The 277407-nt window shown below is 43.3% G+C and overlaps 1 protein-coding gene across 7 annotated transcripts; it reads right to left on the bottom strand.

The window, feature by feature from the left end:
• Positions 1–37153: 37153 nt before the first annotated feature.
• On the bottom strand, positions 37154–275555 carry C5H1orf21 (chromosome 5 C1orf21 homolog). 7 transcript variants are annotated; one of them, XM_059728388.1, is made up of 7 exons: positions 275335–275547; positions 193771–193976; positions 154970–155061; positions 68225–68301; positions 64742–64809; positions 59873–59933; positions 37154–37907 (listed from the first exon to the last, which is right to left on the bottom strand). In XM_059728388.1, exons 2-7 carry the CDS (start codon positions 193862–193864, stop codon positions 37829–37831), a joined length of 471 nt encoding a protein of 156 aa, XP_059584371.1. In that variant the 5' UTR covers positions 193865–193976; positions 275335–275547; the 3' UTR covers positions 37154–37828. The 7 variants fall into 7 exon arrangements, with proteins under 7 accessions (XP_059584371.1, XP_059584372.1, XP_059584373.1 ...); XM_059728389.1 differs by lacking the exon at positions 275335–275547 and adding an exon at positions 267776–268040; XM_059728390.1 differs by lacking the exon at positions 275335–275547 and adding an exon at positions 216737–216757.
• Positions 275556–277407: the final 1852 nt, after the last annotated feature.

The following is a 277407-nucleotide window of genomic DNA, read 5'->3' as shown; positions in this document are numbered from 1 at the left end:
GCTGCAGGAAGGGGAGGGAATCCATGGGCCTGATCCAGCCTGCATACGAGCCACATGCTACTCATCTGGCTCGTGGGCCAGATGACTGACACCTCTTCCTTAAACACTCACCCAGGTGGAGGGAAATGCCTCCCTGAAACTTAGCTTTAGGTACCTAACTCCTGAAGGAGTGTAGATTAAGGCACTTCCCTAGCTACAGCTCTTCTTACTGGCTTATTTTATGTCAGTTTCCTGTTTGGTGTCCTGCCTGTTCTGGATCTTGTCCTTCAGTGTCTAACTTGTCTCTTGTTTTTTATGGAGAAGCCTAAGCACCACCTTTAGGGCTGTGGATTTTACTAGGTGGCAAGTACTGTTCTGTAATTCCTCTTGGAGTGATGCTATATCTGCAAAGATGGTCATGTTGTACCATTGGGACTAGTAAGAAAACAAAATTGTGCCCCTCCTTCCTGTAATATTGATGTTGGGCCTATATTTTTATACACGCAGTATTTCCCCAGTACTAGTAAGCATCAACATGTTGCCCTGACAAGAGCAAGGACTCTTCCCTTCTCATCATCTTGGGTCTCTCACTAGCCTCCTACAAAGGATGGGTAACTGTGTACCTTTTGTGCTATCTTGTCCACTGATCCTGGCTTTCTCCAATTTAAAAAAAAAAATCACAAATTCTCTTGACTAAAAAGAGGGGTTGTGGGTTTTGGGATTTTTGATCAAGAGAACATATTAACTGAACACAATGTCTTATTGATATATTTATAATTTTAAAGCAATTTGGGAGCCTACCAGTGGCCTCAATTCCTATAATAAAATAAATTCTAAATACCTATACATTTTGGCATTTGATTTTGAGTTTATCATGGAAAATTAGAGCTCCCCCTACCCCCTTATCTCACAGCCCTGCTGGTGCCCCTTGCCCCCCCCCCTCTGCTCTCTACCCACCCCCCCAGCCCTACTGAAGGGGGGCCCCCAGCTGCCAGGGCTACTGCCCCCTGCAGCAGCATCCAAGCACTGGCTTCTGCCCATGGGAGGCAGCAGCTGCTGCAGCATAGCAGAGCACAGGGCCTAGCTTCCCTCCAGCCCCACAGCCAGAGTGGAGCCTGTGGGGGCAGGGGTGCAGCCTGCCAGCTAGGGTGTGGGGGGGGAGCTGGCTCTTGGGGGGGAGCAGGGGGACCCATGCCCCCATATCTGTGCATGGGGCAGGGCCAGGGCCAGGCACAGGCTAGCTGCTATGGGCTTGGGCTCCCTGTCCTGCTGCCAGTAGGACCCAGCACAGCAGGACAGTGGTACCAGGTGGGGAAGCTCCTTGCCACTGCGAGCTCCATGCCCCCATGGCAACATGGCTCCTGTCCTCCCTGCAGCACCAAGGGGCACAACCCCACAGCACCTCTCTGCACCCCCACAGCTGCGGGACAGGCAGGGGATGCCTCTCCAGAGGTATGCGGTCCTCACATTGCCAAGGAGCTTCCCTACCAGCTATGCCAGGTCCCACCTGCTGGCCTCCAGAAGCCCCTGGGGAAGGCAGCATGGCAGGGAGCCTAAGCCTGCAGCAGGGAGCCCATACCTACCCCTGCCCCCACCCTGCACACAGATCTGGGGGGGTACAGGTCCTCCCCTGGCCCCCTGGGTGTGTACACAGCAGTAGGGAGGTGGCTTCAACCCACCCCCTGGAAGAGCTGCCTGCTCCTGCTGTGGCCCAGTGGCTGAGCATTCAGGCCCCAGGCCCTCCGCACTGCCCAGCCGGGCAGCAGCCCCAGCCCTGCCCAACTCACTCCCTTCCCCCCACAGACTTACCTGCAGGACCTGCTTTCCAGGCTGCCTGGTACCCACTGCCTGAATGCCTCCTCCTACTCCGCCGGTTCCTTGCAGGCTGGAACTCTTTGAAAAAGTGCAAAATCTGCATATTGTCCATTAAAATGAGAAATCTGTGTTTTTCTCCATTTTCCTTTGGGAAACAGAAAACCTGGATCCATATTCATATTTCAGGAAAAGGCAGAAAGATTGCCCCCCCCCCTCCCCCAACCCCCATTGATGTCATCATGTCAGCTCTCAGGAAGGGAGTTAACCCTTACTACTACACTCTTCTACCCTGAATTTAACAGGTAAAGATGAATGTTGGAATGACTGAATGTGTGAGATGTGGTTTTTGATTCAAATTTAGATGATCTGGCAGGAATTATTGGCCTGTGTTATGAGCAGGGATCCTGGTTTTCTCCGACTTAAAACTCCAATTTTTGGTTTTAAAAAAGTAACTCCAAATCCACATTTTTTCCATGATTAAAATGAAATGCAAGGCAGAGGCCAAGGCATTTCATTTTAATCATGGAAAAATGTGAATTTGGGGTTTTTTTAAATCTGAAAATTGGGGCTTTTTAAAAATAAAAAACAAACCAACCAGGATCCCTGGTTAGGAGTAGCTGGTTTAGCCTGCTGCTCCTAATCCATTCTGTTTGAATTTAAGAGCACCCAGAAATTTGTCTCAAGAATCTGACTTTCCAAGTGAGGTGAAACTTCAGTATCTTGAAGAGCTGGTAAGTTCTTCACCTGTTGTTTTCACTCTAAATTTCAAAAACTTTCAGGAATAGCTACTCCTCCCTGTAGCCAAATACTTGCAATGGGTAGCTTTTCAGAGAAAACTCAGTTCTCTCTGGCTTCTGTGATTGATTCCTTTATTGATTGGCCAGCTCAGTCTAGGAAAGAAAAGACCAAAGACTTGCATGGGTTATCTTACATCTATTACCAATCACAGACATCCTGCTTATATTCCTTGGGAATGGCTTCAGTTATAAGAAACTTGAAGCAAGTATTACGCACAAGTCTGCTGCTTAGGTCAATGATATCAAGAAGTTGCATGTCTTAGGAAAACTTCATCTGCTGATGTGTACCTTATTTCTAGTCTATTCCTTCTTAAGGGAGAAATCAAAATCCCTGCTTGCCATTTGAAACCTTAAAATGATAAGAATATAAGCACAAAAGATACTAAGAATTCTGTTACTAGACAAATATGCTACTGTGGTGAAAAAGATGATATTTTACATGGTGCATCTGCACTGAGCCAGCATCTGGCATTCTTCCAGTTTTCTAGACAGTCTCCCAACTTGCCCTCCTCCCCCCTTGCTGCAGATTTCCTTTGAATACTCCATTCCGTTTATGTACCTTACTGCAAAAGGATTTTTCAGGGGGTTAGGGCATAAACTCCCAGCTCTCTATAGACCCACATGTATGAGAGTTAAGCCTCCACATCCCACCACACTAACAAAGAAACATTTTTTTAGCTCTCTCTCCATTGTACCATTACTACTATACAACCACCACCACCACAATGCTTTTTTTTATCATTTGTTTGGATTTTTTTGACATCTCAAAGGAAGGCTACTACAGTCACAGTCTTAAAGGGCATGTCCTTATGCCCAAGCTTTTCCATAACAGCAAGGTAATCTGACATCCACATATGAAGTTCTTATTTAAAAGAGTCTGCTTTCTCATCCAAAGCACAAGAACTACAAGCAGTGACAAAAATACATTACTGCTTTACTGAATTTCATTCAATAAAGAAATTATACATGTATTAGTAGCTTATCAGGGTAAGTTTGCAAATGAATTACACTTTGTATAGAGACCTGTTATAATGATGGGGACTGGTGTACTGTGCTCAGCTAGTTATATAAGAACCAAAAATACTGTTCCCTTTTCCCTGAGCTTAATTTATTTACTTAAAAAAAAACTGAATTGTGCAGGCAAGTCAGCAGGCATCCCAGGTAGCTGAGGGATCAGCCTTAGTTAAATGGTGCTAGCCTGAGAGAAGAGAAAACACTAAAGTGTTTGAACACTAAATTGTGACATAAAAATGCTAGGCGTTAATCTTGAATGACTTGACATACCTTATTTAACTAATTCTGCTGCTCTCATGTTCTTGGACTCTCAAAGCTACCTTAGTGATGGTAATGCAACACCTTTTATTGAGCCTAATTGTACGTTGGGAGTGATGAGACAAAGTTTTTAAGCTTCACGCACCCTCCATCAGGTCACAGATCCTGCTTTACTTGTAGTGGCTTTTTGACCTTATTGCCTGCTTGGGTCTTTGTGCATAATTGCACACTTGTGCTCAGAACTTTTGAACATCAGCATCAGGCAGTACTGTACACACTCCTTGGTCAGGGGAAGTAGCTCCAAATGATTTACTGGAGGAGGAGGGTACGCTGAAATAAAACAAAAAGCTAATGCTGTGTTGGTGCCCAGAAAGAGCTTTCTTTGGTCCTGAAATCAGGAAGCAAGACAGCAACTCAAGTTATTCTCACACCCACTAGTGTATCCAGTCCTGAGCACCTAACTGTAAAAGACAGACTGCATGTTGGGGAGAAGACCAAAAGACTGACAGCCATGATGGAAGGACCTGAAGAGCTTGATTCCCAAGACAGACAGACTAGAGAAAATTTGGCTAAATACTGATAGCCAGCCTCAAGTATTTGCAGCATGTATAATAATTGGGAATATAATAATAGCAGGGGAATAATTGTATATAACTATGTATAATAGCAGGGGAATAACTGAGATCAGGGGATGAAATCAAGAAAAGGAAAATAAGACTAAAGCACAAATCTGCAAGAAAGACTACTAAGAATCCTAGTTCCTGGAGACCTTTAACATGACAGGACATTTGGTTTCCATGCAGGAAATTGAAACCCCAGTCTGATCAGTTAAGTAGTCCTTTGGATCTCATCAGCTACATTCGCTTGCCTTTACTAGTTGGTGCATTTTGGTTTTTATTTTAAATAAATGGGCAGTGTCAAACAGTTCTGCATAGAGATGCAGCAGCTTCTTATCATTTCAGTATTAAGACTGGATAAAGACCAATTTATGTTTAACAAGTTTTCATTCTGCATAACTGGTTCTGAAAGTTAAAAGCCATCAAAAACATACAACCATAATAAGGAACAGAAGGAGGGCTTTACACAGTGAACCAATCCCATTAGCCACGTTCTTACCAAAAACTAAAGTAATTGACCATATTTTGCTATTTCGTCCAGCAGAGGGCAGGTGTACTGCACAAACCAATCCATTTTCTTTTTAAGTAGAGCTGTAGATAACTATTAATTGTCAAGACTCAGTCACAAACTGGTGGTGCTGGCAATGAAAGATATTAAACAATAAAATAAAGGACCTCAGAATATTGAAGGTTTGATTTGCATAAAAGCAAGGAAAATGAGTTTTAAAAAAGGAACACTATAGGCTACAGCCACCCAGTGGTAAGAAAAGAACATGATCAGTTTAAATACCTACTTCTGAAACTCAGCATGTTGTTCCAGTCCTGTTTTCCAGTCTGAAGTTTATACTCACTGGAGTAGTGATAATGACTTCTCTTCCAAGTAAGTGCTGCAGGATCTGTGTTGCAGTATGGACAGACACCAGGTTTTCAGAAATATTGAATGGTCCCTATAGGAGTGCTGGCTTGGGCAGAAAAATGCCTGTCATCCTTTAGCTTCTTAACAGACTGAGAGCCAGCATTATCATTTTAAGTCAGATGAATATGCTATTTTTGCATAGTTGTTTTGTATTAAATTTAAAACGTTCTTTGTTTTGTTTGTTTGCTAAAATTTTATACACTTGAAGTAAAATAGGGACACAAATTCCTTGCAAAAACCTGGCTCCACTGGCTGTACAGGGCTGGTTATAGAGGTTGCCTCCAATGTGCCTGTTCTTCAGTGGGAATAGAAGGCCCTCAGCAGCCTGCTGGAGTTTAGGTCCACTGCGTATTCAGGCTGCATTAAATATGCCTAACAGATGGGCAGGAGCAAATCCAGGGCGGGGGTGGAGTGCACCAGTGCAATTGCACCGCTCTTTGGTTCCTGCTCTAACCAAACTGTAAAACCAGCTGCTGAGAAGGGCAGTGGCATTTCTATTCAGGCACTGCTGAGCAAGTCAATTGACTTCATGGCTAATTATCATCTCCCTGAGTCCTGTTAATATCCCTGCACTTGGCAAGTGTTAACGACCCTCTCTCCTTTTTAATGGTCTTGATGTTCTGTTATTCAAAGTATCCTTTCTTCTGCAATTTTGCTGTCCGCTAGCCATTCCTGGTAGTGTCCCTTTTCTATTGCACAGCCTTACAGGCTGTTTTAACTGTAGCTAAAAACCTTAACTCAGATGCAATCATATTAACTCAGGTGTAGAAATGACTGACAGTGAAGTATTGGAGGCACCATCAAGACACTCAAGAAAGCTAGACTTTGTTTTATGAAACTGAATGAGACATACGTGCAATTAAAATGACTAGAGAACTAATGCCACAATATCTTTTGACTATTTTGCCTAGTTCTTTTGGTTTTAAAATTGTAAAATATAATCTAGCAAATTAGTGCACATTCCCATTGTTATATTTGTTTTTGCTTTGACCTTGAACTGAAAATATAATGCTAGCCTCTTAGCGCATTAGTAAAGATTCTAGCTTTCTCTTCACCTGGAGAAAAATGTGTCTTGTGTTATATGTGATGATATGCTACACCATCTGCACCTGCCTTTTTAAAATCCTAGATCCACCCATAGAGATGGGTGACTTGCCAGAGAGGGTTTAACCCTCACTGCAAGGGGCACTGTAGAGGGGAATAGAAGCAGGGTACCCGACTCCCCTGCTCTGTTTAATATCTGGCCCCACATCCCTTCTGGAAGATAACATGGCTCTGCAGTTTTGAACTAGTACTACTAGCAAGATAGCGTAAGAGTTGCATTTAACACAGTTAGTGGTACTCAGGGAGACTTCAGTTGTTTTCATATCAGTGACTGTTTGCCTTGCTTGCTGAAACATCTGTAACAGACACACCTCTAGATGACAGGTAGTCACCAAGGGCGCTTGTACATGCGACAGGGTTTTAGTCCTTAGGGTTGCAGTCTATGCCCCCTAACTTGGAACAGCGAGTTTTTAATTGTAACAGTGGGTTTTATTTTTCTGTTGTGTATATATATGTTATTGTCCTGGTGACCACAGGCACTTGCTGCAGTAAAGCTTGCCCACCTCTCCCACAGTCGGGGGGCCATTAATCTGTCAGCTCGCCCCCTGGCCACGGGAGAGATGGGCAGGCTCTGCAGGAAAAAAACCCAAAAAACAGACCCCTCACTGCTTCTGCCTTCAGCAGGCTTCTGTGTCCAGCAGGATGCCTGGAGCAACCCGGGAATGGGCTGGCTTGCCTCTGGGGTAGCATAGGGAGGCAGCAGGAGCATGGCAGGGTGTGCTGATGGCTGGAGAAAGTGGTGAGGATGGTGCATGGGGAGCTGGAAAGCTGAGCAGGCTTAGGGAAGCTAGCAGCCCACCTGGACAGCCCCACACACTCTGCACCACCCCCGCCACCTTCTCCGGCTGCCAACACACTCTGGCACTCTTCTGCTGCCTCCCCACACTGCACCAGGGGCAAGCCAGCGTGTTTCCAGGCAGCCCCAAGCGTCCTGCCGGCTGCAGGAGCCCGTTGAAGGCAGAAGCAGTGAGGGATCTGACCCTTTTTTCCTGTGGAGCCTGCTGCCCTCCTCTCCTGTGACCAAGGGGCGAGATGACTAATGGCTGCAACGTTCCAAATTAAACTACATTGGGATGTAGTTTAGCTTGCAATCATGCAAACTCATTTAAAACCCCCAAAACTCACATACATGTCATGCGTGACATCATTAACATCTTCAAAATCTTTATCAATGATTTGGATGGGGGAGTAAAAAGCTCACTGGCCAAGTTCGTGGACAACACCAAGTTATGGGGCAGTATGGTCAAATCAGAAGATAGGTTGCTGATACAGACGGACCTGGACAGGCTCGAGAGTTGGGCAGACCAGAACCAAATGAAGTTTAACACTTCCAAGCGTAAGGTGCTTCATCTGGGGGCAAACAACCCTCAACATACATACAGGCTCGGTGGTGAGAGCTTGACTTGTACCATGGCTGAAAGGGACCTAGGAGTAATGATTGACCATCGCATGAATATGAGCCATCAGTGTGAGGCGATGGTCAGCAGGGCAAATAACACACTGGCATGCATCAACTGATGCATCTCATGTAAAACTAAGTGATACTCTTGCTGTACTCAGCACTGGTGAGACTGCAGTTGGAGTACTGTGTCCAGTTCTGGGCGCTGCACTTCAGTAAGGACATGGAAAAACTTGAGAGGGTCCGCCCATATAATCAGGGACTTGCAAGGCAAGCCATATGAGGAAAGGCTGAGGGACCTGGGCCTCTTTAGCCTAAAGAAGAGAAGGTTGAGAGAAGACTTGATAGTGGCTTACCGCTATATCAGAGGAGTGCATCAGGAGCTCAGTGAGCAACTGTTCACTAGGGCACCCCCAGGGAAGACTAGGACCAATGGATACAAACTCCTGGAAGGCCGCTTCAGGCTTAATACCAGGAAAAACTTAACAGTCATAGTGTCCAGACTGTGGAATAAGCTCCCTCCAGAGGTGGTGCAGTCACCTACCCTGGAGGTTTTCAAGAAGAGACTGGACAGTTACTTCATTGGGGTTACCTAACCCCAGTTGTCTTCCTGCCTAGAGCAGGGGGGGCTGCACCTGGTGATCTGCAAGGTCCTTTCCAGCCCTTAGCAATCTATGAATCAAGCCATACAAAGAGAACTTTTCATTACATGTACATTGTGACACGTGCAAGTCCCCCAAGTCAGCTGAGATGAACCCACAGGAAAGAAACCTGCCACATTTTTCTGCCAGAAGTCAATTGCTCTCTATTTCCATTGACCTTGGGGGAATGGACTCCGTGAAAATTATACTCTTAGAGTGATAGGATATGCCTGGAGAGTAATACACATAGTTCAAAGGCAGGCAGACTCAGAAGTATGTCCTTCACACACGTTATAATTGATTTGAGTTTCAGAAATACCCCACAGGTAACAACTGGTATCTTAGTGCTTTTCTTATACATCAATACACCAGCTAAACCTAGGCCGACAGGGGTACCTGGTCATTATTTGAAACCAAGGAAACAGCACTGATACAAATTATTGGAACAAGTTGTGAAGGGGTGTAGTAAAGAGAGCATGTGCAGCCTGAATTTGCTTTGCTGCACTCTGGATGCATCTACACAAGATTATTTACTGTACAGTAGAGCAAATTACTGCATAGTCTACACATGCAGACCCTTACTGCACAGTCATTTACTCTACTAAACAGTTAATTTGCTACCTGCAAATGCAAACAGCAAATTAGCTGCAGAGTAATTACTGTGTAGTAAGGTATGTGTAGACAGCTGACCGGGAGCAAACTTGCTCCTGGTCAACCAGGCAGCAGGGAGTGGGGGACTGCTCCCTGCTCCCAGGCTGCCTGCAGCCAGGGCAGGCTGCACCAGCAGAGCCTGGGTGGGGACAATGTCCCTTGCCTCAGCAGCAGGGAGCTCCCTGCACAGGGAGACGTCCCTGCCCAGTCTGGAGCCAACTGGGATCTGCCCCTGACCAGGACAATTCCTGGCCAGCCCCAGGCTGCGCAGGGAAGTCTGCATGTGCAGCCTGGACCTGGCTGGGGACTGTCCTGTTTCAGGAAGTCCCCAACTACAGTAAAAGCTCTGTTATCTGGCATCCCCTGGGAATGGGGGATGCCAGTTAATCAAATATGCCAGTTAATCAAATGTGCACCATCCAGTATACTCCCCGGCATCAGTGTGCTGGGGAATAGGAAGGGGGACCCCGTGCAGGCTGCTTTTTCCCCGCGCAGACTGCTTTGCCCTGGGCTGTGGGCCAAAAAAGTGGCGAAGAAAAATTCAGCTTGCAGCAATGAAACAGGAAGTCCCCTGGAAGTGGTATTTCCGGTTTTACCTTTGCCGCCTCACTCAGATGTCAGTTAATAGAGTTTTCCGGTTAATAAAGTGCTGGTTAACACAGCTTTTACTGTAGCTGCAGGCTGCACATACAGACTTCCCTGTGCAGCCCAGGGTTGGCTGGGAACTGGCCCAGTTAAGGGTAGGTCCCAGATCTGCAGCTTTTTTCCCAGCCCTGTGCCCCAATCAAGGCATGGGGCTTGGAAAGAGCTGGGGGGGGAGCAGGTCTCAAGCCCCTGCCCCAAATCTACCACTAGGGTAGCTAGCACTGAGAGAGCTAGCAGTAAACCCATCCAGCAGCATTTGCACATGTAGGGACGCTCTCTGTGGACTAAACCGATTATGCAAGGAAACCAACAATCAGAATGAGCTGAAAGCAATGCTCACAGGGGGAATTACTATGCCATATGGGGGAGACAGCATTCAGCTGCCTCAGTGCTGTTTTAGAAAGCTGGACAGCCTAGTGTTTCAGCAGTAATGGACAGAAATGCAAATAAAGTAGCACGCCAAATGGAGATGGAAATAAATTAGCCAGAGGTCCTCACATTAAGAATTATGTTCAGACTGTCTAGACAGACATGTAAGGAAGCAAGAGAAAGAGAGACGAGCGAGCAAGGGAGATGGGCAGTGAAATAAAGCATTATTTGTCAGAAAATAGGAGTAGGAGCTTGCACACAAGTCTTTAGACTTAGGAAGCCAGCACACAAGGAATCTCTTCCTCAACAGGCCACCGGTCCCTTATGATTTACAAAAGAAGCCAACAGCAGAACATTCAACCTTGTTCTGATCTGATTTAAAAATGTTGGGGCATAACTGAGGAGCTTGACAGGGCAACAGGGAGATGAATAGCTCAAGATGAAACTTTCTTTGCTGTAGCATAGCGCCCCAAAGGATCACCTGGGAGCAATGCTAAACCACCATTCACTCCATGAAACAGCTAGAGATTATAGAGGGACCATACAAGGCCCTTCACAGCAAAGGAGGCAGCTGCAGGGAAAAGCTGAGTCACTGGCCCATCCCCTCCATCTCCAGGTAGTGAAAGAAGGACACCATAACTATCATAGACCAGTCTGGCTATGGGGAGGAGCATGACATGTGTTCCTATATCACACAGACAAACTCAGCTTGTGTAGAGGGCTGAAGTCTCTTTCTAACTGTAGTACTTGGGTCCAGGTACAGAGTGAATTGCCCACAGATTTCAAGGGGAGGTTTGCACAAAGACTAAAGAATAGACTCTGGCTTCCATATAGCAATTGAACTTTCCATTTTTGTGTGTTTAGTGCCCAAAGTCACAAGCAACAACCCTCAGTAAGAGATGTTTCCCTTTCACAGTACCACTGTTCCTGACCCCTGTTTCTCTTCCTCATCCATCCTTGATTCTTGCTGTCTTCATTGTGTTTGTCTCCTTTCTGCTCATTCTTCCCTGGACCAGTTCCCCAATTCCCACCCTTCTTGGTGTCAGTCCCACTTCACTCCCCATGTCATCTCTTAACATGAGCCATAACAAAATGGTTAACTATTGCCATTAATGTGTCATTACTGGGATTGAAATGTAACAGCCTAACAGGACTGAAAGGAATAGAGGACTTCACACATCTCACAGCCACCTGTTCAAAGCTGTCTGCTCTCCAGCACGTAGAGCTGCATCGACCACACTCAGTGCATGGTTGGCAAATTTTCCTTACACTTGTAAAGACCAGAAAAACATACTTTAAATGGAAACTTATTCTACAAAATTAGATCATTCACTCTCACCCAAGTCATGCCGAGTTCCCCATTCAAATGCTGAAGCTTGGGGCCGTCTTTCACACCTGCCTGGCACCATTATCCTGGCATCACCCTCCTTCCTCATCAATTAGGACAGCTCTGCCTATTTGTTCACTGTTTATGAACAGAATGAGGGGAGTGAGGGAGGTTTGAATCTGTTGCCTCCAGGAGCAGTGTTCTGTACTAAAAATCCTTTCCCAGCAACTAAAATCAGAACAGTGTGGGGGAGAAGTTAACAGCAAGCCAGCTCCAGCGCTCTGCTTTTGCAACTGGAGGAATGAATCATAAAACATGAAACTTCTCCATTTTCCCTCCCAACCAGCCTTAGAAAATACAAAGGCAGCTGCAGCCTCCCCCTGTCCCACTCTTTTTCCAAGACCCATTTTGTCTTCTCAGACTGATCCAAAGCACCCCCAGCCCCACCAGGCACGAGGTGTCAACTCCATTTCCGAGCACGGCTGGTAGTCTGTTTAAGCAGGATCCCCAATGGCAGATGAACAGATCTAGTAATAAGGGATCTGGGAGGTTCCACCCTAAATATCTCTTTTGCTTCTTTGTTCTGCTCCACCTGAAAAACAGCCCCTGACAGTTCACACAGAAGCACGCTGAACTCTTGACACATGGGTGTAGGAACTGAGGACATCCGGGAAAAATTAGCAGCTTCTTATTTAAAAAAAGGCAATCTACCTTAATGTACTGAAAATGGGTACAATGTCCAACTTGCTGAGAAGGTACCTCACCCTGTACGGTCAGTGGATTAACACATCCCTTTACCCTAGTCCCCACAGGGGAAGGGATGGGGGACACAGGTACGGATAAACTGTTCTGTCAGATCACACGAGCGGCACAGACCTAGTCTTGTTCAAAATGTTGAATGAAGATGAAAGGGAAATGTGAAGGGGGAAGGGGGACTCAGTGGGTTTCACCTCTTCTTCTGATTCACTAGTACCCCTGAATGATGCCCAGGAGTAGGGACTTTGAGCTGGGGGATGTACTGGGAGGGATGATTATTGAGTCAAAACAGCAGCTCCAAACTATAATGCCCTAGCTGATCGAGTGAGAGTAATAGTAATCCCTGGCTCCATTTCCTTCAGGAACGCAAGGCCATGGAAAGCAGTGTGACCTAGTGAACAGGGATATGTACCAACAGTCAGAAGACCATGGTTCTAGTCCCAGCTCTGCCACTGTCAACCTCAGACACTTCACCTTTCTCTATTGCTCCTCCTGCCCTTGCCCTTGTCTAGTCACACTCTTTCCCAGGGCAGGGATTGCCTCAGTGTCCACAGAGCGCTTAGCAAAATGGAGGCTGTAAGCTGGTGGCTTGTTTTCCCAGTATGGACCATGCTAGTTGCACACGCTCTTGCCGTACCTACGGATTCCTAAAGCAAGTCTCACATATTTCACATCAAGCCCCAAATGCCCTTCTGAACTTGAGCAACTTCTCATCAACATACCTGTCTAGTGCTCAGCATCTCAGCCTTCTGTTACCTTGCTCTTGTAGCCTCTGGCCTCCACCCTGCTCTGTAACCTCTGCCTCTGCAGCCCCGCAGGTTACTCTTTCAGCACTCTCTGGCCCTCCACTAGGAGTTGTCTGCAGGCCTTGTTACACCTTGTGTCGTAAACCACACAAATATTAATTGGCTTAGTGTTATTCAGCTTAGTGGAGCAGTCGCACCTTAAGGCAAAAAACCATTTCTGACTGTCCTTCAGCTGCACAGCTGTGACTTGCCACTTGAGGCCTGGAGAGCAGGGGCAGGACTAGGAGCCTATGTCAAATATTTCTTAGGCAGCTTTCACTCTAGGTCTCCTTAACTGTTCTCTAAATATTAGACCACCCTGCTTACTCTGTTTTGGGATAAATAGAAAAGACCCTCTGGACTTCTATATTTCAAACTTTTAGACCCTTCAAAAATCCTTTTTTTGTTGTTTTGCTATTTCTTTTTTGGTTTCTACCAGATCATTTGTTTAAGAAAGAACTCCAACTCCAAAATGGGAATTACACCAGCAAAGATCTGTAGGGTTATAGTAAACTGCAAGCTGAATGAGGAGACAAAGGATTGGAACCCTCAAAGCTCAGGCAGCACCTCACCGCCAGCAGCCCAGACAGGGGCAGCTCAGGTGGACAGGCTCTAGAGAAAAAAGGATCGAGTCCCTTGGAGCTCAGGTGGTGCCAACAGCCTGGGAGGGGCTAGCGCAGCGGGTGAGTTCTGCAGAAAAGAAGGATTGGGACCTTTGGAGCTCAGGTTTGGTCCTTTTTTTCTCCAGAACGTGTCCTAGGTGGCTGAAGACTCACTGTGGCCCCTGGGTGCTCTGGGGCTGCAGCATTCTCTCTGCCTGATGTCCTCAGGGGATGAGTCACTGGGCCCGGCCCTGCTGCACCCTGGCATCCCTGCTTGCCCTGACTCAGGAGGGGCTACTGCATTCTGGGATGCTGGCGGACTTCCATGTGGGCGGAACAGCTGTAGGGAGTGGTCACACTTTAATGGAACAGGAAGGAAATTAGGTGGATTAGAGATAATCTGCCCTGGTGTGGTGTAATTTTTAACCAAATAACAAAGTACTTTAAACCAATTGAAGGTGTTAATATGCAGCTAATCTAGGTGTTAAGAGCTGCAGAAGCTGTCTAAATTTACTGTGTAACAAGGCCTTGCAGTGGTACCAGGCTGGAAACTAGGCTTCTGAAGAGGCCAGACTGTATTTGCCCTTTTGCTTCCAGTTTTCCAGCTCAGTTTACAGCAGGGACTGTAAGTGCTCATAGCTTTAAGGAGACATCTGTCTTCTGGCACTGTTCCAGCATCCATGTAGTGCTGTCCTATTGAATGGGGAACCAGGCCTTGCCTTTTTTCTGTTCTGCTAGTTACCTGCATGTTGACATGTTAACTACCTCTCTCTGTTCATGGATGCCATCACACTCAGCCAAATAAAATGAACTGCAATCATTCTACACAAGAAAATTGCTCAGGTATGCTTGGTTATCTTTTTTTCTGACTAGATGTAAGCAGATGAATATCATATCCAAGGGACACCAAGCGGGTAAGACTCCGTTCTGCATATCACATGGCTTATTCTGTCAAACTGTGCTTTACTCTGAGAACTGAAGATTCATCTTATCAGTCGTCTATACAGCAAAGAGGCTGGCAATCTTCAAAAAGCATCTTGACACCCACCTTGTTGGGGTCATCTGACCCTACCAGTCTTTCCTGCCCAAGTGCAGGGGGGCTGGACACAATGATCTTGTGAGGTCCCTTTCACCCCCAACATCTAGGAAACACCAGACTTGCAGAACTGACAAACAGCATACAGGACCACCTGGACACAGCCATTTTCCAAGAGGATATCTCTGCATCCAGTCATGGAGCCTATCAGAAACACCTTCACTCCTTAAAAAAAGGATGAAGGAAGCAAAACTTTCTAAACACACATTCCAACAACTGCCCCGCCATCCATGGTAATATCATCAATTTATCCAACCAGTCTCTCAGCCCTGTACTATCCCTGGTCTGTCTTTCTGTCCCACTACACAATTCAATAAGGTGTAACTGTATGGAGACTTGAGGCTTTTTTCTGCCACCTAAGGTGGAGGGAATATTTCCATGATCAGAATCTGCACAATGATCAACCCTGCCACAGACCTGACCCATACACAGCACAAGGAGGGCAGCCCCTGGACTACATCCGAGGGCTGTAGCCCCACTCTGAACCTATATATAACTGCCTCTGTGCCCGCTCTGATTACCAAAAAAACCCCCATGTTACAACCTCACTCCTGTGGAATGGAGGGCCATACTTGGACTTAAAAACTGCCCTAATATTTTCATACAACAAGCTGATAAGGGGGTACACCACTGTTGCCATGGACAAAATGGCATATGTACAGAAAGCGGAGACAACTGTCCAACACAAAATTTTACAAACTCCTCACTGAGGACCCCATGGCACAATGCCTGAAAGAACTACAGAAATGCTTAAAGATGCTGGAAACACAGGAGAGAATTAATGCTTCCATATCCCAGGATCCCAGGCCAGGCAATTTTACTCATTACCAGGGATCCAGTTTTTCTACTTGCTGTGGAAAAAATGCAGATTTTTTACTTTAATGGAGAAAAATGTCAATTTTCTCTCATTTAAAGTAGAAAATCATGGATCTCTCCTTTAAAAGGAGACAGCCACAGCTGGACCCATGTTCTGGTGAGTGAAGGGGGTAGGTGGAGCTCTGATTTTCCATGATTTAAAAAAAAAAAAAAAAAAAAAAATCAAACACCAAACTATACAGGTATTTAGAATTGATTTGATTATAATGACTGAGGCACTAGTAGGCTTCCAAATTGCTTTACATTTGTAAATATATCAATAAAACATTAGGTTAAACTGATACCTATATATACAGTGGCATTTCATTATAATTGTGGAAAAATGCAGATTTTGGGGGTTTTAATCAGAAATTTGGGATTTTTATCAGAGAATTGGGGATTTTTAACCAGAGAAAACTAGGACCTCCATTATTACCCAACATCCACAAACCTGGCAACCCAGGACGCCCCATTGTTTCTTGCATTGGCTCCATCATAGAAAAAGTTTCTGGCTACATTGACTTTATCTTATTCCCATATGCCATAAGAGCTGCTAGCTATTTCACAGACACCACAGATTTCTAGAAGAAACTATGCTTAATTTACAAGCTTTCAGCTACCCCCATATTAGCTACTGTGTACTCCATCATCCCCAATGAGGACATATTACAAGCCATAAACAACATGGTAAAGAACAATGACACTTCTTCTGTTTCCTTTGCACTCTTCCACTTCATCCTCACACAGAATTACGTCAGATTTGGAGACTCTTTATGTCTACAAATGAATGGCACTTCCATGGACACGTGTAGAGCCCCTCAATGCACCAATATATTTATGTCAGATCTTGAAGTCCACTTTTCCATCTGTCCTCTCATACCTCTGATATATCTAAGATCCATTGATGACATCTTCAGCATATGGACACATGGGAAGAAATCTCTAGAGACATTCCACCAGGACTTTAACAACTTCCATCCCTCCATCAAACTGAATCTGGAATACTTCCCCCAGCAGATTCATTTCTTGGATGCTGCTGTGAAAGTTTGCAATGGCCATATCATCACCATATTGCATCAGAAACTAGCCAACCACTACAGCTATTTCTATGCCGCAGCTCTCATCCTAAGCACACCACTAGATTCACTGTTTACAGACCAAGCTCTACATTGAAGTTAGAATCTACTCTGATTCTACTGAAAAGGGATATAGAAATGAAGGATCTGGAGCAGGGATTCCTACACTTACAATACAATCCTAAAACTGTAGCCACTCCAATCAACAGAAACAGACCCCACTCCAATTTGCTACAACCCGGACACAAGGGCAACAGAATCCCTTTGGTTGTCATCTACAGTTTCTCAGCTTGAACAAGTCACTAATGACCTCCAATCCCTCCTGGAAAATGGTGAGCATCAGAAGGTAGCAATGAGAGACAAACCTGTCCTGGTTTACAGGCAGCTGCCCAACCTCAAAGAGCATCTCTCCAGCAACACACTACCTAAATCCTCTCCTTAAGGCACCAAACCTTGCTCTGGACCAAGAGGCCAGGTGTGGCCCCACATCAACACAGACCACATCATCACTGGGCCAAGCGACACAGATTATAACTTCTGAAGTTCACCTACTAGCACCTCTGCCAATGCCATAACCCACTTACAGTCTACATTGGAAAGACAGGGCAATCCTTATGTGAAAGAATAAATGAACACTGATTTGAGATAAATTCCAGAAAGACACACAAGCCTATTGCAGAATACTTTAACTTTCCTGGACACTCCATCACTGACCTCCGAGAAACTGCTGCTAGACAACAAAACTTTAAAAATCAACTTGAACAGGAAATTCTGGAACAAAAAATCATCCAGACTGGATTGTGTTCAGTATAGTCTAAGAGAGACTATAGATTCCTATCCTATTGCCTAGATTAACTTTTGTGACTTCTGTCTCTATGGGTTTACTGCTTTATTTTTCTCTCATCTACCCACTTTATCTTTCCTAACAGTGCCTACTCTTTTTTTGTCTCTCCCTTCCCTATCCTTTGTATTCTAATCACTTCTTCCTATTTAGAATCTCTGCTTCCTCCAGTTCCTTTTCAGCATTTGGTGAAGTAAGCCAGGGCTGTCTAACTGGTAGCCCATGGACTAAATTATGGCCTCTTGGACCCTGCACAAAATCTGTGCCAGTGAGGTGCAGCAGGAGGCTCTTGGTGTGCAGGGAGGGAGGCAGAGCAGGACCACAATATGTGCCATGTCTGTGCATACAGGGGGCCTGCAGAGAGCATCAGGGCTCAGGACCATGTGGTAAGTCAGTGGCTCATGCAGCACGTCAGGGCCTGTTCAGTGTGGGGGCCTTGCACACTGAGGCAGCTGGGCGGGCTCATATGGTGCACTGGAGGTTGTGCAATGTGCTGAGGTGGCACAGCATGAAGCCTGCATAACACACAGTTCAGGGGTGTGTAGCTCACATGGTGTGTGGTTGGGTGGCCTGCAGTCCCTAGCCACTTTTAGATGGTAGACAGCCCTGAAGTAAGCTGGTGCTTATGAAAGCTTATGCATCTCTGATTTAGTTAGTCTATAAGGGAAAAATCTACTCAGCCCTCTGCCTTTTAGTTGACTGCCTTCTAACCACAGCTTCTGTGCTTATCCCAAAGTTTCCAGGTACCTCTGGGCTGATTCTTGAATGGAAAAATTAACCCAGGTACAGCTCTGGACACGATCAATTGTGTGGACTACCTCAACATCCCCAAATCGCTTTAACAAGTCCCTTGGCTTCTTCCCTGTGCAAACTGGGACTGGTGGAGGTAAATACTGGTGGAGGTTCTCTGCAGAAACCAAACTCCACATTTTAGTAGATGTAGTTGGCATCTACCCTACTCTCTTCCCCTGGGCTCACTTGTATAGCTTTTGTTCTCAGATGCAGCATCTAGCTATGACTCAAAACACACGTCCCCTTTCACAATAGGGGAGCTGCAGTTCTCTCATGTCACTGTCTTAGGAAATCAAAGAGAGAAACTTAAAAATCCTTCAACCTGCTGTGCTTTTAGGTGACTCAAGTCATCACCTCCTCTCTGCCAATTACCACCTACTGTTGAAGAGCAGACACTTCTTTCTCTATAGTTTTTTTGGCCTCCTTTTCCTTCTCTAGCTGTTTTCAGAGCTGTTGGATTTATCATCACCTTCAGTTCGTTGACAAGGTTTAGAATATCAAGTGCAGGACATCCTCCATCATGGCTGACCTTTTCTGACCCTTTGGTTTTCTCTCTTTCCCAAGTCAATCAAATTCTAGCCTCCACCTGAATGAAGTAACTGCAGCATACATAGTCTTTTAACTTCTGGCTCCACTTAAGAGTACTGTGGATAGACTAGAGGCCCTGTGCCTCTGCCACGGTCTTGCTAAGACTTCAGCAAAACCTTGGCTCAACAAAGCTTCTCCCCACCCCATGCCCCTTTCTTTACCTTGGTTTAATAAGGTCTCAGCTGCTAACCAAGTTCCCTCCTTCCCTCTCCTTTCCTGGAAGGTGATCAGTCTCAGTTGAACTGCCAAAAATATAATGAACAGGGTGTTTTAAGGTATCTGCAGATTGTACTTGGAAGATGATAAGTCAAATGACACATCTTCCTGGAAGATAGGGAGGTTTGTAGGGAGGTTCAACAATAAGGATTAACTTAATTGGTACACATACCAAAGTAGTGAAGTAGGGTACACCTGCATGGTTACCTTTGTGATAACTGGAGATTGGTTTTCTTATGTAAACATTAGAATCTAATTGGCTTCTGTATTTATGCAATGCATAGCAAAGGTAAAAAAAAGAAGAGGTTATCGTTCTATCACAGTTCAGATGTGTAAGCATTGCATTTGATCAGCCAGCTAACAGTGATTTAATGGCTCTCTAGTTATACTCGTAGTCCACATCATATATTGCATAATTTCTCTAAGCTTAATAAAGAAAGAAAACTAGTTTCTAAGATCAACCAGGCAAAGTTGGGGCCTGGCCAGCCCACTTGCAACAGGTATGCTGTGTCCTGGTCACTTACCAGAGGCCCCACATCATGTCTTATGACTCTCCTGGTCTTCAGGCCGTGGGTGGGCCATAGGCCAAGACTAGTGTTGGAGCTCTGGAGTTCTGCCAGCCCAAGAAGTGCAGCATGTGAGAAAGCCAAAAAAGAGCTGGTGGTAGCCCAGTGAGAGCTTGCCAATGGTGCCATTAGTCAGGAAAGCTTGGGAGCCAGACTGAGCTGTGCTTGAGTAGGCAGTAAGGGGAAGAATTGCATGAAGAATACATGAAGTCTGAGACTAAAAACAAGGGTGCAACATATATGATATCACTGCTACCCATAGATAGGGCAGGTAATTTGGTAATGTGCAGCTTTATTCATTAAAAACCTATACAGAACCAAAGGAAATTCTCTGATCAAAATCCTACAAAAGAGGTGAATCACAGAATCCCTAAACTATCACAGAAGCAAGGGAAGAAAGGCGATATGTCCAGTGATGAACGCACAGACCTAGAAGCTGGGATACCCAGGTCTGAATGCCAAGGTGGCAGGGGAATTATTCATTGTGCATAACTGTGACTAATGAGATGAATTTATTATAGGGAAAGTTCAGGCTGAACTTCAAGAAAATGTTCCTAAGGAAAAAAATATACCTGGTGAGTAAAATAAAACTAGACCAGACGGTGTGCTTTTCAGTATAACCATAAGTCAAAGTCAATATGACTGTCTTGTCAGCAATGGTCTAAGTCATTGCCATAACTAAATTGTATAAAACAGGCTCTGATGAATATTCATCAAAGGAAGTTGGGCTAAAAGTATCCACCTCTATTTGCAATTAGAAGAGATATGCAAGAGAATATGGACCCAATCTAAAGATAGAGCTAGACATCTTCTCTATGTGTTGCACTGGTATTTGTAACAAATCCATGCAAGAGAATTATTTTAAGACAACAGTTCTATTAATTGGATATGATTATTGTAACAATTTAAAAAAAAAACAAACCAGAACAGGAGACCCTATGTGTTTTTTAACTGGTGCTTTTAAGGAAAGTTTTGAGTATGGTATTATACCTAGATGATTAAGGATGAAGAACTAGTTCTTCAGAAATGAACTGGAGACTAGGAGCACAGAGAACGTTCCTGGAAGGTGTAGGAACTTAAAATATCTGGAAGAAAACAAAAAGTCAAGCCCCAAATGGCTTTCTTTGTAGAAATCAAGACTCACACTAGTTGAATTTTAATGGTGTCAAGAGTCCCATTTTCAATTACTAAATAAAAAGATAATGTTAATAAATGTTTCTTGCTGAAATGGTCTCTTTATAACATGCTTTTCCAGAGAAAGTTCAATCGAGCAATTAAAAGCTAATGGAGATGAATTCTCAGATGTCACTCTCTTAAACTATGGAGCAGAAAGACTATAGGACACTTTGCAAGAAAGGGCTAATTCTGGCCCCAGTTCAGCAAGCCATATAAGCAGATGCTTGGCTGAATTAGGGCTTTAAATGTACAAGGAAGGCTGTGCATCCAACACCAAATGTCTAAATACGTGTGTATGTTTGTGTACTTACATTCTTCACCCATTAGGTGGCTAACAGCGTTAGATATTGCAAGATGGCATATTTGTTCCAGCACTGGGAGTTTTGGCCCAGTGGTGTTATTCATGTGTGTAAACTCATAAAGGAGCTATGTAGGTCATTCCAAAAGACTGCTAATAAACCTCTTATACACACACTCTGTATAGGGCATACTTTACAGAAAAGCTTTTTCAAGCATTTGAAATGTGAAAAAAATTGCAGTTTATACTGGTATTTACACACCATTTACAGACTCCATTTTCTGTAAAACCAGACTTTCTTTAGCTACACAAATCTAACTGTAAAGGCCAGAGGAGGAGAGGAAATATTAATGTCATCTAAAACTACCCAGTAACTCTTCTATATACGTTATGGTTATTAGGGCTTTCACTTTGATACTTGCTAGAAATAAATGCCAAATCTCTCCTTGGGACACTGTAAATTCTCTCTTTTTCCATGGCACAAGTTAGCTATTTCTAGCTGTTTTAAATTAAAGCTGTCCCCAGTTGTACACAAGTATACTTTTGGGTTGTGTGTTTTTGGACTGTGCACATTGTGTGCTGCAATAAGGATGAGATCTTAGGTCATTTTTAAATGCCAACTGTGTGCAGTTCTTTTGTGGGGTTTGTAATGTTACAAGAAAATAAAGGTATGGGCAGAATGCTTTCAAAGGTGGATGAACAGTGCTCTTTACCATACAGTTCTGCAGTTATCCACAGGGAACAATCTTTTTAATATTCTGCCACACAGATGTCACAAACATATCACATTTACCCACATACAACATGCAGCTTTCCCCCCAAAAATCAACCCTCCAAAATTGGGGTGAATATCTTAAATGGGAAAGCTGATTTTTCTTCACTGGCATAGAATCAGGGAATAGAAAGGAGTAGAAGCAAGCAGACACTGTTGCACAACGGCTGTCATGCTTCTTTCTCTGCCGGTCTCAAGAAGGGAGGGCTTAGAGATACAGTGTTAACACTCACAGCCACAGTCACTGAAGTCAGGATTACCTACTAGTCAGAATTCAACCATGACAGGCATTTAAAAAAAATTGCTTTCCTAGAATGAGGTGTATGTCTTATTTAGGGGAGTGTGGTAGTATTTTTTGGGGGGTGGGGATATACCCTTCTTTATGTACATACAGTCTCTCTCTCCTCCTTCCCTAAGTTTTTCAAATACAAGTTTAGGAAAAGTAGAAAATGTGATTTTAAAACATCAATTTTTTTTGAACAGCTGAGAAAACCAAAAAAGAGCTATAGAAGAAAAGGAAGGGGATACAGTGCTACAGCAAGACACAGGGTATTGTCATAGATACTTTATAATACAAAAGCTATACTCTATATTTCATAGCTTTTAATGTTTATTTTAAGTTATGGCCTGGGCGGTATTGTTGCAAAGTGATGTCAATCTTATTTGCACTGGCATTACAGCATTAAGAAAACCCACTACATAGCAGCTATTTTTACGTAGCAGCTCTCTTCAACTGTGAATATATGCATCCCTGTATGACTCATTCAGAGAAGCTATTAATAGATGCAGAATGCTAAAAACTGAGAATACCATTCTCAGTCCTCACATATCAATTTACTCTACAATAGCAATCTCTCAAAAACTTGTCTCTCTGTGTTTTAATCAGAAAGAACGTATTTTTTTGCACTAACAGAGGTCTATAAACCTTCAGGCCTTGAGGGAAAAGAACCATGTCATGATGCAGAATGTTAATTTTTACAGCTTTATATATTCATTACATTACAGTGAAACAGCCTAATATATCAGCTTAATACATATTCAGGGAAAAGCTTCTTAACAGCCCAGTTAAGGTGAAACTGTCACTATTATCAAAACCTTGAAATAAGGTGCCAAGTCTCTTGCACTGATTATTCCAAGGTTTAAAAAAAGCTACTATTCAGAACTACTACCATATTATAGCATCAGTGAATCAAATCGTCCTGATAGAGGAGAAAGGAAACTAATAGAAAGACTCATCTTTTTAAGTAGCAACCAGCCCCTGCTACACTGCAGTTAGGTCAAAACCATTTTTTTTTCTAATTTAGCAAAAAAATAAATGATTTTCCCCTGAATTCAGTGCTTGCAAAGTTTCAAATGGCAAAGTTCAGTTTGGTTAGGGTTTTTCCTTAAGACACTTGAAGGAATGGCATATTTTGGAACCATTTTATAATTAAAAAATGACTCTGAGTCCCCCCAAAACACAAAAACTACACATCACACCATCCTTCCACTTCGAAAAGAACCACCAAAAATTTAATCTGAAAAGAAAAATCTGTCAGGGTTACTAGAAGTTAAAACAGGGGCCTTTAATGGAAACCACCAATGACCTAGTGATCAAGAGACTTCCTCCAGATGACAGGCAGACTGAGAGACTTGCCTGCTCATCTTGGGGTACAGGCACGTTTCTCTCCCTGGGATAACTTTTGTTGCACTACCATGACAGTTTGACAGGCTTCTAGGGGACATTCTAGGTGCCAGGGTGTTTTCTGCTTGGGTTTTAGCCAGCAACATTCAATAAAGTTCTGGTGGTGCTTTATGCCACTATTTAAAATCTTTGTTCTTCATGGTTACTAGCAAACATACTTCCATTATTGGAAAGGACTACCAGTATCTTTTTTTTCCAGGAGTGAAGACCAGCAGCTTCTCTTCAATAAGAAGTTGATACAATTTTGCATGAGAAACCACTTCTTGACATAGGTTATCTTCCCAGTTCTCACTTTGTCTACAATCCACCTGTTTAATAATAGGTAGAGAAGACAAGAGTTCCTTTTTGCTCGTCATTGGGAACACTCAGACTAGGGACAGACATTCAAAAAGACCAAGCCTGAATTAGTTCACTCTTTGCAGGTTAGTCTAAGCTGTGCAGCTTAAACTGATTAATAGCTGGACAGACACACACTGTTAAACTAGGAAATGCAGGCACATGCTTGCAGTGGCTCAAGCCAGAAGCCGGGGGGCACTAGAGCACGCTTGCCAGCCACTGCCAAAGGGGTGGGAAAAAAAGACACCCTCCAAGGCTCTTGCCCCTCCCTGCTGGAGTGGAGGGGGCATGGCCAGGCACCAGCCCAGGCTAGCGCACAGGGGATGGGGAAAAAGTCCTTTCTCTGAAGCAAGGTATTGAACACAGCAATTTGCAAAGCATACAAGAGGGAACTACCAAAAATCTTTGCCTATGCTAAGATAAAGCTGAGTAAAAGACAGCATACACAACTTAGTCTAATTTAAAATGTAAGCCAGAAAGACAAGAGTTAGTCTTACTAATCCTGAGGGCAGAGTGTCTCCTTACAGCCAGGCATTCAGAAAGGCTTTGTTTACATGTTCTGCTTTATAATGTAAATGTAGCTCTCTGCATTCTTTGGTACAATTTCTCTTAACTGCATCTCCAGCATGTGATCACTGATGAATGATTGTCAGTATGAACGATGTGTGCCTCCAGAGGCTGGGGAAGCAGGGCCACCACCTGAAGGTGGTGGCGGCAGTGTTGGCAGCAGGGCTGTGGCAGCAGCGAGTGGGGACCACCCATAGGCAGCCGCAGTGATGGCGGTGGCCAGGGCAGGCCAAGTGGGGACTGCCCGCACGTGGCTGTGGCGGTATAAGTGGTGGGGGCGGGGGTTGGTGAGTGGTGGGCGGGGACTGCCCACAGCCTTCATCTGTGCTATTGGTGGCAGCAAGCGGGGACTGCCTGGAGCTGCTGGTGGCCATGTCATCAGTGAGGGATGGCAACAGCCCGCAAAGCCGGCAGCCTATCTCGGGGGGGGGGGGGGGGGGGGCATGTGCCGCCCCCCCCAATCGCCTATGATTGTCAGGTCTTTGCCAGCACTTTCCACCTATCAGTCTGGTCCTGCAAGTCTTAGCTCTGGGCTCAGAGCTGCAGCAGGGCTTGGATCTACACACAGATCTGCTTGCTTCTCTCCCCTGCTCCAGGACTGCTGTGCAAGCCACATAGACTGCAGCCAAAACCATGGCATTCTGGGTGAGAGAGGGGACAGAGGGAGTGATTAACTCCATCCCTTCCTGTTTGCAGGCAAGCCATGGAGGTATGGCTGGGGTTGGCAAACAGCAGCTGCGGTCCCCAGGGTTTGCCAGTGTGTGTGTGTGTGTGTGTGTGTGTATGGGGGGGGGGGGGGGTTGGTGGAGAGGGGACAGAGGGAAAAATTTGCCACAGGAGCCATGGCAGGCCAGTGTCTGGCCATACCCTGCCCCAGCTCTGGCTAGAGAGCAGAGGGGAGTGGCCTGCTCTGCTGTGGAGCAGAGCCCCACGTAGCCCAGAGAGCATGCTGTGATGCTGGGGCAGTCTGATTCATCTTAAACCAGCAAGGGTCTGGGACAGACATTACATAAACTGGTTTGAGACAAATCAGTTAAGTCTGATACTACATTCAACCAGGTTTATCTCAACCCAGTTTATGTGTAATGTCTGTCCCTACGCCTCAATGATTTTGATAGGCACTGATCTTTCACCGACAAGAAAGCCAAATGTCCATGCATCTCTTTCAGATGTATCAGTTGCCATTGATTTTATTAGCAATGTGGAATTAACGGCTCAGCCTAGGAAGGGTAGATATGTCAAGCTGTTCATACAGAACTGTTCTACCCTTTTTTAAAAAGACCAAAGGGTAATACATGATGATTGTTCTTCCAATTCTCTAAGGACTTTCTTGTGTAGGGGACTCCCACCTGTTTAGCATCAGTAACTGTTGTGAAAGTGGAGTTTAGCATGCTGTATGCTGTCTCCAAATACAGCTGGCATTCAACATTGTCACCCACTGCCTAATTGGGTTGACTTACTCAAGGTGTTGCTGGGACTGAGGCTTTGATAAGGAAATAGAGACTAAATCCAGGAAAGATTAAAATAATTCTGTCGGGGGGGGGCAATTAGAAGAATTGTCCATAAATATTGTGTGTTGGAGAGAGGTGGGGGTAGGGTGGCCTAGCTTTGCAACTCTGGACTCATGTTGGATCTTCATAACCTTCCTGGCTCATTTAGTCTTGGTCACTGAAATCGATACTTTTTCTTTCAAATATGATCTAACCCTTTGCCACCTCCAGGATAGCTTATTATAGCTTTCTTTCTAAAGAGTCTGTGGTGTTGGCTTCACATCAGACAGCATTTCACTCCTTGTGTAATACCAAGCTTTGGGGATCAGCTGACAAACTGTATGCAATGATTTAATTGTGAAGGGCCCAGATGCAGGCATTTCCAGTGGGGGTCTTTTACTGTGCACATCTACGTGAGATGCTAAATGTGCAGTAGACTAATTCTACTGCGCATTAGTGTGGCAGGCAAAAACCATGCTAATACATGGTAGACCAAGACCATGCTAATGCACAGTAGACTAACAATTAGTCTATTGCGCATTAGCATCACAAAAAAGCATGTGCTAGCGTAGTGCTGATTATGGCGCATTGGTAGCACCTGTTATTACAGGTACTAAACTTTTAATATGCTGTAATTATGGTGCCTTAACGAACATGTAGATGTGCCCACTGTGAAGCACACTGTTTCTCAGTTGTCAGATATCAAATCTGTTGCCATTATGCTACAAGGGTTTCTGCTCTATGCACTACAGAAATGTGTATTGTGTACATTAAATGTACACATCTCATACACCTGTGTATGCATAGTCTGCCCTAAATAGGCAGCCAAATAACCAGCAAAACCTTAGTTCTTAGCAGGGAAATCATTAACATGGAAGCCACACAAGAGTAGTGGCTTAACCGAAGGGTTGCATATGGGTTATAAGGTCCTTAAAGCTTAAGGTTTTATATACAATTTTGGCTACTGGAGAGATCACAATATTGGTCTCTTGAAGAAATGTTAGTTGTACAGGTATTGTAGAAAAGATTGGCTCTCCTGGACTGCAGAAAAGAAAGAATACTTTGGACTCTGGTCTACAAAGTAGCAACACTTACTGGCAGCACGACAGGAGAATGGGTTTGAAAGAGCATTTGGGGGCTGAGGGAAGGTGGGGAGGAAATCAGACTTCTTTTCCTAAAACTTCATATTTAATTCACTCTTTGGTGGCTGGGTTCATTCAGCAGTAGGAAGTATCCTTTATTCTAAAGGTCCAGTGCAGATGAACAGCATAATTCTTCTCTATCTCCAAATCAGTGACAGTTAATTATTGTTTTGTAAACTTGCTACAATTAACATATAAGCTGAGATTTGAATATTCATCTTAAGTCTAGTTTTTCTATTTTTACAGCTTCTCTGGGGCTTCATGTCTCATTTTATTCTCATGCGACTCTCTCATTTATCTTTAAAACAAACATTTACTTTGATTTTAACAAGCACCCGTCCCTCTGTGTAGGCATTTCTACACTGATTAAAAATGCAGAACGTGAAAAACTCATCACGTGTAATATTACACACAGACTGTGTCTACATTCCCATATAACCAATTACTATTGTTTGTATCTGTCTTTAAAGATCCCACATGAACCAGTTGGGCCAGAGACGCATATGCACTGCAAGGCACTGTTCCCGACTGAAAGGGTTTAAATCATCTAAACCAGTGGGGGAAAACCTTTTTGGCAGGCATACCACAAATTAAACCCTGCAGCCTCCCCGAGCACCACTGTGATCCCCTTTTCCTGGCCAAATCTGTCATTCTGCTCCCTGCCCGATCTGCTGTTCTGCTTTCTGTTCCCTGTCCCATGTGCCACTATGCTGGCACACACAGAGGCTGGCTGGGCCACAGGTTGGCCGCCCCTGATCTAAACGATCAAGACTTGGAAAATCTGTATGTCCCATTTTGCAGGTAGAAAAGCAAAGCACAACAAGGGTCCTGATCCAAGATCCCTTATCCAAGTCACCTGCCAGAGCTTTAACTACATGGCCCTCCTGGCTCTCAGAAAACATGACAGGGGAAAAAACTTTGCTTTCTGGTCTTACGACATAAGACTAATTCAAGCCACTTTGTGTTAGTCTAGTCTTAAGGGCTAAGGACAGAAATTACATATAAACCCATACAAGTGATCAGAAACCAGTTCAGTTCTGTAACAGAAATTCAGTGCACATAAATTGCTTTCAAAATGGCCAAAACCAGTTTAAGATGAACCTGGATGTATGTAGTATCAGACTTAACTGATTTAGGTTAAATGGGTTTATTGAATTTCTGTCCCAAGTATCCTCCAGATTCAAGTTAATTCACAGTCTCCCAGCATCTCAGGGTGCTTTGCACCTCCCCCACAAGCCTCCCCTCACAGGGTAGGCAAGCTAGCTTTGGCCTAAGCTGTCTGCTCCAGCTAAGCAGAATGGTCGGTGTGCCCTGGCACCCCCCAGCATCTGGCCTGGGCCACTGCAGGCATGTGGCTGCATTTCCAGAATCAAAAGTCAGTGTCTGGTCACTTGCACATAGTTTAGACTAACCCGTGAAGATTGAATTGATTCAGCCTCAGGCTTTTTGACCGTCTGTCCTTAGCCCAGGTGACAAAAGCACAACAGGATCCACACACACATGCACACGCGCACAAAAAAACTTGAGCTTTTCTTGCCAGTAGCTATAATGGCTCTATCACCACCAAAAAATGGCATGTGTGCATGGCAGGCTGAGCAGCTCCAATTTATCTACGCAAATACTACTGGAAACATTTGCAAGTGTGAGGTAGGACAGGACAGAGAGAAAGTTGTATTCCAAGCAAAGACAGATGAATTTTCTTCTTTTCCAGAAAAAGAAGGGTCTCAGAACAGATTCTTCCCCCACATAAGCCTGGATTTTTTAAGAAGGTACACTGATCCAACTGAAATGCTGAGCAGTGAGGATTATCAAACATGTTTCTAACTGCATTTTTTTGTGTATGTCCAGAATTGCTGCATCTCCGAACACTCTCAACTTTAGAACAAGTACTTGGGAAAATAGAAGTTTATCAAAGGCTCAATCCAAACCACTGAAATCAGTGACTCTTCCCTCTTGCCCTTCTTGGGCTTCAGATCTGGCCCCATGAATTAGCTATAAAGGGTTTGTACACATGTGGTGATCAAACACATTAACTTGTGGGATTGCTCACACTGCAGTCTGCTGACACACCACACATAAAGAAGCTTGCGTTGCTCCTTGGAAAAAAGCAAGACCCTACATTCAAAGCAGCTGTGGACCTTATCACAGTTTCTCATCAGGTTTATAAGCACTATGGACTGGGACTCAAAAGCCTTGATTTCCATTTCCACCTCTGCCACTGATCTGTTAGGTCACCTTGGCAAATCACTTTTCCTCCTCTGTGCCTCAGTTCCTCACCTGCAAAAATGGGGAGATAATAATTGCGTGCTTTGTAAAGCACTAGAGCTCCATCAATGAAAAGTATAATATATGGGTAAGAGCCTTATATATAAAGGTATCACCAATATGCAGTGATTTCACCTGCGAACATAAGAACAGATGTGCCATACTAGGTCAGACCAATGATTCATGTAGCCCAATATTCTGTTTCTGACTCTGGCAAGAATGGATGATTTAGAGGTAGAGCACTGAAACAGATATATCTAGAGTACGCTATTCCCTGTTCATTATTTTAGCATCCACTATTTTTGGTTTACAGATGCCAGAATAAACATCATTTTGACTGTTCTGTTTAATAGCTATTAATAGAACTATCATCTATGAATTTGTCTAGTCCATTTTTTAATCGAGTACGGTATCTTGCTCCTGTGGCAGTGAGTTCCACAAGTTATCTGTGCTATGTAAAAAAGTATTTTCTCGTGTTAGCTTTAAAACTGTCTCCTAATAATTTCAGTGGGTGCTCCCTATTTTTTGTGTCCTGGGACTTAGTGAATAAGTTACTTATTCACTATGTCCATACCCTTCATCGTTTTATAGACCTCTATCATAGCCTCCCCCTCCCCCCCAGCCATAATCTCCTTTCCCTGGAAGCCATAATCTTTTTAGTCCCCCTAGTATGGATGTAGTGAATAAGTAACTTAGTATAAAGCCGTAAACACCTGCTTTATACCTTAATCATTGTGGTTGCCCTTCTCTGTACCTTTTCTAATTCCACCACATCTGTCTTGAGATGCAGAGATCAGAACTGCATGCAGTATTCAATGCATCATGTGGATGCATCATGGATTTGTATAGTGGCATGATGATGTTCTCAGTTTTGTTTTCAATTCCCTTTTAAATTATACCAATATTTTATTAGGTTTTATTTGGTCACTGCTGCACATTGAGCTGATGCTTTTTAGAGAACTAGCTACCATGACTCCAAGGTCTCTCTCCTGAGTTGTAACAGCTGGCTCAGAACCCAGCATTGTGCTCATATTATTGAGGTTATTTTTCCCCCTATGTGCATTACTTGGCACTTATCAATATTGAAGTTCATCTGCAATTCTTTTGCTTGCTCACTTAACTTGGCGAGATCTTTCTGCAGCTCCTCTATCATCTTGGGATTTGGCAACTCATAATTATTTTGTATCACCTGCAAACTTTGAGATTTTTCTGTGCAGCCCTCATTTCCAGGTCACTGATGAAGAAGAGGTTGAACAAAACTGGGCCCAGCACAGACCCTTGCAAGATCCCAACTTTTGACATTCCTCTATCCTGAACAGTGGCCATTTAGCCCTATCCTATCTTTTAACCAGCTCTCAATCCACAAAAAGAACCTTTCCTCCATTTCTGAGGCAACTCAGGTTTTTTTTTTAAAGGGACTGTTTGTGATGGTCCTTATCAAAAGCTTTTTGAAAATCCAAATTTGTCAACTGCATCCCCCTTGTCCATATGCTTGTTAACACCCTCAAACAACTCCAACAGATTAGTGAGGCAGTATTTCTCTTTGCAAAAAAAAAAACAACCATGCCAAGTCTTCTAGAACAATTCTGCTGGGGAAAGAAGTTATTACATCCAGAAATTTTATCTCTGCATCTCACTCTGGTGATGTGTTTACCCAGTCTGTGAAAAGAGCTGAAGTCTCCCATTATTATTGCTCGTCTCATTTTAGTAGCTTCTTTTGTCTTCCTAAGCATTTTGTGATCACCTTTATCTTCCTGACCAGCGGCCAGTAGTACAATCTTAGTACTATTTTCTTTTTATTCAGGCATGGAATTTCTACCCACAGGGATTTTATGGTAGTTTTCCTTCCAGATAAGATTTTATGCTGTTACTACTATCCCTAGTATCCCATGGCAGTCCCTACGCAGCATCTGATAAAGCAAGCCTCCTGCTGACAAAAGCTTGTGTTATACATCTCTGATTTACTGAGCTTAAGATGCAAATCTACCCCTACCTTCTGCCTGATGTCAGACTAACAGAGTTAACTACCTCTCTATACTGTTCTTAGCATACAGGATATCTGTGGATGCAAACACAGGCCTACTTGCTTCAGAGTGACACAGCTAAATTAATTATAAATTAAGCCTCAGCACCAGCACTGCCTGGCACCATAAACTGATTCAGGAACACAAACAATTAACAAGTAAACAGCAGTGGGCATTAACAGTCTCTTGCTTATGTCTTTCTTTTAATCTGGAAAGTTAGGCAGCAACCAAGAGCTAAGTACATGAAATGAGTTAGTATGTTTTTCCTGAATGGCAGAAGTTAGGAAGTGAACTCTCTTTCCTGCCCTCCCACCCAACATTTGCTATAATGCAATGCAAGTGACTGGAATTCTATAGAACGAGTCCTCCATGCGGCTACGTTTCAAAAAGCCATCCTGCCCCAAAGAGTCCAGTTACAATGCTCTGACGAGGAGACCCCGGAGGTAGAAAAGATCCATCAGACTGCCAAGCACACCACTTACAAACACAGGATGTAGTTGCACACCTCAAGATGCTTTTACCTATGAGGCCACAATCCTCTGTTGTGACCATTGATTAGAGGCCATCAACAACAGGTACTGCACTTGAGCAAAAAATGAAAGCTCGCCTTGCAGAAGCTCATTGGCTTGGGCAAGGATGACTTGATCCTAAAACCAAGTTCTCCCTATATGACAGTGCAAAGCATTTGCTATTGAATGTTATGGCTGGGCCACAGTTCATTTTTTACATCACCTACCGAAACTACTTTTGACCTAGCATATTGAGGTAGCTCACTGGCAAAATTGGAGATCAATAATAAAGTCCAACAAGCCCAGCCTGGATACAGCATCTGCATCTATTTTTTAAAATGTAAGTGGCAAAGGGATTAAAATAATACAGTAACAGATGTCCACAAAACTGAGCTGATCCAGGATTCCCCCCTGGTGCCCAAAGCAACACCTAGCATTCAACTCTTATAAGCAAGATAGTCCCCAGCCAGTCATGTCCCCTTAGCGCAACCTTAAATTATATTATTTTAGAAATCAACTCTGATGCGCTTTATTAGCCTGTGCTTCAAAAGAACACTCCTTAAACCAAGAGGATATCATTGAAAAAAAAAATCTTTTCACTTCAGCAGAAATGCATACGTACAAATCCTGATTTGCAGCTTCTCATCCAAATGATCAGCACCAGTGTCTTCATTTTCTTTCTTCAGCTAAGATGGCAGAGTTATTGTAGAAAGCACAACTCAGTCTTGCACATGCCAACATTGCTGCCCTCCTGGAGGAGCAAGTAAAGAAACTACTTTCCAAAATTTGGCATGTGAAAGCTTAGAGAGTTAAGAGCCCCTGGAAAAAAATGCAGTAGGAATTAATCTCAGAAATTATGTAGACCAGCTGCAATGGTTAAAGACAATCCCCTTTAATTTGGTCTCAAAAAACTGCCTAATGGGCAAAGCAGCTCAAACCTCCTTTCCCAACAGGGGTAAGTATTCTTGGGAAGATGAAAGAACAGACTGAGATACAGTTTCTGGTGCTGCTTCTCCAAACTTAACTTGGAGGCGTCAGCTGTTTGATGAGGTACCAGCCCCAGCTGGAGTCTTTCTTATTAAGTGCCAACAGCTGAAGACCTTTTTTGGTCTAGGGAGAGAGATTTAACTCAGTCCAACACTTCAAACTGCCCACTTTGACTCTCTGAAGGTGGAATTTTAACTTTTGCCAATCACTACTCTGGGTCTGGTGAGAATTTCACCTTCACTGTACTTAATTTGGATGTACCACAAATAACTAGCCTCATCACTGCTCTCCTGTTCTCTGAGCACTGGCATTTTGCCTTTGTATTGAGCTGCTACTATACAGACAATTCCCTATGGTTCTGCCGTAGGTGCCTACCAGAGTTTAAACAGGGAACCCACTTCTGTGGGACCAAAAGCTTGATATTTTATATGGGAAAAGTATAACAATTCAGACAATATATATTGACCAATCTTAGTATAGCAAGTATAGAGTATTCTAGGATTCACTTATGGAGTCCTTGTTCTGAAGGCTCTATTATCTGCCTAATTCTGCTCACCACACATGTGCACACACACTTCTGAAAATCTGAGTTGTGGTCATGGTCACACAAACACACACACACTTCTGAAAGTCTAAGAAGTTGTGGTCACAATTTGACCTTTCATGAACATCATAGGATAGGCATCTGGCTGGAGTCATCTGACCCCAGCACTTTTTCCTGCCTAGGCAGGGGGTCAGACTCAATGATCTGTTAAGGTCCCTTCCGGTCCTAGCATCTATGAAACACACATGAATATTTCAGTGAGAATTCACCAGGACTCAGAGTGGAGAACACAATTCCAACGGTGCCGATTTTGTTGGCAGAAGAGGGGCAAATCATGTGACAAAGCTGTTTCACAATCAGGCTTTGAACAAGGAACCAGAAATCACCCTAATTTTGAGAGTAAACACAAATTAGTAAATATGACAGTTTGGTCTATGTTCATTTTCTTGGTGCTTCTTGCTCAACAAACTCTGGAGTAAGAAACAGTTAAAATAACCAGTAACACACATATGGTAGTTACAGTTTCATTCCCTCACTACATAAGTGTAAACTATAGTTGAGGTACAACTTTGAGAAGAGAGATTGCAAATTGTAAAGCTACAGTAATCTGCTTACATTATTACAGGTCTTGGCACTATGTTTTTAGATTTATAACTAACATCAGTCTGGACAAAGTCCTAATTAAAAAAAAAATCATGAGATTAAAAACAATAAATTTTCTAAAGAGCCTATTTAGTTTTGCTTTTGGTGCCATTAAGTTCTCTCTATTATAAAACCAATATCATTTTTTCACTCATAACAAAAGGAAGAGACATTCACAGTTAAGACAGCACTTTTAGCAATTCTCAATTTTATAGAGGTTCTGTCATTCACTGACATTTTCCAGTATGGTATACCATTTCTGGCCAGCAGTCTGCTTTCTCTCAACTAATTTTATGGAAGTATTCTTAGCAATTCACTGACCAAGTCTTCAGGAAACAGACAAACAAGACAGACATTTCTGAGTGGTCAAGGTGTGGAGAGGGCCCAAAACAGATCTTTAAATTTTTGGAAATCCAGTTACTTCATAAATCTGACAAATTAGAGATGATTAATTTTGCTGTTTTACATTTTGTTTCAGTAAACATAGTTATTTTCCTTTTACTGCCGTTGAAGAACTCTCTCTCTCAAATATTTAGACAGCTAGTTAGTCAATTGGGCAAAAAACAAAGTCAGAGCACAGAAAACTGTCAATGCAAAATCTTCTTTCTATATGGTAGCTGTCAATGATAACAAGCACTGCTATGGCCTAGGATTGGAGCTGAACAGGAGTAAAATTCACTATTCACACTTACTGCACAATATAATTGGTAAAAGCAACTATAAATCTTGTTGGCAATCACTTCACAGCCATTGGGCAGTCTTGAATTCCATGTCATTTCCACTGACAACTATTAATTCCCTCCAAATTCTCCACCTAGCGCTTCCTTCGCTACATCATTGCAACCATCAATACAGACGCCCACCCAAGCATTTGCTGGCATTGTCTCTTGAAGGCAGCAATATGCAAGTCAGGTTATAATTTGCACAAAGACTTAAAACACTATCTGCTTGATAGTACAGTCACATTAGACATATGAGAAGGGTCAGGGTGTTTTTTTTCCTTCTTGATTAGGCTCACGCAGTACAGAACAGCAACCAATATACTATTTTATCATTAGGCAAGCATACATTTTTTACACTGAAATAACTCCATCCTGAAGGATAGGTTGGAGGACTGCTGTGCATGCATTAAACACACAACTTGCATGGTGAGAAATATTTATCACCTGGGAACTAGATGCTATATTTGGAAAGCAAGGGCCTGGTCCCACACTTCTTCATTGTTTTCTTGAAGTCAATGGCAGTTGCTTGGGTAAGGTTTCCTTGCATGGATGAGGCTTGCAAGATCAAGTTCCAAGGTAGCACGAAGAATTGAAATGCATGTTCCTGGTGTTCCTGCAGGGGCTGCCTACTTGGTTGAGCAATTACTTCATTTGCAAAATGAGTTCAGTATAGTGGGGCACAGGCACAGTACAGATCAGTTTGGGACATGCCATGTGTCAAAATAACCACGAACATTGTTAATAAAATTGAATAGAGGTCTGGGGAAAACAGAATTCTGTAATTTTCATCTACAAAACAAGATAAATAGTCATCTAATTGGAAGGCTGACAGTGAAAGTCTACTATTCCAGGCATTTTATGCTGCAAAATACTTTAAGTTTTCTATAACTGACTTTGTGCCCCATCTTGTGATGCCCTGAACCTCTATGTCTAACTCATGCAATCAATAAATGCAGTGCCTTGCCTTATCCCCCTTTATAAAGTCTTGCTTGTGATTTGAGCAATTGGCAATTTGTGTAACAAGAACGCTCAGGGCATCACAAGATGGGGCACATGAAGATATCTTCAAGGGTTTTCAGGGCCCTTACTGGAATCTCAAGTTGAGCATCTAAACACTCTAGGTTAACATCAGCTACATTAGTTCAGTTCATGCTACATTCTTCTCCCACTGAGATCACCAAAAGATTGAGGGCTCTCAGCAGGGTTCAGGATTTAGAGCTGACTTTTTTTTTAAAGTCAGGTTGATACAGCAGTCTTATTAAATCCTCCTGGCAAATTACTCTTTCTAGAGCTGTCTAAAACGAGTTCTGCATGAAAAAGAACATTAACACGTATTGCTATAATGCCATATTGACATTCAAGAGTATACATGTGGTAGAAAAGGTGGTTTCAGCTCATTGCCCATTATCTCTGCCCTCTGACCATTAAAACAAGGCCTAGGGAAATTGAGGAAGAAGCTGGGGGTGGGGAGCAACTCTGAGTGTGCCATTGCTTCTTAAAGTATTTAAACAACAGAGTATTATTTCAAACAAGATTTCAAAACAGAATAAAATCTATGTATCCTGTTTGCTTGATCTTACTTAGCATTACCACATACTATTTCAAGAGATCTCTTTACTCACTAGAATTTCCATCACTCAGTCTTGGTGTTTGTAACTTTAGGTCGAGAATTGCACACGTGACTACTGACTTTGGGTACTTAACTTAAGATATCTTAAAGGGTTTTCAGTGCTAAGTCACCTGAAAATCAGGGCCCTTACTGGACTCTCAAGTTGAGCATCTAAAAACCAAGGCACCTAAATCATCTAGTCCTACTCGAAAATCTTGGATGTACTGTCATCAGCATTCACAGTCTGTTCCACACACACAAACAAACAAAAGAGCACAGAAATAAGCTGAATACAGAAACCTCTGTGCCCCAATGATGTATTGACAGTTTCTTCTTGTGCTGTGGGGTTTATGCTGTCATATAAAACGATGAAGACAAATGCCGGCACCATTAAACACCCTCAAAAGAAGAAATACAAAAAGGTTTTTTTTTCCTTAGGATTATTTTTACTCATGACAATATTTGTTAAAAATATTACATCTGCCTCTGAGAAGATATCCTCTTTGTATAATATGGAAAAATAAACTCTACAGAACACACAACAGACATCCCTAATTGGCTTGCAGATAGATGCTTTCAAATGTTAGCATCTTGAAGTCATCACTGCAGAGGATTAATTTTGCTTTTCCCATCCCCCAGACTCATTGGAGGCTGTACTGTATGAACAGTAAAAGACAAGAATACATAAAAACAGTAAAATGTTTATTTTCTTAGAAAAAAAGGGGAATCAAAATGATTGCGATCACACTTCCATTTGCGCTCAGCAATACCAATACTGCAAGCTTAGTCCTTGATTAAGATACCTATTAAATGAAACTTTTTTCTTTAATACAGATTTCTGCTCCTGTATCACTTCCAGTATGTGTGATAACATGCTTTTAATGGATAATAGTTTCTCAACTTCTTCTCAGCAGAAAAACCAGGCCTACCATGGCGAAATATCCCATCTCCAAAGCTTGAAATCACCAGGAATAAGAAGCACTCCGGCCCACATGTGGACTGACAAACAGCGTACAGGGGTCTTAGATGCTTGAATGTTCAGTTATGGAAGTTCTGTATAATACTACCTCACCCAATAGAAAATAGGCCAGCAGCCTTAGTAAAATCAACAGCATCTTTCAGATTAATTTTAAGGATTTGCTGCATACCTGGACACAGAAAAGTGAAAAGTTGCAACAAGTTTTAACTAGCAGCAACAAAGACAGTTCCATGAGTTCTTAGCAATATTCCTTATTTGTCCATTAAGAAACACTGTAATTGAATGGAGAATACAATGTGGAAATGATCTTCTTTTATTATGTAGTGCTGTTTTGCTCTAGAAGACTTCCAAGAGATCTTGACTGGGTTGTAATCTATTTACACAGCAGTATTCCTGTTTTGATTGGCAGAACTGGCACTATGTGACATCCTCCTCTTCTGAACAGTAATCACGACCCTTTAAAGAGAAAAACACACCTAATAAATGAATAGTTCAAAATGGAAAGCAAGAAGGCAATTGAAACAACTGGATTTGAGTTCCAAAAGTGTAACATTTCCCTTGTCTTGAAAACAGAATTTTAAGTCTAGATTCAGGTCTGTACCCCCTTGCTCGCTGAATTAGTGTAGCCAACTAATAAGCAGCAGAGTTTGCAAATCTTCTATAATTATGTGTGTGAAAGACTCTCATGTAACCAAACAGGAAGCTCTAAGTAATTGTAGCTACTTAACAGTAAATCTCACATACCTTTTGTCCACAAGTCTGAGTGGGTTCAGCCAAATGTTTTGCAAAGATATTTACAATTACACCTAGATAGATGCGGATTTGCAACTTTAGCCCTAGAATACAGCTACTTCTGAAGTAAAACACCGGAATCATCATAACCACACAAGAAAAAGCAACTGTTTTGAGAACAGCGAGTAAAGGTAAATAATTTATCCAATAAAATCAATAAGAGATTAATATACAGGCAAAAGTATAACTATCCCTACTGCAATTTAGCCTGCACAATGGAGCTATTATTCCTGTCCTTATAAAGTATATCAAGGAATCCTTACCAGATAACTGAAATGTGTTTCAGATGAAACCTAAAACAGGGATTCCAGGAGCACAGTACCTCTGTTCATGAATGCTAGCTAAAGTGTTACTATTTTAAGGTATTCCACTTCTTGTAACTATCAACTCTTAAGTCTCCATCACCAGAAATTTGTAAGTGCAGGTTAGACAAAAACTACAGGAAACCCTCGCTAGTTGCGAACTCTGGATTTGTGGATTCAAATATTTGTGGGGGAGGGCAGAGCCAGGAGGTGGGCGGAGAGCGAGCACCAGAGACATGGAGGGAGGTGGGGGCGGCAGCATCTTCTCCCCTGGAGGCAGCCGCGGCAGCGCTCAGGGAAAAGGGGTTGGCTGCAGGGGAGCCCTTGGGACAGGGAGGTTGGCGGTGGCGGCATCTTCTCTGCCACTGACACTGAAGGCAGCCACGGTGGCGTTTAGAGAGAAGGGGTTGGTGACCAGGCGCTGTGGGGGAGTCCTGCAAACAGTCAGTGGGGGGGAGGAGCAGAGGGCGGCTGTGGGGTCTGATGGGGAGCCCCGTCAGTATTTGCAGATGTTGCCATTCGCGGGGAGCTCCGGAACGTATGCCCCATGAATGGCAAGGGTCTCCTGTAGTCTGGAATGGTTTAGAGAGGGATGATCCAGACTCAGTAAGGAGTTAGACTAAATGGGTCTCTTGAGGTCCTTCAAGGCCCTATTTTTCTACAATTCTATGTAAAGAGAGATATTCTCAAAGTGCCCAACCAGAATGGCAGTCGCTGCTATACTGTTCAACACCAGACCAACCTTGATAAATGTAAGCTTGCTTATTATTTGCCAAAAGGTTTAGAAATGTTATCAAACAAGTGTGATGCCATATAACTACTCTACATCAATGGTCTGACTGGAACCAGACTTTTATATGGGTGCAAGAAACCACTTCTAATCCTATTTCACCATGAAGGGAACTAGGAACAATGATAGTCTTTCTGGGTGTCTTTACACATGGCCTGTGGTGGGTGGGGTGCTTTATTAGAGAAGGTCTCGGGAGCCACTCTCATTAAAGCACCCTCAGCATCTCGAGGATTCAGTGTCCCACACTTCAAAATGGCAGCAGGGGCACTTTAACTAAAGCTTCAGTAGAAACATGGCAGCTCAGTGGACTTCAGCAACAGAGATATTGTTAACTAAAGCTTTAGTTAAAGCACTCGCATGACAATTTTTACGTGTGGGGATGCTGAATACTAGGGCTGTGAGAAATTTCAAAGGATGTTTCGTTTCAAAGCTGTTTTGAAGCATTCTGAGCTAAAAACAGTGACATCGAAATGAAACAAAAGGCTTCAAAACAGCTTTGAAATGAACCGAGGGCACTTGAAATGTATTGAAAGTTTTGAAATGTTTCAAGTTTTGAAGCAGCCCACTGGTGGAAGGCAGGGGAGAGCCAGGGCTGCACTCTGAGCAGCTCCGCCAGCCCCAGGGAGCTGAAACTGACGGTAGAAGGCGGCAGGAGAGCCGGTGGCAGAGCCACTTCGAGAGCAGCCCTGGCCAGTGGCTGTCTGCTGCCTCCTGGTGCCAGGCTCACTATCATGGGGCTGTGGAGCCTCTCGCCACTGGGCTGTGCTTGCTAGGGCTGCACTCTGAGCAGCTCTGCCACTGGCTCTCCCGCCATGGAGCTGAGCTCCATGGGGTTGGTGGAGTCGCTTGAAACATAGCCCTGGCTCTGAGCACATCCCTGGCAAGCAGAATCTGGTGGTTGGAGGCTCTGCAGCCCCACGGAGCTGAGCCTGAGGGTGGAAAGCCAGTGGCAGATATGCTCAGAGGGCAGCCCTGGCCAATGGCTCTCCTCTGCCTCCTGCCAGCAGGCTCAGCTCCGTGGGGCTGGTAGAGCCGCTTGGAGTGCAGCCCAGTGGCAGGAGGTGGGGGAGAGTCAGGACTGCGCTCCAAGCGGGTCCGCCAGCCCTACGGAGCTTAACCTGCCCTCCCAGCACTGCCACCGAGCGACAAGAAGAGCCTGGTGCTGCCCCTGCTGCAGCCCTGGGAGCAGCAGACGTCACCTGCCTGCAGCTGCTGGGCTGCATTGTGCCCCGACCCCCTGGCGTGGTGCAGCCCAGTGGCTGCAAGTAGACGGCATCCACTGCTCCCAGGGCTGCAGCAGGGGTGACACTGGGTTCTCCCCGGTGCTTGGGGCCAGCGGCAGCAATGGAAGGGGGGCTACTCCCACTCCAAAATTCGCTGTAGACTTGCTCCTCCGCACAGCCCCATAGCTCTCCTGGGGCCATGGACCCCCAGATCTGCACATGGAATGACAGAAGGTTGCCACTGCTGCCTGGGGCCAGTGGCCAGTGGCAGCAGCAGTATTCCCAATGCTGGGCTCAGGCTGCACCCAACGCTGGCCCCAGGCAGCAGCGGCAGCCTCCTGTCATCCCGTGCGCAGATCCAGGGGCCTGCACCCTTGGGAGGAGTCCAGCACAGCCCCACAGCCCAACTGGGGGTGTGGGTCTCCAGATCTGTGCATGAGATGACAGCAGGCTGCTGCTGCCAGCAAGTGATAGTTTTGCTTTCAACTGTTTGAGGTGCAGTTTCACAAAAACCCCTGCACACATCTCCTTGAAACGTGGCAGACTTCACGTCCTCAGAAGGGGCTACCATCCCTGCAATTTTCATCTGAATCAGGCAAGAAATGACAAAGGTATAAGCGTTTTCATTATTCCCCATTACAGCCCATGGGTGAAATATCGGAATGCGTCGAAACAGTTTCAATGTAATGAAATGGAACAGTACTTTGAAACGAAATGAAACGATGAAGCAAAACACTGTCCCTTCTGAACGGTGAAATGGAAGTCAAAACAAAACGGTGCTGTCTTGCACAGCCCTACTGAATACACGAGACACCAAGACTGCCAAAGTATGTTAACTAGGATGTTTCAGCAGGTTCAGTTAATCAAGCCTGCTCCAATGAGTGCTAATTAGCATGCATCAGAGCAGGTGTTGGGCATGTGTGTATAGGTGCCCACTGAAGTTGACCAGACTTCCTGGACAAGGCACACACTCACCCCAGGACCCCTTGCTAAGGCATGCTCTTCCACACTGACACCAAGGAGGACTTCTTTTTCACAGCATAAAACAGCCCCAAATATCTACATACATCTTGGGACTTAGTGTCAAGTGGCTTTGAATATTTCAACTTTCCTTCTCTTCCTATGTGCTAGTCACCACATACATCCACAAGGGCACATGTAACAACTTTCAGTAGCAACATGCCAACAAACTGGCTAAACTCTTAACTATAACATGCCAAGTAACTCCCTACTGGGGACAATTAAAAGAAAATAAAATAGGGTGTGCTCACGACTGTGAAGAAGTTGGGGATAGATAGGAAGGGTCCCTGCAGGAATAAAAACCTGATAACACTCTCTCAGTAGAGGGAGTCTAACTCAACCCTTATAAATATTGGTGAAACTCTACTAAATTCAATGGAATTGCACTACTTACCACAGAAAACTGGGTCCAGATTTTGCCAGGCTTTTATGTTCACAAAGAGGGTTTAAAAGTTTAAAAACTGAAAAGCCCTACGGAGTATCGGGCCTTAGACAAAAGAAAGTCTGCAAAGACATCTCACTCAGGAAAACTAGCACTGACTAAAAGGTACAACCAATATATTGTGCACCTGTTGGGAGGAAAGGCTCATAACAATGTCTCTGTTGCTCAAGTCCACTGAGCTGCTATGCTTCTACTTCTGCTTTCTCCTAGCCAACACTCTTATGGCCAGCCTTACAGTATCATCATCACTAAACAGAAATACTCAGGGTGTTGGTCAGCAGTACAAAAAGATAAACACTCACCAAGTTCATGTTAAGTTCTGTCAATCACTCACCTACCTACCTTTGCTTTGGAGCTACCAGACCAACTTAAAAAACCCCAAAATAAAAGCAGAAGAGGGAATGGCAACATTTTTTCAGACATTAAAACCCGTTGGCTTCCTCTATTTTCAGAGACCTTTGTGCTATTTCTAAACTCTGAACAAATCTCTCTGATTAGGCACTGGTGATGAAGTGTTTGTCATCAAACACTGACATGTTGTGCAGCTGAGAAAATCACCATTAAAGAACCATGACTGAGGCCTAGGACATTTCCTAGAAATTAATGACAGCCTGGGGGACTAGATAACCCAAAATGGAAAGCCTGGCTGGTCATTTATTCCCTAGGAAATGCTCTGCACAGGGAGTCATTATTACTATTAGAAGCCACTGTAGAAGAGAAACATTTGACATTAACTGGCATTTCTTCCCCCTTTCTCTTTTCATTTTTCTAGTTTTTCCATTCCATTCTTGACAGCAAAACATGCTACACCACAAAGAGATGGAAACAAACTGTTTCAGAAGAAACATGCTAAATAAATCTTCACAATGTTATAAAAAAACACCTCGCCCAAGTCCATGAATTTAAAATCAAAGCAGGGGTACCGCTCACAGCTATTTTACTTCCTTATCTGCTGCATTGGGAAAAAGCGTAAAACTTGTGCATCTAAGACAGTTCCAGGTTTGCTTCATTTGTGATGACCACGTCTAAGTAATTAATTTATTGCCTGATGAGGCTTAGAGTCAGTTCAGATTCCTGCTCTACTTCTTAAGCATTCTGTCAGCTTTCTGATTCCAATTAACTTGTGTAGGCAGCAATAGCATTTGAAGGGAGAGAGTGAAAACACTGGCTGAAATACCAAGGATACTTCCCACGCTTTCCTGAAGCGTGACATAAAGATCTTTTACACATGATCCCTGAAAACAACGAGGAGAGACTCCAACATATTAATTGAATTAAAAAGCAAAGCTAACACCCTGTTTGAATTCAAACAAATAGCCATCTCAGCATCCTGCTGCAGTCTCATTCTCTTGGGTTTTCACATTCAAATACTGTATTTATCCGAATCCAAGACGACCCTCCAATAATGAGATTCAATACATGGAAAATGTAATAGTTAACATTTTCCATGTGTAGAATCTAATTATTGGAGGATCATCTTAAATTCATCTTTGATACTGCTGCAGCAGGAAAGCAGTGGCAGAGGTGATGAGGAAAAGGCAAGCAGTAGGGCAAGCAATGGGGGGGGGGGATCAAGCAGCTTTACTCCCGCTCCTTGCCCCTTGACACCTTGCCATCTGTTGTCTGTCCTCCCACCACTTGCCCTCCTCCGCCACTGCCTCTGCCCTCCCACTGCCCCCCCACCACAACTTCAGGCCTTCTGTCTCTCCTTCCCCCTACCTTTCCCCAACTCTGCAGGCTTGGGGCCCCATAGCCTGTTCCCCACAGCAGCCTCTGGCCTTGCTGCCTCCCAGTCCCACATTTACCTTTGCTCTGCTTAGGCAGGCTCTGGCTCTGCTTCAGCCTTGGGCAAGAGCATGGCCCCGGCCCAGCTCATAGCACCAGTGGTGGCATGGCAGCTGTGGCCCCAAATCTGGGCAGAAGACAGAGGGAAAGGAGGCAGGGGTCCTGAGGCTGGAGGGGAGGGGAGTGGAGGGGAAGAGAGAGATAGGAGTGGGGGGAAGAAAGGTCAAGTGGCCCAAGGCTGTTGGGGACAGAGGCTGCAAGGGGAAGATGCAGGGGGGAGACAACACCTGTGGCATGGGCCCAAAAACTGCTTGTCCTCCTACTACCTTGTATTTGAATCCAGAATGAGAGGCTTCCCCCAGCTATGTTAAATAGGAGGAAAACCTCATCTTGGATTTGAGTAAGTATAGTATTTTAAGTTGCATCTTACAACTTGCAAATTGCATACTCATCTCTCATTTAACATCAAATTCAGCAGCATAAGGAATGGCTTCAATCACCCCACTCAAGGAAGGGAAAAGGGAATGGTTGGGGTGAAGGCAAACAGCATTTTAATTAGCTCAGGTTTGCTCTTCGTTTCCCCCATCCTCAGGTGGGATAAAAGTGTAGCCTTTGTAAAAATGCTCCAATACTGCAGCCTTATCTTCACTAGGAGAAAAGGGTTCATTTTTAACTCAAGCAAGATACCTCAAGGTAAAATCCTAGCAAAGGCAAGTCAATCATTAGTTTTCACACATATGAACAGGTCAAGCTAAAGCGTAGTCTTTAGACTGAAAACTTGTTAGCTTGAGTTACCTACTTCCCCCTTAGCCAAGAAACAGTCTCCAACCTAGTCTACAGGCATCTGTTGGTACAGCTAGGTCAGTCAGGTGAAATAAAGCAAGATTTGTGACTGAGCTGCGTCTGCAAAAGTCCTTCTTAGACTTAGGCACATTGGCAACACTGCACATTTGCTGGTCTAGCTGAGTTTTGCTGGGGGATGGAATCAACTGTTCCAGTTTTGCTGAAATCCACCCTGGGAGCCCTCTGCCTGTAAGGCACACTGGCAGCACGATACCAGCAAGGAGTACTTAAGTAATCCCAGTGCAACTCACTGCTTTTGAAAGGCATGTAGGGATTAGTCTGGCACACAGGCCCCAAGTAAACTAGCACTTAACCACATGGTTAACTTTAAGCAACTTAATTATCCTACTTAATCCACTGGGACTTTTCTTATGCTTACGCATATTGTTGAGCTTCCGTACCTTGTAGGATTGAACCCCTTGTGGTAGTAAGATAAATGCTCACAATCCTTAAAAACAAATGGTGATGGCTGGGGGAGCGGGCGGGGGGAACAGGCACCAGGAATTTTAAAAAGCACACTTCAGATAAAAAGTAAATGCCCTCCCATACAATATAGTGATTAACTGAGGCTAGAGAAGAAAACATGGGTCCTCCCCACATTGCCTCAATTTTGTGACCTTGGCAAGACTTTGCAACATAGCTAGGTTTGCCATTTCCTCTTGAAGAGCTTGATCATACAAGATGTTAAATACCCTAGTGAAAATAGGGTGGGCCTTCAAATATGAATCTGACTTTCAGCTTTGTGAACAGTCCTTACTGGTCTTGGATGGATGCTGAAGTTCACAGTGCCCAAGTTCCCAGTCAGATGGTATCTCATTACTCTTAGGATGGGAATTTTTTATCTTGGGTATTAGTGAAACTAAGACCTATAAACAAGGGGAGGGAGAATATAGTTGTACTGCCCACCTCCAGATTACAATAACTGCAAGTAACATGTGTAACTAAAGTAGAAGTATGATTTGTGGACATTTATGTTTAAAACTTACTATTGCATCTTAGAATGCAAATACAATTCCTCTATTTCCTATTTCCAAAATGAGAAGTGGGTCCCCGTTTCCCCTACCAGGAGGTACTGAGCCGCCAGATTTCTCTCACAGGCCTGGAGTGAAATCCTGAAGATAACGGGCATAGCACAGGGGTGGGCAATTATTGCGGGCGCAGGGCCTCTTACCCAGTTTTGGCAGGCTGTCGAGGGCCACATGGGTAGCCCCGCCCCCGGTCACCATCTTGGGACCAGTGTCCCAATGTCTTGGGACCAATGTCCCAGGGCCAGCACCAGTGGGGGCCAAAGTGGGGCACAGACTGGCAGGGGTCTGTGAAGCTATGCTGGGCTGCACCAGCAGGGAGAGGGTGGAGCTGGCCTGGCTCCACAGAGACCCTGCTGGCTGGCTTCTGCCACCCTGCTCTGGGCCCCGCCGGCACTGGCCCTGGGACACCGGTGCGGGCTCCGTGCTCCCGCTGGCTCCCGCATCTGCTCATTCGCAGTGCCCCCCAGCCCCATGGTAGAGGTGGGGGGCAGTGAACAGCCCCAACCCCCTGCTCACCAGCAGAGAAGAAGCTGGTGCTGAGCATAGGGAAAAGTGGCCCCTCGCCCACCCCATGACCGGCGCTCCCTACTGCAGGTGCTCACAGCCCATGCGGGGCTGTCTGGAGCAGGCACAGGCAGCCCCACATGGGCTGCAAGCGGCTACAGTGTGGGGCACCGGCCACAGGGTAAGCAATGGGCTGCTTTTCCCTGTGCTCAACACCATATTGTAACCTGGCCCTGCTACCAGCCTGGGCTCTGCACTGGCTCCAGGTTCACCCGTCGGTGGCAGCAGCTGCAGCCCCCTCACTTGCTGCGTTGGGCAGTGTTGGCTACTGCTGCCCACCCAGAGCTCATGCACTGGGCAGTCCAGAGGCAGTGGTGGCAAACACTACCTGGTGCGGCAAGCGGGGAGGCTGCAGCTGCTGTTGCCACATGCAACCCCAATGGGTGAGCCCGGAGTGGGCACGGGGCCCAGGCTGGCAGCGGGGCTGTATTACAAGGTGGTGCTGAGCGTGGCGGGGGAGCAGCCCCTCCTCTGCCCCGTGGCCGGCACCCTGCACTGCAGCTGCTTGCAGCTCGAGCAGGGCTGTCTCGAGTAGGCACAGGTAGCCCCACAGAGGCTGCGAGCAGCTGCAGTGCAAGGCACTGGCCACGTGGTGAGGGAGGGGCTGCTTTCCTCTGTGCCAGGAAGGAGCCCAGGGACAAGCTGAGTGGGGGGGGGGGCGGCCCCTCGCCCACCCCGTGACCAGCATTCTCTGCTACAGCTGCTCACAGCCTGTGTGGGGCTGTCCTGAGCAGGCACAGGCAGCCCCACATGGGCAGCGAGTGGCTGCAGCGCAGGGCGATGGGCACAGGGCAGGTGGGGGCCTGCTTTTCCTTGGGCTCTTTCCCTGCCCGGGGTCCTTCCCTGCCCTTCTCCCTCCTTCCGCCTTACCTGCGGTTCTGGCATGGGGCAGCCACATGGTCCCAGGCCAGAAGCCCCTGTTACGCTTCTGGCTAGGGGGGGCAGGGCCGGGTGGGCCCTGATGTTGCGGTAGCCCACTGGGCTTCCCCTGGGTCCTACTGCCCCTGGTTCCTGTCATTTTTGACAGGAATCAAGGGCAGATAAATATTAATTTTCTACATTTTTTAGGAGCTCTGCGGGCCAGATAGAATGGCCTCTACGGCCTGTATTTTGCAACCCCCCCCCCCCCCCCCCCCGCACAGAAGCACCTCTCACATCCAGGATAAATCGTAGAAGCAATTAAGGTCTTTTCAGACAAAGATAGCTGAAACAGTGGGAGTCACAGCTAGAAACTCAAGCCACATGCAACACATAACAGGAACTGAGTTATGTCGGCTTCTGAATACAAATACACGTGGCTGGGTATTGTTTTGGCTAGGATGCACCACAGAAGCAGAGGGAGAAAACAGCAGAAGTGAAGGACACTTGTAGCACAAGAAAGCTAAAGAGAGAGCTTTCTAGCTACAGCACTGGGTGGAAAAGCAGCTTGGAACACCAAGTAAGGAAACTACTTCCTTTTTAATGTCTCTTATGCTCAGAGAAATAGGATTCAGTGTGCATTCTTCATAAATAAGCAGAGCTGTAAAAAAGCAGGGCATAACAAGTGATTTCTGTGCCCTGGGTGACAGTGGCACCCTTTTTGTCCCCTCTCTGAATTGGTACCCAGGATGAGTACCCTGCTTACCTACCCCTATGCTACTATATCAAAAAAGCATGCTACTGTATCAAAGAAACACTTGACTAGCATCAATTTTTCCTCTTATGAAAAGTGATCCACGAGACCTTATCAGCTCATCTCTGGGATTAAAAGGGTTACATTATAAGTAGCTAAATGCGTCACTGCAAGTTTATAAAAGCTTTCCCTGAAAGTTAACAAGGTCAGGAAAAATCAAAAGAGGAGGATAAAAACTGCCTGGTAATTTTCAACACTTAATTTTTCTTTCCATATTTTAAGAAGTCATAACTTCTTACCTGCAGCACAAAAATAGTTTAAGAAAACAGCCACTGACTTGCAGCTCCCTGCAACATCTCACACACATAGGACATTACCAGCCAATCCCCCCTTCCCCTCTTCTTATTGCATCTAGAAACTGCAAGCGTTCTCATGTTCCTACCAGGATATTCTACATGGTTTATGATATCCTTTTAAATGTGAAAAAGCTTTGGTCCTTTGTTCTAGGTGACAGGCCAATAAACAAACCCACATGGCAGGAATACTGAAGCCTTCTCAGATAAATGGCCTTTTGTGCAGCTGAGAGAGTTCCACAGAGAGAAGGTATCTAAGGAGACCCTGCTTCCGCTATCACTCCATGGCTTGGCACCAGCATCCTCTAGCTAGAACCCAAAGCAAATAGAGGAGGAGGAGGAGGAGGAGGAAGACGGGTGGCCTGTCAGGGTAAAATGAACTGCACCAAACAGCCCTTTCTTATGCTATCGCTGAAAGGGCTGGCAATGCACAGTGGCCTCTTTCAGAACAGATCCCAAAGCAGGGAAACATTAAAATGGATCTTTCAGTCGGAACTCTTTTCATCAATCTGTTTTTGTTTACAGTCTTCTCAGAAAGGATGGGAAGAAAGTGCTGAGAGGAGGCACAGAATAATTGTGTATTGTGTTAATTTCTTCATTTCTTACTTTGTTAGAATGCAGGCGCTCAATGAAGGCATTAAGACCCATCCACTTTACTAATGAGTTTGAGTTTAATAGTTCTGCATTGTATGTGTTTTGGCTACAAGATTACTCATTTCCAAGGGCACACTTTGCACACTGTACAAGAGGCTGCATCACATCTTCCGACTCAAGTCTGCAGTCTTATTAATGTGATTTAATGAGTCATTGTCATGGGATAGCTATTTGATGGCCTATACCAATAGAAGCTGATGGCCTCAAGTCCAATGCCTATTGCTTAGGTATACATATTACAAAACACTTGGTAAAAAACAGTTCCCTTGTGGGCAACCACAGAAGAAAAGCCCAAGACTACATGCTTAGAGAGACCTAGCTACACTCTTATCCCTTACAAAGCCTATAAGTATATTGGGAGGGGGGTGGGGGGTGCATCAGGATCTGGGAGAACAGTTGTTCATCAGGGCTTCTCAAGGGATACCTAGGTCTAACGGCCACAAACTTGTAGAAGGCCGATTCAGACTTGGTAAGGAAAAACTTCTATACAGTCCGAGTGTCCAAGGTCTGGAACAGACTCCCCCCCGGAGGTAGTGCAAGCACCTACTCTGGACTCATTCAAAAGGTGTTTGGATGTTTATCTTTCTGGGATCATTTGATCCCTGCAGACTTCCTGCCTCTGGCAGGGGAGCTGGACTCGATCTCACAAGGCGCCTTCCAGCCCCTAATGTCTATGAAATCAGGGTTGAAGCATATTTTTGCAGCACTGGGCAAGTCTGGCCTGTATGTTTTGTGACTAAAGGCCTTCACTGTCTAGAGATGTCAATCTAAAATTTTTATGAGTATCAAAATCACTTTTAAACATTTAAGTGGGAATAGGGAGCAAAAGATTTGCATGCATAAGTAAATTTATGTGTGTAGAAGCTATGAGGCTTGCAATCAACAATTTTGCCTCTTTTTGCCTGGAGTCACTGTTTGCAAAAAAAAAAAAGGCAAAAGAAAATGCCTCATCATTTAATCAGTTCAATACCAGAAAGAGATGATAAATGTTTCAGAATTTCTGTACAACTTTAGAATCCTCTACCACTTTCCTCTGGAATGTTGGGTCTTCAGTTAGGAAATCAGATCAAAAGCTTATTTATATTGATATAGTTACTATGACTAAAAAAACTTTCAGTGTAGCAAATATGTTATGTAGGTATGCCAGGCAAGCGAAAGAAATGAGTTGCACTAGTGCAGCTAGGATTTCAGACTAATACAACTACAGTTATTGTTGGTAGGGGAGAGTTCCTAGGCAGATGCAAGTCATCAGATGTTAGTATTTAATAGGAGACACTTTAATCTCTTAAAATCGAATCGGAACTCTCTGAATCGATTTGGAGAGATTTGAAAAGATTTGGAGATTTGGACATAGACACAACTTTAAATGTTTTTTCTACATATCTCAAGATAGCAGGTGGCTGTGATGCTGGGGTGGATGGAGTGTCCCACAGGAGCATGCGGGGTTCCCCAGTGTGCTCGACAGCAGACCCAGAAGTGGACCAGAAGCACTTCTGGTCCACTTCCAGGTCCACCGGGGAGCCTGTAGGGGCCCCCTTGTGCCCCCCCAGCTTGGCGACTGGTGCCTCTGGGGGGGCACCCAGGGTCCCTCCATGGCTGATCACCAAGCCGGGATAAAATAATAAATTTATATTATTATTATTTAAAACTTTCATTGTGGAAGCACCAAGTTGTCCCAGAGAAAGTGTCTAAGTAATACATGGCTGTCAATGTTCATTCTATTTTAATCAGCATTTATAATAATTTCAAAATGTGCAAATCCAAATTCCTCTTTTGACATAAATGGACTGTAAGGTGGATAGAAAACTGGCTGGATCATTGGGCTCAGAGGGTAGTAGTCAATGACTGGCTCCAAGTCTAGCTGGCAGCCAGTGTCAAGTGGAGTGCCCCAGGGGTTGGTCCTGGGGCTGGTTTTGTTCAATATCTTCATCAATGACCTGGAAGATGGGATGGAGTGCACGCTCAGCAAGTTTGTGGATGACACCAAGCTGCAGGAAGTAGTGGATACATTAGAAAGTTAGGGCTAGGATTCAGTGAGACCTTGAGAAATTGGAGGATTGGGCCAAATGAAATCTCATGAGGTTTAATAAGGACAAGTGCAAAGTCCTGCACCTAGGATGGAACAATTCCATGCACTGGCACAGGCTGGGGACCGACTGGCTAAGCAGCAGCTCTGTAGAAGACGGCCCAGGGATTACAGTGGAAAATAAGCTGAATACGAGCCAACAATGTGCCCTTGTTGCAAAGAAGACTAACAGCATACTGGGCTGTATTAGGAGTAGGATCATTGCCAGTAGACCAAGAGAAGCAATTCTTTTCCTCTAGTCATCACTGATGAGGCCACATCTAGAGTACTGTGTCCAGTTTTGGACTCCCTACTACAGAAAGGATATGGACAAATTGGTGAGAGTCCAGCAGAGGACAATGAAAATGGTTAGGAGACTGGGCAGATGACTTATGAGGAGAGGCTGAGGGAACTGGGCTTGTTTAGTCTGGAGAAAAGAAGACTGATGAGGGATTTAATAGCAACCTTCAATTACCTGAAGTGGGGTTACAAAGAGGCTGGGGATAAACTGTTCTCAGTGGTGGCAAATGACAGAAAAAGGAGGCATGGTCTCAAGTAGCAGCAAGGGAAGTTTAGATTAGATATTAGGAAGAACTTTCTTTCCAGGAGGGTAGTAAAGCACTGGAACAGGTCACCAATAGATGTGGTAGAATCTCCATCCTTGAAGGCTTTTAAGACTCAGCTAGACAAAGCATTGGGTAGGATGATATAGCTGGGGACAGTCCTGCTTTGAGCAGTGGGTTGGACTAGATGACCTCCTTTCACCCCTAATTTTCTATGACATCATGCAACAAATTTCAATTGATCCAGCTGATACAGTTGCATTCTCTCTCTGGCAAAATTAATCACTTTCAGAAAACCATCACTATCCATGGAAACTCTCAGAATTGCTCATTTTATACTCTTTTGTTGCTTTCCCTGTCTAGTTTTTGAAATCATATTTGTACCTTGATTTCTCGGGTCAAGCTAATTACTTATCTTTTTAACCCAATTCTCTAGTTTTCTCCAGAGGCTCTTTCTTCAGGTTTAACTGATACTATTATAAATTATTCACTCTCCATTGGGATATGGTGGGATTTCAGACAAGGTTTGGTAAACCTTATTAAAAACAATATTTTCACTGGATTAAATTATTGCTAACTGCCTCTCATTTCCTTTTTCTCTGGTTCCCTTTCTTCCTGAAGCTTTTCCATGCATACATGACATTTTGGCTCATATTTTAAAATCTATGACTATGTCACAGTAATTTCATGCCAGCATAAAAATCCATGAGCATGACACTAGCTTCTAGCAGGCAGTAGGCGTATTTCTGGCTCAAACTCCTCTAAGAATTTCTGGTCTTGCTTTGATAAAAGGAGGCAAAGACACTGACTCTATTCCCTAGTCTATGAAATATATGAAGCTGACATTAGGGCTGGAAGGGACCTCAAAAGATCACTGAGTCCAGCCCCATGCCCCAGGGGCAGGAAGTCAGCTAGGGCCAAAGGATCCCAGCAAGATAAGCATCCAAACATTTCTTGAAAGAGTCCAGAGCAGGTGCCTACACCACCTCTGGAAGGAGTGTATTTCAGGCCTTGGGGGCTTGGACAGTAAAGAAGTTTTTCCTTATGCCCAGCTCAAAATGGTCTTGGAGGAGTTTGTGACCATTGGTCCTTGTCACCCCTTGGGGCACTCTGGTGAACAGGCGTTCCCTCAGATCCTGATGCACACCCCTTATGTACTTGTAGGCAGCCACCAGGTCACCCCTGATCCTGCGCTTTTTCAGGCTGAAGAGTCCCATGGCTCTCAGCCTCTTTTCATAAGGCCTATTTTCTTGCCCTCTGATCATGTGCATGGCTCTCCTCTGGACTCTCTCAAGCTTTTCCACATCCTTCTTGAATTGTGAAGCCCAGAATTGGATGCAGTACTCCAGCTGCAGCCTTACCAAGGCCAAGTACAGTGGGAGGATGACATCCTGAGATTTACTTGAGAACTACCTATAGATGCAAGCCAGAGTTTTGTTTCCTTTACCAGTTGTGACATCACACTGGTGGCTCATGTTCATCTTGTGGTCATTCATAACCCCCAAGTCTTTTTCAACCGTGGTGCTAGTGAGCATAGCACTGCTGAGCCTATAAGGGTGCTACGGGTCCCCCTCTATCCTCCCCCGAGGTGGAGCACCTTGCATTTGTCAGTACTGAATATCATCAGGTTTATATCTGCCCACTTTCTAAGTCTATCCCAGTCAGCCTGGATCACCAGCCTATCCTCAGGTGTGGATGCTCTACCCCAAAGTTTAGTGTCATCGGCGAACTTGACCAGTCCACTTCTGACACCAGTGTCCACATCGTTAATAAAGACATTAAAGTGAAAAGGTCCAATGATGGAGCCTTGGGAGACAGCACTGGTCATGGAGCACCATGATGATTCACTTCTGTCAACTACCACTCTCTGGGTCCGGCCTCGGAGCTAATTCCCTAGCCATCAGACTGTGATGTAGCCACGGCCACAGTTGGCCATTTTTTCTATGAGGAGATCATGGAACACCAGATCAAAGGCTTTTTTAAAGTCCAGATATTATGATGTCAATCTCCTCTCCCTTGTTCAGGTGATATGTCACCTGGTCATAGAAGGAGATAAAATTGGTCAGGCAAGACGTACCCACAACAAATCCGTGCTGGCTGTCCCTCAGGATGTTGCCATCAGCCAGTTTATCAAGAATGGTTTCTTTGATGATTTTTTCCGGAATCTTTCCAGGGATTGAGGTCAAGCTGATTGGACTGTAGTTCCCTGAATCTGCTTTTCTCCCTTTCTTGAAGATGGGCACCACACTGGCCTTCTTCCAATCTTCAGGTACTTCATCTGAGCACCACGAATTCTCGAATATCCTTGCCAGTGGCTGGGCTATGATGCCGGTCAGCTCCTTAAGTACTCTGGGGGGCAATCTGTTAGGATCAGTTGACTTGAAGGTGTCCAGACTCTCAAGGTGTTCCTTTACAAGGTCTACACCGATGCTGGGCATAAATTCACCCTCACCCTGGCTGTCCCGCTAGGCAGGGCGGTCCCTTTGGGCTAATGAAAAACTAACGCAAAGTACCCATTAAGCAGGTTAGCTTTTTCCTGGGTGTCGGTTGTCAGCTGTCATATTTGGTTTAGCAGGGGTCCAATGTTACCCATGCTATTCTTCTGACTCCCCACTATCTGAAAAAGGACTTTTTATCGTCCTTGATATGTGTAGCCAGTTGGAGTTCGGTTGCAGCCTTGCCTTTCCTGGTTCGCTCCCTACAGGTACGGACCAGTACAGAATACTCCTCCTCTGTGGTGATTCCTGTCTTCCATTCTTTATAATCCTCTCTTTTTAGTTGTAGGAGGTCTACGAGTTCCCTGCTGAGCCAAGGGGGTTGTTGTGCCCTTTTGCTACCTTTTCTCCGAGATGGGATAGACATCCCCTTGTGCTTTCAGGATCACTCCCTTAAGGAGCAACCACTCCTCTTGGACTCCTCTCCCTGTCGAGTCATGGCCCCTTAGGGCCTTGACAACAAGCCTCCCGTGCCTATCAAAGTCAGCTTTTCTAAAGTTTAGGACTTCTGACTGACTTAGTTCTCTGTAAATAACTACTTTGAATATCAGATATTAGTATCAGAGAGGAAATGAAACCATCATTTTGCGCTCCAGCCCCACAGTACTCTAACCAGACAAAATCACAGCCAGGTAATGCCCTGTGTCAGTGTTCCTTTACATTTCTAGGCTCACTGCAGCAGAAGCAACTGTCATAGGAGCTCCAGGAGTATATTCACTAAATATTTAAAAGTATCTTTATTTGCATGAGTTTCTTAAACTGAATGTAGATACCTATATTTCCAATACTGTTAATCACTCAACACTATTTCAGCATGGATCATCCTGAAAGTTCAACCCATTGTCAACTCCTATTGGTTCTGATTAGGACCCAAAGGAAGCCCTGTGCATGGGCCAAGCTTTTGATGCTATGCTTTATCTCAGTGTAACTTAATACAGGGTCCTAAACTTACTTCATTTTATGTTCACTTTTCTTTGAGGCCTTGAGTCCTATTATGGTTTTAATTATCATAATTGTACTGATATCCACACCTATGATTCATTTCCAGTCTTTTCTAGCAAAGATACACAACAACAGATACTAACATCTGAATGGTTCCCAAGGTTTTGATACTGAAGTCCTATAAGATGGAATCTTTATGAATTGAAAATGAAATTCTGTATTCTACCTTTAGGGTTGCATTTATGGAAATTAATTTGTATCAGAAGCCAAGAATTTAGCTGTTGGTTTTTAATACTGGCTTGTCTTACTCTATTTTACTGTTTTCAAAGGTATGTCATTATCAATTATTTGTTTTCAAGTATTCATAAATACTTACTATTTCCTGTGTTTTAGCAGCTGATAATCAGAATCTTAGAAAAGTAGGGCTGGAAGGGACTTCAGAGGTATTTTAGTTCAAGATCCTGCCTGAGGCAGGATCATCCCTATCCAAACCATCCTATACAATCCATAATCTAAACTCTACGTAAGACTACCATCAACCCTGACAACACAGACCTAACACAAGACCTACCTGCTGCAAGTAAAGCAGGGGAACCACAGCAGCCAATATCCTGCTTCTATGAAATGTTGTCAATACATACTCAAGAGATCCCAGGTACAGGGCTCTTGCAATTTCACCTTTCAGTTACAGCAGTATGATTTTAGGAAGTTTTCCTGGCCATTCAATCTTTTTTTTTTAATTAGTTTACAATATATGTTTTACTGTCTCTATTCTTCATAGCATTCACATTGCAATGCTTGTTGTTCAAAAGTAAGACAGACCAGCACTTTCATGGATTTAAGTTCAGGGGTATTTTGTTTCTAAAATTTACCACTTTACAGCTCCCTATAGATTTGTCTTGTAAGATGTCAATCTCTGGCTTTGTCTCCACTACAAACACAATAGTGCAGGGACTGCACTCACAACATGACTCAATTACAACCTAGTCCTGCTCTGTAATGGAGATAGACACTGAATTTTGTAACCAGTCTAAGGCGGTGGATGCTTCAGGAATTGTGAGCTAGACAATCTGTTGGGTCTTGCGTAATTTCCAAATATAGTTCACTCTCACAGCTCGTCTTGGTGGCTTGAGAGCATACTTCATATGCAGCTTCCTTAGCCTAGCGAAGGGTTTTTGAACCCAAAAGCTTGCTTAATAACTATTCTCCAACCATTTAGGTTGGTCTAATAAAAGATATCCAATTCACCCAAGGAACCTTGTCTGCCTATGTCCTTAGACCAACACGACTACAACCTAAACCCCTACTTCATATAAAGTCATGTAATTCACTCAGTGTTTTTAAAATTAGGTTTGCATGTCTTTTTTTCCAGTTCCTTTATAAATGCATGTTCTATTGCTGTCCTGCATTTTTCTGTAGTATGGATTGAAAGGGCTATATAAAGATCAAATAAAAATAATGTTATTTTCCCACGCCGTTTTGGCACTCTTGGCAGATACTTGGAAAAAAAACGCATTTCTGACAATGAACCATTAGGAACAAAAAGTCTTTTAAAGAAGAATAAAATTGAGCATGCATTTCCTCACATACATTTACTCCCCCCACCAAAAACAAATACAGAGTTCACCCATACATTAACCCCTGCCAATCTTATCTATTGTCAATGGCTTGAAATGCAAAAGATTCTTCTTTGTCCTCACTGTCAGATAAGATTGTAATTTTCATCCTAATAAGCCATCTCCTGATCTCTGGCAGAAATTAGTAATCAGGAACATTGGAGACACCCATAAGCCTATGAGATGATGATTCTGCCAAACAGCAAGAAAAGGGATCTAACCCTATTTTAAAAGCTGCATCTGATGAATTGATTCCATTACTCTCCTGAAACAAATCCAGTAAATGAAGGACAACAAATTCATTATGAGACCGCTTTCTAGGAAAGAGATACCTTTTAAAATTTTCTTTATTACAGCATGTCTGGTTTAATTAACATTTTATTATTACAAAGAATAATAAAATACAAAAATAAGTGCCTAAATATTAATTGGGTTATGCTTATCAGGAGGAAAGACAACTACGATTTTGATGAACAGGAAAGTCTAAGTTTAAATTCATGTTGGGGTGTCACAAATTAAAATAAAACCTTATTCCTGGTTTAAGTAAATATGCAGGAACTGGTGAAGTGCTGACATGGAAATATGGTTACAATGGATTTACAATACTCCTTTAATTGGAGAACTTTTCCAGCAAATAGAGTCCAGTCACAGATGCTGCCCCTCTGGTGTTATCTAGTTCTCACAGTTTTCATACAGAAATAAGGCTTGAAGGAACCCTCCAGCGGTTATCTAGTTCAACCCCCATCCTGAGGCAGGACCATCCCTATCCATAATCTAAACTCTTCATCAACTCTCCCACAAGACCTAACACCCTAACCTGCCGCAGTTAAAGCAGGGGAACCGTAGCAGCCAATGTCCTGCTTAAAAAAGGTTGTTAATATATATTTAAGGTATCTCAGCAGAGGGCCCTACCCCCCCACTACACAGGAAGGCAAAAACCCCCACAGTCCATACCAATCTGACCATGGGGTAAAATTTCTTTCTGACCTGAATATAGCAATTGGACTAACCTCGAGCAGAGGAGCAAGCACCTCTAGCCAAGAGCTTCTGGTTTTAAGTCCCAGCAGGAGCTCTGACACCCCCCCGTCCACATAGGCAACATGTAGGGGGTGCATGGGGGTGCACGTGCACCCCCTGGAAGCGAGCGCTCTCGGCTGAGGGCGGGGGGGCAGGCGGAGCGCTGGTGCCTCCCCCCCACCAAGAAGTGCTGCTGGCACTTCTGGGTGTGCACTTCTGGGGTTGGTGCCTGGCTGTGGGGGAATTCCCCCCCGCCCCTGCTGCCGCCTGTGGACTGGTCCCCGCTCAGCCCGCCCTCACTGTCAACACTTGCATCGCTGCCTGCAGGAGGTTGCTGTGCCCCCTCCAGCCTCAGGAGGCACGCGCCGCCTATGCCAGTCAAAATCCCAAGCCTTGGCTGCAGCCAACACCCAATGCTTCTGAGGAAGGCTTAAAAACAACTTGGCAAATGTAGCAGAAAGGAGAGAAGGGGGTAACCAGCAACTCTTCCTCTGCCAGCACCCCGAACCAAAACATTAAACAGCTAAAATTCCAGGCTAGGTTTAGGGACATAATCCTCCAGCTAAAGAAGAAACAGGTCATGTCTACATGAGACCCTGACTGCACAGTAGCCTGATACTACTGCACAATAGCATTATGTAGCAACAACCGTGACACTACACTACTGTCCAGTAGTATTAGGCTACTGTTCGGTAGCATCACAAAAAATACATTCATCAGCACTACTACGCAGTAACTTGGGTTACTGCAAAGTCATTTAGGATTTGTCTATACCAGTACTAAATGAATGCACAGTAATGACTGCACAGCTAGTGTCTTATGTAGATGCAGCCACACTGTGTTAGAAATGTCACCATGGAATTATTTGGGTGTAGGAAAGTACATGGTGCTTTTTAAACTGCTTATATTAAGGCTAGACCTTTTTTTATCCTTTGAAATTAAAACACTCAGCTCTGAGTGGTTTTTTTTAAACGGTCTTTGACTATGCAGTAATGCCTATTTGCACAAAATGAAATATTTCAGTTCCCCCCGCATGTTTTTCCTTCACCAAAATAAAAGCCTCCCTCCCCCTCCCCCACAGAGATTAATTTGCTGGCTTGCATAAACTTGTGATCTGTTCAGTGTGGCATTTAGCCAGATTTCAGAAGGGCCATAATCACTGGCAGAAACTGTAAAAATTTGCAATCAGCCAAATAAATTTTTTTTTAGAAATGGGGAACAACAGAGCAGCAGGTCAATGGAATTTATATTTGTAGAGCTGTTTTATTATCCTCTTGTCTCCATAAATTTGTAAGCATAATCTATTCCATCTCAGCTAGATTTTGAAAGTAGAAAGATGCCATTATATTGTGCACCTTATTCCAAACTGTGAAACTTAAGTGCTTAAGAAAACATCAACTTGTGTATATAAGCAGGAACTGAGAAACAGGACTTCTGGGTTTTGCTTCTGAATCTGCCATTGCTTCTGAATTTGCATCTAAACCTGCACTATGAACTTTACAGTCATTTAATTTGTACAAACTTCAGTTTCCATCTGTGGTATGGATGTAATAATACTCAGTTACTTCACAGGGATGTTGTGAGGCTTAATTAAGAGGTCTGCAAAGAGTTCTGAAAAACAACAATGAAAGCTGCTATAAAGATATTTTTTAAAATGTACAAACCAGTTTACAGATTTAATGTGCCTAAATTAATCTCTTACACCGCTTTAGAAACTTTCTAGCAGCATGAACTCTATTCAGCGCAGGTTGCTGCAGGGATATTTATACCTGCAGCTACTATTCATAGCCCTTTATGAGGGTGGTTAATTTGAAAGGGCTCTTTAAGAAATCAACTGAGATTCAGCATCATTTCATGGACGATACTTGATAAATGATTATTCTGATACTAGGTTTCAAGTTAAAATACCCTATGAAATTAAACAAAACCTCAAGTCTAGAAAATATAATCCTAGATGGCATAAAACCTGCTTTACTATCATTACATTTCATGAACCAAAACCTCTACAAAAGCTTGGATAGCTTTAATTTGCCATCCACAGTAGACTTGGACAGTTTTCCAAAATTAAGTTTCCTCCTCATACTGTTCTGACTTCTTCCCCTCTCTACACAAACTTCCAGACCTGCACACTGGTTCACGCCAGTAAGCGACTGCTCAGTACTAAGACTGTGGTACTTCCAACTACTGGTGAAGTACAGAGTGTTGAACTATACTGGAGCTCATTTCCTCCCTCTGGGTAGTTAGGGAACCTGTAGCCAGTCATCTCTTGAATGCTTACACTTTCTTATGAAAACATGTATTTATTTAATGTTTACCTTTTCAATTTTCTCATCCAGCATTCTGAAGAACTCCTGTTGGCTTTCAGAGATGTGCATGCTGAAAAACATAAGGGAAAAATATTTCAGTATGCAGAAATATGTCTCAATTTCAAACGAACATAGGCTTCCAGACTCGAGTCTCAGGTTTTAGGTTTCTAATGGAAAGCAATGGACTTTGTGCTTGTCTATCATTTGTCAAGAGTAACAGTCTGAAGTCAGGAAGAAGTCAGGGTAGATTTGCATCTTAGAGACTAACCAAATCAGAGATGTGGCATAAACTGATGAAACATATACCTGATGAAGTGAGCTTGAGCTCATGAAGGCATATGCTATACATCTGATGTAGTTAGTCTCTAAGGTGCAAATCTACTGTGCCTTCAGTAACAAGTGCCATATCCAAAATGCAGAGAAACTGTCCTCTCAACCCCAAAGCAGTGTCAGGAATTATATACCAAGTATTGCTGAGTCAACAGGAGAAACACGCTATGCGCTGCTTTTCAGGGTCGGACCCTCAGATAAACAAACAACCTTCTGCTACCAGATATCTTTTAGATCAGCAGAAGACCTGCAGTATTATTGCTACACACATTTAAGTTTTAGAAATGGTGTGTGTCAAGAGCAGACCATGTTGCTTCAGCATCTATCCTCCTGTTTAATGCAGACTTCAGGACCTAACATTCAGCTGCATACTTCACAGGCAGCGGGTGGGCTACTGAAATACAGATAAAACCCTTTGGGCTGAAGTTAAAGATTTTTCCAAAGCTGCGAAGGGTATCACGACACTGGTCAGATACCTACAGTGTGAACCTGCAGTTTGGTTTATAACTTTACCCTGACAGATCTCACTGTAGAGCTCAGTCTTGCTATAGTCATGCTCTATGGTAAATAGTTGGGAATCTCTAGTACAAACTCATGTATTTTTTCCTTTGAGATGAGAGGTTTTCATTGCTGTCTCAGAAGATGCTTAGCTACTTCCATTAACTCCGCAGCTCCAAAAGACTCAGGGGTTAGTGATACTATATTCTATATTAGTGAACAGGGTTAGGAAAATACTATTATTAGCTATCTACACAGCACTGGCAGTGTGCTCATGTGGTATAAAACACAAAAGGAGCCAGGCCCTGCTCCAAGGGAAACTTACAGTATGGAAATACAGAGTGATCAGATGGATAAACAGGACAAGACAGCTCAAAGGATGGTATTTAGAGGGTTTTGTTGTTTGTTTGCATTTTAAATAGGCCTGATGAGGAAAGCATCTTTGCTGACATGATCAGGCCTCTCTGTGGAACTCAGAGAAGGAGTGAGATTTCAGGTGAGATCTGAATGAAAAGAAGGGCTATCAGGGTGTCTAGCACATTGGGGTGAGAGGACAATGTCAGGCACTGAACTTAGCAGAAAAGAATAGCAAGAGGAGATAAGGGGAGAGCAGTATAAATCTCATTCATGGTGTTAGGGGGGTACTTGGTAGCCGTGTTGGCCTGAGACAAAAAGACATACAAAAAACTAGAAGTCTTGGTTCCAAAATGATACCTTTTATTAAACCAACTGGAAAATTTTCCAGTTGGTCTAATAAAAGATATCATTTTGGAAACAAGACTTCTAGTTTTTTGTATGTCATTCATGGTGTTAGACAGTTAAGGGACTCTCTGGGCATGGCTACAGAAGACACTTACTGCATATTAGTCTAATAACACTGTGCAGTAGCGTGGTGGTTAAGAACTGTGCTAATAGCCTACTGTGCAGTGTTATTAGCCTAATGCACAGTAAGCATCACAAAATAACCATGTGCTGGTGCTACTGCACAGTAACTCTAGTTACTGCACATTTAGTTAGTACTTCATTAAGCAAGTATTAAACTAAACGTGCAGTATCTAAGGTGCATCAATGAACGTGTAGATGGTAGAACCACTATTTAAATAACAGTAAAAGCTGATTCAGCTCACTGAATTCAACTTCCAGGTTCTCCTAGGTTCTCATTTTTTCCACCTAATCCTTTGAAATATAACAAAATTAGTGCCTCATCTAAATGCTCAGTGATACAGTGCATTTCTAACAAAGCCAGGCATACTCTCTGTATTTACTTTTGGAATGAGCGTACCCAGTTCTCTGCTTATGCTGATGCCCTGAATGAAAGAACAGGTCGAAAGAGAAGTTCCTAGAGGAAAGCTGGAAGTTAAATTACAATCTAAATCAACTTACAGATCAACAGATCGTTTAAAGGAGTGCATTTTAAAAAATGAACACTGTCAGTGTTTTAGAAATAAAGAAGAAAGGTTAGCTAACATCATGACTCTAATCCATTTTCAGTAACTGAGGCCTTGCCAAACAAGCCATCTTCAGTAAAGGCTAGCAAATTCTAGTTTCGTACACCTAAACACTAACTTCTTTGTTAGAGATACAGCATGCACATTGTGTTAATGTAGGTAGAAGTGTGACACTGATTTGTAAAGCTGATTTAGATTGTAATTTAACTTCCAGCTTTCCTCTGGAGCAATACAGAGCAAATAAAGAGCAATTTAGGTCCAGCAGATAGCCTCTTTGACAGAGACAGCCAGAGCGAAGCAAATGCTTCCATACCTAGCTCTACGATAGAGAATTTGAAATTCACAGCTCTTGAAATTTACAACTCTCAAAGTCTCAGTTTCTAGCACAATAGCAAAAGATGCTTTTAAGATCCACCTAGGATGTAATTTTCAGGAACACTAATTGGCAAAAAGTCTGTATTGCTATGTGGATAAAAAGTTCAAACAAATAGCTTGACAGAGTGCTAGAATCACTGAAGAGTTGCAAGTGTCACTGTTACAAGCCAGGAGAGCATATCTTGGCAATAAAATTACCCTTATGAGTTAGAGAGAGAATGTGGATGGTGTATTCCTTCCTCAAGAAAATTCTTCTCACAAAATGAAATTTCTGCATAATCTTTTTATTTTGTGATCATTTTGTATTAAACAACAATAAGCATCATAACAAGGCTTGATGGCACCTGGATGGATCTTGGAAGTTTCATTTTGATCTAATAAAAAATAATTACTTCGTAACTGAGAAATAATATTTTACAGAAATTTGGAGTATAAATCAGTACAATGTTATAAAATAATCTACTTCTTTTGTAATACCTCCTACGACCCCAAACCAGTAGAAATCTATGTATGTGAATAGTCTCTACATACTTGATGTAGACTATTAAACACATGTGTAAAGGTAGATAAATACACTTTGCATGATTTGGACTTCATTCCACAAAATCCAAATTTTGCTATGTAGCAGTAATCTCTATGATTTCTTACATACTTCTTTCAACAAATACTTTTTAAAAGTTTTAATTTGGAATGCCTAGCCTAGTTCTGTTTTGTTTTGTAATAAGTATAAGCAACTAGGAGCTAGATAGGCTTGTTTTCTACAAAAAAAATTAAAATACAAGCTTGATTAAAAAAAAAAAATAACTAAATTGGAACAAATCTATGAACTCTTCCTCCTTTGGAAAACCTGGCTGACTAATTTTTCCCTTTTAACTCAAATTGGTTGGTGCCCAACTAGCAGATTCTATTGTTTTGCTCAGACTAAAGCAGGGGTGGGTAAAATACGGCCCACAAGCTGGATCTGGCCTGCTAGCTGATTGGATCTGGCTTGCAGACGGGCACCCACCAATTAATTGCATCTGTCCCAGCCCTCGGCTGACTCTGTTGTGCTCTGCATGGGGCCAGGTCCAGCCTGCCCCTGCCTGAGGCAATGTATGTTGTGCTCCCAGCCTCTTCCACAGGAGGGCCCCAGCCCTGGCCAGTGGGCACAGCTTCAGGGCAGAGCTGCTGCTGCCACTGCTGCAGCCACCTGGGGAACTGCTGGGCTCCCCCGGCATCCAGTGACTCCTCCTCCAGTCCCTGTTGGAGCACTGAAGGCAGGAGGTAGGGAAGGAAAGCTGTGGCATTGACAGGAGCGGGATGGAGGCAGGCTTTGCTTGCACCTTGCTTTGGTTCTGCTCATGCACGGCTGGGTGGGAGACCGCATGGTGGGGGGCATGAAGTAGCTCCGCTGCTCACAAAGCCCTGCTGGACAGGCATAGGACAGGCAGGTGGGGTGTGAACAGCAGCAGCAGAAACAGGAGCCAATGTGGGCTCAGCTGCAGCCCTGCCAGGCAGGCATGGGACAGAGGCCAAGAGAACTGGTGGCACCAGGCTTGGTTCCCCCCACTCCCCGTCCTAGGGCCTTCCCTTGCTGCCTCCAGGCAGCAGCTGCTTTCCCACCCCTTTGCAGCATGCTGTGAGCCAGGTAGGCAGCACTGATCCCTCCACCCCCACCTGTGGAGGGTGTGGGCTCAGCCACATCACAAATTGCAGGCAGGGTGGGGGGAAGCTGGGCTGGGGGACAGAAGCCTCCCACACATGCACATCCGCATCACATACCCACACTCCCTACATACCCACGCACATCATACACCCACCCCTCCCACACTCTCCACCCACCATACCCACATCCCCCACAGACACACCTACCCCCCAACCACATACTCCTCTGACCACACACACATCCATATACATCTCCCTCCTCCCTCCCTCCTCACAATATACAAGAGTAAGACTGTTTTTTGAGCTATTATGCAATTGCCTCTATATACACTATACAAACTATATAGGGGGATGACCCAGTGAGTGATCTGATGATAGAGGGTAACCTAGATGACAGTGACCATGACACTATCACTTTCACTGTCCATCATAGGCCTGGGAAATCTGTCAATAAGGTACAAATTCTTGACTTCAATAAGCTAAGGACTTTAGTGAGTAATGCCCTACGGATCGCAGGGAAAGAGTGTGAATGAAGATTGGTTGTTCCTCAAGGACATGATCCTCGATGCACAGTTGTCCATACCTGTATGCAAAAAAGGTGGCACAGGGGCAGGGAGGCCATCTTGGCTCAATAGGGAAGCTGCAGATCTTCTGAAAAAGAAAAGGGAGGCTTACCAACGATGGAAGCTAGAAATTGGCCCCAAGGAGAACTACATAAGATTGGCCCACACCTGTAGGGGGCAGATTACAAAAGCAAAGGCAGTGATGAAATTCAGGTTAGCAACTGAAATCAAGGACAATAATAAGTCCTTCTATAGGTACATAGGTAACAGGAGGAAAACCAGTGGAAACATGGGACCACTGCTCAATGCATCTGGACATCTGATCACTGCACCAAGGAGAAAACTGAACTCCTGAATGAGTACTTTGCATCTGTATTCTACCAGTCTAAGAAAGACAGCATGCCAAAAGCAAATATGACACAGAATAGTCACAGCAGGGATGATCACTTAACAACAGTCAATGTAGAGCTGGTAAAAGAACAGCTAGAGACGCTGGATATCTATAAGTCAGCAGGACCGGATTAACTCCATCCAAGAGTGCTGAACTCCAAAAGACATCACAGAACCACTGGCGAAACTCTTTGAGAATTTGCAGTGCTCAGGAGAGGTCCCAGAAGACTGGAAGAGGGCCAGTGTTGTGCTCATCTTCAAGAAGGGGAGGAGAGAGGACCCAGGGAACAGCCTGACCTCAGTCCTAGGAAAAATCCTCGAAAAATTTCTTAAGGAGTCCATATGCGATAAGCTAGTAGAAGGCAAATTTCTGAACGACAGTCAGCACGGTTTTGTTGCAGGTAGGTCGTGTCTGACTAAACTAATTTCCTTCTATGGCCAGGTTATTCACCACCTGGATAAGGGAAATGAGGTTGACGCCATTTACTTGGACTTTAGGAAGGCCTTTGACTTGGTGTCCCATGAGGCTCTCAGGGTAAAACTAGGGGACCATGGGCTCAACAATTTAATGGTCAGATGGCTGGGAAACTAGCTGCAGGGTCAGACCCAGAGAGTACTAATAGACAGATCTGTGTTGACCTGGTGAAAAGTAGCCAGTGGGGTTCCCCAGGGTTCAGTACTTGGACCAGTGCTTTTCAACATCTACATCAATGATCTGGATGTGGGGATGAAAAGCTCACTGGCAAAGTTCACTGGAGACACTAAGCTGTGGGAAAGTGCGGCCACACATCACCACACCAGGTGGACCTAGACAGATTAGTTAGATGGGCAGACCAGAACCAGATGCTCTTCAACACCAAAAGTGTAAAGTGCTCCATCTGGGGAGGAAAAATCCACAACAAACTTACAGGCTCAGTGGTGCTACGCTATGCTAGCTAGCGCCACGTCTGAAAGGGACCGGAGGGGTCGTAATTGACCATAAAATGAATATGAGCCACCAGTGTGATGCTACAGTTAGCAAAGCAAACACTATGCTGGCATGCATCAACTGATGCATCTCAAGCAAAACTAAGGAAGTTATTTTCCCATTCTGCTTGGCATTGGTGAGGCCACAGCTGAAATGCTGCATCCAGTTCTGGGTGCCATGCTTCAAGAAGGATGTGGAAAAGCTTGAGAGTCCAGAGAAGAGCCATTCATATGATTAGCAGTCTGAAGAGCAACCCATTCAAGGAAAAGCTGAGAGATATAGAACTGTTCAGCTTAGAAAAGAGAAGATTTTGTGGGGATTTGGTGGCAGCCTACATATATATCATGGGAGAGCACCAGGGGCCAGGCGAACAACTATTCACCAAAGCGCCCCAGGGGAAAACCAGGAGCAACAGTCAAACTGCTAGAAGAAGGTTTCAGACTGGATATAAGGAAAAACTTCTTCAAGGTTTGTGTGACCAGACTCTGGAATAGACTCCCAGCAGGGGTGGTGCAGGCACCTACCCTGGAGATCTGCAAAAGGAGACTAGACAGACACTTTGCTGGGGTTATTTGACCCCTGCATCTTTCCTGCCCAAAGCAGGGGGGGCTGGACCCGATGAGCTCATGACGTCCCTTCCAGCCCTAAACTTCTGTGAATCTGTGAAATGCACATAAATCAGGACAAAAATATTTTTTAAATAAAATTAAAATATGTTATAGCTGATGTTTGATTTTTAGTATATGATCTGGGTTTTTTTCTGGTTCCAAGATGGCACCCCTCCCCCTTGAGTACTTCCAGGGCAAGGGTAGGGACTTCTGGTGGCAAAGGTTAGGGGGCAGGGGCAGGATTTCCAGTCCCAAGATGGCAACCAGGGGACAGGGCACCTGTCAAGGATTGGGACTACCCTTGCAGCCCTTGACATCTCATCAAAACTCATTAAATCAGCCCTCCAGCTGGAATGATTGCCCATTAGAGTTTCTTTACATCCATAAATCTGCTGGGACTAATGTTGACTAGGATTTAAAATAATGAAGTATCTCACCATCTTGCAGACAAGTACATTGCCCCCTCCTAACTGAATGTTTCTTTGTAGTTATATTTGAAATACTTATATATTGTTAATTCATTAGGACTGAACTGAGTAATATTTTATGACGTGAAAATTTGCACAATGTACTTTGTATGCAGCAAGTTTAAGTTAATAAGTGCCCTAAAGGCATAGTATATCTGCAAAGAATAGTTTTTCCTTTATTGCTTAGAATGCAACAACAGTGCTTTTATCACGTCATTGTTAACTACCAAATTTATGTCACTGTGTAATCTGTTATTTTCAATCCAATTAGTGATTAAAATGCAATGGTGATTTAGATAATAAACAAATAACTAATACTGGCAGCAGCACTGTCACAAGTGGTAAGTACGTCATGGCAGCACTGTGCATAATAATACTGACTGGTTTCAAAACATATAGTCACAGAACATATCTAAGGGTTGAATAAACTGACTGCCACATGCCACACTGTCAGCATTTTAACAAATAACTTCATCATCTTAACTGGAAGAAGTTTAATTCCCAGATTTGACATGCAGTTTATCTACCAAACCAAGCCCAAACATTGGGCACAATCTCTTGGGACACTGTAACTAACTTTTGTATGGGCATTTATGGACATGCATACACAAATGTCTAATGGTAGCAGATATATACTGCAGTGTAGTACCTTGAAAAAGTGTGGCAAGGTCAATCTAGCCAAAGTGGAGGAGGATGGGGAAGAGGGAGTAAAGGTCACATCTTTGAAAAATATACAAAGGATAGGGATTCTTAAAAGTTGCCAAAATTTAAACTGTGACCAAACTAAACACTGTGTGAGTAGTTCATCATGCCTCCCAGGTACTTCCGTCTTTAATATAGTTATGCACAGAGACTACAAATCTTGGCATACCATGCTCCATCATGAGTGGAGCAATTCTCAAGAAGATGCCCCTACAAAGTAAAAGTCTGAAGGTGGCTACATTCCTTTCCATTTTATAAAAATTGGATGTGACCGCTGATTTACTGGGGAGCCACTAACCAGCTTTCACTAGGGCAAAGTTTTACTTTAATTTGGCATTCATTTCTATTAAATTAGAAAATATAACTTACTTTGCTCGGGGTTGATGAACTAATCCTGGAATCTCTTTATTAGACTTAAGTCTTACATTTGAACTGGCACTTTTTTCCTGAAATACACAAAAACATTATATATATATATATATAGATATAGATATATAAGTATTTCTTGCATATTAAAAATAGGCATATCTGTCATAAGAAGTTACTCTGTAGTGTAGAGAGTGAAACTGCACAATCAAGTATATTAGCCATGAGAAAGCACAATCAAAAAATCTTAAAGGAAATGAAATTGGTATAACAATTCTGCAATAGGACAACCATCAACCCGTAGATAAACTAATTAAAAATCAAGTATATTATGATAGGACTTATCAGGATATATAGCCAGGTTACTGAGTAAAAAACCAGAAGCTTGTAGTGATTAAAAACTGTTATTATCTGATTACTGTTAGGCACATGACTATAACACAAGCGGCACTAACCCATGATGTTATCTAACTTTTAATGAGGTATCCTAGCACGATACTGAATGCACATAGAGACTGAAATTAACCTTATAGCTCTAGGAGTTGACTACCCCAGTACAGGGTTAAGCAACATTAGTGAGGCAGCAGGTGGAAAAATTCAGCTATCAGTGCACAAGTCTTGTGGTTAAAGAACACCACTGTCTATTGGGCTATCTGTTCAGTAATCCCTTGAAAACGTTAAGTTCACATATACACATAGCCTATGGCTGCAAACAGATGTTGCCTTTGTGCCACCATAAACATTTTTATGGAGGCACAAAACCTAAGCAAATGTTCTTAAGCCCTCTATCACACCACAAATGTCCTCATTTTGGGTTTAGACATGTCACAAAATGAAGCCAATCAGCTGTGGCAGGATGTGTTGTACCACAGTTGATCCTCTTCATTGGGTGAAACACATTGCCCGTTTTTTCAGGTAATTGCCTGGGGTGCATCTCTGTAAGCAGGAAACATCAGCCTCTCCCTGGGTCACAGCTCTGCAAGTAGGGAAAGCCAGGGCAGGTGCTCCTGGGGCTTAAGGGGTCTGATCCTGCACAAGAATTCCTGGGCTGCTTGTGTTCTCGTGCCATAAACCAAACAGACAGCTGCCACAACGGTGCCAGAAACTATTACCACCTTTGTCACAGCCACCAATTTGGGGCATTTCTGGTATGATAAGGGGTATGGACTTCTGTTTGCTTGGCCTTTGTGCCACCATAAAAAAAATTATGGCAGCACAAAGGCATTGTCTATTTCTACCCCTTGTGATGGTGATGACCCTACTCATAATCTGTGCTGCCTTTTTGCAGCTGACCTCTGTTCCCTTGTGGCAGAAGAGCAGGAACTGCCTGAGATTACCTGCATTTTCCAGCCACCATGAGCAGGAGCTCCTGTGGTTTCAGGGGTCCCATCCTGTGAGAAAATGGCCCCAGGGTGCCTCACCCTGACATGGGGCACGCATCTGAAAGCAGGAGTTTCCTGTTTGCAGGCAGGTGCCTCAATGTGGGGCTCAGCACCATGATCCACATGCTGAGGGAAACCCCAGTAGGGAATTCCTGGGGCATGAGCTTGTGAGCACAGAGAGGGGGGACTCCCATAGGGTGTTATTAACTGCAGTTAATAGACTATTACAAGTGCTAACAACACTCTCTTTCACCGTCCTCCCCCCTCACACAGTCACTCCTGAAGCTCTCAAAACAAGGGTGGTTAAGAAAAGAACCAGACATTTTAGGAGATGCAGTAATAGAAAGCAACACTCATTAAATTCTATTTGAAGAAATTTCTTTGTTACATATTTACATTGAAGTCAAGACAGAAGGAGTCAATTGTAAGGGACTGAACAGAATGGGGAAGAAAAAAAAAATTAAATGTGATTCTGAGGTGGGAGATGTTACCAATTCAGCCATAAAATAGGACAGAAAGGATCAAAGAGGTAAGTCGAGCAAAATGCTTACAGACAAGAACAACTGTTCTTTATGTAGATTAATAATAAAAAGAGCAAAACAAAACTGAGACTATGAGCCAATTCTTTAAGATAACACACTGTTTTCAATACAGAAAAATGCTATGAATTGAAACTTAGCATATAAGCATATTTACATCCTGAGAAACCTGTAAAAGGATATGGCCATCTTAAAATATTATTAAAGCAATTCACAACAGAGAAATCTGCCAGTACAGATGGCATAGGACAGGGTCAAGTTTTACATTCCATCAACTAAATAAATCAATCCAACTTCCTTGACATATTGTGACTGAGACCATTTCTGAAAAATGTGAACTAAAATTATTTTTTCTGATTTCTTCCTGGGGCTTTTTTTGGCCTGATTTAAAAAAACATATGAATAGATAAATCACTCACTTTAAAAGATCTATGAGTTATACTTAAAAAGTGGGTTTGTGTATAGTTAACACTAAAACAAATAATTCCACAGAGTATAAGAATGACCCTCCCCCCTCTATGCTTGACACCTTTCTTGATACAAATTGCCATTACCTTTCTGAAGCATTTGGAAGACTAGGCTATGCCTTACTTCAAAATAAAGTCAATACAATTTAGATAAACAAGCCTATACCCTGCCCTTTGGTCATACCTACATCTCACGTCATTGCCTCACCATTACTCATTGTAATGTAATGAATGTTGAAGCATCAAAATAAAGATGCAGCCCACCTTCAGAATTCTCTTGCGACCATACCATCTTTTAATCTCATTTTAATGTCGTTATTTATGCATGACTTTCTGCATACATGTGCAAGATAAGCAGATAAAGTTGTCAAGTGAAAGAAAAGAGAAGCAGAACTCAAAGATAATGAGGAAGGCTGATGCCAGTCTGGGAACACACTGGAAATAAAGATATAAGGCCAAGCTCCAACCTCATACACATGACTCACCTCGCTGTTGCATTTCAAAATACCTGCTGCTGTGCTAGTCTGCACACATTAATGGTATTTTTCAGACATACATTTAACATATTTGGGATTAGAATGTGGCTTGAAGTTCAGGAGCTATTACTGTACGTTCCCTAGTTATTAATGTGGGTGTTGAATTTTGGGATCTTTCCTTTCTCAGCTCCCATAAACAACACCTTAATTCAAACCATTCCCTGCAGCACACAAAGATATAGATTTAGTCTTCATTGGAAATTTGCCGATTCCAAACAATGTAACCAAATTTTACACCAACGAAGGAGATTTGTAGTTTACTCCAATCTGAAGCAAGGACAAGTTGCACCAGTCCAAAGCCCAGCTTTCCTTGTCTTTACTTGGGGTTTTCAGTTAGTGCAGCTATAGCTGTGACTTCCAGTGGGTAACTCTACCACTACAGAAAAAAAGTCTATTAGGAAAAGCTAGAAAGATTCAAGAAAAAAAGTAAATTTATATAGCAGTTTCAGTGAATAGATCTTAAAGTGTTATTCAGAAAATTAACAAACATTGCCTCAAAATTACTTTAAGTATTATTCATATTATACAGATGAAAAAACTGAGGTGCAAAGAGGTTAAGAGGCATGTCCAAGATGTAACAGAGCTGGAATAATGTCCCACATCTCCTGACTCCCAGTCCTCCCAATACTGCTTTCTCCCTCCCTTTTACCTTACAGTATGGGCATCAATAATTAATATATTTATATTATCTGGTAATTGCAATTACTTTCCCAAGTCAGAGAGTATGCCCCTTTCTCCCCTTCATTCTCTATCTGCTCATCTGGAGTAATAGGCGGAAGAAAAGGATTCAGAAAAAACAAACAGATAACAACTGTGCCCGACTCAAGCTGGGAGGATCACTTGAGTTGGCTCATCACTGTGTTTTTAGCTATTACTTACCATCAGTGATATTTTGTTGCACAGGCCAAATATTCACTTTGATAAAAATAGATTTTCAGCATTAATTCTCCAACAAATGAAACAAAATATTTTGCATCAGTTTGAAGGCAAATTAATTCAACAGTAATTGCTTGGATTCCGATAGCTAAGAAAAACAAAAACAAACTTACAAATGATTTGGAACCATCTAGCTACGCATTTGGTTAGTATACGTGACTACACAATGTTATCACTTTCTCTTCTCTTTCCCTCACTCTCTTTCCTCTTGTTTGTTGTTCCACACTTATTATGTGCTGAAGTAATTTAAGCCCTGACCCTGAAATAATTTAACGTGCAATATACTTATGTAGGAAATATGAATTTTCTTGATTCTATGCATTTGTTGACTCCAACAGGAATGCACACAAGCGATGAAATCAAGCCTCTTGTGTGAGGCCTCATCTAAACAAAAACTGATTTAATTAAATCATGTTCCTGTATTCACATTTTGAGGGGAGGAGCACAAGAACAGGTTAGCACAGAGGTTTTCAACCTTTTTTAGTAAGTGTACCCCTAGGGCAAGCGGCTGGATGCTGAGCAGGGGGGAGAGGAAGTGGTGAGTGGCCAGATGCAGAATGGGGGCATGGCAAGTGGCGGCAGCACGGCATCTGTGCAGCCCGGCTTTTGCCCCACCCCGGCCCTCCTGCTGCGATGCAGTGGTGTGGGGTGGCGGCACTCCATCCCCACCCACCTCTGCATACCCCCTGGGACCTTTCAAAGCATCTCCAGGGGTATGCACACCCTCAGTTGACAACCCCTGAGTTAGCACGAGATAAGCTAGGGAGTAAATTTACAGTCCATCAACTTCAAGGAAGATGTGGGCAGTTGAGAAAGAGTGAAGAGGAGTGCAACAAAAATGAGTAGAGACCTGGGAAAAATAACTTATAAGGAAAGGCTGAAAGAACTAGGATTGTTTAAGTTCAGTGAAGAGAAGATGATGGGGGATTTTTCTGTTCATTGAGCCAAAAAATTCTAAAAAGCACAGAAATATTTTGAATTTTTGATGCTCTGAAAAACCCACAAAAACATTTTGTCGTAACCTAAAATGTTTAAGCCAAAATGAAGTGTTTTAAGTTATTTAATCCTCTCTCTCCAAGCTTGGTGAATTCCTAAGTGAAAAATGAGGTTTCAAAGTGAAAAGTAAAAAAATTCAATTTGAAAAGCCTGTACTGGTATATTTTATTTCCAAATCCCTCTTCCCTTTTTAGTTGACAATATTTGCCCTGATCAGCCCAATTTCCTCTGAAACACCTATTTTAGGTAAATTGATTTTTCATTGAAAAAAATCACCCAACTCTATTTAAATTGAAATATATTAAATATTGTTCCTTACAATATATTAAAAAAGAAATAATTTAGAATTGGATGGTTGAATATTTGTATTGGATAGCTTATAACAAAAGAGATAATTATGGCTATTGTGTTACAGGTCAAAAAATTATCTCCATTATGTTGCAATTTGTTATAATCAAGGTAAAGCTGTCATCAAATCAAGGTGATTTAATTTGATAGATCTGTTAATAAGCATTAGTTCCACCAAAAGAATATGCTATACCAGAATTTCTGGGTATTAACAGATGGCAGTGACTGTAGTGCCAGATGCTGTTAGCATAGCAGCAACTACTAGTGCCACTATAATTACAAACCAATTTCTAAGAGGCTTCTGAACTTAATTTTAAGCATTCTCTTCCTGTATGACCATGGAAAAGCTCAGATGAGAAACTTTCCTCTCATGCCAAGTTTTATAAAAATTGTTTTAGAAAAGGCATGAGTCAAAAAATGTAATATTAATTCAGCATCCAATCCTGATAATGCCTATTTCTAAACAAAGTGCTTATTAACATGAGTGGCCCCATTATTTTACATAGGACTATGCCTGTGAAGGCTTCTTTTGTGCCTGAAGGGCCTGAGTCATGAACTGGTAACAGAAAAGCTGGCAGTTCAAGTGATCTTAAGTCTCAATTTAGGATTGAGACAACTGCTACCAAGAAGAAGTGAGGGGTGGTGGTGGCTGGAGACTCCCTTCTGTGGGGGATAGAGGAAGCCATCTGCCAACCTGATCTGTTGTCTCTGGAAGTCTGCTGCCTGCCCAGAGCCTGGATCTGAGATGTTGCAGAGGGATTACAGAGACTCATCCAGCCCTCTGACTACTACCCCATGTGGGCACCAGTGACACTGCCAGGGGAGACTGAGTGGATCAGAAGCAACTACAGGGCTCTGGGTGCAAGGGTGAAGAGCTCTGGGACTCAGGTCATGTTTTCTTTGATCCTTCCAGTCAAGGGAAAGGATATAGGCAGGAACAGGTACATCCTGCAGAGCAATACCTGGCTGCGCAGGTGGTGTTGCCAGCAGGGATTTAGCTTCTTCCACCATGAGATGTTGTTCCAAACAGAAGGATTGCTGAGAATAGATGGAATAGAGGGAAGAGCAGACAGGGCTTTAAACTAGGTTCACCGGGGAATGGAGACCTGGAGGAAGAGCAAGCAGGAAGGAGGGCAACAGGTGAGGTGAGTATGAGGTGTTCTCATACTTCCTGAGAAATCAGGACAATTGACTAGTTACCTCAGGTGCCTGTACACAAATGCACAGAGCCTGGGAAACAAGCAGGATGACTTGGAAGTCCTTGTACAGTCATGGAGCTATGACATGATTGGAATAACAGACTTTGTGGGATAGCTCGCATGACTAGAGCACTGTCATGGGTGGGTACAAACTGGCAGGAGAGAAGAGGAGGAGTTGCACTTTAAAAGAGCCATATGATTCCTCAGAGCTCCAGTATAAAACTGGAGATAGGCCTGTTGAAAGTCTCTGGGTTAAGGTTAGAAGGGAGAGCAACAAAGCTGATGTTGCAGCAGGTGTCCCTTCCAATCCTAATTTTCTAAGATTCTATGAATAAAAGTGCTAGCTTGTATGTTTATAGACAGATGCACCACATCAAACCAGAAAAGAAACACCAATTCCACTGTTTAAAACACCTGCAAATTATTGATGTAGTGACTGATTTTAAGACATGCTTTCCAAATCAGAATATGCACTAAAATATTTCACATAACAGTACAGATGCAACAGCTACATATTTTTAATTTCATTCCACCATGACAATTCAAAACAGTTTGACACTCAATTATGATAGTGGGTTATTATAACCTTACAATGAAGAAGCGATCATGCAAGAGGGTAGTTGAAGGCTCTGGAAGGTGATAAAAAGTAAAGAAAAATTACAAATTATGATATGCTCCCTCAATTTATGAGAAGAAACTACATTATTGCATGCGTGGTATATATATTTACAAACATTGAATGTGTGTGATGCCTTCTGTCATGGACAACACCAAAAACAGAACTCCACGTATGAAAGTATGGAGCCTCTATGATTTGAACTACAGAGTAGGGCTGTGCAAAGTTTCAGTAGCCAATTCGATTCAGAGGACATTTGGCCCGATTCGGTAGCCGAATCTCCAAATCCAAATCCAAATCGGGAGACCCATTAAATCAAATTGAATCAGGAGACCTGTTAAAAGGTCTGAATCGATTCGGAAGCCTCCGAATCAATTCAGAGAGATTTGGAGATTCGGAAGGCTTGCAGGAAACAAACTGAGAAGAGGGAGGGGGATGGGGTGATCTTCCATATATGGAAAAGGCTGGGGGGGGCGGGGGGAGACTGCTCTTATATTGACATCTGTAGCTGGCCAGTGACTGTGATCTTTCTCTGAGTTCCCTTCCAATCACAGTGCTCTGGGGGAGGGACATAGAAAAAATATATCAAGCTGTGTCTGAAGTGATCTGTGCCTTTTGTGACTTGTGTCTCTCTTGGACCACCAGCGTGTGAAAGGCTCTGGGGCTTGCTATCTAGTCTCTTGGTAGCTAGTCTCTCTTCTTGTAAATTGTATCCAATCCTTTCTTACTTACCCTTGCCTACAATCCCTATTGTTATCCCTATCCATTCCGTTCAACTTATTCTCCCCCCAAATCCTCTTATTTGTTCTTGTTAGCCTGTCTTTCCCCCTCTCCTTCCCCCCCCAAAAAAAGAAACCTGTGTTTTCCCTGACAGTATGTTATCACTGTGCAGGGAAGCACAACATATATTAGAAACACACACACATTTTGCAGCTCACCAAACGTTATGAAGTGCGCTGGAAAGGCAGGTGCCAGGTCTTCTGGCAGGAGAGGGAGAGGGGGCAGAGAGAGAGCTGCAAGTTCCCCCCACCCCAAAGATAGACGCACCCTCTTTCCTGGCAGCGATAAGTCTTCTGCTGCTAGTGGGAGCAAGGAGGTGGTAACAGTGTCTGCACCTGCACCACCACCACTAACACCACTAACCAGCAGCAGCATGACGTTCTCCACCCCAATTTCAGTTCCCAGCGTGAGCCTTCCAGTGCCAGAGGAGGAGCTGGATCTGGAAGCAGAGTAGCCGAGAGCCATAGCAAAGGAAATTCTGGGGAAGAAGGAAATCTGAGTTTGTGCTCCACACGGCTCAAAGTTCCCCTAGACGCAGGTGGTCCAGCTCCTCCTCCTGTTGTGCCTCTGTCTGGTGAGGAGAGGGATAAGACAGGATCCCCACCCTCAACCTAGAAGTGGGTGGGTAGTGTAGTGTGGGATCATTTTGAGGTGGCAGATGATCCCAGGTATGCTACCTGCCAGCACTGCCAAAGGCAAATCAGCCGGGGCAAGGACATAAAACATTGTCATCATGGCGATGCTGCTGCACCTCAGGAAGCAGCACCCCTTTGCCCTTGTTCCTCCTCAGCCTGGCATCAGTGGGAGCGTGCCCAAAATGAAGTCCCTCTCTCACTCCCAAGCCCCCATCCCCAAGAAGCAGAGGCAGGCCACCCTGGACCAGTGGGGGAAAGGTGGAGACAAATGGAGGCGCATTCCAAAGGTGAGCAAGGTCACCTAGAGCATTGGGGAGATGCTTGCTCTGGATGGCCAGTAGGCCTCTGTGAAGGGAAAGTATTCACTTCAGATTTGGATTTGGTGATTCAGAGGGACAGTAATTCAATTCAGTGATTCGAATTACTGTCCCGATTTGATTCAGCCAAAATCGAATCTGAAAATATTCAGCGCTAAATCTTATTTGGTCATAGACTATACAGGCAGGCAGTGCCAGCAGGGGCAGCTGGGGGAGCAGTTGGACAAGCCCTGGTTTGAGCTGGCAGCCCCAGGAGAAGCCATGGCTCATCTGGCTGCTCCCCCGGCTGCCTCCCCACTGGGGCAAGGCAGGCAGTACTGGCAGTCCTGAGAGAAACTGCAGGGGCTAGGGAGAATGACTGAGGAGCTGGGGAACCCAGGGCTGCCAGCTCAAGCCAGGGCTTGCCCAGCTGCTCTCGCCGGCACTGCTTAGTGCCTGCCTATGGCCAAATCTCCAAATCTCTCCAAATCTCTCTGAATCAATTTGGAGACTTCTGATTCAATTCAGAGAGATTAATGGGTTTCCCGATTTGATTTGGAGATCTGGCTGCTTAATCGGGCTGAATGTCCTCTAAATCAAATTGGCTACCGAAGCTTTGCACAGCCCTAATGGCCGGCCCTTCTCCTTTGTTGAGTGGCCAGGGTTCAGGCAGCTCAAGGTGCTTGTGGTCCCATCCTAGCAAGTGCCCACACGCACCACTTTTAGCAGGACGGTGGTGTCCTCCCTGTATGAGGCATGCAGGGAGTACTTGAGGGAGGAGCTGCAGAAGGCAGGTCCACAGGTAGCCTTGCACTTCACCTCGGTCATCTGGAGCAGGCGGGGTGGAGATCATGCTTACCTCTCCCTCACAGGGCACTGATGCGATCAGTCAGGGTGTTGGTGGGCTCTCCTTCAAGCGGAGGTGATGGATGGGTCCCACATGGCAAGCGAGATCATGGTGGCCATGAACTACACGGTGAGGGGGTGGCTCGCTGGGCAGGGTGAGCTCACCCGCAGGCTCATGGTCACCAACAATGGGGCCAATATGGTCAAGGCAGCGCGTGATGCCAACTTTGTTGGCATCCCCTGTGTGGCACACAAGTTCTACCTCCTAGTCAGGGATGCCTTGGAGGGAGACAGGGCTCCCGGTGATGGCATTGTCACTACCAGCCTGCATATTTTGAAATGCATGAAGGTGACGGGTTACTTCCACTGGAACATCAAGGGGAGCAAGATGCTGTGGAACAAACAGGCAGAGCTGAGCATCACGCAGCATGAAATCATGCAGGATGTGGAGACTTGGTGGAATTCCACATACCTGATGCTGGAAAGGCTGGTCGAGTAACAGAAGTCCATCCGTGAGATGGCTTTGGTTGGGGAGATTGGGATTAGTGGCCCCCTTACCAAAACAGAGTGGGATACAATCTCCCAGATCTTGGTAGTCCTCAAGCCATTGCTCGAGGCCACCAAAAACCTCAGTGCTGACTATGCCCTCCTTAGCCAGGTGATCCCCCATAGTGAAGGAGCTTGAGAATGAAATGGAGAAGTTCCATGGGATCAATGTTCCTGGCTGGGGAAAGCCACTTTCACCAGAGGTGCAGGCACTGGTGAAGCAGCTGAAGGAGGCATCAAAAAAACAGCTGGATCCACTGCAGTTCACACGCTGGTGAGCATGTGAGTCCCCGAGGGCAAAGGGGAGCATCTGCAGCAGCAAAACCCTTAATCACTGGACAGAGGTGCTGGTGAACGGAGTCAGGGAGGCAGAAGGGCAGAGGCAAGGGGACGTGGAAGAGGGGTATTCACGTTCCCGTGCCAGCACTCCAACCACAAGCCAACGTCCTCCACCACAGCCACTGCCAATGTGGGCCAAGGGCATGGCTTCAATGCTGGGGTCCAGAGGTACCAGAGCCCACCATCAGGTGGGTAGCATGGAGGCCTTGGTGGCTACCTATCTCACTGAGGATGTGGGGCTGCTGCACTGCAACTCCTTGGCCTATTGGGCAACCTGCATCCAGGTGTAGCAGGATCTGGAGATAGTTGCCCAAGAACACCTGTCCTATTCACCAACCAGTGCTCTAAGCAAGAGGGCATTCAGCATTGCTGGGGATGTTGTGACACCCCACTGCACTTCCTTGGATCCTGGTTTGGTGGAGCAGTGGGTGTTCCTGAAGGTGAACCTCCTGCTGCACATGGAGTGACTGACACCCTCCTCACTTCACACCTATTTGTTTTTTTGATTTGCTTTCAGAAACTTGAGGTGCACTTCCACAGAAACCCCTGCACCACTATGCCTGAAACCTGGCACATGAGGGGCTACCATCCCTGCTGCATTCATCTCGCTCTGCCTTAACACACACAAGTGATATGAGTTTTGCTTTCAACAGTTTGAGGTGCACTTTCACAGAAACACCTGCACCTATATCCTTGAAACTTGGCACACTTAATGCCCTCAGAAGGGGCTACCATCCCTGCTGTTTTCATCCGAATCTGCAAAAAATTTACGAAGTTATAGGTATTTTAGTGATTCCCTATTATAGTTTATGGCCAAATCTCTGAATCCACATCAGCTGAATCAAATTGGCACAGCGATTCCAATCACCGAATCGAATCACTGTCCCTCCAAATCGGCTGAATCCAAATCCAAATCTAATACTTGCTGCTTCGCACAGGCCTACTCCAGAGCTAGGTGTGAGACTCTAAGAAACCAATATCCTCTCTGAATAAGGCATATAGAAGGACACATGCAACGTCCAATGGTTTACATATTTCTCCTGGGCAAGGGAAGAACATCCTAAGAATCTTGAGGCCCACTGCAGTTTGATTCATGGCCAGGCCCCCACTTACATGATGCCTCTCTCCCACCTTAGCTAATTTGAAACTGGGAACTCTTCAGAGTTGAAAGCACGTGTCTACAGCTCAAGCTAAATACCAAGGCTCTGAAACCAAAACATTTAACAAACCCATATCCCTTGTGGCTCAGAAGCAGAGCAAGACTATGTAGTATACACTACACAGTAGGAGACACATATAACTACACACTTTTAAAAATTAAAGCAGGGACTTGAGCACCCTTTTATCTTCAATCAAACTTAATGAAAAAAGAAAACAATGATATAACAAAGTCCTTTGCCTTTTATATACGTTCCAGACATATGAGACTACAATGATTCTATAATGTGGATTCTGTCACGTAGACAGCCGCCTGCACACACAACCATGACAGTCAATAGACTCTGGCACTGCTCCATTATTGATGCACATTTTGCCCCAGGCTGCTAGAAAATACAGCTCACAATCTGCCACTGGAGCTAAATTTTAAAGTGCACCTTGTAACTGAGGCATGTCAGGCAACAATGGAATCAGGCCTATTCATTTTATTCTGTGTTGCATTACTGTTACCTCTGGTACCCCAGTCCTTAAAAAGGGGGCTTTAAAACATGGTTTATATTCATAAACTGTATGCTTAAGATACATATATACAGCATTGGAATGAAGTTTCTATTACAGGCAAAGAATGAGCAACATATTGACTTAACAGAAAATAGACAGACAATGTTTGTTAGATTAAAGCATTGTGGTCTTTTACCTACCTGAAATACAAAAATGCCCTGAATGACTTAAGAATGAAATTATAACATTTATCTGGTAAAACACCAAATCACACTGAAGCAAACTGTTCTAGAGGAGGCTAGGAAGTGACTGTTATTATTTGAGGACTCAAGTTTACTCAAATCACATCTTCCAACTAAATCTTTAAAAACCACTGAATATTTATCAGTCCATTTTGGTAAAAAATTAATGACCATGTGAGGCAAAATTTTCCTTGAGTAAATGCAGAACTTATCTTATTCTACCTTGCCTTTCCACGGTCACAAGCCAATTTATACAAATTAATGAATTAAGCATCTCATCATCCTTGTGAGGTAGCTAAATGTTATTATCCCTGTTTAACAGATGGGGAAACAGAAACACAGAGATGTTAAGGGACAGGGCTATAAGCACATAAATATGAACTTGTATGCAAAGTTGTGGGGAAAACAGGTGTATAACTGTGTATATTTTTGAAAATATGGTCCTATTAAGTCATCCAAGATCAGACAGCAAGTCTGTGCAAAAGCCATAAACTGTTTGCAGACTTCCTTTAGAAGACTTGAATTAATTGAATCTGCTGGAGCATGCTAATTACCATGTTCTGGCAGACTCTAGTATCACGCGTTATCAGTGTTCTTGTGCTGAAAAATGGCAGTAGGGGCACTTTAACTAAAGCCTGTCCATAGGCCATGAGTGGTGCAGGTCAGCCCATGCTCTGGGAACCATCACAGTTAAGGCTGTCACTGCTCATCCCCCTGCCAGGTTTCCTGTCACATGACACTATTCTGTGCATCAGGTGCAGCCCATGGGCCATATCTTGCAGGGTGTGCAAAGCGGGCTCTATTAGATTCAGATTCAGCCCAAATCAGGGACAGTGATTCGATTAGTTGATTTGGATCAATGTCCCTGATTCGATTTGGCCAAAACTGAATCTGAAGATTCGATGTTGATTTGGAGAATCAGCGATTCAGACAGAGATACAGATTTAAAAGCTTTTTCTATATACCTTGAGGTACCAGCGCGGTTTGTGAATGCTGCTTGGCAGTGAACCCAGAAGTGTACTGGAAGTACTTCCAGTCCAATTCCGGGTCTGCCCCCCTTCCGGGAAGGGGGGAAAGTCTGCCTCAACAATTGGCTGCAGGGGGACCCTGGGTGCCCCCCCCCGACCCAGGGGGCAGCAGTCGCTGAGCTGAGGGGGGGGGGCACCGAGGGGCCCCCCCGTGTGCTCCCCGGCAGACCCAGAAGTGGACCGGATGTGCTTCTGGTCCACTTCTGGGTCTGCTGCTGAGTGTGCTGGGGAGCCCCCTGTGCTTCTGCGGGACACTCTGTGCGCCCCAGCATTGCAGCATTCACGAGCTGCCTGATACTTAGAGGTATGTAGAAAAAACATTTAAATCTGTGTCTATGTCCGAATTGCTAAATCTTTCCGAATCTCTCCAAATCGATAGACTACATTTTAATTGAGAGTTTCATAAATGTTCTCCTCCCATTTAAGATTGTACAGGGTCCTGGAGGCAGCTCCAAAATTTTCTTACAGAGAAGCATAATAATTTAAAAATATTTAAAAGAAATTTTAGTTTTTTTAAATTCCGTGAATTTCTTTGAATCCCCATGACTCCCAGTGGCACCTGCTTATTTACTTTGCTGAATCAGGGCCAGATCTGAAGTCAATAGAGTCTTTCAATTTATTTCTACTGACTTTGACTCATGCCCCCAAGACACAAGAGAAGTAACTTCTTTGCCTGTTCCCAATTAACAGGATTTGTGTGCATACATTTCTTCCTGCCCATTACAAATAAGCCATTTAATTATGTTGTACTAGGAGCTGCAGTTCTTTAAGGAAATACTATATATGACTGCCATATAAGGATAAATAGTGAAAGAAGAGTTGAAGACAGAGGTAGGGCAAAAAGAACAAAATGAAGAAGTCAGTGAAGAACATGATTTAGAACACAAGGACCATTCAGCAGCCCAAAAATAAAACAGCCTCCACTGTGTCCTTCCTTGGAAAGCTTCTCAGTCTCTGATTATTGGCATGGCTAGGTTCTTTTGACTTCCTTTTAATTACATAGGCTTCATACCTTGCATGTGCACACCCAAGACTTCCATATCCTCAGTGACTACAGCTCATTGTAAAAGTTCCTCCTCCCTCTCAATATTTTGAGCTTTCAGGAGTAATATGGAGGTATATTTCAGGTAAGAACAGGATTTGGAAATAATGTTATAGCTATCCTTGTGGATATGGTAACAAACTATGCTAACAAATCATACCATACCCGAGATCCCAGGCCAAGTTCTACTTGACACTAATTTAGGGAGACCTTATTTAATCCTTATATCATGCCTTGCTTCCAGATCCAGCTCAGCACTAGCTGCAGCCACTGCAACAAACCTATTTTATCTGTAGGTTTGGCACTGTGCAGACTGACACCCTGCTCATTTCTCTAGATTGCTCTTTCGGTGTCCTCTTCAAGGATATCTGATCTGAGCTGATTTAGTTTCTGTTAAGATTACCACCTGGTTGGACTTTTTTTTTTTTTTACTCCATCAGCTGTTTATTTTTTGCCTGAAAGTAAGCTGGAGCCAGACAGATGCTACTTGCTGTGTATTTTTAAAAAATTCCTTTGACATCTAAAGATATAAGGCAGGGGTTAGCAATGTTTTTGGGCAGAGTGCTGAAAACACCTGCAACCTCGACTTGTAAGAGCCATTTCAGGGCGGATGGCAGGGAAGCTGCAAGGGGTCTGATCTTTGTTGTGGCAGTGAAGCTCCGGCCCCTTCCCTGCCATCTGCCCTGAAATGCATATGCCAAGCAAAATGTCTTTGCATGCCACACACTGGCACGTGTTGGGGCTTGCCTACCTCTGATATAAGGCCTGATTTTTAGAAGAGATGAGTTCCTACTGCTCCTATTGACTTTAATTGGGATTGGGGATGCTCAGACTTAGAAACCAGGCCTGAATGAATGCTAAATGGTTGGCGGAGGGAGGGGGCGGGGAGGAATAGAGGAAGGAAAGACCATGTTGTTCTCATGGTATATTCAAATACAGCACAGAATCAACCAAAATTATAGGAGTTCAAGCGTCAATGAAGAATACTGCTAAAGAGGATATAACTGCAACAACTAAAAAAAAAAATGTAGGAAATTCTCATCACAAAAACTTTTCCAAAGGAAATTAACACTTATTACCTCAAACATCTACAAGTTTTAAAAGTCTCAGTCAAACACATGACCTCCTTACCATTAGAGAGTCTGAACATCTCAAGTATAGCATCCAGGAAATTCCATGTAATACCTGACCATAACCCAACCCTCGTCTTTTAACCTCTCAATCAAACATTGACCTTTTGTTTAACTGTGAATACATTTGTTTGTATGAGGAAGACTGAAGGGTCTAAAGTTAGCAAGTCATCATGAAACAAATCTGTTCTCACTGAATGTAGTGGCAAACCTCCCATTACATCAATATGAACAGGATCAGACATTTGTATATCTATATACAAGCACAGTTTTGAAGTATTTATATGACCATTACTAAGAGAAATGCACTAGCAGATGGTAAGATTACTCGTGTAAGTGTAGAAATATGATGGTAGTTTTTTAAATAAAACTATTTGATGTACAATGACGTAGGTGCTGAATGTGTAAGTGCTGTGTAGCGAATAACTCTGGATAGTATTTTTGATATGACCAAAATATATTGATTTCAGAGAAAATGGCACATCTGGAGGTTGTTGTATTGAGGTGTGTTATTTTTGAGGACTAAAAGGGTAAATTTAAGATCAAGTGAATGGTAAAAAATGGCTAGATGCTAGCATAGCACAATAAAATAAACCATGAAACTATGAAAGCATTAAGGAAATGCTCCTCTCTCTGAACTAACTCATAGATATACTCCCTAAGAGCATGTGGAATGCTCTTACCCACCCAGATGACTAGGCCTCCTAAAATCTACAGTGATACAAATAATAGTAAATACTTTCAGAATTCTTTTTTGTCCCAGACAGGTACACCTGGGCCTGTTATCATTATTTTCATGAGAGCAGTTTTATAATTTCACCATTCATGATAGGAACATCTTTTACTAGAAGTTATCTGTAAATGCTATTCCTTGAGTCATTATTAAATAAATTACTTGATACCAAAAATCCCCAATCAGGAGTACAAGGTTCCTTGGGTGAATTTAATATCTTTTATTAGACCAACCCAAATAGTTGGAGGATAGTTATTAAGCAAGCTTTTGAGTTCAAAAACCCTTCGTCAGGCTAAGGAAGTTTCAGCAGTTGGTGTGTGCTCTTCCTGGATGCAATGAAAAGTAAAGACGCCAGGGGCTGGGCTGGGGAGTCGGGTGCCAGGCAGATTATAATGTATCAAAAATCCAATGTCTATGTTTAGTCCATGATCTCTAGTATCCAGCAGGTTGATGAAATGGAGCTCATAGGCTCGTCTCTGGGAAGTGTTGTGTAAGTTTCCCTTGAGGATCAGGACAGAGATTGGAGAGAGAGTGGCCCTCCTGTGAGAAATGTGCCCCCACCAGTAATTGGGTGTTTCTGTCTTTGATAGATTTCCGGTGTGCGTTCATTCTGGTGCGCAGTTGTTGTTTGGTCTCTCCTACATATTTTCCATCGGGCATTTGGTGCATTGGATGAGATATATTACATTTCTGGAGGTGCAGCTGTAAGATTCTGGGATGCTGATGGCTCTGTTGTGGGGTGTAGTGTTGTGGGGGTTGTGGAGATGTGTTGGCAGGTTTTGCATTTCTTGTCCTGGCACGGTCTGGATCCTTTTGGTGTGTTCTGGGCTTGAGGAAGTTTGCTTCTGGCGATGAGGTTGGCGAGGTTCGGTGCTTGTTTGAAGGCTAGGATGGGTGGCTCTGGGAAGATCTTTTTAAGAATAGGGTCTCTTTCTAATATGGGTTGCAATTTTTTGAGGATTTTCTGCACAGGTTCAAGGGAGGGGTGATAGGTCATAACCAGCGGTGTGCGATTTGTGGGGGGGTTTCTTCTGTATTGCAGAGGTTCTTCATGTGGTATCCGGGTGTCTCTTTCAAACGTGCGATCTCTCTCTCTGGACGAGTGTCCTTGTTGGGTGAAAGCCTTTTTAAGATTGGTGAGGTGGCGATCCCGGGTGTTCTCTTCAGTACAAATGCGGTGGTATCTGAGGGCTTGGCTGTATATCACAGCTTTTTTGTTTGGTGTGTTTAGGGTTTAGGGTGATTGCTGGTTCTGTGCAGATATGTATGTTGGTCTGTGGGTTTCTTGTATACTGTGGTCTGTATTTTACCCTTCTGGATACTGATCATTGTGTCTAAAAAGGAGATGTTGGTGCTGGAGTATTCTAAAGAAAGTCGGATGGAGGGATGGCAACTGTTGAATTTCTGATGGAACTCAATCAGAGATTGTAGGTTTTCAGTCCAAATGATGAAGATGTCATCGATGCATCTTAAGTATAGCAAGGGTTTGATGGTGCAGTTCTTGAGGAAGTCTTCTTCCAGGTGACTCATAAAAAGGTTGGCATACTGTGGGGCCATTTAGTGTCCATAGCTGTTCCCATCATCTGGAGGAAGTGTTGATTATTAAAAGTGAAATTGTTGTGTGTGAGGATGAAGTGTATAAGATCAGTAATATCTTTGGGCCTGTGTTCTGAGTTGTAATCTTGTTCCTGTAGCTATGTAAGGCAGGCTTGGATGCCATCCTGGTGTGGGATGTTGGTATATAGGCTGGTAACGTCCATGGTGGCTAGGAGTGTGTTGCTGGGAAGGTGGTCTATGTTTTTAAGTTTCCGTAGAAAGTCTGTAGTGTCTTGTATAAAACTTGCTCTGTGGGTGACAAGCGGTTTTAGGATTGATTCAATGAAACCTGATATTTCCTCAGTTAGGGTCCCATGGTTGGATATGATAGGTCTGCCAGGGTTCCCTTATTTGTGGATTTTAGGGAGCATGTAAAAAGTCCCCGGGTTATGTATTCAAAATTCAAAATGTATCCACAATTCAAAAAGGATGTGGAGAAGCTTGAGAGAGTCCAGAGAAGAGCCACGCGCATGATCAGAGGTCAGGGAAGCAGACCCTATGATGACAGACTGAGAGCCCTGGGGCTCTTTAGCCTGGAAAAGTGCAGGCTCAGGGGTGATCTGATGGCCACCTACAAGTTTATCAGGGGTGACCACCAGTATCTGGGGGAACGTTTGTTCACCAGAGCGCCCCAAGGGATGACGAGGTCGAATGGTCACAAACTACTACAAGATCGTTTCAGGCTGGACATAAGGAAGAATTTCTTTACTGTCCGAGCCCCCAAGGTCTGGAACAGCCTGCCACCGGAGGTTGTTCAAGCGCCTTCATTGAACACCTTCAAGATGAAACTGGATGCTTATCTTGCTGGGATCCTATGACCCCAGCTGACTTCCTGCCCTTTGGGCGGCGGGCTGGACTCGATTATCTTCCGAGGTCCCTTCCAGCCCTAATGTCTATGAATCTATGAAATGTAGTGGGGGGATCAAGGTCTGTAGTTTTTCTTGTAGTCTTGATGGAAATGATTTGATGGTATTGTTGAGTTTTTTGGTGAAAAGGGAAGTAGGATCTTCTTGTAGTTCTTTGTAGTAGGTGGTGTCAGAGAGCTGTCTCTTGGCTTCCTTTATGTAATCCTCACGGTTTAGGATGACTATGGCTCCTTCTTTATCTGCTGGTTTTATTACTATTTGGTGGTTAGAGCTTAGAGATTCTATGGCCTTTTTCTCTGGTAGAGAGAGGTTGTTGTGGTGGCGTGTGTTGCTGATTATTTCATTGTTCATTCTTTCCCTGAAGCAGTCAATGTAGCGGGGTCAAGGTTAGGGTTTCGTCCACTGTAAGGTGTCCAATCTGATGGGTTTTTTGGGCTTCTTTGGCACTGATCCTTTCCTGAATGTTGTCAGAGGATGAGTTGTTGTTGGGAGTGGGTTCAGTTTGGTCGTGGACATATTCTTTGAGGCGCAGGCGTCGGAAGAATTCTTCTAGTTCTCCACATTGAAGTATTTTATTAGGGTATTTTTCTGGACAAAAATTTAGGCCTTTAGAAAGGACAGATTTTTCAGTTTTGGTAAGCGTGTGTGTGGAGAGATTGATAATATTTGTGGGTTGGTTGCTGCTTTCGGTTTCCTCAAGTCTGAGGTTGGAATGTTGTAAGGTGTTGGTGTTGTTCCTCTGATGGTTGTTTTGTGGCTGGGGAGCTTGTTCTTGGAGTAATTTGTTCCATTTCCTCTTTTTATGTAGGGTGAATGCTGTAGAAAGTTTTTCGTAGTCTCTTTGTATCCACTGTATATTGTCAGGGAACAGGCATGGACTTCTGTCTTTTAAGTTGTTGTAGTACATGGTGATTTCCTTCCTGAGTTGGTCTCTTTTGGAGAAGAGTAGGTGAAGTAGATGATTTCTAATTTTCTCTGAAGTTCTTCTGCATAGCTGTGAAGCATATTTGGAGTTGTGTGTAGTAGTCAGGGGATTGCAGATGTTTAGTCCTCGGGGAATGAAGTTGTGTTTCTTGCAAAGGCTTAGAAAATACATGTCGCTGTTGAGTTTGGCTTCTTTCTTTTTCATGTTGTACAGTTTCCATTTCAGACAGCTGAATTCGATATCTTCCATGTTGCAGGGGTGTAGGTTGTAGCTGTGACACTTAAATGTCGTTTGTAAAAGTAGTAAATAACCCAATTTCTACCCCAAAGAGCCAAGAATATCAAAAGGAGAAGAGGGAAAAGAAACTTTTTACACAGTTTGCCATGAGTGAGTTTTGTGTTATGATTACACACAGTATTAATTATTAGTGTACCTTCCTCCCATTAGGCACTTATAGTGAAAAAAGTCTAGTAGGCAGCCTAGAAGAGGTGGGCCTTGAGAAAGAACCTTGGTCAAGCAAGGCAAAAAGATTTTGTGTAAGAAACAAAAATGGTGAGCAGTAAAGGGCAGTATTAGTTGGTAGAGGGGATAAGAGGTGTGATTTAGGAGACAAGAAGATGAACATGAAAAATGTAAAGGAAACGCAGATTAAAATAAGAAGTTTCGGCTTGACAGAGGGGAAGAAGAGGAAATGACTGATGGACTGAATGAAGAGCTAAGTGGTCAGAGGGATGGACAAGGAAGAGGTGCTGTATTGTACATGGATGGAAAAAGAGTAGTGTGGAAGTTAAAGTAATCAGAGTGGGAAGTGCTGAGGGCCAGGGCAAGAGTATTACATGTCTGGGAAGATTGAAAAACTCTAGTCTCAGATATGGACATGTTAGGCAAGAGAAAGGAAGGAGTCTAAGATGCACCTGGGTAACAGGGAAGATGGAATCAGAAGCAATGACAAAGAATAGGATAAGAGAAGCTGGAAAAACTTTGGGTTTCATTTCGACAGAGAGAAATCCTAGATGTGCTGTTAAAGAGGCAGACTGAGATGTGATAGTGGACTGTGGGAAACAGGATAGGAACTGAGACGCGATTGTAACTGACATGAATGAAGACAGTAACTGACTCTAAGTGAGCAGATGAAATTACCAAGAGAGGGAACATAAATGGAAAAAAGGATAAGTTCAAGGACAGTTATCTGTAGCTCATATTTGCACCTACTTACCCTGCCCCCTTTAATATCTTCCGGACGTCTTTACATGTGCTCTGGGGGTAGAGGGGAGGAGTTTTATTAGAGTGGCTCTTGGGAGCCACTCTAATTGAAGCACCCACAGTGTCTCATGTATTCAGTGTCCTACGCTTTAAAATGGCAGCAGGGGTGCTTTAATTAAAGCTTGTTTGACAAGCTGTAGTTAAAGCAGCCCCACCGCCATTTTGAAGCAAGGGTATGCTGAATACATGAGATGCCAAGGCTGCTGGAGCATGCTAATTAGCATGTTCCCAATTAGCAGACCCAATTAATCAAGCCTGCTCTGATGCACTGTAATTACAGTGCATCGGAGCAGGCGTCCTGCACATCTATAGACAACCTTAAATACTCCACTTCACAAGCTTACTTCTTTCCAGGAATTACATTCTGAGTTACTTTTTCATAACAGACAGGTTAACATGTTTACCTCCCAGGAGTTATTTCCATCTCTAAAGTTCCTTTCTATAGTAAGATACAAAAATTTCAATAGTTCAGGATATCTCATGCAGAGCACTGGAAATGTCCTAATTTAATCTTCAATTACACAATACTGGGTTTATGTTGTTTTCAGAATCTGGGTTTAATGCTTTCCACGGCTCCTGTAATACTTAAAAAGGTCTCTTATACTCAGAAAATTAACACGGCAGATAGAATTGAGAGAACATAATCAAAACAACCCTAAGTTGTTTCATTTTCATCTTCTTCTTTAACAGGATCTTCATTTCACTTTTTCATATAGCAAAACAGTCCCATGGATAAAAAGAAACTCATGGAATCAGGATTAGGAGGGTAAGAGATGTCCAAGATTTCAAGCTGAAAAAGAGGTTCACAATATGAACTCTGAGATCCTCTACTATACAATATGACTTTGCAATGAATCCTCCTGGTTGAAACACTGAATATTGAAATCACATTTAACCCTTTCCTCCTGACAAAAAAAGAAAACCAAACCACAACTAAAGTTATAGGGCATTTATACACATACTTATGTCTGCGCCAACGCACCAAAAATCCAGTCCGTCAGAGCAGACTTGATTCATCAAGTCTGCAGAGCATGTGAACTGATGTGCCTGGTGCTGTCTTGCATACATTTGTATAAATGGCAAAATGTGCATCAGTGCCAAGAATATGGTGGCACTATTGAATGAAAACACCTTCGAAGTGTTTTAGTTCAAAAGCATGTTGCCATCATTTCTCAGTGCTAATATGCATTTTGCCATTTTTACAAATGCATGTGATGCAGCTCCAGGCACTTTTAAAAGCACCCCCCACTGCGTTGCATGCAGGTGTACCAATGCCCATGCAGTTCAGCTTTAGGATGCTAAAACTGCAGCAGATGTTCTGAAGTTGAAAAAATTCTGAGAAAGACTGAAAGGAAATACAGAGTGGTATCAACTAAAATGTGTTATCTATAATCCGTTAACTTACTATGCCCTTAATGGATTTTTATACATTAGAACAGTTAAAAGTTTGACTTAGTGATAAAATATAGATGAGCAAAAGTAGAAAAATGAGTCTCTAACACGTGTCCTTGTTGAAGCACTCTATGCCATCTTCCAGGACAATGACGAAGACATTGAACAAAACCAGCCCCAGGGCCAACCCCTGGGGCACTCCACTTGATACTGACTGCCAACTAGACATTGAGCCATTGATTAATAATCTCTGAACTCAATGCTCCAGCCAGTTTTCTATCCACGTAACAGCCCAGTCATTCAGTCCGTACTTCCTTAGCTTGCCTGTGAGAATGTTGTGGGAGACATACCAAAAGTCCTAATAAAATCAAGGTATACCACATCCACTGATCTCCCCGTGTCCACAGAGCCAGTCTGCAATAAATATATATGTTATTCTAGCCCTCAAATTTTTCATGCATGTTTCCTGAAGGGAATGTTCCATTAGATGCAGTAATACGTTAGAAGTTGGCATTAAACGTGAAACAACAATATTACATGAAGCTAGCAAAATATTTATATTCAGGCATAAGCTCTGACAATAGTCGTAAAAGTAAACTGGCATACCATGCAACTCATTTATAAAAAAAAGACATGCCACCATTATTTTCACATCAAAAAACTATTTTGCTAGAATGGTAGCATGTTATGGATATTAATTTTTTGGGGAGATTTTTAACCATGTTTTGAGCAGTTTATATCCTTTTAAAAATTCCGCGCACGAGTGAATGTCTATGGGTATATTGTGTATCACAAAGACATAAGCCTCAGTATTTTCTAAACAGTTTTTATATTTTCAAAAAAGCTAAGTGATTTGGGGCGTGTTAATTTTCTGCTCCTTGATTTGAGTCCAGAGAAGGGCCACCCGTATGATCAGAGCCAAGCCATACGAGGAAAGGCTGAGGGATCTGGGACTCTTCAGCCTGAAAAAAAGGACGAGAGGGGGCTTGGTAGCAGGTTACTGCTACATCAGAGGCATACATCAAGGGCTTGGTGAACAACTGTTCACCTAGGCACCCTTGGGGAAAACTAGGAGTAATTGTCACAAACTCCTGAAAAACTGTTTCAGGCTCAACATTAGGAAAAATTCCTTCACAACCAGTGTGTCTAGACTGTGAAATAAGCTCCTTCCAGAGGTGGTACAATCGCCTACCCTGGAAATCTTCACAAAGAGACTGAATGGTCACCTTGCTGGGGTCACCTGACTCCAGTTGTCTTTCCTGCTTGGTGCATGGGGCTGGACCTGATGATCTTCTGAGGTCCCTTCCAGCCTTACAATCTATGAATCTATGGGATTAAATGGGCCTGATTTTTCAGAACATGCTCAACATCTTTTCCAAGAAAATCAAGCCTCTTTAAGGTGCCTTTGAAGAATCTAATAAAGCTTGCCACTTCAGAAACTTATAACACAATTTCTTCACAAATATAACTTCAGCTGCACCCTGTGCGAGCAGCTGGAAGCCCAGAGATTGCAAGTTTGAGGCTACAGCAGAAGTGCTCATGGTGCAGCCATGTCAAATTCCAATGAATCTGCAAATTCTGCTAAATACCTTGTCACACAAGGGCATGAGAAAGAAAGGACTTTATCTGCAGAGTGCTTGTCCAATGATCAATATGTGTAATTAAACTTTGTGTCTTACAACCCTGCTTTGCATTACATTGGGCTTGGGTTAACTGACAAGAATAGTTGTAGGCTGGAGGGAGATGGCCTGTGTTATGGACAGTGAGAGTAACACTTAATTCCCTCCCTTCACAAAACTGCAACAGTAAGCTGATGGTGTCACATCTGGGATCTGTAATTACATTGGCTGAAGGCATTTATCCCTAAAAGGAATGTCTGATTAAGCAATCTGAAAATAACACAGGCTCATACATACTCATAGAGTCACAGAGAAGTGGGGCTGGAAAGGACCTCCAGAAATCATCTAGTCCTCCTGCCTGAGACAGGTTCATTCCTATCCAGCCCATCCCATGAAACCATAATCTAAACTCTACATAAAACTACCCTCAATCCTGACACCACATAGACCTAATATCTTAGCCTCCCACAGGTAAAGCAGGGGAACCACAACATCCAGTGGGTCCTGCTTCTATAAAATCTTGTACACTCAAGGGCTAGGTACAGACTGTCAAAAAGCCCAAGGCTGAATTGATTCAGTCTTTGCAGGTTAGTCTAAACTGCACAGATTAAATTGAAATAGACGTGAACAGACATTTACCCTGGATTCAGTAAATGTGACAACATGCCTGCAGCGGCTCAGGCCAGAAGCTGGGGGGTGCTAGAGCATGGCTCTCTGGATGTGTGTTCACTTCCTCTTCCTGCTGCCCCTGAGGTCTCTTAGATTTGCAGTCCAGAATTACAGCAGCAGCACCCTGCAGGGTTGCTCGTCACTTTCTCTTCCTGTTTCCAGGTGCCTCTGGGATTTGTAGTCCACAGTTGCAACCAGTAGTAAGTTTGAGCTGGGGAAAGGTGTTTACCCTCCTCCTTGGCCCCAGAACCCAGCTGTGGTTTGCCTAGGGGGGCAGTTCCCCCCCCCCCCCGCTCCCTATAGACTGGGCTGCATCCCCAGCTGGGCTTGCCCCCCCCCCCCCCCACCAACCGCTTGTCAGCCAGCTGTCACTGCTCCAGCTAGGGAACAATGGGGCAGAGCCAGCCCTGCTCTTTGAAGCAGACAGCACAGTCCAGGCCAGGGCTGGAAAGCATGCTGGGATGCTGGGGGACTCTGATTTAACTTGAGCCAGGAAGGGGTCTGGAACAGAAGTTTAATAAACTGGTTTGAACCAAATCTGTTAAGTCTGATACTACATTCAACCAGGTTTATCTTAAACCAGTTTCAGCCATTTTGAAACTGGTTTATATGCACTGAAATTCTATTCTGTTACAGGTTTAAACCAATTTCTGATCACTTAAACCAGTTTATGTGCAACTTCTGTCCCTAGGCAAGATGTTCAAGGTAGAGGGCCATGCCACCAGCTACAGAAGAAGGCAAAAACCCACACAGTTTATACCAATCTGACCATGGGGAAAATTCCTTCCTGAACCCAAATACGGCAACTGGTCTGACCCGGAGCAAGGGGCAGGACATCTAGCAAGAAAATCAGCACACCCCAGTTGATGTCCCCAGCCTTAGCTGTAGCCAAGACCCAGTTCCTCCGGGGAGGCTTAAAAACACCCTAACACATACCTAACACATATATACATGTCAACAAGCAAAGTGACCCCACCAGATTATTGCACCAAAGTATTAAGTGACGCAACCATTTGTAAATAGTGATGCAGTGGCGGAGTGTATCAGCAATTTGACCCAACATGCGAGCGATGCGTGATCAGAGCGTGATCACCTGTGGTCTAGCCAATCAAAGACCACCTAATGGGCATGGCTGGCTGGCCAGCATGTCCATGGGTTCCAGAATGTACCATCAGGGTAGCTTCCTGATTGGCCAAAAAAGTTATATAGGGGACCGCACGCCTCGGTGCGTGGTCCCCAGGCTCTGACTCTCAGGACGGATTGATCACCCGTCTTGGGGCCTGGTCAGACCCCTAGGTCTATAGCAGAAGCTGCTCCGGTCGCTCCGAGCATTATAGTTTACTGCATCGCCAAATCCGGAACGCACTGTACTTTGTCCCAACCAGACATCGTACTCGTATACTGCAGTCTCCACCCACCACCCACCACCTGTCCCTCGTTGCTGTATATAGTTCATCACCTCCAAGTTATATCACCCTTCAAGTTGTGTTGACAGTTCTGTAAGTAAATATCAAATTTTATTTCAAACCCCATTGTCTGTGGTGCTTATCTCATCTCCCTCTCGCACTTGGCATCCCCAAGCGTGTCTGGGTTGGTGTCACCACCCGGTGCCCCACTCGACACGCAACTGCGGCCGTTTCCCAAGGACCATCCGGGAATCGAGGCCCACATGGCGACGAGGATGGGATCGCCAAAGCGGAGAGAGGAAAATAGCACCCAGAAATCAGGGCCCCAGGGGAATAAGGGGGGCGAAGTTGATTATATCGCTTTAAACTGAGGGACCGTCAATGGCCTCCGGTAGAAAATATGGCCGATCTACGGGCCCATGCCCTATATCACCGGGCCGAAGTGGGGAAGCTAAGCGGATACTTCTCCGTCCGCACCGCTGAAAGGAACCAAGAGGGGAAGGAGTGGGCTGTCGAAGGCCTCACTCCGGCCGCATTCGGGTGTTTGCTATTGAGCCCGGCGGTACTGTACCGACCATATGATAAGGCCCAAGAAGTGACACCTTTTATATCCCCAAAGCAAATCACCGATGGTAAAAATAAAGACTCACGAAGAGAGTATAGTTGGTGCATTAAGTACATAAAAGAGAGCAGTGGCCGTGACACACCACCCGATCGACTCCTTTCCCCAGCTCTCCAGGAGGGGAGCAGAGAGAGCCAAATCCTGTCAGATTTCAGGGAACGATTGGAGATAGGTGGATGGGAAGCCTCCAGGTGGAAATGTGGGGGAAAGAGATGGAGCAAAGGAGAAGTAATTAATGTCATGTTTCGCACAATAACCGAGCTTTTAAGGCATGCAGTAAATCAAGCCGGCGATATTGAGACCATGGCCCAGGAAGCCACTGAAAAGAATGCAGCGCTGGCCACACCGAGATCCCAAGATGGCGCTGATGCTGAGGGAAAGAGCGCGACTGTTGAGAAAAGGGCGCCAAAAATCCTAGCAGGCACAGTGAGTAAAGAAGACGCGAGCCACAAGATGGGAGGGGCAAGTAATATAACCCTAGCGGGGGAGGAGAACAAGAACCCTCTAGCGCCCCCTAATGCTTCAGCAGAGGGCACAGCAGGAGGCTCTCTAGCGCCCCCTGTGACGTCGGTAGGAAGTGAAAAAATTAACTCTTTAGTGTCATCTAGCTCACCACCGCCGTACAGCGTGCCGCTAACGTACCCTAGCCTCACAGAAGAGACCAAAGCCGCGAGCGCCCCAACTCTCCACGCGAACCCCGTAACCACAGTGAAAACTACAGTAGAAGGTGAGCTGACTCGTACTGTTGCGGTATACCGAACACGAACAAGGGGAGAAATGCAAGAATTGATAAAAGAAATGAAAATTAATTCTGAAGAAACCCTGGTAATGTGGGTAGGCTGCCTAATTTTACTAAATGGGGGCGAGTTACTGGACATGGATGAGAGTGCTACATTAATGCGCCACCCGATATGGAGTGGAGGGACATGTACCGACCAGACTCATATTGCCTATAACCAAGTCTGGCCAATCCCAGTAAATGCAGCAGTGGTCCCCACTCTAACAAATCAAATCTATAAGTGGCACAAAAATCCACCCAGTAACCCGACATCGGAACAGCTCTTATATGCTATAGCAGGCATGAGTTATCTTATCTGGGATGCTGACGCCTATCCATTGACACTAACTGAAGAGCAAAGGCGTGATTACTGGCCTCATCGCTGATGCTGGGAACCAGGTAGGGTCCCTGTGTCTCAAGAAGCAATACGAGCGTGTGTAGAGCTTTATGGGGGCAATCAAGCGACACTTCTCAAAATGTCATTATTTACACTAATAGGAACCCCCATCGGAAATATTCTTCATGAGTTGCCGGAGATTAGGAAAGTTTTTAAGGTAGAGAACGCATCTGCTGTTCCAAGAGTGCAAGTAGCAAAACAAAAGGGACAAAAGGAATCATCTCCTAAATTATCCCCTAAAAGGTCTCCCAACAATTATTGGAGAGAGAGGACGCCAGAAGAGAAGGCACGGTTTGGCTACCTACTAAAAAACAGCGGGCTCACGCCGATAGAATTACGAAAAGTGGGAGATAGAGGTCAAAAGGAGTTAGCGGCCCGATTGGGATTTAAGTATAAAAGGCTAGAGCAACAAAAAAACGAATAGCGGCCGCCGCAACGGGCACCAACGGCTGACCCGATGGTGACGAACGCCCATATTTAATCCTAAATGTATAGACGCCAAATTACGACCAGGAAATGCCCACGTGTTTCCTGTTAGACACGGGGGCACAAGTAAATGTTTTAAAACCTAATGTCCCACACAAGAAAACATCAAGAATAGTATTTGTACAGGGGCTTAACTCCATCAAGAGTACCCCAGTAATTAAATTTAAAATCAACAACAAAATTTTATCCGGAACCCTAGGGAGTGTAAACATCTTAGGGGTACCAGGAATCAAATTACTTCAATTACAACAGTATATCGTTTCAGCCTTGCCATTATGTGTCCCACATGTGAGAAAACACCGACCGACCATAAAGAACCCAACGCTGTGGCATTATAGACCGATCACGACAAAGGAAGGTCTACAAGAATCAGTCAAAAAGCTGCTACAGAACCTACAACAACAAGGCTGTATAAGTGAGGTAAAATCCTCTATTTATCTTTCACCGGGGTGGGGCATCCCAAAGCCAGGGAACCCATCAGAAGCCCAGCTGGTAGTCGATTACCAACAGGCCAATCGCTGGTGCGCTTTACTACAAATGCCCGTGACCCACACAATAATGGAAATTATACACGGCATAACGAAAATCCAGGCGGAAGGTGAATGGTGGGCGGTAACACTGGACTTAAAAGATATGTTCTATTCAGTGCCACTAGAAGATGACAAAGGGATACTAAACATGTGCGTGAATGGCAAAATGTATAAATGGAACGTGTGTCCTCAGGGATATCAAAACTCCACAGCCCTTGCCACCACTGAAATAAATGACTGTATTCAGAGCTTTAGAGGTATCTATGTAGGAAACAAGGAAGTGAGCATCTGGTCCTACGTGGACGACATAGTGATAATGGGACACCATCAGGAGACCGTGCACCAAGCAGCCATGAGTTTGAGAGACCATCTACAAAAGGAGGGTTGGAGAATAAACGACAACAAATCAGTGAAGGAACCAGCCAACAGCTTAATTTTCCTCGGAACTCAATTCACAGGTCAGTGCCGGTCGGGTATCACACATAACATCATACCTACATCTATACAACAACCAAAGACGAAAACTGACTTTCAAGCCCTATTAGGACAATTAAATTGGCTTCGTCACTATGTGGAGCCTCCACATTTAAAAATAGTCCAACGTTTCCAGAAACAACTTCGCAAAAGGCCAAGGAATTGTAAGCCCTGGACAAACCGGGACCAAAGGGCCTTAGAGTCAGTATTGTCTGAAGTAAGCAATACTCACTTAACTGCGCCATCGGGAAACACCCCACTACACATCTACGTGGGATTCACGCAGGAGCACATTTGGGCTGTCACAAGAAACATCGAGGCAGAGCACCCAGTATATATGGGCCACCGCACCTTACAGGAACACCAACACAGATATGGGTGCCTAGCCAAAACTATGTTAGCCACCCAATTAGTGGAACACCTGGCCCCATATACCAGAACCTTAGTTGCGCCTGGAGGTTCACTCCTAACATTACTGAACCCCGGCAGAAGCCACCCGGAATATCAGGGAACTGCGAGAACCTGGTGTACCATAGTACTGAGATTCCAGTACTACTGGTCAGGGTGGAGAACGCTGGAGGGAGACCTGCCACCAGAGGAAAGAGAAGAACCACATATACCGAAATTATATGGAACCATAAAACCGGGCTGGTTGGCGTCTGATGGTACCTCCAGGGGAAATGGAGCGTATGGGTTCCACTGTAAGCTGTGCAAATGTACTGAAATTCGTGATGCATGTAATGACGAATCGGTGCAAGCATCAGAGTTACGAGGGTTCCACTTAGCTCTGTTACATGTTAAAGACTACCATAATGACACCCTACCGGTACCTATAATCACCATCAATTCTGAATACATATACCGGGTTGTAACTGAGGCCGCTAAAGCCACCGAACATCAACAATTTGGGAAGATATTAGAGAAACATTAATGCAACTCACAACATTACCTTTAATAAGACACACCCGGCCTCATCGCGAAGACACTGATCCGGTACATCAAATCATAGATCAGCTCCTAGCACAAAGGACATTATCGGACAACGTAGAATTAATACAGTTCAATCAAACGAAGACCCCAAATAATCATGATGCAATGGATAATCAAGTATTTCTAACCTGGCTCCATGAGTTTTAGGGACACCCTAGTGCCGACAAAGCCCGAGCTTGGTGGCGGTTAGATGCAAAAGAGGGGCCTAGCCTAAAGCGATGGCAAGAAATAGTACAGGCATGTCCTGCTTGTGCCAGAGATAAGCTGAAGCATCACAGACACCAGCACGGTGCCTTTAATGCCAAACACTTTGCAGCCGGGAAGACCTGGCAGGTCGACCTCTTAGACCCACTCCCGGAAGCCAAAATGCCAAATAAAGGGTTGGCTATAGTGGATCTAGGAACCAGGCAACTCCTTGTTATTCCGATAAGAAAAACAACAGCTTATAAAGGTTCAAGAAAGTTTATTACACGCGTTTGCCCGTTGGCAAGTGCCTAGTGAGATCCATTCAGATGGAGGGCCGCCCTTCACCTCGAAAATTATCGAACAGTTTGCCACTAAACATAATATCAACTGGCACCATCATGTACAATACCATCCTCAATCGAACGGCGTAATTGAAAGACACATAGGCCTATATAAAGAGCACCTACGCCTCAAAAACAATGGAACTTACAAAAATTGGACACGATTTAATGATGAAGTATTAATATCAATGAATAGGACAAAAGACTTATGGGAAAAGAGACCAGCAATAACACCACCAGCCTGGAGACCTTGTTACAAAGCACCGGAGAGGGTGTGGTTAACCGTACCTATAGCCACGTCGACACGCCCAGCTCCGGTTCCAGGAACAATTGTGAAAACAGGGAACTATCCCAACACCTATTTTGTTTCCTTAGAAGCAGCCATACCGCCACGCGTCATCCTGGCTCACCATAATTGGCTGAGCAGGAGAAGCTGAAGGACCGACTAGTTAATAATTAGATATAATGTTGTAAATAAGTTATATTAATAGGTGTTAAGTTTTCTTTTGCAGACACCCCAAACCTGCTAACCTGCTATCACAACTCTTGGCTTACTGAGGCGAGAAACAAGCGTTTCGGAGCTGCCAGGCTACACGACGTCACGTCAATAAGAAAACAACAAAAAGAATGAAAATGAAGATCTCACATATCATCGTAACGTGTGTAATTGCCATCCTGGTGACAACCCAAGCAGAGGAGAGTCTCAACGACACCACGACCGGGTACCAAGAAAACTCCATACTTAGTTTACTAACACTCTGGGCCAACATCATCGGGGACCTGGATAAGAGCGGACTCACTGCATGTTTGCGAGTACCTTTGTCGGTTGATGACTCAATCATCCCCTATGTACATGCTCTCGACCTTGGGGCATGGTTCCAAGCCAGAGACCATGATGATCCCCGTAATGTGAGCATCGACATGAGGGTAAGAGATCAATCTATTGTAGAACATCAATATACCTGGGAAAGCAATTTATCGGTAGCTAGCATGAAAGCAAGCAGATGCGCTAAATATGTTAAGAGTCTCTTGGGAATACCAGTACCTGGTAAGCCAGCTCCGATTAGATGTTCTGAAATCCCGTGGGGCATTCACCCACACGGGATCCATGGGGTAAGAGATGACGATTCCCTCACTTGGGACCCAGAGAAAACTGAAACTACATGGTTCATAAAGCTTCCCCCTGGCCCATTTCGACGAACCGACCAAACTCCTGTGGTTCGTACCGCATTACACCACCGTGTGGTCTTAACCACGTGGAATATTAGCAACGCTGTTAATGTATCTAACCCAAACGAATGGGCATCTTATTTCTATCCAATACGTAAAGTTGCTATGATCAGTCAGTGGTGCCATGGGTACGAATTACCGCCAAGCGACATTGCCCTACCCGGGGAGTTAGCCAAAAGCAGATGGAAAAATAGAAACTGCGGACAGCTTAAAACTTCGGCTCCCCTAGGAATGTTGTGGGCGTGCTCCGATGGCCACCTCTATACTAACCTCCCGGCTACGCTAACAAGTGTAAGTTGTTTCATCGCAAACGTACTGCTATGTCCTCCACTATCCATTAATAGCACAAAACCAACCAGCCCCATATTGATTAGACAAAAGCAGGGTGCAACGTGGAGTTCACTCTCGCAAGATGAAAAGGAGCACAAGTTCTGGGGCTGGATGACTGGTGGGGCCTATTGGTGGGCAGGACCATGATTCAGTATAGCGCAAGCCCGAACACTTATTGCTGTGTTGGTAGATCAAGTAGAAACCGCCGCCAACAAAACTGCAAGGGGGTTTGCTTTGGTGGATCAACAGCTCTAAGCCACGTCCCAAATGACATTACAAAATCGTCTAGTATTGGATCTTATGCTCCTTAACGAAGGAGGTATCTGTGGATATCTCAACTTATCGCATGAGCATTGTTGCATATCCATCCCAAACGTATCAATACCCCTAAATCAACAGATTAGAGACCTCCAAAAAGTGGCCAAGCAAACCAACAGGATCAATGATGAGGGAACGGGGTGGCTTGCAAGCATTTTTAGCTCGTTGGGATGGAAACCCTCTGCATGGTTAATGCATTTACTTACCCCATTAATTGTTTTGTGTATGCCCCTGTTGGGAATTCTATGTTGCATCTGCATAGGGTGTTGTATTATAGATACCATCAAAAAGAGAGTAGCCACGTTATCTACTTTGGTTTACACCCAACTGTCCACCTCCGATATCGATGAAGAGGAGCCCGAGTATGCTTCAACGAACAGTACTGTATAATCTTGTATGTATTTCATGCAATAATCTGGCAGAGGTCAAGGGGGCATGTCAACAAGCAAAGTGACCCCACCAGATTATTGCACCAAAGTATTAAGTGACGCAACAATTTGTAAATAGTGATGCAGTGGCGGAGTGTATCAGCAATTTGACCCAACACGCGAGCGATGCGTGATCAGAGCATGATCACCTGTGGTCTAGCCAATCAAAGACCACCTAATGAGCATGGCTGGCTGGCCAGCATGTCCATGGGTTCCAGAATGTACCATCAGGGGAGCTTCCTGATTGGCCAAAAAAGTTATATAGGGGACCGCACGCCTCGGTGCGTGGTCCCCAGGCTCTGACTCTCAGGACGGACTGATCACCCGTCTTGGGGCCTGGTCAGACCCCTAGGTCTATAGCAGAAGCTGCTCCGGTCGCTCCGAGTATTATAGTTTACTGCATCGCCAAATCTGGAATGCACTGTACTTTGTCCCAACCAGACATCGTACTCGTATACTGCAGTCTCCACCCGCCACCTGTCCCTCGTTGCTGTATATAGTTCATCACCTCCAAGTTATATCACCCTTCAAGTTGTGTTGACAGTTCTGTAAGTAAATATCAAATTTTATTTCAAACCCCATTGTCTGTGGTGCTTATCTCATCTCCCTCTCACACTTGGCATCCCCGAGCGTGTCTGGGTTGGTGTCACCACCCGGTGCCCCACTCGACACGCAACTGCGGCCGTTTCCCAAGGACCATCCGGGAATCGAGGCCCACAATACATAAGGTATATATTTCCTTACTGTGTCAAACCAGTTCCATAAAGGACACAATGTTTTGTGTGTCCCCCTCCACCCCTCCATCTATGACTGACACGCAACGGATAGGGAAACCAATGAAAAAAGAAACCCTTGCAGGTTGCTTGTTTACAACTAGAAAGTCCTACACTATATACCACAAGGGAGAATACTGAATGAATTAGAAAACACCACAGTACCAATGAAAAGATAACCACATGAATGGCTAAAAATGCTAACAAAGCAAAAACACCGAAGCACTCTGCCTAGGAAAATACCAACAGCAGTAAGAATATAGTGACTAGAGAAAACTGACAATACCTTTAAACATCAATCTGAACTCAAGTCTGGAACTGGCAGAATTTGGTCATCCACTGCCTTCAGGGATAATTTAACTATGAAAAAAGGACTGAAAAGACTAAAACTATAAGCTATGTGTAAAGCCTATAGCAATGATCAGATATATGGTTTTACAAGCGACAACAATTATCCCCCCCAGCACATTCCCAAATTACTACATATTTATTTCATGGGTTACTTTGGAACAAGCAGAATATTGCATTTTTTGCAATATGTTCATGCAGGCTGAATACTATTGGTTACCTTAATTTTCCACTTTGAGTGTTATGTAGCCAATACAGAGAAACACATGTTAATGATCTTTCTATATAAAAAGGTTTGCAGGAATCTGTGTTTATTTTATGCCGTATTGTACATGGCTATTTTTTTAAACTGTCTGAAATATTCTGTAGACTTCAATTATGTCAATGTAATCTTAGTAACAAACATTTTCAACATCTAGATTTTTTTTTCCTAGATTTTTTTGTTTTCCCATCTAATCTACAGAAGTGCTTGAGGTTAAGACATTGGATTAACACCAACGTTCTACTTGCTGTAAAGCAAACTTCAGTATGAATTTGGGCGAGTTAAAGATTTTAAAGGAAGGAAACATTATGGATACAATGATCAGTACAAAGCACTGAGTATGTCCTATTATACAAACAGGGAAAGAATTAAGGCTACAGTAGGAATTTCACCTTCAAATCTTTTGTGTTCTTGTTTCATTGTTTTGATGTAGATTTTTCAGTTGTGTTTCTTAAAACATAAAATTTAAAAGAATAAAGCACACAACTATCATTGCATAAGAACGTGCTTAACTATTTATCTGACTGGCTAGCCTCACATACGATTTTGTCTGGAGTCTCCAAACAATTTTTTCTGAGAATAAATATGAAACAGTATCAGACTGAAGGGCAATTGTCCAAATGTGTTAAAAATATCATAAATCCTTGAATATATAACTAGAAGCTATGTTTTTTTAGTTCAAAATTTCTCCCTTATTGATTTTCAGTAGGAAAAGGTCTCTAACTCCCTTGGAATTTTCCAAGGGGCCTGGACATTGAATTAAAGTAGCTTCTCAACCGTCCCAAAAATAAGAACAAAATAAATGCATTCTAGCAAGTCTAAATAACAACTGCTATGGCAGCAGGGGATAGCATAAATGCAATGAAACAGGATCAAACAGGCGGGATAGAGAAGGAAGGAAGGGAGGGGGTGTGGCACTCTATGTCAAAGAGAAATACATATCTTCTGCCAGCAAAATGGGGTCAGAGGAGGGGCAAGCTGAAGTGCTCTGGGTCAAGATACAAGGGTGTCGTGGGGAGAGGGATTTAACGGTAGGGGTCTACTACAGATCCCCCAACCAAGGGGAGGAGCTGGACCGGGAATTTTCGGGCCAGCTTGCAGAGGCACTTAAGGCAAGGGATGTAGTTGTCATGGGTGATCTAAATTACCCGGACATCTGCTGGGAGGAGCAGTCAACCAGGTCTGACCATTCCAGGAAGTTCCTGGCCGAGATACAGGACCTCCACTTAACCCAGGAGGTGCACAGTCCCACCAGAGGAAATGCCCTGTTGGACCTGATCCTGGCCATAGCCAATGATCTGGTAAGGGGGCTCCAGGTCCTTGACCACCTGGGTGACAGCGATCATCACTTGCTGGAATTCATCATCCAGTGCAGGGCGTCAAGGGCCTGCAGCAAGGCGGTAGCCCTAGACTGCAAGAGGGCCAACTTCAACGAGTTGAGGAGATTGGTGAGAGAGGCACTTGGGTTCTCGAGGGCAGGGGAACTTAGTGCCCAAGATGAGTGGTCGTTCCTTAAGGAGACGATACTCAGGGCCCAAAGGGTGACGATCCCAACAAGAAGAAGGGGGGCAAGAGTGCCCAAAAGCCTCCCTGGCTCACCAAGGAAGTCCGGGAATGCCTGGTTGCCAAAAAGGTGGCATAGACCCGGTGGAAGGTGGGGGATATCTCCAAAGAAGAGTATACCTCCACTGCTCGGGCCCGTAGGGAGGCTGTTAGGAAAGCTAAGGTGGACATAGAGCTAGGACTAGCGTCCAAGATCAAAGATAATAAAAAGTCCTTTTTCAAATATATAGGGAGGATGAAGAAGGCACCGGGAAATGTGGGGCCCCTGCAAGATGCGCTGGGCAATCTGGTGGTTGTGCCAGAGGAGAAGGCAGACATCTTTAACAAATTCTTCACCTCCATTTTCTTGGGCAGGGACCGGGACTCCCCCACCGTGTTTCAAGAAAGACTTGAGAGGAACGCCTCAAGACCTAAGGTTGAGGAGGACCGGGTTAGAGTGCTTCTGGAGGGGCTGGACGTGTTCAAGTCAGCAGGTCCAGATGCTCTCCACCCCAGGGTGTTGAGGGAGATAGCAGGGGTTATTGTTGGGCCCTTGGCATGGCTTTACAAGCGCTCGTGGTGCTCGGGCCAGGTGCCAGGTGATTGGAAGATAGCCAATGTGGTCCCCATCTTTAAGAAAGGGAGGAGGGAGGACCCGGGCAACTATAGGCCTGTCAGTCTTACCTCAATCCTGGGGAAACTCTTTGAGAAGATCATCAAGGAGCACATCTGTGATGGGCCAGAATCGGGGATGATGCTCAGGGGCAACCAGCATGGTTTCATTAGGGGCAGGTCATGTCAGACCAACCTGATTGTCTTTTACAATCAGGTCACAAAAGCATTGGATGCAGGTGTCGCCGTGGATGTAGTCTTTCTGGACTTCAGCAAGGTCTTTGACACTGTCTCCCACCCCATCCTCATTAAAAAAACTAGGCGATTGTGGCATCGATGCCTACATGGTCAGATGGATTGCTAATTGGCTGAAGGGTCGTACTCAGAGGGTGGTGGTGGACGGGTCATATTTGACTTGGGGGGAAGTGGGCAGCGGAGTCCCCCAGGGCTCGGACCTTGGGCCCGCGCTGTTCAATTTCTTTATCAGCAATTTGGATGATGGGGTGAAAAGCAACCTGTTCAAATTTGCTGATGATACCAAAATCTGGGGTGAGGTGGGCATGCTAGTAGGGAGGGAAAGACTGCAGAAAGACCTGGATAGGTTGCAAGGGTGGGCTAACAAAAACAGGATGCGTTTCAATACGAACAAGTGCAGGGCACTGCATGTGGGCAGTAGTAACCAGCAGCACACTTATAAGATAGGAAACTCCCTTCTTGAGAGCATGGAGGCAGAAAGGGATCTTGGAGTCATCATTGACTCCAAGATGAACATGGGCCAACAATGCGAGGTCACGGTTGGCAGGGCTAACCGGACCCTATCGTGCATCCACAGGTGCAGCTCGAGTAGGGCCAAGGAGGTGATCCTCCCCCTCTATGTGACAGTGGTCAGGCCACAGCTGGAGTACTGTGTCCAGTTCTGGGCACCCCACTTCAAGAGGGATGTGGACAACATTGAGAGGGTCCAGAGGAGGGCCACACATGATCCGGGGACAGCAGGGCAGACCCTACAATGAGAGGCTACGGGATCTGAACCTGTTCAGCCTTCACAAGAGAAGGCTGAGGGGGGACCTTGTGGCTGTCTATAAACTCACTAGGGGGGACCAGAAGGGTTTGGGGGAGACCTTGTTTCCCCTAGCCCCCCCGGGATAACAAGGAATAACGGCCACAAGTTGTTGGAGAGTAGGTTTAGATTAGACATCTGTAGGAACTACTTCACAGTCAGGGCGGCTAGGATCTGGAACCAACTTCCAAGGGAAGTGGTGCTGGCTCCTACTCTGAGGGTCTTTAAGAAGCGGCTCGATGCCTACCTGGCTGGGGTCACTTGAGCTGAGTTTCCCTCCTGCCCAGGCAAGGGGTCGGACTTGAAGATCTACAAGGTCCCTTCTGACCGTACGTCTATGATTCTATGATTCAAACATATCTAGAACATCAGCAGCAGATGACTATCTAATATATTCTTTAAAACCTTCAATACAGGAGATTCCACAACTTTCTTTGAAGCCCGTTTCAGAGTTTCACTACCCTTAAGGTAGACTTCTTCCTAATACCTAACCAAGTTCTCTTACTGGGAGCATTTACATGTTCATTAATGCACTGTAATTCCAGGTATGAACTTAATACACCACAATCTGCACTACTGCACAGTACCAGTGGCGCACGTTTTTGTGACACTAACACACAGTAGACTACTAAGTAGACTAATTCTACTGCACATTAGCATGGTTTTTTCCTGCCACACTAATGCACATTAGAATTAGTCTACTACACATTTAGCATCTTGAGTAAGCACACCCACAGAGAATTTAGACCATTTCTTCTTGATGTTATTCTCCAAGTGGCCATAGATAAAAATTGATTATCATCCCTTCATAACAATATTTGACATAGTAGAAGGCTGATCTCACAGGCCCCTTAAGTTTTCCCTTTTCCATACTACACAAATCCAGCTCTTTCACTTTTTCCTCATAGGCAATGTTTCCTAAACTTCTCCAATCTGTCTACATCATTTTTAACATGTATTGCCCCAAACTGGACAGAGTCAAAGCCTTAATAGAGGCCAAATATAAAATATCTACTGCTTTATTTGATAGGAATCAAATTAAACCAGGAACTTCTGCATCTAAAAATATTACTGTTAACCCACTGAATTGGAGAGAAACTAATATTTTCCTTTCAGCAGCAGTTCTAAATCAAGAGTATAACCTACAACAAAAATACATGTGGTTTTAAATATTCTTTTACTTGGAGGTTTCCCATACAAGTACATCCTTAAAATCTCTACCTCCCTAGATTTCAAAAACAAATTGGATAAGGTACATTTGTTCCACTTGTTTAATCATCCAGTTCCTTCCTCCACAAACTTTTCTCTCTCCAATAAAAAGTCTTCCTGAATACCCTTATTTTGCTACTGCAAATTGTTATATTTCGTGTACCATTAAGCTTTAAAATTGTCATCTGTGCAGTAGTCAGTACTAATTGAAAAAAAAAATATAAGTTCATTCTGACAGAAAAGAAAATTGTGCAGTGAAAGCTTCAAGCTCTTTAATGAAAGTATAAATAAATGATATGATAATTATTTAAAGCTATGAGAACTGTCATGAATAAAAGACCTACACTTTCAAATATCGATGCATCATAGTCTCAATTGGAATAGTATTTCTGAAGACAGAAAACAAAATGCCACATATACAAAATATGAATTTTCCAACTGTTTGAAATATGTTTTTTTTCTAAATGAAGTTTCTTTTAATATCACAGGTGTCAGTTTTACTTCAGCAGTATATACATGCCACATTTTTACTCACGTCCCATTAGGTGAGTGCAAAGAAAAAGCAAAGCAGCAGTAAATGTTAATGGATTCTCTAGATCAGGAACACTCAAGAAATGACTGGACTTTCATGAAATTACCTATGCCTGGGCTGAGACTGAACATGAGAAAAATTTGCCTAGGTCATTTACTTTTGGAAAAAATGTGTGCGCAAGGGCACTTGTAGTGCTGCGATTTCATTATTTGTTTAAACTTTATTTAGCTCATTGCTTAATTTTCATAGTATAACAAAAATTTTGCCTAAAATTATCCACCATGACAATTTGAATATTGACAGTATTGACAAAAGCACCAAACTACATGCTTCGTAATCCCCTGCCCTTCTACAACAATCCAAACTAATATAAAACAATAAGAACTCCAAAATGCAAAGAGCTTTTCCCTGATTACTTCAGTACCCCAAACTATTTGTACAGTATAACCAGCTCCTTTTGCTTAATGTTTCATATTGGTCTATTCACATGGAAATGCAAAGGTGCACTAATCATGATTCAATGCAGATCTTACAGGTGCCTCTGCAAGCAAGGAAAACATACTGCATTGTAACTTCTTAGAACACCGCAATGGCAGAAAACATACACTTGAAAAATATGTGTGGTTCTTCCCTTGGTCCTTCCCAAGGGATGGAAGCACTGCTGTATAACAAGAACTCAAAGGGAACTCACATTTTGTATACTAGATGGAATAGTCCAGAACTTAAACATAAAGACCTATCATCTTGCATGTTTCATCTTAAAGTAGACCTATTTAGCATAAACTCCAATAATAAATTTTACAGCCTTTATTAATAACATGGAACACATTGTTCTTTTTAAGTTTAATGCATAACAGCTAAATCTGATAATAGTTATATAAAATGCTTCAACCCAAACGATCCCAAAGTCATTTATGAAACGTAAACTGATATGCAAACTACGTACTAGGATTTCTTGTGCCCCCCGCCTATGAAACATAGCAGGTGCTTAAATAGCACAAAGCAACACTAGGCTAGCAAGTAAGAAAGAACAACAAATTATGAAGAGTTTTTGTCATTTCCTGACTTTATTGCTGGAAAGTGCAGCTCTACTGCATGCTGTGAAATTTTGTTACAATCTAGTATTTCAACCAAATACCAGTTTAATTTATTTGAAACAATTTCTTGTTACGTGTTTTACATAAACACTTTCATTTTCTTATTTGTCTCAAACTTCCCTACTAAAAATTGATTTCTTAAATCTTTTGTTTCTTGCAGTTGTTTAATTATTTTGTTTCATAAACTTTACACATATTATGTAACTCACAGTGATAATAAACAGAGTAAAGTAGTGGTCTGCAATTTTTTTTTGGAGTGGGTTCAGATCTAGTTCAGATCAGAGGCAGGTGAGGGGGCAGATGTTAGGATGGATAGGCAGCTGCTGCTTCTCCCCACTGTGGCACAAGGGAAGCACCAGCTGCCACCAATTTTCCCCACAATGGAATGGGAAAGTAACTACCACCAAAACCCCACATCTGTGAGTATGCCACCTTTTAAAAATGGAAAGGGTGAACACCTTTTAAGAATAAAAAGGTGGGACACAAGCCCACCTTTGCATCATCCGCCCACGGTACTGCTGAAGCAAACCCAAGCCAAGACCGTGAGGGTGAGGGCAAATGCAGGCTGTCTGCTGCAGGTTCAGGGCTCTCTGCCCTGCTGCCCTCCCCCCAGAAACCAGTGTCACCATAACAAGGTGCCCTCTGCCCACCTGGCATCAGTGGGGAGCACAACTCCATACCACCACCCCCGCTGCTGCTGGGTGGGCAGGGGGAACCTTGCTATGGCAGTCTGGCAAGTGCAGAGGTCACAGCAGCAGCAGCACCACCCTCCCATGCTGGGTCCCACCTGCAGGGCTGCAGAGGCCCCAGGTAAAGGGCAGCAGGGCACGCAGTCCCAAGTCCACAGTAGGCATCCCACATCTGACCCCACCCCATGAACAAGTCTGAGGAGGCATGTGCCCTCCCATGCCTCCCTCCCTGGGAGTGTATGCAGTGGCGGGGAGCCAGCCTGCCCACCAGCCACCTCCTGGACGAGCTACACATGGCTCTGTCCTGCTCCCCAGCTGGGCCAAGTGGCCACACATTCCTTCCCCAGCCCCCAGGCCTCATGTACTGCCTCAGTTGGGCAGCACCCCAGCAGTCAGGTAAGTTTCTTTCAATCTGCTTTCTTTACTGCCTGGGCTTGGTGCGGGGCAGATCAAGACCCCCAGAGTGCAGGAGGGAGTGGGGTAGGGGCAGGGGTGACTCATTCCCCATACCCCTCTCCTTTTTATACTGTGGGGATTGTCCCACAACCTGGCCGGCTGGGGCCCCATTCACGGTGAATGGGGCCCCGGCTAGGCCAGGTCATGGGCCAATCAGAGCCCGGCGGCTCCTCCAGAGGCACAGCGATTGGAAGCCAAGGGGGGGGGGGCATGTGGCCCCACATGGGGCAAGGGCGGGCTGCAGCTGCATGCTCAGCTCTGCCTGCTCCCTTCCTCTGTGCCTTGCTGCTGCTGCTTTGCACTGGGTGGACCAGGCAGCAAGGCACATGGTACCATGCTGCACCACTTTCAAAGGCGGAAGCAAGGCACTGAGGCAGGGACCAGGCAGAACCCAGCCCTCAGCTGCAGCCCGCCCTTGCCCTGTGCAAATATCAGGGGGCCACGTGCCCCTCGCCTTGACTCGCCAGCACTGTGTCTCTAGAGGAACCGCCGGGCTGTGCTGGGCTGTTCCTGGGGATGACCCAGGGCGGGTGCAGGGGGCCTTCCCAATTAGGGACAAGTGGTCACCCTACCCACAGATCAGATCAAATTGTTACCATATGTTGCTGATCCCTAGAATAGAGGATACAAACTTCACATTTTTAGGTCCTGATGGCAGAATGCATTGCCAATTAGGGGAGTACATAAGTACCTGCTTAAACTTAAAACGGGCACTTAAAGTTCATTGACATCAGTGGGACCCAAGCATTGTTTGAGTGCTGTCTCTGAAGAGCAAGGGACATAAGCATATGCCTAACCTCTTTTCTGAAATGGGACCTAATAAGGGAACATTTTAGCTTTGATTTAGTATAGCACTTAAAGACATGCTTAGCATTAGGGTGAAGCTACACATTTCATTTAGACAATACTAAAGGCACATAAATTCAAGTGTCCTCAGTTTTAAGCTTGTTAACTCATGCTAAGTGCCCTTTGAGCACCTCCAAGTTAGGCCACTTCAGTCAAAGGTTAACTCTGGGGCATGCTACCTCTCATGTGCTATGGAGATAAAATAAGCAATTTTCAGTTCTCCAGAATCCCAGGATGCACTGCTCCCAGTGTGCCCACTCTTACCCCCAAAAGCAGGAATAGAGCCCAGGCATCACAAAATGGGATTCCATGCTAAGTAGAGGATAAAAGCTCTTAGCTTGTGTTCACCATTGTTACCAGTTTATTGTTGTACTATTAAATAATCACACTTTTAAAATGAGCTGGATGTGTATATATTGCCCAATTAAGGAAAGTCTATGCAAAGCAGGTCACAATGGGACAGGAACAACATAGAAAGCCAGGATAAGATGCCAGGGCTATGTGAAGGAAGAATTAATAAAGTAACTTTACAGGACAATGCTAGAGGGAGAACGCAATGGGCAGGTCCTGTGATGTTTAATTTTGGCTCATACATCACTGAATGACTAAGTCTAACCATCAAACATAAATAGTTGTTCTTAGTTGAGAACCTTCTGTTCATTTTTTCCTAATGAAATAGAGGGAATGAAAACTTATTAAATCTGATGCTATAGATAAAATGTTGGCAAAACAATGTCCTATTTTTTCCGGGGCTATCACAGCCTCGTTTTTTTCACACATTCCACACCTCACTATTTCTATAGTTGAATATGTTCTGCCAGAAGATATCAAATGTCCTCTTCTGCTATGTCCATCTTGTCCTTTAGCAAAACATTAACTGAAGAGCTATGCCAAATGTAGAGCGAGGCATGTTCACATTATTTACATGAATTAATGGATCAGGAGATTTTCACTACTGCCTTCTTTCCTCCACCTATCTATACAGATCTATACTATGCTACTATCTATACAGATGTCCTTTGCACAGACATCTCCCCATGATGGGATACTTCAGACAGACAATGGCCATCTCTGACTTTCTTACTGAAGTTAGAGATGGGACTGCCCAGCTATTTTCCCCCTGTCAATTTAGCAACTCCTTAACCAATAATTGGTCGAGTGTGCTGAACATACCAGTACAACACTCATCTAGGGAAGAGGGAGATTTTGCTATGAATTCATATTTCTGAGGGATATAGGAATTCATGCTAGTTCAGACTTCAGACTTCATGCTAATTCAGACAGTACACACAGTCAAAAAGCCCATGGCTGAATTGATTCAATCTTCACAGGCTAGTCTAAGCTGCATAGATGGAATTGATAAGTAAGCAAACAGACATTCACTTTTGATTCCAGAAATGCAGCCACATACTTGCAGTGGGCCAGGCCAGAAGCCAGTGTGGGTGCACTAGAGCAGGGCTTCCTGCTCAGCTGGAGCAGACAGCTTGAGTCAAGGCTAGCCCACCCACCCTGCAAGGGGGGAGTTTGTGGGGGAGGTGCAAAGCATCCAGGGATGCTGGGGGACTGTAAGTTAACTTGAATCTGGAGGGGATCTGGGACAGATCAATAAACTGATTTAACCTAAATTAGCGAAGTCGGATACATCCATCCAGGTTTATCTTAAACCAGTTTCACCCATTTGGAAAGTGGTTTATGTGTACTGAACTTCTGTTGTGTTACAGATCTGAATTGGTTTCTGATCACATATACTGGTTTATGTGTATTTTCTGTTCATAGCTGAGGTATCTCCCTAAGAGTAGCCAGCACCTGATATCTGAGCAGAAGGTACAAGAAACCTTGCTTTGGAAAGAGATCTACATCAGGTGTCCTTCTCATCTCTAAGGCCACTGACACAAGTTAAATTAAAGGTGCAATGGGATCTGACGCACAATCCCAAACAATTGTGCCTCCTGCCATGCCACACACACATCATGATCCCAGGCTTCCCCTGCACCAGCAAATAGCAAGCTTGGCTCCCCATGCTCCCATGGCTGAGAGCCCCGATCACCCCACTGGGGCTTTCAGCTAGGGGAGCACATTAGAGCTCTTGGCTCCCTTGTGTTCCTGTAGGTGGAAGCCCTGGTCAGCTGATCAGGTTTCCCAGTTGTGGGAGTGCACAGGACCCAGCTAGCCTCAGGAAGGCACTAGAGTCTTGAAGGGATCCTTTTTCAAATATATACGGAGGATGAAGAAGGCACCGGGAAATGTGGGGCCCCTGCAAGATACGCTGGGCAATCTGGTGGTCGCGCCAGAAGAGAAGGCAGACATCTTTAACAAATTCTTCACCTCCGTTTTCTTGGGCAGGGACCGGGACTCCCCCACCATGATCCAAGACGGACTCGAGGGGAACGCCCCAAGACCTAAGGTTGAGAAGGACCGGGTTAGAGTGCTTCTGGAGGGACGTGTTCAAGTCAGCAGGTCCAGATGCTCTCCACCCCAGGGTGTTGAGGGAGATAGCAGGGGTTATTGTTGGGCCCTTGGAATGGCTTTACGAGCGCTCGTGGTGCTCGGGCCAGGTGCCAGATGATTGGAAGATAGCCAATGTGGTCCCCATCTTTAAGAAAGGGAGGAGGGAGGACCCGGGCAACTATAGGCCTGTCAGTCTTACCTCAGTCCTGGGGAAACTCTTTGAGAAGATCATCAAGGAGCACATCTGTGATGGGCCAGAATCGGGGATGATGCTCAGGGGCAACCAGCATGGTTTCATTAGGGGCAGGTCATGTCAGACCAACCTGATTGCCTTTTACAATCAGGTCACAAAAGCATTGGATGCAGGTGTCGCCGTGGATGTAGTCTTTCTGGACTTCAGCAAGGTCTTTGACACTGTCTCCCACCCCATCCTCATTAAAAAAACTAGGCGATTGTGGCATCGATGCCTACATGGTCAGATGGATTGCTAATTGGCTGAAGGGTCGTACTCAGAGGGTGGTGGTGGACGGGTCATATTTGACTTGGGGGGAAGTGGGCAGCGGAGTCCCCCAGGGCTCGGACCTTGGGCCCGCGCTGTTCAATTTCTTTATCAGCGATTTGGATGATGGGGTGAAAAGCAACCTGTTCAAATTTGCTGATGATACCAAAATCTGGGGTGAGGTGGGCATGCTAGTAGGGAGGGAAAGACTGCAGAAAGACCTGGATAGGTTGCAAGGGTGGGCTAATAAAAACAGGATGCGTTTCAATACGGACAAGTGCAGGGCGCTGCATGTGGGCAGTAGTAACCAGCAGCACACTTATAAGATAGGAAACTCCCTTCTTGAGAGCATGGAGGCAGAAAGGGATCTTGGAGTCATCATTGACTCCAAGATGAACATGGGCCGACAACGCGAGGTCACGGTCGGCAGGGCTAACTGGACCCTATCGTGCATCCACAGGTGCATCTCGAGTAGGGCCAAGGAGGTGATCCTCCCCCTCTATATGACACTGGTCAGGCCACAGCTGGAGTACTGTGTCCAGTTCTGGGTACTTCAAGAGGGATGTGGACAACATTGAGAGGGTCCAGAGGAGGGCCACCCACATGATCCAGGGACAGCAGGGCAGACCCTACAATGAGAGGCTACGGGATCTGAACCTGTTCAGCCTTCACAAGAGAAGGCTGAGGGGGGACCTGGTGACTGTCTATAAACTCACTAGGGGGACCAGAAGGGTTTGGGGGAGACCTTGTTTTCCCCAGAGCCCCCCGGGAAAACAAGGAATAACAGCCACAAGTTGTTGGAGAGTAGGTTCAGATTAGATATCCGTAGGAACTACTTCACAGTTAGGGCAGCTAGGATCTGGAACCAACTTCCAAGGGAAGTGGTGCTGGCTCCTACTCTGGGGGTCTTTAAGAAGCGGCTCGATGCCTACATAGCTGGGGTCATTTGAGCCCAGTTTCTCTCCTGTCCAGGCAGGGGGTCGGACTTGAAGATCTGCAAGGTCCCTTCCGAACCTACGTCTATGGTTCTATGATCCCAAGGCTGGAAGCACTGGCCATGTGTTCAATTTGAGGCATGATGGGAACCAGGCACAAAGTTATTATACATATTTTGTGTAATAGCTTTGTGGCTTATTCCCTGTTTTATCATGCCGTGAACTGAATGAACATGTGGCTGTGGTAATGCTTAAGGCGTAATTACAAGTTAAACAAATCTTAAGTGCAATGTCTATTAAGGGCTTCAGAGTTCGGGAGTAATTTAAACCCTGAATCACAAGGTTTAAAATCTCTTTCAATATTTGTTACTGTACTCTGTACTGTAAGCTTGTTTGGAAGAGGACACCCTCGGTATTTATTTCACAAGCAGAATAAGGCAGCAGTAACAGCTTGCAATTTCTAAAGAAGTCTAATGGATTTAGACACCCAAGTTCAATTAAAACACAATGGGACTTCAGCATTTTTCCTTAGCTCCCTCTCAAAATCCCAACTCATAACAACAAATTTAATCAACAATCATACAAACCAATTGAAAACAAACCAACTGAAATACAGAAAGACAGCTAAAATTTTCTGGTACATCTCTTGAAAAATGTCATGTAAACACAAGCCTGCCCAGTCTTATTTTATGGGTGACTCCTCAAAGCTCAATTTTGGCAAGCTCTGCATCATTACTAGTCCTCCTCTGTACTCACTCATATCTTATAAACATTTGTTATGGCTTGCAGTGTATACAAATTGAATGCAAAAAAACCCCAACAAATTGTCTCGCTCAGAACTGGTTAAGAGTCTTGCGTGTAATGCCCAAACCCCACCCTTCCATTATCAGCATAGACTGTAAGGTCTTTGTGACACTTGTTTTCTTTCATGGCTATAAAATGCTATGCACATGAGCACACGCGTGCGCGCACACACAAATCCGAGAAAACAAACTAATCTTGCAGAAAAGCAACCATAAAATCAGGAGCAAGTACCTGCTAAGAAATGTTTAATCAACAGGATAATACTGAATGGAAAATGTTAAGTCTAGGAGAAAGTAGATACCAAAGCAGAAGAATAAAGTGACTGGGAGACGTCACAAAACTTCAAGAGGATTTGAGGGTGACTGAATAATAGCACAAGGGAGATGGAAAAAAAAACTTGAAGGGCAGATATCACAGGGTGGGGAAACAAAAGATAAAAACAGCAATGTTGCAAAATAAATTGATTAGAAAAATAGGAAAGTAAAAACCTATTCTAAGGCTAAAAGCAAAGGTTAAGGGAGCAGAGGAAAGGTAAAAAAATATTGTAACATGGAATGAGACTGAAGGAGAACTGAAATATAGGTCTTCACAACTCCCTCCAGAACACAGTACTATATCTTATAAACCATGATATAGTACAATGAGTCCCTTAGGGTGGGAGTCAGGAACCTCCCAGGAAGGAGTTCACTACTTGGGTGTGAAGGGACTATATATTCCTTTCCATCTGATGGTTAGGGTAATCTCCACACATTAGAAAGCAGTGAAGGGTACAAAAATAAGGACTGTGTAAGGATCCAAATGGGAAGGAAATTGGACTGGGTAAAATTCTGGGGAGTGGAGAGCAGGGAGCTTTTTAGGAAGTTAATTTTAGGGCAGGAATGTAAAAAATAATTTGCAGGGACCAAAGCTGTAATTCAGGTACATTAAGCAGATAAATCATAAATGAGATATGATTATTTATTTTCTTATGTTATAAGGGAGGTGAAGACCAGATAATATTGTATAGTGTACTGTGTATGTATGTGTATATTTTCAACATACAGTAAGCCAGTGTCCCTAGCCAGATTGTTTGAATATTAATGAATATTACATTTACATATATAAACTTAATTTTGATAGCACAGTTATAAGAATTGCTTTATATTCTCTCTTTTGTAGATATGTAATAAGTCCAACTTCATGCAATTCCTGTGTAGTTCTCTAGTATTGAAGTTTTGGTCTTATATTTGCCTGAGTAGAAAAAAAAAAACAAACTTAAGAAAAGAAAGAATGTTTAATGAAGAGACTCTCATGGATTTGGGAAAAGGTAAATGTTATTGTATTTATGGCCCAATGGCCAAGAGGACTTTAAACTATTTGATTTTAAAATGCTTTGGCATATATGCAGACTGATAAGGACTTTAAATGATTTACAAGAAAAAAAAGAGAAGGTTTAATAAACTGAAGACAAAGAAACACTTGGATAAGCTTTACCTACTGTATTCCACCTTTTGTTATATTTGATGTAAGCTATCATTCATGCCTAACCATAAAAGCTTGCCAAAAACGCTTCAACTCTGCCAGAGGTAGAAATACTGGCCAGAAGTGTGTGTCATGTTCTAGCTCTGTTTCCAAAACAGTAAGTGGCTGGACTTATAAAGCCAGGAAGAAAAAATGTGCCAAAGACAATAAAACAAATGCTCACACTTAACTCTGTTGAAATACATCAGATCAAATGAATACTAAGTGTTATTAATCCTATAGGGTTACAGCATGACAAACGCACTTTATTTAGATCCTACGGCCCCAATAAATCACAGCTGTCCTGGAAGATACAGCTTGGAAGCCTTGGAATATTATCCAGTTAGCATGAGGCAATGATTCCCAGTACTTGCCTGGGCATAAGGTAGCATTCTACTTTATGAAACTAGATAATATTACCTTGGATTGAATCTATTGATTTTTTTCACTGTAACCAGAAGGTAATATCATCAGACAATTTAAGATGAGTCAGCTCTCAGACATATTAAGGGCTTTTAATATTTTTTTAAACACTCATATGATAGAAAACAATGTTGCCTATAACCAAGTGTGACTGTAGAGGCAACCTGGTGAAATAAAAATACATTATAAACCAATACCGTCCAGACACAAACAAACATCCCTTTAAGAGAGGCCTGCTGCTTGAAAATACTCGGTACAGATAGCCCTGCTGATTTTAATGGGCCCACTTCTGATGGTGCTTGCATACATTGGTAGAGAAGTTAAGGTTTCTTGCTACAGCTTCCAAAGCATGGATTCAAACCTTGCTCTGGACTCATGCTAAAGGCTGTCCCCAGCTGAAACGGGTACTTGACTTCCCAGCACAAATGACCAAAGGTGACTAGATGGGACAAGCCCAGCTACAGACTGCTGGTATGGCTTAACTGTGCTATGCCAATGGACTGTTCAGCTCAAGGAAATCTTTGCCTTTGACTTCTAGTACTAAGTCCTGCATATAATGGAGGTGTTAGCAGGAATTGGAGCAAGGTCATAACTTTGTAATCTTTGTTTTATTTTGCATAGGCCTAAGCATTTTTCAAGATCACAATCAAAATAAAATCTTATGTAAACTAGGGATTTACCCCAATTTTACAGACTGGAGTAACTCCACCAATACAGATTCCCAAGGCAAATGTCTGTAAGCCCTGATTTATTGCCAGTAGTGTCCATCCATTTCAATCAGGAGTAAGGTTGTCATTCAACTACTTGAACTGTCTACACTAGAGATCTGCATTTGTGGCCTGCTATTTACAGCTGGAATCAGGCTAAATGGCAAAGTTTACTTCTTTTACAATGGGGCTAATTATTCATCTGATTGGAGACCTGATAAAAATGCCTTGCATTTGAAAGCTTGTCTAGTTTTATCCCAACCATGAAGTTGGTCCAATAAATGATGTCACCTGCAAAAATCCTCACATCTCTCATGAATCCACGTTTAATATTTTTCCAACAGAGTTGCAGACACTCCTTTTCTGTGACATTCCAGTTCTGTGATGCAACAGCCATTGAGTTTGCTATGGAATTCATCCTTTGCCTTTGAATCGTGCCCCTGAATCTAAACTTTCGTTAGAAGCCCTAATATTTGCAAAAACACCTCCTAGACATTATGAAGAAAGTCTGTCAGGAGCCCAGTCTTCATTAAGGGAATTCATATCTATGTAACTGCATTGATTTAGTTACTCTGGAGCAAGACCTTAATGTGCTCTGCATCAGCATAAAGAACAGTTGGCATTCATGTAGCTTTCTTTAGCCTGCACCTCCTTCAGAGTCTCCAGGTAACCTGATAACAACCATGAGAAGTGTGAATTGCCCCACTGATAGAAATGGGGGAAATCTAAACCCTCTAGGTGATAATCTGAATGTCAGGACTTTTAAATATTTCATTGCTCATCATTTTAAAAGCAGCATTAAACTAATGTGCTTACTGCACACTTCCAAATGGTCTCCCACACCTCTATAGCTCCCAAGAATACCAAGTGGTCCCTACTTTATTGCCAAAAGCTCCAGCGTCTCTCCTAGCAACTTCTACAAAGATACTACACAATGTATTTCAAACTAGATGAAAAATATTATCCAAACTAAAATTGTAGACTGCCCTATCACCCACCAAATGCTAAATTCCTTTGTCGTGGAAAGAGAATTCAATTAATCACACAGATCCTTTGGTAACTCGCAGTTTGATTGTGAGATGTGCCAAAGTAATATAGAAGCCACACTCCTGTCTTGGTGACAGGCTATTAAATTTACACACTGCACCACTTTAAGCAGCAGAAGATAATGAAGTTGTTCTCTTGATGTGGGTTTTTATCATTTTGCACCAGACATGTGTCACTTTTATTTAATTCAGGCTGTGGCTACAAAATGCATTTATAATCTGTCTTCCCAGGCTACATGCTCTTAGCATTTATAAACACAAAGCTGATCCAACAAATGACCTATCATTAAGGTTAGGGACAGAGAGTCAAAAATCTAGAGCCTGAATTGATTTAATCTTTGCAGGCTAGTCTAATTTACACAGATTGAACTGATTTGCAAGTGAACAGACATTCACTTTTGATTCCGGAAATGCAGGCACATGCCTGCAGTGACTCAGGCTAGAAGCCAGAGGGAGGGGGCTAGAGCAGCCCTCCCTTCCTTTTCTCAGTAGCCACAAGGCTGGAGGAAAGCTGACCTGGGAGGTGTGGCCAGGCCCCCAGCAGGGGCTAAGTATGATTGGGGAGGGGTTTAAAACCCCACCCTGGCCTACAGGGACCCCAGCTGCAGTGTGCCTGGAGGGAGAAAGGGAGGGGGAGAAGCAGCCCTTGCCAGGCTTATCCCTGAGGCCAGACACTGGCTGGGGCAGCGGCTCAGGCAAAGGAGGGCAGAAGTGGCATTAAACTCCCTTGTCTCTGGGCAAGGGCATAGAGACCCCAACTGAGATCTGCCCGGCTTTCCCCTTTGCTCCTGCTTACACAGCAGGGAGCCTGGCCTGAGCCAGCCAGTGTGGCCCTGCTATCCACCCAGGGCTGAGAGCTGAAGCCCTAGCTTCATGCACTGGGCAGAAGCCACCAGGCTGAAGCTTCCCATTCACCCATCCAGATCAGTGCACCAGGGGCAAGTGCAGCAGCGGCAGCTGGAGGCAAAACAGACCTGGCAGCCCTGGTCAGTGCACAGCTTGTGGTACAGTTGCAGCTGCTGGGTGCTGCACAGGACAGGGGGAATGGAGGCAGTGGCTACAATGTGCAGCTGCTGGGTTCAGGGCCCATTGGTACCTCTGAGATGGTCTGGGCAGCTTGCTGCCCAGACAGCCGCCACCTGTGGTGTTGGGCTGTCACAGAGCCACAGCTGGCTGGGAAGGGTCTTGCCACCATGGCTCGGCCTTTCCCAGCTGGCTGCTGCTCCATGACAGCCCTGTCTGGCCTGTGTGCGGGCAGCCAGGAGCAATCTGACTGCACAGCTCCCGTAGCCCAGCCCAAGCCACAGCATGCTGGGAAGGGCCCGGTCCCCATGGCCCAGCCCAGGCTGGATCCTTCCTCCGCGTCTGCCCTCAACAGTGCCTGCGGGCCAGCCAAGCTCAGCCCCACAGCCCCAACCCCAGCCATGGGAGAGGCAAGCAGATGGCTGGACCAAGGCGGCTGGCTCTGGCCATGCCTCCCCACTCCAGCGGTGGGGCAGGGGCAGGGGAATGCCTGACAGGGGCTGCTCTGCCCTCGGCCTGGTGGACCCTGGCTGTCGGTGAGATAGGGGACAAGAGAGGGAGATTAACCCCCTCTCCTTCTCCCACTTTGATTCAGGCTGCAGATGGGGCTGGCCATGCCCACCTGGCACTGCTTGAGCAGTGAGGATGGGAATGCCTGACAGGCGCTGTTACACCATAGCCAGGCAGATCCTGGCTGCGGTCCCCCAGCGGGAATAAACATTCTCCCTGTTCCCTTTGCCTCAGGGGGCCATCCTGGGCCCCCCCCACACCTGCTCCAGCTACAGAGCAGAGAGGCAGGTCCACCCCTGCTCTCTGGAGCAGAGAGCACAGCCCAACCCAGGATTGCAGAGTATTCTGGGATGCTAGGGGACTCCAATTTAACTTAAATCAGGAAGGAGTCTGGGGCAGAAGTTCCATATACTAGTTTGACCCAAACCAGTTAAGTCTAATACTACTTTCAACCAGGTTTATCTTAAACCAGTTTTGGCCATTTTTAAACTGGTTTATGTGCACTGAGCTTATGTTCTGTTACAGGTTTAAACCAGTTTCTGATCACTTAAACTGGGTTGTGTGTAACTTCTTTCCCTAGCCTTACTGGCCTAAAAGTTGAGATATGGAATATTTCAGGTTTAATTACCAAAACATGCTTTTTCCATCAAAGATGGGCCTACATAAAAAAGAACATTACAAATCCCACTTTGATCAATAACCCTACAAAAATACACGATTTTTCATAATTTTCACTGCTTTATATTTGCATGCAAGTCTATATATATTGCATACACTACCTTAAGTTAATTTAACTTTATTGTTTCTGCCACGGTTATAAAGTGAAGTTAAGAAATAACATTAAATTATTAATTATCCATTTTTATACAAAATCCAGAATCCAAAAACATACATGGAAAACTAGAAACATATATAAAGGTAGACAATTAAAAACATTAACACAAGATTTTTATCCCTGTTGAATTCATATGTAAAAAGCAAAAAGAACTCCACAAGTTTTGTATCAAGCCCAAGAACAGGTTGATGTGATATTTTTCAAAAAGAAATGCTCAAACTTTGTGCTTATTAAAGAATGCTCACTGACTTTTCTATAGAGGGTTTGTTTTTCTGTTATTTCTGAATATTCAGAGAAGTATAATTTAAGAACAGTATCACTATGTGGTTGCATGATTTCATCAAAAGAAGCTGTTCTAAAAAAAGTGAAATACAAATTGGCTGGTAGGTTCTTAAATCCATATTAGGTACCTAAATAGGAACAGCCCAATTTTCAAGTGTTGAGCTTCTGCAAATCCCACTGAAGCTACTCAAATCTCTGACCTTTACAAATTAGAAACAGGACTGGGATAAACCTCTTGTGTCACCAATTCAACTGGCTGGTACTGGAGACAATCATGTCATATGATCCCCTTCATAAGCCCCACAGGCCTTTTATATTTAGGTGTACAAATTTGGGTTTAGGTGGTTAATTTTATGTACCTAAGTTTAAAAACTCTGGGTGGACACTGCCTAAAGGAGCTTCCCTCCTCAGTCCTTATAAGAAAATGTACTAGGATGTAATACTGTTCACATTTTAGGGTGTGTGCAGACGGAACGGGGACCCTAAACTGAAGCGGTGGGTTTTAAAAAAAACACCGCTTCAATTTAGGGCTGATTAAACCCCTATGCCGTGCACACACCCTGCTAACTTACCTGCCTCTCTGGCACGGAGGGCAAGCTGCCAGAGGGTGGAGTGGTCCCTGGGCTGCGGGGGGAGCGGGGGGATGGTGTTTCCCTCCACAGCAGCGGTGACCCCCCCCCCCCCCCCCCCCCGGTGGCACCTGCCACAGGCACCCGGCTCGGTCAGTCTCAGGGGTCACTGCAGCTGTGGAGGGAAGCACTGGGCACCCATGCATCTCAGACAGGCTTCAAGGGGGGGGGGGGAGCGGAGGGGCAGGGAGGAGATCAGGCTCACCGCTTTTCTTGAGTGGAGTTGCTTTCCTGGGCTGCTGTCAGGCTGCCTCCAGGGCTTCCTACAGAGCTGTAGAGCTGCACGGAGCCCAGTGCTTTGCTCCATGGCTGTAGGGGCAGCAAACTAAAACTCCTCAAAGTCACTGACCCCAAGTCATTTAAGGCGCATTATGCTGCCAAATTTCCTACAGTGGCTGGAATTAATGTGCAGTCCGCTGCCAAGCCATGCAAACACCAACACCATCAAAGTGGTGCAAAAGCATTTAGCTCGCTTTGAAGTGTTGTACACACACGCCTCTCGTTCCATCTACACACGGCCTAATACATGAAAACAGGCCCCATTTTACAGGTTGAGGTGCAGATCCTGAAGTGACCCATGTAAAAGCACACAGGGAGCAGTGACATGGTTTTAACACAGCCTACGTAGATCTCAGTCCCATGCTCAGTAGACCACACTGTCCCTTTGGAAATGTGTGCATGTTTGTTGACCAAGGTAGGAGCAAACATGGGCCCCTATCTTATCAATGGCTTAATTTAAAAACAAAAATAGGGGAACTAATGCCTTGCTTTTATTTTGAAAGAAGAGGGTGACCATCCAGGCTATCAAGTCCAGCTTTCTGCAAGCGTAGGCAACCATGGAATGGAGATGATAGCCCCTGTCCACTACAAGCCACAAAGCACCCCCCCCCCCATAACCTGACAGCAAACTTGAGACCTTTAGGATAGAAGTCCAAAACCCTCAAAAACTACAATATACCAAAGGAAGAGACCAAGAGACCCCTGATACCTTGAGACCCTGAAATAGGGAATTTATTATGTAAAGTATGCCAAGGTAATCCTAGGAAGTGACAAATCAAATATAACAACATAATTTTCAAAACAACGAGGTTATATGGCCACATCCTAAAATTTGTGGGAAGATTATGGACTCTAGGAGCTGTAAAAGCAGGCAACATTAACTGATAAAGCAGAGAGGTCTAAGCCAAGAGTGAGATGCTACTTTAATCAATGAACCTTTAGATATGTTGGGAAGCACAAGGACATTCCACATGTCTTTGCCATTTCAAAGTCAGATTTAATAGATTCATAAATTCTGTTTTAAACTTACATAATGGCATATTTTTTAATTTAAAATGAGTGAAACTTCTTTCACATTAATCTTAAAAATGAAAATGTGCCAAACTCTTGACTGTCAGGCAAACATGTTCCAGCATTCAGTCTTAAGGAGCTCTCAGAATATTTCCCATTTTAGAGCACTGCAAAAATACAGCTTTGAGTCTAATTAGCATTAATTGAAAAACTGCCCATGTTTTTGAACTTACTGAAACTAACACTTAGGGAAACAGATAACCTGTGTCCCTTTTATCTTACAACCAATTTATAGTTCTGCAATGACTCACTGCATTATGTCTGAAACCATTTCTCAGAATAGCAATACCTTGTTTCAGATGTAAGCTAATGAAAGGGCACCATTGTGGAAAAAACAGAAAAATAAAAAACAAAAACCCCACCCAGCGTCTAGCAATACCACTGTTCAAATGAGACTGGGTACATTTCCAACATCTAAAAGAAATGAGAGAGGGTTATTCTTAGAGTAGTAGTCTTATGTAGGAGGCAGCCAGCAAATACCTGAGAAGTCAGCCAGCACTGATGGAGTTCAGAATCAAGGCCTCCTTCCATGACTGAGCAAAGCTATCAAATGTTTGTGCCCTCATGCAAACATAGTGAAAAGATGGGGAGGGGTGAAGGGCAGGGAATTAAACAAAGAAAGATGTGGAAAATTTAAACTCTCAAATATAAAATAGTACAAACAGGCTGTGTCTTGGAAAGGTGTATCACTATAGCATCATTCCTGCAGTCACAAATTCCACAGGATTCCTGAATTCCTTTTCAGGCGCAGATGTAAATATTTCCAGTAATAAGCTGGTTCAGAGGATTACCTGTTTGAATAAAGCAAACTACGGACCATGTTGCAATGGCTGAAACTCTCTCAATATTTTGCAGTATAATTTAGAAGCAGCAGAAGTAGGGTGATCATACATCCTGGTCTGACCCAGACACTCTAGGATTCCACAGCCCAGTCCCAACCAGTTGGTCAGAAGTCCCAGGCCAGTGTCCAGCAGGGAGGCAGAGCTGCTCTACCTCTTGACTAGACTCTAGCCTGGGACTTTTGACCAACCAGTCAGGACTGGGCTACAGAATCCTGGAGTGTCGTTCCAAACTGGGACATATATGGTCACCCTAACCAGAAACCTTCCAGAAACAAGAAAAGCACAAATTCACAAGACAGTTCTGCAACTAAAATTGTCAGGTCAACCCACTTTTAAAAGGCAAAATATGATCTGGATCTTTAAATCTAGGTTCTTAAGCATCTCCTTTGGAGCTAGTTACACATTAGTCCCAAAAGTCATTTGGAAGGTAGAGAGGCCTGTGGACTGACTTCACATAACTTGGGCACTCTTGATGAGGTAGTCAGTGATTCACTAGCATTTTCAAGTTTTGAAATGAGAGAGATTTGGCAGATATGCAACCATTTTACCAGCAGAAGCACAATGTGCTGGCATTTTTCATGGGTTTTAAAGTCATTACCCCTTTCCTTTCTACTTGGCTGCTTATAAGACCACCTCTGAAGCTTGAAATTGAAATCTATTTCCTTGCCACCTTCCTCTTACTCACAGCAGCTTCCCATTTGGCCATGATGGTCAATATGACTAAAAGCAAAAGAAAAAAGTGTCATCTCTGAAACACATTGCTTTTTCAGGCAAAAGTGTTTCCAGATATATCGCATATCTGTGTTGAGCTGGGGAAAATGGGTAATTTTCTTACTGTTACATTGTACTCCCTTGCACTCCGACTGCTTATTGTGTTCACTTTATACTTCTCAACTTATTGTTCAACAATGGTCTCCAGAGTGCAAATTAACCAAAATACCTATACTGGACTAGTTCCCTGTAGACACAATTATTCTGGACTAAAGTGTACTCATGGGGAGTTATTCTGCAATAGGTATAGTGGAATAGCTTATTCCCAAACAGGTATTCAGAATTACTTCTGTATATAGGCAAGTCTATCAGCTGTAAGCTCTTTGGAATAAGGGACGTCTTTTTCATTAGTTTTGTACGTGTGTTAGGATGCAAATCCTGAAGGAAAACATATCTGTTTACCCTGCTGTAATTACAACAGTTAAATGATAAATCGGTATGGCTGGTCAAGGCCCATGGCAGGTGGCAGGCAGCCTCTCAGTTCCATGCTCCCCATCAAGGGAGCTGAACTGCTTTCCTTGTGAACAGCAAAGTATGGGGGAGAAAGGTAGAGGGGAGACCTATAGCTAGGCTCCACTGATCCCAGTGCAACCACTTGAAGCCTCCCCACCACCTGCTATGAGCAGCCAGGACCCATTCCCCCCTCAATCCTCCTTCCCTCCCACCTGCCTGCCCTGCCACCTTCTGATTCCACATGGCTTCCCTTTCCCCCCTTCTCTGCCAGATTGCACTCCACCCCATGCTAAATGATAATCAGCAAGCTATAACCAGTTATCACTGGGCTTATTGCCTAAACAAGTAATCATTTAACCATTCACATCCGTAATGTGTACAGTACCAAACATGAAGAAGCTCCCAACCAGGGAAGATTACCTTCAAGAAGTATGATAATACAGATCAATAATAAATATTAACATGACAAACCTAATATTAATACTGCCAGAGTCACAAATGCTAAACATGGCATGTTTCCCAAATCAAGTAGAAGTTTGCAAGGACCTTATAATGGGACCCTGCCTCTGAAGGTGGTTGTGGTGCCCCCTCAGAGCTGCAATAGGCACATTATACACTCCAGCTTATCAGGGTCACCTCCATCGCTCTAGCTTGCCCTGTCTGTTGATGTTATTGCAAATTTGGAAGCTGCCCTCAGATCACTAGAGTGACCCTTTAGCTCAGGGGTGGGCAAAATGCGGCCCACTAGACCATACTACCTGGTCCGCGGGGCCCCTAAAAAATTTAGAAAATTAATATTTATCTGCCCCAGGCTGCCTTTCATGCGGTCCTCGCTGGCTTGCCAACTCAGTAAGCAGCCCTCCGCCCAAAATAATTGCCCGCTTCTGCTTGAGGTGCTTGGTTCCACCCAGCTCATCCTCAGGCTCCTCCTTTCTGAACCAATCTGTCTCTTTAGGGGCCTCTGCCCTGAACTCAGTTTACTGGGTCTTTAAAAATACTCCCTCCATGGCCTGGGAGCCCTCAACCCAACAGTGCAATCCATGCCCTCCTTCTGGGCATCTTCACTGGCCTCCCATCTACCATAAACCACTCCATGCCTCATGGCTAACGAACAAAATCCATCGATGAATTAATCAAACATCCTCTCAGTCCCTGCAGAGCTTCTTCTCTGAACCTAGTCAACCAACTCCGCAGTCTAGAAGCTCTGTTTAAACCTCATCTAGCTTTACCCCTTCTGGTCACCAGGCTTCCCTTCTTTGATGGGGTACAGGGATCCACACCTCTACTAATTAATCTGGTTTCTGTTCTGCTCCTTCCCTGATGGGGCACAGTGGTTTCTCCTTACTAACTGGCAGACTTACTGCCCCTGCAGCTGGCACCCGATTAGCAGGTTTACAACTGCAGTTACCCTTTATTACAGCTTTCGCCCTGCACTCAATAATAGGGGTTAAGGGCCCCTGTTACAGACCTAAACTGTACTTACCCAAGCATTAACTCGTCCTCTTCACATTCTACCATCTCACAGCAGGACACCGCTCTAAGTTTAACAGGAGATGTCACTGATGGAACAACTTGCTATTCCATATGCGTAATCCAAGAGAATTGTCACTGGGGGGTTGGTGGGGAGATTAGTAGCATTTCCAGGTCATGTTTGCTGCCTCTTCCACAACACTTTAAAAAAAACTTCTCTGATGGGGACAGTCTTCAGAAATTCCAGATTCAGGTTTGCTGAGTTTTGCATGCATCTTGACTCAACTGTGGACATTTCCCCCAAAAGAGGCCCCTTCATTTTAATATATGGTCCCAACCCTTTCCTTTTGACCAAGATAGGTTAAAAAACCCAAAACACTAGTTTATAATGGTATATATTAATCAGTTTCCTGGAAATCCATGCAATAGAAAACAGCAGCAGCCAAATTTTTTTTACAGCATGCTGCTCTAATACAAGTTCATGAAAAGAGGTAAGATTACATTTTAGCTATAATAGCAAGAAGAATACTGAAGCAAAGATGGCTAGGAGAGATCAAAGGAAGCATGCATGTCAGAGAAAAATGAAACACTTCAGTGATGTTTGAATTAAAATAATTTATTTTGTGAAACAGAGAAATGTAAACCATTTAAAACAAAAGAGATAGTTTTCAGTAACTGACGTATTTATTTAGTAAAATACCTGCTACCTTAACTTAGTGTTATTCTCTTATTTGTATATAGGAAATAACCAGTTTATATGAAGTATAAAAACAGATGAAAATCTTCTTTTTATAATCTTATCCTATCTTTTGTATTTTGGATTATCATAGACAACATTATATCCATCCATCCATAAGCTACTCATGCCCTTTGGAGAAAATACTATGCAGCCTTATAATTAAAGACTGCAGCGTCATGCATACGTCTAAAGTGGTCCAAATTAAAGCTGCATGCTGTTTTTCTATGTCCAGCATGCCTTGCTTTCCAAATGTAACAATCTTTTTTTGTCATGGTGTGTGTGTCATTTCCTACATTCTTAAAAAAAGAATCTGGAAAAAAAAGAATAGAAATCTAATTATGTAGGATTAGACCGACACTGTCATACTGAGCCCAGCTCCCAGCATTCCTCCTACCCTAGCTCTTTGTCCCAATTTATTTTCTCTCTCTCCTTTGCCTCCCAGGTGCAGCTCCTCAAGCTTCTGCATTTTGCTCTGCTTTCCTCCTTCATGATGTTTGGACAACAGCAGTAGGAGCATTATGAATACAGGAAAGACCACCTCCCGGCTCTCAAAACCAGTGTCAAGGGAGCCACAGCAGCTGAGGGAAATGTGCAAGGAAAGTCATGCCCAGTCCCTATGTCCAGAGGCTGAAACATGTGCAGTGCAGATGAACTCTTTGGAAAACTTATTGGTAAGCAGCTAACTGTTACATGACTAAGTGTCCATAAACTGACACTTGTAACTTGACCATATTTGCATTTTTTTTTAACACAGATAGCAAAACACACATCCCTGCCACTAGAGGAACCTGTCTCCCCCACCAAGTTTCAAGCTCTTGATCCACAGTAGGAAGGTGTAAGAGTTTCTGGACAAAACAATGTACCATATTTACTCAAATATAAGACAAGGTTTTCCCCCCACAGTCAGCATGGGTGAAAAAGCTATTTGTTTTACATTCGTATACAAGAAAACCTCACTGAGTATATTGTCTATCATTAAAGTGCAGCCAAAAGCAGCATGTGCTCAGTAATGGAAACCAACTAAAAAGTTGATTAAATGCCACTAAGAAAGACTACAAAACATATGGTCCATAATGGGCAAATATACAGATGGGAACCTCTTTTTTTGGCCTTTAAAAAAAGAACAAACAAACAGGCAGGTGTTCCCTTCGCAGGGAACTGGTGCAGAACCTCCAGGCCCAGCACTATCCAGCCCACACCAGGAGAGCCAGAGCCATGACACCCCTCTCTTGGTGCCAAAAAGGCCAACATGCTTCTGAGAACCATTTTTTTAGAACAACTTTTATTAAAAACATGTTTATCACCCTACACTTCAAAAGCTACACATACTGAGCATCCTTGTTTAACCAGACTTCTGTTGGTTTAGAAAAACAATTGTGCTGTCCTTTTCCCTCCACTTCTTCTCTGCCTTTTCCTCTCTGATCTCTTCCTTGTCCTGATCAATGTAATATTTCAGTTCATGCAACCCCAGCTTTAGGTATGCTTTTTCAGTGAAAACCAATGCCTTAGAACACCCAGAGGTTTTCTACTATCTATTAATTAGTTTTAATACATGCTAATAAACTCCTTAATAATATTTCTTCCAGTCCCTTTGGTAAATGTCCATATAGTACCATCTCTTGTGCTAACAACAGGTGACACACAGAAAGCAGTGGACCCTATCCCACACCCCCTTTGCATATGTACACTCCCAAAACACATCCCACTGTTTCTTCTTCCCTGCACCTCTCCTTTGGGCATGCTGATGAGCTTGTCAAGACCCATCTATGTTACACTTCTCTCAACAGCAAGATATTTCTTACAACCATCCACGCTAGGTCAGCATATTCACCTTTAAGTTTTTTACCTGCTACTGCTCCCCACACCTTCTTTGCTTTTCCTTCTGTGAAGTTTACCACAAATGCTATCCTATCCCTCTCCTTTCCTGCTTTCATCAATTTCTTATGACCCTTCAGGACCTTCAGCCCTACCTTCCCTATTTTATACCTCTGCATGAATCCTTCCATCCCGATGTAATGAATCAGTGGTTGCCATGCCCATGGACTCTTCAAAGAGGTCTGATATACTCCCCATTTCCTCAAAATTGCAGCTGTGTGAAATTGGGTGATAAGTGCGCTTTCCCCTCTCCCTCCATTACTGGCTTGCATATCACACATACATATTTCACATAGATGAACAATCCCAAGTCCAGCAGCCCCCATCTCTCTTGCTTTGTACAGTTCAGTTCTAGCCAACCTTTCTCTTTTGGCATTCCAGAAGAACACACATATCTGTACTTCTGCTAATGCCACATCAGTGGGAATACATTCCCATATATAGAATAATTAGCAGTACATACAGCCTTAACTGCCGCCACTTTTCCATACATTTCATAGACATTAGGGCTGGAAGGGACATTGGAAGATCATCAAGTCCAGCCCTAGGCCCCAGGGGCAGGAAGTCAGCTGGGGTCACAGGATCCCAGCCAGATAAACATCCAATTACTCTTAAAGGAGTCCGAGGTAGGTGCTTGCACCACCTCTGGCGGCTGTCCAGGCCTTGGGGGCTCGGACAGTAGAGAAGTTCTTCCTTATGTCCAGTCTGAAATGGTCTTGGAGGAGTTTGTGATCATTTGACCTTGTCATCCCATAGGGCGCTCTGGTGAACAGGCATTCCCCCAGATCCTGATGTACACTCCTTATATACTTATAGGCAGCCACCAGGTCCCCCTGAGCCTGCGCTTTTCCAGGAGTCCCATAGCTCTCAGCCTCTCATCATAAGGCCTGTTTTCCTGCCCTCTGATCATGCACATGGCTCTCCTCTAGACTCTCTTGAGCTTCTTCACATCCTTTTTAAACTGTGAAGCCCAGAATTAGATGTAGTACTCCAGCTGCGGCCTCACCAAGGCTGAGTACAGCGGAAGGATGACATCTTGGGATTTGCTAGAGGTCAGTGTCCTTCTGAACCGTAACCAAAGTATTTGCCATGGCCTCACCATTACCTTTTCCCATGCTGTGTTATCTTTCTCTTTGGCATACACTAGGATCCCTACAATTCCGATTTCTCTCTCTCTGATTTGAAGGCACAACTTCTCCAAGTCCCTTCACTTCCCTACTCCCATTATGGTGCTTTTCAATCTATTTAGTTTAGCCCCCATTGCTTCTCTATATTCAAATGTATGCTTTAGCACCCCTTCCATCGAAAGTCTCTCTCTAACTACCATGTTGCAGGGTTGTTGTTTGTAGCTGCGTTGGTCTAAGGATACAGGCAGGCAAAGTTGTTTGGTTAGATGTGATATATGTTATTAAACCAACTAAATACTTGGAAAAAGGTTCTTTGCATGCTTTGGGTCGCTATTGTTTGAGGATGTTCTGTGTAGGTCTCAGGGAAGGTTACAAGATTACAACTCAGAGTACATACTTCAAGATATTTCTGAACTTATACACTTCATCCTCACAGGCAACTTCAGGTTCAACAATCAACACTTCCTCCAGACCATGGGCACAGCTATGGGCACCAAAATGGCCCCACAGTATGCCAACCTTTTTATGGCCCACCTGGAAGAAGAATTCCTCAAGAACTGCACCATTAAACCCATGCTATACCTAAGATATATAGATGACATCTTCATCATTTGAACTGAAAACCTACAGTCTCTGATTGATTTCCATCACAAATTCAACAATCATCACCCCTCCATCAGACTCTCTTGAATACTTCAGCACCAACATTTCCTTTTTAGACACCATGATCAATACCCAGAATGGTAAAATACCACCATATATAAGAAACCCACAGACCAACATACGTATCTACACAGAACCAGCAATCACCCTAAACATGCCAAAAAAGCTGTGATTTACAGCCAAGCTCTCTGACACCACCAAATCTGCACTGAGAATACCCACAATCATCACCTCACAAATCTCAAAAGGGCTTTCACCCAACAAGGACACTCCTCCAGAGAGATAGACTGCACTTTTGAAAGAGCCACCTGGGTACCATGTGAAGAATTGCTGCAGTACAAAAAGAAAATCCCCACAAAATGCACACCATTAGTTATGACATACCATCTTTCCCTGGAACCTACACAGAAAATCCTCAAGCAATTGCAACCCATACTAGAAGATGACCAAATTCATAAAGAGATCTTTCTAGAACCACCCATCCTAGCCTTTAAACAAGCACCAAATCTCGCTAACCACATCACCAGAAGCAAGCTTCCTAACCCAAACCCAACCAAACCATACCAAATGGCCAGGACAAGAAATGTAAAACCTGCCAACATCTTCACCAGTCCCACAATAACTTCATCCCATAGCAGAAACATCACCTTCCTTGGATCTTACACCTGCACCTCCAGGAATGTAATATAGTGCACCAATTGCCCTGATGGAAAATGTGTAGAAGAAACCAAATAACAAATGCATACCAGAATGAATGCACACTGAAAATCCATCAAAGACAAACATATCCAATTATCTACAGGTGCCCACTTCTCACAAGACAATCATAGTTTCATAGTAGGTAGGGTCCGAAGGGACCTGAGCAGATCATCAAGTCCGACCCCCTGCCATGGGCAGGAAAGGATTCTGGGGTCAAACAACACTAGCTAGGTGATTATTTAGCCTCCTTTTGAAGACCCCCAGGGTAGGAGCAAGCACCACTTCCTCTGGAAGTTGGTTCCAGATCCTAGCCGCCCTGACTGTGAAGTAGTGCCTCCTGATATCTGGCCTGAATCTACTCTCGGTCAACTTATGGCCATTATTCCTCGTTACTCCCAGTAGTGCTTGGGGGAACAGGGACTCTCCCATTGCCTGCTGGTCCCCCTTGGCCAGTTTGTAGACTGCCACCAGATCCCCTCTCAGCCTTCTCTTGTGGAGGCCGAACAGGTTCAAATCCCATAGCCTCTGCTCTTAGGGCCTGCCCTGCTGTCCCCTGATCATGCGAGTGGCCCTCCTCTGGACCCTCTTGATTCTGTCCACATCCCTCCTGAAGTGTGGCGCCCAGAACAGGACACAGTACTCCAACTGCGGCCTGACCAATGTCATATAGAGGGGGAGGATCACCTCCTCGGACCTGCTCATGATGCATCTGTGGATGCATGACAAGGTGTGGTTGGCCCTACTTATCGCATCCCCACATTGGCGGCCCATGTTCATTTTGGAATCAATAATGACACCAAGATCTTTTTCTGCCTCTGCACTGATGAGAAGGGAGTTCCCCAGCCTGTAGGTATGCTGCTGGTTCTTCCTCCCCAGGTGCAGTGCCTTGCACTTGTCAGTGTTGAATCCCATCCTGTTCTCATCTGCCCACCCCTGTAACCTGTCTAGATCTAGTTGCAGCCTGTCCCTCTCCTCCAGTGTGCCCACTTCTCCCCACATCTTAGTGTCATCTGCAAATTCGAACAAGGTGCTTTTTACCCTCTCATCCAAGTCGCTGATGAAGATGTTGAACAGTGTGGGCCTGAGGACCGAGCCCTGGGGGACCCCACTGCCCGCATCCCTCCAGGTCGAAAAAGACCCAGCCACCACCACTCTCTGGGTGCAGCCTTCCAGCCAATCACTCCTCTATGTTCTCTCAGTTCACATCGGCTAATGGATCCCAGTATGCTAGTAGCTCAGTTGACTACAGTGTTGCACTGGTGGCTCATGTTCATCCTACAATCATAATCCCAAGGTCCCTTTCAGCCATTGTGTTGGCCAGGACATCTGTTCAGCCTGGAGAAGAGAAGACTGAGGGGTGACCTGGTGGCTCTCTATAAGTATACAGGGGTGAATAGCGGGAGCTGGGAGAAAAGCTGTTCACTAGGGCACCCCAGGAGAGGACAGGAGCAATGACCATAAACTGTTAGAGGATGGTTTTAGGTTGGATGTAAGGAAGAGCTTTTTTACAGTAAGGGTGACCAGAATCTGGAGTAGACTTTCCAAGGAGGTGGTGCAGTCTCCAAGCTTGGAAGTCTTCAAGGGGAGACTGGAGAGATATTCCTGCCCAGAGTAAGGGGGTTGGACTCAGTGATCTTTTGAGGTCCCTTCCAGCCCTTGATTTCTATGATTTTATATTCATATGGCTGGTTACTTCTCCCCAGATGAAGCACTCTACATCTATCTTTACTGAACTACATCTAGCTCCGCTCCACCCACCTTTCCAGGCTCAATCCCCCTCAGTGACAACTCTTTTTCAAGTCATGGTGAGCCACCATGGACACATTTCAACTTCCTCTTCACTCCCACAGCTGAGCTGTGCCTTTCATTCCCATTTGCAGTGATTCATGTTTCTTCACCTGCCATAAATGCCTGGTAAACATCACCAAAGAGGGCCCCAAACAGTTCATTTAGAATCCTTCTGTTGCCCCCACCCTCAGCCTGTTGCATAATTAGTGTGACCCCACCATACACGAGGTGGAGCTGGACCAGGTTGCCCTGCACCTCATCTGTACACAATTTTTTGGAGCTTCCCAGGACTTGTGACAAAAACTTGTTCCAGTCATGAGCGAGGGGCTAATTAGCACATGGCTCCTTTGGGGTGGGGGGGGTGGGAAGGGGGGAAGTGTCTAGAGTACACACACATACTGAGCAGTGCTAAGCTGTGGGGTCATCATGGTTTAAAATACTATTGATTCTGCTGTTATCCAGCCCAATGAATTATATTGAAAATCATGAGCCTTTCAGCTTTGGACTAATATGCATAGTTTGTACTATATATAAGTAGGTACAAAAGTACTGCTTAAAAGTGTGATTATGGAATACCTATGCTAAAACTTGCAGCAGTTTCAAAAAAGGCACAATGAATCAATTCTGGATGAACTAAGTCTACTCATAGTGGGTACTCATAGTGATTTGCATATAAACATGTTTATTTCACACTTAGCGTTTACAAATTTGTTCCTTACTTCCATATGCTCAGGGAAAACAAAGTTTGACAATAACGGGCAGCGGAGAATGGGCTTCAGGAGGAAGAAGCTGGGGGGAGACGGGGACAGAGTGTAAGGGGGCTACCTGGTCTCCCAGATTTATTTTCCCTAATGCAGCAGTGGAAGAGGGATAAATTCGAGGCAAACCTCAAATAATTAGATTTTATATCTAGAAAATTATGAACAAATGTGTAAGTTTTCCATATATACAATCTAATTATTGGGGGGGGGTGGTGGTCATCTTATATTTGTGTAAATATGGTATTTACCTTCCACTTTGGTTTTTGGAAATTAATTATTTTTGCTAAAACCTAAATAAAAAGTCAACCCAAGGCACACTCTGAAAATGGAAATTTCAGCCTAAACAGTTAGATTTTGGCAAAGCTCTAAATAACTGAACAAAAATATCTTACAATAGGAAATATTAGGCAACTTAATCTACAAGTGGTTCTTTATTTCTTCTAAGTCATATGAAATCTGAACATGGACACATTTTCCTTCTATTTCTCCATAAGTGAAAGGAATCATTTCAAGAATGACTCCAAAAATTTAAACTAAACTCCAACTAGAGAATAGACCTTATTATATGTTTATTCCAATTTAACAAGTGCTTAGCCAAAGCTCTGGGCATCTTATATAATTAATAAACACAAAGAAAACATAATAATTTATCTGTGAATACTTGTTACCCATCAAAAAAATCTTCCCTTTATTTCACTTAACATTCCCAAGGGCTTCCTGTACACATTAATTAAGAAAAATATAGTGGTTGTGCTTATGAAGTTTCTGCTCTTGTGATAGGCTGTTCTGGGCTGAGAGAGATTCTCCATATGGAATCAGTAATACCTCAAATCAGCAATACCCCTTTCCAGCATCCAGGTCTTTTCATTCATTTAAGTCAGTAAGAGTGGCACTCATTCTGTTTGCCACTGTTTACTGATGGACTGAAAATCTGAAGACACCATGCTGAGACAAGATTATTTATTATTGCTAGCTTACCACTTAGCTTGCTTATATTTTTCCATAGTTCCTACTGCTAGAGCTACTTGGGAAACAGTTTTTCCCAAAGCCTATGGAAGGTTATTTTTCAAGGAAAAAGTTTTCCAACAAATACTGTCCATCATCATATTTAAATGCCAAAAATAATACTTATACTTGCATTTTTATACATTTACAACACTGGATGAACTAGTCCCCACTACATTTCTACAAACAGATAAATGAATACCATTAACCTCATGTTTATTGTAGACGACAAAACAGGTGCAAAGGTAAAAGAGATTTACCTAAGGTCACACAGCAGGGGTGTTAAAGATACAACCTGCAGGCTAGATCTGGCCCAGGAAGCTGGAAATTTGGCAGTGGGTCAACTGGTGGCAGACTTAATCGTTGATGCTTGTCCCATCACCAAATTTTTGGCCCCAAATCCCAGACCCAGAGCATGAAGCCATGTCATCTGGCTCACAGGAATGCCCACGGGACAAAAAAAATGGTGGTAGGATAAGCAGCAACTGCCATGGCTCTTGGAACAGTGTCAATTAACACTGCTGACACTCACCTCAGCACCAAATTTCCAGCCCCATGGGCCAGGTGACATCACTCTGTGCTCTGGATCCAGCTGCAGATAAGTTTGATACCTGTCATACAGCAAGTTAATGGCAGAGCCAAGATTAGAGGTTGACTTTTTGTTTCTCAATACTGTCCTCATTCCAGAGGACACTGCCTATGCAAGTTCCTATACTGCAATTACTACCCTGCTTTTTTCCCTATTCAGCAAATCACTTTGATATTTCCACCCTGCTTACAGCAAACATAGTTAGCTAGTCCTATAATGCAAAAATTCAGGGACTTTTTTACTTTTCTAATGATCTTAAAGATGTCTTGCAGCAGGATCACAAATAGAAGAGTGCATCATGAGTTCACACCAAGTTTCAGGGAGAATTTTATTTGCCAAACGTATCATTCGATAGGTATATTAATTAAAGATAAAAGCAAATTCCTATCATGAGTGAATTGCAGTTAATATAGTTAATGAGCTTCCTCAACAGCAATCCCCAGCCCTCTCTCATTCTCAAAAGAAAAAAAAAGACAGCATCAAACCAGCAGGATTTTCCCATGTGAACACAAATGCCACTTTACCTATCATCTTTTTCCAAATGAGTCTGGGAAGATAAAGCGCCTGTGCACATGTTCCTTCATACAAATATCATACTTTTTTTAATAAGCTACCAAAAAAATGCATCTATGTTGTGGTTTCAACAAATTTCCTTAAAAATAACTTTATTTTCTTCATAGTAAATACTAATATGTGTTTTACAGTTGCCCAACACTTAATCCACATATCATTGTACTTCACCAGCTCAACCTCTGGAGCAGATCCAGCCCATGGGGGTCCCCACGGGTCCAGAAATTTGGTGGCAGAGTAGCAGTGGCAATTAACAGTGCCACCGTTCCCTCACTACCAAACTGTCGAGTCCCACAGGCAGATGACATGGTCCCATGCACCAAACTGGCCCTGTGTGTGGGGCCAGGACCTAATGTGGTATGCAAGGGGCTGGGGTAGTGGTTGTGATCTGACATGTGGGGTCAGGACCATGTGCTGGATTGTGCCTGTATACCAACCTTGCACTGGATTGGGCCCACAGACCAATTCCATGCATGAAATCTGGCCCACAGGCCAACCTCAAAACACTCATTTGGCCTGCAGACCAGAAAGGTTGGGCACTACTGTTCTACAGCTTTTGGAAGACATTATCCAAGCATCAAGTAGACAAGTGAAATGAACACCACATACAATTAACGTAAGAATGTTTTCATATCAAACTACTCCTCTTGAAACAACATTCAGAGGAAACCTTTTTGCTGCCTCTCAATTGTGGGAACTTCATCCTCCTCAACCGTCATTATAAGGAGGGATAGTTACATACACTAACTAACTAAGACCTGTATAGAGAGCACAAGCTTTCGTTGGCTGAAGCTCACTTTATCAGATGCTGTGAATAGATGTGCAGATAGCAGATTATAAGAAGGAGAAAAAAAAACTTAGAATACAAAAAAACAAGGGGGGACATGGGGGGATGGAGGGGTGATACCATTGGCTTAAAAAGGGCATCACAAACATTATTGTTCATTCACTGATAAATCCACTGAGTACTACAGCAACCAAGGTCCATGAGCATTCTTATTCTATGCAATACATATTACTCATTTTGATGCTTAGTTGAATAATTTAGGCTCTTCTCCTGCAACTCTTACTGCTGCAAGTAATCTTAATTCTTACACTTACTATAGTAAAATTTCTACAAAAGTACTGTTAAAAGTTTTATAATAAAGAGCTTGAGGGTATTCAGAGAAAAAAAACAACACTTAAAACAATTCAGGATAGGGAAAAATCTTTCATATGAAGGGATATTGAAAAGACTGGGATTGTTTACCTGAGAAAGGAAGTTTCATAAATGCATAAAACAAAATAATTGTACAGATCAACAAGGTCAAGAGCTTTTGTTTTCCACTCTGCATGATACAAAAACAAAGGGACATTCCATGACATAGGAAGGTGGCAAATTCAAATCTGAAAAGGGGAAATAACTTTCACATGCTGTGGAGCTCACTATCAAAACGTATAGTTAAGACCAAGAATTTAGCAAGTTTTAAAGGAAGAAGAACGTATGGCTGAAAGCGATCTTCTGGGTCAGCAAGTACAGTCCCCTGCAATAGCAGACAGCAGTAGCACCTAATCCCTTTCATAAATTGGTCAAGATCCATCTTTAAAAATTACTAGATTTTGCTGCCATTAATATAGTGGCAGAAGGAAGGGCTGCTCCAGAGCCTCAATTTACTAATAGTGAGAAACTTTATTTTAAATCTTTGACCTGAATGAATGCATTTATTCCGCTTCACTTTTATGATAACGTTGCCTTTTAGCTTATATATTTCTTCACTGGTATTTATCTTCAGCTCCTTAAAGAGAACAGTCTGAGGTCTTCTCAGACTGTATTAAACTAAATAAACTAAGCCCTTTTGGATTTTCCTTCTAAAATAAGATCTCCATTCCCCAAAGTCTTATTTCTAACTATTAGGGATTAGGGTAACACATTCATAAGGAACAGATAATCCCACATATGCCCGTTGTCAGGCTCCTTGCACTTTACTATGAAGCATCTGGTGCTGGCAACCATCAGAGACAGGATACTGGACTAGATAACGCTAGACATTCTAATACAGTAGGGCAACTTCTATGTAACTAATCAAGAAGTTATCATCAACTGAAATTATCAAATAGGCCAAAAAAGTAGCAGTGGTAAAGAGCAGCTTTCAGAGATATTTTGTTTTAAAGCATCTTTATTTTGCAAGCTAATGAACTACTTAATCTTTCATCATACAGATTTAATGCTGCTAGGGAAGGCTCTGCTTTACTTTATAGTCTTGCTGAATGAAACCCTTACTTTTTCCAAGAGGTTACCAGCAGGACATGTGTCATGTATGTACCTGTGCTGTACTGCCTTGCTCCCGGAAAGGACAGCTTTAATAGGGGCAGAGAGAGCCTGAGGGGTGCTGTGGATTGAGGTCTTGGGTAGCTTCCTCTATACTCTCTCTGCCTCCCACCAGCTTTTCCCATCCTTTCCATTCCTTTTTTTTCTGCTCTTCCACCTCCATTTGCCCCCACTAGCAACTAGAACTGTCCTCTGTGTACAATGACAGTCACTGATGACTATTGGAAGAATTGCAGGTTCTGTGTATAACTCAGCAAAATTCATAGAGATGAGATCCAACTGAAAGGCAGGTGATACAGAGGTGTGAGATATTTGACACCTGGCAAATCACAGTACAAGTAATGTTCTTCATGCACCACAGGAAAAAAAATCATTGAAAACCAATGAATAACATTTGCAAATGTCATCATCTTCACACACATACACTCCAGCCTAAGTCTGGATGATCCCTCCCTTTAGAATTGGTAATGGGTATGAGACTCTACTCATATCTATCAAGCTTCTAGGTAAATTGCTTCCACACAGACCTTTTACATACAGTCTTAAAAATATGTAACAGGCGTATTCATGAAAGTGACACTGCTGCAGGAGACATAATATACTTATAAGAACAGAAAACATGATTCAGATAAAAGGCAACCAATGCCATGCCACTACATCCTTTGCTTAGCAATGTGGTCTAAGGTTTGGAGTACTGGGGAGTGTAAATGTGCAACCTGCAGATGATTTTACTGAGTATTTACAGGCCAACTTATTTAGTTTAACTTTGAAAGAACCAGTCATATAAGTTCCTAAGGAAAATTGTTTTGCAGGTAAAAGAGGATGATGCCTTCAACAAGTCAAAACAAAGTTGAACTGACAAGTCCCAAAGCCTGCACTTTGCATAAGAAGAATGTGCCTGAAAGCGAAGGAAAAAAAACCCTCTTGATTCTGACAATTTCCAGTTATACTAGTAGATTAACAAACTGTTCCAAACTATAAATTGGCATGTTGCATTGATCTGTGCCCAGATAATTTTAATTTTCCAGGTGCAACATTACATTCTAATCCACACAAACACACTCACAGGTAGATCATTACAGCTGCAAAATTAGGTACTCACAGGCTGAAGAAGTGAAGTTTGCTCACACAACTTTAACTTTACCTCTACATGCGTATGCATTAAGAACTAATGTAATCCATATGCCAACAGGCAAATAAATACTGTTTCATGATCAATACACCCATTTTTCTACAAGGCTAAGCACAGACAGTCAAAAAGCTGGAGGCTGAATTGATTCAAGCTTCACAGCTTAGTCTAACTTGCATAGATTGAACCGATAAGCAAGTGAACAGACATTTGCTTCTGATTCTAGAAATGCAGCCACATGCTTGAGGTAGCTGAGGCCAAAGGCTGGGGAGGGGCACTAAAGCATGCTTCCTTACTCAGCTGTAGCTTGGGCCAAGGCCAGCTCTCCCACCCTGCATTCGGGGGAGGGAGGAGGGGAGAGGTGCAGGGGGGAGTGTTTGCAGGGAAGGTGCAAAGCATCATGGGATGCTGTGGAACTATGAGTTAACTTGAATCTGGAGGGGATCTGGGACAGAAGTTCAATAAACCAATTTAACCTAAAACAGTGAAGTCTAATACTGCATCCATCCAGGCTTATCTTGAACTGGTTTCAGTCATTTTGAAAGAGGTTTATGCGCACTGAACTTTTATTGTGTTACAGATTTGAACTGGTTTCTGATCATGTATACCAGTTTATGTATAATTCCTGTCCTTAGCCCATGTGCCTCAGCAGTACAAGTCCTAGCCCATCTGAAAGCAAGTTCAGACAGAGTCCTAGACCAGTGGTTCTCAACCTTTTTTGCACCAGTACCCATTTATAAACATCAATGGCCAATCTGTACCCAGTGTCCCTCACTCCTGATCCACTTCCCCTGGGGTAGGGGGTGGGTATGTGGGGCACTGGGGCACCCCAAGCAGCCCCTTGCAGGCTAGAAGTAAGACAGCCTGCAAGGAAAAAGCCAGTTTCCTACATGTTTCTCCTTTAAAGGAGAATCTATTTTTAAAGTTTGTTGATCCATTTTTACAGTTTGTTCATAACTATTTCATATATTCTTGTGACCCATGGGTTGAGAAACGCTGTCCTAGACTGTCCCTGCAATGTTTTACAATGGCATGAGGATCAAGGGGAGGCTACTGCCATCAGAGCTCTGATTCAGAAAGGTGTCTCTTTTCAGGACAGTGTTTCAGCATGCACTAAACAGTAAGCATGGGCTGAAGCCCTGCTGAAGTCAATGGAATTTGTATGCATGGGTGCCAAGTGTGTGGGGGCCTAAGGGCCCTGGCTCCCTTAGGAAAGAGGATTGTCACCTGAAATTCATAAAACTTTCCACACAAAAAGTTGGTGCCTATGGTTGCATATATTTAAGCAGACACTGATAAACCCCACATGCATTCTGTACTTGAACAGGAGGAAATGACTGAAACAAGGTCACCAGAAACCTTCCATTTTTCCAGGTAAACCGATGCCATGACTCTACTTTTAAAAACATCATGTATGTGGAAGACTTTTTCTCTTCTATTATTCCCAAATAATGGTATTCAATTATATAATTAATATTAACCAGAGAACAAGGGAGGTAACTTGGCCTACCCACTGTCCTAAGTGGGTTTCCCCCTATGAGAGCAGGCAGGAAGAGCCCAGGATGTATTTTGGTGTGCAAGAAATAATGGGGAAACCAGGAATCACATCAAAGGGCAGGAGGAAAACAGCCAGGAGAGAGGGGCCTGACTCAGCCAGCAGCTGCAGTGCTGTTATTCCAGCACAGTAACAGCAGGGTTTGCTGCTAACACTTTACTTCTGTGACTACAGCTGGAGTCATATTCTTTTGCTGGTGACTTTGGATTATTTCAGGAATTTCTGCATGTATTTATTCCTGTCCATTCTTGTCTGCACTCCTGTTTCAGCAGAATTTAAAAAAATGCCTATCATGCAACTCACTGAAAAGCTGGTGTATGCATGTTGTGATTGGAAATGGAAACAAATCAGTGATACCAACTTTCCTGGTTCTACTGCAAGTCTCTCAATATTTGGAGTTTTTCTTAAAACTTGAAAACAATTCTCTATTGGGGCTCCAACATTAGACTGCAAATAAAGAGACATCCTCAAATTATTATTTTATTTAGATTAGACTGTTTTTGGGAGGGATTTTTTTTTTATGTGTGGGGTTAGTAACACTGGAACATGCATTTGTTTATTGCAAAATGTGCAGCAGGAGGAATGTCTATCCTCCCTGCCCACAAGTCATTTTATAAAAACTATATGAACATACAGCTGTGTGTAATACTTAAGGCCTTGTTCAGCACATACAGAAAGTACATACCTAATCCTACTGAAGTAAATGAAAAATATTTGCATGCTTAGTTTGTCACTTACTGAACTATAAAGTCCAAACTTTCAGGGATAATAGCTAGTGAGCCAGACAAAAATTTGGATCCTATTAATTTTAATAGCATGGCTCAGTTTTTCTAATAGTTACACATGAAGAAAATGCACATTTACTTTAATACCATATTTACTCAAATCTAAGTCAACCCTGAATTTAAGATGACACCCCATAATTAATCTCTATACAGGTAAAATGTATAATTTTAAAACAAATTTTCCAGGTATAGAATCTAATTATTGGAGAGTTGTCTTAAATTTGTCCCCCCTTCTATTAGTACTGCAGAGAAAACAGTGGCTGGCAGGGGTCAGGTGGCCCCCTTGCCTTCTGCCCCCCACTACTCCCCACCTCCAGCCTTCCTGCCTCCCTGCCCTCAGTCTCTGCCCACCCCCACTAGAGTCTCTACCCCTTCTCTCCCCAGTTCCCTGCAGTCTCTCGTGCTTCCCCCCTATACCAGCTTCCCTCAGTCTCTGCCTCTTTCCCTTCTCCCCCTCTCTCCTCCCCCTTGTTATCAGATGCTGCTTAGCTCTGTTCCCTCCTGGAGCACAGCATGTGAAAGCATAGCCCTTGCTGGGCCATGCAGCAGTGGCAGCGCTGCTAATTGGTCACGAGTTTCCCTGTACTCTGTGCCTGGGAGGGAATCCAGCCTCAGCCAGAGCTGAACTGTGTCTGACAGTAAGCAGGGGGCAGAGAGGAGAAGGGGCAGAAGCTGCAGTGGGCAAGTGAAGGTTGGGCAGGGGAGATGGGACAGGAGGCTGCTCTGGATCTGATTCTGGCCCTGACCCAGGCTCAGGGTCAGAGTCAGAGCTGCAGCAGCCACCTGCCCCTTGCTCCCCTCCTTTATGCACAAATTTAAGATGGGTTTTCCCCCCCATGCTGATAGGGTGGAAAATCCTCGTCTTAGATTTGAGTTAATATGGTATATAGCAGTCAGACAGATAAGTTCATAATGTACATATTCAAGCAGAGATTGCACATGCACACATAACTATACAGGGTACACAAACAGGTCATTCCAACTTGGATGTACATTAAAAAACTTTTGCCTAAAAGGTAGGGACACTTGGACCACTCATACCTGTTTGAAAACATTATAGCATGGATTTACATAACAAGACAGTGGTAACATCTATTCTTTTAGAAAATAAACCATGATTATAAAATGGAGTTTACCCACTGGATTGTATCAATCAGGTATAAGAATCAGCTGCCAGTCATTCTACATTAACAGATGGCATTGAAAGTAGTAATGTTGAAGAGACATTAAATTTAGTTTCAAATTTTGACATCTCATAATAGTAGGAGTGTTCTGATGTGATCTGACATATTTCAGTCAGAATGCAACAATGTTTAAAGCTCACACAATTTATTCTTGAGGTGGGATTTATGGAAACTCTTGCTTTGCAAAACTAATTCTAAAAGTGACTGACAGTGAAAGAGTTATTGAACCAGGTCCTCAAGTGGACTGCAATGGAGTTATGTGGTTTATACCATGTGAGGATTAAAAAATGGTACTTAGTGTCCTGTGCATTATTGCTCACTATTGACAGTGACCTTGTAAATGAGGCTCTTTTCCTGTTTCACAAATGGCTCTTTGTTCTCTCTGCCTCTCAGAGGCCTTAGCTTTTCCAGAGAGAAAACTGGGTGAAACCACGGATACAAACATTCATTAAAAAAAAAAAAAAAAGGGGAAAGCCTGCCCCCCACAGAAAGCAATTAGTGTCCAGAAGTAAACTAAATGCCTCTCCACTAAGTGTTTAAACAGTACTTGGAAAAGCTCTGGCTGGCCCTGAAAATGCTCCCTTCTTAGAATGATACACAAGAGCTAAGTGTGGGCAAACCTGCCCTGACAGCAGTAACATTCTCTGTAGAAGCTGCTTAATGGAACTGACATTTTGGACACCCAGTCTATTTGGTCTTAGAAAAAATGAACACTTTACAAAGTCATCGTATTTCACAACAACAAAAGTAGAATAAATAAAGGCAGTTAAAGGTTTTACCTGAAAATTATTTCTTCATTTTTTTCTCCTGGATAAAAGACTAATCTGAAACTAAGTGAACTAAGACGGTGAAAGTGCTAAATGTATAACAATCCATCATTAACTGTAACTTCTTTAAATGGTTTATTTTACAAATTTTAAATAGACACGGCAATAAACATGGCATACGAGCAGTGGAAAATAAAGGCACTTAAATCATAGGTACATAAGCACAGACATGACTTTGACCCAATAGGACCAAAGTACATTTTATAGCCTTAACTACTTTAACTAAGAAATGTTGGCAGATGCATAACTACATGTGGTTGCTGCATATCTCTATAAAAGTGTGCATAAAGGCCACAAGAAGAATACAACTAAGTGTTTTTTGTTTTTTTTAACATTTCCTCCTTTAAAAATTAGTGCAGTTTTAGTCAAGAAGAAACATGAACATAAGCTGTAAACAGATCAACAATGCTTTGCAAAATGCAAATTTTTCCATAGTGAAGTTTGAAGCCTAAAATTGATACTAATTTAAACCAAGTTATGTGTGTCACAAATATACATTTGTTGTCATATCCAGATATATTTTCTGGCTTGTCAAAACATTCAGTAATATCATTAATTTATTCTGCTTTACATGCTAGTCAAGTAAAGAGAACTGGACACTTCCCTTACCTAAAATTGGTTTTATTGGAATTGAGAGTGGGGAAAAGAATATTAATACTTAATGTAATAATTTACTTTGATATATAAATAACATGCAATGACCCATGACTGAAATGAGTTAAACTGACATAAGCTCATTAAAAGAAACCATCTTTTAAAAGAGCATCACAGCAATGCTCTATTGCACAATGTGTTTAAAACAGACACCCACAAAAGTATCTTTTGTCTGCATTTTAGTTCAGCTCCAAGTGCATTTTGTTTAAAAACAAGCTTAAAAGAATATATTTATAAATAATTGGAAATTCTCTACTACTTCCTCATCTAATACAGCTGTAAATGGTCTAGCAACAATTCAAAGTCCCCAAATTAGACAAACTGGCCTGAAAATCTCGCGCGTTATATTTTTCATCCCCACGTGAAAACCTGAAGTCAAAAAAGGAGTGGATGTGAAGGACACCAACCCAAGGTCTGTACCAAGGAGAATGACAAGAAAAAAAAAAATCTATCTACTATATTGCTGTGCATTTCCAAGAAGATCATTTTGGGCATGACAATGTAGTCTATAACAGTAGTTTTCAACCTTTTTTCATTTGCAGACTTATTTGGAAATTTCAAATGAAGGTGCAGACCCCTTTGAATTGTAAGTGTGGGTATTCATATACTTTTGATTGACCATAGTCATGTTTCATGGACCCCTTAGACAGTCTGTAGACCCCCAGGGACCATGGGTCTACAGACTATGGGTTGATAACCACTGGTCTACAGCAAAAATGTCTATAACTGATAGCTGAATTTACTTAAGTTGCTTCTATTTTCTTCTTTTCCCCAAATGTGTTATTTAAATGAACCCCTAAAACCTTGAACATAATAGAGAAATCTTCCCCTTTGTGAGAGCAGGCTTGAGAAACAGATGATGAGAAGGAGAGCTGGATGATGAAAAACCTATGCAGCAAATGAACGTTATCAAATGGGGCCCTACATTACATGATGTATTGTCTAATATGTATAGATATACACCACTATCTTTTGCTACACTGAATGGTCACCATCCTCAAAACACACTCATTTCTACATGGTACCCTCTAACAGCCACTTTACCATCTATATGAGCCTTACTCCTACATTTAAGGCAGAAAAATCTATACCAGAGAAATGCATTAGTAGAACTTGTAGTGACATGGTTGGACTGGCATAAGCTAAAAGGATGCCATGTGTTCTCTTCAGGCATCCCACTTCAGGACCTCCTAGTATACCGATGATCATGCATAGCACTGCCTTTAAATGCCACAGGACCTTTGGATTGTCATACCTGTATTGCCCAGCATAGTCCACCTGCCAAATGCATATGTCATATGCCTGTGGTACATAGCACTTTCATTACCTAGTCTGCTCTAATATGGCTTCAAATGGTTCTGCCCTGAAAAGACTATGTTCTTGCACTTGCCAATGCCATTCTATGGGCATCACTAATTCTTGCTGGAGCTGTGCCCGGACAGACTCTAAGGTAGTGATTCTCAACCAGGGTATCATGGCACCCTGGGATGCCCCGAGATCCTTTCAAGGGTGCCACACAATATTAGCACTGTTAGGTGTGCAAACATGACTCAGAACATAAACCTTGAGATTTCAAAAAGGAATCCATAGTGTTAAAAACATTTTGACCTGCTGTGATCTTTCTGAGTTCTTTGCAACATAAACAAATTGTTCTATTATTTCTCCACAGACAAAAAGTAAGTAAAAATTAAGAGCTGAGGGGTGCTTTGAGTCTAACCAGGAGTCCCTCAAGTTTATTCAGGGGTACCCTGACTCTAAAAAGGTTGCAAATCATTTCTCTAAAGTCTGGTGGTCCAGTACATAATAGTGCAAGGTCTCGTCACCTGTATAAGGAAGTAAGGAGTTTGACTTTGTGATCTTCATTTGTTTTTTCATATTTTAAAATTTGATTCCCAAGCTGCTTATTTTGCCTTGTGCTGTAGCTGAACAAAGGATTTCTCCCATCCCACAGTTCTTTCTACAACCCCAAGATAGGAGTGGTCCAGGGGCAAACCATCCCTCCAGCAAGGGATGCCATGAAGCTCAATGCCTCTCCTTCTACCTGCAGTCACAGAATCCTACAGCCTGAGGGTCTGGGTGATAGAGCATGTGGTAAAATTGGGAGGCTTTACCTTGGAGGGAAATAGTTTGCTTAGCAGAAATTCTGTTTTCTTTTTCAGATCTCAGGAATATGCCACATGCCATTAAGACAGTGCTTTAGTGCTTTGTTGCACTGGGGGTTTTAAATCTGTAAACTGAGGATGGTGAGAGTAGGGTGCAAGGCAGGGCAGAGAGCAGCCACAACCTATATGAAGCCATGTTAGGTACATAAACCAGAATTCTGATCTTTTGAAACTAATCACTAAAGCAGGAACACTGAGAACGCACTCTGAGGACCAAATAATGTAGTGCAATTGTTACTGTCAACGTTTGCAAGCAAATGAGGCATCCAAGGGCCAAAAACAACATGAACACCTGGCTGCTGGTGGTTGTAATTTTCTGTGTGGACAAAGAATGTGTGCATCATAGGGTCAACACAGCACACCAGCATTTTTCGTGGCAGGCAAAGCAAAAAAGTCTCCTTCAGTTCAAATAAGAGAAGGCTCTGGTTTGTAAATGAAAGTTACTCACTTCTACAGTATGTCTAATGTTTTTCTGTAACATACCATGACTGTAAAGTTAAAAAAAATGCAGTAAGAAAGTTAACTCTCAAATCTTAGTATAGCAATACTTAGTATTTATAGAATACTTGCATTTATTAGTGCTTAACCAGCACACTTTAATTTATACCTTTGTACTTCAAAATGGTGATAAACAAATAAACAACCTACACCCCTGATAAACAAATAGAAATTTGCGGTATTTCTTAAAACAGTAATCATCAATGCCTTCAGCCAGTGAGCACCATTAAAAAATACCAACATTAACTGTACTGTGGTGTTTGACTTTGCAGACCTGTTTTCAACATTTCCTATTTCCAGAAAGCAAAAAAAGAACCCCCCCCTCCCCCTCAAATACAACAATAAAGTTAAACGAAGTGACTGGTATCTTATCAAAGCAATATCCAATGCAAATAATTAAATTAAATTCCCTGTAAGCATAAATTATAAATATAAATTATTTAATAATACAGAAACATAAATATCAATATCTTTATATTACATTTGCATATAATATACAAACTATGTTTATATAATTAACATTTAGAAAATTTAACATTATGTGCTTATCAACATTTTAATAGTTACCTTAAGTGACATTGTTTTCTTCTATTATTTTTATTTTTAATGCAATTTAGCCCTTTGCTTGATAATATTTATTTTTAACATAGCCACTGATAAGACTAATGATAAAGTAGAGAACAATGAAAATGTTCCAAACTATTAAGTATGAATTACATTTGATTTTGCAGATCCAACTGAGAATGAAATATGGTCTAATAAGTTCAAAATATAACTTAGAAAGAATAGCATTTGTCTGGATGATATAGTACATTTTCAAATAACTGCAGGGGAAACTACTAAATACTGAAAGAAATCTTATTTTGTTCCCTCATGAAAGTCCGAGTGAGACCAGCAAGAAAAAGATGTGGAGACAACTGTCTTTCAATTTTCTCCAAATTCCACTGTGAATTTGTCCCAGCCTTCACCTGTAACTTTCCTGCTTAGTCTGAGATCGAGCTTTCCTCAAGTCAAGATGGATGGTTATGCCATTTTTATGATAGGCTTGGATGATAGCGTGTACTAATTCCAGCAAACATTCCTTAGTAGCAATAAATATAGCAAGCATAGATTTCTGCAAGCAGAAGTTACAAAGAAAGAAAATCCAAGTAACAAAGCACACAAATTATTGAATTAAACTACTCACTACAAACAAATGCTTCTATAAACATTTTCGGTTTTCAGAAGAATCAGCAATGTAACACGCAGCTTCAAATAAAAAGCAACTTAGCTTATTAAGTTTGGGAAAACAATGCTAAGATACATGAATAGAGAACACCTTATTTTACCTTTCTCAGTAGTGAACTGCACAATGGAATGCCATTAGCACTCCATGAGTATGTAAATGACAACAATTAAATTAGTCCTATTATGAATGTTAAATAGGCTGTTATGATTGTACTTTTGTACATCTAATATGATGTTGTCAAGATAAACAATGAGCTCTTTCTAAAGTGGAGATTAATGGGTCTTTAGAACTGGCAAATTATGTTATTTATTCCAGTCATACCTGCCCATAGATAGACATGTCTTTGGCAAAGACTTTGTTAGGCTTTTAAAATTTTAACACGTCCTGATTTTATCTTTCCAACCATGCTTTTTTAAAGTAAAGATGAATTGTTACATTACACATGCTAGTTGGCCACTACTTGCTTTTGCTTTTAGCTAGACCCATTAGCTGAGTGAGAATCTGAACAGCATAGCAACTGATACAATTATTTCCATTTGGGATTACAACTGGTATAAAAACGTTCAACCCTCTGTCATAAGGAATTAATTTAATAAATGAATAATTCACAAAAGAATTTAACAGGCAAGTGAATTAACTGAGCTTATAAAAAGATTAATTCATTCAGTGACAGGTAAATGACATTATTGGCCAGATTTTAAGTTTGGTGCAAACTTCTAGCATAGCTCAATTGCATATATGTACAAATCAAATGCCTTAATGTACAAACAGTCACTTTAGGGGCTTAGCTGGCTAGTATGCATACCTATATTATACTTACACAAATTTATGCATAAACTGCATCTTCACAGTAAGAATCAGGCCCATATCCTAGCAGTGGGTTCATGGACAAGTTCTCAGTGAGAATTCACTTCCACCACTCACTCTCATATTGCTAGATTCAAAGTGCATATAGGAATCCTGCACAGCTCACCCTTTTCAGTAGGTTACAAATGTACTGCAGTTTGAGGAGGTTTGGTTAATGGAGCACCTACCTCAAGATTCTCCCACTAAGTACAGCAGGTCTCATTTTCTGTTATGGAGGAGATATACAGCCAGGTTGTCTGGGAAAAGGAAGAGATAGGAATCTAACACAACCTCTGGGTTACAGGCCTGAGTGATGGGAAAGGTTGGTAGTGTTCTCAACGGTAACAAAAATGAAGGTGGGTGAGGAAGGTTTAGGAATAAAAGTGAGGATTTCAAGTTTAGCCAGATTAAGTTTAATATAATAGCAAGTAACACATGGGAAGATGTCAAAGAGAGAGATCAAGATGTAGGACTGAAGATGACTGATCAGGGATTGAGAGGTAGATCTGTAAATCAGAAGTATCCAAAGAGGGTAACTACAGGCCTATGAGACAGGGACATGAAATGGGGTCTGAAAGGACAATTCAGCTGAGAAAGGAGGTACATAACACTTGCAGCGCATGTTAGGGGAGACGAGGAGACTGCAGGGATGATCAGGGTAAGAAGATGAATTAGGGTGACATCCACAAAAGAGAAATGCTAGCAAAGGACAATAAAACAAATCTCAACTGGTTTTAATAAAATGTTAGGATTGCTTCAAATCTATTAGATAAGTGAACTCTCCATTAGTCCCATAAGGCTCAAGCTTTGCCTGAAACAAGGTTTCCATTTCCACTAAGTACAGACATTTGTGGAGGTTAATTCGGGTTCAAAATAGCCACCCAATTTAACTTAGCTTGTCCCGGTGCCGACATTACACTTACAGACCCAGTCTCTGTGACCAGCAATCAGTCTTAACCTGTAACTGTACAGAAGTTCCCTGCATGCAAACCGGTCTAAAAACAGCAGAACCCAGTTTAAGATAAATCTGGATCTATGTAGTAAGTATCAAACTTGTTCAATTTAGGTTAAACCAATGCACGGAACTTCTGTACATGTTCCAAGCGCAGCCCTGGGGCTGGGAAAACCCAGCCACTGGCCCCACTCCCAGGGCTGCTCTTTTCACCCCTGTCACCCATCCCCTCCCTCGCACTGGGCTATTTTTGCCCCCCCTGCGCACTGGGCTTGTTTGCTTTTCCTGCCTCTCGTCCCTGACCAGAGAGCCCTCTCAAACTGTATCCCACAAGCCACTCTAGGTGCAGCCACTTTTATCAGCATTCGCTGCTGTTGGAGCCAACAAGTAAATCCTGTGGGGGAAGGGGTGGGAGGGATGGGAGTATAGGTTTGCTGGGGGGGAGGGGGGAGGAACCCCACCTCACCCCACCCATAGGTGATGCCTGCCCCCCCCTCTAGCCCCCTCATCCTTACTTACCTGTCCAACAGCCATTTTGAATCAATTTAACCTTCCCCTAATGCCCCCGAATGTCTGTACTTAGCCCTTATGTCAGCTTTTGAAGCTTATTTATAACTTTGCTTTTACACAAGTGATTTTATAGTGGTCAGCACACAGTAATAGTATATGTGCCCTGAAAGTCTGTTCAGTCAAATTTTGTTCCCCAATGAAGTTTTGAGTTCCAGTTGACTAATGAGACTGCTTGCAAGAGAATTGTCAGGGCATGCATCTGTTTTACTCTGATTCTCTTTTTTTAGCTAAGGTTACTGTAACTGAAACACGGACCTGATCATTGAAATAAACATCTGGATGGTCCACAGGCTCAGGGTATAAACTTAGAACCAGTCAACGTTTGGCACCACCTCTATCTACCTGGAGAGCCTTTTACTTTTCTATGACTGGAGATCACAACACAATGGGACACAAAGGTAGCATTTCAAAGAAAATAAATGACGAGGAAGGGCAAAGTAGGAGATTTTAAGGGAAACTTGAGATGCATTTAAAAAGTAAAAGAGCTTGATAAACTAGGACAACTCCCAATATTAACACTATTATGACACCAAAAAAATTAGATGATAACTGACAATAGGTAACTCAAAAGCAGAATCACTTAAATTGAATTAATATAGAATCAGTTATGTAACCCAGGATAACTGAAAAATACAACTGAGCTCAAGCTACACACCTTCATTTGAGAGGGAAGTAGATTTGGGAATCGTAGTAGAACAGCTCAAATGTGGGATTAAGAAACAAGAAACACCACGGCTTGATGATCACCCCCATGACCTTTTCTTGCTCCTAGAATTTCTGATCTTTAGAAATATCTGATGAAAAGTCAGGATTTTGTAATTTACTGGCAACTTTACAAGGATTAGGAGAACTAAAGCCTGATTGATAGTTGTCTTAATCCATTTTCTAAACTATGAATTTAACATGTTTACTACAGGGAAAGCAGTTTAGTAAAACCTTCTTTAGAAATAAAAAATGTCAATGATTTGACTATTTCCTGGATTAACAAACTGAGTACATTTACAGATGTCATCTTTCTTTAGTGGACTAAGATGGAAAACATTTAAAAGATTGTTTTTTGAATATGAAACCTTTTTTTTCTATTTTCTTTTTAAAAATTTCTTTCAAGTATAAAACATCGTTTCTGATTAAAGACCTCCAACATCTTTTGGAGGTTCCTATAAAATAAGAAGCAATAACACTCCCTCACCCCTGTATTTAAAACTCATTTTTCAAAATAACTGCCATCCCTCACAAAAACAACCCATCAAAACAATATACACACCCCGAAGCATCTTTCCTCAAAGATGTTTCTTAATAAGCATGACCATTAAAAGAAATAGATATTGCAACAAGAAAGAACACACTAAACAAAGTTTAAAATATCTCTGACTAGTTTTTAAATGCAACACACTTGACCCAGACATTTAAAAGTAACTCAAGCTGTTCCAAATTCTTCCCAGTTGTCATTCATATGAAATTCTGCTTTCTTGAGTTTTGCTAGCTCAGTGCTGGAATCCAGTTTAGAAGGAAAGTCCCTTGAATCTTTCAGTTTTATTCAATCAAAGCCAGGTATCAGTTCTCAAATGTTCAATTTGCCAATAAAAACCCAATAACTCCCAAACTAGAGATAATTCTTGCAGCAGAACTACCTAAAAGTAGCTGAAAAGCAAACAAACATGTTTACATTGGTGATAATGCTGAATATGCCGCAGATTCTGCTAGAAAAGGTGATGTTCTCAGCAACATCTTGCTGCATGCTAAAAGTTGTGCTGTTTAAGGGAGCATCAGCAATTCAAAACTGCACATCTATCTATCTATCTATCTATCTATCTATCTATCTATCTATCTATCTATGGAGTATATGTGTGTGTTTATTTAATATTATATATCCATATCCATATATATATATCCATATCTATCTATCTATCTAGATATATAGGTAGGTATTCTGGAGTAGAGACAATGGAGAAATGATAGTTCTGTGGCCTTCAAGCAGAATATGAATTACCAGGCAGCCTCTACCCGTCAGAAAGCAAACCATGCTATTTACTGTCATAATGCATCTGCAGTGTTGTACTACAAGCTCCAAAATATATGCCTGACAGATGAACGGACGTACTATAGGTGGAGGTGCCTGGAGCTCAATTCTGCAGTTTGTCACCACAAGCAATACAAAAGAGGCAGCTATTCCCAAAAGCCACCCAGTTATGGTGAGGAGCAAATCCATAGCTAATATAAATGGTCACAAATCCATTAACTTCAGCTTGGGATCCTCCCTTCAGTTTTCCAGTTAGAAAAAAGCATCTACCTGAAAAAAAGCTCAGCTGAAGAAATGGGACTATACACATTCAATGTGGCTTATGCAAATTACATTACTGTAAAACTTCTTTGAGCAATTTTACTAGATCACAAAAAAGTGTTATTTTGAGCTTTCAAAAAAGAAAAAAGACTTCTGACAAGTCAGCCTGAAGCAAGTCACCTACATCTGTTTTCTATGCCAAATCAACCAAAGTGAAGTAATAACAACAATAACAACTTTGGTTGATCGTGGTCTCTTTCGGTTTTAGTGGAGCCATTAACAGGTATGCCGACAGAACAAGAGGAAACCTAATTTTAGTTCGTTCTAATTTTAGTTTTATACACGCATAAATTTAAGTAGAATACAGGTTTAATGATAAAATCAGAAAATATTTACCGTGCAAAATTACTTATAAATGATCTGCATGACTTGCATTAAATTACATAACTCTTTCTTTCCCAGGCTTCCTGACTTTACATATATTCAAAATTATGTCTACCTGAAGTGGTTTCTTTAATACCAATACATTTCTACTTTACAAAAAACTCCTTTGGATAGGGACAAAGTTATTATGGCCTGCCCATATGCCTATTTGCAAAGGTGTGAATACAAATACTGTTTGTGTTGCAGCACTTACCCCCAGATCAACTACAAGCTAATTCAAAAAGACAAGCAGGAAAAAAGTAATATTTTGCACCTACTATGCAAGCAATATACAGAAGGGATATATATAGTAGCAACATTTTCAAGAGAATCCCCTTGAGATGTGCAAGCTGTCGTTTGAATGTATGGCACATTGTATATTACAAAAGCATGATCATGTTTATTTCATTAAATGAGTGATGAGTTCAGTCCTTACCAAGTTTTCTTGATTCCTGGCTGCTATTTTCTGATCATCTTCTCCATTTTTCATATATTTGACTTCTTCCACTGGTTTGATCCTGTACTCATCTAAGTATCAAGAAAAAAGAAAGAAAAAAATGTTTTGTAACAGTGCCTTTCAGGAAATAGAGAAAAACAAAACAAAACAAAAAACAAACCCCAGCAGATAACTAAAAAAACCCAACAAACAAAAGCGTTGGTTACTATCAACCAACCCCTAAATAAGATAGATCTGGATTATGTTTGAATTTGCAATTTCCACCTAACGCCCACCATGGAAACAAATCATACAAAAGACAACTTTAGTTAAACAACACAAAGAAAATGGCAATTCATTCTCAGTAGGCTTTGGGATCTGATGCACCAGATGCGTGTCCTGGGCACCAAACCTAGTAACTTTGAAAGCTACATGCAAGGCACATCTCCATTCATGCTCCTCAGAAACTTCAAGCATTGACATTTAAATCTTCAAGCTATTATTGCCATCATGGATCCTCTCTTAGAAAATGGATCTACTGTTGTGGAGGTTTGTAACATACGTGCTCTGTATTTCTGGGAAAATATTGTTTTATACAATTCCAAGCTATGCTCCATGCTTGCACTAAGAAGAAGAGAAAAATGGCCCTTTGTGCATGTATGCATTAACTTCATATCTAAGGTTAACCTCACTTCATTTAAGACCAAATCCCTGACTCTCAAAACAGATAAAAGCATGCGTTTAACTTTCTGTATTTTTAATTCAACTAATTTAAATTAAAGTTTGCTCTGTCCTTCAGAAATGGTTCAATAGCTATCTTCTCCAACAAAGCCCTGAAGCATGACCAACAGATGCAACAAAAGGTGGGCAAGAGCTACTCTTCATGACCTCCCTTATTTCTTTTTTGACACATCCCATTTTAAATTAATTCCACTGCCCTTACATTTTTTCAGTTTGTCCTCTTTAACATTCAAGCAAGTTGTACATGTGCTACTGACTGAGAAGTAAGGCAAGCTGTTTTTTCAAAATGTGATTGGAAATAGCACTACTATATTTTAAATGGGGATAGGAGAAAAAAGTAACACTAACTGCAATTATATGATGAATTCTGGGGGAGGGGCATAGAAAAACATCTTTTTTTCTCTCTTGCAAGTGAAAATTATAGACCAGCAGGGCCAAAAAAAAAAAAAAAAAAAAAATCAAACCTCTTTTGTTATTAATAAACATCAACTACACATTTCCAAGTACAAGCATTAAAAAAAAACAAAAAAACTACAATCTTTCCCAGTACCAGTATCATTATCCAGAACCAGAGGCTCACATTTCATTAATGTCTTCTTACAAACACGTGCTATAATGCAATAAGTAAAGCAAACAGCATTACTTCAAACCTAATGGAACTCCATTGGGGGCCAATACAGAAATTGAGTAGAAGTAATCCTTATCTTCTTCTTACCAGACTTCTGAGACAGTGTCTTGAGTACCTGTATAGCCATTCCTCAGTTGCTACTATGACCCTTTGCCATACTGTCCATGCAGTGAGTGGAATCATCAAAGATGTATCCAAAATTCTATGAACATCAGTACACACCCTGAAATTTACAGAATTCCTAATTGTAGGGAGAGACCAATATTTTACCCCGCATAGACAGAAAAAGTTAAACACAAAATGAAAAGGCATGAAGTACATTGAGGAATAACACGACACAATATGAGCCTAAAAAACAGACTGTACAGACATTTTTTTTTTCTTTAACTTAAGGTACTTTCAAAACGTATATTTCAGGGGTGGCCAAGCTGCAGCTCCAGAGCCACATGCGGCTCTTCAGAAGTTAATATGCATCTCCTTGAATCTTTGCATAAGCACATGGTGACCAGCTTCCATTTGGAATCTTGGGTCACTAGTGACCCAAATCAGCAGCAAAGGAGAAGGGGGAGAGAGTGGTGGTGGCATTCACACCTTGGATTCCCGAGTTGTGTCAATGTAGCGGCTGTGGCAGATATACTGACAAGCCATCACCTCGTAACCAGAGGTGGGCTGTCAGGCCCACAGGAAGCCCTGTGGTTTGGATCCAGCCTAGGGTGCCAAACAAGTTGGAAGCTGGTTACTGTGTGCTTGTGCAAAGACTCAAGGAGACGCATATTAATTTCTGAAGAGCCGCATGTGGCTTTGGAGCTGCAGCTTGGCCACCCTTGGTATATTTAATCTGCTAAGGATAAAAAACAAACTAACCCACAAATAGATCTTCCTGGTTTTATTGCAACTGAAAGAAATGGTAGAAAATTAAGCTACTGATTATATAGAAACTATTCTTTAGGAAATGAAATTAAGCCCCAAAATGGTTTGCTTTTAGTAGGACTAATTTTACATTGTCAAAAAAATATTTTTTAATTTTTACTTGGCCTAATCCAGGCATGTTCAACTTGTTTGGCACCCTAGGCTGGATCCAGACCACAGGGCTTCCTGTGGGCCTGACAACCCATCTCTGGCTATGGGGCGAGGGCTTGTCAGCTTATCTGCCACAACCGCTACATTGACACAACTCAGGAATCCAAGGGGTGAATACCACCGCCACTTTCTCCCCCTTCTCCTTTGCTGCCAATTTGAGTCACTAGCAGTGACCAAAGATCCCAAATTCAGCAGCATGCAGCAATGTGTGGGTACTAGCGGCAGTGGTGTCTACCCTCTGGGTTCCAGGAACACGTTGTACCAGAAAGTCCCGTGGGCTGCAATTTAACCCTTCACAGGTGGCCAGTTTGGCAGACCTAGTCTAGTTTATATTAGAGGACTTCTAACAAGTATGCATAAATAGAAATGGCTGTAAAAGTTACTAAACAGCAGCATTTCAGTAAAGTAAAACTAAGGTTGAAAATAGATACTTGTTGAAGAGTTTAAGGCAATACGAATTGTATCCATGAATATAAAATGAACTGTATCATAATTTCCTCAACATGGAGAGCTGGGAAATCAGAAGGCTATGGTGCCAAGCCCCAGGCCTTCAATGAACTTTTCTGTTTTATTTAAAGAAGTACAGTAGATCCCACCTGAAACAAACCACATGGCTCTCCATATAAATTTAAATAGTTGAGAAATAGGACAGAACAGAGAAGTGTTGGCATCTTTTATATGATCTGCACATACCCTGCTGTTAGCCTTAGAATATTGAGGAAATTCCTAACCATTCTTACAAAGGCAGGTAATATATTGAGTGCCTGTGGCCTGTTATGCTCGATGCAAATCCAGCAAAACTAATCTCTGGGTTGTATTTGGAACCTAATATCTCAGGGCAATACTATGAAAAATAAGAGGATAAATAGAATGGAGTTGAACATTCAGCTCACACTGGAGTAGTACACAAGGAAAAGAGCCTGTAATGGACTGCACTTGCAGGAACATGTAAGGGATGAGGTTTCCCTGAGGACAGGATGAGCATTAGGGCTGTGCGAAATTTCACCCCATTTTTTGTTTCGAGCTCAAAACAGTGAAATCGAAATGAAACAAAAGTCTTCAAAACAAAACAAGGGCACTCAAAATGTTTTGCGTTCAAAGCCAGGCTTACTTGGCTTCAGTGCCGGTCCCAGCCGGCAGCAGCAGCCTCCTGTCATATGGCAAGCAGATCAGGGCCCACCCGCAACCCCGGAAGGGCCGTGGGGCTGTGCCAGACTCTTTCCAGGGGCATAGGCCCCTAATATGCCTGCTGGATGACAGGAGGCTGCTGCTGCTGGCTAGGACCAGCACTGGGCACAACCCGCACCCAGCGCCAGGAAGATTGGTGCTGCCGCTGGCCCCAGCCAGAAGTACCAGCCTCCTGTCACCCGGGCCCTGTACTGGAGCCGGCCCAAGAAGGGTGCGGGGCCCGGGGTAAATCACCTCATGTGGGGACCCTCCCTCACCACAGGATTGTGGTGGCAGCGGGTCCCCACACGAGGTGATATGCCCCAAGCCCCATACTGGAGCTGGCCCAAGGAGGGTGCGGGGCAGGTGCAAATCAGCTTGTGTGGGGACCCACCCCTGGGATCAACCAACTCCTACTAGGGGTTCAGGGGGCTCCCAATCTGCCTGCCGAATTGCAGGAGGCTGCTCCTGCAGATTGGTGCTGCCACTGGCCCCAGCCAGCAGCACCAGCCTCCTGTCATCTGGCAGGCAGATCGGGGGCTTGTCTGCACCCCCCAGGAGGGCTGAGCCAGACTCCTCCTGGGGGTGTGGACCTCCAATCTGCTTGCCGGATGACAGGAGGCTGGTGCTGCCGGCTTGGGCCAGCAGCAGCACCGATCTTCCTGGCTCTGGGTGGGCGTAGTAATTGATGGAAGTCACTCATCATGGTGTCCTGTGACCAGTGGGGTCCCCCAGGGCTCTGTCCTTGGACCCATACTGTTCAACATCTTCATTAACGATGTGGACACTGGAGTCAGAAGCGGACTGGCCAAGTTCGCCGATGACACCAAACTTTGGGGCAAAGCATCCACGCCAGAAGACAGGCGGGTGATCCAGGCTGACCTGGACAGGCTCAGCAAGTGGGCGGATGAGAATCTGATGGTGTTCAATGCCGATAAATGCAAGGTTCTCCACCTTGGGAAGAAAAACCCGCAGCATCCTTATAGGCTCGGCAGTGCTATGTTGGTTAGCACTATGGAAGAAAGAGACTTGGGGGTCATCATTGACCACAAGATGAACATGAGCCTGCAATGCGATGCTGCGGCTAGTAAAGCGACCAAAACGCTGGCTTGCATCCATAGATGCTTCTCAAGCAAATCCTGGGACGTCATTCTCCCCCTGTACTTGGCCTTAGTGAGGCCGCAGCTGGAGTACTGCGTCCAGTTTTGGGCTCCACAATTCAAAAAGGATGTGGAGAAGCTTGAGAGAGTCCAGAGAAGAGCCACGCACATGATCAGAGGTCAGGGAAGCAGACCCTACGATGACAGGCTGAGAGCCCTGGGGCTCTTTAGCCTGGAAAAGCGCAGGCTCAGGGGTGATCTGATGGCCACCTACAAGTTTATCAGGGGTGACCACCAGTATCTGGGGGAACGTTTGTTCACCAGAGCTCCCCAAGGGATGACGAGGACGAATGGTCACAAACTACTTCAAGATCATTTCAGGCTGGACATAAGGAAGAATTTCTTTACTGTCCGAGCCCCCAAGGTCTGGAACAGCCTGCCGCCGGAGGTTGTTCAAGCGCCTTCATTGAACACCTTCAAGATGAAACTGGATGCTTATCTTGCTGGGATCCTATGACCCCAGCTGACGTCCTGCCCTTTGGGCGGGGGGCTGGACTCGATGATCTTCCGAGGTCCCTTCCAGCCCTAATGTCTATGAAATCTTTGGCTCAGCTCCTGCTGCTGCAGAGGGAAGGAAGCCACAGCCTCCATTCTGGTTTCCCTGCCTCTGAACTACATGCCAACCTACCCCTCCTCTTATACTCCAGATGAGGGATAGAGTCCAGGGTTTCTGTCCACACCTCTGCTCACCAGGCCCTCTAGTGGCAGGCCACAGTCGTGCAGGTCTAAGACAGTATTCGGCATTAAATTTATTTCCTTAAATAAATTTAGGGAAAAACTTATTTTCCATAAGGGTATCTAGAATGTGGAAGACACTCCTAGCAGAGGTGATGTAGTTGCCATCCCTGGGAGGTGTTTAAGAGGAGGCTGGACAAACACCTTGGTGAACTCGTTTGAGCCCAACTACCTCCTGCCCATGGCAGGGGACTGGACTTGATAATCTTACAGGTCCCTTCTGGTCCTACTATTCTATGATAAGCCTTAACCTGTGACTGCTCTAAAACTGTTCCAACTTTAAAATGACATATCATTTCACAGATTTAAAATGATTTAAAGGTAACTTGTAACACCATTCTTGTAATACAGGGGATTAAACCTTTTAGTCACCACAGGCCACTGTTTGCAACCCAGCTAGTACCACGGGCTACCCATCCCTTGCTGTAGCCCCGCTGTCCCTGCTATGGGCATAGGGGTTGATGTTTTACTCCCCCACTCCCTTCCCCAACCTCCTCTAAATTCTCTCCCCCTGCATCTTTAAGAGTGGCCAATTCAGTGACCAGAAGTTGAGGTGTGTGTGTATGTTTGGGGGAATGGGGTGAGGGTGTGGTGTGGAGAGCAGCTTCCTGCACAGAATTGGAGCCAGGATATCAGGATATTGGAAGGAGCTCTCTGAAAGAGCCACCAGCAGAAGCTGGCCACAAGCAAAATATGAAATAGGGAATTTAGGCTGGATCCCATGGCTGGGCTGCAACAGGCTTTCAGCCTAATTCTGGTAAAGTACACACTGAATCATGGGTACAATCACTTCACAAGCCATAAATTGCCAACCCCTGTTCTAAAACTTCCTAATCAGCATTGCCATTCAATCCTTAGCAGATTCAATTGTTTGTACTGATAATATGATTTGAAAAATTCCCTAATCACCTAAGTTTTATACGGAGATGGAGCCACATAGTTCTTGAATAAAAAGAAAAACCTGGAGACAGAACAATTATAAGGCTTATAAGATCCCCAGGAGTCCTCCTCTCCAGCCCCTGCAGGCTCTAGTTCTATGGAATTTACAAAGAGCACAAGGGTCCTGAGCCCAATTTTCTTTCTGCTTAAGTTCTACAAGGGACTCTACTGAGATGAGAAAAAGCTTAGATTTCTCACCTAGGTGTTTAAAATTCACTTTGAACTTAAGCAGAAATCCTATAAACACTATTGGCTCTGCCAGTGGCATTTCTAATATCTTTGAAATCCTGCATAAACCCTAAAATTGGCACAGAACTTCAGTTAGGAGTTAGCATATCCGCTGTATCAATATTTTGAGTAGTGCTCTCAAATTCTTCCTGAAAATATAATAATTTTTTTTCAATTATCTAGCCAACATACCCTATGCACTCCTCCTCCTCAAGTCCTAGGGAAAAGCATCAAGTATAGAGATACTACATCAGCCTTGTTTGAGACATTCAGTGATAAAAAAATGTGTCGTTCCCCCCCCCCCCCCCCCAAAAAAAAAAAAAAAAAAAGAAAGAAACCTACCTTTTTTGGACAGCTTGAATGCTCTGCTTCAGAGGAGTCAAAGTTCTCCTCGAATATTTTTCAGGCCCCTGGTAGATGTTAAATTTATGCCCCATCTCAAAATTCATGCATCCTGCTATGCCAAGCATACATAGCATGAGGTGCAATGTATGGGAGGGGACATAAAATGCCTCAGATCCCAAGTGTGCGACTGCTGGGGCCAAACCAGGGGTGCGCAAAATATGGCCTGTGGGCCTAATCTGGCTCACCAGGCACTTTCATCCAGCCCACAGCACACCCCAATGAACTGCACCCCACCCAGCCCTTCTGCCCACGATGGTGGGAATGAGGCGCCCACATGTACTACCCCCCAACATACCCTATTGGGCCTTGCTCCCACCCTTTTGGGTGGAAAGAATCGGCCCAGCCAGCGGCTTCTGGGCAGGGCTCCTGTTCCAGCCAGAACCTGCTTGCTTGGGGCAGCAGGTATGGAAGAGGTGGGGCTGGTGGGGGTTGCAGCTGGGCAGAAGCGGGAGCGCAGCATGGAGCCTGCACCCATTAGGGACAGCAGGAATGCATAGCTCAGCTGGGCAAGTTGTGGATGTGGGTGTGGAAGGGGGTGCAGAGACCCTCCCACACATTTCCCCCATGGTGTGCAGCCCCAGCTGCCGGCAGCAGGCGGGGAAATCAGGGTACTCATGCTGGGCACAGGTGCCTGATGGGGCGTGGCTCCGGCCAGCACTGCATGGAGGGAGGGAGCAGAACCTGCCTTATTGGAACGCTGGCCATTTCTATCGCAGGGGCTCCATGCCGTGCACCTGCAGCTCCTGTACTCCCACTGGGGAAGTCCCGTGCTGGATTCCATGGGGAAGCTGGGAGTGGGGCTCCCTCCACTCCTGGCGAAGTGCAGGGACCTGCACAGCAGGGAGCGGGGGAAGCAGCAGGCTCCAGTGTGGGGCTTCCCCTGCTGCGAATGCTCGAGCTGCAGGTGTGCAGGGTGAAAACCCAGTGATAAGGCAGGCTCTGCTCCCTCCCCCAGTGCAGCACAGGCTGGAGTCACCCCTGAATCGGGCATGAGTTCCCTGACTTCCCACCTGCTGCTGCTGCCAGGCAGCAGGGGCTGCATGCCATGGGGGGGAATGTGTGGGGGTCCCTATACCTCCACCCGCCCTCACCCCCCACACACCCACTCTGCCCCCACAACCCTCATTGACATATACATACACCCCAACATACCCTATGCCCCCCCTACACAGCCACCTCCTCTCAACCCCCACACACCACCCCACACACAATATAAAAGAGTGACACTTTATTTTTGAGTTATTATGCAATCCTTTCTATATACAGTACACAATCACATGTGATGACAAATATTTTTAAAATAAAATTAAAATACATTATAGTCGGTGTTTGACTTCTAGTATATGATTTGGTTCTTTTCTGGTTCTAAGATGGCAACACCCCTCCCAAAAAGACTATGGGGAGGGGGCAGAGAGCAAGGGGAGGGTCTGCCAGTGGCAAAGGTCAGGGGTTAGGAGGCAGGACTTCTGGCCCCAATGTGGCAACCAGGGTGCGGGGCAACTTCCAAGGGGTAAGGTACCTACGAGGTCCCCAACAGCTTGCCAAAACTTTAGTGGCCCTCCGCCCGAAATAATGGCCCACCCCTGGGCCATACCAAGAGCTGTCTTGTGCCTGTTCCTGGGTTCCCTGTGACCACTGGGATAGAGCAAAAGGTAGCCTTGCATAACACCTGGGATCCAGAGGTGCCTCCTGCTCAATCCCAGTGACCCGGCCAGGGGAACTATTTGCCAGACCCCAGGACTATTCTGCATCCCGTTTTGATGGGGGGCACAGGACAGCCCCAGGTCAGGGACATGTCACAAGGGAATAAGATGGCAGGGGAGAAGAAGATTGTGCCTCAGACCCTAGAGTTGCCCCATGCTCCAGCGTGATGCTGGGGGGGAGGGGACTTGTCCTGCCTAATCCTGGAGATCAGACATAGGCATAGGGCTGCGGTTTCCTGGTCAGGATCTGGGGATGCCCCTTGCCTGATCCCAGGGACTGGGCAGGGGAGGAGAGGAGAGGTAGATCCTAGAGCTGTCCCATGCCCCATACCCAATGCTCAGCTGAACACTGAGATGGGGCATAAGGCAACCCTAGAGTCTGGGACACATATTACACATTTAACTTATGCAATACCAACCAGCCATGGATATTTTCCACATTAAGTGAACATCTTTGCAGCTGGTTTGCCATTTTATGGCACCATAAAATTCAGAACTGCAAGATATAGTCCCCCAATATGTGGACTATTTTATAGAAAGGAAACCACTTCAACAATTAAAAGGGAAGAGGAAGGGATTTGTGTCATATATTTTACTATCACAGTAAACAGAATATTGATGAGAAAATGCAACTGGATAGAAAGGAGGAAAAAAGCAAACAAAATGCAAAGAAAAGTCAGGCATCAGTATTTGTACAACACATTCCATATAATCCACTGCATAGTATGAAACATAAGACCGCAACAGCCTTAACCAGGCAAGAGTTTGGAAGGGCGGGGAAGAAAGCATTTAGAATAAAAATACAGCATAGATATTTATTAAAAAGGAAAATATTATGAACGAAGATCTTCATCTGGAAAAAAAGATAATTCTATTTTAAATGTCACATGGTTACCATAGAAACATAACTAAGAAAAGCAGTGCTCATTAATAATGGTCTCAGTGATAAATGAGCACATCAACTTATAATATCAAGACAATTACTATTAAAAAAAATTAAAGCAAAACAGTGGTTGTTGGGCTGTGGACAACTGCCTTATGACTTGCAAATTCTTGTATTAGTTCCATTTGGAAGACAATTAACACAATCATAGTGTTACAAAAATATTTCTTTCAAAGGCAGGCATCCTTTAACCCTTTATACACACCCCCAAGCTCCCCTAGATACTTCAGAATTTTTTGCACTCTATATTGTTTCTTATTAAGCATTAATAAAGATACAGCAATAATTGCTACATATACTAATACACTACATACCATGTCAGACATGTAAGAAATGGCAGAATTGCTGGTAACCTAGTCAAACTAAATGTAGAATAAGCCCTTGTTCTGTATTTTTATTAATACATTGTGTCAGATGGGAGGCATGGTGTATTTTAGTTCCACCATGGAGAAGAAAGTTTTTCAACCAGACCCTCACTTTTCCATGCTTCAGTTTTCTTCTTCAGCATCTTGTTCATTTACATCAGAAGGCATTTCCAGTTCTGTCCTTTACCCCTTATAATACACAAGCTCCACTCTGTAAAATATGAGCCTTTTTGTCCAACACTGTCAGGCAAATTTTTCTGTACTGTAATTATTGCTACCGGGTGTTGTAATTATTCCTACAGCTGTGTTCAAGATGCACACTAAGGACCAAAGATTCATGATTCCTCACCTACAGAAGATTTGAACACTCAACCCTATTTAGACAAAATGATTGTATTGTTAATTCTAAAAATAAAATGCTAAATATCAGGAAAGCTTATGGCAAATTTTAATTAACGCATAATTAACAGGAGGCGAAGCTCTACAGAACTAAAATCAAATCTGCCCAACACAGTCTAATGTGTGGTTGTCAACATAATGAAATCAGAACACAGAAATCTATCAACAACAGAGCTGGATGTTCCAAAATATCCTTTTGCAAGTAAAATGCTGAGTACCTGACAATGGTCCTGAGTACTACAGTAAATATAGTGGTATGCTACCACAATATGTGACCTCAAATCTTAAAAGTAATTCAGTGTCTATAGCTAGTTCAATCTTGACTTCATTTTGGAAACTAATAACTGTGTGGGTGGACTTCATATCCACTAGGAACTAAGCTGACCATGAATTGCCATTACACAGGCTAACTCATCACGTATTTGATGGTCAAAATCATCCATACGTGAACATGACGCTAGTACTTCCAAAACATTGGCAATTCCAAAATCACGCTGACTGTCTTAGCCAACAAGACTTTTAAGAAAATATATTGGGTGTTACCTACTAAATATAAAATGAAATGAGGAAGTACATAAACCCATTCCTTGCAGAAAACATACTGAAGATATTCATCCAGTTTTTCCACATTAAATGACGTTCCATAATCAAAATACCCTAGTTGCCAACAGCTAAGGTTACTGTAGATATTAAATTGGTGACTAGTGTTTGATTTTAAACTGATAATTGCACAAAGACGACACAAACATTGAAAAGAACTAAAAACTGATCAATGGCAAAGTTGCTTGGAAAACTATGCAAGGCAAACCTGGGAAGTTAACCTTATAGACTAACTAAAATCAGAGATGTAGAGCATATGCTGTCATAAGCAGAGGTGATTATGAGCAGAGTGCTGATTATGAAAGCTTAAGATATATATATGATTTAATCTATAACTAATTCTTAATCAGGGTGCCAGGACACCCTGGGGTGCTACAAGATCCTTTGAAGTGTGCTGCAGGAGGAGTGAAGAGTTAAGTGAGGCATGAGGAGATAAATAAATAAGAAGAGGCTCAGGCTCTCCTTGCCTACTTGTTCCCCCATTGCCTGTCCTCTCTGCAAGGTAGTACACCATGTAATAAGCAAACTATTATTTTTTTAATGGGGTACCACTCAATTCACAGAAGTTACGGAGGGATCAGACAAGGGGTGCCTCAAGCTTAAAAATGTTGAGAACTACCAGTCTCAACACTGCCTTCTGAGTGGCTTCATACAAGGCTAACTGTTTCTCACTACTCTAGCTTGTTGACTCTTATGCTTTTAATTTTTATGAACTAAAGGGAGCGCTTGGTAGTGACCAGCCCTCTTCAAGTTTGCCAAATAGTTCCCATTACAACTCCATTTCACATGCCTTGCTTTCTATGCATTCTGTGCTTCCACACATTCAACTCAGGGCCTTAAGTTTTCCAAGGTTAGTCTCTGTCTGAAATGCATTTGGAAAGTTTGAGTAAAATCCCTTTGGCTGTACTGCGTTATACTTCTCATGGTTTGAAATGTTTCAGCCTTTGACATTACATACAGAAACCCTGACCAGTTTGGCAGCAGCTTGATTCCATTAACCTGAGTCACTAGTAATGTATGCCAATGTACATGCAAGGAAAATCAGGCCCAAATGTATCATATTAACTTATCTTCCACCAAGAATGCCAGTGCTTTCTAGTGTTGTAAATATGATAACCTACTCCAGCACATGTTGCATGCAGTGGATAATGCAAACTTATCTTCCACCAAGGATTCTAGTATGCTTTAGCACAGTAGGAGTATTAATTTATTGTGTGAATGCTTGTGTTCTGTTTGTAGTAATTAGGCAAGGATTGTAAAAGGGAAAAAGGCTGACATGACAGTTTACACAGAAGGAGGCAATTGATGGCTGTTGCCAGAATTCTTGAAATTAAATTTACAGGGATAACTTCCTTGTGTGAAAATGTTTTCATACATACTCTTTTCCTTAGCTCTGTGCAGATCCTAATGGTATACCAATGGAAAAGATGGACATTTGTGGAGAGACTATACCAAAATAAGGAAGCTAGTTAAATGAAAGTTAAAAGGGTCCCCTAAGAAGGTGAAGAACTTTCAGGCAGCATGGGAACTGCTTAAGAACACCGTATTAGAGGCACAGAGTGAATGCATACCACAAATAACAAAAAAAAAAAAAAAGGGAATGTGAACCAAAGAAAGCCAGCAGTTTAATGGCAGAGCCGCAGAGGCAATAAATAAAAAAAGGCTTCTTTCAAAAGGTCAGATCCTAATGAGGGGAAAAAAAAAGCCCAAACTCTGGCAAATCTAATGTAAAACTGTAATAAGACAAGCTAAGAAAGAATTTGAGGAGAAACTTGCTAGAGATACAAAAAATAACAATAAAAATTTATTTAAGTACATTAGAAGCCAAAGACCTGCCAGGGAGTCAGTTGGGCCTCTGGATGATCAGGGTGTAAAAGGGGCACTAAAAGATGACAGGGCCATTGCCAAGAAACTAAATGCATTCTTTGCAATTGCCTTGACTGTGGAAGATGTTAAGGAGATTCCTTCAGCAGATCCACTCCTCTCTAAGGACAAGTCAGTGGAACTGACTCAAATTGAGGTTTCAATAGATGAGGTTGTAGAGGAAATTGATTTAAAAAAAAAAGCAAGTCACCAGGACCTGATGATATTCACTCTAGGGTCCTGAAGGAGCTCAGATCAGATATTGCTAGAATTCCAACTGTAGCATGCAACCTATCACTAAAAACAGCCTCAGTAACAGAGGACTGGAGGGTTGCAAATGGGATTCCAATATCTAAAAAAAGGGCTCTAGAGGGGACCCAAGAAACTACAAGCTGGTGAGTCAAACTTCCATTTCTGGAAAACTGGTAGAAACAATAATTAAAAATGGAATTGTTCAGGACATGGATGAACATGACTTCCTGGGGAGGAATTAGTATGGTTTTGTCAAAGGGCAACTATGCCTCCCCAACCTACTAGAGTTCCTTGAGGGTGTCAATAACTAGATATCATTAGGGTGAATCCAGTTGATATAGTATATCTCGATTTCCAAAAAAGCCTCTGACAAGGTCCCCCATCAAAGGCTCTTGATGAAATTAGGTAGTCATTGGATTACAGGGAAGGGTCCTTTCATGGATTAGAAGCTGGTTTAAAAATAGAAAGCAGAGTGAGTATAAATGGTCAGTTTTGGGGATGGAAACAGCAGGGATCTGTGTTGGGACCAGTGCTTTTTAACATATTCATAAATGGTCTGGAAAAGGGGGTGAGAGTTATAAAGTGGCCAAATTTGTGTATGACACAAAATTATTCAAAGTGGTAAAGACCAAGGCAGACTGCAGAGAACAGAAGAATCTTGCATGATTGAACATATGAGCAACTAAGTGGCAGATGAAATTCAATGTAGATAAGTGTAAAGCTATCTATGCACTTGGGCAAAAATTACCCAGACTATACCTACATTACAACGAGCTCAACATTAGCTGTTCCCACACAGGAAACAGATCTGGGAGCCATTGTGGACAATTTGCTAAAAACATCAGCTCAGTGTTCACAGCCACCAAAAAGGCAAACAAAATGTAAGGGATTAAATGAAACAGAAAGTATCATTATGCCCCTTTATATATCCATGGTGGTCTATATCTCAAATACTGTGCCAGTTTTGGTCCCCACACCTCAAAAAGGATATAGAAGAACTAGAAAAGGTACAGAGAAGAGCCAAAAGGATGATCAGTGGTATGGAGGGGCTTCCATATGACGACAGACTAAAGAGGTTTAAAAGAGACACCCAAGGGGAAATACTAAATGGTAAAGTGAAATAAATAAGAATTTATTTTTTAGTCTCTCTCTCTCTCAGTACAACTAAGGGGTCATAAAACGAAACCAGTAGGTAGTAACTTTCAATCTAACAAAAGAAAACTATTTTTCACACAGCATATAATGGGAGTAGGAAACTGCCACAAGATGCTGCAGAAGCTGACAATTTGATGAGATTAAAAAAGGGACTGGACAAATTTTTTAAAAGGTACATTAAACATGGGAGTTAGGACTACAGCCTCTGAACCAAAACTTCCTAGACCTTAAATGCTGGAGTAGGAAGTGGGAGAGGAATAGGAGAAAATCCCTGGGTTTACCCAGATCACTCTCCCATTTAACATCTACTCTCTGCCTCTGTGTGATACTGAGCATGATGGATTTATGGTCTGATCCAGTAATGACACTTATGTTTGTATGTGCGCGCGCACACACACACACACACACGCGTGCGCGCACACAGTGCAAATAGGGAGGAGCTCAGGGCATGAGCCTGGGGCTTTGGGGGCTTCCAATTTAATTTCCCACTGCATTGCAGATTTGCTGTGTGATTGTGGACTAAGTCTCTTTGTTTCCTTATGCCAGAGTTCTCTCTCAATAAAATGTTCTTTACTGCCTGAGAAGAGCATCACAAATATAACTGGAAGCATGTGCATCATTTGGATACAACAGTGGTGGAGCCCTTATAACTACTTGAGGCAGTATTCTTGAGGAGGACTGATCTTTGCCAGTTGAAGGAGGAAAAACTGCAAGACAAACATGTCCAATAGTTGAACTTCCTCCCTTTCTTGAAGTCCTAATTTATAGCATTGTGGATGAAAGTCTACTGAGATTAACAACATGTTTACCAGGGACACAGCAAAGGCTGCAGCAATCAGCTTTCTGTGAAATTTTAAAAGGAAATCCTTGTGAACCTAGATTACCTGTTCTAGAAAATAAGTCTGTACAACCAAAAAATAAAGGCCCCAAACAGCACATTCTCATCCAGTTAATCAGCCATAAATTCAATATACTATAACTACATGAAAGAAGGCTTCCTCACTCTAAAAAACAATTCATGCCTTTCCTCGTAGGCCAACTGCTGTCCCCTAAATAATTTGGAATCATAGTAACAAACTAGAGCCTCTATAACATTCTTTCATTTCAATTCAAAACAAAACTGCAAAGAAAACCAAATCACAATTAACTCATTTTACTGAGTGACTAGCTGTGAAGGAAGTATGCAGGGGGCAGAAAAAATAAGAACTACTGAGAGATTATTTGAATACATCCTAAAGAACCTACAAAAGGTATGTGTCCAGTATTTTAAAACACTTTGCAAGTCACTATTTTACCACTAGACCACACTTTTCTGTCATGGTACAGTCTGTAATTCACCAGATTTACAGGGGTTTTAGATGAACATTTGTATTTAATGTCTGGGTAAATGGTGTATTATAATCACAATATTGGAGGAATAGTCATGTGATAACTTAATTAAAGATCTGTGCTATGCTTAGGTGTGGCAGTGACCTGGTCATGTCTCTTAGCAGCAAAGAATGGTGTCTGCTTAAAAGAAATGCTTGCTGAAGTGTCCTGTGATGGCTAAACCGGCTTTCTGTGGGTTAAACCCGGTTTTTTGCTGCTTATCTATATATCGCAAAATGCTTACGGCTAAAAGGTAAAGTGTAAAAAGGAAACTGTTGTAGTTAGGAGCTTAGTAGAACAAACTAAGCGTTTCCTGTAATTTGTTAATGCATTTTGTCGTAGCTTAGAGAGTAATTAAAGTTTAAAACCTAGTTAAGGCCAGCTTCATTAGCGATGGCACAGCTGAAATTTATCATACAAAGGAAACGCAAAGGCTTGTACTGCTATTGGTTAGTCATATAAGTTTGTAGCATAAAAACTATAATTGGCTGTAAGCCGACAGCTTAGTTCAAAATTTATAAATTTGCTAGCACATCCAGGAATCAGCAGAAGGGAACGCAGCAGCATGGTGACAAGAGCTGACTTTGTAAGAAAAAGCTGTTGACCTAAATTCCATCGGCCAGTGGATTTTAAAAGGCCAAAAGACTGAATACCAGGGTCCTTCCCAGTACCTCTTTGGAGAGTGCAGATTGGGACGCCTGACTTCGCTAGATCTTGAGAGTCTTGTTGTATATCAGGCATCGAAGGGGACTGCCGATAAGTTGCCGACTCAGAATTTTACTGTCTTTGTTATATTGTTAAGCTTTGCGTAGTTGTGCGTTTGTTACATCATTACTTGTCAAATATTTTGACTTTGGGCCTTGTAACACATTGCATGTTGAGCTGCTCAAAGGTTGATCAGTGATAGTGCTAGCTCGAGTTTGGAGAAGCTGCACCTTGGCTAGGGACACAAGTTACACACAGATTGGTTTAAGTGACTGGAAACTGGTTTAAACCTGTAACCTAACGGAAGTTCAGTGCACATAAACCACTTTCAAAATGGCCAAAACCAGTTTAAGATAAACCTGGTTGGATCAAACTTAACCGATTTAGGTTAAACCATTTAAGGAACTTCTGTTCCAGATCTCTTCCCGATTCAAGTTAACTTACAGTCCCCCAGCATCCCAGAATGTTTTGCAGCCCTGGGCTGTGCTATCTACTCCAGTGGAGCTGGGCTGGCCCTTCCCCCTGCTGTCACATAGCTGAGGCACTAAAGCCTTTGCTCCCCAACCTGCTTCCTGCCTGGGCCGGTCAGCCCAGCGCAATGGAGGCAGAGGAATGGATCCACTGGCCCCCCTAGCTCCAGGCTGTAGAGCAAAGGGAGGAAAAGCCCCACGTGGTGGGAGCTTTTTGCATCCCCCCTTGCAGGCCAGCCAGCCTGGTTGGGATTGGCTCAGCCCTGGCTTCTCCCCAGCCTCTGCCTACGGGGTGGGAGGGGGAAGAGGTGGACCTGTCCATGCCCTGCAACCCAACTAGCCGGCATATGCTTTGCAGGCTGATTGCATGGGGTTGCACCCCTGCTGGTGGAAAGGTCAAACCCCTGGGGGAAGGGAAGGTGGCTTGCTTAGTGCCAAAACCCCCCATTCAGCAGTAGAGTTCAACGAGTGGAAAGTTTGTCCACATAGAACAGGAAGGTGTGGAAGGGGATACTGCATCCTGGGACGCTGGGAGACTGCAACTTGGATGGCTCATCTATACAGAGTGATCGTGCATTAAGGGAACATGAGCTGGGTAACATGGATTAAAGATAAGCCTGCCTTGGAGTGGTGCAACTTTAAGCCACTTAAAGTGTGCTTAAAACTAATTTCAGGTGCTAATGTGTAGACAATCCAGGGGTTAAGCGTTCCAAGAGCTGCTTAAAATTAATGTGTAACAAGGCCCTTATTGGGTGTTTAAGCTGAGCAATATAACATTATATAAAGTCAAGGATCTTTCCCCTCCATTTTATTTAATTAACATGCTCTAAGCCAGATACACAAGTCAGCCAAAGGAAACCATTCTTCAGGTGGAGGTGATTATTGACATGGTGCTCTCCAGGAAACATATTCAGTAAATGTGATTATGTGCAACCCACTAGAAGATCAAGGCAAGAAATAAAAACAAAAAAGGAACAAGCAGACAGATACTGAAGGAACAGACAGCAGGGAATGGAAGGGCTTTCACCATAAAAACACTGCTACTCATATGCAGTATGTTGGAAGCAGTAGGGAAGAGAAGAGGATGAGAGCACTACCATTCTTTCAATAATAGCAGTTTAGCACTGGACTGCCACAGATACCTCTTAGAGTGGCATAAAGTTCAGAAACACTTTTTCAGCCATTTATTGAATTAACAGCACATCAAGAACAGTAAATGGTGACCCTGCCCCAAATAAAAGCACTGTACCAAGCAAAGAACAAGGAATAGGCCTTAGACAAATCCCTTAGCTACAATGTGATAGAGGAGGGCTAGGGAAAGAAGTGATAAGTGAGCAGCACTCAGAAAGAGGTGGAATTAAAAATCAAGAAGACCCAAAACCTTCATCAACAACCAGTCTACCTTCTTATTCAAAAGTAACAGAAAAACACCTTTTCCTAAGGCAGCCTGCCTTGGAAGGTTTCAAAGCACTTCTTAAACCTTAATCATACCTTCACAAAATTCTCAGGAGCCAGAGATTAGTCTCATTTTACAGGTGAATAAACTAGACACCAAGGGGTTAAATGATGCGCTCAGGGTCACGTAAGGAGTCTCTGGCAAACAGAAATAAAATCCAAGAAATCAAAACACCCAGTTAATTTTTTAAATCACTGGACCACACGGGCTCAAAAGAAATTACCATACCCCAGTGGTTAAGGCAAGATTTTATAGGCCCCCTCTACACATTACAGGTATTTAAACTGAAACCAGTTACACATGCAGAGTATGTCATTAAAAGGTTCAACCAGCTATAAGGTTAGGCCTTGAAAATGTGTACTACCTTTATAGCTGGTTGTTATCCAGCTTAAATTTGCACATGTAGCAGGGTCTGTGTGTCTGTGGCTGGGAGCCCCATCAGCTAACCAGGCTCCCAGCTGTGGGGGTGCACCGTGAGCACCCAGGACTGGAGAGAGTCCTGCAGCTGCAGATTCTTGGGCCTGGCTGTGGCTCCACTGGATGCTGGATCCCACAATCATGTCTCCTGCCAGGCATGTGTGGATCATGCTCCACATCTTATCACACCTTTATCTGAACATCTAGCCCCATAATATAACCGACTGTTGTGATATGATCAGTGTGACAGGGTGCAATCTCCTGGGCCCGGTCACAGTACCAGCCCAACCGCCTATCTAGGGCAGTCTGACCAGTCTTGGCCGCCACACCTTTGGTGTAATGAAAAATGGTGTTACAATAAGTGGGAGGCTACCCATTTAAGACCGTGAAGCCTAGAGGTTTATACAGGACTCCAAGCTTCCCTTATTGTGTCCCATACCTCGCAGATGGTATCCCTGAGTTGTTCTATGCTCTGGCTCGAAGCTGGGTCAAACTCAGCCCCTTGCAAGGCCTCACACATTCATCTTCTCTCTCTGCCCCAACAGGCCTCAAATCACACCACCCGCTTTCACCGTGCCTCTCACACTCCACCCACTCTCACTGGGCCTCTTAGTCGCTGCCCCCACACCGAGGCACTCAGCCTGCCCTGCTCCCTTGAGCGGTTCTCATAGGCCATCAGGCTTGCTTACTAGCACTCCTTGGTCAGATAGCGTGCAGCCTCTCAGGCTCTCTCACAACCCTCATCTGCATGATGACTAGCCAACTTACCATGCCTTGGGCAGAGTTCTGACCCAGACCCCTCTCCAGGTAGCTCATCACTCTCCCACTCACTGACTGATTAGGGTCAATTATTTGCCCACTCAGCCAGATAGGCCCAGGTAAGTCCTCGAGCCTATCTGCCCCCTTCCTTGGGCCTCAACACACTCACCCTGTGGGCACTCTGCCATTCTCTAGGCTTCTAAGCCCATGAACTCCACACCTTCCCTGGGGTAACTGCTCTGCCCCCTTGCTGGGGTCCACACTCAGCCCCTGTACTGTGGCCTTGGGGTCTTGTACCCCCATGCGCTCAGGTGCCTCCCCCTAGGCATGCCTGGTCCCACTACCTTTGGGGTCTTACACCCCTATGGGCTCAGGTGCCTCTCCCTGGGTATGCCTGGCTCTACTACCCTCTGGTCTCAATGACCCAACGGATGGTGGGGGCTGGGGTTATCAGGTGCCCCAACCCACCTTTCAACAGGGAGGTAACTGGCCTAGCATTTGGGACCAATCCACCAGACCACCCTTCCCCAGCAGGGTGCAGTTTTTGGTCTTACCCAGGACCAAGCAGGCCTACCTACCCTGGTCATGTCCCTATTGGGCTATATGTTGTTCCTGGGCTGCTCTCTCTCCTAGGCCTTTTATGGCAGCCTCCTTCTGCTGGCTGTCACCTTCATAGCAGCGTGCACGCTGACTAACCCCTACCCTCTTTCAGCTGTGATGTCCTCCCCCATGAGAGGACCTTTGGCCTATTTGAGGCCTTGGCCCCGTCTCCAGGCCAGCTGGGGTGCCAGATGGCTCTGCACAGCCCTGGCCTGCCCCTCGTAGTGGGTGCAATTGCCCTCTGGCCTTTCGGCCCTGGCCCCCTTACTTTGACCAGTTGAGGGATCAGAGAGTTAGTCTAGCAGCTGCTGCCCTCCATGGACAACAGGGGTCCCCTTCTGGGGCCCACCATACGGCCATCTCCTCTTGGGCTTGCTTTGAGCCCTGAAGATCTTAAATGGAGCAGCTCTTCTCTCAACTGGGCTCACCTGAGCCCTAGGCCTCGCCCCTGCCAGCTCTAATCAAGGACTTGCCTAGCCCATTTGTAGGCCCACAAGCTGTTACCCCCACTTGCTAGGCTGAGCCTTGTTCTCACTAGGCCCCAGCCTTCTCCCTGGGGCTCGGGACCCTACTGGGCCCATAGGAACCTCCTGCCATCCCCATAGTTTCTCCTTTACCTCCGAGGTGTTGTGAGCAGCAGTTCAGCTGGGTGTTGTTGCTCCAGCTACCAGCAACAAACTGGTCCTCCAGCCCTGACAGCCTGGATCTAAAGTGGCTGCCTCATCAGGGCTGGCCCACACCTGCTGGCTGCCTGCTCTCAGCCCTTAAAGTGGCGGGCACCGCAGGTGTTCCATCACAATCAGCTATCCAGTTAAGTCATTAAATTTCAATGAATGTAAAGTTACTTCATTAGAATCCTTTCAACCAAGTCACTGGGGTCAAAAGAGCAAGGGTGTCATCATTTCACCTCTACAGGCTTCATTTTGAGAACTATCTTTGGCACCAAACAGAACTGTGCCTACTTCGACAAGTTGGAGGGTACAGTATGGCCAGATTGGAAAGGTTATTTTAGATGCATTTGGCTGCTTAAGTTTCAAATTCTCCTTTAGAAAGCTGAGCTGCTCCTGACCCTATTTTTTTAACCTCATATCTAAGGAGCTCCCCATGTTGTTGGCATTTAGCTACTAGTTTTCCTCAGCATAGGCTGTTCTCGAATCCACTACACATGCCACACCCTGAACACTTCGCACTGCAGCACTCCTCATTCTATCAGAAGTAGGAAGAAACTCTTTTCAGATACCAGATGAAGCCAATCGTTAACTGATCAATGTGCTCACTACTAAACAACACAGAATAAATTAACCTTGCTCAGACAGTGATGGAGTATACTGCCTCTGCAACTTCATTAATTCCTACTGGACAAGTAGTAAAGATACCGTAATCTTTCACAGAATACCAGACCAAAGAAATATTAAAAATCCATATCCTCAAACTTTATGAGCTTTTTAGTTCAAGTACATGAAAAGATATTGCAAATTTTCTGGCAAATGAAAATACGATACCTCTTTATCTGGTAAATAATGAGGCCTTGTATTCCTTCCGGCAAGCTTCCTCCTGCTAATGCAGTATTAATATATCAGGTAGATTGTTCATGCACCTCAGAAAGAATATACCTAATCAACAGCTCAATTTTTATTAATTGCAATCGCCTCATTTTAAAAGGATAGAATAATCATTAGGACCTGTAACATACTGAAATCGTGTGATAAGCAAAAGTAGTTCCTTACTGCTAGCTTTTCCTTTCAGTAAATCGAGAAGGGAGGGAGGAAAGAGTAATCAAAACTTAATTCATAAAACAAAGCACATATTTCCAGACAGAAGAGATTCACCAGTTAAAAAGGTTACTTTAGTAACAGACCATCTGACAAATCATGAAGCCAACTGATTTATCACAAAGGCTAACATTTCACTTCTGGCAACAGAGCTAGGAGTTAAAGCATTTTACCTCGGACACGTGCCTACTTTACAAGGAAGCTCTCATTTTGCAAGACTTCGTTCTAGGATGCTAAAGAAACAAGCTCTTACAGAGGAGCCTCCAGGAGTAGAAAGACCATCTGAACAACCAGTAGCACTGGGGAAAGCACAATGAGCAAATAAACTTCTTATGCTGTGTTATCAGTACTCTTCTGCCTAACGCAAGTCTTTTCGCCTTTTCCCCAACTATCCTCCACCATGCCTACATACAATCCTCTGAAACCACTTACACATGTGGCAGCTTTCCACACCGTCTCTTTTTCTTTCATTCAAGTTACAGCTACATTCCGTGTTCATACACATACATATTCTGGGTGGATGGCAGCAAAGAGGACAAGCATTTTGGTTTCCTCTTCATCTACATCTCCAAGGAAAGCAACGGATCAGAGGTCTACAAGGAGGAAATCATAAAAATATGTACAATGTCTATATATACACACATTAATGAGCACTGACTTGGCAGATCAGAGTAAATAGTCTTAGGACCTGTGTCGTTACCTAAGGCAAGCAGCAATATACTGAATTTAATCTTGTAGGAATTACTTAGGTAACTCTTCTTACAACAATATAAAGGAAAAATTATTTTTCAGCATTCAGAAACGATTCAACCTTTTAACTGTTATGTCATTTATCAAACTGGAATCCCATGTTGTTTTCCAACATCACATGAAGTAGTAGTTTTAACTTAAACTATTCTTGAAAAACTGGTTACTGAAGTGGTGAAGAAAGAAATTATTTAAAAAAATCACTCTGTTCTGATTTTTGTCTCCCTTGTTTCGCAGCTAGAAATGAGTATGGTTTACAGTTACAAAATCACACCCAACCAGCAGTTACCTAAGTCTTCGTTTTCATAGCCCTAGTGGTTTTTAAGATGTCAGACCTTAAAACTGCATATGCTCCTCAATGAAGCAATTGTTTCTCCAGTATAGATGCAAGACTGAACCCAGCCAGTCCTAGATCTCAGGCCACAGTAATACTCAATCCCTGTATTATGTAAAATACTGTTTATCCAAAGAAATCAGAATGGTTTAGTGTTTTTGAGACATACTAACAGACAGGTCTTTTACATGTTTGTTTTTCTTAATAAATGTTTCACAGAAAAGATGGGATATCGAGTAAATATATTTTTAAGCAGCTTTTAGAAACAAGCATTATACAGCAGATAGGTAATAAAGGCTCCTTTGTATGTTCTGATTTGTGTGTAGCCAAATGTCCAGCAGATATGTGCATTTCCTTAAAATTTTATTTAAGCAAAATTAAATAAATATTTCTGCTACAATCTATAACATAATGCTAAAACAAGAACATAATTTGGGTATTGTTAAAGTAGGTATTCCCCTGCTTTCTCATTTAAGGGACCAAAAGCTAGTGCCCACCACTTAAATCTGCTTTGTCAAATTTCACCTGAGTGCATTTTTGTGGCCAAGATTGATGGGAATGGTTGAAATAGCCTAAACCTTTTACCCTATAAACAATCTTAATTGTCATATATTGTCTCAGAGTTGCTACCTACACGGCAGTGGAAGAGCAATAATTTTCAAAGATTCTGCTTTGTATCCTGCCCTGAAAATCAGAATGCGTCTTAAACTTAAGATAAAACAACTCTCTTAGGCACTGAGGCTGTTACAAACATGCTCTTCACAGCATGCAGCAAAGGAATTAGGGCTAAAAGACCTGCCAGAAGGGTGGGTCCCAACAGTACAAGCAGCATGCAACCCTTTTCTTCATTACTGGTGCTGTTCATGACTGAACAGGAGAGACGCATCATCAGGGATGCACTTGATTAGCATATGCCCTCCTATAGCTCTGAGAGATAAGCAAATTAAAGCTGCTTTCCCCAACAACAGGCAGAGTAAATGCTGTCAACCCTCAGCCAGGATTACATCTTTCTGGGGTGCTATGGGCATTAATGGCACAGAGAGCAGTGTAGATTATAAATGGTGGGGATTAAGCTTGTACCAATTAATCTCTCTGTGCTTCAGTCCCCCTATCTGGAAAATGGGACTAATAATACTTCTTCTTCCCTCTCCCCTTCTATCTGCCTAGTTTATTTAGATTGTGAGCCAGGGGTGGGAAAAATGCGGCCTGCCAGGCCATTCCATCCGGCCCGCAGGACCCCTAAAAAATTTAGAAAATTAATATTTATCTGCCCCTGGCTGCCTGTCATGCAGTCCTCAGTGGCTTGCCAAAACTCAGTAAGCAGCTCTCCGCCCAAAATAATTGCCCGCCCCTGCTGTAAGCCTTTTGAAGAAGCTGTATCTCTTATTATATGTGTTCAATTCCAATCACAAGACAACCCTGATATCAGTTGAGGGAGTTTAGGCGCTACTGCAGTAAGGATAATTTGTAATAATTGTACTACAAGAGTCCAGCCCAAATGCATATTTTATTTTAGATATTACAATGCTGCAGGATGAACTTAACATCAAGATGAGGGGAAGCAAAAATACAAGGTGATTAATTGGTACTGATGAACAAGACCTGTAAGCTACATAGTTAATTTACAGGTACCTACTCTGCTTAACATTCAATTGTTTTCAAAATGTTTGACATTTTAAAACATGCTCCTGTGCAAGAGAAACATTTATAGAAGGGTTGTGTTAAAAAAGTTGGGGGAAAAAAATTCCCTGCTTTGTAATTAATCCTCATGCAGTTTCAAACCCCTCCAGAGCTTAAGTAAATGTTTTTATTTTAAACATCTGGATGTCTTAAACTTTCTATGAAGGCTGAAAGACCAAAAAAAATCTAACCCCCAAAAACCCCCTTTTGCTTCCCTTCCTTTCTCCATCCTTTTAGATAATTAACTTGCAAATCCACTGACTGGATAACATATCTTTTAAAAGTTACACGGACTATATTTGAACTCTATCAATATGATTCAATACAATAAATATAAAAAGCCACAATAAAAAACTTGTTTTGTATCTATTTGTCAATTTATTCTTGATTACAGATTAAAAAAAAAAGAAATCAGCAATGATATTTGTATGGCAAAAAGTGGTATCTACAGGAGAAGGTAATCTAATCTGGTTTTTCTCCTATGTCTCTTTCAAAAGAGGAAGACTGAAATAGGGGGAAAAATGTAGTAACCTCTGTCCTTTTGTTGCTCATCCTTTTTTCTACCTAGAAGCACTGGGCAAAGCTGAGGTGGCAAAAGAAGGCAATCTAGCTAATATCCACTGCAATTCAAAGAAGTTATCTTATTCTCCTTAGAAGCATTACAGCACCACTGAACAGCAGTAGTACAATTCTTTAATTTCCTAACCTTTCGGAACTCTGTTCTAACTACACATACAATAGCTCTGATTTCTTTCATTGCACCTTTTCAGACAACCTATTAACTAGAGCGTGACATCTCAGCCACGGTGATTGTAAATTGGTTTAAAGAGTCAGGACTATCTTAGTTCCTTAAGGCTAGATGTGAATGTAATTCTGAAAGGTTTTTAATATCATAACATGGGAGGGGACTATGTGGAAAAAGTTGATAAGCATGGAGCTAGATATCAAAACAAAGTTAGGCATATGCCTATGTCTTCATCTGTGGTCATATGGTTTGTAGCCCAACAGGCTCCTGATAGGGAGTTTTAGGTGTTACTGAATATAAATCATGATGCAGCACTCAAGAGAAATGGCTGATTATTACCACACACACACACACACACACACACACACACACACCCCCCCTCTACCTTCTCCACGCTATGACTACTATTAATGAGAATGTGGATAGATCTGTGGCAGGATAACTGTACCTAGCAAGGAGGAGAGCTATCATCAGTCAGGGTCATCAGGTTTGGCTAGGGTATTTCACAACAGCAGGATAAATTCAGAACAAAAGTTAGATCACCTATACTTCAACATGCATCTATCAGAGATCTGCTCTAACACTAAGGTAAGATGCAAAGAAATATTAGTTCTACCATAGTTTCATAGTTGGTAGGGTCAGAAGGGACCTGAGCAGATCATCAAATCTGACCCTCCTGCCATGGGCAGGAAACAATGCTGGGGTCAAGCAACCCTGGCAAGATGATTATCTAGCCTCCTTTTGAAGACTCCCAGGGTAGGAGCCAGCACCACTTTCCTTGGAAGTTGGTTCCAGATCCTAGCCACCCTGACTGTGAAGTAGTGCCTCCTGGTGTCTAGCCTGAACCTACTCTCAATCAAATTGTGGCTGTTATTACTAGTTACTCCTGGTAGTGCTCGGGGGAACAGGAACTCTCCTGTTCCCTGCTGGTCCCCCTGGTAAGTTTACAGATGGCCACCAGATCCACTCTCAGTCACCAGTGGAACAATATGCTGAAAACAACACTGTTAAAGCAATAAAGCATCACAGGATACATTGCATCTTAAGGGTTAGAGCCAAAAAAACTGAAGTCAACAGATTCATTTCCACTGACTCAAGTGCATTTTGGATCAGGCCCCTAGTGGCTACCAGCTCAAGACACTTCTGTTTCCAAGTAAAAAGGAATGGGGGGTGGAGGGGAGTACCATATTAACTATCTTCATTACACAAAAGGCATGATTAATGTAAAGACAGTGATCCATTATACCTTCTACAGAAGATTCTTATTTATTCACTTTGCTCTCCATATATTTACTTGCTGGAGTGGAATGAACAGTCCATTTTGCTGCTATTCTCTAATCATGCCCAGAGCATGGGATGAGTACCCTTTCATATTTCATAAATCAAAATAAGTACATATTCCAGAAGTGCTTTAAATTTGTAAAGAGGCACTTTATTGGACCACTTTATGGAACAAAAGTTGGAAAACGCAGAAAGATCTAATTAAAAAAAGAAAGTGTTTATTTTGTATACCATAATTAATCAATACCTAAAAGGGGTTTCTTTTGTTTTGTAAATTAAAATTCTGCAACTTCCTTATTAGAACCAATTGGTAACTAACTGATTTGTAAAAGGTGTTCTCCTGGTTGAACAAATCACTAGTAAACTAAATGACAACTGCTACACCGTCACATTTCCCAGATGTCCACAATGTCTTAATTTCTTGAAAATGTGTCTTTAGACCTCACATATAGAATCACAGAAATGTAGGACTAGAAATTACCTTAGGAGGTCATTCAGTCTAACCCCCTTGTTCAAGACAGGATCATCCCTATCTAAACCATCCCATACAAATATTTATCACTCTAAACCAATGGTGCTCAACTTTTTTTGGCCCCATGGGCTGGATGAGTGATTCCCCATCTGTGGACTGGATCAGACCAGTGGGCACAATCTGGTGGGCATGGCAGGGCCTGATCCAAGTACAGGGACGCAGCCTTACCCTGAACCACTTGCATGGGGGAGGGAGCTTCACCCAACCACTTGGGAGGGGTAAGGGAGGGGGCATGGCCTGACCCTAACCCAGCCCAGCTCCAATCTGGCTGCACAGGGGAGGATTATGGCCCAGCCCTGACCTGGCCTCAAAAGGCTTAGGAACTTGACAGCAGAGGGGGGATAGCAGTATTAAATGTCACAGCTCCAATGCTACCAAATTTCCTGACCCACGTGGAGAACAGTGGGCTAGATGCCATGGCTCTGTGTTCCGAATTTGATCTGTAGACCAAGGGTTGAGCACCCCTGCTCTAACTTATTCTTAAAACTACACAAACAATCTTCTCATGCAACTACCACTCACAGTGCCCCAAACACCAAAAACAATCTGCTACAGGTACAGCATGGGAACAAGGTCAAAGTGGTGCTGCAATGACAGACAGTCTGTTAAAATATACTTGACATCCAAGAAAGAAGACTAGGCCCCCTTCCACAGAGGAAGGCAATCCATCCTGCCATGTCCATGACAAACTGCAGGGTAAAATCTCTTCTTGATCCCAGATATGCCATTTAGGCCCTCTAATTCAAGGCCCTCTAATCAGGAACTTCCAGGTTTTTGTCCCAATGGGAGCATTAGCACAGCCCAGTCAAAATTCCCAGTCTTGGCTACAGGAAATACCCAATACCCAGTCCCTGGGCCGGCCTGGCTACATGAGGGCTTCAGTGTTGGCAGGACCTGGCGCAGCTCAGCATGTGGTCCCTGCATGCCACATCGGGTCCTGCAGCCATGGGACCAAGCCAGCCTGGCTGCGTGAGGGCTCCAGAACTGGCAGGACCTGGCGCAGCTTGGCATCCGCTCCCTGCTGGCACAGTCCCAGCAGGTGCGCGGTCCCTGCTGCAGAAGGTAGGTTATAGGCCCCGTGCAGGGGGCTGTGACTGGGACCCTGCTGGGGGGGGGGGGGGGTGCAGCCCTGCAGGGGGGAGCAGTCCATGTGCAGTGTGTGTGGGGGGGTTCACCCTGTGGGAGCCAGGGGACCCACCCCTCCTGAACAGAGCCCCTCATAGGGTCCCCCCACACCACAATCCCCCTGCAGTAGCCCCACACCCACCCACATACCAACCCACATCCCTCCACATCCACCCACCCACCTTCCCCCACATCCCCCCATCACACACCCATCATATGTGAAGAAAACCAAAAGCACACATTCACACATATAGATATTTAGAATTAATTTTATTATAATGATAGAGACACTGGTAGGCTTCCACATTGCTTTAACATTGTAAAAATACCAATAAAGCATTTCCCAACTGATCAATCTCTCTCTCTCTCTCTCCCTCCTTCTCTCTCTATATGTGTGTGTATGTAGAGTTGTCTTTTGTTCCAACTGCAGAAGAATATAGATTTTGGGGTATTTTAAAAAGTGGATTTGGGATGCTGCTGCAGCAGTCCAGCTGGCACAAGGGGTAGTGTCCCCAGGTACCAATTGGCCAGGCCCCAGAAGCTCCTGAGAGCAAATAGCCCTGAGCTGCTTGCTAGGGAAGCTTTTTATACTGTTGGGGACAGCACAGGTGGTGGCCCCAGGCTCTAGCTCCCCCTGGCTGCAGATCTGGGAGGAGCCAGGCAGGGTTATTTTGCTCAAAGTGGCACAATTTGCCCCACAACAAAATGCATGTCCAGGCACGTGCACTGAGGCAAAAAGCCCTCAAATTTGCACCGCTTCTATTTGAGCTGCTGCAAGCGCACATGCCTGCATGTGTGGACCCGCCCTGTGAGGCCAAGATTGATATTTACTACACATCTGCCAAAAGTCTAGCACAGTGACTGAGGGCATGCTTTCACTACAGAGTTAACACAACATTTGAAACAACACTTGATTTACTATGTCCACGCTAGGATTGCATTCACTTGTGTATGATACAAAAAATTCTAGGAGCATATCCTAATGCAGGAGTTCTTAACCTGGGTGCCATGCACACCAGGCTGCTGTGAGATCCTTTTAAGGGTGTTTCAGGGTGCCACACAATATTAATGCTGCTAGGGGTGCAAACAACTGCACAGGATTCACAAAGTAAACCCAAAAGATTTCAAATAGGCATCCATAAGTGACAAAAGCATTCTGACTTGCTGCGGGCTTTCTGAGTTCTTTGCAACAGGAGAATTTCTCTGTTATTCTTCCACAGTCAAAAATAAAAACCTGAGAGTCTGTATTTTCTGAGGAGTGCCTTGAGTCTAAAAAGGTTGAGGACGACTGCCTTAGTGGCTCTATGCACTGCAGTCAGCTGAATTGTTCTATAAATTCTTTCCAGCTGACGTGTAGTAGAACTTATCAGTCTGGGGGACAATGCTACAGGAAGGTGTTGAAGCAGAATAGTATAATACACTGGAGCTACCCTACATCCACATTTGAGTGATTAAGTTAGCAGTTAACAAGTTGTGTTCACTTAAACCTTAACCTACATGCCCTGAAGTGCCAATCAGCTTGAGTAAAAAGCTCAACACTTGAATAAGAGCTTTTGGGTGAGTTTGGGGCAATGTTTGAGTTATTACTCAAATTAACTTTGCAGTAAAGACAAGCTCCAAGGCTTCCATGAGATACTACCTCTCACATACACTGAAGATGACAGACATGTAGAATTCTTATTTGTGGCAATTTCCTTCAGGCCACGTGTTTTTGATTATTTGTATTTCAGAGGCTTTGTTGTGTGAGGAAACATATAAACAGAGAGAGAGAAAGGCTCACAAACTAAACAGACAGTACAGACAGAAGGAAGGAGTGGAAACAGAAGCATGCAGAATAAAGTGATATTTGTTCAGTGTCTCAAAGCAGGGGTATAGCAGAGGCAGAAATGTTAACTTGGGTCCTCCTGACTCTTGGTTTAGGGCCCTAGACAGTGGCAACAATGACTGCTCCCATCTCACTCCACGCAACCTCTACTACTCCTCCCTGGAAGAGGAAGTCTTGGAAATGAAACATCTGTCTTCCTCTGATGCTACATCAGAGGTAGGGTGGAAAGGAAGTAGCTTGTTGCTTGATGAAGAATGAAAAAGGTGGCAAGAGCAACGGAATCTGAGCAACGGAAGTGGTCAACTTGCATGATGTGGCCAACTATTTCCACTATAAAGATATTTTAAAGATATATATAGTTCTACATTGTGGTTGAGAAAGAGCCAGAGGCTCAACCTGAAAATTCATTTTGAGTCTTGAAGGGGCCTGAACTATCTTCATCTGGTGTCTGAAGCAAGCCCCTCTTATTTTGAAGAGTTTTGTGAGATTACTTTATAAGTAAAACCTATCAGATTCTTTCTGAGCTGTTTGTGATCCTAGATGGTAGATAAATATCTGGGGGTGTTACTTCTTTGCTTGAACTGCAGCTGGCTGTTATGAAGTTTCAGGACAAAAATTATAAGCACAAAAGGAAAACGCTGAACAAAAAGAGGAAGTAAGGATAGACCAGTGGAGACCTAGATTCAATTTCCTACTCCATCAACAGACTTCCTGTGCAACTTTGGACAAGTCAGTGCCTCTGTGCTTAAACTGTCCATCTATAAAGCCAGGATAAACACTGGCCTAGCACTCCTGGGTGGTGTGAAGATAAATACACTGCAGACTCTGAGGTGCTGAGATACCATGATAATGAGAATGACAAACTGACAAAAATACCAGCTGTATACATAACTACAGAATCTTCCATTTCTAGTAGTCTCACAATTGTTCTAAATGAGACAACTCTGTTTAGAAATTAGCATACTTTGTGCTTAAGATTTACTGAGCCAGGTTTCATAATTTGGAACTGCTATTAATAACAGAAAGACCATCTGCAAATCATGGTGCTAATTTTCATAATTTGCTTGAAAAATATTAACCTGGTAGGCTTTTTTCCTCCTCTTTTTGAAGTCCAAGAGCTTAATATAAATGCCTAGATTAGGCTGACAAATTAATAGACAGACACTAAAACCCTTTCCCTCACTTTTCTGTTATAAACCACAGTACTGGCTATTTATTGCACATTAAAAAAACCTGGTAAGTACAAGTGGGTCAATTCCTACCCCCTCCACAGCTCCCCCCCCCCCCAAGATGAAAAAGGGCATGATGTTTCTTTTCCTTTATGAAGGAACCAACAACACTACTTATTGGAGATATGACAGTTCAAAAAAATAATTTCAAAAAATATGCTGAAATTGAGTGTTCAAAGCTTGATTACAAGATTTTGCTTTTTTTGTTTACATTATTACAGTGCTTATGGACACACAGCATTAGAGATCAGCTCTGAGAAGATATGATGAATACAGGAAGATGTATTGTTAGTATCCTTAGTAGGAGGATTTTAAAGTAATTAGAGACCAACAAGGCATAATAATTATATTATATTCCATCTTTTCTAGAACATCTGTTTTGGTTGGCCCATTAACTCAATTATTTAAAGCATGTAACAAAATAAGCAGTGACCACCACAGTTAAGGATAAAATATAAATTCTATTACCAGCCTCTCCTTCAATTTATCCTAATTTTGTCAAGCAAAATTCACGTGGGCTGTATGATGGATGATTGATCTGTGCTTAGAAGTGTTTATTAATATTAAGAAAAAAAATGTCAACTGTTTTTGTTTTCTGCATGAGACACTTCCATATGTGCCTAAATTTGGCACTTAAATAATACAGCAGTGGGCATTTTAAGTCTTATATGGGTGTTTCAACCAACAGAAAAGAGTACAAACTACTGGGTGGGAAGAACCACTAACTGGGCATCCAGCTCTTTGCTTATTCTCACAAAAGGTGACAAGGGAACCTGTGATATCATGTGACCTCGGCAGGGTTTGTGGCATGGCAAAAGGGCTGCTGAGACAGAAACATGGCACATTTTAAGCTTACTGACCAACAAAATTAAGAAAGCAAGCCGGACACCGAAGCAGTTGCCAGAACAGAGTTCGAAGTTTCTAGATGACTTCTTTGCCAACTTTCTCTTCTTAAATAACCAAAAAAGGCACTTCTGTTTGAGGGAACAGCTATGTGCTTGTAGCAAAACCAGACAAAACTGGGTTACATTTGAAGTATTTTGATTAATTTCTCTTTATGCAACAATTAAGCTCATCCCAAACCAAAATCTTGAAAGGCAGGTCACAATTTACATTCCCAACACCAGCAAAACCTTGCTAACTCATTCTTCTTCAACTCATAGAACAGAACACAGCTTTTTTGCCTCCATTTCATGCAGAAAAAGCCCTCTTCTACAACAAGAATCTATTTCTATAAGCAATTTCTTAAACTCTTTTTCCATTACAGCTCTCTCCCATGGATTCCTGGCTGGATGTGCACAATCCTGAATAGTGCCTATTTTATATTCCAACCCACTCCAAAAATTCTTGCCATTACCACCATTAATAACAGAGCTGACCTGCGTAGAGGTTTTAAGCTAATATGTTATCTAATACTGGTAAAAGTTGAGTCTAGGTGGCATGTGCTTGGCATGCTGAAGGCAAAGAGAACCTTATTTAGGCTAGCACATTGCACATTGATGCATATGCAATATAGCAGGCTTGTCTAACATATGGCCTGTGGGCCGCCATTTTCTATGGCCCACAGTGCTGCAATGGGAAACGGAAGTAACCGCTGTTTAACTTTTGTTCCCATCCCTTGTCCCTCCCCCAACCCCTCAGCAGCTTCCTAATGGCTGCTGAAGGGCTGGGGAAGGGACAAGGTTCCTACATGCACCTTGTCAGCTTGACGTTGCCAACATGGTGCAGCTCCTCCCCTCCCCCTTCATTTCACTGTGTCCTGTCCTAGCCCCGCCTCTCCTTTCCTCATTTGCATGCTGGCCCCGCCCTGCACCGGTCCCAATGGCTGTGCGGGCCGGAGCAGGTCGCGGTGCAGCGGGAGGGTGGGTGTGGATGCCGGCTCAGAGGGATGCTGCGGCCGGGCCCACGGGAGATGCTGCTGCTGCTGCCACTGTGGCTGTCAGGGTGGGAAGCTGGCAGCACTCCCACCTCACCGTATGCCCCCGTGCTCGTAGACACTGTGCTGGCACTGGTGAGTCACAGGCCCTGGGGAGGGAGGGAGCCCTGCCGGTTGGGCTCGGGATACCCCGGGGGAGGGGGAGCAGAGGGGTGTCTCTGCATGTCCCGCACCCCCTGTAGCGTCCCTGCATGTCCCCCTGGCTGCTGAGCCCAGGCGCCTAGGTGTGGAAGCATCCTCAAGGCCACCCAGGTGGCAGCGAGGCCATGGCGGGGTCAGGCGGCACCCCTTGACCCCTGCCCCCCCAGGCCATGGCCAAACTGGACAGGCCATGCGAGCGCCCACTCCTGCCGGCCTACTGGGTGATAAAAAGTTCATGATCTGGCCCCACATTCAAAAAGGTTGGACACCCCTGCAGTACAGCATTACCAGTTGTAGCTACGGAACTATTACTAGTACTACTAATTTAATTTTATATAGTAATTTTCTTTGTAGATCTTCATATAATAAATGCTAGAAAAAACTGAGGCACCAGCATAAACTGACAGTCATTCTTACCACAGTGTGCTGGTTTAGGTGGTATGGTGGTATGAACAATGGTATCCTACTATTTTAATTGTGAAGCTGCATACCAACACAAGAGCAAACATGAGATGATTGCTGAAGACAGATTTCAAGACAAAAGCTACTGCAATGGTGGTGAGAACACCTGTATGCTATTCGCCAGCACCTTTGCTTGTGGATGGAGAAGCATGCTAGAGAGGTGCTAAGAGGCTGCATGGCCACATCAAACTAATGTATAGAATGATTCAGAAACTCATGTTTTAAAAATCCAAGACAAAAAGCCAAACAAACTGCTACAGAATCAGGCTCAACTGCCACAACGACGTAAAAGACTTCACTGCTTTCGCATCACAATCTTTATAATAGGCAAGATAGGCAAGAGATAATGGAGTTGTATCTTCCAAGTTATAGCTGAATTTTTCTGCTCCTTACTAACAGGCCACAGTCAGGGACTCCACAGCATTGGGAAGGAAAGGGAGTGAAAAATCTATATCTGAGTTTTCAGATTAGCAATGAGGGGCAAAGTATTATATACCACATGCCTACAAATCGAACTTAACCTCAAGAGAAGGAGAGCACCATCCATCTTAATATTATCTAGGCTTCTACAGGCTTTCCACCTTAGACAATAAGCATGCAAGAGAGATGCAGAAATAGAAATTAAGCATAGACCCCAGGACCAATCTCCTTTCACGTCATGTCTCTGAGAAAGGCAGTAAGCAGAAGTCAGAAGGTAACTGGAAAGAAGGCTGGCTTTCAGGATCCTAACAAAGCAGACCTTTTAAAACTAAGGAACTTTGCACTTAGAACTTGCATAGCTATTCACATCGCCATCTAATATTCAGATCCTCCCCTTGTTAAACAGGTAAATGCGTCCTAAAATAGCTTAGAACATTCAGTTGAGTGAAACTCAAACACCATCTGTCCTGGGAAAAATATTCATGAGCCATCCAAGAACCAAGAAATTCAGCATGTCTCTAAATGTAGCATTAGAGGTATGGGTAAGTGAAAAAAGCCACATGGAATCCTTAACAAAGGAAAAAAAACCTGCCTGTAACCTGGTTGTGAAAGAATGCAGTTCTTAATAGTGTCCTGTTACCCTTCAATTTATACCATCACATATACAGCAGATAGGGGATATTGCAAAAGAATAACATGATATAACAGATCTGAGCCTTGGTCTGTCTGTTTCCTATACTGTCTCTGGTAGTAGCCACATCCTGAGGCTTTGAAAGAAAGTGAAACAACAATAATGCATCTAAGTAACTGTGCAATGCTGTATATAGTAGATAGATTATGCAGACAGATTTGATTACATTATTTTATCTTGCATAAATAAATTTCTATTAGCACTCATAAAAATTGTTCTGCCCTTTTATAAATCTAACCAGAGCATTTATCTCCACGATCTGACAAATTCAAAGATAGAATTAAAAAAGGTAGGTATGGGTGGGTTTCCTGCAAGTACAATACCCAAAACTTCCTACATCCAAGTAAATTGTTTTGTGATCAATTCATCTTCTCTGTAACAAATACAAAAATTGGGCAAGAGCAATAACAAATATATTCCATTGCACTGCTTTGTTTTGTCTTGGTATAGCCAATGTTGCCACCATAACGTAATGACTTCTCCCTTGTCTCTTTTCTCTTTCATCTCATTAACCCATCCTCTTCCTTCTCTCTCTGCCTCCCAATCCCTCTTTCAAATTCTCACTCCACTTCAAAACAGATCCCAAATGCCCTTCTCCAGCCACTCCCAGCTTGCCCAATCTATAGTCAGTCCTTGGACTTACGACGCAATTGGTTCCTGAAAACCACGTCTTAAGTCAAAACGTAACTTGGAACTGATTTTCCCATAGGAAACAATGCTATAAATGAGGGATTGGTTCCTAAACCAAGGCCCAATACCCTATTTTCACCAAAAATAACCCAGAATTTTGTACTCAATCAATTATAGATGAGTAATATAGCTACATTAATGTATTTATATTGTAAATCATATTGATTTGAAGGACTTCTTTGAGGTGACTTTGCTGGACTTTTTAAAGGGTTCTTGGCTGGAGTCTTCTCAGGAGTCTTGGCTGCAGGTTCTTCTGGAGTCTCATCTACTTTCTAAAAGAAAGTGTCCAAGGAAGTTTGGACAGACATTCTCCAGAGAGATGGGCAACACAGTGAACTTGTTTGCTGGCATGGTGTCGCGTTGGATCAAACATTGTAAAGTCAAAACTGACATCAGAAAGTTGAAAATGTCAGATACTTGACATTTGTAAAACTTACAAATTTATAAACTTTGTAAGTGTGAAACGTTGTACTTGAAACGTTGTAAATTAAGGACTGCCTTAATCTGTAATCTGTTTTGAGATTAAGTTCAGCTTCCAAGAGGCTGCAAAGATACTTTCTCCTCTGCCTTTGGCTGGACCAGATACATTTGCTGTTTTTCTTACTTTCAGCTGTCCAAAATACTGAACAGATTTTGCACAGCTAGCAGGTAGCAGTGAACAGTGAGCCCTGGAAGTACTACAGCACTTGTCTGTGCTACGAAGCGCTTGTAGTAGTTGCATGGACCCCCTCTATGCAGGGGCTCACTTTACTAAGATTCATTGTCGTACTTGACATCCTGTGGTAAAATCTTGCCTTGTTAGCTGTTGTGGTAGACTGGTTGTGACACCTCTTTGATACAGAACTGAATGCTTTCCTTTTAGTCTTTGCTGAATAAATAACTCTACACGTGTCATACAGGAATCTGTTACAGATTAACAAAACGAATGTTTAGCAGTAAATTAAAAACTTTTGCAATTTCAGACCCAACTCATATCAAGAGGCAACAGGTCAGGATGAGGATGAGAGCATGGGTTTCACGGTCAACATACAGCTCTAGAATTTGAGGGAATTCCATTAGGCGGTTGACGAGTTTAAATCACTGCCATCTTTAGGCACAATTTTCACATTTTTATACATTATTATATATAAAGAAAATAGATCAGGAATTAAGTGTCATGGATATAAACTGCAACACACTCACAATCCTGGAAATCAAAATACTCCACTGATTCAGAGAACAGGTGCAGTGTAGATGGCAGCAAGACCAGGTAACCACATCTGAAGGGCCCACCTCTAGCAGTGAGAGGATAGCCTGGGTTTCTGTATGCATTCTGGCCCTAATTCAAAGCATTTAAGCAGTTTTTATGGGACAGTGAATTTCATGTCACCTAAATATGCACCTAAGTACTTTGCTCAAGGAGGACAAGATTGCAGAACTTCAGCTCCAGAAGATTATTTAAGACCAGTTAGCAGCATCATTTCAGAGTCCTGCTGCTATGGTGCTCCAATGTGGCTGTAGCTATTACACAGGATTTAATCTATGTGGCATCATCGGCGACACCACGTGCACCCCTTAGTTTGGCCGTGCACCCCCTGGAAACGCCAGCCACGAAACCAGAAGTGTCAGCGGAAGTGCTGGTGGAAGACTTGGGAGGCACCAGTAGCCCATGTGTGGCATGGAAAATGTTCCCAAGAGAAACACTGCTGGTAAGCAATTATTGCTCTTAATAAATTTGCTCTGCAAATGTGAGCTGGCTGCATGTAAAAATTCAAATACTGAAGTTAGAATGCCAGACATGTTAAATGTTACAGGATAGTGAAGTACAGCATGAGTGGAAAAATCCCCAACATGAAGGTCTGACTTTTGGAAGAAATTCTGCTAAGATTATATATTTAATCTGTATAATTTTACTTAAAGTCTGCAGCTGGAAATAAACCTAGCCTCATCAGACAGCCTGAAGAAGTCAAGCTCCTCCCACTTTCTTTAACAGCATGATAGTTTTACCACTGCAATGTGACATTCTTAATTCTGCATAAATAATTGCTATAACCACAAGAGAAGAGAAGCTTGGCATTCTAAATAGTAGTGCATCTATCTATTTTAAGGATATCAGAGCCAAGCAGCTTGTAATGCAATACCAAACTACCTTGTTCAGCTGTCGACAGCATGTTTACACTGAGGAACAAAGTGATCCAGTTTGGGTCAGAGGAAGCCTCTGTCAAATTTCCCTGCAGCAGCATGGGAAAGCAACTTCTGCCAAAAAACCACTACTGCATGTCACCTCAGCCTCTTATCAGTGGGCCAGATCAAATGGCTTTCCAGGCTGGATCCAGCCCACAGGTCATAGGTTGCCAACACATGACTTTTTTTTTATGGAGGAAAAACTATATTTGGACAGGTCTGGAAGCCTCTAATACATTTACATAACAGTTTATATAAAGTTAGAAAAAAACTGACCATACTGGTCAGTTAAGTATGATATAGTTTTTTCTTGTAATGTGGTGTTACCCTGACAGAATTCTGACTTGTAAACAATTTCTCACCCACCCAAACAGGTGCTTACATACGACCTACAAAATCTGCCATTTTCACCCCAATCTTCAGAGAAGGTCACTGAATGTTGCCACTTCCAGTTTTATTAAATCTTCAAAATCATGTTCTCTAGATGGCTTTGGTTTGACATTTTACTGGTCTTCCAGAATGCTCAGGGAAGATGGGGCAATATTTTGTCTACAGAGCAGGAGTTTGTTAGCAAATCTGTCAATTACATTCTGAGATAGAATTCCCAGATTTCCTCTATTACGAGTAAATATTTGTATTTGAACTCCCCTACATTGTGTGCAATTGAAGACCATCATAGCACATGTGGTGCCAGGGTAAAAATTCTCATAAAACTTACAAAAGAATTTCAACTGTGTCAAAACTTGTCTCTTAGTTGGTTCTACTCCACATAGGTCATCATGATTTCACTTTCTTTATTTTTCCCTAAGCTTATGACAAGAATAAAACTGCTAATTAAAATTTCAACAACACTGATGGTGTGCAAGCCAGGAAGATCCTGCAACACTCACCACCGAACACATCTCCATTCTGGTAGTTCTTCCCCTTCTGAGCTTCCTCTTCATTTTGAACAGTAGAAACATGCTTGGCTGATGCACAGCCCATAGCTTCATTCAGTCAGCTCCAGCTGTACTGAACCACAAATCATTTCTACAGACACACGCACATAGTTCAAAAAATAATCCACTTTCTTGATTGGTTGTCAAGATGCTTTTACCTGCAGACAGAAAACAGGAGAAAGAAAAAACATTTAAATGTGCATGCTGACAGAAAGACATCATTACAAACCTGGGCTTGTTGGTCATCAAGAAAACACCGCTGAGTGATTTTGCAAAAGGCATTCAGGGAAACCCTGTGCTGTATATATTTTTGTTTTCCTGAAACTTATTTGAGAAACATTTGATATTTGCTCCACTTGCTATTTCTGTCCATCACATTAGTTTCTCAGAAGTCTTTTTAGTGATTAGAAATTGTTCATTGCAAGCATTAAGCAATGGATTAGACAAGAAAAAAGAACCCAATAAAGGCCTTATGCTACTACAGACAAATGATAGCACACAACATTACTTTTTGTCTATTTGTTTATTACCTACTTGATCTACTGCTCATTTAAAAGGTAACTATAAACATTTTTTAAAAAGAAAGGGTACTGATATATCTAGAGTTTTGATCACACCCAACAAAAATGCATGCATGGTTTAGAATAGTTATGATCTAATAAATATACTTTAAAATACAATAATAAAATAATTAAATGTTCTAATATTCAGACAAGAGTGACTTCAAAGCATTTATTGCTGGTAGTCGCAGGGAGTTAACTTTCAAAATATGGGTGCTTTCTGAGTATGCCTATATCTCACATTTAGGGTTTATCTATACCCAGAAATTGAACTTATTCTCCAAACTCATTTAAAAGTCAATGCAACCATATGGATGCTCCTCAAGCCTACCCAGCACAAACTATTCTTAAACTGATATACGAGTATCTACATGTAACGTGCAATTTTATATCTGAAAGGCATGATATTAAACAGATGCAAAATTACGGCAAGTTAAACAGAAGCAGGGCTTTACTATGTTTCAGCTGCTCCATGGTAACCATGTCTGTACTCACTCGCATCCAAGAGAAAATTCAGGGAAAGAGGGGTAAGTCTTTACTTACGGTAGTCAGAATATGTATGTAGCAGTTGATGCAAAACAGCTGATCTATAGTAAAGTCCTACCCCCCTTTTAACTTGCTGCAATTTGCTCAATTTTCCATACCCTTAGTCAAGTTGATACAGCTTTGCATGTAGACAAAGCTTTACCTGCTCCAAATGACAGCACACACAAATGTTCACTATATTTACTTAACATGCCTGTGTGAATATTAAAATGTGGGAGGATACCATTTCAACTTTGCATAATTTTATGTACTGAGTGAATTGTGTTTCTTAATCCATTGCTTCTTGACTATTTACTTTAGTGGTTGCAGCCCATATTGCCTTGTGTAAAACATGATGAAGTTTATCTACAAAGGTAGGGCCAATATAAATGCAAAATGAGATCTCAAATCCCATTACAGTTCAAAACTTGGAGACTGCATTAGACTCTGTTTGGAGGTTGCAACTAAAATCCAGACTGCATCATTTCTTCCACAGCTTGAAAATTTCACTGACAAGTTATCTTTTCTGATCTACAAGTGCTAGGTCAGGATTTTAAATTCTAAACAATCTCCCCTCTTGAATAAGCAGATTAATCTTCTGTCCAAGAATTGAGCCAGGGTGGAAAAATACTAGTGCTACCAAACCCCCCTTCTTCCACAGGCAACCTTCTTTCTGAGTGTAATGGCTTAGGATCTTCATTCAGTAAAGCAGCCAAGCATGTGCTCAAGTCCCTCCCTCAGTGTCCATTTCCCTCTGCCTCCCAAACTTCCCTATATTCCCCTATATATAGCCTGCCATTCTTTCTCTTCCTTTCTCTTTCATAAACACACATTTCTCTCTTCCTTCTACTGCTATCTATACATCTACAGGATTGGAAATGTCAACAGATACCTAATAGCCAGATAACTACTAGCCACAGATAATGACAGGGGACCTACTGTACAGAGGATATATTACTTCATGCCTCCTTAAGTTCCCTGGCTATTACCAGGGACCTTTCCACTACCTCCCAGCCATCAGCCTCTCTCCCAATTTTGTCAATCCATTCAATAGAAGTACAGCCAAGTATAACAGGGAACCCCTGCCCCTGAGGCCAGGGAGGGCAGCAAATTAAAGGTAGCAGTACAAGTGGGCTGCGCCTGGCACTAATGTGGCTAATAAATTAATGAGCGACCAGCCACACACAGGATGCAGCAGGTCTGGTTGGAAGCAGGCTGGGCTAGGGGATTTAAACCCAGCCCAAAGCTAAACCAAATCAATTGGAGCATGTAGTGTGCGTGTGCTGCAGGTACAGACAGGCATGTAAGTTACCTAGGGAACCTGTCTAGGAGGCTTTCTCTCCCAGTTTAGGCCCACAGGCTGCTCTGACAGAGAGACTTCTTATTTCTTCTGCGAAGCACATAGCTTGCACCTTTTGGTTTATTGTTTTGATTTGATTTGGACTTTTGAACTGAAGGACTGGGTTGCAGCTATAGGGGTAGAGGAGACTGCAGAAAGGGGTCTTGGATGCACCCCTCTTTTGCTGTAGGACCTAAAAGACAACTCCAGGCTGTGGGGCAGAACCTGGCACACGGAAATGGAACTCTAAAAAGGTGCGAGATGGTCGCTGAGTCTGGGCCTAAAGCCCAGAAGCTGAGGTTTTTTACTAGCGGGCCATGGTGGGTGTGCCCAGGGAGAAAAAGGGGCCAAGGCTTTAACAGCTGGAGCCCCTACAAGCCCTCAGAAACCTACAAGGACAACCACATGAAAGGGAGAGCCCTGCGTGGATGTGCAGTGGCGGAAGGACCCAAGTAGGGCGATGGGTCTGATGGAGCCGGCCAGGTGGTCTGCAGAGCTGTTACTGGTCTTAGGACTCACTTCTACTTCCTAACATCCAGTAATATCAAAATCATAGCAGACTAGTAACAGAAGCATAGGCAGACCAGAAGAAAGTAGTGGCAGAGCAGCATGGGCTCTACATACCTTTGTATCAAGTTCTATCTGTGTTAAGGAAACAGTTATTCTAATATTTGTATACACTTGTTCCAAGTTTGCACGCAAAACAGCACCACTTTAACTGTAAGTAATTACAGTTATGCTGCTACAATATTTTTAATTTTGGTCATCTTAAACTGTTCTTACATTCCTGTGACAGCGTGAGAGACACTGTCGGTAGTGATAGAGTGACATTGTAGCCATGACGGTCCAGAAATACGTGAGAGGCAAGGGTATCTCTGGACAGTATCTTTTACTAGACCAACTGCATAGTAGGAATACAGTGAGACAAGCTTTTGAATGCTGTGACCAGAAGAAGAATATCTCGCATTCAAAAGCTTGAATAACTCTATCCCAGCTATGCAACTGATCCAATGAAAGATACTACCCAAAGACATCCTTGCTTCAGTTGCTGGTGATAACATTTTATACTGCATTTTTCTCTCTTAACACATCATAAAAGGTGCCACCCTTCCTGTATATAACACAAGAGATTTCATAAAGCAGTGGCTCCCAAACCATGGTCCATGGACTGCATCTTCCTCTCCTTTCAATTAATATTTTGATTGTAAGAGCATGAGGTGATCCCTGAGAAATGTTGAGGGTTGTCAGTGGTCTAAATAGTTTGGAAAGCACCAATTTAAAGCAATACATCCAGTCTGCTTATTCAGGATGCAAGTCAAGGAACCAGGAGCTGCAAGTGATGAATGTAAGGTAGCTGAGACTGAAAAAGGGACAGGGAGCTGAGTGATGAATAGAAGGAAGTTGAGACTGAAAAAGGGACAGGGAGCTGTGAGTAATGAATGGAAGGTAGCTGAGACTGAAAGAGATGAGTGGGGTACCAATAGAAAACAAGGAAGCTGTATTCCACAGCTTGCAATTGTTAGCAAAGCTATTTTGTGTGGTAATTTCCTAACTTTTCAAGTAACTAAGCACCACAGTGGTTCTTGCACATACACGTATAATAGACATCTCCATGAAAAGAAATATGGACATAGATTATTCTCTGTGTGACCTCTGCAACAGGTCATGTTTCTCATGTCTCTGAGCAATTGCTTACTTCCCTTCCTGAATCCCCACAAAACTGTTCCTCCTTCCTATTGCTCTGCATGCCCTCTTCTCCCATTTATAGCCCTGTTTCCCCAACATTTCCCAATTCCATAAAAGCCCCTTAGTAGCTCTGCTCTCCCCATTCAGCTTTTAAGAATGGACTCTATATGTATTACCATTTCTAAGTACACCTAATGATGCGTGGACACTGATAAACTCAATGAATTAACGTCAATGGTTTAATAGATGGGGTCTGGTGGAAAGCATAGAAGTTGGGAGTTCATGGGCTCAAGTGGTTGAATTTGAGGAATACTGGAGCTGTGGAAAATGGAGCTGTAAGAGAACAAAGTAGGGTTTCAGCTGGATAGGATGGAAGTGAAAGAGATACTCACCACTGTCAAAATATTTTAACATCTATTTAAAATCCAGTCATCCCTCTAGATGGCAAAATTATTGTGGGTTTCCTCTTTCTTTAAAGAACAAATAAAAGTTCTAGTAAACAATTTTAACAGTATTAAATACTGTAGATTATCTTGCATTTTCACTAGCAAGAGCAATCCATCTGCACTGCTGATCACACTAATTTTTTAAAGATTTTAAATAGGCACATTTTAACTTGTATAAGCAAAGCAGTTTAGAAACTGAGTTGCAGGGAAAAAAATGAAGAAATTGTGAAGAGTGGTGGCATATGCACCATTACAGAAAATATTACATTCCATATACATTCACATATTTAGCATACGAGCAATTGATTTTCTGTAGGATATTTTGTTGTACCATTTATATTTTTAATTTAATACTGTTGTACCCTTATACTCTTGTATAAGGGTACAACACTTAGGTTCATGATAAATTTCCCACAAGTGTTTCTGGGAAGAGTTTGACGTGCTCTGTTAAATCTTCTGCTTCAATGTCTTGCTTAGGTTGTGTTCCCTGTAAAATTGTAGAATTTGGCAGGTTCAAGAGTTTAGGAGTAGATCATGGTTATTATAGGGGTTTTGCGACTTGCAATAGAGTTTTCTTCCTCTAGAAGAAGTGAACTAACCAGGAAAGAGATTGTTTCTTTTGTTTAAGCCACCGCCAGCCCTGGCTTCAGTCCAGAGGGGACCTTAAGGCTCCCTAAGGGAGAGTTTACTTTTGAGATTCTCAATGGGGAGGTTTAGGGTTAACTCAGAAGTTTCTCTCTAAAGATCCAAAGAGGGGGATATCTATAAATTTTACTACCATGACAGATAACGTCCCTGTCAGAAGCTTTGGGAAACATTTAGCATTCAGAAATCTACTCGTAATTAGGTGGATGTACTTGGACAAAATGGGTGTGCATGTTAATTGTGTTTGTTCAATGAAGTCACCTTAAGACAACAGAAAACTCTTCTTAATGTTTATACAGACAAGGTAACATGTCAGAAGCCATGTTAGGTGACTATGATTTAGCAAAGGGAAAAAAATGAAGGGTAAAAAGCACCAGACCAGTGAACAGCTTCCATGTGTTAACCTTCCCCTTAACAAACATTTAGAGAGATCTTCAGTCATGTTAAATTCTCTCAATCGTGCTAACATAATTACAGAACTACTACTTACACTGCTATTTCTGTGATTCTTTGAGATGTTGAAGCCAATGTGGATCCTGCTGTATACAGACATGTGCCTCATGCTGATTAGGGAGAATCCTTTTAAATAGGTAGAGTAGGGCCATCCATGCAGCCAGAATTGCTTCCTCTGCCTACACAAAGGCACAGAGGAAGGAGTGGCCTTGACTCTTAGCTAGTTTTCCAATGGTTTGAAGGCAACAGCTGCCAAGGACTTTGAAAGCAAGCATGACTGAAAATGGTATAAGTGGTTTGAACCGATCAGACACCGGTTCAAATCTGTAAACAACAGAAGCTCAGTGCACATAAACTGCTTTCAAAATGGCTGAAACCGGTTTAAGATAAATTTGGATGGATATAGTATCAGACTTAACTAATTTAGGTTAAATCAGTTTATTGAATTTCTGTCCCAGATCCCCTCCAGATTCAAGTTAACTTTCAGTCTCCCAGTATCCCAGGATGCTTTGCACCTCCCCCGCAAAGCCCCCCTCACAAAGTGGGTGGGCTAGCCTTGGCCGAAGCTGTCTGCTTCAGCCGAGCAGGGAGGCATGCTCTAGTGCCCCCCTGGCTTCTGGACTGGGTCACTGCAGGCATGTGGCTGCATTTCCAGAATCAAAAGTGAATGTCTGTTCACTTGCTTATCGGTTCAATCTATACAGCTCAGACTAACCTGTGAAGACTGAACCAGTTCAGCTTTGGGCTTTTTGACTATCTGTACTTAGCTGAGGAGCCCAGTCAAGGGATCCACACCGACTACAACATCTTGAAGGAACATGGGTACTGTAAAGCACCATTTTTCATACTTTGAGTATACATCCATGTGGACCACATGGTAGTTAACTGGATGATGGGAATCAGCATTTTAAACTATATTAATCAAACAACAAGTGAAACACACATACCTGGCATCTTGCCATGAAATCAAGGAATACTATATGACAGAAATAAGTGGGTTGCTCTATGTTGTTACTTCGTGAACTTCAGGTATCAGAACATTCCTAAAATGGGCAGAAGGCACTGCTTGAGCCCTGGTGGAGCAAACCTTGACAGTTAGAAGGAAATGTTTACTAGTCTTTTTATAGCAGATGAAAATATAATATAGAATCTCTAAGCACATCATCTGTGACAAAAGGACTAAGGGTTTTTGGAGGGAAGCATACAGACACAAGGAGGCAAGAAGCAACAGCCAGAAAAGCTTAGTCCTCTCAACAAAATGAAGCAAGACTCCAGAGACATCCAGAGCAAGTAGTTTCTTTGTCCCCTGCTGAAGATGTCCTAATGATTCTTGTAGGTTTAATTATCATAGCATCTAGGGCAGAGGTTCTCAAACTGTGGTCCACAGACCACCACTGGTCTGTGAGCTCCATTCAGCTGATCTGCTGAAAGGCTGTGAAACAATTGAGAATATCTGTACTTGTAAGGTAAGACTACTGATATTAAAATATGAGTTGTGTGCTTTGATTTGTAAAACAAAAAAAAAAGCTTAAAGTGGTCCGCTGAGAACCTCAGCAATTTTCAAGTGGTCCGCGAAAAAAAAAGTTTGAGAACCACTGATCTAGGGCATTTACAGGCATGCTCCAGGAGTGGCGGTTGGGAGGGTGCTTTAATTAGAGTAGCTCTCTGAGCTGCCCAGGTATCAGTGTAACCGTGCTGAAAAATTGCAGGGGCTCGGGGGAGGGGGGGGGTGCATTTTAACTAACACTCATCAAACAAGTTTAGTTAAAGCACCCCCACTGCCATTTTTCAGTGCAGGAACACTGGTACATGTGATGCTGGAGTCTGCTGGAGTGTGGTAGACTTGATTAATTGAGTCTGCTCTGATGTGCTGTAATTACAGTTCCCTGCACATAGGCACCCCTAGCTGTGGGCCAGAACTCATTATCCAAGGTAAAGAATAAGCAAAGAACAAAAAGATAGTTGCAGTGGATTGAAGCCATTCTCAAGTGCTCACTTTTAGAGGTATTGACAGGTACTTCCTCTAGTTACTTCCTGGAATGATTTGTATCATGGAGGTGTGTACATTCATGGTTAGCCTAAATGGCAATAGCAGTGAACTAGTTCTAGGCTGCTAGAGAGACATCAGAATTCCCAATTCCTTACAGGTATGAGTTAATGACCTTTGAGGAAAGTCTGGAGGGTGCAACTAAAAATACATCTTTGACAATCCTGGACATTGTTGTGCTGTAGGAATGGGGAAAATAATAAAGCTCCATATCAGAAAATGCTGTGTTAAATCAATGGCCAACAACCTTTAAGTTCAGGAAGGCAACAGCCTTATCATCCATGAACCAGGCCATTGGTGGATAAGTGGTACAAAACAAGGGGAGCCCAATGGAGGAAGGCAGAATACCTCTAGCAGGTAGAGAACTACAACAGTTCTTCCTTCTGCATTTTGATAGGAACCTTTTTAACAAGTCAGGCCATGGACAAAAGCAACCAGTTTATATAGAAAATGTACAGAACTCAAATGACTAAAACATTTTTCTTAAATTAGAGGAAAGGACAGTAAGCCTAATGGTAACTTTTTAATTTTCTTCTTATTTACAATATTCACTATTCTGTTTCAGTTAGTAGTAAAGTCAGCTAATAAAAAAAAATATCAGGGGAGGGGGGAGAGAAGAGACTTCCTAGTGTATATTTCCATTTCTACATATCTTTAGTAACTTTGGATAACCATTAATATGATTATAGTGAGACAAAAATACTCTGAGAAATGGATATATGACACTGAGGCAGTATGAAAAAAAACCAGAAACGATTGTAGCACTTTCCAAAGAAATAATTTTGCAGAATATATAATCCATAATATTGCTGCACTTGGTCCTTCTTTATGTTGTCCTCATTTTTGGGAAAACCCTCAATGTCTTCAAGTATAGACACTGATGGTAGCGTAGTCCAGTCACTGTCAAGGATCACTACATACGGTGCATGCAACTCACTGAGATGTCTTTTTGGATTAGTTAACATTTGTGCTATATCCAAAATATGTAATATGCTATTACCTCAAACATTACAATGTGGATGGTACAGGAACCTTCCTCCCTTTTACAGAAATATAATGCAGTTACTTAAGTTCAACTATTTCTGTAGCTCTTGTGAAGTTTTAGTGGCATACAAATTCCAGTAGTCAAAAATAAACAGAAAATAGTAAAGCCCAAACCATCTGCAGGTCATGTTCACCACCCACTAGGACCAATTATCAAGATTTGAGATGCATTTTGTAAACTTCAAGCTGCAAAATCTTAGGAAAAAGTCTCTTAGGAAGATCAAAAGCTTCTGGATTTTCCAGATTAAACTGCTATGCTAAAATCAACATCTTTGTGTGTAGGTCAACAAGAGAAGGGTGTGAAGTGACTCTCTCTCTCTCTCTCTCAAATGCAAGATGAAAGGTGTTTTAGTTTTTTTTCAAGAGTTCTTTTTGGATACCAGCATTAGAATGAAGAGTTGAAAAACTAAAATATAAGCCTCCAATCTAATATTAAGTCTTTTTTTTTTTAACCTTTTCCCCACCCCCTGCACCCAAATCTTTTTTTTCCTTTCATTCACTCCTTATCCACTTGCCCAAATCTCTTTGTTTCCCCTCTGCTGCCTTTTTCATTTTGGAAGGTGCTTGAGGATTCCTCCATTTCATTTCCCCTTTTTACTACTGCTAGAAGTCCCTGCATCTAAGAAATATTTTGTGTGGTCAGGAGAGACTAAACATATTTCTCTTTGCTGCCCACCAATGCCACTCCTTCAACTGGGCATCCATGAACTGAAGAACATCACATGGCATCCTCCCTTCTTCTCAGCCCTCTCTCCCAGGATAAAAGTGCACTCCTCCCCTAGGACGAGGAATCTCTGGGATTCCTAACCACTTTTTAATGCTTTCTCTTTTTTTTTCCAGTTGTGCTTTTCTCCAAAGAATCTGTCTCCGTTTCACAAAGAAGAGTAAGGAGTGAAATCTCTACAACCAGGCCACAAGTACAGTCTTCCTTCATCCCTTCCCACTTTGCCAGCCTCTTCCTCACCCCTGCTTGTAGGAAAACTTTTGTCAGCTTCCAATATGCTAATACCCATAATACTCAACTCTTCCGTGGGATGTGGGAAGCAGCACAGTAGAAATTACGTGATCATCAGTTTTCTTCTGCTACCCTTGCAGGAGCTACTGAGTGATTACTACTGGCAGAACAGAAGCCATAGGTGCTGTACTGTTTTAAAGAAGTTTCTGGCAGAGACATTTTGTAAAATACCGTGGAGGGTCCACAAAACAAACCAGATTCTCACAATCTGTATTTGCTTTATTTGTTTATTGCATTAAGATAGCCAAATCTACATTCAGGTTGCAAATACACAAAGTTTCCACGAAAACCAGGCTATAATTTTTACAGAGCTTCATAAAATACACAGTAGAGCAGAACAAACTGTCAAAGGGGAGGGAAAAGAAAGAGATGACACTGGCTTTTCTTGTTACAGCACAACCAATGCAGAACCTAAATATTTTACTTACTGTTGTTAATTATGTTTGCTTGCTACAGCAATAAACTAGTTCAACTTTTACTTGAAGTCTTCCCACACCATGGCAGGAAAAAAAAAAATTTCTGTATTTGTACTGAATGAAAGACTTCAGGAATTAAGAGTAAGAAACTTCCCTCCTGACATAAGAGTTCCCAAAGTCCCCTTCCTAAATTAACATTTTAATGGATTAGTGTAGACCAGTGGTTCTCAATCTTTTGAGATATCAGCACCCCTCATTATCTCTCCTGAATTTAGTGGCACCACATTTTAAAAAAGTAATGTACTGTATTTACTCAAATATAAGACAATCCACCAATAATCAGACTCTATATATGGAAAATTTATAAACTGTGTATAATTTTCAGGTATATAATCTAATTATTAGAGGGTTGCCTTGAATATGTCCCCCTCCCACTGCTACAACAGGGCAAATAAATCTAGCCCCCTTGTTTTCTGCCCCCCTCCTCCAAAATTCTTCCTTCTGCAGCCCTTTCTCCCCCTCCTTACTGTCAGACCCTGCTCTCCCTGAGCACACAGAAGTGAAGGAAAAATCTGAAAGCACTACCTTCAAAATAAACAGACATGTAGTCATTTGTATGTAGTACCCATAGACTTAGTTCATGCAGATATGATGCATCATACTTTTTTTTTTAAACTGCTGCAAGTTTTAGCATACTCCATAAACTCAATTTTAAGCAGAACTTTTATACCTTAGATTTTTTTAAATTTGTATCTGAAGCCAAATTAGCCAAAACTAATTCCATATCCAGGAGTCCAGAATCATTAGTGGCCCTACTACTGACAAACATCCTTTGCCTGCACCTGGTGCTTCAGATATTTCTAAAGCCTTTGGCGGGCAGCCTACCTGCAGGCCCAAGCCCTTGGGGTTCAGAAGCCCCCAAGTTTTGCTTGCCCTTAGCCATAAGGGCCTTGGAGCAAGCAAGGAAGGAGACTCCCATTTCCATATAGTGGGCTTAAAGCCGCTTCACCTCAGCAGGTACTGAACCACTCCAGAAGAGCAGCTCTCCTGCAAGGTGATGCAGGAAAACTATCTTCTTGGACACAGACAAATGGTATGTCCCCTGGTAGGTTAAGAACAAACTACGCATGATATTAATCCCAAATCAAAAGGTTCATTATTTACCATATAGTTCATTGGGCTGGGCCCCAGCAGTGACAACAGTATTTCAAGCCATGGTGACCCTACAGTATGTGTGTGTACTCCACATACCCTCCACAAAGGATCCACATACTAATTATTCCCCCACTCATGGCTCAAACCAGTCTTCTTGTCACTGGGATCCTCCAAAAATTGATATGCAGATTAGGCATAGGGCAATGCAGTCTGCCTCTACCTCATGAAGGGTGGAGCCACACTAATCATGTGCACCAGGCTGATAGAGGGATTCTGGGTAAACTGTTTGGGTCCCCATTTAGTGCTGTTTGCGAGACATTTATAGCTGGTGAAGAAAGAGGAATCACTGGAAATGGGAAAGAAAGGCAGAGCTCAACTGTGGGAGTAAAGAAGTTGAAATGTATTCAGTGCACGGGTTCATTATGACTTGAAAAAAAAGTCAGCACTGAGAGGGACTGCACTCAATGGGGACTACCATGCATCTTATTCAGAAGGGCTGCACTAACCTATCCTTGTGGTAGAAAGCATGACACAGGAGTGACACAACTGGACCTGGAGACAGCGATGATGGCAGCAGCAGTGTCAGCAGCAGTGGCAGCAGCAGTAACAATGACAGTGAATGAACTGAGAATGTAAACCCCAAAATCGGAGGTAGGACTAAGATTGGGTTAGGGAAAGGTCTGCGGATGGGTGCGTGGGAGCGTGGGTCTGTGGCTGCATTTATTGTAACGGGTGTGCAGGCATTAAGTGTGGTTTAAAGGTATGCTATATTTTAAAGGTAGAGAGCATGGGAGCTTCTTTTGGCAGCAGTTTAATGGTAGACAATGTACTTAGTGAAGTTTACTTGTATACAAATATAAAATAATGGGCTGCCCCCCCCCATGCTGATGGGGAGGGGCCGGGGCACGTTTGGTATTCAAGTAAATTTGCTATTTATGACAGTGCTTATCTCCTGGCAAAGGGCCAGGCATGGACAGGAGTGCATGCTTGCCCCCTCACACCCTGTGGCACCCTGAAAAGGCTTTCTTGAAACCCCAACTGAGAATCACTGGTCTAGGCATGTGGGGGTCAAGCATTTTGGCAGGCATGCCACAAATTAAGCCTCATGCCCTCCCCAAGTGCCATGTCAGTCCCCTTCCCCTGCCTCTGCTCTGTTTCCTGACCAGAAGCACTTCTGGTCCACATCCAGGTCTGCAGGGGAGCGCGCAGGGGACACCCCCAACCCTGGCTTGGCGACTGGTGCCTCCTGGGTCCTGGGGCAATTGCTGAGCTGGGGAAGGTGCGGGGGGCCCCCCAGCCTGCTCCCTGGCAGAACTGGATTTGCCACTGAGCATGCGTGGGGGGGGAGGGGGGGAGCTCGCGCTCCTGTGGGATGCTCCGTCCGCCCCACCATCTCAGTGTTCACAAGTTGCGCCAGGTACCTCGAGGTATGTAGAAAAAACATTTAAAGCTGTGTCTATGGCCAAATCGCTGATTCTCTGAATCTGCATCGAATCTTCGGATTGGGCCGAACTGAATCAGGACAGTGATCTGAATCAACAAATCGAATCACTGTCCCCAATTTGGGCTGAATCCAAATCCAAATCAAATACGGCCTGTTTCGCACAACCCTACTACCTGCCCCTTCCCTGATCTGCCAAAGGCCACGCTGACATGGCGTATAACACTTACGGCATGCATGCCACAGGTTGGCCATACCTGGTCTAGGCTATTTGTACTAGGAAAGATTTGGGGATTTATTTTTTTTGTAACTAAGAAGAGCTCTGAGGCAGGTTTTACATTTTGAACACACCAGCCAGCCCATATTATCCAAAAACCAAACAACAACAACAAAAGTTCTAGACTTCTTTCTCTGCCTCCCTCTGCAAGTTACCAAAATTGTAACTGTTCTGCATAAAAAAACCACTAAAATTAATAGATTAAACTGCTAAATAAACAGAAAAAGGAGGTTACAATGCTATCAGTTAGATCACAGATATCTTAAAAAATACTGACTTTGTGCATTTAGAATATTCTGTTAAAAACAAACTATTAAAGATGCCTGCTGCACATTATAGTTAAAGAAAATCCATGCTGTTACTACAGCAGCAGTAGCAAAAGGGGACAAAGAGAAGTCAAAGTGAGTAATGACATTTCATTCATTTAAATGCTGAGCAGAATATGGTTGCCTTGGCCTGCTTATGTTAATGGCCATGACATGAATCATATTCCTTGTCTAAAAAATCTAGTTGCTTCCACAATGTGAAAGTCCCGTGTTTATTACCACATTTCTCAGTCCTGTTGTAAACGTAATATTGTAGCTCAGGTAGATGAATACATAAAGATAATCTGGCCAAAAGGGGAAAGAACCATGCAAGAACAGTGTTAAATCAACAATAATACGACTGGAAATACAGGGAAAGCACATCACAGCTTAATAAGGTTTTGCTAGGATTGCTGTTAAAAAAAACTACACATAATCAACTTATCCAGTATGATGGGGGTGGTTTTTTGCAATGTACTTTGTATTCAACCCCTGCGTGAAACTATGCTTAGTGCAAAGGCTATTTAAAACATTTCCCAAGAACACTGAGATCTTAAAAGTTAAAAAAAAAAATGGAACACCCAAACAGCTCTGCTGAGTTTTGGCTACCAAGGAGTGACTGGCTTGATTGAATTCCTCTAATTAGTACTGGCATGTTATTTGTTATGCTATATGATGGAGCTTGCAGCATAGTCCCACAGAGGCCTATCATAACATCGTTATGAACAGAAATGATTGATCCCATTCTTTGATCTTGTTTCTTTGTTTTTGCAATAAACATTTCTCCATTGCCTACACTAAGCTACAAGTAAGTATTTCTGAACACAAAGCATCTCAGCTGCAACAGTGAAACTACTTCAAATGAATGTTTTCTCCTATTTAGCTCCTTTAAGGCCACAAGTAGACTCTCCCTAATAAACACTTTGCTACATCTGCAGTATGACAGGAATGTCACTAGGGAATCATACTGCTACCACTGCTTTCCCTATTCATAAGGCAGGATAGGATAGCAACTTCAGAGATGAACTCTTTCATAGAGGCATGCATTTTCACAGGTAACAGCCTACTTCCTCAGATGCTAAGGATGGGTCTGCAGAAAGCAAGTGAACTGAATAGAAAGGAATAAAGTAATTTTAAAATATTTCCCTATCCTTTGTATTTAAATATCTTTCTATTTAGGATCCATATTCTTTGCAGATTCATTCATATCATCGGACAAAGCAGGCTGTCACCTACAAAACTTTATGCCTCTGAATGATTTAGCCTCTAAGGTGCTACCCTGCCCTGCCTTCTGCCTGACTTCAGACTAACAAGGTTAACAACCTCTCCCTGTTCACAAACTAAGACTTGCAGGCAACACAATGCTGAAAAAAATCATTAATAGGAGAAAAAAGAACACAGAATTATGGTTATTGTTGCTTGCAAAAACCTCTAAATAGAAAACAGAGCTCTTATAGGAGACAGAACTCAAAAGGTCCATGAAGCCATTCCCAGCCCATGTTCTTGTGCTCTACTTTTAACTGTACAGTGCTCTAATGTCCCTTATTGGCAGTGGTACAGTACAAAATAAAATAAGATCATCATCAAGGTAAGTAGTCAAATAATCATATAAAGTCTGAGTAGATATTTGTAAAGCATCATAGCTCTAAAAATTATAAAGAGCTATAATTATAATATACTATATTTTTCATTCCCCAAAATTAGATTACAGCATAGAAATCAAAGGTGGTGAAGACAATGGTACAGGATTATGATTCATACTGGATTATCACACACTAAAAAAAAAAAATCACTGTGATCTACACAAACTTGGGAAATATGCTTTTGGAAATACTTCTGCAACATCCAGTAAAAAAAAATCAAAATATTACTACTGTTTATTTCACTTGTACTTCCCTTTCCTCTTTACAGTCACTGCATGTAGTGTATAGCTCTACCACACAGGTTGATCTATGGTCTATCATTTTAAGAAGGAAAGTGTTTTTTCCCCATTTTTCAGGATACATGGCTTCTTTTCCAAAACTCGAATTACTTGTAAAGTAGCTAGAAATACATTAAATACTTTCCTAGCACTACTTTTTCTATGAAAGCAATTGCTGTAGCTGTCATGGAGATGTTAGGGACACCTCTACCTCCAGTCAGAATTCCACAAGACAATCTGTTAAGATGTGGAGTACACTATGAAAAGATCTGAGGGCCTCTGTGGCAGAGGTGGCAGGTTACTCCAGCTTGTCTCAGCCCATTACCAAAAGCCTCTCCACTGTGGCACAGTAACAACTAGATGATTGATTACACTACAGAAAACAGCTTGAGGAGTAAGGACCTGATTCAAAGGCCTCTAAAGATAATAAGAATCTTTTCACAAGCTTCAATGGGCTTTGGATCAACGTTCCATAGAAGAAAGATTGCTGTTTTGTTATTTGTTCCCAAAGGATTTTTGGAAGCACACAATACCTACAGCAGCTAAGTTGTATAACCTGCTGAGGCTGATGAGATAGATAAAAGCAAAACATGTATGTATTACATTACACTAATGTAAAAGTAATCTAGCTGTGATGATCCAGAAATTATGAGAGAGGCTAGGATTTCTTGGACCGAGAAAAGATACCACATTAAGAAATCCTTGCCTTGCACTGTTACACGGAAAGATCTACCTGATACCAATTGTAGACAGAGGGTTTATACTGCTTACAGTTGATAACATTTTTCTATGGAGAGTTTTTAAAGGTCAACCATCTTTATCCAAACCAACAAGAGTAACAATTCACAGTAACTCCTCTTTTAAACCTATAATTCTGCAGGGCACACAACTTAACTTGTCTGCATAAACTTCATAGAGCATCTCCTTGCATCATTTCAAAATTACAAAAAACATTTCCACTCAACTGGAGAGTTGAACTTAAGTCACCATCACTGAAATATCTCCTCCTGGTGTCTATATCCAATACAGTCATTTGCTTTCCCCGACTAGAAATAAAATATCCAAACAAAGAACTATTATGTCCAGCCAATTGGACCATCATCACTGAAGAATACTGAACCATGTACATAGTAACTTCCCCAGTGTCATCAAAAAAACGCCCCAAAACTCTTGAGAAGAGTTTCGAGGGAAAATTACTGACAAAAATCACAAAACAGCTCAGCTCGCCTGAATTCATTAAACCCAAATTATGCACTGAAGTGCATTTCTAGCTTATAAAGTTTTACTTTAATTACTTTGATTGCCTCTCCCTTCATAATCATTCTGCATCCCATTCATGCCTATATGCTTTCTTCTATATCCCAACAATAAACAGGAAAAAATGGCATGCTCCAAAAAATGATGAATTTACACTGTGTGTAATTGGACTCTATTCTTTAAAAATTAACTTCACCTGCATTCTTCCCTTGAATGCATTTTTGTTGTTGTCATAATAACCAAGATCATCATGATAGATGCTTTTGTTAACAGTCCACTGATGTCACTTCAGGGAAAGCACTGTCAAGTGTCCTTTGTTATGGTGGCACCTTTTTCTACATCCCTGCTAGAGTCTAACCAACCTTTAGTGTGTCCAGAAGAGCAGGAACATGCTCTGTCGGTGGCGCTGCATACCCTATGCATCACACATGCACGCATTCCACTTTGCAGTATGGGGGATGGCTTTTGGCACCAGGAGATCCCAGTGTCAGGTGCTGGCCTCAGCCTCCCCTACCCCACCCAGGACAATGTGGGCTTTACATAGGTGTTCCCTGGGGACAAGTAGCAGGGACATGCATTGTCCCCAGGGAAATGAACATTCCCGCCCATGGGGATGTGCGCTTAGAGAGCAGCTGACTACAGTACTTATGTTTATTTCAGAAATGGTTGGACATCACAAGCAATGCAGATTAGATGCAGGCAGTATAGGGAAGAGGGATATTCATGTAGCCTGTTGTGGACAGCTCCATTTTAATATTTACTTGCATGTAATCTGTTTCATGCAGCTGAATACTTAACAAGGGCATAAAAGACTGCATCAATACAATGAAATAAAAGTTGCCACCAAAACATGCTTAGCTCAAAGGCATCAGCTGATCTGTTGTTTTGGATGCCATAAAAAAATTAAATGTCTCCTGGCCACAAAGGTCTGAACATACCTTAGTGTGTTAATCAATCAATGGGACATGACAGGTTGGGTGGTAGAACTGATTAATGAGTACTTCAGGTGTGTAGTGACACGTAAGTCTGAACACAGTGCCTCCCAGGCAACAATGCTGCACAGTAACCAGCCCTGCTGTGCTGTCTGAAGTGTCTTATTGCAATAATAAAATAAGTCTTTTCATTAACAGATTATGGCAAGTTTAAAATTTCCAGACATTTTTCTGCCAGGTACGAATTCCATGGGAATTTATTTGCAAGCAAGTCATAAGTAACTGAGCCATAGGTATTTAAAAAAACCCAAAACTAACCCCCCCCCCAACAATCAAATTTAAATAATTTCCAAGCTATGTTATATTTATTACAGACATCCAGGATGAGGTTTCTTGCTTTCCATCCTCTGTTTTATTTACCCATTCAGACTTTTACTGGTCTATAGTAAAAGCTCCTCCCTGACCCTCACCGAGGCACCCAACAATTTTGGAAGCAAACAAATGTAGAAACAGATCTATCAATTACTCCAAGATGCAATCAAATTACCCAGTATCCACAACAGCAGTACAAAAACTAACCAACTTTTGCACATAATTCCTGCCAGCATCCATTGTTCAAGATCATTCCACCTTGCTCTAGGAACAGCCCCCACCCCCCACCCACCCATGCCCTGCACAATTCTTCTTCAATTACACTGTATGGTTTCAGGACTTGCCTAGGAACTGTGTCTTGCTCTTGCAGAAATGGGGAGGCAGCTGCAAGTCTGACAGAAGCTTTTGAACCATCTCCTGCAAACCTGAGCAGCATTATTAAGTCTGCAGTTCCCCTAAGACTTCCTCCTATGCATTTTTCATATTAAAAGCTATAGCAAGAGCTGCTTTAATGTGCCACTTAAACAAAACAATTCTGCAACACATAAGCAGAGGGGAGAGGGGGCTGCAGTTGGGCACATGGGGACCTGCTGTTAATGTCTTGGAAGGGCAACACTTACCTGCCATATGTCTCTAGGATGCTGCCATATGCTCTTTACTAGCAAATAACAATTTAAAAAAGGCCCACTTTTCAACAGGATGACTGAGGAGCAGAAAATCTCTTCTCAGTCCTGAGACAGTTAAAGCCATGAAGAGAGCTTCTGCCTGCCCCTTGGCAAAGCAATAGCTGACATCTCCTGGTTTTTGAGAATGGTGGCTCCCAGTGAAGAACCCTGTAAGAAGCCACTACACAATGCATAAGAGATGTCTCTTTATAGGGGCACTGCACTGTTATGGTCCATTTAATGCTGGCCAGATAATACCAGAAAACCCTACTACCTATGTTTCAGTGTCTCCATTTGGTGACAGGCAATGCTGCCTCTCCAATGTGGGTACCATCCCACTCAGATTTCCTAGCAGGAAGGCCATTTAGATAATGCAAAACAAAATAAGAAAGCAAATTATCTCAGTGTGGCAGACTACTCTCTCAGCTATACTGACTACCTGCTCCCTCACTGCTAACAGAATTGGTTCTTGAGTTCAGGTGAGGCTGAAGCATTTTGGTGCTCAAGAAAAAGGTGTCTGTATTTGTATGTTATGTTTGTCACAAGAGCATCACACGCTGTCCTAAGCAGCTTTGCTGGTCCACTGGAATTGCTAAGTCTGGCCATTTGACAAAAGGCATGGAAATTGAGAGGAAGGTCCCATTCAGGAATTTGAGAGATCCAGAATATGACAGCTCTCTCTGCAGAGAAGATGGCAGCTGAAAAAGCAAAGGACAGAATGAGCCTGACCTAAAAAAGCTGCTGTATACCTTGACCTCCTTTGAGAATGGCAGATCAGTTCTAGACATCACTTCATCTACCAACAAGATACAGGCACTTCTTCAATGTTTATGGAAGCTGCTGTGTGATCAGCACTTCTCAAAATCTGTCCACTTAAGTGACTCAATATAAACTGAAGAGACTAACTTTAGGCACCTATTTTGTAAAGACTTGGAATCTCTAATTATACCAGAGCTTTTTTTTTAAGCAGCCTGAGTAAATAGGTATCTCAGTTCTTCTTTCAGAGCATAAAATGCTATATAATACATGCACTTTCTGTTGATGCATAAGTCTCATAAATAATTGAGCTCACTCACTTGAAAAGAAGGTCCAGGGTATGCAAAAGGCCTAAACTAAAGACACAGGCAAGTCAGTAGTTTAGCCAAACTCAATTACAAGCTTTTCAAGATGTTAAAACATAAAACAAGCAAATGTAGTAAGTGAGCATACAGTTGGGTGAGTCATACCAGAGGACAGGAAAATTAAACAAATATTTTTATCTGGAAGCTAGGTAGTAGCATGATGCCAACCTGCCTTTGGTACATGTTAGGATACTGTGAAGGAGATGATATTACATGCATACCCTTATTCACAGAAATGAAAATTAAAAATGAATCCTGTTTTTAATCATTTTCTTTTAAATTATTTACAGTCTATTCATGCTGTCAATAGACTCTCTCGTACTTCAGTCTAATTTCACACTCCCTGAGAAGTAACCAGGTCTACCTTCTGTTCATGTTATAGTCAACCTGATTTACAGTTTTTCATGCTCTAAGGAAAGTGGTCATGTTATATACTTTGGCTCATAATATTGCAGGGGCATAATCAACTGCAGGAAAACTCTCTCTGATTCTTTAAAAAAACAACAACCATGAAAACATTTTGGTTCATAGTAAATATAGTATAAATAATTTTAGGCTTCAAGGCGGTCCAGAAACAACCTCAGTGTTTTGGGTTGAAGAGGTTATAAGACCCTATTAATAGGGTACTGAGGAACTGACTTTTAAAAAAAAATAAATACAAAACAAACATGTTTGGGGTTAGAGTTGTGATGTATTTTTAGTTGTTTGAGAGAGTCCCAGTTCATATTAAGTTTGAAAACTGCTGTTTTAGACCAGGGGTCAGCTACCTATGGCTAGAAGGCCAGATCTGACCTGGAGCCAAATTTCTGACAGATTTGGGCAGCAGGGGGCTTTGCCCAACCTGCAGCTGGACAGTGGAAAGAAACACTGGCAATGACCAGGTCCTAGCATTGTGCTGCCTTGGCCATTGTATCCTGCCACTGACCTCTATTTCAGATGGTTGCTTAGGCCTTGCTGGCATACAATTTTGCACTAATTTAGCTAACTTAGTACAACCTTTGCAGACATGTATTTCACTTTAGAAATGGCTTATTTTGATTTTCGCTCAAACTTGTTTGTAACCAAGTTTAACTAGACTGAAATAAGCTGCTCAAATTGATAAAGAAAAGCCTTCTGCACCATTTCTGTATACATCTGTATAAAAATCACCTCTGCAATTAAATTGTTGCAACTCTCCATATGGAAAAGTTCTTAGTAAATTAAATACGTGAGTAGATGCTACATAAAAGTGCCTCTTGTACTCTGAACACGAACTATGCGATTTCAAAGAGCATTAAGTAATTCAAGTTCTCTTGTAAGAGTGGGTGTGGGCCTTCAGGTGAATCTATTAATTACTCTTCAGCAATGTTTAATGTAGCATATTATTAACCAGTGCTGCTCACTGTTGGAAAAAAACCCTGAAAGCAACAGGCTCCCAAGGCCAAGAATGGTTCAAAATGTAAATTCTATTTAATTTCTGTAATGTTGTTCATGTACATCATTATGGAAAATCAAGCGTAGCCTATTAAAGAATGTGCAGAATAAGCAGGAGTGAAAGAGCTAATGGCAGCTTAGACATGTCACGCTGAAGTTTGGAAACTCAGACATAAAAGAGTTATTAGTTTTAGCTCTGCAATTGTGAGGAAGTCAAAATGAGCACACCCTTCAGGAATAAATTAAGGAAATATTCCTAAAAGGAAAAGATGAATCAAGCTTCATTGCTTTAAAACTCAGAGAAGCATAGGTCACACAGCTGAAATCTTCCACATTGTTTGTCACAAGGAAACGTCTGAATGGAAAGTACAGGCCCTCTAAAATGTTTTCAGCCTCCCATGAAGCCAAAGCACAGAAAGAAAGTCATATGGGACAGAAAAAACATGTGTACTCAGCTGAAAGGAAGGGCCAGGAAAGGAAGTGTGTATTTAATAACTGAAATAACAAAATGACAATATATAAAGTAGCAACTGAAATGATATGAAATTAAATGGAAACTTAAAAAAAAAAAGTCAACAGTGATACTGAGACATGACATTACTTTTGTAGATAACTAATTCCAAAATTTTAGAATGGGTCACAGATGATAAACCTGCGCTCTCTACATTGTGGGCCCTTGCTGAAATATATTTCCTCTTCCAACGCAATGGACATTCCATAAACTCTTCACAGAGCAGGTCATGTTTCTGATCTTGTGTTTGCACACCATTTAGCCCAGTAGAGCCAGATGCTAATTAGTACCCACAGGTGCTATCTACAACTGAAACAACAACAGCCACTGGTACAAAACTCCTTCCTTTCACTTGTCTATTACTGTTCATAATGGTAGCAGAAAGTATACATAACTTGTTTCTTTTACAGTACTCTATATACTCTAACCTAGGAAACTGGCAGGAAAATTAAGTTTTAAAAACCCCACCCAAGGGGCAGTCATATAGCCCTACTTATTATTATACTTCATGCCCATATCTTTCTTAGGGGTTTAAACTCAAAACATTCCTGCCCTGACATATTAATTACTTTTTAAATTTCATTTTTGGTGGGTCGATATCTATTCAGGGCTCAAAAGTTTTTCTAGTTCAAAATATGCTGTTATTGTTGATTTCCCCAGTTACATCCTACTAGAATTAAATTACAGTAGCTTTTCAAACTAGAGGACAAGGCCCTTGTGTCCAGTGGAAGTTCATGTTGACTTTAAGGGGGTTCTGCATTAAGAAATAGATTTGCCATATGGAACAGATTACAGGATCGAGGCCCATGAGTCTACTAGTGTGTGACAGTAAAACCTTGAAGCAGCTGTAAAATGCCAGGCATATTGGCCATTTACTCCTGCAGTTAACTTTTCACACATGAAAAAGAGCAGCTGTTTTCTTGAGAGCAAGTCCTGTAATATATTTATAACCTCCCTTCCCCCTTTAAACTTCAAGTGTGGGGAGGATATCACATTAAGATTAAACACTTTTTAAAACTTTTCAACTGCTACAAATTTTAGCAACAGACAAACTCTCTTAAGCTTTTGTTACATTAGCAAAGAATACTGAATCTTGATTTTATAAATATATTTAATTTTTTTTTTAAAGTAACAGAACTGTCATTTTTCCAAACACTGCCACTAAAAATAAGAGTTCTCAGAAAGCTCAGAAGATGCAAGCCATTTCTACAATGACAAAAATGAATTTAGTAAAACACAGAATCAGAAAATTAAGGTGGGAAGGGACCTCAGGAGGTCATCTAGTTCAACCCCAAAAGTCTCTCTTTCTACAGGTATACAGCTGATACTTCAGTGAAATATAGAAAAATACAGAGAGAGGTTTGTACAGTACCCTTTTTAGAGTAGATATGAAAGTCATTCAGGGTCTCCAGTCTGTGGAACAGTTGAAGATTTTACACAGAATGCTTTTCTGCAACTCTGGTCCTAAATCTGAAGACCTCCTCTCTCTCCAGGAAGACGATAGCTATGCTTCCCAGCCGTTGGAAACTTTTCACTAGCTTCTGTTAAAGCCAGCTGAGATGGCCAGCTGCCTGACTGCTTATTTACGGAACTGCTACCACAAAAACACAACTCACCTGTCTCTGATATACAGCAGTACTCCTTTCAAAAAATCATCCAAGAATTTTCAGTTCCAAACTGAAGCAAAACAATTCTTCAACAAATCAGCAATAAGAAAAGTAACTTTGTCCCCTGTAAAGCATTTCTCTTTGCTGTCCTCTTTGTAACACTGAAAAACTGTACATGCTCTCATCTACTTATCTATAAAAAGACTACTTTTTTTTTTTTTTTAAATGTACACACACAATTCAAAATGGCTTCTACACAGGGCAGGTACATTTACCCAAGCGATAAATTAGTACAGCAAAATGTCTTACAAGTACTGAGGATGATCCTTTAAGACAAATGTCTGTATAGAAGTGGTATAACCTGGGAACTAATGCTGTTTTGTTTATATGCAATGACATACAACTGAGTCCAATTTACTACAACTGTATTTAACTTCTGACAGTTTCTGTCCACAGAACAATAAAACTGTAACTGATGGCATCATTTATAGTAGCTGTAAATTGCACAACTCCAGACAACTGATAAATATAGCCCAATGAAAGTCAGTTTAAGGAACAACTTCCACACAAAAAGACAATAAATTCTTCATTCAGTATCAAAGTGAATACACTGTACTTTCCAACCACGCGCTACATGTAAATTTTGTGTTGCTGTATTGAGGCTGAAGTTTATCAATTCTATTTTTAAACGCTTTAGCAAAGGGGTTTATGTTTCACCACAAAATGTTACTAAGGGCTGAAATGTAGCCAACAATACCACATGGGAGATAAGCTAACAACAGGTATTGTTGCTTCTGCTTAGATTTTGATTGCTCCATCTGAATAATACTTTTCAAAGTTAAAATATATTAATCTGAAAAATGGCCAATGTATGCAAGTATTTTTGGCAGTAATTTAAGACATATTTTTGTGCTCATAAATTAAACTATCTCATTAAGGCAAAGCAAGAGGTTGGATGCTCTAGCAAGTAAACCTAGGGCCATGAACACTAATACTTTAAACTAAAAAGAGACAAAGGAGAACCACAATCTTTCTTTTTTCCTGCAAGGATGTGTCAGATACATCAAGGAGAAAAGTTTTGGGGGAACAGAGACAAATTTTTAAATGCATAAAAAGATAGGAACAGTAAACTACTTCTCTTGCATGTCATCAGAAGTCAGTTTGTAGGTCGAGATTTCAAAAGGATGCAATTAAAAAAAAAAAAATAAAAGCAAGTCATACTTCTTCCTGAAAATGTTGCAAGTATAATAGCTTACTCTCGATCTAGAATATCCTCCTCACTGTATTCTGTTCCATTTACTGGTAGAAACTTCCCTTTTCTACATATAAAATAGCTTTTATAGTTCTCAGAACTACTTCCAAAGTATGCAGCGCCTTCAATCACTATGAAGCTGATTCTGCAAGAGGCACAGACCAAATGCAGGTATCTTGCCATGCTAAACTCTTGGCAAAACTGCAGACCTGCACATGCAGTCGGGGTATCTGGAATGTATAGAAGATCAGGCTCAAACCCTGGGAACCCTAACAGGCTGCTGGAAAGTCATGTACCTATCATTTGGAAGCCAATTTCCAAATCAATCTGAATGTCACAGAGCAATCTCCGCACAGGCACAAATGTAACTTTTATTAGAAATGCATTCAATTTCAAGGATAAAATGAAGTCCATTAACTTCTATTCACTGTAATTACACTTATTCTGTGCTGAATAACTGTGCCAAGAAACTTAAAGAAATCCAAGATATAGCATTCCTGACTATGGCAGATGTAACATGCTTCATCTGCTAGGAAGTATGTAAAATAATTGAAACATACAAGGAAGTTGTCAAAATAGATCTGCTCAGGGTTTTGAATGCCCCCAGAACAGAAGGCTTACTTTAACTAAGGAGATAACTTAAGGAAACTGCTTTTTTCATCTTAGGGGAAAATTGCATTGTCTGCTCACTGAAAAACCTAGAAACATGAAGATCAATTCCAGTAAGGAATTAATACAACTCCTGAGGAATCAGCTTGTGTTTACAATAACATCTCACTGAGCAACAGGAATCATGCATAGTAAGGTTATATAACATCAATTGGTTCCTGGGATGGAGAAGGCTCTTTTCTCCAGTACCAAAAGAGAAAGGGGAGAAGTACTATAGCAACAAGGAAAGGAGGGGAAAGACGTTGCTTAGCAACTAGATAGTTCTGGCAGCTGAGTTTGGGGAGAGAAATTAAACTAGAGGGGTATGGGAATTAACCTAAGAAACACTTCATTCTATGAACAGTAAGGATGAGGCTGGGAGCCAGATCCATGACTGGTAGAGATCAGAATAGTTCTAACTTCAGTGAAGCTAGGTCAGTTCATATTCAGCTCCAAGTGCACAGGAACCAACAGATTAGGTAGTGAAAATTTCAATCAGAAAAGAAAATAGGAAAAGAATCCTTGTTTTCTTCAAGCTGTTGTGTATTTCAGACTCACAAAGCACCGGCTTGCAAGTCATTAACAAAATGCAAAATAAACACCCCACTGCTTTCCACCACCAAAGAAAAAACATCCAGGAAGGGGTAAGAGATCAGAATAGAAACCCAGACCTAGAAACCCAGGGTAGGAAAGCCATCACCTGCAAATTTCTAGAATCTAGATAATTTGCCAGACTAGACAAATACTCAGACAAAACACAAGTTACAACAGTGCATCATCATGGTTCTCAAAAAGACAAGGACTGATGTGGTCTCAAGGACCTCTTTTCAGTACATGGGTATATTTATGAAGACAATTAACTCTGTAGTTCCAAATTAAATTAATCAGTGTGGGTAAGATTTTACTAAAAGAAAAGGAGGGCGTAGTTTTAACTTAAAGTAACAAAGACTAAAATAAATCCTGACATGAAGAGTAAGTCTAGTGGGCTCTGAGCTACAGGGCTGACATTCAGGTTTGCTATTGGATTACCTGTACCATGCCACTTCATCTTTTTGTACCTTAGTTTACCCAAGCATAATAGGCACACTAAAAACTGTTTAAATTAAACAAATTAAATGTTTCCAACATATTCTGATACCACTAATGAACAATATTGTACATACATAAAATCAAAGTATTTTTATTCTATTGCCAGATGAGAAAAAGGAACTATAAAAGGATAAAGAAGGCAGCTCATAAGCCTGTACAAACCAAAAGAGTTCTAGAAACAACTGCACAAGAATCTGGTTAGGATACAGCTCAATAATAGAATTAAATTGGCCAGCACCTCAAGTGCACATGCAGCCTCGCATCTTTGTTTGAAAGAGCTTAATCTGAATGTAATTAAAAGTAGGAACTTCTTATAAATTATTGAGAAAATTCAAGTGGAGCACTAAGTGTCACAAACCCCACCCCTGGGAGCGGGGGGTCATGGAACGTCATGCCGTTTTTATGGTGTTTATTTCACTGACATAGCATGTGTGGTCTCATTGAAAAGCCACTGTCAGGCTGTATCCATTTATGTCACTTCTATCACTATATAGATTATGCTACGCCATCTGCATATTCCTTTGTGGTTTTCTACATAGCTTAGCAAACAAATTTAGGAGGGATGCATGTTTAAGAACGATTGCTACTCCCAAACACAGGCAGGAGACATTATTGGATTGGGCTCCCAAGGCATTGTCTGCCTGTAATGAGGAAAGGCGTCTAAGAGAAATGGCCCATCAGGCGTGAGGAATGCCAGGTGTCCCAGGGACAGTAATGACTGGAGGACGCTGTGATCATAAATCGCACCAGAAGTGGCTCCTTTAATACTTTCATTTCACTGCTTGCCTCCCTCCACACCCGACTGACAGAGGGGCCCCACTGGCTGGGCTGTCTGTCGATAATTGCCGGGGAAGCCAAAACCGCAGTAGGTGATCAGTTTAGTGGCAAACAGTGGCAGTTTATATAGTGGCAAACAACCTGGCCAGCAGGGCTCCTCTGCCAATCGGGGTGGAGGACACAAGTGGAGAAATGAAAAACGTTAAAAAGAACTGCTGTGGTGGGGCACTTCCAGTGTGATTTACAGAGACCCCTATCTGTGACTCATAAGTAAATGTGGAGGGGGCTGTAGCAGGAGGCTTTTTAGAGTCTAACTAGGATAGAATCAAGGTCTTCTGGATTTTCCCCAAGTTGGAGAAGGATCCAGAGCCTCAGCAGCCAGCAGGAAGGCTGATCTCTAAAAATAGTGGCAGATCTCTCAGGAGAACTAGGGTGAGGCCAGGTGAGAGGGTTAGAAGCTTTACTTGTCTTGTTTTTCTGTCTACAAATTTATGGTCAGTTTTGCTTGTATAATTCTTTTTTCTTACATAATAAATTTTGGTTTTTTTGGTCCCCTCTGGTTGCCTATAGAAAGAGAAACTCTAAGTGATCTTCCAGTGATATTTCTATTGAAAGGGAGACTTAAAATTTCTGTCACAAGCCAATGGGGAGGTCACAAGAGCTGGCAGAGATTTCCCTGCTGCAGCTGGGGTGCAGCGTAAAGGCAGTGGAGCTAGGACTTGAGGGGATAAGGACTTATCACTGGGCAACCTTGGTCTGTACCTTGAGGCAAGCACTAGAACAGCAGAGAGAAAGACAGAGCTCTGTGGGTCTCCCACAGGTGGATGCGTGGCACTAAGCTTTAATTCAATTTAATTGGTATAGTGCAAGGACCTAGACAAATTTGTTAGCATAACGGAAGACTACTGGTACAGAGCCCTTCATCTTGTTATTCACAAAGGAAGGCTAATTTAGAGAGGATTGTCTGTCCTATCAAAGCTGAAAGGTTTCTGTGCAGTTCAATGTCAACAATTTTCATATGAAAAAAAATGTAAGTCTTCTAAATGTATCTATATATTAACTCCCTTGGAATGTATGGGACAAACCTAACTGCTATAGACCAAAATATTTTATGTAAAGTGCACTGTTTTGCTAGAATTTATCCAAACCAAAAGAGTAGGCTTGAGTCATACTCCCCAGCAATTAAACAAGTGGTCTGATTTTCTAAAGGATTTAGCATCCAGGAGTTCCCACTGCTTTCAGTGAGGGAGGCCAAGTTCTCAGCACTTGAGAAAAAGCAGGCAACTTATTTAAATGCTTAAATAAGGACATAGTAGTTTCACTAATCCTGGGCTCAGCTGAGCAGAAATTGAGAGGGAAGTTCATTTAGATTTGTTTTAATGGGCACAAAAATCTTGTGTAATTTTAATAATCATGGATTTCAGTTGCATACCTGACATGGGTAACACAATTTTTCTAATCAGCTGTGGCAAAGCCTTCCATTTTAAATGTACTTTCACCAAGATCAACTGACAAAACTCAAGAACTTTCTCAGTGGTTTGGATGAAGCTTTAGTAAAATGCTAACCTACCTTGGTAAGCTCACTCAGAGTGGGACTCTAAGCCATAGGATTTCATTGATGGTGAATCTGCTGTGTGCTATAAAAAGCACTTGCAGAATACAAATGAAAGCAGAAGGTGCATCTTGGTATCAAAACTACTGTTCTAAAATACAGATAGATTGCAAGCAGGCTATAAGGTAAGGTTACTTTGAGAAAGAATGAATTTTATTTAAATTTTAGTAATGGAGCTGAAAGTATAAGACTAGCATACAGCCTGTAAATAATTTCTCACCTGATGCATGACTAACAGTTAACAATTATATTACAACAGTTGACATTTTCTTAAAAAAAATACTAGGATGTAATCCTTGAATTTACAGATCACTGAGCCTTTCTTCAAGGCAGAAGTAATTGTGATTTCAATTTAACAGAGTTATAAAAAATCTAGATTAGTGATTCTTATCCAGGGTGCTGCAGCACCACAGGATGCCTTGAGATCCTTTCAAGGTTACCACAGGGTGCTAAGTAATGTTAGCACTGCTAGGTATGAAAACATGATTCACAAGATATACCCAGATATCTCAAATATGAATATAATCCCTATTGTTGTTAAAAACATTCTGACCTGTTGTGGTCTTTGAGTTCTTTGCACAGACGAATTGCTCCATTATTTTTCTGTAGTCAAAAAACTGGGTGAAAACTAATAATGGCTATTTCGAGGGGTGCCTTGAGTCTAAAAGAGTTGAGAACCACTGACCTGGATGAATGCGATGTATCAAAGCCAACCAATACAGGCTCAGTAAGGGAAAAACAGTGCCTCCTTAACTTAGTAGAACTCTCTGAGAATGTCAAAAAATTGTGGATAAAGGAAAACTGATTAAATTAGTTGGACTTTCAAAAGACCAATGAGACAAGTTCTTTGCAGGAGCTATTAGACAATAATAGAAATAACGGAAAATAACGGGTGAAGAAAAAGCCATACATTCCCCCCCCATTGATATATGCATATGCAGCATGCCAGCTGATCTGCTCTCTCTATGCATGTTAACATTGAAAGGCTCTTCTTTCTCTCGTTAAGACATAGAAGGAAGTTGGCAGCATACATAATTTTTCTACATAATGTGGTTAACTTGTGGAACTCATTGACACAAGGTATCACTAAGGCCAAAGTTATTCATTCAGAAGTCTAATAATTAAAAAAAGCATGAACATCTGTGTGGATGATAATGATCTCTAGTTTGAAATGCTAAAGGATGACATTTTCAACACTTTCAAAGGGATTTTGGTACATAATTCCCATTGAAATAAAAGGAGGTTCTACATCTAAAACCCCCAGGCACTTTGAAAATATACCCCTTCTTGTTTTAAGGCTTATACTGTAGTAACCTTATGTTTGGAATTAGGAGTAAATTGTCATTGTAGTAGGTTATCCCCAAATCAACTCCTACGGGTATAAAATGTTGTTATTCCTTTAGCCAGGCCCAGGAACCAGCCTTCCCCTTTTTCTACCTCAAACTAAACAGGATAACAAAAATGAACACTCCCCACCTCCCCAGAGCAATCTTCATTGCAATGTTTCAGCATTGCCTTTCTTCTCAGCTTCACCCCCCTCTCTCACATCATCTCTCAGGAAGCTTTTTAACTTCTTCCAGGGCCAGTCAATCATCCTTGTCAGCTGGCCCTGAGGTCCTAAGTAGGCAGGCTAGTACCCCTTAGCCCCATGCAGTGGGGCTCCAGACCCTGAGCCCTTCACCTTGTTATATCGTGTTTGGTGCTCCTTCTCCTACAACAGTTGATATTGACCACTCTGCGACAGAATACGGGACCTTTGGTCTAATACATTATATGAGGGATTCTACTTGATAGTAGCTGCCCTGACAGAATCAGCCAGGGCCTTTCCAGAGCCTGTGCTCATTCCAGAAACAGAGTACACATAATTAGTTTTAGATCTCATTTAAGCTTTAATCAGTCAGGGCTTTTTGAGAGTCCAAATCAAATCTACTTTTAAATTGTTTCCTATACAAATTGATATATAAAAATATATTTAATTATTTAAGGGGTTTCCAGACTCTGAGGGGGAATGTTTGGATAGGTATTATTTATTTGGAAGGCGTGTTCTGCAGGTGAGCGCAACAGTTTAAAAACAAAATAAGCTTACCTTCCCCTCAAAGATGAGATAAAGATGTTTTGGCAGTTTCTGGAGAAAAACAGATAGATTGCAACAGCCCTATCATCCTGGCTAAGTCCCTCAGACGTGGATACAGAGGGGGTGCAGCGGTATCATCATATTCTCCTTTGGCTGTGAACACACTAGCTCAGAGCCGGAGCCCCTGCTGTTGCTTAGCTCTGGAGCCCAGAGAGTGAGTGCTACCATTACTGCTCATCCCTTCCTTTCCCCTGTGCTGAATTCAGGCACAGGGCAAATAGCAACAATATTCACCTCCTAGTTTCCGGCTAGACCCTGCCCCAATCATCTGGTGAGCTCAGAGCTCACTGCTCACATAAACCTCTGGCAGAAAATGCAGACCAGGCAATAAGCTCAGAGATCACTGCACACATACAACACACCTAAAGTAGGGGACTGCACCCCCCACCCTTCCTCATTCCTGGGTTTGCTAATGGACTTTCTTATGGTAGACAGACTCTACTGTCCCATGTACAGACCTATTTGATGTGCCATGGGGTCACGGGCTTAGGCCCATCATGAAAAGCTATACGCTTCCCTTAATAAGGAAGGCCACTGGGGACACACCAGCTGATTACTTGAGACAAATAAAAAGAAAACAGGAAGAGGACTGAGGTCATACGTTAGTAACAATGGATCCAGAAGGAGATGCCAAGCAGAGCATACTAGCTAGTGCCCACTGCTCCCTGAATGAGTTGAGGGAGCCTGTGGACACTGACCAATGATAGTCTGCCTGGAGATGTGAGCAGCAGAGGGACAGGAAAACAGTGTCACTCACCTGGGTTCCCCCTTGGCCAGAGCCTTCTTCTTGGTCTTGTAGATGGCCAACTTGACTGGGGCCAGGAGGAGGTTGACCTAGAGGTCCTGAGGCTTGGTGGGGCCACAGATGTGGCGTGCATAACAAAAAAGGTGTGGAGAGAACCTCAGCAAGAGGTTGTAGAAGAGGCTGAAGGGGGGCTGCAACCTGACACACTTGAGGTAGGTGTGTGCCAGGGTCTCCTTCTCTTGGCAAAAGAGGCAAGTGTCGGGGGTGCCTGTAAAGTGCACCAGATACACACCCGTGGCTACAGCTCCGTGGAGGAGCTGCCAGCTGAGGTCCCTGGTGGTTCATGGGATCAAGGTAGAATACAGACTTGTCTAGCAAGGTGTGCTATGGAGCCTGCTGAGGCAGCAGCCCCACACATAGCTCTGAAGGCCTGGGGGGATGCCGGTGGACAGGGACTGCCCTCACACAGGACCTGGTCAATATAGGTGAGAGCAGTGAACGATCTGGGGGGCACCCGGGGGCCCCCCGTGGCTGATCACGGGTCCACTTTTCCGGGTCCACCACTGCACAGGGGGGCCCCCTACATGCTCTCCTGTGGGATGCTCCATCTGCCCCACCATCTCAGCGTTCACAAGCCATACCTGGTACCCTGAGGTATGTAGAAAAAACATTTAAAGCTGTGTCTATGGCCGAATCGTTGATTCTCCGAATCAGCATCAAATCTTTGGATTTGGCTGAATCGAATCAAGACAGTGATCCAAATCAAATCACTGTCCCCCGAATGGGGCCAAATCCAAATCAAATACGGCCCACTTCACACACCCCTACTGACCACTAGCTTGTGCCAGTTTTCTGGCTAGAAGGAGTGGCTGAGGAACAAGTAGACCCCCAGACAGAGCAGCTATCCTGCATTCCACTGGATGTTTTGGAGCATTCCATATACAAGAACAAGCTTCATCTAACTGGTCCTTCCAATCTCCAGCTTATGGTGTTCATATTGCTGAGTGAATAATAGTTGTTGTGTTTCCCTAAACAGTCCCTGTGCTACTAGTAACTAACTCATTATTATGAAGTTCTTTAAAATCACCGGAGTTTGACAAGACCTCAGAGAAAGTTAATTCTATTCCATTGGCAGAATAGCATTAAAAAATTAAACTGTTTAGTAGGAGGAGGACTCATGGGTAGGGTAGGGGGATATTTAAAGACATCCTATTCAACTCAGGTTTCAGAATAACCATGATGCTTCTGTTTAATGAATAGTATCTAGCTCTTCTATAGAATGCCTTGTTATAGATGAAGTCCTAGCTCGCTTGTAAATATATGCAGCCATGAGCATGAATAAAAAAGGATTTTTTTTCACCAGCAGTGTTGTTACAAGGCAAAGAAATGCCAGGGTTCAATGTAGCTATAGGTCTCTAAATGTGAGCTTTCAACCTTCCTGCTACCCACACAGTCCAAACCTTTGTTATTTACTATCCTCATTATGACAGATCATGATGCCTGGTGTCACCACACAGTTTCCACAAAATTATGGAATGGTAACAGCCAATTTTGGTATTTCAGTAACAACAAGAATTGGTTCACACCAGAGTAACTGCTGAAATAAAAAGTTCTACTCAGACTGCTCTCAGCAGAGAGTAGTACCAGCTTTTGAAGCTGCAACAGAACGGAAACCTCTGGTTGTCTAGGTTTTCTTTGCCATCAGATTATTTCCTTCCCAAAAAGTACCATGTGCTTGCTGTTGCGCAATGGCATCCTCATGTTAAGACACGTGCAGGTGTCTTATTTCACTAGCAAGCCCTACGACAATGGGCAAGTGGTGATGAAGGCAGGTGCTAGTGATCACTGGAAGCCCACAGCCAGACCTACATGGAGGCAATGATTGTATGATGGCCATTTTGTACTCAGAACTAGAGAGAGGTAGGCAATTCAGCAGCAAAATTCATAACTGAGCATGCCTATTTAGGATCTAATCTGCCCACCTCATATGATGCCCTAAATAGAGACCATCTCGTTTCACCTGGTTGAAAAACTGGGTCCAGTGAGATTATTATATCTGCAGTTTGAATCAACTAATGAAGTTTGCAACATGGAATGCCCATGCTCTGATGGGCAACCCTAGCAGCAACTGATCAGAAGCACACCGCTTGTAGCCAAAGAAATTGCTAATTTGATATTGATCCTGCTGTACCGAGTGAGACCAGATCCACAGATGAGGGCCAGAAGATTTCCAGTGATTTAAGAGAAGTCATAATCACTACCATATTCAGGAAAATGAGATAAATCATATTGCAGCAATTATCATGGCATGGCGCACTCCCATCCATTTATGGAAACATCATTACCAGCATTCTCCTCAACAGACTCATTTTCCCTGCTGAGAAGATTCTTCCCAAGCCCCAGTGTGGTTTCAGACCACTTAGAGGTAAAACAGATAAGATCTTTGCTGCTAGATGGCTGCAAAAGAAGTGCCACGTGATATAGAGATGTTAATGTGGCCTCCAGTGACTTAACTAAGGCCTTTGATTCAAACAGTAGAGAGGCCCTATGGAAGACCCTGATGAGATTTGGATGCCCACCAAAATCTGCTATCATTATCAGACTTCTTCATGATGAGATGGTAACAACCGTCCCAAGTAATGACTTAGACACAAACCCCTTGACTATTAGAACTAGAGTCAAGCAAGAATATGCAAGTACATCAATACTTTTCCATCTCTATGGCCATGCCCACAGGAGAGACTGACTGCATAGTCATTACTGTGCAGTCATTCAGTACCCATTTAGTACTAAATGACTGTGCAGTAACCGGTGTGTCCCAGGGACAACGGGACTAGAGGGAGCCTCCGGCCCAGGGCCGGGGGGAACACTTACGTATGCTCCGCAGGAGAGGGGAGCAGCGGTGGCGTGCAGGCTGGGGAACCACCTGCGCGGCTCGTTAGCCGCGCTTTCATACAGCTGAGGCGGAGCGACGTCAGCAAGAGGCACCGCTCCGCAGAAATAAAAGGCGGCCCCGAGGAGAGAAGGGGCGCGCGGTGGGAGGACGCGGAGCCCGGGAGAAAGCCCGGGAGTGGAACCGGGCCCCCGCAAGGGGCTTTGACCGTGGGCCAAACAGGCTGCAGCCGCGCCGGGAGCAATGGAGGCGGGGAGAGCCGCGCCGCTGGAGAGGAGCGGAGAAACTGACGCGGGAGCTTGCAGAAGCCCCGAGGAGGAGCCTAGAGAGAGGGCCAGCTGGATTCACCAGTGAGGTAACGGGAGACGAGCTGGCAGAGGCTCCGGGGAGCCGGCGGGAGACTCCGGTGAAGGAACCGGATTGGAGCCGGTGGGAGACTCCGGTGAAGGAACCGGATTGGAGCCGGCGGGAGACTCCGGTGAAGGAACCGGATTGGAGCCGGCGGGAGACTCCGGTGAAGGAACCGGGTTGGAGCCGGCGGGAACCCGGCGAGGGAACCAGGGAAGACCGGGCAGAGGTCCCGGCAGGGTGTCGGGGAAGAGAGCCGCAAAGGGCGGAGAGGGCCCTCAACGCTCAGTCTTCGTTCGGGGACAAGGGACGGAAGGTCCACAACCCAAGGTGGCGTTGGCCGGGGTGTAGGGGAGGTCGGAGCCCCGTGTGAGCCTGCCCAGGGGCGTTTCGGCGCTGGAGGCCGCAGCGAGGGGGACACCCTGGCGGCAGGCCCAGCCACGACTGCGGCCGGCAAGTTCCAGGGACTCCCCAGCGAGAGCAGGTCAGGCCCGGTTAGCCGCCCGCGCAAGAGTTGCCCGGGAGCACCTCCTGGAACAGAGACGGGCATAACGTGGTGGGAGAGGTGGGATCATGGAGAACCCCGACCTGGAGACTTACGCCGACATGCAGGCCCCGGCTATAGGCCCCGTTGATATGCTCGGGCAGAACGTGCAACTGCTGACCCAGATTCTGGGCGCGCAGCAACAGATGTTGGACCAGCAACAAGAATGGTGCCAGCACAGCTTGGCATCCTTTAAGATGCCCAAGATGACCAAAGAGGGTGACCCGGAGGCATATATTGAGGCCTTTGAACGGCATGCCCTCGTGATAGGGTTGGATAAAAGATACTGGGCCAGCCAGCTGGGGGCCTTAGTAGTGGGCAAGGCCCAAGCCACGTATCGGGCCCTGTCGAGGGAGGATGCCCTAGACTACAAGTCCGCGAAGGAGGCCATCTTGTATCGCTTAGAGATCAACCCCGAGCACTACCGGCGATGATTCCAAGCTAAGAAGGGCCACGAAATAAGACAGCCAGGAGTGTTATTACAACAGTTGCGCGACTTGCTGGATAAGTGGGTGAGCCCAGCGGGACAGGACCGGGAGGCCCTTGCCGACCAGATCATCCTGGAGCAGTTCCAGAACGACTTAGAGGAGCGGACGCAACGATGGGTCCGGCAGCACACCCCACGGAATTGTGAGGAAGCTCTGAGGTTGGCCGAAGCTTTCGCTGCCTCGGAGGCATATTACCCCAGGGAGAGAAGGAGCCAGGGACCCTCGGTGGCGGCCCCACAAGAACCAGAACGCAGACGTCCACCCGACCGAGGGACTCCCAGGGATATGGTGTGCTTCCGGTGCGGGCAGAAGGGCCATTTTTCCAGAGAGTGCCCGCGGCAGGCCACGGAACGATGGGCCCCCGATAACCAAACAAGAGCCCCAGCGGAGCGGTGGCGAGGCCAAAACCTCAGCGAGCCTATGGACTGTAGTTATGTGGTCGGCGGAGGGAACGCGGCTTGGAAGCGCCCGGTTGTCACGGCGTGGGTGGAAGGCCGCCCCGTGCAAGTTACCTTGGATTCGGGATGCGCCCAATCCCTCATCAGGGAGGATTTGATGCCACCACACGGTCGGAGAACAGTGGCCCCCGTGAGAATTGCCTGCCTCCATGGGGATGCGAAGCAGACCGAGCGCCAATGGATCCGCCTACAGGTAATGGAACATCAGGGAGAACTCCTGGTGGACACGGTGCCTCGGTTAGCCTGTGAAATGCTCCTGGGGCGTGACTGGGCACCAATATATGACGTCCTGGACAGGGTAAGGGACGCAGAAGCGGCCCGGAAAAGGATCCAGAGCCGAGAGGGCTGGTTGGGCGAGCTGGAAGAAGACAAGGGGCCAACTGATGAGGCGAATATGTTGGACCTCGACAACCTCACATGTAGTCTCCTGTTCCGCGACACCCAGGAAAAGGATCCAGAGATTGGGGCGCTCTGAGAGCAGGCCCAGGGTCCCCAAAGGGCCCCTACGTCGGCACGGGAAGGACAGGCCCACTTCGAGGTAAGGGATCGACTCCTGTACCGCCTACAGGGGGACAGGGGGGAGGAGGTCAAGGGCCCGCAGCTAGTGGTGCCCGCCCAATTCCGCCAGGCTATTTGGCAGTTGGCGCATGCGAGCCCAGTAGGGGGGCATCTGGGCCGGGACAAAACCCTCGCGAAGGTGAGCAGATGGTTCTTTTGGCCCGGGATGAGGGAGGAAGTAGCCCGCCGGTGTGCGGCCTGCCCCATTTGTCAAAAGACAAGAACCAAACACCCTCCTCGGGCCCCCCTCCAGTCCATGCCTATTATTACCACCCCGTTCGCGAGAATCGCGTTAGACGTCGTGGGCCCTGTGCCCCGCAGTAGCTCGGGTCACCGATATATTCTAGTTATCGTGGATTATGCCACCCGATACCCGGAGGCGATTCCCCTGCGAACAGTGATGGCACCGCGTATCGCGGAGGAGCTAATAAATTGGATAACCCGAGTGGGGATTCCACAAGAAATCCTGACAGACCAGGGGAAGAATTTCATGTCAGGGGTTTTAAGATTGGTATGCCGGACCCTTCAGATAAAGCAGCTCCGTACCTCGGTCTACCAACCCCAGACCAACGGGCTGATGGAACGCCTTAATGGAACCATAAAGCGGGCATTGCACCGGTGCATACAGGGGGATCCCAGGAAATGGAACCTCCTCCTCCCCCTAATACTATTCACTCTCAGGGACACCCCCGAAGAATCCACAAAGTTTTCACCATTCGAGCTGGTATTGGGGCATCACCTGCGGGGCCTATTACAGGTCCTAAGAGAAGGATGGGAGCGAGGAGAAGGACCCTCCCAGGAGCCGAGGACCTACCAGAAGACGTTCCAACAGAGGATTAGATTGGCCCAGGACCTGGCCCACGAGAACCTTAGGGAAGCCCAAGCCCGCCAAAAGGGTCAGTACGATCACCGGGCCAAGAAGCGAGAATTCGAATCAGGGCAGAGGGTCCTGGTATTGCTCCCTACATCCACCAGTAAGCTCCTAACACAGTGGCAAGGGCCGTTCGAGATCCTCTGCTGGGTGGGGCCCGTAGATTATGAGGTTCACCGACCTGGACACCTCCGGGAGAAACAGATCTACCAAGTGAAACTCCTGCGGGAATGGCGGGATCCCGAGGGATGGGCAGCCTTTTCTGAGGCTGAGGACGAAGAACTAGGCTCCCAAGGGCCACAGAGAGGGATGGAGCCTGCTCCAGAAGATACCCCAGTCAGGCTGGGGAAGGAATTAACTCTGGCACAACAGCGAGAGGCCCGAACCCTGATAGACGAATTCAGAGGGGTCTTTCGTGAAGAGCCCGGCTGGGTTCGGGATGCGTGCCACACCATAAAAACACCCCCCGGAGCAATAGTGAGGGAGAGATGCCGACCCATTCCCCACCATCTCCTGGGAACGATCCGCAAGGAGGTTGAGTCCACGTTGCAGCCAGGAGTTATCCGGCCTTCCAGAAGTCCCTGGAGAAGCCCCTTGGTACCTGTGCGTAAGCCGGACGGATCATTAAGACTGTGCGTGGACTACCGGCACTTGAACGCCATGGCGGTCTTTGATCCATTCCCCACGCCCCACGTGGCAGAGCTGGTGGAAAAGATAGGAGACGCACAGTATATATCGACCCTTGACATAGCCAAGGGATATTGGCAGATTCCGGTAGCCAAGAGAGACCGGCAGAAAACGGCGTTCGGCACCCTGTGGGGGCTGTACGAATTTGTTAGGATGCCTTTTGGATTGCACGGCGCCGCCGCAACGTTCCAATGGTTGATGGATCAAATCCTGGTGCCCCACACCGAATATGCGGCCACGTATATAGACGACATCATCATATACACCCGGATGTGGGAACAACACATGGGAGCCCTTCGGGCCATCCTCACAGAGTTGAGACTCATCGGCCTAACCGCGAATCCTCGGAAGTGCGCTTTTGCGCAGAAAGAAACAAAATATTTAGGGTTCTTGGTCGGCAGGGGCACAATTAAACCGTTGGCCGACAAAGTAGAAATTATCGCCAGTTACGGTCCTTCCTGGGACTAACCAATTATTATAGGCGGTTCATACCCCATTTCGCAGAGTTAGCAGCACCCCTGTCGGGGGCCCTCAAAGGGTGGAAAATGGGAGTAGTCAGGTGGTCGGAGGAGATGAGACAAAGTTTTGAAAAGTTGAAGAGGGCATTATGCGAAGACGTCATAATCCATACCCCTGACTTTCAAAAACCCTTTATCTTGCAGACAGACGCCTCGGAGACAGCGGTGGGTGCAGTCCTCACCCAAGAAGAGGGAGGGGGCGAAAGACCTGTGGCATATGTGAGCCACAAGCTACTGCCGGCAGAAAAAAGGTACGCCACTATTGAGCGCGAGTGCCTGGCAATTCGGTGGGCGGTGGATTACTTCAGGTACTACCTGATGGGCCGAGAATTCACACTAGTGACGGACCATGCTCCACTGAAGTGGCTAAGTACGACCAAGTCCGATAATGCGTGGATCACCCGGTGGGCGTTAGCGCTCCAACCGTATAAGTTCCGCGTCACATACCGACCCGGGAAAACCAACACTGTGGCGGACTTCTAATCTAGGTGTGGAAATGAAGACCAGGCCGGGGACCGAGAGGATCCAGGGAAAGGGTGGACCGACCCTACAGGTACGACCCGCAGGGGAAACAAAGCGGCGCCCCAAGGCATCTTAAGGAGGGGGTTATGTCCCAGGGACAACGGGACTAGAGGGAGCCCCCGGCCCAGGGCCGGGGGGAACACTTACGTATGCTCCGCAGGAGAGGGGAGCAGCGGCGGCGTGCAGGCTGGCGAAGCACCCGCGTGGCTTGTTAGCCACGCTTTCATACAGCTGAGGCGGAGCGACGTCAGCAAGAGGCGCCGTTCCGCGGAAATAAAAGGCGGCCCCGAGGAGAGAAGGGGTGCGCGGTGGGAGGACGCGGAGCCCGGGAGGAAGCCCGGGAGTGGAACCGGGCCCCCACAAGGGGCTTTGACCGTGGGCCAAACAGGCTGCAGCCGCGCCAGGAGCAACGGAGGCGGGGAGAGCCGCGCCGCCGGAGAGGAGCGGCGAAACTGACGCGGGAGCCGGCAGAAGCCCCGAGGAGGAGCCTAGAGAGAGGGCCAGCTGGATTCACCGGTGAGGTAACGGGGGACGAGCTGGCAGAGGCTCCGGGGAGCCGGCGGGAGACTCCAGTGAAGGAACCGGGTTGGAGCCGGCGGGAGACTCCGGTGAAGGAACCGGGTTGGAGCCGGCGGGAGACTCCGGTGAAGGAACCAGGGAAGACCGGGCAGAGGTCCCGGCGGGGTGTCGGGTAAGAGAGCCGCAAAGGGCAGAGAGGGCCCTCGACGCTCAGTCTTCGCTCGGGGACAAGGGACGGAAGGTCCACGACCCAAGGTGGCGTTGGCTGGGGTGTAGGGGAGGTCGGAGCCCCGTGTGAGCCTGCCCAGGGGCGCTTTGGCGCTGAAGGCCGCAGCGAGGGGGACACCCTGGCAGCAGGCCCAGCCACGACCGCGGCCGGCGAGTTCCAGGGACTCCCCAGCGAGAGCAGGGCAGGCCCGGTCAGCTGCCCGCACAAGAGTTGCCCGGGAGCACCTCCTGGAACAGAGACGGGCACACGGTGTAACTACACAGTAGTATTGTCAAACAGCTCTTCTGTGATGCTGAGACTGTGCAGCAGCTCATTACTTCTGGTGCTGTAGCATCATGTCACGATTCCTGCCACGGCACGATTCCTGCCACTGTGTGGTAGTAAGAAGCCACTGAACTGTCAGCATCTTGTGTCGACACAGCCTATCACAGCTATTCAGCATCTCATTGTTGATAGATTTCCATCTGGAGTCAGCATCCAGTATTGCACAACTGAGAATCTCTTTAATATCAACCAGTTATGCTCCAAATCCAAGATAACGAACACCTTCAATACAGATCTTCAATATGTTGATAACTGTGTTGTGTTATGCCCACTCAACTAAAGAGCTCCAGGTCACTATTGATTGCTCTGTGAAGCATAAGAAATGCTTGGACTCATTGTCAACTTCACAAAAACCAAGATATTTTACCATCCCACCCCAAATCAACCAGCTGCTCCTCCACATATTATTATTAGAGGGCAAGCCTTTGAGAATATTAAGCATACTCCTTACCTGGGTAGCCACATTTTCCAAAAAGTAAACATACATTATTATGTTATTCAACTCATGATTAAATTTGCCAGAGCTGCTTTTGGACATACCTGAAAACATGTCTTTGATGATCATGACATCAGGACCCAAACCAAGCTTTTCATCTACCCTCTTCTTCTTGTATGGGTGTGAAAGCTTTGGAACATTACCACCAACAATGTCTTCAGAAAATTCTTCATATCAATCAGAACGACAGCAAAACAAATGCCAGCATTCTGGCTCAAGCAAACACCACCAGCATTGAACCCACATTTATACAGCACCAGCTCCATTAGACAGGACATATCCTAAGAAGCCTGAGAACCAGCTCTGAAAACAGTTCCTGTACTCCCAACTCACTAATGGTTGCTGCTTTAGAGATGGCCCTTACATCCACTCAGCATGCACTGGGGCAAATTGTATTTGTGTTTTTTAAACAGACAAGTAGAAACCATGCTACACAAACTCTCTCTCCCTATAGCAGTCTTTGTGCTAGCGTTACTCCAAAACTGAGGGTAACACAGTACATTTTCACACGTCTCTGAATACATAACAGTTGTTCTCTGTACTACTCTTTCCCTTAAGGGTAAAATTCAGTGAATAGCTGTAAATAATTTAGATAGATAAACTGAAGATTTGCAAGACACAAATGTTCAGTAAAAATATATTTCCAAAACAGTTTTTAGAAAGTCCTTTCCACACTTAATTCTCTCTAGATCTGAATGGTGCTAGTCTGTCTTGGCTCAAATTGAGATTTTAAATGATACTCCAAGCTAGAACTTCTGCTACCCAGTTATGATAAAGGAAGTGCATCTCACCATCTGGAAGATCTCAGGACATTAATTTTCAAGACAGTTGTGGGGCAAGTTATTAAAGAAGACAGACAAAGAGAGAAAAAAAAAGTGAATTCATCCCTCTAAAATTCACCCTAAAAGTTAGTAAAGGGAAATCACTTTATAGCAATGTCCAGAACAATTGTCCATGCGTTCAAATGTCATTCATCACAATCTTAATAGACTGTCAAATGGAGCTCTTGGACAATCAATCTTTTATCACACTAAATTTCCTCCTTTTGCTCCCCACCCCTTTTTTCACCTGTTATAATAACAATGTCCTGAATTTTTAAATTAGAGTTAGAATTTTCTCTTGCCCTGAAGTTTTCATTTAAGGAACAGTAAACAAAGCTTATAGTTCAGTGAAAAAATTTAAAAGATCTTGTTAGAAACATGCAAGAAAAATCACACCAAATTCCAAAAGCAGGTTAAATTTTGGAAAACTCATGCTGAGTTTTATATAAATTAGGGCAATTTGGTCTTTGAGGGTAACTACGAAGAACTTAAAAGATCTGCAAGATTTTCACTTGGCTTCAGCCACGTTTTGCTCTCATATTTTAGGTCAATTGAAAAATAAAAACATTCAGAAGCTTTTACTATTAGATATGTGCTACTACAATGCTACCAGCGCATGAACACAACATTAATTGTTAGTGTGCTGCATATGGCTTAACCCCAGACTTAAGTGCCAAGACATTGCCTAGAACAGAACAAGTGGACACAGTTGCAACTAATGATCTTGGCAGCCCTGGAGCTTTAAACTAATTAAAGTAAGTTTGTGCAGAACACTAAGAGGGTTGCTCTCCAGAAGCTGTTTTGATATATAGCATATTATGGCTTGGAATCAGTCTCTTTAATTAAGAATTCAGTTTTTATTCTTTGTTCATGTTGATAATATGCTTATAAACAGGAAAGACAAAACTGTATACATTTCACATCAGAAAGAGCTTACCAATAGGAGGCAGAAATAGAAAGAACACACTGTAGGACAAGGAGTTTTAGGGCAATTTTAACATTCTTATTCTAAACAGGGTTTTTGTTTGATAGGTTCACTTTTTAACATTTTCTTTTTTAAGCAAATGAATGCTTCTTGGTTCGTTCATACAAAAAACAAATTCAATTGTTACTTCACAAATATTGTGTACCCTGCACCACAGAAAAACAAGATACCAAAAAAGTGGCAAAAGAATAAGAGCACAATTAGACAGGAAAACAATCTATAAAGTGTTACTTAGGCAGACAAGGTTCTTTGGGTGAATATGATATCTTTTATTAGACCAACTTAAATAGTTGGAAAGCGGTTATTAAGCAAGCTTTTGGGTTCAAAAACCCTTCGTCAGTCTAAGGAAGTTTCAGCAGTTGCTGTGTGCTCTTCCTGGATGGAATTAAGAGCACACACCTCCTGAAACTTCCTTAGCCTGACGAAGGGTTTTTGAACCCGAAAGCTTGCTTAATAATTGTTTTGCAAGTACTTAAGTTGGTCTAATAAAAGATATCAGATTCACTCAAAGAACCTTGCCTGCCTATGTCCTTCGACCAACATGGCTACAACCTACACCCCTGTAAAGTGTTACTTGTAACAATTATTATTTTAATGATTTATGAATGCTCATATTTAACAGAATAATTCTCTACTTTATGGATATGCTGTTTTAGACACCAAAGAGAAAAGAACATTTGGTGGGAAATCCAGGTGTACCCTCTCCAAATATTTTTAAGTTCTTGGCTTATAAAAATATATCCTGCAATCCTTGATTCCTCTTCTCTGTTTCAAGTCAGCATTGTGAGTGTCTACCCACTATTCTCTCCAAAAGACATTTCATTAACAAAAGAATAACATATCAAGGACAGTCTCTATCTCTACCTGTGGCCACAATGTTGCAGCTGCTCAGGTTAGGAAACAGCTCATTGAGACTGGAGCATTTACAGAGCCAGGTCTTAACTGGAGGAAATGTCAGAATAGCTTATCCCACTTCTTAGTGTGCAACATCAAACAATTCTCATGTAAGCTTTCTGCACACTATCAAACCAGCGTGAGATTTATTTTACTGCTTTGAATTATTTCAAATTAAAATGCTACGATTTTAGTGTGCTAGGAATACCTGCTTTGACTCACTTTCCATGAAGTCACCAACAAGCTCTGCCAGCTTCTTCTCCCTCTCCAATCCTCTACTTGGACCTTTGCCTGATATCATTTTATTATTTGCTTTTAAATTTAAAAGAGTTTCTGCCCAAAAGTAATATTTTCAGAATGGCACTAAGGACTCAAGCAGCTGATTTGCAATTCTGTGTAATTTGATTCCTAAACCACTAGCAATTGTTATCAAGAGACACTAAAAAGCACAATATTTATGTGGCATAATATATGAATTTAAAAACTGCTAACTTATGTAGGCGATGACATGTATTGGCCTTTGTTTATACACTGAACTCAGTACACTATTGTTTTAAAGAAAAAAAATAGTATGAAGTGAAATTCCGGTAGGCCTGTTGAAAGCCTCTAGTAAAGGTCAGAAAGGACAGCAGCAGTGAGGATGTCATGGTGGGTGTCAAAGCCAAACCAGGAGGTGGTGGTGGTGGAGGCCTCTTCAAACAATTAGCAGAAGCTTCTAAATTGCAGGATCTGGTGCTCATGGAGGACTTAAATTATCAGGATATCTGCTCAGAAACACAGCAGTGCACATGCAGCAAATTCTTGGAGTGTATTGGGGATGATTTTTGATACAGATGGCAAACCAGACAATTCTTCTCAACTTTCTGCTCCCAAGCAGGGAGGAATTAAATGAGAATGTGAAGGTTGTAGGCAACTTGGGCAACAGTGACCATGAAGTGATAGCGTTCAAGAGTGTAAAGGGAGGAAGGAAGAAGAGAGGTAGAATAAAGATGCTGGACTTCAGAAAAGCAGACTAGCAAACTCAGGGAACTGGTGGATAGGATCCCCTAGGAAGTAAGTCTGAAGGGAAAAGGAGTTCCAAAGAGTTGACTGTACTTTAAAAGAGGTCCTCTGAGGTGCGCAGGAACAAACTATTGCAATGTGATGGAAGAATGGGAAGTGAAACAGGAGGCCAGCCTGGCTAGAAAGCCATCTCTTCAATGATTTAAAACTCAAGAACTGGGAGCTAAGGAATCAAACCAGGAGCTGGAGGGAAGCCCCTGTTCATTCCCCCCAGCCCCCACAGTTTCTCCCAGGGCTGCTGGCTGAAGCCATGGCTCATCCGGCTGCCCAGGGTGAAGCTAGCAGCCCTGGGAGAAGCCACGGGAGCTGGGGGAAATGACTGGGGAGTTGAGGGAGTTGAACCAGGAATTTGAGAATTAAACTGGGGGCTGGGGAAATGAACAGGGGCTTCCCCCCAGCTCCTGGTTCAATTCCCCAGCCCCCCGATCATTCCCCCCCAGCCCCCGTGGCTTCTCCTGGGGCTGCCAGTACTGCCTGCCTCGCCCCAGGGGGGGGGGGGGCAGCCAGGGGAGCACCTAGAAAAGCCATGGCTTGAGCCAGCAGCCCTGGGAGAAGCCGCAGGGGCTGGGAAGAAAGATTGGGGAGCTGGGGTGAAAGATTGGGGGTTGGGGGAACAAACAGGGGATTCCCCCAGCTCTCGGTTCAATTCCCCCAGTTCCCCAATCATTCTCCCCAGCCGCCCCCAGCTTCTCCCAGGGCTGCCAGCACTGCCTGCCTCGCCCAGATGGGGGTGGAGCTGGGTGAGGAATCGGACAAGCCACAGCTTCTCCCAGGGCTGCTGATTCAAGCCAGGGCTCATCCAGATGCTCCCGCCAGCACTGCCTGCCTGTATAGTCTATGGCCAAATAAGATTCGGCACTGAATGACTTCAGGTTCGGCCAAATTGAAGCGGGACAGTGATTCAAATCACCGAATCCAATCACTGTCCCTTTGAATCACCGAATCCAAAGCAAACACCTTCCACTTCGCACAGGCCTAATAAAAAGATATTCTACAAATATGTCAAAAGTAAGAGAAAGACCAAAGTAACCATAAGCCCCTGACAGAATACAGACAGAAACCTACTTACAGATGACGAGGAAAAGGCTGAAGTATTTAATGCCTGTTCAGTCTTTCCAAATAGGGGCAGCTATCAGATGATGAGCATAGTTGGCAGCAAAGATGGGGAAGGAGTCAAACAGCCTAGAGTAGTGGCAGAACAGGTAAGAGATTATTTAGAGAACCTAGATGCTTTCCAGTCAGCTGGACTGGAAGGGATGCACTCAAGGTTACTGAAGGAATTGACCAAGGTAAATTTCAGAACCATTGGCTCTCCCTCCTTGAGAATCTGTGAAGGTCAGGTAAGGTCCTAGATGACTGGAAAAGGGAAAATACAGTGCCCATCATTAAGAAAGTAAAGAAGGACTGTAGCAGGACCAAATTCCAAGGGCTGGCTGTGATGTTCCCTGGTGGCTTCAGGACTCCTGCCTCACCCCTTCCTTCCCTGTCCTTGCCTGCTATGCCTCACTGTTATTGTCTGGTTTGGGGAATAAAGGAGGCTGGCCCAGGATCTCAGAGTGAGTCTTCATTGTCTTTTAGTCTATGGGCTCTGTATGTACCCACCTGCCTCTATTCTGCCCTCAGACACTAATCCTGGCCTGTTTGTACCTTCTGGGATACTAACTGCCTTAATGGCTAGTAACAGCCTCTAACCTCCCGTATAGCAATGTCCATGCCTGGCAGGTGTTACCATTTCATCATTTCAATGGGCACTGGGCCCCAGTCCCATACGAAGCCATTCTAGGCCTCTATGTCCCTTCTTGGGGCCTCAGCCCTTTTTCTCTCACTGACCTCTTTGACCTAGGCCTACTGTGCCAGATCTGTGTCCCAGGCTCCAGCTATTGTCACATCCTTATTAGTTTGGGCTTCTGGGCCTGGTTTTGGCCCTCTATGGTTGCTGTCTCACCCTTCAAGGTTTATGTTCCCACCCACTCAAGGGCTCAGCTCTTATCCCTCCAGGGCTGTGGGCCCCTGGTCCTGTCTCCACCCTTCTTGGGCACTGGGTCCCTGACCCTATCTGTGCTCTCCTTGAGCACTGTGCCCCCAACACTGTTTCTGTTCTCCTAGAGCTCTCTCTTCAAATACCGGAAGGACAATTATAGAGAGGACGGAGATGGGTTTTTCTCTCTGGCCATAGGGGACAGCACTAGGAATCATGAACTCAAACTGCAGCAGAATAAATTTAGGTAGAAGACAAGGAAGAACTTTCTGACTGTGAGGGTGGTCAAGCATTGGAAAAGGCTACCTAGAGAAGTCATGAAATCTCCATCCTCAGAAATTTTCAAGAGAAGGTTGGACAGACTCTTGGCTGGGATGGTCCAGTCAGGAATAATCTTGCCTTGACGAGGAGGGTTGGACCAGATGCCTGTGAGGTCCCTTTCAGCCCTAATTTCCTATGATTCTACAAACCTGTTACTCCTATAAATATCACTGACACTATACCTTTGCTCATTTTGCATTAAGTTCTTCAAATTGCAACAGTATGTTGCTTTCTTACAGATATTAATATAGTTTTTCTTTGCCTGAACTTGCATTATAAGCAAAATATTCATTTAAAAAGTAGTAGTATAGGACAACCCAGCATCTGAAACCAACAACAGTTCCAAAATACAAGCCAAAACCTCTTCAACAAGGAGCATTCTTTCTGTGAAATCATCTCATTTCCTTTCAGGATTTATCAAAGTTCTGATTAAAGCAAACTCTACAGATGCTTACAATGTAGATTTTTTATTAAAAACCCTGTGCCCAATTCTTCTTTCTGCTGAAACACACACAGAAAGGGAAATGGAAACACCATTAGGAGATGAGAGATTCTCTCAGCAGTTATTAATGCTGGTTTCCCAAACAGAGGATTTGGTGGAGACCCACCAACCATCACATATGCTCTTGCTTTTCCCACACCCAACCCCATTCTGAGGAAGTCACCCTGGAGAGGCTTCTCTGCAAGAATTACAGCAAGGGATGGTGATACTGAATGCAGCAGGGACTGCACACACTATGCACAGGAAGAGAAACCTACATATGGAGAATCTGCATTCTGTAAAAAGGTTTCCATTATACAGCCTGGGCCTTACTATTTATCTCAATCAGATGCATTCTAGGTGCTTCAGAGAAGAAGACAGACGCATCAAAGAGCTTCCCATCTAAACCCTCTGCCATGTGTGTGTCACATAAGTGTCCATTTTATTAGTCCAGACTCCTATATACGGCTGCATCATAAATCATTTATGTTAATAAAGCCCTTTATTCTAATCACTAGTTTGCATTGAGGGACAACCTAACATATAAAACATGCAAGTGGCTCTTATCAAACTTCTATATCACTAAGCAATGAAAAAGCTCTCAGGGTGAAGAAACCCTATAGCAAAGTCAGAGCAAATATTCAAATTAAAGATTCCAGACAGGATTCCAATGCAGAGTCCCAGATGCTGGTGGATCTTGAGGTAGGATTAGGAGTTACATTTCTCCTGTATTAATTTTTTTCCTGCAGAAACAGGGTTTTTCTAGGCATGTCTAATTGCCAAAAAAAATTACTATGCAAAAATGGAAATCTCTACTAATTCCTTCAATCAGGATGGCTTGAGAGGTTTAGGGATCTGGAGATGGCTACCTTTAGAGTGAGCTCTTTCTAGAATTCTGCATAAATTAGACCATTTCAATTACATTTAGATTTTGGTCCCTTGATAAACGTTATTTTTTTCATGGCATCTCAGAACATCCATTAGATTTTTTTTCACTTAAAACTGTAATACATTATTTTGTTCAGTATGTGAAACCTATTTTTATTTCTGAAATATAGCCATCCACTACATATACATAGTAAAAGGCATAGAAGTATGGAGATATCGTTTATCCAATAACAACAAGAATTTCTGTCAAGAAGCAGCAGTTCAAATGGATTGGGAACTGTTTGGGTGAAGGTATCACAAGTTCAAACATGTTTGTAAAATCCCTAGCACAGGTAAAGGGGATCCAAGTAAATCTGCCAGATACTAGGATATTACAGAAATTAAGTCATCATATAAGTAGCAGTTAACAGATTGTCCTAATATTTTATGATATCAGCTAAGCAAAAGAGGTCATTTACTTTCATAATAGGTGTCATGGTAAACTATATATTAATTGTATAATATCCATAACATCTTGCAAATCAATAAATATTACGTTTTGATATATTCAAAACTTTCAATCAATATCTTCCTTAGAAACTGTAGCCTTAATTTTTTAATCTGATGTACAAAGTTATGAGCTTGCACAGATATAAGCAGCAGCCTCGTGCTTTGGCTAAATACAAGACTTTTTAATGGACTTTGTTTAATTTTTAAAAAAGGTTTAAAACCACCATACAAGCAGGAGACTTCAGCTATGGAAAGTAAAGATGCACAGAAAGACAGACCAAAAAGGACAAGCTCTGAACGAATGCCAAGTACAGTGTGTAAATCAAAACAGGAAAGTGCCTCATAACCCAGAAGAACATCTACAATCTTTTCTCCAATGCCTGATGAAGGGTTTTGTATCCAAAAGCTTGCAATTAAAAATTTTGTTTTGCAAAAATCTTGTTGGTTTAATAAAAGATATCATCTCTACGACGAGTCCTGATTTCATAAAATCAAAGGCTTCCTCAGACTCGTGGAGTGTTCTCAAACTCTACTGCACAAGTGCACTCAGTCATTGAGACAATTACTTTTGAATTCTAAGCCCAACAAGCAAGAGGCTGCTTACTAAAAACACTAATGATGCTCAATGCTAAAGAGAAGCTGAAGCAAAAAAGAAATAACTTCTAGCTTTGTCCTATTTTACCACTTCTGGTTTGATGCCTCACATGTTCCAAATGTTCACAGCAAAATGTCAGTCTTGTTACCACTTGGAAACATACCAGATTTGCCTTAAAAAGCCAAAGGTTATGAGAAACAGAAAAGAGAAGGATAAAAATCTTCAAATTTAAGCCATTTGTTAGCCTCTTAAACATTTATTTTGCAACACAGGAAACATTGAGAAACACAAATTGAAAGAAATTCTCTTGATGTTTGTAAACTCCTCTGAACGCTGTGGCATGAAGTCTATAAACGCCAGTTACTGTACTGCTATCAATTGATGAAATGATAATCTTGGTTTTCTGCCATGTGCAACATAATTAAAGTAGCTACATAATATTGGAAAGAATTCTAGAGCATATATGCATTTTTCCTACCCTTCTCCAAAATTATCTTCCTGAGAACAGAACTTTTGTTGTAATAGAAACATTTAATTCTCATAAGTTACACATTCAGCCCAATGAAATGGCATTCCCACAGGAAAACATTCAAGTGACCTATTCTGTACTGAAAAATCTGCCTGCAATCATTTTACATGACCTTTACTTGCTTTTACAAAAGACAGTGCATCCTTCAGTATTGCAAAAGAGCATGTTCCAATACACTGCAAATTATTTTTCTGCTATAGAGGAACAGCAGACTTTTAAAACACAGATGAACCACTTTTTTATAACTGCAAATAAAGAGATTCTAAATAATTGGGACAATGATACTCCATTTATAGTCTTTATTCAAATATCCTATGAGTGTAAAAGTCCACTAATAAAAAAGATCTGAAACTAAAAGTTTGGTTAAAAAGCTCTATAAAACAGCAACATCAAAGCACAGTTCTACTCTGAAAAGCAATGGTAGTAAAATGGCACCGTCTTATAAAAAGCTCTTCTTTCTGCATGAACAGTAAGGACCCTGGCACACGTTCCTTTAAAGGTGCCATGGGATCTGATCCCCGGTTCCAGCAAGTCACATGTGTGGCAGGAGGCGCAATTTTGGGATTAGGGATCAAGATCTCGGGTTCCTCCTGCCCTGGCAAATTGAAAGCCCCAGCACACTTTCAAGTACTGGCAAGGGGAAAAGGACCTGCCACATGTTCAACTGAACGAGCCACACAATTCAGCCAGAAAAAATGTTCTACATTATCACATCATTGTAGCAAGAGGCTTGGTGCTCCTGCTACTTTAAGAGAAGGGAGGAGACATGCGAAGCAACCTGCAGGTATGGCAGGGGCCAATTATAGAGTCACCTGACCAGAAAGGTGCCAGTTTTGAAGTATACAAGCCCAGGGCCAGAGATGATCAGGCAGTCTAGTCCTGAGGGTCTCAGTAGCCCAGGAGCAGGAGAGAGGAGCTCCTGGGCAGCAGGGCTGCAACTGGGCTCCTGGTTAACATCTGAGCTAGGGGTCCCAGTCATTGGGACTGAAGCTGGAGGCCAGGAGGGGCGAGCAGAAGCAGAACCAGAGAGCCCAAAGGTCTGTAGCCCAGGAAGGATGAATGTAAACAGAGCCGGGGAGCCCAAAGGTCTCAATGGCCCAGGAACAGGACCCCATTACACAAAACATTTTTATGGCTTACTTGCATGGCACCTTAAATTGGGTACACATGTAGCACCCTTGCCATTTATGCTGTGATTAACGCATTAATCATGACATTAACGTAACGTGTAGAGGGAGCCAAAGACCAACCAAAGGTCTCACTGGTTTTTACTCCCATTAGAGTATGTGGCCTAAAAAGAGATGAAAAATGGAGAACCAAGCACAATACAAACCTATGGATCACTCCCCATATTTGTTATTTTACTTAAAAAATACCTGGGATGATAAACCTGGTCTTCTTCCCTTTTCTTTGGTGGACAATGCTTTGGAAAATAAGAAACCTGAGAATGTGCTCCCTGGGGAGAGGATGAAAGAACTGACAAATCCCATGTGAGAGATGTTACTTACATCACTTAATGCAGTAGGAGAAGGTGCTCAGACACTAAAGATGAAGATTATAATACAAGAACCTTTACAGCCTAGAGCTCATAAGGGCATAAGGAAAAATTTCTTTACTGTCTGAGCCCTCAAGGCCTGGAATATACTCCCTCTAGAAGCAGTGCAGGCACCTGCTCTGGACTCATTCAAGAAACATTTGGATGCTTATCTTGCTAGGGTCCTTTCACTCTAGCTGACTTCCTGCCCCTAGGGCAGGGGGCTGGACTTGATGATCTTCAAGGTCCCTTCCAGCCCTAACGTCTATGAATCTATGAATCACAGACCAAAATAGCTTCTTTACATTTCAATTGGAGAAACTAACTTAAACAGCTGAGAGGACAGGCTGTGTTAGTCAGGGACTTGAGACAACTAGGAAAAAAAGGATAAAGAACAATGAATAACCATTACAAAGACAAAAAAAGGGGGGAAAATCTCCCTTTTGAAAATCAACTTCAATACAGCAAAACTATACAAGCAGTTCATTTCTATTCTGACTCACACAGAGGTAATGGCTAACTACGTTTTATTAGCCAGGCCAAATTCTGCCTTCAGTAACACCTCTGAAAACCTGGGGAGAAGGAAAGCAGCTCTGCACAGGTATAACCAAGGACAAAATTTGCCTGTAGCCTCTTCAGCCCTGGTGATGATGATGCACAGACCCAAAGGACAGCCTGTTTTACAGATCTCAAATGAGAGACTGCCAGCTAATTTTGACTTGGGAGAAACTGAGATGCAATAAACACAAAGCATCCATAAGCATTAGTTTCACAGTCACTTTGCAGAGGAAAACCACCTTTTACTGGTTTTGAAAAAAAGTAAAAATCACAATTCAGGCCTAAAGTTCTCCTTTGCTGGTGACCTCTCTCAGAAATCACACGCTGCATGGTGTGCCACACTTTTAAGGGTTTCACTGCACCTTTCACTCCATCCTAGTCTCGCTGAGCAACCTTCCCAAATCTCAGGCCTCTTTCTATCACTTGTCTTTCAGGGTGGAGTTGCACACAAGTCACTCACACTCAGATGTGGCTTTGGGCTGCAGTCCTCTGTGTAGCAACCACAATTTACCTCATAGGTCTGATTTATTTCCAAACCCCGCAGTTCTACTCCCTCTGGGAAAATGACGCTCGTAATCAGTGACCATACAGTTCCTTAAAAGTAAGCTGCTTGGCCACTTTTAGTTACTGAAATTTACTTAGGGAAAAACACTGTAGAGGAAATATTAAAAGCAATAAAGCAGACGATGCACATATTTAGCTTTTCCCTATGTTTATTATTCTGAGAAATCCCAATATTTCCCTTAAGGGACCCCTGAGGTCCCTTCCAACCATATCATTTTATGATTTGGCCTCCCTCTGCAGAATTTCTGTATCAGCCTGACCCCATCTCCCAAGCCAGCTTCCCTTATGACCTCCCCCATGAAAGTGGTTTTTCGTTCTTTAGCATTCTGTTGTCCTCTAGGTCCAGAATAAGATTTGCAACCTGTTAAAAAACTGGAGACAAGATCCTTGAAGCCAGAAACTTGCCCACAGTCTTTTCAAGTGTATGGTGATGAATGGGTACAAGCCCCAGGCTCTGCCTAAAGGGAAAGGTGACACAGAATGGAGTTTGTGGCTGGTGGTCAAGAGGTCGCCCTATTTTTTTGCTGGCAAAAAGGGGGGAGGGAGGAGGGGGGGAGGTGAGGGGAGGGCGGCAGGGTTTGCCCACTCAACATGTGTACCTATAACAAAAAACTCAACAGTAGCAGGGAACTTAAGCTGCTGTTCCGGCCCACTGCGGGAGCCCCTTGCAAAAGGCACAGTGGAGGAGGGAGGGGTGGACTACCCAAGACAGTCTTGGCTAGTTGCACCACTGTGGTGGGTCCCCTTATCAAGGTCTTCTGTGCAGCTCTTCCCAGTTGCTCTTCTCCCAGCCTCCTCTGTTAAATAAGATCAATAGTCATTCAGAGAACTAATAGCCAAACATACCATAACGTCCCTGCACTGACCAAGTCAAATACAGTGTTACCATGATGTTTGCACTTCAGCAGCCACAACACGATTACCTATTTCATAGGACATATTAATTCTTGAGAAACAGCCAATTGGTAGAGTGCTGCCTCATTTTTACCTAAACCTTCTGCTTTCTTTTCTATCTACCTTTGTGGAACTCTCCCATGCCACTCCCCTTAGGCTTGTTATCAACTCCTGGTTGATTATTCCTTATCTATCAGTTCTGTATTTGCCAGTGAGCCTTGTCCACGGCTATATATGACTCATAAATCAGAGGAGCATTGAAAAAGTTAAGCTCTGTCTGCACTCAAACTAGTGCAGGGTATCTGGTACAGTCAGGGCCCCCATGCTAGACAATCTTTTGTCTCGTTCCAGTTCAAATAGGACAACCCCAGACACTTCTAGAACTGTATTAGGGACTTGTGATACAGACCAGGTAATGAGAACCAAATTGTATTCTCCTGCTCAAATTTAGGGTCATGGTTTTATGCCCACACTGTCTTTCTGTAATACAAACAGAGAACTGCTAACACAAATTAACAGTACCAAGCAGCTGTGGCTGGGACACTTGGGTAATGAATGGTGGCAAATTGTATTTCAGTCAACGCAATATAGGAAAAGCAACTGAGGATGGGGAAAAAAAAACAAAAAACACCCAACAAACAGGGAAGACTGCTCTGGCATGGGGCATTGAGAAAATTTAAGAGGGAAATTCCAATTACAACTAGCAGTCAGCGAGAACCGATAAGCCAATTACCAAATCACTGACCAAACTAAAAAACAAATCAAACACCAGAAGCTTCCTTATTTATAAAAATGTGTTTCCCTCATAAAGAGAATGTATATTTCTCCTTTAAAAGGAAAAAAAAATGTATATTTAATTCCCAGCTTCAAGCTTCATCAAGTTCAGCCAACCATGGAAACCAATATCTGATGGGATTTAAATGTGTTGGTAATGGAAGATAACTATTCATATGAGACTATGGACCCTTTAATTCTAAAGCTATGCTAACCACATCAAGGAAATCTGAGATTATGCATGTATCATCATGAGTTGTGTTTTGTGGAGCATGGCAGCATGCTGCACTTTGCAGCACCTAGTCTCTCAAAGGTACGAGTTTACAGACAACAGTGGAAAACTGAGTCATTACCGCTGTGCAGGCTTGTTCTGCTGGTTTAACTATGAAATGTATTGCTAACGTTGACAGACTGTTTTGAAACAAAATCCCCATTATCTGTTTAGGTCTTTTATATGAAAGAAACAGCTACTTACGACAAGAGTAAGGGAAGAGACAAAACCTAAGTTATAAAAAGTGGGAATTTACTTCAGGGTAATTTTAATGAGAAATTAATTTAAACTGCTGAATACTGAAACAAGGCACAGTGTAATCAAAAGCTGCATCTATTGTAATCAGCTGCCAACAAAGAATATAAACTTATCCATCTCACACACTGATATTTAACTTGCTAATCACTTGGCTAAACGCTCTGTCTTAGGATCATTTCTCAACATACATGTTCTTTTTGAAAGATGACAACTAAAAATGAACGTTGCAATATTTTGAAAAGGAAAAACATTTGTCTGTCACTTCAAACATTCTTGGAGTCTCTAGAATGTTTGTGCCTGATATTTCAACTGTGGTTTAATGTGCACAAATGTTTCAGTTTACAAATAATTAAGCCAGTCAGTTTAGCACCTCTTGTTAACAAATAGACAGTAGAAAGTTCTGACTGGCTCAGAGAAATTCCAAGAACAATTTACAACTTCTCAAAAGAAGGCAGACATAAGAATGCCCTGAGCAGTCTATGGGAGGGAGTTAACTGCATGCAAATTTTATCAATTATTCATAGAACTATAATGCCTAAGAGACTTAGTTATGAACCAGGAGCACCCCACTGAACTAGGCAGAGTAAAATGTAAAGATTGGAGGCTTGTTGGGGCAGGAACAATCTAAGAAAACATACAATAAATGGAGAGCAAGAGACAAGTGAAAACAAGGAAAAAAATATATATATAGCTATTTCCTTGTTCTCCCTTGTCTCTCGGTGTACATATACATATAATTTGCTCTTCTAATGCAGATGCCCAAAAGTCATAACTTTATAATAATATGTTATTTTTATATATTTCTCATCAGTTAAAAAAGTATCATTATTTCCATTTTCCAGAAAATGAAAGTGCAGCATCAAATTAAGTTCACCAGCTGTGTGAGATTGTTGTTCATGTTCAGCCCCTCTGAAAAAGAGGAAACAAACAAAAAACACCCCAAAAAACAAATTTAAAAAAAGAAGCCTTGTGTGTCAATCTGAAATACCCACAGCTGAAATGACACTCCGGTAAATTACAGAGTGAATGACCCATCGAAATCCATACAGCAAATATGTGGTAACACCAGAAATAACTGTGGTCTCCAGACCAATTTTCCATTTATATTTTTTTGCATGCAAAATGAGCAGCTTCAAGAGCACCAAGTTGAATTCTGATGAGTGCAGTTGCATGGTGGGGGAAGGGACCTGCACACAAAGCAATGTCAGTCCTATTTATACTTACTTATTGACAGGGAGACACACACGATGATTGATATTACGTGTCATACACAGGTTTTGTAACAGAATATAGATAGGCTTTCTGTAGGTAAATGAAAAATATACAATGATGTGAAGCATGTTGGGGGGGAATCTACAGGAGCCTGTTAAAAATTGTACCACAAATCTGAAAGAAAGGTTCAGATAACTCCCTTGACTCTGATGGAGTTTCTTTTTTGTATCTTGAACATATACTGCTGAACCAACCCCTGCCACACAGGATTTCTCGCTCTGGCTTGTAATACATTTCTGGAAAGAAAAATGTTGCCTTTAGAAAAAAGAAAAGTTATTTCAAATGCATGAAAAATACATGAGGGATGAGAGTTGTGGATCGCTACAACAGAATCTACTCAGACCTTCCTACAAGTGAAATACTGTCAGTATCCTCAAGTTTACTTCCCAGAAACAAAAGGAAAATTTTGTCTCTCTTCACTGCCATTTCAGATTGTTTTTGTTTAAATGGGAAAATAGAACACAGGAACTGAAGCAGCCTCTGACATATGAATGTATGCTTTCTGATGTGCAAATTTGAAACATCATTCCTCATTTGCCAAAGTATTTTGAAAATACCAATATCTTTAAAATTACTTTAAATACAGATTTTTGAGACTAACACCTCAAGGGACAAACAAGGTTTGTGTGCTGTAGGAAGTGTCTGAGAAAGGTGTCTAAAGGACTTTTGGTTCTGAAGTTCAGGGTTTTAGTCTTTCACTGGATGAAATGACCCTGAAAATTGATGCAACATGCCCTGAATACAGGCAGAGAAACTTCAGAGGAGTCTAACAAGAATCCACCATTTCCAAGTTAAATGGCAGAAGTAGGAAACACTTCCCCAAGAATCAGGCACTTCCCCAAAGGGTATAAACAGACATTAAGTTTGTGCTACCACAATAATTTTTGTGCTACCCCAATTCCTATCAGGAAACACTTCCCCAAGAATCATTCCTATCAGATACTAAGGGTATAAACAGACATTAAGTTTGTGCTACTGTAATAATTTTTATGGCAGCACAAAAAGGAAGAGAACAGATGCCCATATCATACCATAAATGCGTAAATTTGTGGGTGCGACAATAATGGTAATAGTTTTTGCCACTTTGTTGCAGCAAGTGGAGTATCTGAGGAATCAGTTTTGGGGCCAGTTTTTTTCAGTATCTTCATCAACAACCTGGAAGATGGGATGTAGTACACCTTCAGCAAATTTCCAGATGACACCAAGCTGGGCGGGGGGTGTAGTAAATACACTGGAGGGTAGGGATAGGATTCAGGGAGACCTTGACAAGTTGGAGGACTGGACCAAAAGAAATCTCATGTGGTTCAATAAGGACAAATGCAAAAACCTGTGCTTAGGATGGAACAATCCCATGCACCAGTACAGGCTGGGGGACCTATTGTTTAAGTAGCAGCATCACAGGGAACCCTTAGCCTGTTACAGGAAAGTGGCATGGCCCCTTTAAGGACAGGATTTTTGCGGCAGACACAGGCAGCCAGCAGAGTGGGGGTTAAGGAAGAGCCCTGTGATCAAGTCAGCTGACAAAGGAGGCACATGACCAGAAAGGGGCAGGGCTTAACTGAAATATAAACCAGGGCTTGAGCTAGGGCAATCAGTCTAACCCTGCAAGCTACAGAGAAAGGAGCTTTGGTGCAGGGAGGCTAAAGGGAACTGCCTGGTTGAGGGGAGAAGCCCTAAGACCTGCAAACTAGATGCCTACAGGAAGTAGGGCCCAGTATGGAAGACAGCTTGGTGGTTCAGACTGGGAGTGAATGTTTATGTTGAGACCCAGCATGAGGGATAGTCTTCTGTTGTAGCCAGATGGCTTTTTGCATGGTGTTGTAATGTAAACCGGTGGTTACAGGGGGGGAGGAAGGACTGTGCAGAGTGTTTTTTGGGAGGTCCCATTAGTGCCCTAGGGGCATGCAGTTGCCTTAAGCCCTGCTAGGGGCAGGCTCAAGACATAGTCAGAGCACCTAGAGCCCAGGGAAGGGCAGAGCATGAGGGCCACAGGGCCTAGAGCCCTGATAGGGGCAGAGTGTGGGGATGGAGCTCAGAAGCCAGGTCTAAAACAGTGGGCCTCGGCTAAGGGACTAGCCTGAGTAGAGGGGCAGAAGCTGGGAAAGCTGAAGCCCCAACAAGGTAATGAAGGCCTGAGGTGGCCTGGTGACTTGGAGACAAGTGTCCCACCTGACTGCTGATTCAAAACACCTGTGCAGCATGGGGTGTGGTGTAGGGGCAGATGGAGGCACGCAATAAGCCCTTAAATAATGCAAGGCTGAGAGTCGACCACTGGGTAAGACAGAACTCCTTAGGCTTGCCAGTCTGACGGCAGCCTCCCTTTCATGAAGCTTTCATCAAGACATGGCAGGAGAGAAGGCAAGGTAACCTTGAGAGAGAGTGCAGAGAGAGTGCCTAGCAAGTATGAGGGGGGCCTGTAGAGAGCATCACAAGGGCCCTCAGGCACCTAACCTGTTATAAGCAGCTCTGTGGAAAAGGACCTGGGGGTTACAGTGGACAAGAAGCTGAATATGAGCCAACAGTGTGTCATTGTTGTGAAAAAGGTTAATGGCATACTGGGCTGCATTAATAGAAGCGTTCCCAGAAGATTGAGAAAGTTATTATTCCCCTCTATCTGGCATTGGTGAGACCACATGTGAAGTACGTGTCCAGTTTTGGGCCCCCAACTGCAGAAAGGACATGGACAAATTGGAGAGAGTCCAGTGGAGGGCAACAGAAATGGTCAGGGGGCTGGGGAACATGACTTCTGAGGAGAGGCTGAGGGAACTGGGCTTATTCAGCCTGCAGAAGAGAAGATTGAGAGGGGATTTAATAACAGCCTCCAACTATCTGAAGAGGGGTTCCAAAGAAGATAGTGCTAGATTGTTCTCACTGGTGGCAAATGACAGGACAAGAAGCAATGGTCTCAAGTTGCAGCAAGGGAAGTTTAGGTTAGATATTAGGAAAAACTCATCAGTGGGGTAGTAAAGCACTAGAACAGGTTACCTAGAAAGGTTTGGGAATCTCCATCCTTGGAGGTTTTTAAGACCTAGCTAGACAAAGCCTTGGCTGGGATGATCTAGTTGGGGATGGCCCTGCTTTGAGCAAGGGGTTGGACTAGATGACATCCTGAGGTCCCTTCCAAACCTAATTTTCTGTGATTCTATCATTCTAAGACAATAGGAGCTATGCTACTGATTCCCAGTGCAGCAGGATGAGATTGTAGTTGCACCTTTTTGAACATGACTACTGATAACTCTACACATTAACCATATTTTTTTCATCCCAAGTATCTTAATGATTTGAAGAGGTTAAATTTAGTTCTCACTCAACATGAAGAAGCTGTAGTATGACCTTTGGCCTAATTTTTGAGAACAGGTACAATATCAACAACAGCAAATGATATGATGCCAGGAGCTGCACATCATATTGAGTCAATGCTTTGCCGGTGTCATAAAATGGAGTTGCATTGACTGTCCTGCACAAAGGAAGGGAGAATCTTTGATGCATTATGTATTGTATGACAAAGTGAATGTAAAATTGAGGTGGCAAGAATTCTATGCCTTATTTTCCAAACCCATTTTGGCTACTCCCCCCCCCCCAATATTTCTGTAAGGTAACAATTTTTCCATCAATACCAGTCATAAAAACTATGCAGACAAACTGCTCCAGCCACCTGTGGAATATCCAAGAGGACAAAAGATTGGCAGATGGATGGAAGGCTTTCATCTGAAAAAGTACAAACTTGTAGGAATTTGTCCCAACATGAAACCTTGGGAAAGTTTAAATTCTGATCATCAGCCCTTTGTCCACATAAATACAACTTTTACAAAACTTCTTAGATCATTTAATCTAAGATATACATTTAATCTACACTGTTCCACACAGCACATTTGTAAGTGTCTTGTCCACTCTGCTGAAGCATTTGCATCTTAAATAAAAGGGTTGCCATTCATGTCCTTGAGAAGTGCATTCCATAATTTCATTGCATGGTTTAGTGAGATCAATTTGCATAATCAGAGTTATTAATGCTCCTTCTACTTTTTTGAACTCTGGAAAGAGATTCTAGACAAAACTGAAAGTCATAGCAGATACTAAAGAAAGCAAAGTTATACCAGTTCTGACTTTAACCCCATTTACCTCTGGTTTATTTTACAACAGGCAATACTTCAATCAGAAAAGTGGTTCTTTTATGTTGTCACAAGCCTAGTACTTCTAAAACATGAGTGGACACTAATTATTCGTTTTTCTTGGCTTTGTACTTGTTGCTGTCTTCTGGGGATGACAGATAGGGATGTGAGGAGATGGAGCCCTTTGGTTTCAGAATGTTCAATTCAAGAAGCAAAAATTTAGCAAATGCACAGAAAAGGTTGATCTTTAATTTTCAGGTCAGCCAGCCATAAAACCTAGATGCATCAAAAAGCAAAAACTGAAGTCCTAACAACAAAAAACTATTCCTAAACTTCTGCATTAATGCCTCTGGCAATAGTCTTTGGTGAAGTGGATGACAGAATGACACCACTATAAAAATTAACAAACTGATTTTTTCCTCCGGTTTACAAAAGCTATGCATTAAGGAAGCCTAACAGAAAATGCTGAAACTTAACCCTGAAGTAACAAACATCAGAAAACTTTAAAACCAGTCTATGACCATGATTGTAAATTTCAAAGCTGTTTATAGAATGTAGATGCCCAACTCCCATTAAAATTAAGGGTTGTCTATGCATGGGCTCAGAGGTGAGGGAGTGGCATTTTACTTAAAGTGGTTCCCGGACAGGCGCTTTAATTAAAATGGCTCACCTTCACATGTATTAAGCGCCCCCACCCCCACATTTCAAAATGGCCATAGGGGGTGCTTTTACTAAAGCTCATTCAACAAGGTTTAGTTAAAGTGCGCCTGTGACCATTTTGGAATGCAGGGGTGGGGGGCTTAATACACATAACAGTTAAGTGACTCTGGAGAGTCCTAATTAATATGTGAACAAGCACATCTACAGGCAGCCAAGGAGATGTGGATGTCCAATTCCCATGGGAGGCTGTGAAACCTTGGTCTGTTTGGGTGGGGAGGGTTTTTTTTCCATGTTTAGTTACAGAGACAGAGACAGATGGATGCAACGTAATGGAGATGAGTCACTGATGAAACAACAAAATAGACTCTCATACAAGGTTATGTTTTTTGGTGCTGTTTAACACTGTCCAAATCCTTTTTTCAACATTTTGCCTGCTCTGGCAAAAACTAATTCCAAAGAAATTAAGTAGCCATCCTGCTGGACAAAGAATAAAAAAAAAAATAAAAAATCATAAAGTGCTCAAGACTCAACCTCAGCTTGCCCTCCAATGCTGACAAACAAGAAAAAAAGAAATGGATAGCTACTAAAATGAGACAACTATCACCTCAAAAACACCACCAGAGAGCTCTTCAGGAATTTAAATTACAGAAAGAGAAGAGGTGTTTGCAGATGGGATGTTGATGTTACTTACTATTATGCATTTCCACAGATCACACCAGACAAAATGCTCTCTCTAACTCAGGATGTTATGTTTAGATCACTTCCAAGCATGTTAGAATGAAAAACTAGCATCTTTCCACTGTTTTTCCAATATCACTGAGAACACCCTCCCACAAAAGGAATGTCAAAGTTCCCAGTGAGCAAGATGCAACTGTTCAACACCCAATCCAAATATAAAGAAACCGGTAGAAATAAAGCAAAACTTTTTGCCCAGAGTGGTCATGATCTGACATGTACCTTGCTCATCTACTGCTCTCAACATTTTAAGTAGTTTTTCCAGATAGTTTTGTGTCTTGGTTTGTTTGGTTTTTTAATGGAGATACAATAATAATCATTTCACTCCAACGCCACACAAAACTGCAATTAACTCAAAATTATAAAAAGGAGGAGGTGCTGCAAGGCATGAATGTTCTCAGGTTTCTGTTGACATCCAGAAAAGGTAGGACTGAGAATAGCAGATAGTAACACTATGACTGCTACTGATACATCTACGAGTATGTCTGCAGTTCAACAAGGATCTGTAAATACAGGTATATGCATCTTAGTGTTAATAAAGCTAGATCAGATACTAATAGTAGTGAAACTTGGTGTAAAAGCCTCTTCATGACCTAGGGGTGTAGGTTGTAGCCGTGTTGGTCTAAGGACATAGGCAGACAAGGTTCCTTGGGTGAATCTGATATCTTTTATTAGACCAACCCAAATAGTTGGAGAATAGTTATTAAGCAAGCTTTTGGGTTCAAAAACCCTTCGTCAGGCTAAAGAAGTTTCTGCAGTTGGTGTGTGCTCTTCCTGGATGGAATGAAAAGTAAAGAAGCCAGAGGCTGGGCTGGGGAGTCATGACCTAAGAACTTACTTGGCTAGCCCATGCTGGAGTCTATCTCTCTGTTGCTTTTGATTCAAGAGATGCGAAGAGATGCTTGTGCGCCCACTCATTTTATATTACTGTGTTGCTTTTAAGCTTCTGCAATGTATATTAATATTGAATGGTACACAATTGTCTCTCTGTAGGATGATAAAAATATACGTTTCCTTTACAACTCCCTGATAGGGCTATAGTTACAATAATAGATTTCCTTCACTTGAGTTTTGATGTCATCCATCCCTGTCTCCCCCCACCCCTCCCCTCCCCTCCCCTCGAGACAGGTCTAATTTACAGGTATTGTCCTATTTCTTTGTATTTGGCTTATGGTCTACATTTCTAGATGGGTATTTTAACTGAAACTAAATGCATTTTCCTTACCTGATTCAAGTGTTTCCTTGTAAAATGCAGTCCATATGAGACTTTGGAAATCGCACATACATTTATGAATCTATGCCTCTAAACGAGGCAACAGTCATGACTGTTCAACCATATATTCAGCAGAAGGGGCAGAACCCAAAGCCTTCATCACCAAAGCATATTTCTGTCACACAAGCTCAATGGAACCATCTGCTACATATAGGGGTATTAAAGCTTAGTAAGGGACGTTAGTAAGGGACATTTGTGTACAACAAACAGCTGTCATTCTTTGATCCAGCAGAACACAGCAGAAAACATGCACACTCCAATGTCATTTCCAACAGGACTAACTGATTTCATATGCTATAAGCTGTTTATATTTAAAGAGCTACTGATCATTTCCATCATTTTATGCTCTATGCTTCTCAGATGAGCCAGGAAGGGGGGGGGGGGGGAGAATGAATAAAGTATCCTTTCACCAAGAAAATGAAAATGAGAAAAAAAAGAAAATACTGTCTGCATTTTGTGGGGAAAGGGTGAGGGGCAGGAAATTTAGAAAAATACTCTGACAAGGTGACCAACTGTATGAACAAGTTACTAGCTTTTTCACAGGCTTAAAAACAGCCTTAAAAGAAAGTTTGCAGTAAAAACAAAGTGTGTTAAATGTATCAACATGAAAGTAACTTTTCACACTAGGCAACTTTCATGTGCCAGGCTAGTTAAGTGGCAACATCCAAAGAGCACCCCTGCCCCCCACCAACCAATATGCTTTTTAAAAAGGACACAGTTAAACTCCTGAGGCCTAAAATTGGCCTTTCCTTTGGAGACTACAAACATATAAGCACACCCTCAGCACTTTCTTGAATGGCATGTTGGAAGTACCACAGAAGAATTAAGATAGGCAGAAGAACTCTTACAGCCTCCTAGAGCAGACAGGTCTCTTTTCACAGGTGGGCCAGATTTATGGTAACGTCAGTGGAGAGACTGGGATGTAAAAGAGCAAATTGAAGAGCTACAGTATGTCAATGGAAGCACTACGAACAGAACATTGATCTCCTCTCCCAGTCCGAGGCTTTTATCTGCTGGACAGGACTGAGTTCTGAAAGATATCATTTTAAACTTGCCAGTGCCCTTCTACCTTCCTTATATCAATATTACCCCAGTAAGCACACACGGCAAAGGACAGACGCACGAAACGATGCCCTGTCTCAAAGTGCAGTTTAAGGCTCCAGCCCTTCTGTTTGTTTCTGTCCCCGCCTCACCATGCTGAGGTCCATTAACTTTAAAGAGGAGGATCAACCCTTAGACCAGAGGTCAACAACCTTTCAGAGCAGCAGGCCACCACTGCAGGACATTCCTCTCTGCACCATCCCACTCCAGGGTACCCAAGTTGCCTGCTGCCACTTAAGCCATGCACCCCCAACTTCCACCCCCAGTGGCAGTGGAAAGGGCTAAATTCAGCAGTGACAGTAGACAGTTCTTGCTGCAGGGGGAAGGAAGGACGGCTGTGGAGGGCGACTGGGGAAGGAGGGGAGTTAGCAGCACAGTGCATGGGGAAGAAGGGACATGCTGGGCTGAGCAGCATGCAGCTGATCCCCCATGCTACTGCAGGCCATATTCAATCACTTCATGCAGCCTAAGTCATAGGTTGCCAACCCCTGGTTTAAACCATAAGCTCTTTTGAGCAGAAACTCTCTCAGTACAGTGCCTAGCACAACAGGGCTCCACTTATACTGGTGAGGTTTTTATGTATGAGTATTACAGTTAGTAATATGGTGAGGAAAAAGGAAATCAGCATGAATAATGAGAAAAAAAAACAGGGACAGTAACTCTGATCCATAAACAGGATAAGCCAAAAAGTTTTTTTTTGTTTAAATAAAGGACATTCTTAATGTTCAGCATATTGTGCCAAATGGATATTTCACAATGCTGGTGATCTTTTGCTTTCTGTTGCACTTTACATTTTAAAATACTTAAAAAATTACACCAAAGACAACAGCCCCAATATGTACGATTGTTTTCCTCTTGCTTTTGTTAGTTCTGCATTTATATTAGATGCAGATACATCCCCAGTCAAAATATTTCTAGGTGCTTAAGCAGCAATCTAGGTACATGGCCCTATTATAGCGGGCACAGCACCCTGCCTACATCACATCTGCCTGGCCTGCAAGACTACTCCTGTTCTTTGGTGTTTTGCCAGTACCTCAGGTGCTGCTCTTGTCCAATGTGCTTTGTGCCAAAACAGGCTGCAACGTGAAGATTACTCTTGGGTTTTGGTTTTGCAGAATTCTTGTATAGACAGCACAGTGCAGCAATCCTCAGCAAGCTATGAAGAACTGGTGGATGTAAAGAACAGTACAAGGAGGCCAACAGACTGTCATGCAAAAATGCACAGCAGTGACACTATTAACGAATAAAGTTACTCAAGTCAGAAAAGTGAAGTTACTCACGTGTAGAAATGTTCGCAGAATCAAGTCCCAGTTTTTATACCACATGCATCACCGTTTTATCAGTTCCATGCATTTCTCAGCTCACCCACGAAGCTTCTTCCTTGTCCACATTTTAAGACCCTTATTTCTACCACACGGCTCTTAAAGGATCAAACTGACTTAGATTTAAATGGTATGAACATTGCCTCTTGCTGTTCCTGTTTCTTTCCCCTGACCTCTGTCTCTTGTCTATTCTTAGATAACATACCCCTTGGAGTAGGGGCCATTCTCACCCAGCATTTGGAGAATGCCTAGTACACATATAATGGGCACAATGGTAAAATAGTAATCTAAACCTTTGAAGGAGAGAGAAAACAAGAAGTGAGGAACAAGCACAGGATACAGGCAACAGAGTAGAGGATATACAACTCCAGCATGAAATTAATAGAGTATTTCAGTCTTGAAAAGTAGGCAGCCAAAGAATCAATACCATAACATGCTAAACTAAACCACGACAGTTCATAACTAGAATGTTCACAATCTTGGTCATTAATCCTCAATGTATAGATATCATAGGAAACCCTTATTCTCAAGTGAATTTCCATTTTCCTTCTCTCTTTCTTGGCTCATAGTAAACTGTAGAGCCAAGGGGTCAGCATCATGGCCCACAGGCCAGATCCAGCCAGCAGAGCCACTGGATCTGGCCCACAGAGTTAGACAACTCTGCCTGTTCTGGCACCCATGCCTGCGCCAGGGCCAGGGCCAGGGCGAGGGCCAGGGCCAGGCAGTAAAGAGCTGTGCCATGGCTGGCCAGCTTCTCCCCCTCTCTCAGCTATCTGCAAACTGCATTTGTGCTGCCATTGTTTCTTCCCCACTGTTTCTAGGTATGGTGTGGGCACAGCTTCCAGCCGATGAGGAGATGTGCAGGGCCAGACAGCTTCCAGCTGTGCCTGCACTGTAGCGAGGGGAAAGGGGCAGGTGAAGAAAAAGTGGCAGCATCAACACGGTTTGCAGATACATGGTCCCAGCATAGTTCACCCCTGGCTGGAAGCTGTGCCCATGCCACAGTCAGGGAGCGGGGACTGGGGAAAGTAGTGGTGGAGCGGGCCCAGCTCCAGCTGCCTGGCCTTGAAACAGACGCAGGGAAAGCCTCCTGCTCCTGATGTACTGCCGAAGCCACCCAGCCCGTGTTGTCCTGGAGCAGAGTTGTTCTGGCCTGTAGCTAATAACAGCTTGCCAGCTCCTGGTATAGGCCATTAATTGAGCATAAGCAGATCATTGCTTTGACACTATGTTTTACGAAGTAAAATAAAGATCATGTCAGTGGACTAGCCCTAATCTACTAAGCAGGAGAATTAATATGTATTTATACAGCAAAAACATTTAATTTACAGAGGACCTGCACACTTAATGTATAAAGGAACTGGAGATAAAAGCATGTTATCATTATTAGTATTATTTCCAATGCTCCCTTTCCTCCACCACCTAAAAATTAATTTTTGACCACGTACCTTGTGACGGTTCTATAAGCCATTCCTGAATGTCCTGACAAAACACCTTTCATTTTCATTACTGGTATTCTCTAGCTCTGACTCACAGTGCCACGTTTTTCTCCCGTCTCCACCCACCTGCTCATTGCCTCATACCATTAACTTGTTACATTCCAATGAATGTAAAAGAGTGTGACTAATAACTGTGACCAGTAACTATCCCTCTATTTTGTCCCCTTCTCATTTGTTGAAACTCATAATCAGTTAAACTTTCCTCCCTCCCAAATCCTTTCCCTGCAACCCCCTGCTGCTGACCACTGGGACTACTGAGCCAGAAATGGCATGGGGATAGCTACTGCTCCTGCAGTTGATGCTCCCTAAGCTTTCCTTCCTCAAAAAGGAACCGAGACATCCTCAAGAAACCTGGCCCACACACTGCTGGGAGAATGACTCTAAGGAAGATTGATGTCCATATTGTGTTTGGCTCTGCTGGGCAACTATAGCTTTGAATCTATTGCCTTGATGGCAGCATGGAGCATAAAATTATTCCCACCTAATCCTGAAGCTTTTGTGGAAAGAGTGAACAAAAGGTGATCTGAAACCAGGATGGTCTTCGGTGCCAGGTTCCATATAGGAGTGTGCTTAGGCCAATAGTAGCATACCCCCCCAATACTGAAGGGAAGCAGTCTTAATTAAACCTACATATATATTAAAAGGTGCTATTTCATATAGTTGGTTTTCCAGGGCAGTTTTGGAAACCAAATCCCAGAGTCACCGAGCTCAAAGGTAAAGCCTCCACTGACTCAGTAGAATGAGGATTTGGCCCAAGGGTTACCAAACATGGAAACACAAAGGGCCAGACCTAATCTGCATGTACATTAACATAATTTAGTTTTATGTAAACAAATTAACGCATCCATAACGTTCGATTGTACTTGTCGTTTCCATGACAAGTAAATAGGAATTGCTTGTTTGCAGATATTAGCAATAAAAACCTGCAGTCAATCAGCTTTGTCTTACTCTGCAGTGACAGGGAGTGAATGGCTGCAAGAAACATTAGAGAGCTACAGCAGATGCACTGAGCCCCAGGGCTGCACTCCGGGTATTTATACTTGCCACACACTAACCACAAAAGCACAGAAATTATTCAGTTAAAGGTTTAGGTTCCTCATGAGAAGAGGAGAAATTCATAAAGAAAACATTCTTCTCAAATCTTTTTTTTTTTTTTTTTTTTAAAGTAAAAGCAAATCTGATGCAGAGGCTGATATAGGCAACTGTGTTTCATTCTAATGAAGGGGTTTAGAAAAAATAATCCAGACTTCACTGTATTTTTTAAAACTTCACTTCAAAGATTAGAAATGCAGTCAGATTGTTATTATTATTTATGTTACAACAGCACCTTGAGGCACAAACTGAGATCAGGTCTTCACTCTGCTAAGTAGTGTGAACTCACATAGTAAGAAGCAGGCTCCACAGACACAAAGCATCTACACTCTAAATAGAGCAGACAAAAAATGGGTGAGAAGGAAAGCGAGACACAGAAGGGGAAATGACTTGCCTGGGGTCAGTGCTGCAGGAGGTCAGTGACAAGATGGAAACAGAATTAAGGTCTCCCAATTCCCATTCCAGTGCCCTGTTCAGTAGAGCAGAAAGTCTGAAAATAGTAATTTAATTATTTTTAAGTTCATCATCAATATCAAAGCCTTGACATTATCACTTTAAAAGACCCACATAGTTTTGGTTCAGATGGGTATCAAGAATTTGACAGAAAATTAAATTAGTACTTTCAACTCAAAATTGCTTTCTTCTGGGAACTTCCTTCAATAACTAGATGACACAAAATTTTCTCCTAAAAATAGCTGATCAGAAAAATGAAAAAAAAAAAAATTTGTGAAAAATTCAATGTTTTCATTTCAAAAAAATTTATATGGACCCATTTTTATTAGCTTTTCACTTCCCCTTCCCCCAGCAATAGTTATACAAAACTATCAAAATTGTTACAGTTTTTTTGTTAATTGGTAGACATATAATTTTTTATTTACTAATAACCTGGTTTCTTTTGGAAAACAAAAAAAGTCTATAAGCAATTAAATAAAAAGTACAATAGAAGAGTCAATTTAAATCAAAATGGCCATTTTTCAAATAAAACATTCTCTGTTCAAAAAAAATTCAAGCAGGTCAACCACAAAGTTCAGCCTAGATTTCTTCTTCTGTATGACACAGACCTGCTATATTGATCATTCACAGCTTCTGAGGCTATAAGTTATTTTTAAATGGCCGATCAGAACACCACATCTTATGCTAAAATTATTTTACAGTACCTTATTGTTTAACAATATGATTTCTGTTATTCCTATTTTTATATTCTCTTTCCATCATTTCCCTCCATACGACATGTTTCTAAGGCTGTTTCAGTCTTATCTCATTTCCTTTTTTTACTTGTGCTCCCTCCTATGCTTCCTCCACTTCCCCTCAGAATTTTCTTTGTTCAATTCTATTCCTTCCAAGTTTCTCATACAGCCCTAATAACATTGCTTAGTGAACTTGATAAGTAACAAAAAAGATTGTTAAAAGCAGCTGCATGCAGCACAAATGGGGATTCATCCATAAATTTAAGGGGAAATGACAGTCAATATATAGCCACAGACTGCAACAATTTTCATTTTGTTTTAAAATTTGACCAAGTTCATCTCTGTTGAGCCAACTTTGATGTACATACGGGTCAGCTACCAGCATTAAATTGCTACTTGGTAACCTGGCCCTTGAACTGAGAGAGTCATGACACCAAGATTCCTGGCACTACCTCCGGGTAAAAGTAATTCCCTGCCCTGGTTTCCATTCCCTACCTTACTTAACAATCAATTTGTGATACAAAACCTGTAGGCCAGGGGTTCTCAACCAGGGGTATATGTACCCCTAGAGGTACTTAAAAGGGTCATAGGGGGTACGCAGAACTGATGTGGCCAATAATTGTCGCGTGTGTGAGCACAGCTGCAGCGCGGCACGCAGGCGGCCAGGAGCACAGTCCAACCATGTGGACAGCAGCCAGGTCCAGCTGGTATGTCTGTTATGGGGGAAGGAGCGGGGCTGGGGCGGGACTGTGCCATGCAGGAGGGGAGTGGCAGCTCCCAACGCTATGTGCACCCTGCGGGGGCATGGGGACATACACCCCTGGATCTGTGCATGGGGCGAGGTGGGTTGCGACCAGGGCAGCTTCAGTCTCTTCCCAGTGACGGGCTGGGCTGGACTGCACTTGGGGTGGGCAGCGGTGGTGCTGGAAGGGGGAGTTGGGGTGGTTTCAGTCCCCCTATAGCCCTGCTCCTGCAGGCCCCTGCGGTGAGGAAGGGAGTGGGGCTGGGAACAGGGGCAGGCACTGCCCAGCTGGGGAAAGCATGGGACAGCTGGGAAGGAGGTTGGGGGCTATGGTGAATGTTGCGGTGGCTGCAGCCCCTCCCGTAGATCCCTCCCACCCCTCACGCAGATCTAGGGGCATGTGCCCCCCTAGCCCTCCCAGGGTGCATTCAGCAGTGGGAGTTGCCAGCCCCTGCAGCCCCCAGACAAGCTGTTCACGGCTCCATTCTGCGCTCTGTCCTGGCTGGGCAGTGCCTGCCCCGGCTCCAGCCCGCCCCAACATCAATCCCTCCATCACACCGGGGGCCTATGGGAGCAGGGCTACAGGGAAGTGTTTCAGCCACTCCAGAATTCACTGTATCCCCCACAATTCCCCCTTCCCAGTACTGCTGCTGCCTGCCTCCCGAACAAAGCCCAGCCCAGTCCCTCCCGCCAGGAAGAGCCTAGCACCGGCTGCAGCCTCCTGTGGCCTGCATGCAAATATGGGGGCACACGCCCCCCATGCCCTCCCAGGGGTATGCATAGCTGTGGGAACCATCCCATGCCCCTCCCTGGGTAGGCAGCCCCTGTCCCTCCCCCAGCCCAACTCCTTCCCCCACTGTTGAGGCCTCCATCTGCCCCCTCCTGCCTCCACAGCAAGCAGCAGCCCGTCCTAGCCCTGCATGCGGATCCGCTCCCCATGGCCTCCCAAGGTATATGCAGTGGCAGAATCTGCCCCCTCCTCCTCACGTCTCTCAGATGAACCACTCGCAGCTCCGTCCTAAGCCCTGCCCCAGCTATACAGTGCCAGCCTCAACCCCACTCCCTCCCTTACCATGGGGGCCTTGATCTGCACCCCCCATTAAAAACAAGAAAAATAATACAGGGGTACATGAGCTGAAACTCTGAGACAGAAGGGTACACTTGTTATAAAAGGTTGAAAACCTCTGCTGTAGCCCATCCTCATAATGCACAAGGACCACATGCTCCTTTCTTCATGACTACCCTTTTCTGAGATTACAGATTAGAGTACCCCTAAAGAGAACATGAGTCAAGCACTCCCATCCCAGCTCTGTTTGCAGTGCTAAAATATGTTATCCATGCCAAGTGTAATCTACAGCACCAAAGCCACATACTGCAAATACAAATTCTACTTAAACTAGCCAGTCACAACCTTTTCAAGCAGTACAAAGCAGTCTTCAAGCAAGTACATGGGATCTGAATAGTGGTAATGGCAACGGAGAGAAAGTAAGGTCCTAAAAGACAATAGAGCAATGAGGAAAAGGATAAGCAGTAGACGGAAGAGGGAAGAGACAAGCAATCAACTTGTTAAGAGAATTAGGCAATCAACTTCTTAAGAAAATTAGGCAAATTGCACTGTAAATAGGGCAGAGTGATTCATCAGGTGGAGCCAAAATAAAAAAAAATTAAGAGTCTTCCAAGGCTACCCACGTTCCTCATTGAGTTCAGCATGCACTACTGATATCAAAACAAAACTGGCCTCACAAGGCCAGAAAACCCAGGCCTGGCAATCACAAAATGAGCAGTCATTCTCACTGAAAGTCATTTTCCATTCATGACTCTCCAACATAAGCCTTGACAACCTTGTCTTCCTCCTATGACCCTGTCTTGCCTTCAGTCTCAAGCCCTGCTTCTACTTTATAGAGGCAGACAAGGTTATTTGGGTAAATGTTATTAGACCAACTAAATAGTTGGAAAAAATTGTACCCTGCACAGAGTACTTGTGCAAGGCAAGAGGAACAACACTGGAACGAATTCCCTGTTTTCAAGTGACCAACTTATGTAGCTGCCTCTTCTCACAGGAACAGGGTTAGTCTTATTTTTGCCCAAAACCTTCTGTTTGGCTCTTTTCAAATCAACAGACGGAGGGCAAAAAAGCCCCACAAAAATACAATTTTTCCTGTAAGAAATGAATACAGGAACACAAAACTCTTGGTTTGTTCTGTTTTGCCCACAAGGGATGGAATTGCCAGAGCAGGGAACTCCACGTGAGCTCTCTGTATGTGTGGCTAGGATAACAGTAGGTCAGTGAAGAGGGCATAAAACCTTATTTTGGTGTGTTTCTTCCCCTTTATGATACACTGGCCACCTCCCCCCACCTTTCAAATCAGTGGGACTGCTCACATGAACAAAATTTAGCATGTGTGTGTGTGCAGGATCAGGTCTTTGAGATTTCTCATTTGTGACCTATAATTTACCCTCTTTTTTTTTTTTTTTTGGTAGAAGAGTTGACTGTATAGCTTAAATATCTGTCATTCTCCAGTAGTCATGGAGAGTTCAGAGATTTTCTCACTAGCATCCAAACCAATACTAAATTTTAGTCAGTCACTTGGCCTAGCTTCTCTATTAACCTACCTATCAGTTTATAGTTGGGTCAAGGTAATCTGAAATTACTGTAGGCTAAAGGACAAATCTTGCAGGCCATGCTCAGAAAAAATAACCCTTAACACAACAAGAGTTGGATCTGAGGACTCTATTGTGATTTAGGCTATATGCCTGCATGAAGCTGTAAAGATCCCCCCTTACAACTTTTTGTGGGAGGCCTGGATTTTGGTCCAGTTACCTGTTTACTCCATCTGGAGCAAGTGGGTAGGGATTGAGTTAGGAGGGGCAGAAAATGGGCTACACTTGGATCCCACCCCTTTTAACTACTCTAACCAGAGTAGCTGAGCCAGCACAGGGTGGCTACCTATTTTCTGCTGATATAGGCCAGTAGTAAATTACTACCTCCCAGGAATAAGAAGCATATCGGAAGGGTGAGTCATCATCCCGCCAGGTCCTCTTCCTGGCATGGTACAGAGGTCTCATCCTCTGCTCAGGGCTGTCTGCAATAAAGTCCAAGCCAAACCTTGAAGTCCTCTTCCAAAGCTAAAACATTTCATTTATGTGCAATAAGAGTCTGTATATGTTCCTGGACTATGCTAAGTATAACTACCACTTAAATTATTTGATTAACAGAGAAGTCTATTTAACTACAGGAGTTACATAGAGTGCACAATGTTTACTGACCTACATAGAAACCAGTAATCTACACATAGTGGAACTAACTCTGCATAGACAACCACTCTTAACAACACACATTACATGAATGAATCATTGAAAATCAGTCACCAACACTGCTGTGTGTGCTACCTTTAACTCATGATTTCACTCAGGATAAACAGAAATGGAACACTCCAAACTGCCCGCTGGAAAATTATAAACCTCACCGATTTTTGTTGGGAGGGAGTCCACAGCATTACCAACCTATTACACTAGCGTCAGGCAAAATTATAGTAGTGGTAAGCACGCTTATTCTACATAATATGGCAAGAAGTAGACACTGGAAAGTCAACAGCTGCCCCGAACCACTGGCTAATGAAGTAACCTACTTCTTCATTAAGCTATTCACAGATTAAGATGTGCTCTGTAATCCACTTTCCCCATCACCTTTTACTGCCTCAGCAACAAATCTCTGGGACAATTTGCCACATGGGCAGGAAGGCTCAATTTCCCTGACCTTACATGCAGTTCTATTCACAAAATGGTGACCTTTCCATCCCCTTTCTAGTTACAACTTTCCTGTCCACCTCTCCCACCACCCCCAACACACACTCATGTGCACAGCTTGCATGCTAAAACAACTTCAACTCTGTAGCACCCAATCACCAGTTGAGGGTTAGCAAGACACAGAGCCCATCTTACCAATGTTGGCTCCAGTCCTTACGTTTAGCCGACTGAAGGATGGGATTTCCTAATGGCTTGTTAGGTCACTTTCCCTTACGCTTCTTTGAAAGTCTCACCCTAAACACAAGACTATACGTACCAGAGTTAATTTATCTCTGCAAGATTGAGATTTATTCTTCTAACTACATTAGAGATTTTGCTGTTCTTTGACTCAAGGACCATTCCCCTCATGCTGACATTTTGAGCATGCAAAATATTACAGTTACAGAAAGATACATACCAGAGCCAGCTTCTGTCACGGGAAAAAACACTACACTCTAAACTGACAATCATCATAATCTGCCCATTAGACTTGGATCAGACTTTGGTCCTCTGTCACTTTGATGAAGCCTGTCTGTTTTCATTGGATATAACAGATTCACTCCCTGCTGCTGACGTGTTCACCCAGGGCTGTGTCGTGTTCCTTCACTGGAGCAATCCGTTCCAGAACATGCAGACAAGCTGTTTTATTTTCCAAAGCTTTCCTAGGACATTTCTGCTGAGTGAAACATGAGGATTTGAGACAGTAATCTGCAATCAGGAGAGATGGAGATGTGGGAAGAAAAAAGTCTTACTATCATGCTTCTAAGTAAACCACTTTGATTAGGATGGCAAAGGAAGGCAAAGGCTCCCCCTTCCCTAAACAATCAGTTTCTTTGGTTGATACTTCAGGGAGAAACAAAGCAATTTACTGTATAGGCAAACAGAGGGGAAGCCCCCAAAAACCATTAGGGTCTCCTTATCTTGAAGGCATACATCCTGACATAACCAAGACAGAGCACAAACAATTTGACCCACTTGGTTTTGGGTTTGAGTACAGCAAAAAAAACAAACAAACAAAAAACCCAATGCTCTTTGCCATTTATTTACTGGGAAGTTCTGAGGTTGGGTTTACTAGCATCTGGTAGACACCTTTAATTTATAGGAACCCACAGCCAAAGGTCAGGCAATAAGCTTAATATATACATTACAAGATACAGAAAACAATTATAATTAGATTGCAAGATGAAAACAAAGTCCAAAGCGAAAACAAAAATACAGATAATACAAAAACGTTCCCCTAGAACTGAAAAAAAAAGTCTTGAGACTACCACTAAAGAACACCTAATCAATTTTTGTAATAGGTGAAATGGACAGAACTCCAGAGCTTCATCCCCAAGCAGAAAAGAAGACATCTGAACTTCTTTTTCCCAAGATTATCTACTTTGGAATACTCAGCAGTTTTAGGTCTTTCATTTGGACTCCCGTTAAAAACAAAGACTCATATAAGACAATGCTATCCCCCCCATTGCTACTAGGAACTCTGTCAAATCTTCACCAAAGCACAACTTACTGAGTTACATATATCCACATTATAACAGGAAGAGAAAGAAATCCACCTGGGAGAAGAGCACCAAGAGCCTTCCTAAGCACCCCTCTTGAAGTTGCTCAACACAACACCTCAAAACACAAGAGGAAGTACTCCTTGTCCTTTCTTATTTCACAGGGCTCCATGGCAGCAAGGATAGCTTTAGGTTGATGTATCTACATCAGTGCACAAGAGAAGACTGAGCCATGGCAAATTTTGCTGCCACATCTTGACTGCACAGCAATGCTATCCATTAGAATGGACAGACAGGATGGGCTAGTGGAAGAGGTAAAAGGCATGTCCAATATGGGGACTATAAGAAGGAAGAAGCAGCCTAATTTGGTCCTCCAGTGGATGTCACAGACAGAACTGGCTGCTCAATAAGCATTAAAAAGTTTGCATTTAACCTTATTTTACTCAGATTAGTTCACCGGCTCACACTTTTCTTAACTACTTCTAAAAGGAGGTGTCCAAAAAGTCATCTCTGATATCTATTCAAAGTAGCTTAAAGAAATTCTCATTATACAAGAGCCATGACAAGTCCAAGTCCCCAGTGGTGACACATCAACGTTCATGTGCCATCTAAAAGCACTTCAGTCACAGCAAATGCCATTGCTACCATAAGAAAGGCAGAAAGAACACGCTGTTCTTTTCTTTAAGCATTTATGCTGAAACATCTCCTTCGTTGTGTCCTAAAATTGCATGAACACAAAAATCTGATTAGTTGTAAGTCTAAAATTCAGACATCCATATGCCAAAATGTGCCTAACGATGTGAAAGTTGCTTTGCTTTTATTATAAGGGCCATTGGAGAGCATCAGGGAGAAACCACCGAGTGCAGTCTACTACAAAAGTCCTTAGACGTTAAAAGACCTTAAAAACAACTTTCTTGCTGCTATACTTGGCAAATTCAGCTAAACTACCCCTAGTTTATTTAGAAGCACATGTTAACATAGTTCTTTTTATGTTTTAGATGTGTAGTCAGAATATTTTTATTCTTTATTTCAATGAATCAAGTAGGTGAAGCCATGGTATTTATACACAGCTTAAGGGCTAGAATCTTGGTTATGGATCAGGCTCTTAATATGTCCTTTTGGGAGAGTGCCCACCTTACATGCAGATCTGTATCTCCACTAAATACATGATTCATTAGTATCAATTCTCCACTCACTGGTCATGGATTATCATTATCACTGGTAGAAGCAAAGATAGGAGACATACAAACTTAAAACACCTCAACACAGCTATATTCAAGGGTGTATCACGGCAACTCCATACCCAGCAGCTTGTGACACAGGGCAGTTCCAGCTCCCATGGTAGCAATGGCAGCAGCACAGATGCAGTGGTAGCTAATTCAAAGGAGCAGCCTGGGGATTAATATTTTGTTTTACTGGTTTCTGTTAGACTTTAAGTATGCCTACATATGCTACTGTATAGTGCTATTACTGAAACTTTCCTAATTTTAAGGGAAGGCAGAAAATATTTGTCCAGTTTCCTTCTACTGTCCCATCCTGAACATCATTTTACATAACTGCCATGCCCCTTTGGAAAAGAGCAAAAATACTGCACAAAATAGCCTTTAAGAAGGTTCTCTTTTTTTTGTAAAGGAAGAAGGGTGGAAGAGGAAAGTTTGTTTTAACTCACCATACATAACTGCTGTTTCCACCAGTACTGGGATCTAGTTGAAACTCTGTCACCCAGACAACCACTAAAACCTGCACAACACTCCTGAATCACCAACACTGCAGCCTCTATGGTGGGCATTCTTCCAATCAGAGTCAAGAAGAATTTCCCCCCAGAGAGATGTGGAACATAAAATGAAACTTGGTAAAATTCACATCTTCTTAAAACAGTTTGGACATTAAGTGGAAATGTAAGCAAAAGAAGAATTTCAGAGACCATGCCATGCTTCCCCCATGGATTATATGGTTCTTAATGTAAAACTGCTTAATGCAGTTCTTTAATGCCATTTCCTTAAACATACCCCTGCAAGATATTGCACCAGATATCTTACCAAGATTTACTTTGGCAGGAACTTCAAACAAAATTGCTGAAGTCACTCTTTGGCAAACAACAATTCTTTTGTACTCTGAATTGTTTTGAATAAAGACCCACTGAAACCTATATACAAAAGGAATTTGTAGCTGCAGAAATTTCATTACTTTATTTCTAATTATATATGTGTGTATATATCTCTCTACAGATATATAGAGATACACACACATACCTTTTCACTATATAAAACAGACCATGAGCAATGCCTATAAGTAAGTGCATCCTTGATGGCTGATTGGTATACTGGGCTTACTGTATACTGTTATCTGTATTTACAAAGCAAATGTTAGCTTCTTTACATAAATGCTAAGGCTTGACACACACTGTCTGAGATACTATTGCATTAGAAACCATTTTACTACTTTGCGTAACATTAAGAGGAAAGGTATTCCTGCCAGTGCCCCCCAGACCTGCCACAATGACAGGTACTTACATTGCAACCATAATGTTGTACAAGCCTTTTGTTGCATTTGAAGAGTATGCTTTTCTGAACCAAATCAGAAAAATACCAACCTGTTAATATATCATGGTTGACACAGATGTATACCCGCAAAGAAAAACCTCTTACAAGCACCAAGAATTAGCACTGCATTTCACTGTCCCCCTCTCAAGAATCCTACAACAATGACCAATTTTACCTATGCTAGAAACCACTTGCCCATGTCGAAATCAATGCACGTGGTATACAACATAATCCCAACATATATGATGCGTCCATACACTATAACACAATTGCAGATGTTGGTAACATCCCGTGGTAGTGGCACTCACTTACATAGGACTGCACTTCTTAGATGAGATACTTTAGAGAGAAGATGCAACAAGGCAAGAAACAGCAGTACACTTTGCTTGAGTACATCCACCCTTTTTCTTCCCTTTTGAGCTTACTTCCAGTGTAACGCTGTTCCATTATCTTACGCTAAAGGAAGTTCAGATGCAGGGAACAGTGACAACACAGGCTATATCCTACTTCCACTGAAGTCAAAGGCAAAATGCCCATTAATTTTAAAAAGAGTAGATTGGGCCCTATGTCATGATGAAGATCTACATGAAACTGCTTTTTACTGGTAACAGAAAAGCCATTCCCTTCCCCCCAACAAAGAAATTACACCATCTCGTATAGTAATAACAGTGCTTGTATTTTTAGATTGTAGGTTCTCTGCAGAAAAAAAGATATTTTTTTACTTCTAAATTCACATGGAGTAGGGATCCTAACATGACTGCTACTAGGATACTTAATGCTTAAGAGTTCCAGATGTAGACCAGGACCCCACTGAGTCCAGCAGTGTACAAGCACATAAACAAAAGATTGTCCTTGTTCCACGGCTCTATGCATAAAGTTTCCATTTTCCATTACGTAGGTCTAGGAGATGGGGGCCATTCACACTTGTCTTTCCTCATTCAGTGGCTATTGTCTTTTTTGAAGTCATCTTTCTTCTGTTCCAAAGAAGTTTGCTTTCACTGTCCATTACTCCCACAAACGTGTTCGCATCTTCTTCCACTCTAATCCCAATCTTCTTCCCCGAGCTGAACCATAAGATGACTTCTTCAAATCTTTCCTTCTACCTACCACTTCTGAAACAACTACAAGAGACTTGCCAACTAATAATGGATAGGCTGAAGGGCTGCCAGGTACAGTTAATGTGTATTAAAAATGCTATGGGTTTTATTTCTTGCCTTCTGAGGCACCAGTCCTGCATTGAGATACACATGTACCTACTTGGAGCTCCAGTGAAATCAACCAGGCTCAGAGCTCTGCATCTACAAAACAACTTTTATACGACTGGGTTGACTGAAAACCCTCTGGACCACACACTAAATCTGCTTGCATGTGCTTAGCACTTAACACATTTAAGAATGCTACTAGAACACAAGATCACTAATAAAACAAACAACGACAAAAGTATAGAAGTTTGTTGAAAATAGTTTTAATATGTTACAATGCCACTTCAAATATGTATTTGGAAAATACACAGCACTAAAATGCTACACACATCTCAATGGTAAATATTCATTAACCTTTGTTAATCTGACTGTAGAACAAATTATATTACCCTTAAACAACTAAGCCACTCTCTGCAGCATAGATTAATAGAAGGTGCTTACTTTTGGCAACACCACTTTTTTGAAAAACAGTATGAACCAAATGATATGTCACATGAAAGCAACATTTTAACACTTGGACAATGCTTCATAGTTCGGTACTGTACTAGACACAACATGGTGGGCAGACACTGTGTAATAACCTCACACCCAGCGTAGGCTGAGACACAGGGTAAAACCACTCAGCATTATTGCACAACAAAAACACATCCTGTTGTATCTTGTTGCAACTATAACATAAGCTATTAAGTGAACAACACAGCTTTTCAAAATAAATTATTGGATATAAAGACAAAGCTGTAATTTAGATTTCATGTCCCATAAAAGCTTATCTTTCACATCTCTGACGTCATACCTGTAAATTACAGCTTTAACAATACCGATGCAAAACTCCTTCTCCTTTCCCACCCCAAAATAAACATGCCTAATTTCTGACACTGTTCATTCATGTATGTGCCTTCTGGAAGTAAATCGACATATGAAATACCTCCTAAGACTCTATTTTAGATGCTGTTCAAGCAAGCACAGACCAATTATTGTATATCATTCTGAAGTCTTAATTAAAGAAAACAGCAAAACCAAAACCCAAAGCAATATATGACTGAAGACTCTATAACATAAGAAGCTACAATAACAAGGGTAGAATACTCTGCAATAAGGCTGTTTTGGTATCTCACAAAGCCAATCATATTGCCTAATTTAACAAGATAACAAAACAAAGGTAAGAAATCATCGCCAACATCACTCTACCTTGCGCACAGCACTAAAGGCCAAACTTCAACTACCTGTGCATGAGGCAGATCTTAATAGAGCCAAAGTTTGGACATGTCTTACAGCCATTATAAAATACCTAGGCATACAAAACAAAATATGCACAAATTTTTATCCAAGCAGAGCACAAGAATAGTTTAATCAGCCTTTCAATATTCTAAGCAACTGGGAATAGATATCTGGAGGGAAACCAAATGGCTTGAATAATCAGATACAACACCTTTCACTTTTAGTTGACTGGCTTGTATGCAAGTCAGCAGAAATCAGCCGTCAAGACCACAGTTCTGGATGAACCCAGTTGTTTACCTCAGTCTTGAATCCAATGCCCAGGTGTACACATCACTCGTGATTGACATCCATGCAAACAGCCTTGGCCAAGAACTTCAGGTTCAGATAGGTATGTGAGCAAACTACCCTTTTACCCCTGCAGGTCATCCCTTTGGGTAGCATTGGGGCTCATTTATAAAGAAGCTTGGCCAGCACCAACTCTGCTCCAAGCAAACTGGCAACTATCCACTCCTACCAGCCTGCAGCCTGCAGTGTACCCATGCAGACAGTTACTGATTATTCGGCTGGCCCAAGGGAACCGCCTACCTAGCAGAACAAGCACTAAGGAGGGAAAAGGGTCTGCTACCTCTTGTCCATGCCACACCTATTCTACAAACAAACAAGAGATGCATCCAGCATCTTTAGCAGCCACAAAATTCTCCACTACTCCATGTATTAGGAGTCTGACATCACACCAGGGTGAGCACAGTCTGACATCTACAGTTAACTCAGTGATGGTGTCAGTGCTGGCTAGCTAACAGCTGCTGAATGCTGCAGTGCATTTTCTTTTAAGCCTTAAAAAAAGGGGAGAGGGTTCCCCCTCCCTTAAATTCTGTTTGGGAGCTCCCCAGCCACTGGCTCCCTGCGAGAGTCAGAGCTCTCTGGCCCTGGATTCCTCTTGCGCAACTCTTGGGATTTCGGGAAACGCACAGGATATTAATATCTTACTCCAATCTAGATTCACGTGCTGCTGCCAGGACCTTTATAAGGACAGGCTACAATTCAAACAGAACTCTGATTTATTTTAATTTATTTATTTTTTAAACTGATCATTTAAAAAAAAAAAAAGATTCAAAAGAGCAATTATTTTATTTTATCGGTGGTTATTTTGAAGCCCGCAATGCAAAGCTCTCCCTGGAGCCTGGGCAGAAGGGCTGCACTTTGGAAACTGCAGAGGAGGAAAGCAAGGTCTGCTCCCCCTGCCATCGGCCTGCCAGCGAGGGCAGGGGCAACCCTGGGGAGGGGGGGGGCAGACGCCCCGAAATCAGCAGTCACAAAGCTCAGCCGCCCCCGGGGAGCTGAGGGGAGCCCGCCCCTCCTCTCCCGCGAGCCCAACTTGGCTGGCGGGGAGCTGGAGAAGTGCAAGGGGCCGAGCCGAGCCCAGGCCTCCCCGCAGCATCCCTGCCCCTCCGCCTGCATCCCGGCTCCCCGCAGGCCTCCCCGCGCAGGGCAGCGGGGATGTGGGGCTACACTCACCTCCGCCGCGCTGCTGCTGCTGCTCCTCCTCCTCCCGCCCGGGTCCCCCCCGTCCCAGGGCTGCGGGCGGGCCGGAGCTCGGGCTGCGCGGGACGGGAGGGGAGGCAGCGGCTGCAGCCCGGGTCGGGTCGGGTCGGGTCGGATCGGATCCGCTCCGCTCCGCTCCGCTCCTCTCGCGGCGGCAGCGGTGACTGCAGCCCCGGCGCTGGGCGGCCTCTCCGGGGAGCAGGGGGAGGGGCCACTCCGGGGGAGGGGCGGGGCCGCTCCGGCGGGCGGGGGAGGGAAAGGCAGAGCGAGAGCAGGGAGCGCCTCAGCTGCTCTTTCCCTCTCCCGCCCCTCTGCACCTCCCTCCTGCTGCCCGCGGCCCCCCGGCCTGAGGTGGCTCCCTCCAGTGTTTCCCGCAGCAAGGAGACGGCATCCGGACGTGGAGCGGGGCGCCGCAGGGACGGCCCTGCCAGGAGCGCGCGGGGCGGTGCACGGCAGGGGAGGGAGCCCCGGACCCGCCAGGCTCTGCGCGGCCACCTCGCGCCCAGGAGCGGAGCTGAGAGACCACGCGGGATAAGGCCCAACAGTGGGGCGCAAGGATTTGTGAAGGGGTCGCGAACGCACGTGAAGATGGGCCAGCAGACTTTAAAACCGGATTCTCCTTTCAAGGAGAAAAATGGGGGGCTGGGCCTGAGGCTTTTTCCTTGCAGGGTGGCAGAGCTCCAGTCTGTGAGGGGCTGCTTGGGGCTCCTGTGCCCGCCACATGTTCCCCCTGACGCACACACTGGGTCAGGAGTGAGGAGCATTAGGTCAGGACTGCTGTGTGACCTCCAGCAGTTGGCTTTGCCTTACTTCCTTTCTTTGTCAGCCACATCGGTTTTGTTTGGAAAGCGGTCAAGGGAGAGCCTGTCTCTTACTAGAGTATGAATGAGCCTACAACACTGGGATCTCAAGGTCAGATAGGCCAGGGGTATAGATGCCACTGAAATACACGTTACGAATAATATAAATGATGCTTACCAGGCTTTGTAACTGGAAATTAGAGGCAGGGGAGTATGTTGGATGGATGTTGCCTCTAAAATGATCTGCACTGGATTACCATCGTGGATTCATAGTTTGGCAGGGACCTTGTAGATCATTGGGTCCGGTCCCCCTGCACCAGGCAGGAAAAGACAACTGGAGTCGAGTGACCCCAGCGAGGTGACTGTCCAGTCTCCTTTTGAAGATTTTCAGGGTAGGTGACTGCACCATCAATAACATTTAGTGCTTTTCATCCACTTAACTAGGAATGCCATTGCTGGATGCAGTAGGTCTCATGCAGAGCAGAAGGAACGCATTCCCTAAGCGCATCTGATTCTAGGACTGATTCAAAGTCCCCAATTCCAGGCTTCAAAATCCTGATAATGGGCCAAGGCCAAGATACCTCAATTACTTCATATTTATTTACATGTTCTCCCCTATGTTGACCAGGGACAGTGATTCTCTATCTTCCCAAAGTGAGACGAATGAGCTAGAAACAAGGCATAGAGAGCTGTGGGACTATGCAGTGCCCTGTTGCACTGACAGTCTCCTAGTGAACAAGGGACCTCTTGAGCAGTCAGTGTTAGCCAAAAAGCCACCACAACATACAGCTTTCCCTTGCTTTATGCAGGTTCTGTATGTGTGAATTAGCTCTCATGCAATGACACTTTTGATACCAAAAAAGTGTTACATTCGAGGTAAATTCACTCTTATGCGATCGGTGTGGTGAAAGCCCGCAGTCAGCTGCTTTATGCGGTGCATTGTGAGAGTGACACACACCAAAATACAGTCTCCTGTGTGGATCTGTGCTCCTCCCTTGTTGACTGCGACACGTGTTTCTGTAGTTGCCATCCCCACTATGATAGTGCTCTTGTGTACTGTCTGGTGTTGGCGAGCACCAAAATTGTCTTGTAAAAGTGGTAGAAATGGGTCTGGAGGTCAGTACACTTGAGGTCTTGGAACGTACCCCTATTTGTTACATTGTAAAGTGGGTTCCCTTTATGTGAATTCAAGTTATGCACTGCTTTCCAGGAACGCATGTACCGCATAAAGCAGGGGAACCCTGTA

Source organism: Alligator mississippiensis, chromosome 5, assembly GCF_030867095.1.
Source record: "Alligator mississippiensis isolate rAllMis1 chromosome 5, rAllMis1, whole genome shotgun sequence".
NCBI lineage: Eukaryota > Metazoa > Chordata > Crocodylia > Alligatoridae > Alligator > Alligator mississippiensis.
This window is presented reverse-complemented; position numbering and strand designations above follow the sequence as displayed.

Bases quoted from the DNA above. Each gene is read 5' to 3' on its own strand.
- C5H1orf21 (XM_059728388.1), bottom strand. From the start codon at position 193,864: ATGGGCTGTGCATCAGCCAAGCATGTTTCTACTGTTCAAAATGAAGAG. The intron at 68,302-154,969 runs GTAAGGACTGAA...TGTGTATTTCAG, and splicing joins CCAGGAATCAAGAAAACTTG to GAAAAAAGTGCCAGTTCAAA. The intron at 59,934-64,741 runs GTATGGACAACT...TATGTTTTTCAG, and splicing joins GCCACCTTTTTTGCATACAG to CATGCACATCTCTGAAAGCC.